General features: G+C 45.6%; 7 protein-coding genes across 12 annotated transcripts; 3 read left to right on the top strand and 4 right to left on the bottom strand.

Moving 5' to 3' along the window:
• The first annotated feature begins 23,614 nt into the window (after positions 1–23,614).
• On the top strand, positions 23,615–58,791 carry RHBDF1 (rhomboid 5 homolog 1). Of its 6 annotated transcripts, none has more exons than XM_041462783.1 (19): positions 23,615–23,632; positions 38,457–38,601; positions 40,453–40,586; positions 42,722–42,826; positions 45,620–45,833; positions 47,229–47,435; positions 48,127–48,249; positions 48,409–48,569; positions 50,717–50,968; positions 52,150–52,261; positions 53,087–53,161; positions 53,712–53,873; positions 53,979–54,079; positions 54,724–54,787; positions 55,222–55,316; positions 56,238–56,313; positions 56,807–56,907; positions 57,173–57,326; positions 58,034–58,791. In XM_041462783.1, the coding sequence occupies exons 2-19, from the start codon at positions 38,479–38,481 to the stop codon at positions 58,451–58,453; spliced, it is 2,679 nt and encodes an 892-aa protein (XP_041318717.1). In that variant the 5' UTR covers positions 23,615–23,632; positions 38,457–38,478; the 3' UTR covers positions 58,454–58,791. The 6 variants fall into 6 exon arrangements, with proteins under 6 accessions (XP_041318717.1, XP_041318714.1, XP_041318712.1 ...); XM_041462780.1 differs by lacking the exon at positions 23,615–23,632 and adding an exon at positions 24,013–24,258 and having other exon boundaries at positions 42,725–42,826; XM_041462778.1 differs by lacking the exon at positions 23,615–23,632 and adding an exon at positions 24,013–24,258 and having other exon boundaries at positions 42,725–42,826; positions 45,596–45,833.
• Positions 58,792–58,915: 124 nt separating this feature from the next.
• On the bottom strand, positions 58,916–61,744 carry SNRNP25 (small nuclear ribonucleoprotein U11/U12 subunit 25). Its single transcript, XM_041462784.1, has 6 exons — positions 61,610–61,744; positions 61,449–61,539; positions 61,268–61,373; positions 61,109–61,183; positions 59,932–59,994; positions 58,916–59,098 (listed from the first exon to the last, which is right to left on the bottom strand). Exons 1-5 carry the CDS (start codon positions 61,733–61,735, stop codon positions 59,940–59,942), a joined length of 453 nt encoding a protein of 150 aa, XP_041318718.1. The 5' UTR covers positions 61,736–61,744; the 3' UTR covers positions 58,916–59,098; positions 59,932–59,939.
• Position 61,745: 1 nt separating this feature from the next.
• POLR3K (RNA polymerase III subunit K) lies at positions 61,746–62,330 on the top strand. The gene is made up of 3 exons (XM_041462785.1): positions 61,746–61,881; positions 61,979–62,066; positions 62,147–62,330. Exons 1-3 carry the CDS (start codon positions 61,771–61,773, stop codon positions 62,272–62,274), a joined length of 327 nt encoding a protein of 108 aa, XP_041318719.1. The 5' UTR covers positions 61,746–61,770; the 3' UTR covers positions 62,275–62,330.
• A 535-nt stretch (positions 62,331–62,865) lies between these two features.
• On the bottom strand, positions 62,866–101,622 carry GTF3C1 (general transcription factor IIIC subunit 1). The gene is made up of 37 exons (XM_041462775.1): positions 101,258–101,622; positions 100,259–100,468; positions 99,912–100,088; positions 98,722–98,865; positions 98,063–98,159; positions 97,482–97,605; positions 94,482–94,637; positions 93,766–93,881; positions 92,417–92,741; positions 91,248–91,459; positions 90,624–90,763; positions 88,810–88,963; positions 87,802–87,905; positions 87,396–87,577; positions 86,772–87,038; positions 86,394–86,539; positions 85,892–85,989; positions 84,273–84,369; positions 83,371–83,548; positions 82,423–82,558; positions 81,285–81,420; positions 79,470–79,551; positions 78,635–78,820; positions 77,997–78,154; positions 76,957–77,099; positions 76,693–76,774; positions 75,449–75,561; positions 74,453–74,515; positions 73,847–73,940; positions 72,805–72,977; positions 72,001–72,285; positions 69,706–69,959; positions 68,076–68,362; positions 66,897–67,551; positions 65,389–65,428; positions 64,511–64,703; positions 62,866–63,176 (listed from the first exon to the last, which is right to left on the bottom strand). Exons 1-37 carry the CDS (start codon positions 101,485–101,487, stop codon positions 62,955–62,957), a joined length of 6,459 nt encoding a protein of 2,152 aa, XP_041318709.1. The 5' UTR covers positions 101,488–101,622; the 3' UTR covers positions 62,866–62,954.
• Positions 101,623–101,735: 113 nt separating this feature from the next.
• Positions 101,736–158,378, top strand: LOC121350967 (katanin interacting protein). Its single transcript, XM_041462776.1, has 28 exons — positions 101,736–101,863; positions 102,224–102,343; positions 102,778–102,853; positions 104,325–104,494; positions 109,091–109,176; positions 110,731–110,871; positions 112,858–113,122; positions 114,449–114,598; positions 116,604–116,767; positions 117,883–117,995; positions 118,422–118,536; positions 118,924–119,130; positions 123,053–123,193; positions 128,136–129,024; positions 133,282–134,010; positions 134,772–134,980; positions 138,480–138,530; positions 138,619–138,682; positions 140,573–140,750; positions 143,054–143,219; positions 146,482–146,639; positions 146,956–147,020; positions 147,361–147,471; positions 149,279–149,418; positions 152,200–152,301; positions 152,952–153,112; positions 155,468–155,556; positions 156,878–158,378. Exons 3-28 carry the CDS (start codon positions 102,792–102,794, stop codon positions 156,931–156,933), a joined length of 4,782 nt encoding a protein of 1,593 aa, XP_041318710.1. The 5' UTR covers positions 101,736–101,863; positions 102,224–102,343; positions 102,778–102,791; the 3' UTR covers positions 156,934–158,378.
• An 18,767-nt stretch (positions 158,379–177,145) lies between these two features.
• GSG1L (GSG1 like) lies at positions 177,146–224,479 on the bottom strand. Its single transcript, XM_041462211.1, has 7 exons — positions 224,179–224,479; positions 208,034–208,081; positions 192,806–192,958; positions 188,591–188,702; positions 183,678–183,845; positions 177,812–177,879; positions 177,146–177,255 (listed from the first exon to the last, which is right to left on the bottom strand). Exons 1-7 carry the CDS (start codon positions 224,477–224,479, stop codon positions 177,146–177,148), a joined length of 960 nt encoding a protein of 319 aa, XP_041318145.1.
• Positions 224,480–236,100: 11,621 nt separating this feature from the next.
• IL20RB (interleukin 20 receptor subunit beta) lies at positions 236,101–252,154 on the bottom strand. Its single transcript, XM_041462210.1, has 8 exons — positions 252,075–252,154; positions 250,139–250,333; positions 245,107–245,244; positions 244,250–244,440; positions 241,305–241,429; positions 237,879–238,029; positions 237,066–237,211; positions 236,101–236,226 (listed from the first exon to the last, which is right to left on the bottom strand). Exons 1-8 carry the CDS (start codon positions 252,152–252,154, stop codon positions 236,101–236,103), a joined length of 1,152 nt encoding a protein of 383 aa, XP_041318144.1.
• Between the last annotated feature and the right edge of the window lie 3,019 nt (positions 252,155–255,173).

Raw genomic sequence — 255,173 nt, 5'->3', positions numbered from 1 at the left:
AGGCTGAGAGAAGTGGGGGGCTCGGCCTCGGTTAGAGAAGGCACGCAGAGACCTCAGAGCCCTTCCAGTGGCTAAAGGGCCTTCAAGAGAGCTGGAGAGAGACTTTGGATAAGGGCCTAGAGTGACAGGACAAGAGGGAATGGCTTCAGTCTGACTGAGGGGAGATTGGGAAGGAATTCTTCCCGGTGAGGGTGAAGAGGCCCTGGCACAGGGTGCCCAGAGAAGCTGTGGCTGCCCCATGTTTGGAAGTGTCCAAGGCCAGTTTGGACTGGACTTGGGATAATGGAAGGTATCCCTGCCCATTTCAGGGAGTGGAACTGAGTGATCTTTAGGGTTCCTTCCAACCCAAATTATTTAATGGTTCTACTCCAAAAAGGCATGAACATGCATTCCGATGAACATGCATGGTCACAAGCTGGCTTTGCAGAGAGCTGCATTAATTACTCCCTCAGTTCCCCGAATAACAAGTATCTGGCCTGCAGAAAAAATTCTTGGCTTCAGCTTTTATCCAGATGGAGCAGATGGTAGAAATGGGGGCTAAAAACGATTTTTCCTCACAACATTCTGGGGACATGCAGCTGGGGCCATTGATTCATAAGTATTTGCAGAAAAGGTATGAGGGAAAGTCTGATGAATCCAAGTGGGTTTATTCCCATTTTTGTAATAAAATACTCATAACAAGATGGCACCAGCTAGGATCCAGTGATGCAGAGAATAGGCATTTACTGTCTACCCCTTTTGTGAATTTGGAAAGGAGAAGGATAAATTACTGACTATAGTTGTAGGGGACATTGACAGCTCTGGAGGTGCAGCCAGGAGTATGAGTACCTAAAGGTTCTTATGAAGGCAGAAATAGGGACCAGTTAATTTGAGCATGGAGTCATGCTCAATGTGAGCAGGCCAGAGGAAAAACTCTGACATTCCTGTAAATCATGAAAGGAGCCCAGAATTTCCAAATGTTACTATTCCAGTTTAATAGGACAGTGTAAAAAAATACCCAAACAAACCATGAATGGAGCAAACACAGAGTCTGTTACACAATATTCATTCTTTTTGACCATGAAAAAGCAGCTGATATACTTTGGAACCCAAAGCAACTTCAATGCCTTAAATCATTGTAAAGCATGATAGCACTGCTACTGTAACGGTGTAAAAAACCCCAAAAAGGGAAGGAAACATGAATAAATCTTAAAGGTATTGATACTAGAGATCTCTGTATGATGTTTTAGTTAAAATAGATAAAAATAAACTCACAAGAGTGAGGAATCCTTGGAGGGATGTTACCTGCTGGCTGCACACATGTGTTTAGCTCCAGTCTGAAACGAGCCGTTTGTGTATTAGCAAAGAAAACAATCATTTAAAAATGATTAACAATGTTGACTGAGTGTCTTTGAAAGAGCATCTTGGACTTCCTCACTTGCATGGTTCACATCCCATCTTTAATGTGGTGTTAATATAAAAGAGGAAGACCAGAAAAGTGCGTGAAAAGGAAGATAACCAAACATCAAACTGATCTTTCAGCAAACTATGAAACTTAAAGGAGAAACTGAGCAATAACGAGAGCAGTGGGGAGGATTTCCTGGGGTCAGACTAGTTCAGCTCTGCAGACATTTCCCCTGTGGGAGTCTGTGGGACAGGCACTCTCAGGATGCTGGCTTCTTTGGCAGCAGATCTATTTCATGCCCAAAGGAAGTATTTAAAGCTTTTAGCACCTGAGGAATGCAAATTGCTCCAAGCGACAGCATATGCCATGTTCTTCATTTGTCCAATAACTTCACTGTTACAGAATCAACGCCTAAAATAGCCTCCTGTAAAAGCAGATCGGTTTGAGAAGATTAAAGTTCCCCTCCCTGTGGGGCAAAAACTTTTTAATGTGAGAGGAATGACTTGGAATCTGCGGTTAGAAAATCTGGCTGATGCAGACCCTGGGGTCTGTGGCACAATGGCTGCATACAGCGCGCCAGGCTTTTCTTGGAGCAGAGGCTGTTTGCAGAGTGGTTCCCTACAGCTCCCAGGCTGTGCAGAGCCCTGACTTATCATCCTTTTACAGCCAGGACAGCAGAGCAGCATGGAAGCAGGACAAAGCAGTAGGGGCAGATTTTCAAGTTTTCTCTTTGTAAGGTGCCAAATGAAGCTTCAGCAGTGTCTGCTGAAAGCCTCCTCTGTCCCGTTAGGAAGAGACACGGAATTCCCCACCGGCCATCGCCTGGACACTTCACGTGGCCACGCTGCTCTTGCCAGCAGCACGGGACAGCTGCAACACTTCATGAGCCAACTCTTGAAGAATTCCTGTGGATGAAAGCACTCCAAACAGCACAGGGTTTTATGACATCCCCTCCTGGCCTCTCCTGACATCCAGTCTTGGCTGCTGCTTCCTACTTATCCGCAACTGCCAGTGTGTCTTATCCAGAGCTATTTCCAACCAGTGTCTGAGGTACATACAGCACTCCAAAACCCGGTGATAGGAGGGAAAGGTGCTTGTAGCTACTTTGGTATCTCCCACACCCAAGCTGAGCCACAGATCAAATGTCCAGTTCTGTAAGTCAAGCCCATTTAATTCGTTATGTAAGCAGATGTGTATTATCCTTAATTTAGGGATATCTGTGGTAGGTACTGGTCCACCTGCTTTGCATTCAGGGTGCAGGAAATTCTTCCAAGTGCACTGCAAGCAATGGGAAAACCCAGTAAAGCAACACAGTTTCTGGGAGCCTCAGCTCTGGAGCAGAGAGGGCAAGCAAGTCCTATTCAGTAACCTATTAATGCATTCTACTCAGTCTTATTTGTTTGTTTGCTTTGTGTGAAAGACATTTTTGTTCTCTGACAAGACAGAAATGGTTGGCTTCACAGGTTTGCTCAATGCAGAGAAACAAATAGGTTAGATATTAGGAAGAAATTCTTCCCTGTGAGGGTGGTAGGCCCTGGCACAGGTTGCCCAGAGAAGCCGTGGCTGCCCTGTCCCTGGAAATGTCCAAGGCCAGGTTGCATGGGGCTTGGAGCAACCTGGGATAGTGGAAGGTGTTCCTCCCCAGGGCAGGGGTGGAACTGGGTGGGCTGTAAGGTTCCTTCCAACCCAAACCATTAAAAAAGAACAAAAGCTAAAAACCCAAGTGAGCAGGGCAAACTGCTGGGCTTTTGGGCTCTGCTTCCTACGTCTCTAGGACTGACAGCTTACGTGGTATCCCTGGTGGAACTGGTTTTGGTGGTACCATAGAACAGCTGTGCCTGGGAGCCTCTTTCAGCTGCACAGGAGCAATGGGAAGCTGGAGAGTGAGACCAGAGGCTAGCAGGAGGTGAGGAAGGATGAGATGGAGCTGTACCAACAATCAGCCAAGCTTTTTTAGACATGGTAGTTTCCTGTTCTGAAGGGGTTAAAGACAGTTCATTCAGTATTTTCTAGATCAAGATGCAATCATGCTTATAAATCAGTCAGAGCAGAGAAATGGTATACATGAGAGTGTTGGAGGGATTTGTGGAGAAATATGTGAATGTCTGTCCAGTCAGAGCATTGCAAGCCTGAGAGCAGTTAGTCATCTCCAGCTTTGCCCCTCTGCTGACAGTGCTCAGAATGTGCTAGATGCAGGGAAAAAGCCAATTAAAGAAATTCCTCTGGCTCCTTGCCCCCAACCACTTATTCTTGCCTCTTCTTTAGAAGTTTCCTCTCCACTGTACCAGTACAGTGATGTGCAGAGCTGTGCTCCAGGTCCCTGAGCTGGAGGAGGTTCACATCCCTTCTCTATGCTGCTGCTGCCGTGTCCGTGCCCTCTGGACTGAGCGGCACCTCACCTTTGACATGGATGGCCTGGAGCAGTAAGAGCAGAAACAGGCATAAATGGGGTGCAAAGCTGAGGTCAGGGTAATACACTGAGGAATCACCATTTTTCTGCATCCTGTGCAATGTCAGCATGCCAGCAGATAGCAGCAGTTCAGAAGAGTTCCTCCAGTGTCTCATAACAGATGAAAAATTGTGCAAATTAGGATGCAGTTAAGCTGATGATGATAATTTGTTTTTACAGGAGTAATCCTGTACCTTTTGCAATAGAGAAATGCTACTGGGAGGGAACTTTCAAAGATGATGCTTATGTGAGTGTACTGGGATAAAAATTGGTCACATACTTACTGGCTCCCCTGGGACAAAACGTCAGAGCATTTTCCAAAGGAGAGCAGAAGTTAAGTAGTGAGTGGGACTTGCTCACTCTCTGTCTCAGAGGTTCATTACAAAACTTGGCATGGAGAGTGGGCAAAAACTGAAAAGGTAAGAAAGTGGCTTAGAAAATGCCAGGATCAAAAAGAAAGGGACAATTCACATATAGAGTGGGGAGCTTATTTCCACAGGACACTGTGAGTGCTAAAATGTTTGGGTTCAAGAACCTATTGAAGAAATACCAGGAAGTAAAGTCTGTCCAGACTATTACACACAGACATAGCATCTCTGCTTCAGGAAGTCCCCGAGCCACAAACCACTGGGTCTGGTGGAGTATTTAGGAGAAATATTACTCCATACATGATCTGTTTTCATACTGTCTGTAAGCTTTGACAGTTGGCTGCTGTAGGGGGTGGATATCTTCTGCTCTGTGGATCTGTTATCTGACTCATCCACCTCTTAGAAACATTTTGCAGGAGTCACAATTGGTTTGCTCATCTGCTTAGCTGATATCTTCTAGTAAATCTGAATTCATCCAGGAAATGCTTAGAAGGTGAAAGAGAATGCTCAAAGAGCGAAAATGCCCCAAATTCTTCTTTGGTGAAACAGGACTGCCCACCCAGCCCCTGGTGTTTGCTATCACAGACATCCAAATTTAGGAAATATATGGGCGTGGGCATACTTAGAGTCATTGACCACAGGCATGACATAGCACTGGTTACTAAAACTGACCTGAAGTTGTTTGCCTTGCAGGATATGGTAAAGAGGTTTGGATTGAATATCATTGAGTAAGGTCACAAGAGTTAAGCTTGAAATAGCAGAACTTGAGAACATTTGGGATGGAAACAGGTGACTGGAGGGAGTATGTCACAGGCTTTTTGCAAGGGATAATCATTGACCAGAACTGTTGGTACATAGGATCTGCTCTGAGAAAGGCTTTCCTGCCTGTATCTGTGCTGGCAATGCAAAGATTAGCTCTGCATACACTGCAAGTTAATTATAGTTGGAGTAATTTGTAACTCCATCCTGCTTATCCTCTTAGGTTAAAAGAAAAATTAAAATGCTGCAAGAGACAAGCTCATCTAAACTCACAGGATGGAGCAAAAGACAGAGAGCCCTTCTCTTGGGGTCTGGATTTCAAGTTTAGTTGTTGTAACTAAAATTGCTGCTACATTTCCCTGTTAACCTTATTTCTCAGAGTAAGAAAATTTACACACTCACCTTGTCTATCTCCTTCTCTTTTAAATCTGCAGGTTGAGTTCCTGTAGTTTCTGTAATAAAACCTGGTTTCTGGATAGAGGGAAAAGATCTGGAATCACACCCTCCTTCCAAAAAGAAACAAGAATGTGCTCAGCAGTTCCCTACACTGTTTGAAGTGCTCTGGGTGATCAGAACTGGCCAGCCAGTGCATGCACTGGCATGCAGCCTGTGGGACACAGGAGATGGCTGGTGTGGGAGGGCTGGGGACAGGGGAGCTGTCAGCATCACCAGGTCCTCAGGAAAGCAAGAGGAGACAGAGGTTATTGTGGAAAGGAAGGGAAAGGAAACAGGACAGAGGAGCCTAGGAAACTGTACTTTGTTCCATTGCTCAAAGAGCAACTTAAAGATGAAGGATCTCCAGTTTCTGTTGAGGCCCCATTTAAACAAAAGGGTTCTTGAACCCTCAAATCTGTCTTCAAACAAATCCCTTAGGTTTGATGTGATTATTTGTTTCCCAGAAAAGCACAGGCAGCCAGGGCTCCAGGGTAAGAATTCAAGTAACTGGAAAGCAGCAGGGTGCACCCTCTGCATATCAATTTTTCAGTTGGCATCAGACTTAGTGTTCCACTTCCAAGAACTGCCACAGAAAACAAACTCCTCCTTTTGAAGAAATGGGAACTCACATATTCCCAGGGGAAAAAAAAAACGGTCTAGGGACATAAATACAGTATAGGTAAAGTTTGCTTTTGCATATAAATGACTAATTCTTTCTGCAGTGCTCACTAATTTTTAACGTCTCCAACCTCACCCGCTGCTTCAGTCAGGATGGGTCTGTGTTGTGGCTTTGCAAGACAGCAAAGCTGTCTTTTACTTTAGAAATGTAAAAAATAGATTAAAAAAAGAATAAAGAAAATATAATATCCTTACCTATAAAACTATGTTGGTAAAGCCCCAGCAAAAATGTAATTGATAATGAAAAATTAGTCCCTTTGCTAAGGGGTCTTACTCTCTTTGAGGTACTAATTCCTCCAAAGTAACCAGGAATGCTTCTTGGCAGTATAAGCCTGATCTCTGTGTAAGTGGATTTTATCCAGCTTCAGAGGTCAATCAAGTGCCTAAGGAATCATCTCTGATGGGATTTCTCCTGAAATTGGGCAAAGATGGTGACTGGGCTCCAGCTCTTTTGGGCCATCCAAGCCTCTCTGCAACCAACCTTCAGGGGACCTTGTCTAGGTTACCAAGATTAAACCCAAGACACCTTCTCTGCCAAGCAAATCTAAGGCAGCCTCTCCTGGCATTCCTGTGCAGTTTGGGGTGATTATACTGAAATCAGCAATTCCCTGGGGCATATCTACCCTAACCAAACGTCTTGACACACATGAAGCAACCAATTTAACCAGTGCTGCTGAATCTGCTGCTTCCCCGTCTGCTTGTTCTTCCAATGTCATGGGTGGCCAAAGAGGACATGTAAGAACAGGCATCAGAAGCAGATTTTATTCCCATAGCAGAATATGTGAATTTCCATAAGGGATGTAAACTGTGCTCTCTTTCCAAGCTGGAATCCCTTTTCCCTGCTGTGGATTGCTGCCCATCAGAGCTAGGTTTCCCTTTTTGGTCTAGGAGCTGATTGAGATCAACACCACATCTGCTTGCAGTGATCTGAAACTTTCTTGCCTTTCTCTGGACAGCCTCACTGAAGGCAGATCATGTGTGTACAACGTGCACATCCATGTTGCTTTAGTTGGAATATGAATCCCATTTGGCCTTATGTTAAAATACATCATCACATGGTGAGAAACAGAATTTTGACTGGAAAGATAGGAACACAGAGCCAATATAAATATTCACTGAAAAAATAGGAATTACTTTCAAAAGAGCTAAACTCCCAATTTATTTCTTCCTGCTTCCTGAAAATTTATCACACTTGCCTAGCTCATGGCTTTTTCCTACTTACCTGTTTTCTCTCTGCTGATATGTTTCAGAAAGTGCAGCAGGAGCTGTGACTTGCTACATTTGTGGGCTGCAGTAGCTATTTAAATCAAAACTTGAAGTTGTGTCATTAGTGGGATTGTGGGTTAGTTCTACTCTTAACAAATTTGTAGTGACACGCAGTAACCAAAAATACTTTGGAGTAAGTCAGAATTCCTGCATTCCTCCTTGTGCTTATAAAATGACCAGAGTTGGGGTTTGGGGTTTTCTTTTTTGGTTTGAACTGCTGGAGAATTCTTCAGCATGTCTACAGAGGAAAAGAAAAATCTAAAACTGCCTTAGTGCAGTCAACACATTTGTTTCACTTTTCTCTCCATCTTTCTGAACAGTAAAGCAACCAGTACTGGAGGGACAAGGTCAAAATTAGAAGTTCAGTGGGAGAGTGGTTTTGGTCCCCCTGGAGGAGGTGGGGGAGGGGGATCAGGTCATACCTTGAGCTGCTCCTGGAGCTTACAAGGACCTCATAAATGCAGGAAGCCACCAGTAGTAACCAAGGAAATTCTGCTTGCCATGCACCAGACAGGCCTGGAATGGTGGTGGGACCTCCATCCCTGGAGATGTTTTACCTCAGCTGTGCAAGGCACTGACCAACTTGCTCTGGTTTTGCAGCCAGTCCTGCTTGGAGCAGGAGGTTGGAGAGGAGACCTCCAGAGCTCCTGTGCCACCAAAATCCTTCAGTAAATTTTTTGTATGACTTAAAGATCAAGCAGTCCATTGCTGCTGTCAACCACAATCACCACTTTACCCAACTCAAAGCACACAAATTTGCAGTTTGCAGGTCCTGTGCTGCAAGAATCCCACCAGCAGTGGTTTCCTTGATTTCACCAAAAAGGCAGCTGCTGCTCCAACAGAAATGTTCATCTTTCACAAGGCTGATGAATACAGGTTTCTTACAAAGAATGCAGAGAAATCTGCTCTTTCTGTCCATGGTGGAGCTCAAAGAGCAGTTGCTTATTGCCTGAGGGACTATTCTAAGCCCTTCTTCCTGAAACTCTTCCTTAAAGGAGGTCTTCCTACCTCCATGCCCCATGTCCCCTGCCTGCAGTCTTATCTCCTGAGATGGCTAAGGCCCCAAAACACCATGGAGGAGGTATTTCAGATGTCCTTTTGCCTTGGCAGAAATGGCTGCAAAGGGGAAGAGGATGGGATAGGACCAGGGTGGCTTAACAAGCATGTGGGAGTGAGGGGCAGAGAGGGGCACTGAAAATGGTGAGTGACTTGGAGGACTCAGATTGCAGAGTGTGCCTTTTTTCCAGAAACTGTGACTGGCCAGATGTCACATCCCTCCTGGGAGGGCTTGCAGTACAACAAGGTTTCATGCCTGTTTTTGCATTAGGAGGCTCCTGACAGGCACTTTATCACTTACTGACTTGCATCTGGATGCCCATTAATTTTGTTCTGTCACTTCTGTCATTTTCATTTCCATAGCATATCCCATATTTGGCCTGCTGATGTGCAGCATTTCTACAACATCACTTCTCCAGATGTCAGCTTCGAACTGGAAATTGAAACATCTGGGGAGGAAAAAAAAAGGCAGAAGCTTTGGCAGCTAGGGGGGTGCATGTTATGACAGGTTTGGAAGGGAAGCACAATAGCCTGATGTATTTGATGCAGTGACTACAGCCAAATAGCTGAGGTGTTATTTACACATGCTATTTACACACCTCACACTGGCATCCACACCAAATTCATTAGAACCCAGCTCCTATTGGAATTGAGTTTAGGTTTTTTGACTAAGAGGTTTAGAAGTTAAATGTTGTATAACAAATTTTTGCAGTCGATGCTGCCTGTCTGGAGCAATTTCTGTGGATTAACTGAGCTCTCACAAATGCTTTCCACTAGAAATTTGCTGAACAGTTAGAGGAACTGCCATCCTATTTTCCCAGGCTGATTGATTGAAGTTTAAAAAACCCTGCTCTAATCAGAGATAAACGGAGTGACCATGAGAAAGGAAATGCTTCTGTGAGTAACTCCTCTGTCCTGCCCTGTCACCCTACAGCGTGCTGTTTGTCTGCCCTTTCCCAGGAGAAGTACATCCTCGTGGCTGATCCCACTATTTTGGGGTAGTGTATATTCCAGGGATTTGCTGTGGGTGGGAGCAAGAGAAGCTGAGCTTCCATGCCAGCCCTCTCCTGTGGTCTCCTGGCCACAGCACAGTGAGGTGCTCCCAGTGAGGCTGCTTTCATCCTCTTACTTTGGCACCTGGGTCTCTGCTGCTGGAATCCACACCAGATTTTGAGCCTGACCTCTAAAAATGGAAAGGAGTTAAACTATTTTAGGGACTGCAGGGAGGAATGTCAAGGGAGTTTCAGAGCTATGGGGAAAGAGCAGGATGCCAGCAGAGGGGGATGGGACCAGTGATGTGGACTGCAGCCACAAACCTGGGATATGGAAATATTCCACAATGAGAAACAAATGAGCCACTGGCATAGTGAGCTACAGTAACCAAAAACCTGAGCCATTAAAGAAACTGCTGAGCAACATTTTACCCAGTGGGTGTCCATGGGATGGGTCTTCCCAATGCTAAAGGCAGGTGCTAAAGTGGCATTGCAGACCACAGGAAACTGAGCAAAACAAAAAACCCTCCAAAGCTCCAAACTTTGTCTTTAACCATCCCAGTGCTGTCAAAATTTCTTGGTCCATGCACACTGTGATGTGTTCAGGAAAATCCCTTATGTCTGAGACCCACTATGAGCTGTGCACATAGCAGGCCATGCTGGGGGCTTTCTAGGGCTGCTCTTGCATTAGCCAGCAGGTATTTCCTAAGAGGTTTGGAAAATGGGCAGCACAGAAGGATGTTACCTTGCACAGGTGAGGGTTACTTGTCTGGACAATATATTTTTTCAATTCCCAGTTTTCTGTGTAGAGCTGTGCTCAAGGTGAAACAAGTTTAACGCCGGTGAAATGCATCCCCTGGAAGCTGCCTGCTGTGGGCTTTTGCAGCTGGCTCTCAAGGAGCTTCTCTGCCCAAGCAGCTCTGGAAACCCGCATGCAAGAGATCCCTAGTGCCAGGGAGCTGTCCTGGGTGTCCCTGGGGAAGCAGAATGGCACATACCCAATGATCTGTCAAAAAAATTCATCCAGCATCCCAAACTGGACACAGGCCTTCAGCTGATGTGGTGCCATCATTCAGCTGGCTGCAGAGACAGGGCATCTCTCTGCCCCCTGGGGACCACCAGGCCCCCACCTAAAAAGGAACAAGGTGTGGGGCAGTGAAAGGGCTTTGAGACTTAAACTGAGCTGGCATCCTGAAGCTGTAAAATAAGATGTAAACTCTGTGTCTATTTGGAGCTAAGGTTAAGGCCAGTCCTTCCAAACCTGTGCCCACATAATTGGAGATTTGCCAGACTAGCCCACTGTAGACCATGTGTGATATTTTGGGAAGAAGAAGGAATTTTTTTTCCCCAGAGCTTTTGCCAAACCTCAGTTTCTGAGCATGAGGATGTAGCTTAGGCAGCAGGGTCCTGGTACAGGAGCTCTCTACATGACCTAGTAAACCAGGATGAAGCCAGTGGTGGTGGATGGTTGCAGTCCCATGGCTTTGCCAGGCCTGCTGAGCTGCCCAGCACCACGGCACTGCGGGGTTGTGGTCAGGCAGAACTCGGTGCTGCTCCTTCCTGCTCTGGTCCCAGCGTGAGCTCTGAGGGAGCCCAGGATTCCCAAGCTACTCTGGGCACTAAGCCACTGGCCTCCTTCCCGTTAGCCATAATCACTGGTTTGCTGGAAAATTTATGAGAGCTGCTGCAGTGATATTCATGAATACAGAAGCTGTTGTAAATGTAATTTGTTTCTAGGATTTGACAGTCTTTATCTGAGCCACTTCAGGCACCCATCGTTTGTGGTGGTTATGACAGAGCTTCTGCTGATGGACTTGGATAGCCCTGAGCTATCAAGGGTTATGTCAAGGGTTGCAGGTTGATCCCTGACTCTCCCAGAGTCCAGCTTGTGCCAAGAAGCATGGCAGTTATTCCCTCTGCTTTGGAGCTATTGCTGGAAATGTTGTTGTTAGCCATTAAAGTCACTAACCCTATTTTCAAGGTTATTACAGTATTTAACTTGGCTGCTCCAGTGTAGTTTTAAAGTTGTATTTCCAACATATGATATGGGGTAAAAAGAATTGGTGTATAATTAGAGTAATCCCTGGAGAAACTCAGATTCTTCAATTGCACAATGAGTTGTTCTCCTCAGAACATGGCATTTCAGTCAGTGACGGGGGTCAGCCTGGATGAGGAGAGGCTGCAGTCTGAGATCCCAGGAGAAAATTCCTGAGAAAGCCCTGGGAGCATTTCATATCTCAGGAGACAGCAGCTTTTCCAGGCTGGATGCTTAGGTAGGACTTGGGTGACCATCATCAACAGCTTCTGCAAATACATTTAGCTTCTCCTTCCCTAAGTTCCTGTGTGGGGGTGTGAGAAAAATCCCATGCCTCATCCATTGCTGGAATTTCTGGGAATCAGGGAGACTGTGGCTGCAGCGTTACGGTTTGGGGTTTGGGATGGTGATGGTGCCAGAAATAGTATTTTGCAAGCGGCAGCACACAGCGGTCCGTTGGGCAGTCAGATTCCACTGGGCTATCATTATCCCATAAAACATTCCTGTGTCTGCAGTGGGGCGTGGGGGCTGAGGGCCAGCAGTGGCCTTTAGGCTGGCCACCACCCCAGCTCCATCCCAGCTCCACCCCAGCTCCATCCCAGCTACATCCCAGCTACATCCCGCAGAGGGAGAGTCAGGCCCTCAGCTCTGCCGCTCTGGAGAATGGTATCTCCACTCTAGTAGGTGGAGAATGGTCCAGATCCACAATTCCCAAAGAGCAATCAGGGACTGTGCTCTCGGGAGCTCTGGTGCAGGTGATGAAGTCTAAGAGGTCTGGATGAGCTGCTGGCTCTGCTGGGCAGCCCCCAGTCCACAGGTGGCTCCTGAACTCCTGCTCAATCCCACATGAATGTCCTTAGGGATCATGGGGAACATTCTGTTGGAGAAGATGGGAAGGCTGGGGAGTGGCTTAGCTTTCCCTCTCAAAGCCTGCCAAGTCGGGCTTACCATGGCTTTGCCCAGACACCCCGAGCAAGTGCTTTCCAGGGCTCAGTCATATTTCATTTTTTTGTTCAAGACTGAAACCAGATACACAAACAAAAATGCGAGGCAGAGGCTACCAAGTTAGCAAGAAATTGTTTGGACATCTCTTCCCTGTGCTTCCCAGGGCACTGGAAAGTGTCCTCAGCTGGCCAGGACCCCCTGTCCTCCAGAATGACACCCTGGGGCTCAGAGCTGTGCTGGGATTATGCTCTGTGTGGGACATGCATTGCCTCCCTCCCCCAAACGGATGGAAATATTTCTGTTGTCCAAAATTAGTTTCCAAATGTGGTGGAGTTTTTTTCAGTAGGAATTCTTGAAAATCTGGTCCTCATTGTAAAGTGGAATGGCAACCTTTTCCAAACCCCCTTCCTTGGAATTTCTCACTCAAAGAGAAGAGCAGATTTTAAGCATTTTGTCCCAGGGCAGCTTTCAGGATCACCCTGGAGGCTGAGGCAGGGGCTCACTGGTGCTCTGAGGCTGATTGGATTTTCACTCTAGCAGTGTTTTGAATGTTACAGCTAAAAACAAATATTACTGTGCTGGTGTGAAAGATGCTTCTCATCTCCTCCAGTGAGACTGGGCTGCTTGGGGGTGTGTTCATGGAACCCTGCACAAGTCCCTCACGACACCCTCTCTTTGCAAAGGGCTGCAGAGCTTTGGGTCATGCACCCCAAACCCATGCTGATACAATGAGAGCTCAGCAAGGCAGAGTGTCACTAATCTTATTTAAGAATGACATATCTTATTTTCCATGTCTTTTTGTACCATCTGGACCTCTGGGGAAATATCTGGAGTGGCCTGGCAAATTCCCAATTGCACATCTGAAAAGAGTTATTTTCAAAAGGCCACAAAACCAACTGTTTGTGAGGGCTGATTTCAGAGTCTGACCTCACTTTGAGCAGTGGCTCCTCAGCGGTTTGGTTACCAGGGTCAGACTTTTTTTTTAAATTTATGACAAAACTCAAGCTCAAGACAGAAAACACAACTGCCTTTCAATATTAAGATGGACTCTTTGGCCCTGAACAACAAGGCAGATAATTTTATTTGAAGCCTTGATTACAGAATCTCTTTGTATGAAATCCTTCCAGAGAAGCATTATCTCATCTCATTGCACTAAACAACCAGCCTCAGTGGGCTCCAAGGGAGCAGCTATGACCAGGCCTATTTTGGAACTCTGATCCCAATGGCTCTTTTGCTCAAAAGTAGGTCAGATTTTAGTTATTTTCCAGCAGGAAAATTAAGAGCAAGTTCAGATACAAGATTTCCAGGAAACCAGAAGAAATTGCTGCTTCTATTTCAAGACACCCTGCCAGGGACAAACTCCTTTGTACTCAGGTTAACTCCTCTCCTAACTTTACCATATGATTGATGACTCAAATTATGAGGTTTCATTTCCCATTTCTACCTGAGATTTCCTGTTTGGGCCCTTCCCAGATGCAATGAAAAAGGTTACCACAAGGATATTTATGGACCTAGAACTAGAGCTGCTAAATTTGTAATTGCCCAGCCCCAGGGCGGAACATGCTTTTAGCTGAATCAGTAGCTGTAAGAATACAGCACATACCGTGAAAAACTGGCCTCACTTGCACCACCACTCACCTACCGAGGCTCCTTGGGGGTGATGATGTGCAACAAAATTATATTAGACTTAGTGAGGGCTGACTCTGAGTCAGCAGCACTGGATGCTGTGGTCTCTCCATCTTCCCTGCTCCCTGACATGTCCACAGTGCTGTGCTAGCACTCTCCTGTCTTTCAAATGCTTCTGTTGGAAGAGTTTCGTAAGTGTTTGGTTTTGATGTTTCTGGGGATTGCTGATTTTTCCTTGGAAATGTCTATTTGGACTCAGAAGCAGCAGTTCCTGTGCACAGCACAGTGTGTATATCAGCCAGTGGTTTATACAAGATCACTGCTTAAGATGCTGCAGGTGAATCTCAGCTTAGCACCTAGGCTGAAGAGCTTATGCTGGAGATGTATCCCATGCAGGAGCTTTGCCCAGTAGCCTGGGATCCCTCCCACATGTTCCAGCCGTGCTCCTGTTGGAATGCCAACGGGGCTGATGCCATGAGCCCGAAGGATGTGTGCACACCTGGGACTTGGAACATTACCCTTGGATCCACTGAGCAATATATAAAGTCACCTTTGCTAATCAATTCCACTTGCAGCTAGATCCAAACTTAACTCAGGAAAGGCAAATGAAAACATTTGTTCTCTCCATGGCAACACACAGAAAGGATGATGGTGGGGATAGGCCCATTGCCAGAAAGGAGGGATGCACACTTTCCAAACAAACAAAGCTGAAGTGGCTCCTCTCTGCCAGGGCAGGCCTGATCCAGGAGGTGTGAGTACCAACATGCCTTAGCTCTCTGCCTGCAGCACCCCTGTCCTCACCTCTGGTGTCTGAGCTGTCAAATCCTTCCACGTTCCTGACCTAATCCACCCTCAGCAGTACTTGCTGCTCCTGCCAGGGACATGTCTGCCCCTCGTCTCAGGAGCACACTGTGGCAGAGTGGGATGCAGCGGTGTAGCCGGGTGCCTGTCCTGTGACTGGCACAGGGAGCCCTGTGCAGGCAGCCCCAGGCTCTTCTGCCCCTGTCACTGCTGCAACAGGGCAATGTTTATGGTCTGCAGCCAGGCTCAGGTGTGAACACTGCTGGCATGTACAAATAGCTGCTGCTGAAAGAACAAACAGCGAGCAGAAAGGGTCCCTTGTTGCCAGGAAATCACATCTGAGCTCATTTACCACTGCCCTGCCACTAATGATCATCAGTGAGCAGATTCGGTGGTCAGCTTATTAGCACATTGCTAATTAAATAGCTCCAGCTGAGACTGCCTGAGCCTACCACAGAATGAGTTAGGTTGGAAAAGACTTCTGAGATCACTGAGTCCAACCTATGACCAAGCACCACCTTGTCACCCAGCCCTGAACACCAAGTGCCACATCCAGTCTTTCCTTAAACACCTCCAGGGATGGTGACTCCATCACCCACCTGAGCAGTCCATTGCAATCTAATCATATTTTCTGTGAAAAATTCCTTCTAATGCCCAACCTAAACCTACCATGTTGCCACTTCAGACTGTGTCCTCTCATCTTGTCACTGGTTGCCTGGGAGCAGAGCCCAACCCCTACCTGGCTACCAGTGTGGTTTGTGCTCCTGTGAAAGAGCATGGGGCCACTGGAGTGAAATCCTGCTGGCTCATACCACCAGCCTGCTGGGAAAGGGCACGAGGACCCAGCTTACTCAGTTACAGCGTCTGAGTTGGAGAGATGGTGGCACTGTGGAAGAAATACACCTCTATCCACCAGCACGATCCTTCCCCATGGGCTGTGCCCTGTTCTTGGGAAGGCTGTCCTGTGCGTGAGGCAAGTTGTGTTACTGGAGATGTCATGGACATGAAGAAGCTTGTGGTTCTTCTCTGGGAGCTGAGCAGTGAACGTGGCTGCAGGGATTGCAGACACTGCATGGGTGTTTTCCAGCAAAAGGCCATGTAGGAGGCTGAGGAGGGAAACCATTCTGCTGGCAGTCACAGATGGTAAAAAAACCACAGAACCAAAGGCCAGCCTTGAGAAAACATCCTGATCAGCTCCCCCTGCAATCAGGAGTCACCACTGACCCATTCACAGCAGGCACTATTTTTTCCGTGAGCTTGCACAGACCCAGGGGTTCCTTCTCCTTGGCAAACCCATGTTGTACCCAGCAGGGACACCCTGCCACCCCAAACCACTCCTGAGAGCTCAGCTCCCAGATAAAAAGCATCTGGATGATCCTTATCCTGGTCTTTCCTACACTTCTCCAAAGCATGATGGAGCTGAGAGGCTATGAGGAAGGATCTGTGGCTGTCATTATGAAGGTGGCATTGTGGTAAGCAAGGTTTGTCCATTTTTCCTGATTTCCCTGCTATAAATGAACCTATGAGCTGAAGCACAGCTTTGTCCCTGTCCCTTCAATGTCTTCCTGTAGGTTTTTTAGACAAGACATTGAGTCTCTTGATCCCAGGGAGGATAATCACTTCCATGGCTGTTGGCAAGGGTAGGAGCTGGCTGCCCTCTCTCCGTGCTCAGTAGCTTGAGGCTGAGCATTTGCTCCATTCCCTTGGTGAGAGGAGGAATTATTTACTAGGGAAAAGATCCTCATTAGAGCTGGAACATATCCCAGGGACCAGTGACCTCAAGAAAAAGCAAATTTGCTGGTGAAACCAAGAGCAGAGGTGAAAAGGCCAGTCTGGTGATGGGGTCTCTGCCCAAGCCAAGCACGGTCAGCAGTGGCTGATGCTCTGCCAGGCTCAGGGAGCACCAGGGGCACAGGGTGCCCACAGCAGCGTGCCTGGTGTTGGGGCTTGTGCCCCTGCTCCAGCCCCCCTGCTCTGCAAACAGGAAGCTGGCAAGCAGCTGCTGAATAAGTCATTTTGGGGAGTTTGTACCAAACTGGCTTTCAACTCCTGAATGTGTAGGAAGGAAAAAGCTGTGAATACGTCTTTGTGACCATGTTTGGCACCAGTCACGCTCTGCAAAAGGGACAAGAATGTGGCCATTTAGAGGGGATTCAGCTGCCCTTTAAGAAATGAAATGATCCCTTCCCTTTCCTGCAAGGCTTTATTCGGGGGAGAATAGGACCGAGACAGTGAGCAGCTTCTTCTCTTTCTGGCACTGAGGGCTGTGATCCAAACTGTCGATATTGGAGCACAGGAGAGACCCCACTCCAGGGAACTGCAGAGCCCCGGGATGACCCACTGGTCCCTCCTGCTGCATTCTGGCTGGGAAGAAATTGGACTGGGACAGCAAAACTCCAGATGTGCCCTTTTCTGTCCGATCATGTGCGTCCTGAGGTGATTCCAGTCGGACTTCAGCAAAATATCTGTCTGCCTCCTCCACAGGGCTCAGAGGGCTTTTGGAAGCAAGCAGTTTGGAAGCTTTTGCCCTTTTCTGAAACAATTCCCCACCCAGTTTTTGAGAAGTTTCTGTATATTACATGAAAAAATGGACCACGTCCAAGCATTTGCGGGATTTGGTTTGTTTTTATTTTTGGAAAGGCTTAGATATTTCATACAGATCTTTCCTTTGTGAACAACTTGAAATCCAGGGGTTCTGTCGTAATTTGGAATGAAGACACACTCTGTTTTATCAAACCCTTCAGATTGCTGGCTGCCTGCCTTCTGCCTAGCTGAAGCTTTGACCATATTCACTAGTGCAATTGTCACATCCAGTGACAGAGGGAATGGGTCTCTGGGACAGCCAGTCTGCTTTAGCTGAGGCTCCAAGGGAAAGGCTTGGTCACACATACACCCAAAAGTTTTCCAAAGGGTGACTTAGGAGTCTTCTGAATCACTGGCTTTGGGATCTCGTAAGTCCTGAAGCAGTAGGAAGCTCCAGATGATTTAAAAATGCTTCATGTGCCAGGAAAAAGGAAAACCCAGCAAGACAGATATTAGCAGGTTGGCTAGTGCTGAACCGTCACTCCACTGGGATCATTTGATCCATGTGTGGACTTTTTGTAAGAAATGTTTGTAATAAAATGTAATACATGCAGTAGGCCTGGGTAGGAGTCAAGATTAACAGTTGCTTTCTTCTGGGCTTTCATTCCTTTCTTGCCTTCCCCTTGTTCGGCATCTTATGACAATCATAAACAGAGTATTTGTTAAAAACTTTGCTGGCAGCTTCCTGTTTCTGCCATGTCCTGCAGAAGGTCTGGAAAGGCAGAGACAGCTCCACCAGCACTTTCTCAGCTAAGGTCAGCTACAGCTTCCTCAGCTTCTGCTCTGAAAGTTCTGCTGGAAACCAGGGAGCCTTTACAGCTCAGTGTGTTTGACAGATGTTTGTAGGCTCACTGCTGATGGGGTTAAAGTACAAATAATCTTTCTGTTCCTGTTTGCATAGCACAGTGTTTCAGTGCACACCACAACATCCCAACTTTCATCCTCTGTACAGGGGAGAGGCACTGGAGAGCCCAGGAAGGGCCACTGAGGGGGAGAGCTGAGGGGTGGCTTTGCTTTCCCTGCAGGATGAGGTGGAGAGGGTTGAAACCCAGGGGCTCTGCAAGGGCAGGAGGCCACAGGAGTGACAGGGGAACATTGGGATGGGACCTGTCCCTGTGAGAGTGGCCCAGCTCTGCACAGGACCCCAGGACCAGGACCCAGACAGGTGTGAGAACTCTGTCCTTGGAGGCCTTCAAAATGCAACAGCAAGGCCACACTCCAGACATGCCAGAGACAGAGCTCATAACACCTTTGGAAGCTGGTAGCCCCCTCCTCTTCCATGGCTCCTGTTTCAACCTGAAAAATCAGGAATAGTGCAGAAGGGACCAACCAGCAAAGCAGTGACAGACTGGGAAGAGGAGCTATTGCCTGGCAGCACAGGGGGATTGACAAAGTCTGGATCAGAACCCATAAAATTAGACTGTTTGGAATAGTTTTTACACTAAACATTATTGTTCCTTAAGTCTAACTAACTGCAGGGTGACATGATTAAATTATTTTTTGCTGGAGATAGGATCTCTGTTACTGACTCTCAGAGAAATTTGGTTTTACTTTGAAATTTCAGCTTCTTACTTTGTTACTTGCCTATGCCAAAACTATTGTTACAGATTTATGTAAAGATTTGCTGGATTTACACAAAGCCCTGTTATTTTAGCTGAGCAAGTTCTTTACAAGCTTGCTGTCAGTAACTGAATTATTTTTTCTCCAATTACTGAGTTCATATTTTTACATCAAGATAGCATATCTCTGCTCTTTCTTCAAAAAGTAGCTTATTGCTGACAGACAAACCAAAATTCCTCAGCTCATTTATAAACTCCTTCAGCTCATTTACGAATAACTGAACTGGAAATTTTGATTTTTTTTTTTTCAATTCAATTCCCTTTTAATTAATACAGGAATTTAGGAGATGGTGAGCTTCACTGTGCCTAATGCCAAGTTGAAGTCCTTTCTGCAGTGTTCTGTCTGAACTGGACCACTCTTATTGCTAATTTTGAATGCTCTCCTTCAAGGCTTGTCCACTGCAGCAGGTTAGGAGCCACCTGGGCTAACCTGGAGGATGACCTTACTGGCTGCAGGCTACCAAACCTTGCTGCTCCACCTGACAATGTCTCACAGTATTTTTGGGGATTCTTTGGCACCTGCAGGCTGATGTGCATGTTCCTACCTCTCGTGCTTCTCTTCGTCAACAGGAGCGACTCTTAGTACTGGTATCAAATGTGACACCAGTAGCTGATACCCAGCCCTGGGGGTAGGACACAAAGACCCCAAATGGCACCATGACATCCAGCTCACATTCCTTGGGGCTCATTTTTTCCTTCTGGCACCCCTCCCCTGTTAAGTAGAACCTGGACATTTAAATGAAAGTCCCTGCTCAAAACCCAGGCGATCCAGAATTACAGATCAACAACTAAAAGGTAATTTGTGCAATTTGGATTCAGGCTCTCCCAGGCCTGCATTCCAACAGTGAAGGTTTGATCACACCCTTGGCCACTGCTCTCTGTATTTCACTGCTTTATAAGAGTCCTTGTGTGCCTCTTGGAAATAAATCTGCCCAGTTTTGAAATTCTGAAGAAATATTATTTCATCTCTTGCCAAGAGTGGATTGGAAAATGATAAGAGTCTTTCAGACTACATAAGAGATATTTTGTGAGTTTTATCTTACTTCTTCCTTGACATTTTTATTCCTTCCATATGAAACACACACATATATGTACGTTAAAAGCACTTTTTTGTGTTGAAGTAAACTGGGGAGAAAGAAGCTATTTTGCTAAGTGACATTTTCTAAATATTTTGGAAACCATAGCTTGCTTTACACATGCTTTTTTTTCCCCTTTTTTTTTTTTTTTTTTTTTTTTTTTTTTTTTTTTTCGCATGCTTTTTTTTCCTTTTTTTTTTTTTTTTTTTTTTTTTTTTTTTTTTTTTTTTTGCCAATTCCCTCAATGACTTCACCGAAATGAAAATTGCCATTTTGATCTGAGTGGATTTTCTGGGTAAAATACAATTGGAAATAAATATTTCTTTATGGGCTAGCCATGAAATCCTAGTTGTATGTCATTTCCACTCCTCCACCTCCTCTTGGCACTGCAAGCACACACATTCCCTGTGGCTAGAGCCAGGAATGATCAATTGCAATTAATCTGGGCAGAAAATGAAGGGACTGAGTTTTGATGTGATTTCCTTGTGCTCTGCTGGGCAGCAGCTCCTGTGGCTGAGTGGTCTGGGGTACCACCATCTTCCCAGATCAACATTTTGGCTCCTCTTCCTGCTTTTCTGCTGTTCCCCAGCCCCCGGTGGACTCGTTGATGATGTCTGTGAGGGGATTTATCTGTCCTGATTTGGGCTGAATAAGCTGTAGGCAAGGATGATGGGGCTTGGCTTTATTTTTGAACCTCTTCCATGGGCTTAAACCCCCAATCCCTGCAGACCTGCTGCCAGCTCAGCCCCTGGCACATCCAGCACCTGAGCAGGTGCATGGAACTGCCAGGCCAAAGTCACCTCTGTGTCCCTCCTTGCCACAGGTGTGATCCCACACAATGTCTGCACTGTCTGCTGCTGCCTGAGGGTGACAGAGGCTTCCAAAGACCTTCCACCCAGTTTGAGGTTTCTGAACTTCATGTAAATTGAGTGGGTTATAGGAAATTGAAGTTGCGACATAGCTGCTTGTTAATAGAAGTTGTTTGGTTCTTTGGGGTTTTTCTTGGGAAGTGAAAGGTTTGCACTCCAAAAAAGTAATTTTTTTTTTTTTTTGCAGGTCAGCAGCACCATTCCCAGTTTGGCATCCATTCTGGGGGACATCTGCAGTCCAAGCATTTTGCACCAACACTCCCACGGTGTGTGAGGAAGGGCACTGCTGAGGCTGGGTGCTCAGAGCAGCCCTCACTGCTCTCCCTGGGGCAGAAAGCTGGGCCAGCTGCACACCAGGAGCTGCAGGTTAGTGAGGAACAGGGGGAGATAATTCTGTAGCAGGTCTGGTGAACAGATCCTGCTGTACCATTCCCACTTCTCCTGTCCGCAGGATCCCACACACACGTGCAGCTGGGGGTGAAAAGCTGATCAGCTACTGGCACCCAGGAGCCTGGTTTGCTCCCCAGCAAGGGGCTGCAGGTCCAGCCATCCACCCTGGGAAGGCATTTCCCAAAGGGAATCCCCGTCCTTTCCCTCCTGGCAGTTCCCTCTCTGGCTCCTGGCCAGGCCACCTGCGTTTGAAAATCCGTGGGACTTCACTTGGGTTTCTGTGTTATTAATCCTCCCCAGAAGAAATCCCAGGCCTTTCTGGACCTCTTCCCTGTTTGCTAGGACAGCTGCCAGGGCTGTGCTGTTGCTTCATGTCAGCACAGGAGGCACTGCAAAGCCCATGTATTTCCAGAGGGCAAGGGGAGCTCTGTTTTTACTGGTCAAGGCTGCAATCTGATGCTCTCTACTGTGCTTGCCAGGTAGTGGGATGCCTTCTTGGCCCAAACACTGAACAAAGCAGGCTGGAATGGAATCATCTCTCTAGGAAACTGGTGATCCTGATAAAAACAGACCTCTGTGCTCCTGGTGTGTCCTAGCTGTCCTCACAAAACTGTCAGGCAAGGCACACAGGCTGTAACACCACCTGCTTGGATTATAATCCATATTCAGTGGAGCCACAATTTAACACTTGATGACACAGGATCAGTGCTCCAAGGAGTGTTGCATACAAATGTGCAAGCAGGAGGGGATGCAGCAGGAGATGAGGTGTTGAACAATTCTGTTCAGTACCTGAGGGCCATTGTGCACACTCCTGGCTGGTGCAGACCCAGCAGTGCCTGGCTGGAAGCAGGCAGGTGTGTGTCTCACCAGGCCTTGAAGCAGTTTTAGCAAGCTGCAGCAGTGAAAGTGCTGCATTCACATGCTGATGGATATCTATTTCATTGGGTCTTTAACCACGTCTTGTGGCAAGATCACAGTTTCTCATGGGTTTCAAGTAGGGAGGAAATTCCAGTTTCCAGCAGAGAAGAATTAAACAAATTCATGTAATCACATGTTCACCTTAAACATAACAAGCACCAGGAAAGAGCTCTCCTTCAGCTGGTCCACATTTCAAATAGAAGTATTCCCTGAAGAGGGAGAAAACAAACAAGGTTTATGGGCTAGATGAGCTGCTCCAGGCCAGGAATGGTGGGTGCTCAACACTGAACTGCTGCCATTCACCATCTCGTGCTTGAGCAGTCCGAACCTGGCTTTAAGTCACCTTATTCTATCTATTTTAGGCTGAAGGAGAACCACTCTGGCTGGTGATGGCAGCAAGGTAGGTGTATGCTTTACCAACAGGATAGATTTTATCCAGCTCTGCAGATTCCTGAAGCTTGGGTAAAAGAGTTTGGGAGCTGGGTAGGGAAGCACTGGGGAACAGGAATTTGTGGGATGGGGTTAGCAGCGCTGTCTGCAAGAGCTTTCTACAGGAGCAAGAAGTCACGTTTCAGTGACAGAGCTTTGCTTTTCTTGCAAAATGCACATACTATTGGCAGGAGGCAAAGAACGAGCAGGGGTGGGTCAGATTCCTCCTCCAGCTCCAGAGCGTTCCTCACGGGAGATGCTGAAGGGCCCTGCGAGTGCATTACTGGATGCTTCTTTTCCTTGTTTATGTGGTAGAAACATCTGAAAATAATTTGTGCCTGTTAAGCTTTGCGGACACTCAGGGTTCTGCATGCGATTTGGTCTCCACCTCAGCCAGGGCTAGCTGGGGCTGCTCTGCGTTTGCTCATTAGCTAACGAGACATGATATTGTTAGCAGGGCTCTCTGGGGGCTGCCTTCGACGTGTGGCTGCCGTGGGCACGCGCAGGGCTGGGTGCGGTACCGATGAGCTCAGCTCGGCTGGAGCAACGCAGGTTGGCGGGGAAGATGCAGTGAGATGGGAAAGGAACATCATCCCCCCAGTTATTACTAACATTGAAAGCATCTGGAGCTGTGGGTTGGGGACCTGCTCAAGAGGGATGTGCACCCTGCAGGCCTCGCTGGATCTCCAGCAATGCTCTGCGTGAGCAATACATGCTGACTGATGCTCCTCAGAGGATGGATGGAGAAATTTTCTGCAGCAATCCCAGGACAAAGGAGAGGATGGCTGAGCAATCGAGGTGGGAGGATGCCCTCCAGAAGGGAAAAATGTTTAAACTGTGAGGAAAGAAACAGCTTAGAGGAGGGATGATACGCTAACCACATGGCTGGAAGAGGAGGTGTGAAGACTTGGTGGGAAACACGGCACTAAGCGTAGGGGAATGGGCGAGGAGAAGGTAAAGTACAGTGAAACAGACAGAAAGAGTGAGGGGACCGGGAGCATCACAGCCCAGTGCGCGGGAGGCTTAGTGGGAAGGCTCCCGTGGGGGGCAGAGGGGCCAGGGCTTGGCAGCTCAGCGGTGCCCAGCCAAGGGGACTCCCGGCACGGGAATCGCCGCAGCTCCCCGCGGGCACGGCAGCGTTCCCAACACCCGCAGGGCCGATGCTAACGGGAGCCGGCGCTCAACCCCGCCACCCCAACCCAGCGGCGGGGCTAAAGGGCGCTGCCCACCGCCGAGGCAGCGGGGAAGGCGGGGGCTGCGGGGGCCGCGGGCGGGCCGGTGGCTTCCGCCCGGCGCGGCGCATTCCTACCCCGTGAGTCAGGGCGGCGCGGCGGGATGCGGCGTCCCGCGGCCCCGGGCGCTGGCAGCTCCCCGCCGGGACTCTCAGCGCCGAGCGCCGCTCGGCTCCCGGCTCCTATTTGCATGCCGAGGCTGTGAATGGCGTGCCCGCCCGGCCGGCCCCTGGCACGGGGGAGGAGTCTCCGCGCCCTCCGCGGGCCGAGCTCGGCGGCGCCGGTCCCTTAAGCCGCACTGGGGGGCGGCTCGAGCCGAGCGGCCGCTGCGCTTCGCCCGCCTGCACGGTGAGTGCGGGGCCGGGGGGACGAGGGCGGGCTGGCCGGGAGGGGCATCCCGCGGGGCCGTTCCCTGCCCCGCCGAGGTACCGGGACCGCGCCGCTCAGCCGGGCGGGGAGCGGCCCGCGGCGGCCCGCGGGGTAAGAGCCTCGCCGGAGGCAGGTGCTGCCCCCGACCCCCGTGTTTGGATGTTGGGAGCTTGGCGATCTCAGTGCTTTCGGCTGTAGGTGGAGGTGCGCCTTCACGGCTTGTTTCGGCTCATCCGAGTCCACCCCATCACGCTTTCCCACCCGTCCCTCCCCTGATGCTGGCACCCGCGCTTTGGCAGCAACTTTCGGAGATGATCTGGTGGAAAATAGATGGCTTTTTACATGTTAAGGTTAGTTTTTCTGCCGGATCGAGTCCCTGAACTGAGTTCTCACACTGTGCACGGCTGGCACGAAGCAAGGGAATCACGGCAGCCTGACGCGAGCAAGACCAAAGCTTTGCAGGATTGCACCCTCCGTGCCGAGTCCTTTTGGGCTCCTCAGCGAGCAGCCCCATCCTGCCACACATATCCCTGCAGTGCCAAAGTGCCCCATGGGTACATTTTGCCCTGTGTTTTCTCCAGTGTAACTCAGAAGAGGTGAGTGGCAGCACAGATGAGTTTTATCTGGTGCTCTCCTGTGCCCGACTCGGTTCTGTGGCTGCTGCTTCTCTTGCAGGTTGGCTTCGTGGCGGGGTGCACGGTGCCGCTCAGAGATGTCTCCAAGCCGGGTCTTGGAGCAAGCAGGAAGTTGTTTCCTTTCTTCCTGTTTTTGTCCCCTTGCCTGCTAATTTCCTCTGGGAAGAAAAGTGCATTCTGCAGTAAAGGGAAAAAATAGTCACACGTAACGGGAAGGGACAAGGCAGCAAAGCTTCTGAATGAAGCGTGGGACAAGGAAGGAGCACTGGGTGTTAACTGCAGTAACGCTGATAGGGCAGCAAGGACAAATAGCTGCCTGTGGGCTGTGACCACGGGGATAAAAACGGCCCACTTGGGACAAGCTGGGGAGCAGATCATTGGAAGAATTGCATTTCCACTCCAGTGTATGAAGGATGTTGCTCTCCAGCTGTTCCATCTCAGTGGTGCAGGTTTGCAGGAGGAGGTGATGACTTGTGTTAGATTGGTTGATATAGTTGGAAGAAAGAGGTGAACATTAGATACTTCCTTTAAGCTTTGATTGTTAAATGGACTTTATGAAAGGGCTTGTCTGCTTTTTTTTTTTTTTTTAACCCTCAGTTGCTCTAATAACAGCTATCATCTCTCCCTCCTACTGCCTCCTTCATGTCCCTAAATCCTCATGGCTGCTGCTGCTGTTTAGCCCAGGTCTCCCCTGTGCTCTTGGGAGCCTGTGACATTTCTGAGCTGGGATACTGCCAGCTTTCCAGGAGGTGCTGTACAGTTGGAACAGGTCCCCAGCTTTGTCCTGGCCTCTGTGCTCATTGGTCCTGAGCCCCCAGGAAGGCAGCAGCTCTGGCATGTGGACGTGTGTCCGTGCTGTTCCTGCTTCTGTGTGTTCCCATGAAAGGAGGTTGATGCTGTGCAGCGTAAAAGCAACTCCCACAAAACTAGTTCTGCTCTGGGACTTCCCATGACAGCCCTTTTTTTTTTTTTTTTTTTTTTTTTTTAAGCAATCCACTTGCAAGAGATCTGCCTACAAACTGGCTTTTCAGGTTCTGGGGAAAGCCATGGGTTGGCCCTGGTCTTGGGAATGTCTTGCTCTGTGCTGGGTAGGCTTCAGCCGGGGGGATGAACTTTGAATGTGGAGAGTGCTGCTGGCCTGCAGAGCACAGCCAAAACCTCTTCTCCAACAAGCTTGTCCTCTCTGTGTCTTGATACTGAGATTGTGTGGCCCTGATGTGTCACCTCAGGCAGGAATTATGTCCCTCAGAGAGGGCCAGCACCTCGTCACTGGACTTGGCAGACAGCTCGTTTCACTTTCGTGGCAGGGACTGCGACGGGGCTGCAGCTGCACGAGGTCGCCAGGCAGGAATAGGAATTCCTTTTGGGGTCATCAGTCCTGTTCCTCTGGAATCCAGCCCCGGAAAGTAGCCAGCAAGTCCCAACATGTTCCCTTGAAAGAGGCAGGGTCTGTTGAGTGTGGCATGATAGGACAGTTTATTCTGGGCACAGAGCCCTCATGCTCAGATATAATTAGTAAAGGTTTGATTCCCTTCAGTGTGTTGGATCTCTCTGCAGTGCAAACACAGCCTGGTTAGTGCTGAAGGCCTGAGATGGGCAACACGGCCAGGATCACCAGCTTGTTTTCCTCTTCCATTCAGTGTGTCCAGGAAGAAGTTGAGCAGAGCGTGTGTTGTGTGAACCCCGTGTTGCTGGGGATGTGCCTGCTAAGCAGGACTGGCTGTGAGCTGAAGATCCTGACATTTCTTTATCTGTCACTCTACAGCTTTTATCCAGCAGACCAGTCTTTTGATAAGATTCTTCCCTTGTGGTTGCTGCCTTTCTTCCATAGCTATCTCTGGAGGCTTTTGCACCCCGTGGAGACCATGCATCTTTCTCAGAGTTTCCAGCATTAATTGTGGCCTGACATGACAGCTCTATTAATTGTTGTTCCTGCAACCACCAGCCTGTCGCCTGTATATGACACATTTCAGTAGAAATACTTAAAACTCAAGGATGGATTCCTTCCTTAACATTATCCCTGAGCTCAGATGTGGATTAGTTTCCTTTCTTTTCAGTTGAAGAGGTGCTGGACTCCCAAGTTTAACATTTATCATCATCTAGTTGGAAGGGAAGGAAACATGAACTGTGCAGATCTCACACAGTTGCTGTGAGGTTGACTCCCAGCTGCTGGGTATGTACATGTTGAGTTTTAAGGAACCTGTGGAATGCATGTGTTGCCTGCCTGCTCAGGGAGCTGTGTTGCATCCTTTCTGCTGTGTGACAACATCTCAGTGTGTGCTGTGGGTGCTGCAGCCTGAATTTAATGGGATTTGTGTCTGGGTTGTGGGTAAAACATCCCAGTGCTGCTGGAAGGTAGGATGGAGATGGTTTCTTTCTACAGAGCAGGGGAAGCCCTGGTGTTCAGGGTTGTGCAGGTAGTTCTCTCCCAGGTGGCAGGCTTTTTTTTTAGCCTTGTGGTTGGTTCTTTTGTTTTGTTTTATTTTTGTTTGTTTATTTTTTGCCTTGTTCAGAACTAGTGGACCTGAATGGGTATCAGGTTGCTTACTCTGCTAGTGCTCAATAACTCTTCTCTGAGAGAATAACATGTAGAAGGGACAGTATTAGCCCTGCAGCTCTTGGTCCCAAGAGATTAGGCAGGCAACAGGCAAGATTTAACCTTGGAAGGAAATGGATCTGTTTGGCAGCATTTCCCATGGTCATGCTGGCAGCTCTGTTTCCATGTCCTCGAAGAACCCCAGGCTAATTTGGTGTGTGATGTGTGCTCAGACCATCCAGGCCTGCTTGCATGGAGCTGTGGAGACCCTCCCTGCAGTGCACCCTGAGCTGGGCAGGGCTTGCCTGCCAACCTCTCTGTTTTCCCCGGCAGAATGTCTGTGCCAGTGGGAGTGAGGTTTCCACAGGGAGAAGTGGAAATGCGTCTGTGCTGAGATTGCCTATTGTCATATCCTTGTTAGTTGAACTTCAGGGATTTCCGACTGTTTGCTCCTTTTTTTGGTCCTACCCATCTTGCTGCTGTCCAGGACCAGTGGAAGCTTCAGCTCACACCTCTCATCCTTGTTTCAGTCCATGCTGCTGTAGGAATGAGGAGGTGTTTTTTTTTTTGGTTTTTTTTTTTTTTTTTTTTTTTTTTTTTTTTTTTTTGTGTGGTGGGGGGGTGGGATGATGCAACAAAGAGCAAATCAGCAGCTGAGTTTTTGACCAAATCATCCAAACTACGGTCAAATCCTTCTGAGTAACAGTGTCTGTTTCCCACTGGGTGAAGACAGAGAGCTTATTCTTCACATTTATTTTAGTGGTCAAATCTCCTAAAGCTGTAAGAGTGCACGTTTCATTGTTTGTGTGCTCTATTGCTGCACAGGCAGCACATGTCAGATTGACATAGGGCTTGTTTTTGCTGTAATTTCCTTTGGATGCACTCTTCAACTATCTAGGTAAACAATTTATTTCAAATATAATTACTGCTCCTTTTTGCCTACCAAAGAAATGTTGGAAGTGTGGTGATACAGACCTGAGCAGCGGATATGTTCTTAAATTCTGAGGCCTTCAGCAACAAACAGACCTTGCCTTAGTAATCAGAGCATCTCTAAAGCACAGTGTTTATTAAAGGAAATGTAATTTCTTCTCAGTGAAGTCTGAGGTGTCATTGCACAATACTTCCCTGGCATGGTAGAGCCTTCCCAGGGGGAGAAAAGATAGCAAGCCATGCCTGATCTTGCCTTTTCTGGAAAGCTTACCTTTGCCACCTCCTCCCCTTCCTGTTTCCACTCTGCTCAGAGCCAGCCCCTTGCTCTGCTGGTCAGCAGCAATCCCTGCTTTGAAGGTTTGCTTTCCTTTAAAAAGGAACAATCCCTATGAGGTCATCCTGAAACTGCACAGGACGCTGCAGTTACAGTCCTTCAGGTCTGGCACTTACTTGGCTTTGGCTCAGTGAAAGTTAGAACTGCTTGGATTTTAAAATCTGGAGGGCTCAGACTGCTCGGTTGACAAATGCAGCTTCTGTATTTCGGGAGTTACTTCCCTGTAGCAATCAGCACACCGGAGATTTGTTACTGTGTTAAATTCAAAGCCTTAAAGTGAACTGTAGAAAACTGTGAGTTGTTCTGCCAAAGTGTGAGTGTACCTTCCTTTTTCCTGGCTATTCTGGGATAATTTCAGGGAGAACAGTGGGCAAGAATGTGCCATTCACTCAGACTGAAGAAGTATGGCTCACTTAGAATTTTAATTTTTTTTTTTCTTTTGCTAAACCAAGCTAGAATTATGATTACTCCTATTTGCATTAAGAATGAGTTGTTGCACTGGGCGCATGATGAATGTGCAGAGGTGTGCACACACCTGCAGAGCAAGACAAGCTCTTCCTGCAGCTATTTACACTTGGACACAGCAGGAGATGGTGTGTGGCTGGCCATCAAGCATGAGCCAGGGGAGAAATCAGAGCACCAGAGTGGCTCTCCTGTGTCCTTGGCTACAGGTGAGGGACAGCAGCCAAACCAGCTCTGCTCTGAATTCTTGGCTGTTTAGTTGGTCCTTTGAAGGATCTCCCCTGGGCCTTGACTGCTGTGGGCATTTTTTATTCTCTCACTTGTGCCCAGGTGAGCAGAGCTGTGGTGGTGCTGGAGAAAGCAGGTGTGTGATGGGAAGTGAGGATGCTCTGAGTTTCAAAGGAACATGCCAAGAAAGCTGTTCTGAATGGCTCTGTGGCTTCCATCCTTCCTGAATATAAATTCTGTCTTCTGGTGGCTCCAGCGTTTGTTATTGTTGTTTCCTCTAAGATTTTTTTAGGTTGCTATTCAGAGTGGTTTTATGTAACTTTCCATAGGAAATGTTGTCATTTGTGGCAGTTTTGATCTCTTTTGCCATTGAAACATTTTTATTTAGCACAACAAACAGTGATTCTTAGCTGCTTTTAGTACCCAGAGTCTTTGCTGTAGAGGATGAGTAGCTTTTGGTCTAACATAATTTTTGGTTTGGCTTATTGTGATCTTTTTGGGGGAGATTGCTTTTCCATCAATTGTTTATTGATATGTTTTCTAAGTGAACAATGCATTACTTTACCAAGAAAATGGCTCTTGAGCTGGGTGCAGGGACAGCAGCTGTTCCAAAATCAACCAGAGCCAGTGTTTACTTCTGTCCTGAGTATCATCCCAGCTTGCCTTGTGTCCTGAACCCTTACAGTACTTGTGATGAATATGAGAGCTGGTAGAAAAAGACTTCAAAATGCAAAACTTCAATGAAAATAAAACCTTTCTTGGGTTTGTCTTGTGTTTCCTAATGTGGAGTCACAGCTGCACTGACAAAAGCCTTTTTGTGACTCTCACCTTGCTGTATAATTGAGGCAGCGACTGTGCCCATGGTACTTGTGGGTCAGCCAGAACTTAACCAGGCATCTGTTTCCCTAGTAATGGGAATAAATCTGGAACAGGATCCTCTGAAGTCCCATTGAATTGTTTAAATGAGTTAAATGTGCACTGCAATAGTGTCTGTGATCACTCTTTCCTGAAGAATGTGCAGAACCGTGCAGAGCACTGAGACAACTGTGCTTGGGGCTGCTGGGGACCCAAAGGGCTCTGCTGGCTCAGCCCAGGCACCACTGAGCCAACAGGCAGCTGTGTTTACCTTCAACCAGGGTGCAGGAGCAAGCTTGCATAAATGATTCTTCCTCTGGTAGCTGGTAATGGATCTCTTGGTGGAAACAGCTCCTGTGGAGGACCAGGCAGTGCTCTGCTGGCTTCCCTAAGGAATGGGAATGCTGCTCAGAGCTTGGTGTGCCATCACTGGAGCTGTTGGCAGGTATCTCATCATGCTGTGCCCTGATGGAGCTTCCAAGTGCCAGGCTGTGACCAGACTTTTAGGATGTGGCTGCTGGAAATGTGGCTGTTGGATGTGGTGGCAAAGCCGCAGGGTGTGTCACAGAGAAACATAAACAGGGTGAAGAGCCAAAGTGCTCCAGAAGGTTTTCCACTGCTCCCCCCTCGTTGCTGGTTGGTTTATGTGCAGGCTGTTGCCCTTGCTGGTATCTCAGTATGTTGTAGACGACTCTGGGCTGGATTTGCTCTGGAAGGTGGAGTTGGAGATCTCTCGTTGCCCGGGCCCTGCCTGGGTCCTGGCTGTGCTTGGCTGGTGCTGCAGACCTGTCTCTGTCATCGGGGCCACACGTGCTGAGGAGATGGAAAAGGCTCCTCTGCCCAGCCTGCTCTGCTTGGCTCCCTTCACCTGCTTCCTTGTGGGTGCTCCAGGCCATGGGTGAGCAGGGGAGGCTCCTCCCTTGGGAGCCCTTCTGTGGAAGCTGCCCGGGTGTGAGGCTTGGCTGTCAGCTCTGGAGCAATCTGTGGATGGTTTGGGTGTTTTCCCACCAAATGACCCCACCAAGAAATTCACTCTGCCTCTGGTGGTACAGTAGTGTTTTATTCCTGTTGCACCCGACACCTGCACTGAGGGTGCTTCTCAGAAGATTAGAGATGCATTGTTGGCTTTCCACAGTGCTACAAGTCTGAGTTTTGGCCATGTTTTCAACAATCACTTCAAACTGTACTTTCTTGAGAAGCAGTCCAATCATCTGGCTCCAGCTGCTCTGTTTGTTCCTGTGTCTTCCCCTTTCCTTCTGCTGGCACAAGTGTTTGTGGAGCCATGTGGGAAGGAGCTGGGGCTGGAACAAGCCATTTTCTCTGCTGAGCTCATGTGGGTCAGTTCCCAGTGTGGATCACCCAACAGCTGTGGGGATGCTGGTGCCAGCAAGAGGAGGAGGGCAGCACACAGGGCTGGGTCACTGCTTCTTCTGTTGGCTTGCATCTCTTTCAAGTGTTTAAGACATCTTTTTAGCTTGAATTTTGAGCATTGGTTTCCAAATTCTTGTTACTATTTTGCCCTTTGTCTGCTGCAACAAAAGGACCTTGAAGATCAGCCTGTTGCTTGTGAGTGTTTGCATGTTGCAGTTGGGGGTCATCTTTTAACCTGTATTTGAAGGAGTTCAGCTACAGATCTGGAGACTAACAGAAATCAGAAGAGGTTTTTGAGCTTCCTGTTTTTCCTTTCTCTGCTATATGAGGGCAACATACCTTCAGGTCCCAGGTGAAACTTCTTTGAAAGCTTTTAATGCTGGTGTTGAAGTAGGAACTAATTTTTGTTTGATTTCCATCACAACCTTCACGTTTTTCTGAAAATCAAGAAAATCAGTTGTTCAAAGGGATATCAGATCTCCTTTCTTGATCATGAGCCAATCATGGGATTGGCTCACGTATGTTCAGACTTCACTGGTGGATGTTTTCATTACCTGTACTTAGAACCCTCTGTCTCTGTATGCAGCTGAACCTTTTCCAAGTTCAGTGGGTCCCAGCTGAAGCTTTGCACTCCTGCTGTGTCTCTTTGAATACCATCCCTGTACAAGGCTTTGCATGAAATACCAACCCAATGTAGCTTCCCATTTCCTGTCTAGGGGTCTGCCTGGCCTCTTCCAAACCAGACAGTTTCAGCTGGTATTTCTCAGCTAATTCAATTAAGTGGTTCATGGTGAGATCCTCAGTGGGGATGGAGTAGGACAATTTCACACAGGCAGGGGATGACAGCTCAGGGCTGTATTTGGTGTCTCACCTGAGCTGCTGTCATCACTGCTGCTGAGCCATCACTGAAGAGTTTGGTCCTTCCCTTCCTCTCTGGGTTTCACAGGGCTTATCTGAATTGTCTGAGACTCTTCAGGCTGCCAGATCAACAGGAAATAATTTACTAGGGTTAGTTTGTGCTGGTAAAACACCTTGTAGTGGCTCAGTGGAGTAAAGCAAGCCTGCTCCCTGGGCAGCAGCTAGTTGGCAAATGGGTTTGCTCACAAGCAGAAGCCAGAGAGAGCCCTGAGGAGCTGTTACCTGTGTGATTTGGTGCAGGCTCTTGGAAGTGGCATCAGCCTCCACCAGCACTCAGGCAGAGCTCGTGCATGGCAGAGAGCAGTGAGAGGGACAGGGGGTGTGTGTGGGAATGGCAGTGCTGCCAGCTCCCTGCAGGGCAGGGCTCAAAGGGCAGTGTGTCTGCGCAGCTCTGTCAGGCTTGTGCTCAGAGCTGCTTGGACTGCTCAGACCCAGTTTCTGTGGCAGCCTGTGGGTCTGCAAAGCCTCACAGCATTTCCCAGCTCAGCAGCCAGCCTTGAGAAAGCAGGAGAGCGCCCTGGGCAGTGCTGATGGCTTTGCTTCATTCCTCAGGTATTTTCTTAGGGTGGGCAGTGGTGGTGGGCTCAGCCAAAGCTTGGGTGTTGCTGTGCCCTTAACAGCTTTCCCCAGGAGTGGCCTGTCCCACCTTCCTTGTCCCTGCCTGCCCTCAGCCCCTCCATCTGGCCTGTTTCAAGGGGCTGGCTCACGCCTGGTGTTTGGGATATTGTTTGTAACTCCTTGGGTCTGATCCATGCTAGATGGTTTTATTGGCAGCCACGAGACTGAAACCCCACTGCTCCTCTTCTCCTTGGACTTCCTGCCTTTTCCCTGCTGTGCCAGCAGCAATCCTCCTGGAGAGAGAGGCACAGCCAGGAGCTGTCTCCTCTGGCTCCCCTGGCTCATCCTGTCTGGAGAGCACCGTGAGGATCCTGGTTTCTTTGCTGTGTCCACCTGGATTCCTGTGCCTTAGCCAGACCCCTTCAGGTACATGGGGCTTGCCTGGGACTTTCTGTAGCAGGCACTATAAACATGACTGTTTCAGTGATGGGGCTTGAAAAATGGAGAAAAACAGCTGGAGTCTGACCATGGAGATCGGATTGCAGTGGAATAACCCCGGTGTGTGTTACCTCCTGGGGGTGTCTGGAGGAACATGCACACACTGTGCTGGAGAGGAGCAGTGCTGTTGGAAAAAGCAGATGCTGTTTGTTTGTGTGGTAGTGTTGAATTAAGTTGGGGTTTTGTTTTGTTTTGGTTTTTATTTGGAGTGTTTCTTGGGGGGAAAAAAGCCAGCTTTATTTTAAATGGGAATGCTGGTAAAGTGGAGATTTTGGAAGAAAAGAAGTCAACATGGGAATTGCTTCAATTGTCTGTTTAAATGGAAGGATGGTCTTTCTTTGAAATGACTGTGCAAGCTTCTAAATGTATTTAGGATGCCTGTCAGTTTTAGGAACGTGCTCAGGCTTCTGGACAAAGCTTTTCCTTTGCTCTTTGGGTCAGTAGATTTCACTAAGCAGCTTTCCTTGATCATATGCCAACTTTGGTATTTAATGTGCTCTCCCCTTTCTTAGCCTGACCCACAGCACAGTGGATTTGCCTTTCATTCTGGTTCTGTGACCTTGCTTTGGCACAGACCTTTTGAAGATGAATTTCCCAGACTATCTGCCACTGATGTGTTTTCTTTTGTTTGTTTATTTTAATTGAAATGGACATTACTAATAATTTTTATGTTGCTACCAGCTGATCAGTTAGAAGAAGCTGGATTTGCAAATACCTCTCATTCAGCCTTATATTTGCATATTCCTGAGTTTTGTGATGCTGGTGGAACAAAGTCCAAACTAAACAAGCACAGGCAAGAGGTCTGAAACAGCCCCTGTACGAGGACTGAGCTTCTGGATGTGGGTGTGGGAAAAGGGGATGGTAGGAAGAACATGGAACAGATCTGTAGAGTCAGGACTTGCATGGAGAAAGAGGACAGGGAAAAGCTGATCACTCTTCTAGTCCAAGAGCTGCAGAGCAACAGGTGAACCCAGGAAATGGCAGGTTTGCAGACAAGCTGGAGCAGGCTTGTCACACAACATGTGTTTCAGCTCTGGAGCTTTGTCATGTGCAGTTATGAATACTAGAAGTTTGCTTGGATTAAAAAATGATCTGGATAAATTCTGGAATAATAACCATTGGATGGATATAGAGATGGATACAGAACTGTTACATGCAAAGATATTTCTGGCACAAGAATCCTGTGAGTTATTCACAGCACATGCCCTGGCTCTGTTCTGGGAGATAGGGCTGTTGAATGATCTCCCACTCCTACCCTGTGCCAGGCATCCTCAGCTGGAAATGAGATACTGGCTTTAAAAGGACCCTGCGTGGCTGTGCTGTGTGTGTTCCCATCCTGCTGCTGTTGGTGGCCTCTTGACAGTACTGAGAAATTTGGATTAATGGTATGGGACCATTCAAACAAAATATGTATCAGTGCAGTTAACTTTGAAACAAAGCCCACTGGCCTGATGAAATACATGGATGCTGGACCCTGAAATATTGACCCCTAAAAGTAACCAAGGGCTCAGTGTGCAACTCAGCTTTCACACTGTGCTGAGTGCTTTCACTGCTGTGCTGAGACAGAAATTAGCAGCATTTTGGGTGAGGGCCAGGTGAAATAAGGGGTGTTACCTGCCATGCAAAGGCTGTTGTACATCTTGCTGTACATCTGTGCACACAGCTATGCACTGATGCTCATCTGGTCTATATATCCATATATTCAGCTGGATCCACATTCAGGCTCCCTGTTAACCCCCTGGAGGCCTTTTTGTGCCTGGGGCAGAGGCAGCTGCCTGACCTGTGCTGTGGCTGATTATTCATACAGAATTCACAGTGCTTGCCCTGGCAGGGCTTGATCCAGTCTTAGGTGTTTGTAAGGTTTATTTTTGGCCACTCCAAATGCACACAGGGAGTTGGGAATGCTTAGTAGCTCTGCCTTCACTGCATTCTTTTACTGGGAAATGAACCTGCTAGTGAGTAAAGAAGGTTGAACTGGTAGAGGGATTTGCTCCTACACACTCTGTTTGCAGCTACTCTGGAAACTCACCTGGGGTTTAAATACTGAATGCATTTAGACAATTCTTATATAAGCATTTTTATGCTTTGCTGCTTAAAGAACTCTTTAACTGCTGAAGCAGGGAGAAAGCAGAGCAATCCATTGCTCTGTCAGAATGTGAATTTCATCTTGAGATCTTCACCTTGCCTAAAATACAAAGTTGAATCAACTTTGGTGTAATTATAAGGCCACAGGCTTTACCCCTGTGTGTGCATGTCCTCTTTGGCAGGTGTGTACACCCTGGAGATCCCATGTGCAAGTCTGCAAGGGTGGCAGGGAAGCCAGTGAAGATACATGGACATCACTGTCTGTGGTCTGTGGCAATTTCGGAGGGGAAACTCAAAACAGATTTAATCAGAAGTCTTTCACAGGGTTTCACGTTATTGCAGCAACTTTCGGGCAATACAGGTGTGATTCATCCTCTGCCTTCCTGACTTGGCCTCACTGATTGATAGAGCTGCAAATCCTACACATTTGTATTCTTTACACCCAGAGCTCCTGCTCACAAAGGCAGCTCTGTAGGTAGACAGGAAGGATGTTGAGTGATGTTGGCTCAGTGGTGAGATGCTGGAAAAAGCAGAGTTGCTACTTTGGAGGCTCTGAATTTGCCCTTGAAAGCTCAGGAAGGAGGCTCTTGAGTTGTGTGAAATAGATTGTGTTTGGTCGTGCCAGAGTGGTGGCTCTGTCTCTCTTGGCTGGTCTCTGATTAGGACACCTTGAGGACATGTTGTGTTTGTGATCCTCAGAGGTAAATGCTGAAGCTTTTTGCTGGAGTATTTCAGGTATGAGAAATCTGCTTTGCTTTCTGACCTCACCATGAAGACAAATTTGCAAGACCTTTCAGTAAATCGTGTCTCATAGCAGATTTACTCATACCAAGCACAGGCAGGAGTTCCCCTAATACTCTCACTGTTATTATCTTACAGGAAGTTAGAACAGTTGTATTTAGCCACCCCTGCAGCTCAGCAGGGAGGGAAGGAAGGATTTGTGTCCCTCTCATGCATAGCACTGCATCTGTGCAACAGGACTGTGGTGCATGTATGAAGGGCATGTCTGTACAGGCTAGATCATGAATTCCCAGACTTTTGGGGGCCTGTGGTATTTGCTGAAACCCAACCTTCATCCACCTACAGCTGAGTCCTCCCTTTCTGTCGTTCTGGCTCAGCTGAGCACAGCGCTCCTGGCAGCTGGCCCAGCTCAGCGACTGAACCAGCAGCTGGCCTTCAGCTCCTTTTAGATGAGATTCTCATCTAACCCAATCCAGATCATCCCCCACTCCCATTTGTTGACCTATTTCCCCCCTGCCTGCCCCCCTGCCTTTTATCTTTTGCAGTGGTGTGTGCAGTTCCCTTTCCAGAGCAGCTGCAGGGAGCTGTGGGAACATGGTGGCAATGCCCTGCAAGGCAGTGCATGTTTCAGAGAACCACTGCCTAATTTAGGCTGGGAGGGACCTGTGCAGGTTGACTGGCTCAGCCACTGCGAGGCTGGGATAATTCAGGCAGCTCAGGGCCTTGTTTTGTTGTGTGCCAAATGTCTCTGAGGGTGGAGATCCCTCTGGTCCTAGCCTAGGACTTGGCCTCCCTCAAGGAAGAATCCTTACATGTTAAACTTATTCTGCATTTATAATAAATGGGCTGTGTTAACACTTTAAGGGCTCTAAGTTTTAATTCCAACAGTTTTTCTCCTACTCCCTGTCAAAGCATGTGTGCCTGCTGATTTAACTGGTTGCTTATTCCGTCTGTCCACTGTGGTGAAGAGGCTGGGGCACTTGATTATTTTTGTCCCCTGTGGCTAAGGGCCATAGGCCAGGCTAGGGCCATGCAAGGAGAGAGCCCGGAGGGAATGGAATCTGTTGTCCTATTCAGCACACATGCTTCCCACTGTTCACTTGAAATTGTGTGTGTGATAGGAGGGGAAGAAATACAAACTTGTAGCGTAATTTAGGTTGGAAAGTACCTGTGGAGGCATCTGAGCTGATCTGCCTCCAGTGAAATCTGTTTTCTGAATTGTTTCTCTGAGTGTGCACAGTGAAGCAGTTGCTCTGCCAGCCTGAAAGACTCTTGTGGTCCCAAACAGGGGGGCAAAACTGCAGCAGAGTGGGCAAGATGACAGTGAGTCTCTCTGCTCACTGCAGCATTTGGATTACACAGCGGTTTTTATTTAAATACCATATCATTATTATTTATGTATGAAAACCACTCTTAGTTCAGGATTAGTGCCAGTTCTCTAATGCTCATGCTATACTGGTATTGCTCCGCGCACTGTGTTGTGTTTCTAGAAAATCACTACGTTTAAAAGAGATTACAAACAGTGATGAGAAAAGGCCACTTGCTAATTGCTAAGTGGTGGGTGAGTTGGAAAGTGTGGTGCTTGGCTTTGGGTGGGCAAAAAGGGGTGTTTGTGAGTCACAAGCTGGTTTTAGAGGGAGGCCAGTGGCTTTTGATACTGCAGTTACTTAGCTGGTTGGTCTGGATCCAGATCTCATTAAGATTTAATTCATGGCTTGTTTTTAAGGAATCTGGATCTCACAGTAGTCTCAGCAAAAATCTTAATGGGAGGCGACTCAAACTTGTGACTGCAGTGTCTGTATCTGGCTCGAGGTTCTGTGTCCTCTGAGTGCCAGGTGCTGAGTGAGCAGGGTGGGCACAAGCTGTGACCCCTGAGCCCTCATGAGGCACTTTGGGAATTCATCCCACGTGGGGCTTGGGGCCCATCGGTCACAGCTAGGAGGAGAAGCCTCTGCTCACCCTGCCAGCATGGGCTGTGAGGGATGAGCCAGATTCCCTCCTGACTCTGGTGTGTCCCCTCTCCTAGGCCTGAGGACGAGCGTGGGACGATGTCGGAGGCGCGACACGACAGCACGAGCAGTTTACAGCGGAAGAAGCCGCCATGGCTAAAACTGGACATCCCTGTGCCGGTGCCCATGCCCGTGCCAGAGGAGCCCCCCCAGCCCGTGCAGGTACAGCAGGGAGGGTTTGGGGAGCTGGGGAGGGGTGTGCTGGGAGCATCCCTGTGCCTGGGATCCCCATCAGTCCTGGCTGAGGGAAAAGCAGCGTGTGATGGCAGGCCATGAGGCCACATAAGAAGGGGCAGAGCCTTTGAGTAAATTTATGAGCAGTAATTAACTCCCCTTGAAGGGGATGTGGGAGGGATGAGGGTGGGTGGCTGATGTGCTCACATCAGTGGATGTGAGTGTTTGGATGTGGGCATTGTGAGAAGCGTCTTGGCTGGGATATGAGAGTGAGGTATTCAAACAAACATTTCTTAGGGGGACTGGAGGACTTAAGGTCTCCCAGACAAGCATGAAGGTCTGGAAGTGCTGGAGCTTGTGCTGAAATGAGCAGGGTATGAATCTGACTTATGAATAGCCAAGATAATGACAGACTTTTATCAGTAACAGCAAAGAATAGTTACTGGCAACACAAAGCTGTAGCAGCAGGAGGAGCATAAGAGGACCATGTGGGATGAGAAATACATAACACTGAGGAGTGCTGAAGTAGAGATGAGGTGATAGGTTAATAGTGCAAAGCATGAGAGTCAAACACCCTTATTTTTGCTGGGAATAGGAAGAATATCAGGAATACCTGCTACAAGGTATTAAAAACTGCTGTAGGGTGAGACCTGGAGATGAGTGCTGGCTGCTTGTGTGGCCTTGCTGCAGGAACAGAGACTTTGTGCACCAAAGGCAGAGCCAGAGGGTTCTTGCTGCCCAGCTCCATGGGTGTGTACAGGGCCTGGGTTCAGTCACTTATGTGAAAAAAAGTTTAGTCATTAGAGAAATGGAGGGTTATACAGCTTCCCTGGAGGGAGCTGAGGACAAGCTTGTCTTAAGAGGGAACTTCTATTGCACTTGGAACAGCAAGAACTGTCCTCTTCATCATTCTGTGATCCAGGGACTCAAATGCACTTCACTTACAGCTCCTGGCAGATGAATCCTGGTTCTGGTCTTCCCTTGGAAGGAAAGAGTTTGGGGGTCAGTCTGTAGGGATTAGAAGTGGAGTTCAGGGTTTTACCAGTGCAGGTTGAAACCTTCTGAATAAATTATTTAAGGCTCTGATGGATCTTGCCTTATCTGGAATCTCTAAATCCAGCTGGGCACCTGGAGGAACACTGTGCTTATGACAGAAACTGGTGGAGGTGATGTTCTCTGCAAAGCCCAGGCTGTCAGGGTAAGAGTGCATTGTGTGCACCTCTGACTTACAACCTGAGTATCTGTGTACTGCTTTTACATAAAAGATAGCAAAACTGTTAATGTAAGTGGAAATCATTAGCTTTCTGGGCTAGAGAGGCTGAAGTAGTCTTGAGGCAGAGACAGTGTCTGACCAGAGGATCGATCAGAGCTTCCCTTGCCAGAGGGGCAGTCTGCTCAGCCTGCCCTGTACAAATGGGACATGGTGTCTCTGCTGAGCTGATAAAAATGTAATCCAGAGCAGCCCTGGGGAGGCAGTTGTGTGAGCTGAGAACAGCGTGATGAGTTGTGTCACATTTGGTAGGTGACATTTAGCCATGACATGTGAGTGTGCCCAGGCAATTAGGCTATGAAGAAAGCCTTTCCTAGCTTGCTTAGGCTGCACCAGGCAGCAACTGCAGACCCACCCACAGCTCTCACAGGCTTTCGGTGCAGATCCAGAGCCACTTCAGAAGCAAACCCCACTGACTGCACTTCTCTTGACCTTGTGGAGCGGTCTAGGATAGTGTGATTTGGGTAGACAGCAGCCAGGAGGATGTGTGGCAGGAGCTCAGGCGGTACATGTTGAATTGCTGACGTGCCCATCCCAGAACTTTGACTGCCTCCCGCTTCCCTCGGCAGCCGACGCGGCGCCAGGCGTTCCTGCGGAGCGTGAGCATGCCGGCCGACAACAGCCGTGTGCCGTCCCTGCCCCACGACCCCGCCAGGAGAGCCGTGCTGCAGCGCCAGACCTCAATCACCCAGACCATCAAGAGGTGAGGCACGGAGCTCCCGGAGCCTGCTGCAGTGTGTTCTGCCATCCTGGAGCTGTGGATTCATGATTCTCTGCTCATCCCGTTGCCTGTCGCAGCAGGGTTAGGTTGAGTCCTTCGTTACCTTGTGAGGTTGTGGAGGGTGGGTGCAGGTTGGTCCCCAATGCAGAAGCCCAGTGGTGCTGTATAGCCTGTCTGTAGTACGTGAGGAGACAAGTCCTGGGAGGAAGATGCTGGTGACCAGGACAATGAATGGTGTTTGCTACTTACAGACAGATTTTGGCTGCCCCCATGCCCTGGGGGGGCTGCTTCTCAGTAACAGGATGGGTCAGGCCCTGATGTTTAGCTGTGACTGTAGATGGGGTGTTCTGGGCATGCTTTGATGCAGTGTCTGAGAGCACATGGTTGCTGGGGGAGGCAGAATCCCATAGGAGCAGTGCAGGGCTCTCAGCAGCTTGGCTCCTAGCACTGGCTCATTGGCAGGTCCTTGAGATGGCTCTGAGCGGTGGTGGAAAGCAGAGAGAGGCTGCTCTGGTCCCGTGTCCCACTCCTACAAAGGGTTGTCTTACGAGACTCTTGAGACATGGCCACAGAGCTGGATGATCTTTCCCTCACCATGGCAAAGGCTTATCCCAGTTTGCCCAGAAGGAGTGGCTCTCCCAGCTTCTCTCCTGAGATGGCTCGTTTCTATCTCTGGCAGCGTGTCAGGCCTGCCTGGATCCCAGGAGCATCTCTGGAACTCCAGGGGTCAGGGATACTTTCAACCAGTCAGGCTTCGCCCACTCACAAAGGAGCAGCTTTCCAGCTCTGGCAGGTCTCCCACACACTATTTTCCTTTGCCTCAGACGTTCCCCAGCTGCCTTGGTGCTGAAGCTCTCCTGCATCAGCCCACTCTGATCCTACTTCTTGTGAGGTTGGGAGGGCTGAGCCCGTGAAGTGGTGTCTGCTCTTTTCAGGGCTGCGGGCAGCCTCAGGGGCTGCTGAGGCTGTCCTTGCACACCTACACTGCCTCTTCCCTTGCCCCCTGCTCCTGACATGTTCCTTGCCAGGATAGCTGGGCAAGAGCATGTCAAGGATGAGGGGATATCCTGGGAGGGTGCTATGGAGGCCCTGACAAGAAGCATTAGGTAGAAGGGCCTGGGGAACCTGCCCCCGAAGTCCTCACAACATGCAGTTTGTGTGTAGGGGAGTGAGGAATTGTGAACTGCTTTGGTGCTACTGTGACAAATTTGCTTTGGGAAGGACTTAACAAGGAGAAGAACTGTAGGAGATGCACACATTACACAACACTAGCAATAAAAGCATGAAATGAGTGGATCAGAAACAAGGCCAGGGAAATGGAAAGTATCAAGGCCTAAATCCCTGTTTTCCATTTAGCAGAACTAGGAATACAGTGGAGAATGCAGACCATACATCCCTAATTGTGTTTTGGGATTTGTTTTGTGAGTCCAGGAAGGCTGACTGCCAAGTTTTCTGCTTAACACAGCCCTCAGAATGCACAGAATGTGAAACTGCAGCAGGACTCCATACCATCTTCCCTGGAGGACACAGATCAAACTGTCTTTATGTGAACATAAAGCGAAGCCTGTGTAGTCCAGAACAAGGCATAGGAGTGATTCATGTGAAAGCATCTAACACCATTTCCAGTCTTCCAGGGTGTCTGAGATGTCCATGCAAAGCAGCAGATGTGCTACAGATAGACTTGTGCACTAGGCAAGATCCTGTCAGGGCATCAGTCTGATGTCTCTAAGCAGATCATATCTTGAGCTGCTGACACCTCCATGGTGTCACACTGGTGCCCAAAGCCAGCTGTGGAATCTGTAGCTGAGTGTCTGGGCTGAAGAAGGCAGGTCTTACACGGGGAGCTGAGGGGGATGGCACTACTGGTACCTTCCAGAGCAATGTGAGACACACGTCACAGGTGCACCAAGAGGATTCAGCAGCCTCCTGGGTTCAAAGATGCTGCTGCTGTGTGGCTTGAGCTTGGTTGTTTCTCTTAGGTCATGCTCTCAGCTGGAGGCCACTGTCACATGCAGTGGGGCACCTCTGCTGCCCATGGGGCTATGGAAGGAGATGCAGTGGCTGCTCCTCTCCACAGCCCTGGAGGTTCCTTCCCCTCAGCTCTCTTTTCTTTGCAGCAGACAGGTTCGGTTTCAAAGAAGTCAGACTCTGCCCGCCCGTGGGCACCGGGGGGGCAGGAGCTCCCTGAGAAAGCGGCAGTCCCTGCCCCGATCGTTTTTCAGGTACTGATAGCACTGAGTGTGAAACCCACCCCTGCATGTGTGTGCCAGGGCTGTTGTGAACTGCGCAGAATCTGGCTGTTGCTGAGATCACATTGCCTTCTCAGGACTGCCCAAGAGGCCTACAGATAGGCAGAGTGAGAAAGTTCATGTGTGCCTCTAACAGAAAACAATTGTCACTCCTACTAAATGTGTAGGCAGCTGTCAATAAGTAGCATGGACTAACAAGCTGTCCACCCGCCAGCCTCACTCCCTCCTGCCTTTCCTAACAAGCTGTCAACCTCCTGGTGTTCACCATAGCTGGAATATCTCCCCAGGGCAGCCGTAGCCCAGCCTGCCTTTGCTGGCAGCAGTGCAGCATATGTTGGCCCCAAAGCCTTCTTAGGGCAGGAAGGGAAGGAGAGGAAGTAGCACCAAACAGACGCTGTTGTGTTGGTCCAGAGGGGCTCAGAGCTGATGAATGGAATACAGCATCCACTCTCCCTGTTGACATCATGGCTTTTTCTAATGCAAATGTGACTGTCTTCTTTTTGAGGTGGAGGTCTTTGTATACTTAGCACCAAGGAGATGAGCCACTCCAGGAGTCCAGGACACAACGGGCCCATTGACCAGCACTCCAAATCTGGAGCTTAGGAATCTTTTAAACCAGACAGTGTGACTTTGTGCATGGCAGGGACTGGACCTAATGCCCTGTATTCCTGTCTCACCATCCTGCCCTTGGCCAGCTGCCACTCTGGCACTGTGACCACCTTTGGGGCTGCTTGTGTTTGGCCTTGGGCTTCCAGGGCTGCTTGGCTCATCATGACGGAAGAGTGACAGCTGACTGATTTTGGTTGTTACAGTGCCCTGGGGACTCTGAAGGATGTGCTGGAGTTTCCCAGATGAACAGAGGCATTCAGCATCTTCCCAGGGTGCTCCAGATGCCCTTAACTCTTCAGTGGACCATTTTGGCTATGATCAGGGAGGAGTGGGACAGCTCTTCACCCTGGCCCTGGCCCAGCAGTGATCTCTGGCAGTTCTGGAGTGTTCTTCACAGTGCCAACAGCTGTGCTGGTTCTTGTCCTTCCAGACTAGTGGGAGCAGTTTTGGAGATCTCTGAGGTTGCTGGTGGTGCCATTCCTCAGCAGGCTCATATGGGCCCAAATGACCCTCAGCCCCTGTCCCTCTGAGGCCCTGTGTACAGGCTTGTCACCCAAGGTCACCTTGCTGTTGAAATACTGGTTACAGCAGTCTGTGGGGAGCCCTCTGAGTTGTCAGGCTGTTCTGTGATGTGTGTTGTGCCAGAGCAACTGGCAGCTTGACCTCTGTGCTATGGGCTTGGTGGGTCTGTCCGGGCAGGGGCTGGCCCTGGGCCATTGCTCTGGATGGAGAGGAAGATTGCTCCAAGGAGATGTGGGTCTGTGGGAGCAGAGAGGTGCCCCAAGGTTTTCACATAGCCCCATCTCCAAAGGCTGGCACGTTGACTTGCTCGTGGCATTTGAGTCAGTGAGGTCAGGTGAATTCCAGCAGTGGCCCATATGACCTCTGAAGGGTCTGTTCTGTATCATTGTGAGAACAGGGAGGGCTGAGGAAAATGTGTGGTGGTTGCGTAGGGAAAGTTTTAGCCAGCAAGGCTGTGAATTTCAAACACATCTTTTGACGTGGTGGCAGAGCACCTTCACCTGTTGGTTGATGGGGTTTTGCTTCAAGGGTACAAAACCACTGGACTAATTTCCTGTCTCCAGTGCACTGGCTCAGTTCCCCTGTGTGGCCTAATTCTAGATTTATCCCAGCCTTTACTCCAGTGTGTATTTTAATGCTCACTTTGTGATCTGTGAGGTCTTGCTTCTCAGCAGCTGGAGATCCTGCCGCTGAGCAGAGGGACTGAGGTCAAGGGTTTGGATTTGGCTTGAACTTTCAGGTTTCAACACCTGGGCCAGTCAGCTGTAGGCTGAGACAGCTTGTCATCTCCTGAGGATGGATTAGCCATCGTGGGAACTGCTTGGCAGGGCTGCCATGAGCCCTCTTAAGTTTAGGGTACCAGCTGTCCTGCAGGATTTGAAATAGGCTTTTAGTCTGACTTATCCTGATCCCTCCCTGCCTTCCTTGGGATTTTGCTTCTGATCCACTGCTCTTCTGTGGCAGCAGCCACTTGGCAGCAAACCTGCCTTGTGGCTGCAGCCTTGTGCTCCTGCTTCTGCAACCAGCAGCATAGAAGTGTGTGTCTGCCTTTGCAGAGACCAGAACTGCAGCAAGTTTTGCTGTTAATGCAACCCTTGAGGAGGTTAGAAACCGTGCAGCATGAGATGGAGAAGTTAGGGAGATTCTGGGAGTGTGGAGGGGAGGCTGGGAGAGAAGAGAGATTTCTGGTGGCTTTTGGGACAAGTTACAGAGCTACGAAACAGTACAGTCTTACAATGGGGACCTAGAGCTGGCCTCAAGATGGTAAGTGTTTGCAATAGATGGTTTTTAAAGTAAAAAACCACCTTTCACCAAGTTATTTTCTGAATTTCTGTACCATTTCTTTTCCTTTATTTTTAGAAAAACTTGGAACAAACTGTCCTTTGCCCACAGTGAATATCTCCTGTCATTTTTTTCTGTCTTAAGAGACAGAATGCTGTTGGTGGTCAAACATTTCTGGCCAGCATCTGTCAGGTTGCTAAAACCAGCTGAGGACAAGCTGCGAGATGCTCCTGGGAAAGAGTTCTGTCTTTGAATTGGGGTGGGCTGGAAGCAACCACCAGGGCTTTGTCTTTTCACGTGCATAGTCCAAGCAAACATCCTTCTTCTTAGCACTTGTCTGCTGGCATCTTTCAGAGGCACAGCAGACTGGTTTGGGGTGAGCAAAGACAGCGATGCCACTCAGAAATGGCAGAGGAAGAGCCTCCGCCACTGCAGCCTGCGCTACGGGAAGCTCAAGCCTCAGGTCATCCGGGAGATGGACTTGCCTAGCCAAGACAACATTTCTCTGACAAGCACAGAGACCCCTCCTCCGCTCTACGTGGGACCCTGCCAGCTGGGCATGCAGAAGGTGAGTAGCCTGGCACAGAGGGACAGAGGCAATGCCATCGCTGAGCTCCCTGCTCGGTGTGTTCAGCGCGTTGGCAGCTGTGACCTGTCTGCAGGCTGAGCTCTGCCTCGACACTCTGGGCTCTGTGCTCAGACACTTCTCATGTCCCAGGTACAGTTTGGCAGCTCTCTCTGGAGCAGCCTCTCTCTGGTCTCGTTGGCTGACATCCCTCAGCTGTTGTGGTGGCTCGGAGCTGTGTTTGTCATGCTGTGACTGTGGTGATCAGGGGTGTGCAGCATGAGCAGCAGCTCTCAGTGCAGGCTTTCTGCTGCCATTTTGAAGGACAGAATTGTGTTGTACCCCGAGTAACCACTATGTTGGACCCAAATGTACAGTAGCAGGGCTGGAATCACTGGGGACGTTTGTCCTACCCCAATCAGAGTGCAGTCTGTAGCACAGTTACTGTCCCCATAGAATGCTGGTTATATTTTAGGACTTTGAAAAGTGTCTCTGGCATTAGTGGTGCTACAGCTCTGCTTATGGGTCCTCAGAAGTGGTTTTGAGTGTCTGCAAAGGGCCTTGTTGTCTTCTTTTCTGTTAAATGTCTTGCACCTAATCTTTGGTCACAGGAGACTTAGAAATATTGTTGAGCTGTATGTGGGCTACATTAAATCAGAACGTGGTGTCAGTAGGTGTGAGCTCATTAAGCTTCCTGTTGAGTGTGCAACTGTGGATTAAAAAAGCTTGTAAAACCTTGGGATAAAGCAAAGAGGTCTTATGGAAACCACAGCTGTGATGATGTAAGGACAGAGGCAAGGTTTGTAGCTGAAGGCAATATTTTCATTACGTTGATTCGTATGTTTGGAATAAGTGAGAGCACAGGCCTGAGGAGTCCCAGAGAAGGGCTTGCAACTCCTGGAAGCTTGCCTGCTTTATCCAGCTGTTAAATTTAATTAATGGAAGCAGATGTAAATATACAGTAAAGTTTCAACAGGATAACAGGAAACTGTTTAAGTCCTGGGCTGTCCAGTATCAGGAAGGAAACTAACTAAAGAAAGAACACTTCTGTTTTCATGGATTTCTCAGACTCCTATTTAGGCAGCACATTCTCTGACTGTTGAGCTCATTGGCATGGGAGACAATGAAACCAAGAACTTAGGAAGGGTTGGAGGAGGTTTGGAGTCTTATGTGAGATACTGGAACAGACTGGTTGACAATAGTCAATACTAACAAAAGAGAGAAAAACCAATTGGTTATTCCTTATCTCCCTATTGTAGAATTGCTTTTTGGTCCCTCCAGCCTGGTTCTTGGTCAATCCCAGGAGCCAGGCCCCTGTCATGGTCTCAAGAGGAGAGCAGAGTCTTGGTAGGACAGGCTTTGGGGATGGCTGGACTGATGGGCTGCTCCTCTTGGCAGATCATTGACCCGCTGGCGCGGGGGCGAGCGTTCCGGATGGCCGAGGACACGGATGGCTGCAGCATCCCCCACACGCCCATCACGCCCGGGGCCACCTCCCTCTGCTCCTTCACCAGCTCCCGCTCGGGCTTCAACCGCCTCCCGCGGCGCCGCAAGCGCGAGTCCGTGGCCAAAATGAGCTTCCGAGCGGCCGCCGCGCTGGTGAAGGTACTGCCTGCCGCAGGGCACGGACCTGGGTGGTCTCTGCCCTGGGGCACGGGGACAAGGAGCTGCTCAGCAGAGGGGTGGGGATAGCTGTGCTGGATGGGGGGGAAATGAAGTCACCTCCTGGCGTGTTTTGGCCATGTGTACAGGAGGCAGGATTGGCAAGGAAGTGGGGATGGTGGTTCGGTTTTGGTACAGGTCTTGCTTTTTCGTTATTGGCCTGGGGACTTTGATTCCCACAGCCAGCACCCTCAGAGCCTTCTAGCGGGTCCAGTTCAGCCTATCTGGACTTCTGGGTGGTCCATGTGCACCTGGTAAGCAGCCAGGGAAGAGCAGAAATACCTGAGGCTCTTGCTGTACAGGTCTCTTCATCCTGCCCTGTGCCTGCTGTCCTGGGCTCAGCGATGCTTTTTGCTGTGTCCAGTAGCAGCCATCACTGTGGTTTGGCCAGACACACTGTACAATATGTGCTAGAGGAGCGCATGGCAAGCCTGGGGGTGGGTGCTGTGGGTTGAGAAGTGGGGTGACAGCTGTGTGTCTCACCAGAAAGGTGTCACACATCACGTCTGCTGTGCTCCATCCATGAGCATGAACCAAGCCCAGCACGTGGGCTGCCTGTGCACTGGCTGGGGTGGGTTTGTGAGCTGGGGGTCAGGTTCTGGCAGTGGCCCCATGTCCCTGTCCCTGGCTGCAGGGCCGTTCTGTGAAGGACAGCACCCTGAGGAGGGCCCAGAGGCGCAGCTTCACCCCTGCCAGCTTCCTGGAGGAGGACACGGTGGATTTCCCAGATGAGCTCGACACGTCCTTCTTCGCTCGGGTGAGGGGCAGGTCTGGCGTGGTGCTGGCCCAGAGGCAGAGCAGGACTCTGGTTTTGGCAGGACTGTGTGTTGCGGAGAGCAGCACTGCCTTCTGCCAGGGCTGCTGTCTCAGGTGGGATGTTGGCTTCTTCTGATGGGACTGCTGTCTCTCTGCCCAGGAAGGAGTCCTTCATGAGGAGCTCTCTACTTACCCGGATGAAGTGTTCGAGTCACCATCAGAAGCTGCAATCAAAGATGCGGAGGTGAAACCTCCAGATCAGACAGATCTCACAGGAGGTGCTTTGGACAAAAATGAGCTTGAAAGAAGCCACTTACTACTGTGAGTATCTTCATGGTGGCTGCCAAAGCGTAACATGGGGTAGCCAACCCATTTGGAGTGGGGCCTCCTGCATGGAGGAAGCCAAGATCTGAGTGCTGTGGGTGTTTGGTGCAGAGATCAGAGCAGTGCAGTGATGGGTTTTCTTTAAATCCAGCTGAAGACCTCCTGCCCCAGCTACCCAAGATGGGAAAGGTGACTCTGAGGCCACTTCTGCAGTAACTCCAGCAACTTCCAGCTTCATACTAATGTGTTTCAGAGATTGTATCATACCTTGAGGAAGCAAAAGACACTTTAAATCAGCTGTGGGGATGCTGAGGGCCCAGCCTTTGGCTATGGAGAGCATGGCAAAGTGCGAAGGCTGTTGCCATTGCCACAGTCACCAGTAACTGTTCTCATGCTCCAAGGAGCGGGGAAGCATTGCAGAGTGTCGAGCTGGGCTGCATTCCTCACTTGAAATGAGAGAAAGGTGTGGCACTGATGCTGAGAGCCCTACAAATATGTGGGTGGTGCTGTACTGTATGCCTGGATTTTTTCCACCTGAGTAACTGGTACTGAGTAATTGCTCTGTGTTGCTTCCGAGTCAGCTCACCCCAGCAGAGAGCTCTGCTGGGTGTGAACATGGAGCAGACAGGGAGGTCCTTGTTGTGGTTCTGCTGCTCTCAGCCTGTCTTGCTGTGTTGGCACTTTCCCTTCAAGTGTTTCCAAGAACTTCACTCAGTTTAACATAAGGGGAAGCACAAATGGTGCGAGTTTGTTGTCACTCCTCTGAGATAGTTTGTCTTCTTGGTTTCCTTTGAATCTCCTTAAATAGTTTTATTTATTGAGGAAAACACATTTTTTTCATGCCTCAGAAAGCTGTTATGAGAGTCACAGTTGGGTGTCCTTTCACGTGGTGAGGTTTTTGTTTGGGCACGGGGAGATTTTCAGCACTGGAAACACTAGGAAACCCCACAGAAACCACTTGACCTCTTGGGCAAGAGCAGGCTGCAGTGGAACCTGCACCTTCTGCTGCAGAAGGACTATCCAAGGGGAAGCTGGGATATTCAAATGCATCTTCTGCAACGTACAATGTGAAAAGAGCTGAAGCTTCCTGCAGTATTTTGGCTACAGAGGTTCAGATTCTCCCTTATGCTGTTGCTTGCCTGTACTTCAGAGCTGTCGTGATCTCTCCAGATACTCCAGTCATCTTTCAGAAGAAAGGTTCTTGGCTGTTTTCTCTCAGCACTTCCGACAAGCAGTGTCTTTGTGCAGTGGGACATTTGGGAAGCAAGAGGAGGTACACTGGACTAGAGCAGGTGTCAGGAGCATGCCTCCTGCAGTGCCAGGCAGTGAGGAGGGTGAAATGGGAGGTAGTTGGGTTTTTTTGGTCAGATCTGAGTGCTGCAGATGTGACCTTCACACTGCTGTCTAAGAGCAGGAAATACAAATTTATCTGAATGTGATGGAGACTTAAAAAGTAGGTGTTATTCACCAGTAACCTGTGCAGTGTTCATCAGATCTATTTTGACAAAAAAGCCTTCTTTTAGTTCAGGATGCTCAGGACTTTTATTGCATTGTTGAAGCCTGTTTTTTTTTAATTCTGAAAAATGCACACATTGGTACAAATAAGGGAGGAATGGAAGAGAAATTGGGAGATAGCTGGTACAGCTTGCAGCCTGTGACAGTGCTGCTTTCTTGGTCTGGGAAGCTGCTTGGTTTAACTTTTGTCCAATTTGCCAGTCCAGTCACATTGAAGTGAGACATTGAAATGACATTTAAAGGTGGGTATTTCCACTTCTGGGCTAAACTCCACTTCCATTTCATAGCAGAGGGCAGAGTAAGAGGATTGAAGTGGGGAGAAAGTAGACATGCCTAGGCTGCATCCCAACAGGCTGCAACTTTAAAGCCTCCAGAGCTCCTCAGTAGTGGGGCTTAGTTTGGTACAGCAGCCTTGTGCCACCCTCTGTGTGTTTCCTGTGCTTTCTGCCACTTCTGTGCTTTCCTTTCCTGGCTCTGTGCAACCCTTTGAAATACAGCTCCCACTTCAGGGCACCTTGTCTGCCATCAGCTGCTGCCCGTCCCGGAGTGGGTGGGACAGACAGAGGCTCTGCTGCCACCAAAGGCCACGGAAAGGCTGGTCCCTACTGCTGTCCTGCTTTTGATTTCAGCCCCCTGGAGCGAGGCTGGAGGAAGCAGAAGGACGGGGGCCTGGCGCAGCCCAAGGTGCGCTTGCGGCAGGAGGTGGTGAGCGTGAGCCCGCAGAAGCGCGGCCAGCGCATCGCCGTGCCCGTGAGGAAGCTCTTTGCCAAGGAGAAGAGGCCCTACGGGCTGGGCATGGTGGGCAAGCTGACCAACAGGACCTACCGCAAGCGCATCGACAGCTACGTCAAACGGCAGATCGAGGACATGGATGACCACAGGTGAGAGCTGTGCTCACGGGGCGTTCCCCATTGTGGGGGTACCAGCTGTTGGTTTTTCTAGGTCTGGATTGAAGGCACTTGAGACAGCAATTCGTGTTCAGACTCCAGCGTTTATTATTTCTTATCAGTGAAACAGTCTCACTACTGTGAGTTCGGCAGCTTTTTATTAGAAGACACAAAATGGCTAACAATCTCTTGTTACAAGGTCTTTTAAGACTAAATTATCCAATTAAGAACTGACACCTAGATTATTTCCCCTTTTAACCCAACAACTGATCTCAAAGAGCCCGCAATGCAGATTGTTCTGCCCAATTACAAAATGCCACCCAAACCCATAAAGAAGAAGAAAGAAAAAAAAAGAAGAAAAAACCCAGGACGACACCCTGTGCCCTCCATCTTGCTTCCATCCACAACATACTAAAAATCCCAAAACCTAAATTTCTCACCAAGTGCTACACCTACACTACTCTCTATAATCTATTTCACACTTTTGTGAATTCTAGTCTATCTTGAAGTCTAATAAACTTTCTCCATGAATAAAAGTCAAAGTCAGTGCTCCCCTGGGAGTCAAGACACCCTAGAGCAAACAAAGATATATTCCCAGTGCCCTGAGTTTCCACACCCATGAACTGCTGAGTGAGGGATTGCTGCTGGCCCTCAGGTCACTGGGTGCTGCTGAGCCCCACCATCTTTGTCCCTTGCAGTGCAGAGCCAGCTGCAGCCAAGAGCAGCTGAGCAAACCTCACCCAGCAGTTTGGGACCTCACCCAGCTCCTCACGGTGTGTCTGTGTCTCTGCTGTCTGGAGGGACTGCAGCTCTCTGTGCCACCTCCACTGTCCTGTGGTGAACAGCGGGGCTCAGCTATCCCTGCCTCTGCTCATTCCCCTAGAGTCATTATTTCAGAAACACAGCACAGTTCAGCACTGGCCTTTGGTGTTCCCATGGATGTTTTCTTGGGAAAGGGTGGTTGTCCAGGGGGAGTCAGAGTAAACAGGTTCTGTCTTCAGCAAGACCTTAGGTCATTGCCCCCTGTCCTGTGCACTCCTAGGTGATCCTGGCCATGTACCCCAGATTTTGGTGAGGTTTCTGGGGGAAAACAGCAACTTTTCCCCTCTGTTCTGTTAGCAGATGTAATATGCCTGTGTTTCTGCCTCTGATCCTTTCCCCTTCCCTCCATGCAGGCCTTTCTTCACTTACTGGGTCACCTTTGTGCATTCACTCATCACCATCCTCGCTGTGTGCATCTACGGCATTGCCCCTGTGGGGTTCTCACAACATGAAACTGTTGATTCAGTAAGTGAACCCCTTGACATGCCTGGAGTGTGATGGAGTTTAGCCTTCACTGTTGTGTCCCAGCATACTGGCTCCTTGCCTTCTTGGCTGGGTCCCTGCTCTTCTGGGGGGCTGCCTGGAGGGTCTCTGGGAGCCCCCACACCACCTTGTCTCCCTCCTGCAGCCACAGTGCTCCTGATGTCAGATTATATCTGACACAAAGCATGGTGGCTGTGCTGGCAGCACTTCCAAACAGCTTGTTCCCCTCCTGCTGGAGACCAGAAGGATGATCATGGCAGGGAAATACTTCAAACCTGAGCTAAGTTTTTGCTATAGTTGAAAGATTTTGTTTCTGCCAGGAGCAAAACTGACTTGTTTGACTTTGGGAGCTGATCTTGAAGCTGTTTGTAGCCTTCCCACACATTGTTAAAGGTTTCTGGGGTACAGATATCTCTGTAGCCATGTCCCTGCTCTATGCAGGAGATGCCTGGGGAGCTTGTCAGCTGCATATCTGACAGCTTTCAGAGCACCTGGGCCTGCACTGCCTGTGGGTGCTGCCTGTGCTGCTCAGCTCTGTGGAGCTTTGTGCAGGCTCAGGCCACTCCAAGGGCTCCTGGCCCTGAGATTTCTTCAAAGTGAAGTAGCCAGAGATAGACATTTTAAATGAAACCTTAACTTGAAGGTGCCCACACCTTGATGGGGTTTACATGTGATCCTGCAAAAAAACAGATGAAGAGGGTTGTGGGCCGTGTCATTGGCTGTGGGGATTCCTGTTCATGCTGGGGGCTGTTTTCACCAGTCCCTGGGGGCTGGAGCTCACAGGGCTCTTGCTTTCTCTCCTTGTAGGTCTTGCGAAACAGAGGGGTTTATGAAAATGTCAAATATGTTCAGCAGGAAAACTTCTGGATCGGCCCCAGTTCAGTGAGTGCCGTTGGTGGGGCTGTTAGTGGTGGATGGGGGACTGTGTGCTGCAGCTGTGCCACCCCATGGACCAGAGCCCTCTGCTGCATGGAGCTCAGGGATCTGCTGTCACTGTCAGGGAGGAGCAGTGCTCCTAGCCCCAGTTACCCTGCAGAATGGAGTGCCTGGAGGTTGGGATGGACCTTGGCTTTCCTGCTTTGCACACTGTTCCTACAAAGACAAGCATGGGGTTAGAAAAAATGCAGGAGTTGTACAGTATGTGACAGCTTTCCTGATGTCATTCCCCTGGGAAACACAAAAATGAAGAGGAAACGTCACAAAGTTTTCTTTTCCAGCCATAGTGCTGGCCTTTCTTGGGCTATGGGCAAAGAAATCCATGAGCTTTTGTTCTGGACCTGTCTCCAAAGCAAATATGGAGAATGTGCATCGTGTGTATTGGGCTTGTCCCTGGCCCTTGAGTCTGGGTAGGGCTATCCCGAGCAGCTCCCCCAGCCTGCTGTGCCCAGGCAATCGTTGCCTTGGCTGAGCTGAGTGTTTCCATCTCTGCCAGGAGGCCCTGATCCACCTGGGGGCCAAGTTCTCCCCGTGCATGAGGCAGGACCAGCAGGTGCACAGCTTCATCAGCGCCAAACGGGAGAAGGAGAAGCACTCGGCGTGCTGCGTGCGCAACGACAAGTCAGGCTGCGTGCAGACCTCAGAAGAGGAGTGCTCAGTGAGTGCCATGGCCCTTCTCCTGCCAGCCCTGCAGCCTCAGCGCCACTTCTGCTGATGCTTCTTCCCCTGGGCTTCATGGTGACACCTCTCCTCTCTCCTGCAGTCCACGCTGGCCGTGTGGGTGAAGTGGCCCCATCACCCCAGCACACCGATGCTGGCAGGGAACAAGAGGCAGTTTGGCTCTGTTTGTCATCAGGACCCCAGGTAGGTCCTGCCTGGCCCAGCTGCCATCCTCGGGGGGACAGGGCTGCTGTACAGTCGGGCCAGTGGATTGCTGGATGAGGCAGCAGCAGCTGCTCTGTGGGGCAGTGATGTCCCTACACTGCAGGGGAGGCTGATGCAGGGTGTGATCATATTTCTCCTCACCCCTGGTCTCTGTTGTCGGCTGCCCACCTGAGCAGAGGCCTGTTGTGAGCTGTGGGTGCCTTCTCAACCCTCTCCCTCCCCTCACCTGCTCCCTGCACAGCTCCCTGCTTGGGGGGCAGCTGTCCTGAGCCTAGCACACCTCTGTCCAGGAGCCCAGCCAGCTGCTGGCTGCTCTGGCACAACCACTGTGGGCTGATGTAGAGCTGAAACAGCTGAATTCCTGCCCTTAGGGTGTGTCCATCTGGAAGGGATCCAGTTTATTGCTGGGCAGCTGTGTGCTCTCTGCCTTTGTGATCTCTGCTGGAAGGAGGCTGAGGCTTTGACCAGCATGGCCTTGGCTGATCTGGTCTGGTGTGTCAGTGTCACCATGCAGGGACACAGGGAGCTGTGGAATGGCAGCCTGGGCACAGGCTGAGTGTGGAAATCCTACCTGGTGCTGGGAAAAGGTATTTCTCAGGCTGATCTGTGCTTTGTTGCTGCAGGGTGTGTGAGCAGCCAGCCTCGATGGAGCCCCACGAGTGGCCAGATGACATCACCAAGTGGCCGGTGAGCATGGCCAGAGGCACAGGGCCTGCATGGGCAGCTGCAGTGTGGCATTTGCATCCCACTGTGCAGAGCCTCAGCTGTGCTGGTGGGAGGGCAGGGCCTCTGGTGCAGCTTCTGCTGCTTGTCACAAACACCAGTTCAGGGCAACTCTGCTGTGCCCAGCCAAGGCTCAAAGCCCTCCAACAACAAAAGTTGTCTCGTGCCAGCTAAAGCCCTGGATCCTGTCAGGGTAACAGGGAGATGGAAACCAACTCAGCCTCGGGCTGCAGAGGAGGTGTCAACTGATGCTCAGGCAGATGGAGTATCAGGCACCGTCCTGCTGTCAGAGGGAGCTGTGTCTGAGATCTGGCTTCTTCCCAAGGGGCTGTTTTGATTTTACCCAGCCAGCAAGCAAAGCTGTGGCTGTCTGACTGCAGCCTGTTGTTGTTTTGCAGATCTGCACAAAAAACAGTGCTGGGAATTACACCAACCACCTCCACATGGACTGTGTGATTACAGGCCGGCCCTGCTGCATTGGGACCAAGGGAAGGTAGTGAGTTTTACCTGTATGGAGGGGCTGGGTGTTGGGGTGAAACACGGGGCCTTTTCAGGTTGTAGACACAGCCATTTGCGCTCCTTGTCCTTTGCACACACAGCCCAGAGCCCTGCTGGGAAGGGGAGCTGGACAGAGCCACGACAGGTCTCCCAGATGAGCAGGAGTCTGGGATGAGCAGGAGTTAAGAGCCAGCCTGAGGCTGGCACAGCAGGGTATCTCACTCTACTGGTCCTGTAGTATGGAGGGATTTGGATACCAGTTTGGAGGGATTGAACCATTCTGCTGGGGAATCCTGCACTTTTCCTTAGGAATGGCCAGCTTGTTCCTGACAGGCTCCATTGTCCCCAGCCTGCAGTCCCTGGGCACTCAAGGGAAATGCCAGGAAATGGCCCACTCTGGGTTTGTAAAAGAGGAAGATGCTGTTTTTCTCATTTTATCCCTGAGCTTGATTACTAACCCAGTGCTTGGGCTTGGCTTTCCCTGCTAGGGACAAAAATGTGTGCTGCCCCAAAAAGTTTCTCTGTCCCTAAAGGTCATGACCAGGACACTCTTGACATAGCCCCCCCTGCCCCTCTGCCAGCTGCCAGAGGCACAAGACTCCCCCAGTCTGAGACACAGCTTCCCCAGGCTCTGGTGGCTCTTCCCAGCTCTAAACAGCAGCTTTAGGTTCTGTCTTGGAGCCGTGGTGTGCAGGTCTGTGGAGCTTTCCTGGAGGAGAGAAGCAGGAGGGGTGTGTGGAGAGGCACTGGGCTCAAATGGGAATGTGTTTGTGCCTTTGCTGTGACACTGCAGCATGTCAGGGACAGCTGAAGGCATCAGTTCTCATGGATGGGATGGGAAAAGGAGAGTGGGTGGCCTGGGAGGGCACAGGAATGATCCATTGTGCTTTCCATGTGCCACTTGTGCCTCCTGCAGGTGTGAAATTACCTCCCGGGAGTATTGTGAGTTCATGCGGGGCTATTTCCATGAGGAGGCAACGCTCTGCTCTCAGGTAAGGGTGCACCTGGGGGGTTCTGTGGCTGCCCTTTTCCCTCCAGGTGCCCTCAGCAGCTTGGCAGGATCTGGGGTGGCAGTGCTGCAGATTAGGGGGGAGTCCTGTGTCCTGTCCCTCCCTGAGCTTGGAGGAAGCTGCTGCTCCTGGCTGGAGTGGCAGAGCTGGCTGCACCTGTACCCCTTTGGGGGCCAGTTTGGGACTTGGGCTGGCAGCTGGGAAAGGTCAGCATGGGAGCACTGTGACAGCAGTGAGAGAAGGATCCACAGTCTGCTCTGTGGGTGAGCAGATGCCTCAGCTCTGGGTGCTGGGGTGAAAAATGAGGGCTTAAAGCTGACACAGGGAAGGGATGGGGTTGTGTAAATTTGTGTTGGAGACAAGGCCTGGGACTTGGTTCAACAGAGAAGTGGGAGGGGAGCCCCTCTTCCAGAGCTATCTGCAGTGTGCCCTGGGCTTGGAAAAGGACCCCTCTCCACACCCACTTCTGCCCTAGGTGCACTGCATGGATGATGTCTGTGGGCTCCTTCCTTTCCTAAATCCAGAAGTCCCTGACCAGTTCTACCGCCTCTGGCTCTCACTTTTCCTCCACGCTGGGTAAGCAGAGGTGTAAAACTTCCACTATGGGGGTGGGGGCACCCTCAGCCCGGGGTTTGCTGTGAGGTTTGTGGCTGTCCCTCGTGGAGACACAAGGATCTGAGCTGTGCTCTCTGCCAAGGTTTGCCATCCTGTGTTTGTTGGGAGGGATTAGCACCATGGGTAAGGCCAGAGCAGGAACTCTGAGCAAGGCTGGGGACAGAACATGAGCACAGGGGTCATTTCAGTGGCTGCTGCTTCAGCTCCTGTACTGTGCACTTGGCAGGATCCTGCACTGTCTGGTTTCAGTCTGTTTCCAAATGACGATCCTGCGGGACCTAGAGAAGCTGGCAGGATGGCACCGCATCTCTATCATCTACCTTCTCAGTGGCATCACTGGGAACCTTGCCAGTGCAATATTTCTACCCTACAGAGCAGAGGTGGGTCTCCTGCAGCCCAGGGTCCTGGTGACTTGCCCTGAGCACAACCCTTCTCTACATGCCTGTGCCTCTGTGGCTGAGGCAGAGCCACCAGAGCTGGGCTCACCACTGCAGCCTTGGCACTTGTAGCTCGAAGGTGGCACCACACCATCATTTAATTGCTGAGCAGCACCAACCCCTGGGGTACCCTGGGCTTTCCAAGTGACTGGCCTGGGCTGGCTGCAGGAAAAGGGCTGCCTCTCGTAACAGATGGGGGATTGTCCAACCACGGGCTGAGAGAGGCCCCAGGCAGGCTCAGAATCAAGTGTGGTGTCAGACACCCTCCACCTGAGAGTGGCAAAGAGCAAAGCTCACTGTGCCCACAGGAGACTGCATGGCTGGACCTGCAGGAGCCTTCCAGCTCCTTTCATAAGGAAAACTACATGGTGGGTGGGGGAAGCCAGGAGATTGCCTTCAAGGGCTTCTCCCCTCTGGCAACTTGAACCAGATCTGCCCTCCTTAGTCTGTTCTGGCCTCACACCTTGATCCTAAATCCAACCAGGCCCCTTTACTCCTGGCACTCCATTACATGGATGAAGTTGCAGAGTCTCTTTGCTAAGAATCACTGAACAGGAGTTGAGTAAGAAGTAACTAACTCCTGGAGCTGGCTGCAGAGGCCAGGCAGGTGGCATGAGCCTGACATTATCTGTAATGCTCTTCTTCTGCAGGTTGGCCCTGCAGGATCCCAGTTTGGAATTCTGGCCTGTCTCTTTGTGGAGCTCTTCCAGAGTTGGCAAATCCTGGCACGCCCATGGAGGGCTTTCTTCAAGCTGCTGGCTGTGGTGCTCTTTCTTTTTGCCTTTGGCCTCCTGCCTTGGATCGATAATTTTGCTCACATTTCAGGATTTATCAGTGGTTTCTTCCTCTCCTTTGCCTTCCTGCCCTACATTAGCTTTGGGAAGTTTGATTTATATAGGAAACGATGCCAAATTATAGTTTTCCAGCTCATCTTCATCGCACTCTTCTCAGGACTGGTGATTTTGTTTTATTTCTACCCCATCAAGTGCGAGTGGTGCGAGTTCCTCACTTGTATACCCTTCACAGACAAATTCTGCGAGAAATACGACCTGGATGCACAGCTCCACTGACAGCAAAGACTGGCTTCTCGAGCAGGCCCTGGAGATGGACTGTCTTTGCATTTGCTGTGCCAGTTCCGTGGGGACAAAACCTCTAATCCAATGACACTTCTAACCCTACCCGTGGTTAATTTAAACTGTCTCCTTAGCACTTGGCAGGCATGGTTTGCCTTATCTCAGAAGACTCTGAAAAACAGAACATTTGTGCCTTGTTCAATTGTATTGAACCTTTTCTGCTGCCATTATTTTTATTACACTAGTTTCAATACTACATTTTTAACCAGAGTTGTTTACTACTGCTAAGGTGGTGATTAAATGGTGAGGTAGCGTTTTAGCTACTGTGAATTGTTCTGAGTAGTCTGTGCCTACCTTTGTTACTTAATCTCACTCCTGCTGTTTCATGTACCCTGTGGAGCACCCAAACCAGCCAGATACACATCTGCAGCTGGAAATAAGGGCCTGAAAAGCCTCAGAAAACTAGAGGGTCTCTTTAATCCCTGGAATCCACATACAGCTCAAGGGCAAACAGCAACTGTAAAAAATATGAGAATGTCCAGTCAATGGCGTTTGTTCCTCTTCCAAGTGTGACAGCCTTTTCCTCCAGAAAGATGCTGAATCCACAGTCTGGTCTTGGTAGGGCTGGATTCTCTGCTCTCTCTGTTTAAGAAAGAAAGTATTTGTCAGTGACAATAATTACTGCATGCTGGGCTTTTCTCACCACGCTGCCATGATGGTCCAGGAGGAACCAGCCAGTGCCAGAGGTGACTGCTGGTCACAGGCACCCTAGAGCAGGTGGCTGTTGTTAGGGCACACATTTTATTACACTGGATCTTGAAAATATGGCAGTGTTGAAAGAAGAATAAAAGGTAACTGTGGTCAAAAAGGAACAGTTTTTAACCCAGCTACCTGGAGCAGCAAAACAACACAAGGCTTTGGACAAGCTGCTCTTAGCCCTATTCTTCAGCCACTGTGACTGTTTCTAAAAGCATAATTTAAAACTCACTAAGCCTGAGAGTTCTTGGCTACATCTTGTGTTTGTGTGCACAGCTTTCTCCAAACAGCAGTATTAATGCAGAATTATGTCTGCATGAGTTAGAAACCCAGCCATGCTCCTGACAATGATTTCCAGACATGTAAAAAGCCTAAAAGAAAGCAAGGTCATAGAAGCAATCACAGCAGCAAAGGAACACTGTGCTTAATGAGTCTCAAGACAATGTAGAAGCAGATTGAGAGTCTAAACACAGAGTCAGCTATTGCTGCTGCTGCTCCCAGTGTGTGTCACCTGAAGTAGCTGAATTATCATTCCCTGCCCCAAGAGGAGCACAAACAACACTACCAGGATCTGGAAACAGGCACCAGCCTCGTGCAGGCATTCAGAAATAACTCTGCCAGCCAGCAGAGAGCAGCAGCATCAGCTCTGAGCCTCAACACTATGGCCTGGGGAAGATGAGGAAGGAACTGGGAGCTCTTAGTGGACATTCAGGACTTACCCCGCTGGTTACTTCCGAAGCTTCTTTATGAAGCTGACCTCGTCCCGGTTCCTGATGCCATACCTGAACACAGAGTTAGGCTGTTAAATATCAGCTTCCCAGCAACAATAACCCCATAGCTTCATCTTTCCCAGGGACACAGGGACTCCTACAATCCCGTGCTGTGCTGTACTAGAGGACACATTAAAATTCTCACTTGTGTATGTGGGACATGCTGCCAGCACTGAAGGATCTGCTGATCTGCCTTTAACTGCAACAACCCCTTAAATGCAACATCTGTCACCCAGGCTCATTCTTCCAAGGACAGCTTTGATTAGGGCTGTCTTGCTGAATTTTTAGTACTTCAGACCACCTTTTCTCATTGGTGTGCACATGCTGGCAGACCCAGCACTGCAGGGAAGTGCCTCATCCCTCCTTGCCTCAAGAATGGGCAGGGAAACATGGTCAGACCACCTTTTCTCACTGGTGTGCAACATGCTGGTAGACCCAGCACTGCAGGGAAGTGCCTCATCCCTCCTTGCCTCAAGAATGGGCAGGGAAACATGGGAGTCACCTGTCAGCATTGTTACCAGACTGTCTGAGAGGTGGCTGAGCAGCTCCAAAGATCAACACCCGTCCTTGGACTTCCTCTTTACTTGGCATTCTTCATAGAATCATAGAATGTTATGGGCTTGGAATGAACCTTACAGACCATCCAGTCCCAACACCCCTGCCATGCACAGGACACCTCCCACTAGGCAAGGTTCCTCAAAGCCTTATCTAACCTGGCTTTGGCCACTGCCAGGGCTGGGGCATCCACAACCTCCCTGGGCAACCTGTTCAGTTCCTGTTTGCTGCTCTTTCCTATCCTACATCAGTATCTGTGCTGAGCTGAGTAACTGTAACCATTCTGTAGGAGTTCGGGAGGGATGGCCGAGGGTTCTGTGGGGTGCTCTGAACTGGCTGAACCCAGCACAGGATGGTGCTGGCTGAGGATGAGGAACCCCCCAAGGCCAGCCTGTCCTGCAGAGAGCCTCTGAGTGTGCCTGTCCCACTTCTGTGGGCAGTGCTGTCCCACCTCCCAGCCAATGTCCAGCACAGGACCTCCGATCCCGGGCACAACCTCCCAGCTCAGCCCTGCCCCTGGGGATGCTGCGTGGGCTCCTCTCAGCCCCCCAGCGCTGACTCGGTTACTCACTCTCTCAGCCTCTTCCTGTCATCCGCCAGCTTCTCTCCATTGAACGTGAGGTGGTACGTCCTCCATATGTACTTCCTGCGGGAAAAACATTCAGGGGCAGCCGCGGGAGCGGGACCGGGCTGGGATGCGCTCCCAAGCCGCCCGGCCGGCCCCGCTCACCAGCTGAGGTGCTGGACACCGCCCTGCCGGGCCTGCCTCAGCTGGATGTGCCGCCGCAGCGCCTTCTTCAGCTCCAGCACCGAGGCGTTCTGCACCACCACCACGGCTGCGGGGCGGGGAGAGCCGGGTCAGGCCCGCCGCGCCCCGGGCCCCGCCCGGCCCCGCCCGGCCCCGCACGCACGCACGGTCTCGCCGTCCGCCTTGCACACCCGCACCGTCATGGCCTGCCCGTACTCCAGGGCCACCTGCGAGCCGATCTCCTCCGCCGTCACCTGCGGGCGAGTGACAGGGCCGTGAGCCCAGCCCCGCCGGCCCGGCCCGGCCCCCGCGCCCCGGGCCCACCTGCGGGGGGAGGTCGCAGAGCAGCGGGTCCTGCACCAGCCGCGCCAGCGCCGCCTGGAACAGCTCCAGCACCTCGGCGTGCGCCAGCTCCTCCGCCGGCTCCTCCGCCGGCTCCTCGGCCGCCATCGCCGGAAGGGGCGGGCGGCGCGGCGGAACCGGCGATGCTGCTCTTCTGCCCGGCCTGCGGGAACGTGCTGGTGGCCGAGGAGGGGCCGCGCTGCCACCGCTTCGCCTGCACCACCTGTCCCTACGTGCGCAACGTCACGCGGAAGGTACCGGGGCGCGGGGGGCGCGGGGGCGGCCCGGGACGGGGCCCGCCGGGGCCGGGTGCCCGGTGCCCGCTGAGCCGCTCCCGGAACGGTCCCGCAGGTGACGAGCAGGAAGTACCCGCGGCTGAAGGAGGTGGACGATGTGCTGGGCGGCGCCGCGGCCTGGGAGAACGTGGACTCCACGGCAGGTAGGGCCGGGCCGAGGGGCCGCGCGGGGCTCGCTGGGCCCTGCCGGCCCCTCACGGCCCCTCACGGCCTTTCCCCGCAGAGCCGTGCCCCAAGTGCGAGCACCCCCGCGCCTACTTCATGCAGATCCAGACGCGCTCGGCCGACGAGCCCATGACCACCTTCTACAAGTGCTGCAACCCGCAGTGCGGGCACCGCTGGCGGGACTGAGGGCCGCGGGGATGGAATTACTGCTGCTCCTGCAATAAACGCGGCACTGCGGGCAAGCAGGCGGCTGCTGCGTGGTTGCTTTGGGCCTGGCAGGGAGGGGAAACAGGCTGCAGCAGGGTGTGTGCCCGTGCTGCGGCCCCGGGAGGGCAGGGGCCCGTAATGCGCACAGGGCAGGGGTGATAAAGTCGTGCCCTGCCCACTGGAACAGCCCTGTTGACAACGGAGACAGGCCTGAAGGTAACCGAGCTGAAGCACGGTGAGGAAACCCCAGCCCTGAGCACAGCACAGAAGGCAAAGCAGAGGTGAAGTGTTACCACTGTGGCCTTAGAACCACAAAATGAAAAAAGGGGCATTTGCTGTGACCTGTGAAAACCCTGTCATTAAAGAGGAACTACAAACTACACACTGCAACCAGTTACTGTTAAAAGGAGAATGTGCTTCAGGTAGGATCACGTATTACGTGTGTTTTAACATCAAGCTTTATTCTCAGTTTAAATACATTCAGAAGTAAAAATGATAAATAACTTAATAAAAACATGATGGAGCACAAATTGTAACATTTCATCTCCATGAACGATAAATAATAAAAACATGATGGAGCACAAATTGTAACATTTCATCTCCATGAACACTCTCTCCCACAGGCAAGGCCAATTTCCTATGACTGAGCTTTTCCCCTTCTATCCAGGGATAATCTGCACCCATTTATTCCAGTTCATGTCGCAGGGGAACACTCTCCCCAGCCTGAGAGTACAGTCTATCGTGGGCTCGTAGTAGATGGTTGGGCTTTCACTTAGTTTGGGATTCTGTAGTTGTTCTTCCACAACTGGCTGAGAAAAGAGTGACACTGGGGATGGCTTTTTCATGTAGAATCGTCGGATGCAACCAAGAGTTTCCAGACCCTGCAAAAAAATTCACATATTTTAATATGCTGTGAATGCTGCTCTCGCTACAGTGTTCTCAGAAATGTTGGACAATTTATACCAAAAGTGGCTTCACTTGAGCTCCTGAAGAGCCTATGGTTACAACACAAAGGTAAAAAGAATAAACAGCTTAATAAAACCATGCAAGCTCTAGCTGGATATATCTAGTTACTTTCAAGCACGGTGATTGATACATGGTTACTGACACAGAATGTGCTCAGCAAGAGATGTCAACATTTAGGACCAGTTACAAAAAATCTAAGGCTGCTCTAGATGTCAATCCCAGACTTCTGTGCCCGTCCTTGTTAATGGTTAACAGGTGTATGAGAAGCTCTGCCTGTGGTTTCTAAACCAGTTCTTAGTGAATTTATTGGTGCACAACTTAGATCGGAGTTCTCCACTCTGTAAAATGTAGAGGTAATTAATTGCTTGATTTTGTGAGTTTGAATTCACATTGCCCAGGAATCCATAGTGGAACACCCAGAACAGGATATGTGTGACTGGTAACACTCCCAGCTGGCACTGTCACCACAGGGTACAAGCCCTGGGGAAGAAGTGGCACATGGACACTGGAAAATGGATTTCTAACTAGCAGGGAAGTCATGCTTTTGGGAAAGCCTGCAGGATTATTGCTCTGCTTCAGATTCTGAATATTTATAGGAAAAAAATAGAAATCAAAATTCCATTTCCAAAGTGGTGGCAACTGAATGTCAAGATGTGGGAATAAAGTTATGAGAAACTCAAAATTTTCTTGCCATCTTTTGTGTGACAACTAAGGACCTTAGGCAGGTCAGAAGGTCTGATTTACACATTGTCTAGCACAGACACATGTCAGTTTGATTCTCATGGCAGACTACCCATCTAGAAGGCATATAAGAAAAAAATTATGAATATTTGGATTATCTGTGGTGACTGGAGACTGGAACCAGAGGATCTTTAAGGTGGCTGAGCAGCTCCAAAGATCAACACCCCTCCTTGGGTTTCCTCTTTGCCTGGCATTCTTCACAGGATCACAGAATGTTACAGCGTTGGAATGGACCTTATAGACCTTCCAGTCCCAACACCCCTTCCAACCCAAACTATTTTGTGACTGCCACTGCATCAAACAGTCAATTTCATGGTGACAAGCCCCACTCTTCAGCAACCTCCCTGTCCATCCCTTTCAGAAGCAAGCTCAGCCTGTGAAGGGTACCCCAGGCCTCCCTCCTCCCTCCCTGCGGGCAGTGGCTCGCTCTGGCTGTGGCTCACGGACCCCAAAGGCAGCAGGGTGTTTTCCCCAGGGCCCTGGCTGCAGGGCTGTCCTACTGCTGTACCTGCAGGATCTCCAGCACGGCCACGGGCTGCAGCACGCCGCTGTAGTGCTGCAGCAGCCCGGCCTGCGGCACGCCCGGCTTGCTCATCACGTGGTAGAGCACGGCCTCCATCATCCCCTTGCACACCGGCTTGTTCAGCTTCCCATCCACGATCCTCCACGGCCTCCCGATGAAGGAAACGCTCTCACAGGCCCTGCCAAAGACAGGGAAAACTCGGCTCTCAGGAATTCTTTGGGATGGGTTTCTCATCGTTGTAATTTCTGCCTCTGAGAGGTTCTCACTGCATCTGTTTTAACTCAAGTGTAAATCCTGTGGCTGCTCTGAGCAAGGGCTAGTGCTGCTCTACCAAACCTGCATTTTACACCAGGGGTTCACCCCTTTTAGCACCATTACAAAACTGCAGCTGCCCTGGGTCTCAATGAGCAGGGAAGCTTTGTTTGGTATTAGCTCCAATATCCTCCAAAAGTTATTCAAGACCTGCACCACGCAGCACCAGTGCTCTGATGGGAGGCAAATCCCTCATTTTTAGTATTTTAGCATCCAAAAGACAGTCCCTGCATGGAAATTCACATTTCTCACATTGCAGTTTCTCCAGGCCTTTCCTGGGCACCTGGAAGCTGGCACTGGGCTTATTTGTGCAGTAAAATCAGTTTTGGTCCTCTGATATTTGGAGCTCATTGGTTTTTGGGTAAAAATATCTATCAGAGACATTTTTTCAGCATGCACAGGAGCACAAGGAACGTTAACGGGAACAATGGAGTGGGGTTTCTCCATCACTGCTCATCAGAGCATAAAACTGAGGTTTCCAAACCACTGCTTCCAGCACTCTTTTGGCAGTGCCAGGTGTTTGGTATTCTGCAGACAGCTCTGTTACTCACCCGTCCCTGGCTGCCTGGGAGACATCTGTCATGGAGCTTCCTGGAAAGAAAAGGACACATATTTTCTAATTAACTCAAATTCCTTATCTAATGGAAGGAGAGTTAAAGGTGGCCAAGCTGTGAAGTGCAAGAGCTAGGAAAGCACAGCAGCAAACTACTCCATGTGCAGCTCTCAGTTTTGTGGAGCTCTGAGCTGCCCCTCAGCCCTGCCTGCAGCAAACTCTTCCCACACGTCCTCCCACGGCCACATCTCCTTACTCAACCCCACCTTCTGTGGTTCTTTTCCCCAGTCCCAGCAGGTTTTATTCCTGGAAGTCTGATGCTATGGCTGAACCATGGTGATTGTAGGGGCTGAAAGAACTGAGGTGCACAGAGAGCTGTGCGGGGTCTCAGCCTGGAGCTCTCCAGGGGTCTGGGTAACCTAAAGCTCCTGGAAATCAGAGGGAAATCAAATCCAAGGAGCTGGAGATGTGAATGCAAACTCAGGATTCCAGCAAGACTCAGTTTCAAAGCAAAGGCTGTCTCTGCAACTCCCATTACATTATGTCATGGGTTTTAATTAGACAATTACTTAATGAGGTATTCCTACCACACCCAGAGGGTAACAGCTTTGGCTTAAGCACATGTAAACATTCACTGGCCAGTGAGGACTATATGTGTTTGATAACAGAACTCCTGTTTTTCCCTCCTATGCTACAAACAACTCAAGGATGTTAAATCCAGTGAAGTACTTCAGTAGTTTAATTTAAGAACTGCTGAAGTCTCTGTTGTTTAGACAGCCCTGAGAGCATTTCCTGCAGGAAGGCTGCAGTTAAACAATCCCAAGCTGTGGGATGTTAGGGATCACCCTCTGGACCTGGGTACTGGCAGGGCTTGGCAAGGTACCACAGGAGCAGCGAGCTTGTGGTTCAGTCTGAGATTAGAGCTCATAAAAACCAAACCAAAATGAAATCCCCACAAACTACTAAATGTAAAGCTTGGCAAGAACTACTAGCTATTAGAAAACTGGCAGTAAAAAGGGAAGGAAAATGAAGTCCAATTGGGTTACAAATGAGGCTGTTAAATCTCACTGGCATGTGCTGCTTCTGGTGAATGGTTTAATGAGTTTAGGACTTTCAGCCATGGACATTCCAGCTAAATGCACACCAGCAGTGCTGTGTTTTCTAGGCTTAGAGATGCCTGACCTTTGGACTGAAGCCAGGGATGAGAAACTTCAGATCCAAATTATTCTGGAAAAAATTAAGACATGGAAACAAGTTTCTAAGGAAAACATACTTCTGGACTAGTCATTCCAGCAAAAGGCATAGGAAGGATTATGGGATATATTTGAAAACTCTGAGACCTTCCAGATGAATTAATGTTATGCCAATTTATCTGTGAGAGAAGACAATCTCTCTGGTACAGCTGCATAAAGAATCCAGGATTTGCTTATGAAGTGCAGCTACCGGTTTGGGATCAACTGCTGATGAGCTGGTTTGTATTTCAGGGATGCAGAGGGCTCTCCATACCTTTAGAGACTCCTGGGTTCTCCTGGAAGCAGGAAAGATCATCATCCTGCTCACTGGCTGATTGTTCAGGGATAGGGATCTGCTTGCTGTGCTCAGTGCTGAGCTCATCGTTCTCTACTTCAGGTTCTTTGTCCTCAGAATGAGATTTATCTTGTTCCTTGTAAGTGTCCACATCCACAGCCTCTGGAGCAGGCTCTGGGAGTTCAGCTGGGGGTTCAGCTGGGGGCTCCAGGGAGCCTCCTCCTGGAGCTTCTTCACTCCCAGTAACAGCTTCCTTCCTTGGGACAGGCTCAGAAACAGCTGCATCCAAGTTCCTGCCATCTGCACTTGCCAGAGCAGGCTGTGCACCCTGGCAGAGGTGACTGTCACTCTGAAGGATGTCAGTCTTACACCTCTTCCTCGGGGGCTCGTCATCATTGGCACACTGTGTGTCTTTTCCCAGCTGCTCCTCCTCTCCCAGACATTCCTGTCCCTTCCCTGGCTCCGAGGGCAGGTGTTCTTCTGGGAGAGCAGGGTCTGCCCCTGGCTGCTCAGCATCCTCTGCTTTGTTCTTCAGGCACACTGAGCGTAGCAGCCAGGGCTTGGCAAACACTATGGCCACCAGTCTAACAGTGTGGCCTCCTACTTCTAAAACCTGCTGCATTTCAATGAGGTCCTGTAAAAACCAAACAAAAAACCCCACAACAAATTATCTCAGGGGCTTTCACTGAAAAATGTCACTTTAACCCAGTGTCATGGAATTGCCACGATTTAACTGGCAGCAAGGGAGGAGCAAAGTTTAGTAGAATATGCAATTTTGCCTCCAGCTGCACTGAAGGCAAATGAAAAGATGTTTTACCCCTAAACCTTCCTGAAATTACAGCATGAGATGTTTTTCTTCAGCTTAAAGTAAGTTAAAAATGTAACTGGGAACAAGTACTTTGCTTCCAAAGGTTGATGTTAGCACCTCTAGGTTTCTGGAATAGTTCATTCCTGTATTTGATTAAAAGCTGCTTTAATTGTTGGCCTTCCTAACTCTGAGGCAAGATTGCTCTCAGGTGTGGTGTGTTTCTCCTGCCTAGCATAAATAACTCTGTTCAATTTATAGCTGCTTCCAAGAGCCTGGAAGCTCATCCTGTTCAAGGGGAATACTAAGCATGCAAACATTAATGTATGGAAAGCAGCTGGCTGTAAACCCACCTGGATGTACTGCTCCAAGCTCCTGCTGCGTTCAGCTTCCACCTGTTCATAGCTGCAGAAACGTTTGCTCAGCTCAGCTTTGCAAATCCCAAAGTGGGAAGTGGCCTCTACGGCCTTCCTGATCTCCAGAGCAGCTGCCACATCCCCGGGGCTGTACCCATAATGCTCCCTACACTCGTGGAGAAACTTATCCACCTCATAGTTTTCTTCCTGGATTTTTATCAGCCTGGTGAAAGTTTCAGGGAGGCAGGAGATGCCCACAGCCATGTGATCCAGCAGGGAAGGAACTGCAAAGCAAATAAACCATGGGAGTTTAAGCTGTGAAGCAGCAGTTACTGTGCAACATATTGCAGGAAGACAAACAGATTAGAGGTGTTCTAGACCCATTAAAAACAGAGCTCAGTTTTCCCTCTTCATTGCTGCAGTTCCCTTTTTCTTCTGCCTTGCATACCTGTCTGAAAAGACCTGTAAAGGGGAGCAAACTGGTTTACAAGGGCTCAACCTCCCAGCACAAAGAATTATGGCTGGAAGGCAGTGTTCTCTCTAACACTGGGTCAGCTCAGCTCTGAGTTAATGAGGGAATCCTCTCCTTTTTTCTTGAAGAAGGTCAAGTAAAAATTCTAGGGCAAGGAGATGCTGTAGAGGACACTTTTAATCAAAAAACCCACAGCAGAAAGCTGTTGGCCAGAATCTGGTTTGAACCACCACTTGACAATGCTTCAGACAATTAGTTCAACAAAGCATCTCTGTGTTCAGTGACAGGTCCAAAGTGACCCCCATGTACAGAGAGTATCCACAGCTGAAGCCATGGAAGCCCTATCCCAGTCCTGGCTGATGAGGGGGCAGCTCTGGCACTGCTCTTCCTGCTCCCTTCCCTTTTACCTGCAGGCTGCTCCACATTTGCCTCTGGAACTTTTGGAGCCAAGAAAAATGGGCTCAGCTGTAATGAGCAGTCAGCTCAGCACAGCGGGAGGGCACGAGAGGCAGCAGAGACAGGAGAAAGAATTTCTGTGTTACCTCTGTCACAACAGCAATGGAAATGGGCAGGGGCAGCACTAGATGATTTCAGCTGCAGAGCTCAAGGCTCTGCATACATCTGCATTACAGCTGAAAACAACATGCTCTTTTAAGAAGGGGCAGTGCTGATGAACTGCATTCAAGCTCTAAATATTATAAAATGTTTAAATTACTGACGTAAGAGGCCAGACATTGGACACCACTACTTCAGGCACTTGCATGAGACAAGTTAAATGAGAATTTCCATTCAAGGAGCTCTGAAAGATTTTCTTTTCTCTTTACAGAAGAGAAAGCCTGGCTGTTACATCATATGGTATTTTAAGTTGTTGAATGGACTGAAAAACCTCCTGGAGAGGGTTATTATTATTACTGCAGAGGACAGATTGCAGTAATAGTTTAACACAACATGAAATAGAGGCAAGGCCTTGTTACCAACAAAAGCCTAAACTGGCCATCTGTTTTAAGTCAGGAGAGAAAGCTTTACAGATTTGATGTGTAATGAAAACAGAATGTTCCTGTCAGGGGGCTTTGTTTAAATCAATTCCTCAGCAGGTGAGCTCACCCTCTCCTGCTCCAAGCCACTTCTGTGCACTTTAGACCAAACAGAACTAACCTGGAGAGCTGAGCCTTCCTGGGATGGGGGTGCACCTGAGCCTGACCTTCACCTGGCAGGAGTTGACCACGATGTTGTCGCTGGGGCTCAGGTTGCGCGTGCTGACGATGCCAGGGCAGTAGTAGCCTCTCATCAGTAAATAATTGGTGTGAGAGGCCTGGCGAGGCTTCACTTCGATTCTGCGTTTGCCTCCAGAGCTCTCCTCCAAGTCATCATCCTCATCATCCTCGTCCTCCAGTCCTTCTTTTCCCAAGCTACAGCAAACACAGGAGGTTGGATTTGTTTGTTGGGTTTTTCCCAAAAGGAAGTGATTGATGACACTGAGCAGAGCAAGGACAGGGCGCTCCTGCGCTCTGGGCAGCTGGGTTTTTCCCAAAAGAAGGAAGTGATTGATGACACTGAGCAGAGCAAGGACAGGGCGCTCCTGCGCTCTGGGCAGCTGGGACAGTGCCCACACCAGGCTGATGAGAGCACTGAGAACAAGAACTCCAGAAAAGGAAATACACTAAAGGTCCCTGGGAAAGGAAACTCTTTTTTTTTTGCAAAATGTGTTGAAATGAACCCAAAATATCTCATCTTCCAGTGCTGAAACTCTTTGGTTCAGCAGATGCTTCATCCTAAGGGAACATCTGTTAGACACTGTGAGAGCAAAAGGGATGCTGCAGGATGGGGCAGACTGTTTATTTTTCAGGGTGAAAAGGAGGAGAGAGAGTTACAGATTTCAGTTACTTAAAAAAGTAATAATTAAAAAACCACCAAAACCCAAACTGCAGACATTCTCCAAGTAAAGAAAAGACTAGCAGTAGCAGTCAGGATGGATTTCCCAGAAACAAACTTAGTCAAACCAACACTATTCTAGGACATGACAAGAGCCACTATGGATAAAGGTGAAGGCTCTGCAAAACCTGATCTAACTCTGAAGTTGCCTCTGTTTCAAGCACATTATGCCATGGACTATGAAAGGTTCCTTCCAACCTTTTCTAACATGAATTAGAACTTAAGTACCTTCTTTTAAAACAGATTTAAAATCAAAAGGGAGCACATCACTTAGAAAAAAAACAGTGAGTGCACTATTCAAGATGCCCCTAACTCAGCAATGGGACCAGGCCAGGGCTCAGTGTATTTTTGCTAATGACCTGACTGGTAAAACAGCTCATTCAGCTTGCACAGGGTCACTCAACTGAGGACACAGCAAGCAGATGAGAAGCTGGGATTTGCATTCAGAACATCTCCAGCACACTGGAGAGGCAGCCTGGAAAAGAGCAGGGAGCAATTCCCTATGACAAATGCATGTTATTTGTATTACAGTACTCTGCATCTGTCCCTCCACACTGAGAGGGAACAATTAAACAGATAAAGGAAAAGAAGCTTGTTAGGTGAGTCACAACAATCATAAGCTGTGCACGGATCACTGCACTGGGGGGGTTTGGCTGCTTTTTTTTGGCAAGGCCACGGCCCTTCAGAATCTTGGGATGCATTAGCAGGTGTTTCACCTGTATAACAGGAGGGAATTGGCACAGAGCTGCCAGCAAGAGCATGGCTTTTGTTTTTTGACATCACAATTCAGTGCAGAAGAAAATAATGAGAAAGACAGAGAACTGGTTAACATGAATCAAGTGAAGGAACTGAAGCTGCTCATTTTAAAGAACAGCATGTTATGGGAGAGGGACCACAATAACAATCCTCAAGTAGGTATTAAGCTGCTCTAAAGAGAAAGAGAACAAAATATTTTCCATGTGTACTCACAATAGGAAGCAGCAGGTCAAATTACTAGGAGATTTGAGTTGCACTTTTAAGAAAGCACATAATGACTGTAAGGAAAAGGGCTCACAGGCTCCCACTGCCTGGGGACAGTTTCAGTTCATGCCATTACTGCAGGCTTACAGGAAAATTAAATCCAAGAGGAGACAGTATACAGAAGCATTGCTGTGGTGAGAGGTTCCACTGATAAAGCTGAAACCTTGTTACCAACCCTCTCAGTCTGTGACATGCCAAGGGACAATGCTGATGAAATGCTCCTGTAGCACTCAGTGCTCTCCTTTCCATGTCAGCTGTGATGGCACTGAAGTGTCAAGCAATTGAAATGTCACATGTGAAGGCAAATGCAGCCCAGGGCTATAATGACAGGTACTGAATTAAGTGCCATTAAGTGTTCAGAGCACCTCCACAGAAATAATAATCTAAACAATAGCACAGTAAAAATGCCACAGTGCAGAGCAGGAAATGCCAATTCCTATCCAGTTTCATCCAAGTTATCCCAAAACTGTATTCTCTAATAGAAATACCAACATTTACCTTTTTATCACTTCATTTTCCACCATGGAGCTGTCCACCACAATGATCTGCTCTGGGATTCTCACATTCACAGCCACCAGTCCCAGGGAGAACAGGGAGAGCATGGCCACACACTGGCCACCAGGGCCATCCATGGGAAATGCCACCATGCCTTCTGATGATGCATTTTCTTCATCTTTAAATGAGAAATTGTGTGGCTGGTCTGATTTTTCAGCATCCTTGAGCTTCTCCAGGAACTGGAAGGACTCTGTACAAATGGTACTGGGGAAGCGCCACGTAAAAACTCTGCACAAGAACACAAACAAGCACAAATCCTTCAAAATCTGCTCTGACTTTTACAGTTATGGTGGCACAAAGGAGCCAAGCAGTTGAAGTCTCATTCTAGAGCTGGTGACCAAGCACACTCCACACCTGCTTTCACAGTCCTTTTACTATTTCCAGAACATTAGGTGTTTATACACTGTGTAAAGGTCAGGTAGCACACAGCAAATAAAAAGCAAAGCTATCATCTTCTGCTTCACAGGAGTGCTAAAAAAAATCTTCCCACCACAGCTACAGCTGTGCTGCTGCATCTCCTCCCCTCTCCATGTGTCAGTAAGTCCTGCCCAGCACCTCTGGCTCTATTCCCTCACTGCCCTCCCCACGTAAGGACTGACATGATATCAGCTTCACTTTCACCTTCCTCTGCACCCTCAGCTGACGGTTCCTTGCTCTGGACACTTCTCCTGTGCTGTCACCTCCATGCCATGCTTAGATCGATCTTTTCCTTTGCTCCAAGCCCGGCAGTGTCCCCCAGCCACCCACCTGTAGTAGCTCTGGGACAGCTGGTAGGACATGGGCACGAAGGGCAGCGCGCGGCTCTTCTTGGGCCCCAGCGTGTGGTTGACCCTGCGGCGGTTGACCAGGCTCCTCCTCTGGCACTCCAGGAAAGCCTTCACCAGGATGTCATCCCTGTACTCCTGGTACAGCCTGAACGTCTGCAACACATCCAGGCACAGCTCTGCACCACCTGCTGCAGCCACACGCCCTCAGGGGGTGAGAGGACACAAGCCAGGATGAAAATCATCCACAAAAATTCACTTTACTCCTCCGTTCCTTCTATGGCCTTCCAGACTTGCCATGGTACATGCCAATTAAATTAACAACACTTGATATTCAACATGGGATCGGGCTCCCACTGGAATTATAGATGTGAAAAACGCTCCTCTGCCACACATTTTGGTAATTCTTCCCCTCATTTCAGCAGGAACACTTGGCTCTGAGAGCTTGGCTATCCAGGTTACACTCTTGTTTACAAGCTCTTAAACTCCCTTTGAACCTTGACCTTACTTAAGCACTTGACTGATTGATAATCTCTTTTTGTAGTCCCCAACACTGAAGGAGAGACCCCCAACAGCAGTGCCAGCTGGGTATTAGGATTGTTTTTGTGGTATCTCCTCCAGAATATTCCAGATGCTCATGGGGGCACTAAAGCATGGTACAGATTGACCCACTGGAAGTGATGTGGAGCTTATTTCATGTGATTTTAGGGGATTGCTTCACATCTTACAATCTCATCCTCAGAGAGAAAACAACAAACTGAAAATCTTCCTACAATAAATAATTTCCTAAAAGCAGAATACTCCCCACAGAATGGATACAAATCCAAGTTTCTGGGTTTCTTTTCTCCCACTTGCAAAAGGCACGTGTAAAGGGAAGGAGGAGAAACTTTAGGGTTGTATGCCACACGTGGATGTGGCCTTGTCAGTGCTGGGCTGATGGCTGGGCTTGATGATCTTACAGGTCTTTTCCAACCTAAACAATTCCAGGATTCTACGAGCAGTTAAGTTTGGTCCAGACACTGTACCTGAAATGACTGGCAAGATTCCATCTGGTGATCTGAGAGTGCCAGTGTGCTCTGAATCAGATTCTGCAGCACCAGAAAATGAATATCATAAATACTGAAAGAAAAAAAAGAGAAAAATATTTATTCCTGGTAATTTTTGAACATGAGGTACCCATTAAACCAGAACAAAAATTTACAAACTCCATCACCTGCTGCTGAGATAGAAGAATAGAGGCACAAGATCTACAGCTGAGGATCATTCATGTAAAGGAATCAGTCACATTTTCCCTCACCTTCCACCCCCAATTTTCGGATTAGTCCAGACAATCTGACACAAAGTTCTCCCTGATAACGTCTCCTCCTCTTAAGATACAGCACCCACATAGAACATGTACAGTTGTCCCAGTGATAAAATAATTTTGAGGTCATCTCTGTTATCATTTTATCTGCCAAATCTATGTCAGAGGTCCCTACAGTCTTGTCAAAGTATTTTTCTGTTAATAAATTTATACTCTGCAACAAACAGATGGAAACATTGAATTAGGACACTCTTTATATGACTTCCACAGATGGGAGGGGCTGATGTGGCCTGATCCTAATGAGGAAAATGGTGCTACTGCTACTCACCTGCTCAGGTTATCCTCTTTTGTGCCTTGATTTGTGTCTTCTCCGATTGCCAGCACTCGAAATCTAGTTAAGGGAAGGGAAAGGAGAAGACTGGAACCAGATTTCTGTGATTTTCTCTGATTTTGCATAAGCCATGAAGCCCAGAGGCTGATGAGCACAACTGCTAACGAGGCAAGTGCTGGGCCAGCCCAGGGGACTGTGTGCTCCAGCAGCCCTCAGCACAAGGGTCAGACAGGAAAAGAACTGCCCAGATCCATCTCCACTCAAATATCTGTTGACAAGGAGATAAAACAATGGACAGGACACAGTTCTAGCACTGAAAGGATTTGTCATTTTATTGAGGTTTTGGACTTCCAGTTACAGCCAGCAGCACTTTTGCTGTAATGCACAGCTCTTCCCAAAATAAGAAAAATTACATAGGTGCTAAATTTGTTATCATAAAATGGTCTGAGACAAAATTTTTCCACGCTGCTTTTCAAGTGTTAATCATCATGAAAAAGCTTAATGACCTGGAGCTGGAGAATGCTGCACAAAGCTGAGTGCTCTTCCTTATCAATACTTTGGGCAGCACCGAAATGATTCAGCTGAGCAACCAGCTACAAATTGTGATAGAAAATGGGGCCAGTTAATCTGAAAAATGCTAGATTTCTACTGCAATGAAAGTCACACCTGAGTAGCAACATCTCTAACACTAAGACTGAGGACTGGACAATTTAGGAAAATCTGCTGTAGTGAATTTCTGGTTTAAAAGTCTTATTTAGCAATAAGAATGGTTTGAAATCAGAAAAATTATGCAAATAACTGAAAATCACTTATATGTATTTAGGAAGTGTGGATATGAAAGAAACACTGCTGGTTGTATTCAGTAAAACTAGTTTTCTTACTAAGGGTACAGAGGGTGTAAATGATGCCCAGAGAAGAGACCTGCTCTGAATTGCTGTCCCCTCTCACTGCCTCACCCCATGTGCAGAGCCAAAAGCACCAGGATTACAATACCTGGCAAAGAGTTCCTCCAGAGTGTCAGGAATCTCCAGTTTGGGGTTCCCCAGGGTCGAACTGAATTTCTCTTTCAGTCTTTCTACAAACTCTTTAAACTCATTTGCACAAACCTTCAAAAAGAGGAGACAGAAATGTCATCAACCTCAACTTCTTAGAGTGGGAAAAACCCACTTTTAAAGTGTGCATGAAAATTCTTGTAGCAATAGCTGAATTCTGAAGTCAGAAGCAGTCCAACAGCCAAGGCAAGGCAGGGAAAAGCTGGTGCAGTTTGTGTTTGCTGATTCAGTGAACAGTTGCAGGTTCCATCTGTAATCAGCTCACAGCAACAAGCCAAGCACCATGAACATATGTTCTAAGACAATTTCCTGAATTAACAGCAAGATCTCTTGCTAGAGCTATGTTTAAGCTTCCTCAAGCCCTGCAGGCTTTTCCATGTTCTCCATGAAGTGTTTGCACAATCATGGCTGGAAGAACACCTGTTACATGAGAGGAATCATCTCTGGAAACAAGTTTCTATTTGCTTTCAAAGACAGATTTTGGGGATGGGGACGCATTTATTTTAGTGATGTCTCATCAATGAGCAACTGCTCTTCCTTTAAGCAACACGAATCTAACAACAGAACTGATGGGCTTTTCTGACAAGGGTATGAATTGTTATTCCTAGATAAAAATCTTGCTATGACACTGTCCCCGTTCTGAAAGAAATTCTGAAAATCAAAATGGAATTGCTTGCACTGAAAGTGTAAACAACTTTTCAATTTGAAATTATGGTTAATTTAAATGGAAAAAAAAAATAAAATCTTTTAGCTGCTCAAATCAAGTCTGATAGAAGTTGCTTGTGTTCCTGCACTCATCCACAGAAGCTAATGTGACAGTTCAACACACAACTGGAATAAAAATTAGAAATTACAGAGCAAAAATGTTTTCTTGCTCAGGTAACAATGTGGCTGAAAGGATAAAAAAGTAATCGAGAGATAGAGATGTTTAGTCACGGATGTTTATAAACAAGTACATGGAAAACACAGTGGCTGTTGCACAGGGGACTGTTTATGTGCCTTTGGAAAGCTGCCCTGTGTCCACTTTATCCCAAACCAGCAATGATGCTGCATTTTTACAATGATGCTATTTTTAAAATAGCTAAAGGTTCAAGGGAGAGAAAAGACACATAATCACACTGCAAGTACTCAGTAATCCAAAGAGCATAAAGTACTCTATGCACTTTTGGAATACTTCCCTCCTACCTGTGGATCTTCATAATTATTTTCTCTATTCATGAAATCATCAATGAGGGCTTTATCTTGGTAAACTTCAGCAAGGCAAACTCTGCAAGAGATACAATTGAAGGTGTTGCTCAGAACTGAAATTTTCCCAGCTCAAAACAGACCTGAGAGCAGCAGGGTGCAAACATGAAATTTTTAAGTGACACGAAACAAAAAAAATACGTGGGAGGACCATGTCCCTCCAGGAGAACTTAGCCTATATCCAGAACACAGAAAACTTCTTACTTGTAATTGAGGTAGGTCTGTGGGTTTCTGACAATGTAGCGGGCTCTGCGTCCCACGGAATGGGAGGTTTTATCCAGGGACTCCTCGAAGCTGGAGTGCATCAGGTCCCTCACCACCTGCCAGGGCACAAAGGGCCCTTTCACCTGCACGAGGAACAGAGTGCCTGCAGTTAAACCTCGCTGTGTGCACTCATGGTGAGAGCAGGATGAAGCCCTGGCTGGTGAAATGTTGTGCAGCACCCAGCAGCTCCGCGCTTGTCGGACAATTTCCTCTTCTGACCCAGAGATGGGGCAATGGAGAGGTGTTTTAAAAACTTTCATTCCATTTTCAGTCTCATGAGAAGGGTGAGACAATACAGATGTTCTAATTCACACCATCACAATCAGAAGCCAACTATTTCCTAATTACAATACACTATAAGTGTTTCTTGGCCTATCAGCTTTAGCCACACCATGCTGCAAATGCCTTAAAGCCAATCATCTCAAATGACCCCTTGTGGGTCCTACCACAATGCATCTTTCATAGCTCTATTTCTCCAAAGTATCTAGTCTTATTTGCAAGCCAACCTTTGAAACTTTTTTCTAGCTCCATTTCTCTCCCAACAATGTCTGTCCTATTCCATGGTGTTTCTAAGTCAGCATTTCTTATCTCAAGGTTTGCATATGGATGCATACTGTGCGGGTCTTCTGGCAGGCCATGACAACTCTCTACAAATCCATTTCCTGCATTTCCCCCTCTCTCTTGGATAGAAAAAGCTTCTTTGATGGCTTTGTTCATCATTTGTTGTGTACAGTGAAGTACATAAGGTACTATTAATAACCATGTTATGATAATAATCAGTGCATATAAACCTGTTTTGTAAAGCTCCTTTAGCCAAGATGCAAAACTCCATCCTTCAAACAAGTCATTTAACCATGACCCACCGTTTGTTTTGATTTGATTTGTCAAATCTCTCCATTTTTGAAGTTGTTTGTGGATGGATACTGAATGGTTAGATAAGTCAATACAACCCAGTCTTTCAAAATCAGCAGTGCTCCCACCTTGGCATTGAGCACGTGGCTGGCAATCCTGCAGAGCATGAGCAGGCTGTCCTCCTGCACCGTCCAGGTCACGCGCAGCCGCGTCATCCTCAGCAGGGCGCTCTGGTCAGCCTTGTCGTGGTAGCGCAGCCGCTTGCTTTTGTCTACAGAATCCTCTTCTGGCAAACCCAGGGAAACAAAAAAAGACATTTAGCTCAGCACCTTATATTCTAACTCAAACTTCTAGCACAGGCTCAGCACCAGTTCAAGTCTGTAAGAATAAGAGACCAGCAGGGAAGGAAGTTGCAGTCTAGAAGTGAAATGCAGCAATAGCTCTACCAAGCAAGAGAAAGTGAACACTTTAATTGGCAAATTAACAACCTAGAGCATCATTTCAAGAGGAATCTTTAAGGCAGCTATCAAGAGCCGATAATGGATTGCAGGGAGTGCTCTGGCACAAACTCCATGAGGATTCCTCCAGCCTGTGCAGCCGTGGCTCACACACAGCTCATGGGCACAAGGTGCTGCTGCTTCTCCCCACTGACAGAGGCAGCCCACAGCCACGGCCACAAAGCTGCCCTGTCCCACACCCTCTTTGCCAAAGCAGCTTCCTGCAGGCCTAGGCATAGTAAAGAATGCTGCTTTTTCCTGTTTCTTACCTTTCTTTTTCTTCTTTGTCTTCTTTCCAACATCTTTCTTAAGCCTCTTCCTCTTTTGGCTTTTTCCACCTCTCACTCGTTTAGTTCGATCCTGGGTTGGTTCTTTAGTTATTTCAATACATTCCTCTTTCTGGATAAGTGACTCTGATCCTACCTTTGCTTCTCCCAAAATATTAATTTTGTTTCCTAAAATGACACATATTTACAGCAGCGAAGCTTTATAGCAACGATATTCTACAATGTTAAGGTATAGAGACCAAATAACAAATTTCAGTAAATTAAAAGACAGATGCACTCTCAGAATTGCTCTTTGTTAGTCCCGTCATTTCATGCCCCTTCTCAGCAGCTCACAGAATAAATTCCTACATTAATGAGGAATCATCAAGTAATTAAGCCTAGTTTACAGTGCACAAACACAAGGGAACAGAGCTGAGGTTTTACATTCAACCTGAAGCATTTTCTCCTCCTTAGCTCAAACATTAGGCTGGATAACAATACTACAAAAACATTGGTCTGGTCCCTCTGGACTATCTGCAAACTGCACATCAGAAATTACAAAGGACAGAAATTGTTGTTTTATAAGAATTTATTTACACATCTATTTTACAGCCCCAGAAGTACTCTAGATCATTGTAAGGAGACAGGACCAGCCCATGTTATCAATACTAGATAAAAAATTATTGTTCCATATAGCCAGTAATAGGGAATGAAATCATTTATCTGTTTTACTGCCCCAGGAGCATCTCAGATTACCGAAGAAGGCAAGAACAACCCACACCCTTCATGCTGGGTTTGACAAAGGCAGGAGGAGCTGTGGCACAGCCTCAGGCCTTACCTCCAGTACTGAGTGGCAGGGCGTGTTTGGTGAGGAACGTTTGGAGTCTCGCTGTCAGCCCATTTTCAGGAACTGTATTTTCCTAAGACAACACAACTTTAAAAAAGGTGACATACAAAAGGGGTGCACGGGTTTTAACAACAATCTACTTTTATAGTCTGAGTAGTGTCAGAAATAAATTTTCAGTTTAAAGGAAAAGATCCTTGGCTCTAACATAGAACTCATTTGTATTATTACTACCACGCATTAAAATGGCTCCAGAGCTTTTCTTAAATCACACTGGAATGACCACTAGACTGTGAAGGTTAGAAATCTCCTCAAGTTTAAAAGCAGTAATTACTGGAAAAGAAATGTTTGATTATTTCATTTCTACAGAGGCTGAGCAGAATTTGCTGTAAAACAGTGTTAGCATTTTACATTCCAAAGGAACTTCTGAAAAGCACAAAACCAAAATACAAACACAAACACTGAGTAAATGCCTCCTATAGCACAATCTCCCCATCCTAAATCTGAGCCTGAACCAACTGCAATGTGTTGGGAGTTTTGCCATTCTCTGCTAAATCCATTTCTCTTGTGTGGAGTTCACCGGGGGCAGAAATTGGTCACGAGATGTGGAGAGGAAAGCAGAGACCAAAGAGCTGCTGGAGATTGTGTTACTGCTCAACAATGAGGTGACTGAACAACAGACAGAATGAAGAGTGAAATGATCCTGCCTGAGGGAAATAAATTAGCAACTTAATTTTACATCCACTGATAGGCTCTGATTTGTGCACTGCTTAGGGGAGAGTAATTACAGGCAGCTCTGTGAAAGTCTCTGCTCAATGCCTGGTAATGGTGAAAAAGCAAAGGAAATGTATGGAATTAGGGAACTAAAGAAACACTAAGCAGCTGCAAAAATTTGTGCTTTGCCACAATCTTAAAGCACTCTCAGATCATATTTCCACCTTAAAAAGGACAGGTAGAACTATCACAGGTCAAAATAAAGGCAACAAGAATGACTAAAGACAGGACAGTTCCATGCTGGGAATAGCAGATGTCAGTCTTAAAAAAAGGAGACGAATATGACAGACATGAGAGATGTTTACAAAAATCCAGCAAAACAGTAAGAATAAGGAAGAATGTATTTTTCACAGCTTGCCTCAGTTCTACAATTACTGAGGAGCTTAAGGCACCAAAATGAAGTGGTGGCACATAGCAGGAATTTGAAACACTTTGAACACTTGAAACACAGGAGGCTGGGGATAGTAAAGACTTACATATGCACAAAACCAGACAAATTAATCCAGAAAAAAAAAGCTATTACTGCTTTGAAACATCAGCCCCAGATTTAGAATGGCCTTGAGCCAAAATTGCAGACAGCTGGGAGAGCAATCTGAGGAAATATCCCTTGATCTTAAAAGCTTCCATCAGAGACAGGACATTAGCCAGAACTCTGATTTGCATGTGTTGGGCTCCCTATTTTTTTTTTTCCTTGTGTATTTCCTTGTTTCGGATGTTTTGCTTTTTGTGTGACAACTTCTACATTCCAGAAAGGCAAGAAGAACCACTGAGTAGTATGAGCTGCTCGCTCACTGAAGTATTTCTTCTTTGCTTGAATGTATTAACAAATACAAAATTCAGTTTTAAAACAGAATTCATATCCAATTCTTTCATACACTTCAGCACCAAGATTTGTGAACATCTGGCACTCATTTAGTTCCAGTGCTGCAAACCCTTACTGAGAGCATGCAAACAGAATTTGGTGTCACTACCTCAACCTTAAGAACATTAAAATTTGGAGAAGTCTCTACAGTGTATAAATTTTAAAACACCCACCTTCCTGGTCTTGTTGATGATGTAGCTTGTCCAGATCCAGTTGCGTTTCAGATGCCCATAAAAGCTGGAATCCAGACCTGCAGCTCCCAGCCCATCTCCAGGGATGGTTCCATCATCAACCACCTCTCTGCTGCCTCTACAGCAAGAGGAACAAAACCCACAGGAATTACTTTCTGCAGATTCCTTCTCAGAGCTCTTAACTGGTGTGTGTGCAACGTGCAGAACTCTCCCCTTGCCCTCCCAGTTTAGGGGATAATATTACACCATTAATTACATCCCAAAACGGTTTCTTCCTTAAAGATGCCACAGTCATCCCCAGCCTAACTGCAAATAAACACCAGAAATCCAGTTTAAAAGATTTACTGCCACACAAAGAGACCATATGCAGAAGTCCAAGCAAGGATCAGTGAAATTGGGTCCCTCAACTCCATTATTTTTTTTAAGATAACTTGATGTATCTCCCTGCAACATGGAACTAACTGAAAATACTTTTAAACAGACTGTTTATTGAAACAGAATAGAACACTGACAGAGCTAAACCACAGTGCACAAAACAATAAAAAAAAATTAGCTGGGGTTCTGCATGGCTGTCACAGGTTGTGAGCATGCAACCCTCCCAGGTATTCTGGATGTGATTAGGCAGAAGATTAAATGCTCCAGAGATCACCTCCAGATCACAGTGCACATTAGAAATTAATCTGCAACCAATTACAGCCAAGTGCAGCACAAAGGGACAGGATTCAGACTGTGGCACTGGGGAGCTGCTGAAGCTACTTGAGATACCATGATATAAAGCATAGGAACAGAAAACCTTTACATTTGTTACTCCTGGCATTCCGTGTACTTGGGAAGCATTCCCTCCCTCCCATCTCTGCTCTCCTCAGGACTCTTGCAACACACATCTGTACTGCTCCAGAAGAAAATCCCAATCTGCTCATCCCATCCCTCCAGCACAACAACCGGCCTGGCAGCCAAGTTATTGGGAACATGAAACAGAACTGCATCTCCTTGGACTCAGTTCACCTCTGAGCTCCACAGAACACCCAGCTGAGATGCTCCAGTCTCAAGGGCTTCTGCTATTGAGTAACATCCTCAACCCCTGAACAGCTCCTCTGGCCTGCCCTGCTCCAGCACCTACGTGGTGTATTCCAGCATGGCACACTTTCGCTCCAGGTTGTGTTTGTTCACTGCTGACTCCTGCTCCTTTTCCACATCCAGGGCAGTCTCCTCCCCTGCAAGGTTGCTCCTCTTTGTCCGAGGACAGCGGACAACTCCTGGACAGACAAAGGGGTTTCACTCTCAGCATGACAGCTCAGAATTCAGCTTATCTTCAATCCACCTTGCTCTGGCAAACTACTGCTCCCACACAGTACTGCCATTTTCACTCCTTCTCAATACAACATGCCTGCTTCTCACAGAGAAGGGCTGTCAACGTTGCTATTTCCAACAGGGCAGCAATGCTTTGAACACAAGCGAATTACAACTTTATAGAATTATATGGACACAGGTCCCAACTTTTTTTTTTTTTTTTATGATACACAGGACAACATTCCAAAACAGTAGAAGTGGCAAACTGTGGTATTCACATGGCCTCTGAACAGAGAGATTTAGCTTTCTCAGGTTTCTCCTGAGAGAAGCTGTGAGAGAAGCAGAGAAAACAATGATCAAAACAATTCTTATCTCATTTGCTGCTCCTGTGTTTGCACCCATGTGGAATGTGTTCTGGAGATTGCTTACCCGAGGTGATTGCTGGATTGGATTCTGGTGATGGTGTTTTGGATTCACTGACCAACTGGATCCACGTGTGTGTGTTGGGACTCTCGGGCAGAGAGTCATGGGTTTTCTCCTTAGTTACTTAGTGATAGTTCTTGCTAGTGTAATATAGTTTTAGTATAATATAGTACAATAAGGTAATTAATTGGCCTTCTGATATCATGGAGTTCTACGCGTCACTCTTCCTGCCTGTCGGGCATCGTAGCATCCGACAGAAAACCAGAGCCTGGCTCCAGTTTTAGGAAGGGAAGAGGAATTGTGATGTGCCCAGAAGGGGCAGAGAGGGTGTTCAGGGGGTCCAACAGTGCCATACCCAGGGGTGTGTTCAGGCAGACACACTGCAGATCAAACCAGAAGTTCTCCACGTCCTGCAGGGTGTTGAGGACGTAGCAGCGCCGCTCAAAGGGGCGGCTGCTCTGGGCCAGGTTGTAGTGCAGGTCACAGATGGTGGTGTCCACAATCACAGCATTCCTCTTCATGTACACAAACACCTGCCAGACACAGCACAGCTCAGGCTGTAAACATCACTGAAACTGCCTAATTAGCAGGACACACCAGCTAGGTTAGGACTGGACAGTTTCTGTCTTTGCTGTTTTTAGCCACTGCTCTGACAGAGGCCACACCCATTCCCACACTATTGCTCTGTATTCCCAAATTCCCTTGACAGCAATTCAGAAATTTCCTTTCTAGATTTAGAACAGTTTCTTTTCTCCCTTGTGCACAGGATATTCCAAGTTTCCAGAGAGTGGCTATTTCCTGCAAGTCCTCACTTGGGATTTGAATGGATGTGTTTGGGGCCTCATTACCTTTCTTATCCTCATAAAGTCTGGTCTGCTTTCTCCTTTGCAGGTGCTCTCTATCTAAAAAGATGCATATGAATCTCATTATTTTACTCTGATCAGTGTCTTTATTCTGTGTCAGACATCCAGCTTAACAGCTTGATGGAAAAGACTGTGTCATACTCATTTTTCATTAAGTCTTGCCAGTCTGGGACCTCCTGGGTCATTACTGTGTGCAGTGTTCAGCATTATACATGTAAGTAGTTCCCTTGCAGAGAAAGAGGTGAAAAACTACCTGCACAACTTACAGTATTACTTGGATCTGGAGGTTTGCACATACCTGTGAAACATCAGTACTTCATTTAAGGTAATTATGAACCCCAAATCTTGAAAGATTCATGAAGAGTAACTGCCTTTAATTTTTTTTTTTAATTACCTGGTCTTTGTCTTGAAACTTCTCTGTTGGGCCAAACTGCAGCAGTCCCATGTAACATAATCTCTGAAGGTTTTCTACCACTGAGAAGATGTACCTCCTGTAGCAATGGTAGGTGTGTTACAATTAGCACTCATGAAAATAGAGAAGTGATACCAGGAAATCCAATTTTCATGCAGCAACCTGAGCTTTCAGCAAACCACTGAGTTACAGAATTTCTGAAGTGGTATTTTTGCTTGAATTATCAGCCTGTGGAAAACAAGTAATACCCCAAGGGTCCAAATTTCCTTTCCTAAAATCACAAACCAAATATTTTAGTCAAATACTAAGCAAAATTTTGCTAGCAAGAAAGAAAATTAGCCAGAAATAACATAAATAAAAATTAATTAAATATGGTTATTAAATAACAGCAGATCTGCAGGCAATTTCACGTTATGTAAAGAAGACAGGAGTAAGAAAACATGACTGCTAAATACAGGCCTTCATACATGTATGTATGAAGAACTGGGCAATGATTCTTGGAGTTCAGATTGTATAAAATTACTGCTCCAAGAAACTGCTTTCAGTTGCTCAAAGCTTTGGCAGTGCAAAAAGTGCAGCTTTTTCCATCCTGCATACCTACATCTATGGCAAAATTCTGGCAGTTACAGGAACCTTCTGCAAGATTTAGTTTCTGAGACAGTTTGTAAAAAATTAGCTTTGCCCACATTTAACTTCGCTAAGATCTAATTAAATGCAGTTAAATGGGAATTGGATTTTGGCAGGAGTTTTCTCTGGGGGTCAGAAAGATCAAGCTTAGAAATTTGGCACAGTTAGAAGTTTTAGTGAAAGGAAGCTGAAGAGACAGCTTGGTTATGTGTCATATTGTTTTGCATCACCCCATCAGATGGAGCCTGCAGATTTCATAAAATGCCATCAACCCAGTTCCTAATTGCTCAGATTTAACAATAGGTTTGGAATTGCAAACCTGGGCTCCCCAAGAGCCTTGGCTGCTGACACTGCCCAGCCCTGTTCCCTCACCAAAGGCACATTTGCTGTTTTGGAAAATGTCATGTAAACCTCCAACCATTCACAAATTGTCAGCAGTGACTTTCTGGGGAAAACTAACACGGTGCTCTTGATTCCACACATTCACATCACTTTCCTTTCTTCAGTCCAGCCTCAAGTTTTACATCTCCTGGAAGAGAAATGGCAAACCATGGCAGATGTGCCACGGAGAGTATGAGGAGAAACTGAATGTGTGAGAGGCAGGAGCTGGGAAATGTGGCACCTCTGGAAAGATTTATGAAGGACAGCAACACTTAGACCCTATTAAATTCTGAATTTAGCAGCAGTCTGGAGTGTGTTTTATACAGAAGCAACATCCTGCTCATGAGTTATGAAGGACAGAACCTCCCAGCTCTCAAGCACTGCCTGACAGCATACATGAATATTGTTTATTAGTTTCTTATTACCTTCTATTTGGGAGAGAAAAATACAGTTTGGCACTCTATCCTTTGAGGATTGATGGTCCTTGTCTTAAGTGCCACAGTTCTCTTTGACACAAACAGGAAATAACTGAGAAAACAATCAGCCCCTGTTGGTTCTTCTCTAGAGCCACTTATTTTGACTCAGCTGCTTACCTTTTGTAGAGGAGCTGCTGTCGGACTGGCCTTGGAAGAAATCTGATCAGAGTGTGCTTTTTTAGTGGATCATTTAAAAAATCTTCCAGACCTTCAACCTAGAATTATTTCAGAAGTTAATCAAAATGCAAAATGTAACTATCCCCTCAAGTATAAAGCTTTGTTACTCGAATTGCCTACTAAAATATTTTCTAAGTAAACCTTACTGCTTTTGTAAAATGCTTAAACATTATTCTTCTTAATCAATAAGGCAGAGGATTCAGTAAGATTATAAAAAGCTCCTGGCAAAATAGTAGCTTAAAAATTTGCAGTATTACAGGGCTGTACCTTTTTTTTTTCACTGAGCCTGTGAAAAGCAACTACTTTTTCTGTAAAAGACTGAAGTGTCTCCTCTCCTCTCCAGGGTCTAGTTTTGCTAAAACAGATTAAGGGAGTATTTCTCCCAGCCTATAGGTACAGCTGACATCATCAGACTTTGAAGGAAAACAAAAGATCACTGTACCTTGTAGCTGACTTGTACAATCTGAACAAAGACTGAGAGAGGCAGGCAGAGGAGAATGTCACTGACCAGAGCCCATCCAAAGCCAAACTCCCTGTGCATGGGCAGGGGAGGGATGTAACGCATCCAGGAGGAGTCATCCACGTACACTGCCAACAAGAACACTGCCTCAGACACAACAAACCCAACACTCACACCTAGAGTCCCACTGTGACTGCTCAAGCACCACACAAACGGCAGGTCACAGTCTGAAAATCCAAAATTATCTGAAAATTCTCTAAACACTTGATATTCAAACCTTTCTGAAGGAGATTTTTATCTATTTTGCAGTGCTGAACCATGGTAAGGTCTGTAGTTAAGTCAGGATGTGCCACTTCTTACCTGTTTGAGTAGACAGATCTACTTCAGTCTCCTGTGCAGAGCTCTCAGGATTCACCACAGTTGTCACAATTTCTAAGGTCCCATCTGGCTGTGCTTCAATTACAGCTGCATTCTCATCCAGCCCTTGTGTTTTCTCACCATCACTGCCTCCTTTTTTCCGTGTTTCATTTAAAGGGTGTCCATAAATTAAGTACCAGAGGAACATGTGGACCATTCTTAAACGGGGCATTTTGGGAAGAAAGCCAAGAGAACGTCCAAGTCCTGGAACTGGGAGGGAAGATTAAAGACAAATAGAAACAAAAAGAGGATTAGAGCAGGAGAAACAGCTCTAAAACAGCTCTGCACAAAAATAATATGAAGAAAAGTGGAAGATGGGCAGTTGAAAGTAAATTTAAGTTACATATAGTAAAGAAGTAGTAGTAAATACAAATGCTCCAGTTCACAACTGTAGAAAACACAAACAGCTAAGAAAACATTGGATAAGTTAGACTGGTTTAATATAAATCCAGTTTTATTTCTATAGTAGAAAAAACCTATTTGTAACTTAGGAGACATCTAGAAATTATTATTATTAATAATAAATGGGAAGGTGAAGGATGACAGAAACCCCAAAGGTGGCTGTACCTGTAACAGGATGATAGTTCTTCAGCTGTATTATGCCCATTTTATCATCAGTTTTTCCTGCCCGACTATTATCAGCTTTACATGAGCTTTCTTGTGTATTTCCTGAATCAGGAACTGCCTCTTGACCTTGGTTTTCCTCCTCACCATGGTCCTGGGATGTTGGTGTCTGGGGGACTTTAATCCTGTAGTAAAACCACACAGCACTTAGGTAAAAAATAAGCAGAGCTCAATTCCTCTTTTCCCTGACTTCAGGAGATATCAGCACGTCGCCTCAGCTTCGTGCTTCCATTTCTCTGTTGTTAAAGAAGAGATTGTTTGTTTGTTTTGCTTACCTTGTGTTTATTTCCTCTGCATATTTTTGCATACCCTAGATAAGCCAAGCTCCCCCAAGCCATCCCTGACTTGCCTGTTTGCAGTGCTGGAGTTGGAGATGCGGAAGCGCACCTGCTCGATGGCGCTTTTCACCAGGGGATCACTGGGACTCACCGAGGGGTGCACAACAAACTCCACCTGTCCACAGCAGCACAACACAAACAAAAGGTGTTTATGGAGATACTGGCTCTTAATCAGATGCATAATCCTGAGATTAACAGTTAATTAATTTCATTTTTGGATGAAAATTCCTGTTGCTACTTTGTATTAAACAAGAGGTTAAAGTACATGGTCTTCGTACTAATAAACTGCCAATGACATTTCTACAAACCTTGGGGTTTGGGCTTTTAAAAGCTGAAATAGCTGAGAAACAAATACTTTGACTTGCAAATATTAGTCTGAGAGGGAAAAAAGAAAAGTCAGAGCTCATTAGGTGAAAGGCCAAGCTAACATGTATTGTTGCTGAAAGCACACACAATTCAGATTGGTAAGATTTCATATGTGCTCTACACTAATTATGCAGCAGGTAATTTTCAGTGGATTCAATTCTCTGCTTATGAGCATTTCACACTAGAGTAAGTGACAAGTCTCAGCTCCACAACCCCAGACATCTGACTTCCATAAATCTCAGTAACAGCAGATTTTTGTTTTAAAATTAAAAATCACATTCTATAAATTTCAACTCAGAAACTCACTGAGGATTTTTCATACACTCTTGGCTTTCAAAAGGAGTTTAAACAGATTTTTGGTGCAGCCTGGCAGTGCAGGGAAAGAACCATGAATCACAGAACAGATAAGCAGCAGAACCTCTGGGAAGGGAGATTCAGAGACTTTGGTCTCTGGCCTATTCCTTGGTCTCAATTATCTGCAGCCCAATAATGGACAGCACTGATCTGGTTCTCACAGTAGCTTAGTCTGACATGAAGCCTCTGGGTAGCTCCCCTGTGGGTTCTGCTACAAGAAGTGAAGTCACCCATGCATTCCAGCAGGAAGGCCCAGGGCAGTGTGAGAAGTGAGATGAGGGCTGTGTCTGTGCTGTCACCTTTTTGCTGATGCCATCCTGGATGACCGTGGTGCGGTAGAGCCTGAGGAGCCCGTCCCGCGCCAGCCTCTGCACCAGCCGCACGATGGACTTCTTGCAGCACTTGGTGGAGACACCTTCTTGCTTCTCTTGATCCATCACCATCTTCTGAAGTCTGAAAGATGCCAAAGATACCTTGCATTTTAAGGCCAGCAATGCTCCAAACTGCCTAAGCGCTTTGTTAGAGGATGTGGGGTGAATGGCCATTTCTTTTCCTGCTCCCTCTTCCCTTTTGCTAGAGACAACTGGGAACTTTGCTTTACATTTCAGCTCTATTTTCTTTGTACTCAAGCTTTTCCTTGTTAGGGGAGAACTGCTGCTCAGATGACAGCAAATTCTCAATGCCTGATTCCCCTGTGCATGGCTACAGTGCAATTACAACTACAGCCTCCCTAAGGTCAGGAGAACCTATAGCTTTTTTAGTGGTGATTTAACAAATGCAGTCAGTTCTTGCAGTTGTGAGCTCAGTTCAGCTTGAGGCACAAAGGGTTTATTCAGTGGTTTCAGAGCACAGAAATGACTCCTGCATTCACAACATGGATACAGACACACATATCCCACCACGTGAAGCCAGCTCTCTTCTCTCTTCTTCCCCTGCTACAGCTGGCAGGGGCGTGCTCACACCTTACTCTCCCCCTGCCTGTTCCCATGCACTTTCCCACAAATGTCCCAGGCCCTAATTCTGGGCTCTCTCAGTCCTGGGGAATCAATTCTGAAAAAGGCCTGGAAGATAATAAGGGAATGAAGCAATAACTGAATGTACACATGGACTTCAACTGTCCCGAAGATTACCACATCCTGGTAATTAACAAATGCAAGGCAAACACCAGTAAATTTCCTTGGCAGAGACTGGGGAGGGACAGGACTTCCACTGATTCTGAGGAACCTGTGAGGAACCTGCTGGCAGCACTGAAGGGACAGCAGAGACCTGAAATAGCTTTCAAGCCTGTGCTTGGATGTGACTCAATCAATCACTGCTGAGGCTGGTGCCAGATGAGGCTCTAATTTTGTAACACTCTGCAATTAAACAAGGTGACAGAAGGTTTCAAAATTCTCAGACCAGAGGAGAGTAAGGCCACGATTTCTTACTAAATTCCTACAGCAAGCAGCCTTGGGTATACTGACATGCCAGGATCTTCTGTGCTGACACAGAAGATGGATGTTGCAATCCAATTTGTGACAACACAGTACTGCCAATTTAGGATCCAGCAGAGCACCAGAATTCTCATTTCTTTTTGGAGGTGAAATCTTAAAGGGCTGAAAGACATTTTAACACTTAGGGAAGTATCTCCAGCTCAGATAGGGTGTCAGGAGAAGACATATAACACCACATAAAACTGCAATGAAAAGCAAACTTTGAGGGCCTTGCTAGGATGCCAGTGACCAGTGATGAGTGACACGAAAACCTGAGTCTCTCCAGTCCACACAGACCAACACATGAACACGTTTGAAACCACACAGAGATGAAACTGATGCAGATGCAAGAATCCTGCAGCAGGGAAGTGCTGTACCTTACAGTGACTTAGGTCACAGCCCAAGTTTGGCACACTGTGAAGGGATAAGTAAGTTCTTTGATCTGTATTTATGAGACATATAACAAACGAAAGCACTCCTGTGTAATTATCTGCATGGACTACTGCTGCTTCCAAAGAGCCGATTAAGATTCAACCACCCTCTCCATCCTTACAGCAATGGTGCCAGCAGGGACAAGCCAAGGCAGAAGGAACAAGCCCCCAGTGCTCCCAGCACCCCAGAGGGGAGCTCAGCCTGCTCACGTGAAGAGGCTCTCGATGAGGCGCAGGTTGCGCACGGCCTCCACGATGAGGTTGCGGCGCTTCAGCAGCCTGTAGGTCTCGTGGGGCCTCTCCAGCGCCGCCGCCTTGCAGCGCTTCTCCTTCCTGGGGCCACAGGGCTTCTGGGGACAGCACAGCACATCGAAAGGGGGCATCAGCCAGCCTGCCTGCAGCTCAGTGGGGGCTCCTCACACAGCAACAGCTCAGCAATTCCCCGTTTGGATGGATTTATTTATAATAAACTACTCAGATGAAGATTGTCTCTTATCTCCCGTTCCCAGGAAGGCAGACAGGGGATGACAGCAGCCCATGTGTGCTACATTAAGGTCTGATATGCATTCAGTCAGCACAGAATTCAGAGGGCACCAGGGAACTAACCCAGAACTGTATTTTGGACATCTACCCTCCTATCTCCTGGAAAAATTTTCACTCATATCTACAATGCAGTGCAGCCAAAATATGAATGTACTTTGAAATTAATTTAAAAAAAACCCCAAACAATTTGATAAATAACTACAAAACCTCTAGTTTGAATTCTTACTACAAGAGCACAAAACTTAGCTCAGACAGCTGTATCAATAAGAAGATATTAACACGTGATCTCACCTTAGGATCTTCAAGTCTGACTTCCTCCACCTCAGCCACATCTCCATCTTCATCCGTGGGATGAGCACAGGTAGAAACATTGGACTCCTGCTTTAGAGTTCCCAAAGTAGAACTATCCCCTGAAATATTGTCTGGGAGCTCCTCAGGATCTTCAAGAATTTGAGGAGAAGGCTGCTTCTTTCCCTGAGACTTCACAGCTGTTGGCTTTGAGCCTGGTTTGAGAACAAAAAGCCTTGTAATTGTTCTGCTCTCCCTCTAAGAGGCATTCTCCCATCTACCCAGGTAGCTGCACTTAAAAGCATTCTGCTACACTCTTCATACATTCTGCCCTGCTGGAAGCAGTGGTTTGACCATGAAAGACTGCATTCAGCCTCCAAAAGTTAAGCTAAAAAAAAAGTGAACTCTCTGTCATCAAATAATTCTCTCCACTCAGAAACCTTTTCACAGCTTGGAAAGTCATGAAGGGCTTATCCAGAAACTGCTGTCTGAAGAAAGGAGAGTTTCTGTCTCAAAGATTCGCAAGTTCTGTCAGAAACATGACTTTTCTGACTCAAAGCAGAATAAGAATTTAATACTACTCCAAAGATAATCTACATAGAAAAATAGAGATCTCCTCTGTTCCACTGGAGTTTACCAGAGAAGTTGTAGGAATACCTAAATAGGTTTAAAAAATTAAGTAAAAAAACCTCCCACTATATTTTTTTAAAATATATGTCCCCCAAAGGCTGGTAGGTTTCACACTAACAAGTTCCAAATAACTAAAGAAGAAGCTGAGGTAACTAACTTCAGGGGACAAAATTTTGTTACAAAATTCTCAGGTGAGTAAGGCTGTGGGTCAATTCATCCCAACCTTGAATATCCAAGGAGCACAGTGTGTGAGCTCAGAGAAAAGGGGAGACTTAGCAATGGGGTCAGGAGAGGCAGCACAAACACTACTGGGACACAGACACCAGGCCACACTTCAGCCCCAACAGTCTCCAGAGGTTACCACACTTGGTTCTCCAAACCAGAGCAATCTGGGGACAAAGCAGGGAAATAACCAAATAGGCTTAAAAATAAATATGTGATCAAAAACCATAATGGAAGCTGATAACGTTATTTGTTCTTTAATAAAATGATCCATAAGAAAAATGCAGGTAGCTCTCCAGATTTCCAAAATCACAAGTTACCTTTGGCTGGTGTTGTCTGATGGACATCATCTTGGACACGTGATTTCACTGGAGAACCAGCGCTGGCTTTTTGACCCTTTCCTCTCTTCTTCCTGTCCTTCCCTTCTTCCTCATTGTCAGACTCTGAGGCCACAGTCTCCTCTTCTCCAGGAGATGCATCTTCCACAGGTGGGGAATCTTCTGGCACCAGAGCCAAAGTAACTGTAGCCAGCTGCTCACTCCTGGCCTTCTCCCTCTCAAACTGACGGTTTAAATCACTTTCCTCTGCAAAAATGTAGGAAATGTACTTTGTTGTCCTTTGCCGACCTTCATCCTCCATAAAACCCTGAGAAAACAGTTGGAATGTTATTTTACCATCTTGCTTCTCCATTCCATCAGTGTTCTCCAGCATCAACAGAGAGAAAATTTTCTCAGTGTTATTCCCCACCCATCAAAAGATACAATATTGTTTTTTTCTAAGTAACAAAAATGTCCCTAACCTTCACGTAGAGAAATCAAAAGGAATTCTGTGCCTGAAAAACAAACAAATCTGCATTACCAGTGTATTAGAATGGAACTCCTACAGTATGTGGGATGGAGAAAAGTCTAAGGAAGAACAAACTGCGTGTATTCAGAGTAGAAATCAATTTTTTTCAGAACAAAAATGTTTGTGAAATAAGGGCACTGCAGCTCCCTGAGTGACTCACACTTTAGTGGCAGTCTGCCCTGTCTGCTCCAACAGGAGCTTACAAGGATCTACAAACTCACAAACTTCACCTATCAATAAGGGAAGACTTCATTTTCACAGCTGACTGGGGGAAAACTTATCTAGATCTTCCAATGGTTTATACAGCTTGTTTTTAACTCTACAGAACCTTCTATTGAATGACAAGATTTTTCTAAAAAGATTCCCAGTTGAGAGAAGATGGCAATTATCCTGCCTTTGTGGAAAGTGACTGTTGGGTACATGCAAGACATGACAGCTGGATTAGTCTAGTGAAATAAAAAAAACATTGAAATATCTGGAAATAAGAAGTTTAATCAGCATAACTCCTAGAGAAGTAACTGTTTTGCTCCAGAATTTCCTGGTATTTTCAAAAGGCAAGCAGATGAATGATCTTACATGGACAGAAGGTCTTTGAGAAGATTCTTCAGTGCTCTGATTAAAGCAGGTTGCAATCCTAATACTGAACCCTTGCCTTACACACCTTTTACTCAACTGAATTAATTCTCTTTTCCAGGACTCTCCTGCTGTCATTCTCAAATCTCTGCTGTTTCTAACGTTTGAGGTTAACAAGGTTATTCCCAGAATAACCAAAATTGTACCTTCAGTTTCAATAAGTGTCTGAATTATTTTATTTTAGCCTCACCTTGACAACTTTGTACCTCTCCAGAAGACGACAGAGCATCCTGGCTTCCAGCTTCCCCACATTCATAGCCAGGCGAAGTTCTGCCTGAGAAATACCTTTGGTTCCTCTACTTTCAACTGTTGCAGAAAGGAAAACAAAAAAATATCTCAGGGAAATAATCTGACTGAATTTTATATATATCTATTTCTATATACATTAATATTTCCTTGAACAACACTATATGCCAGAATATTAAATTTAAGATTCCCCACTAACCAAAGTTTTACAGACACATAAAATATTCAGCCAAATACTGTCATAAACCACAATTTTACATGAAGCAGTGCCCAGCAGAATGAGGTATGGAGGTGACAGCTTCAAATTAGAAGCATGGATGATTTTTCTTCCCTGGCAGCTTTCCACAGTTGGATATTAATTTCTCCATTTGGAAAGGAAAAGAGATAGGAGAATAATGAACACTGTTTGCTTCATCTTTTCTCATCCCATCACAACATCCTGTTTCTGCTGGGTAGTTGCTAAGCTTCCAGCAAGGGCTAACAGGTGGCAGCATCCCCAGTCTAATCTGGATTTAAAGCTCATTTTGCTATGAAAAAATGACACTTCCTGACACAAAAGCAACCAGAATGTAAAAACAACTGCAATATACACATTTCTTTTATACTACAAGGAGTAAGGAGGTAATGGGAAAAAGTCTTCAGATGTCTTAAATCACCTACTTAACTGATATGCCTGGGTGAGCATATCCCTTTCACAAACAATATCCACAGGCTGAACAACTTTTGTGATGATCTCTTCATCATCATCATGATAATCTTCCATTTTCTTCCGAAATTCCTTCAGCAGTTTAAGGCAACGGACCATGACATCAGTCCCTGTGAAAAATGAGTGTTAGTAACAACTCCTAACAAAGTGCAGGGGGTGTGCACTGCTTCAAACAATTTTACTTTTTTCTCAACATGAAGAAGTAGCAGTGCAATGGGGAACAAATGGGACTAAAGAGAGCTGGGTATTTCTAGGAAAGGTTTCCAACAGCTTTTCCCTTTGTATGAATCTGGAAATCAGGTGAATTTTTGAGGTGCTCCAAACCTTCACATCTGTGCCAATGCTAGGACTGTGTTGTAGGAGAAACTTCCAGAGAATAAATACATCAATGGAAGGATTAAGTGCTGATCCCCAGAATTACAGCTGGAGAACACTTAATTGACTGGGAGATCACTCACTGGGTATTAACCCATTCCTTTTTACAAGGACAGAACACGCTGCTGCCCACCAGCCACAAGATTCTTGCAGATGATTTAATTCCACATTCCTTGTTCCTGACCATCAGCTGTGCTGTGGTAACTCTCCATTCACTGGGTTCTCCCAGCAAAGGAGTGAGGACAGCTGGCTGCAGGAGAGCTGAGCTCCTGCTGGATCCTTCACACCAGTGGTAACTCCAACTGGGTTACTGGGCACTGCCACCCTGGCAAACGGCAGTGATTCAGCAGTGGGGAGAACATCTCCAGCCATCCCTGCTCCTCTGCTACAGACTGCTGTGAAAAGGCCAGATGAAGGCTTTAGTTGGAATCACTAAGGTTTCAGCCGATGAATTTTATCTTGTGTTTATATATCTGAGCAGTTACTGATGCCCAGCTGACACAAAGTTAATCCACAGTCACTTCACCATGTGACTGTGCTCCAGGCCACATGATTCCATAATTTTCACTCAAGCTGAATCCTTTCCCTAGGATGCTGCTTAGGATTTAAGTGCTGACATTTTGGTAGGGCTGCAAGCACTGTTATTACATCCTTTGTATTTCTACAGCCCATCAATTTTCAGTGGAAGAAGTATTTGAAAAAACAAACAAAACTCCCCATAGAAAAGAAATCCCCCAAACCAAACCAATTCCTTTTCCTTTAGCTCCTGCTGCCCAATAATAATGTTCTTCCTATAGCAGATGCTCTGGCTTCATCCTCAGTGTGTCCCACATATTTCTATCTTCTTTCCTGTATAACTCCAGAGATTAAACTATCTTGATCTCTGCTGAAAATCAGCTATTATTTTAATTCATCCTCCTTTAATACCTAGTGTTTTTAAGGCATTTTTGTGGATTTTCAGCTTTTACATCTGTAAGATGGAATTATCATTCAAGTGAAAGATTCATCAAGTGGCATTTTTCCCAAATTTAAGCAGCAAATGCAGCTGCTGTTTTGCCCATCTCTGACAGAGCATAAAACAGCAGGTTTGTAAGTGGACTTGTATTTTCTTGTCTTCCAAGTAAATACCTTAATTGCAAGTTAAATGCTTTCACTACTGCCTAGAAACTGTGTTTTAGGAGTGCTGTCTGGTCTTTTGGCTTTTGTTTCCAAGTGTTTGCAGCTCATTAGAACATCCCTGAAAGACCTGGGTCATTTCTCTCTCAGCCATCTTGATGCTGTACCTGCTTGTGGCCCCTGCTTCTCTTTGTTCAGAATACACTCTCCCTACAGAGAATTTCCTTTCCCCAGACTTAAAAGATTTGAAGGAATTTGTCTTATCGACAGCCTTAATCCAACTCCATGCAATCAGCACTCTTTTTTGTCTTCTGGAATTTTTCATGGTTTTATTGGCTCTTTCACTTGCTCCTTTAAGATCACTCCTATTCACAAAGACTGTGTAATTTGCAATGTTTAGTTAATATCAGATATTTTTTTCTCACAAACAATTCATTATATCTCTAAAATAGACACTTCATCTTTCAGAACTATTTTCTTTTTAACCCTGCAAATCTGCCTCTTAGGATTTTCTGTGATTAAGGATTTGGTTTAGATTTCCTTCAGGAATTGTATTAATTCCATTGGAGGTACTATCCCTCCTCATACCTTCCATTATTATTTCTTGTAGTTTTTTCCCCATGCAAGTTTTATCTGTATCTTTTCCTGAGAACAGTTGCTTTCTTTTGTTCCCTTTCCTCATGCAGTCCTGCTCTTTGTCTCTCCACTACATGCTTGGAAGTTATCAGCAGTTCCTGTGAACCAATTAAACTGGCATTCAATGCTGGTTATGCATTAAACCACCCCTCAGCAGACTGTGGCATTTTTGGATAGCAATTTCGGGTATCCCACTTACCTCAACCCTGTTATCAGCTCAGCTGGTGAGATAATAATGCCAAGGGTGTGGGTTTGACCCCTGTGTGGGCCATTTACTTAAGAGCTGGGCTCAATGGTCCTTGGAGGTCCCTTCAAACTCAGAATACTCTGTGTTCTGTGAATTCCAAGTGCTGTAAGACCTTACTTCCCTTATTTGATAGGAAACTTTTCAGAGAAGCTTTGCATTCTCATGACTTTCAGGAAAAGTCATACCCAAGAATGGTCTGGTTTTTAATTTATTTCATAATGAGCCTCATTTTCATTAAGTTTTTGTATTTTTTGGTCAAGTTTATTGACTTGTCATTTAACTTCAACCTGAAAGGTCAGCAGACTGCTGTGTTCCTACTCTGTATTAGCTTGAGCAGTCTTATCAGGTCCCAAGACCACAGCTTAGATTAATATTCAACAAACTTGATGATATTCACTCATTAAAAATCTGTAACAAATGCTTAATTCAAGTGGGCTGCAGCATTTTAACTTCAGTAGCACACTTATCTACATAATTGCATGGACAGATTTTTTACTTACACCTCTTTTAATTTAAGATATGAAGCTCATAGATAGAATGGCATCAATGCAATCACACAAAAAGAGAGCAAAACCATTACCTTTCTTTGTCTTGCAGGGTCCTCCATTGGGATTTATGTCTTGCAAGGGGACAGAGACAACCTTGGCCAGGCCAGCATTCATCATGTACTGATAGAGACGTTTGAAGGTTCTCTCACAAAGGCCCTGATGCAAAGAGAAATGGCAAAAGTCACTGCAGCCCAAAAGCTTCCCCTGCTGCTGACTGGTATCAAAATCATTCACACCACCTGCTCTTACAACACTGTATTTTGGGGTAGGATATCCATAAGAAACTTAAAAGCCTTTTAGTGCAGAACCTGAGATGTTCCTGAGTGTGTTGTATCCCTCCAGCTCTGCCACCCACACAAACAGCAGCAGTAGAAAAGTAAGAACTGCATGATGACATCCACTGACAAAACTTTTCTGAGGCTGTGGTTGGAACAGAACTGCTTCCCTATGACAAACACCAACAGCAGTTTGATCTGGTAGGTTTTTAAGATCCTTTTCCTACCCTAGCCCAGAATTTTGTGCAACATTTGAAGCAGGCAGTATGAATGAGTGCCTTTGATACTCAGCATCTAGATTCCACTGAATGAGAGTTTGAAAGAGTAACGAATCTCACCAATTCTTCCCTCAAGTTTCCTAATGTTTCCATCTGGTTTGAACGAGCACTTAGCATACTTGAGAGCTTCTCCATCAGAATATCATATTTGCTCCTCCTAAGCAAGAAAGAGAATTATTTTACATGTAAGTATGCACATAACTTCATAAACACGACTTGTAGCTTTAGAAACTGTCAGTCACTAGAAAAAGTATGCTAAGTGTTCTCAGATTGGTTTAGGAATTCTAGTTTTCTTTTCCTCCTGTGAATAGCACATGAGATAATTTGTCTCTAAGAAAAGACCTCAAAGAGGAAACAATGACTAAGCCCAAGCTGTTACTTCACTGGCAACCCACAGAAGCACAAGTTCTAATCATAAACAAGACAGGAAAACAAAACAAAAAATCGACTAGAAATGTGTTTAAGTAAAAACAGTCAAAATGAACAGAGTGATTAGTGCTACAAAAAGAAGAACTATGTTTATGCAGGCAGGTGACAGGCACTAGAAGAACCTGCTGTTTACAGCTCCAAGACAAGTTTTAAAGTGTCCGACATTTGGAAGAGGAGTTAATAAATTGGAAAGTGTCAATTGCAGGAAACTTTGATGGCTCTGTGACAACAGAACAATCCCTCATCACAGTAAAAGGTCAAAGAGTACCCAGGAGACCCTTAAAGCATACCTATCAACATGGAAGCGAGTCAGGAGCAGCAGAATTGAGTACTGCTGTGCTCCACTCGGCAGCCGGATGACGTGGGACTGCATCGTTATCAGACCACTTCTGTCCAACACCCTCCTGTGATAATGGAGCTTTCCAGCATCCACTCTGAAGAAAAGATGGCAAGATAGCTATAGGAATAGGAACTTCTGCAAACAAACTCTAATTATCCAGTACCCAGAACGCTTTACCTGTAATACCTATAGCCTTAGTGATACGTGCTAATTTTCAAAGTGACAACTCAAAGTTAGGAAGTCCACAATTAAGAAAACCTGTGAAATTTATTTTCATAGTTAATCCAATTAAACAGAGAAACACCTCTGATTTTAACCTAGAGCCTTTAGGCACAGAGTGTCATGACATGGTTTGATGAATCAGCACTGTATCCCCATGCCCTCCTTTTCCATTCTCTCTTTCTAATTCGTGGCTATGCTGCAGTCACTGCCCTCCTTGGAACAGCTCTGGGATTCATCTCCCTCCTTGGTGAGCTGGCTTGCGCCACCAAACTGACGGAAAAGCACCCATAAAAGTTTTCCCCTCTGTCCCCATCATTTTAATTACCTACAAGAGCTCCCTAAGTGGCAAAAAACAGCACCAGGTGGTGTGAAAGCTACAACCCACCCATGTCCTAAAAGCAGTGAACCCTTAGAGCAATGCTGATATTCTCCAGAACTTCAGGACGCATGCAGAAGTTCTCTAAGAAGGTGTGTAATGCTCCTCCATCAGCAAAATGCATGGCCTAGTTTGGGAGCTCAGGCTCCCTCTCAATGGAGGAGATGTCACTCAGGGAAATGCTGTGGACAAAAGGTGCCTGTCCAAGAATTCCTTCAGAATGTGGGTAAGATACTTAGACAGCAATATAGAAAAGGAAACGAAAATCATTTTTCTATCCCAAATTTGAAGAAAAGGTTATTTAGAAAAAGCAAGAATTTCCATGAATCAGAAACTAGTGTATTGACCCACCAGACAAATTTGTGGCTCTCTGTGAAAATATCAGGAAGGGCAATGAACTCAAGGATAAGACCAGCACAGTTCTACCAAACCAAGCACTCCTGGTAGTAAGGATGAAACACTACAGTCCAGCTGTTCAAACATTCACAGGAATACTTAAAAACAACCTCGGATTTAATTCTCAGAGCAAGACCCAAACTTACTTGAAAGCCCCAGTGTGAAGGTCCCTCTGAAGCTCTCCCTGCCAGCGAGCTCGGCCCAGACGCTCCAGAATGCAGTAGGAAAAGTCAGGGAGTTTCAAGTCAGGGTCCCCCTCCCAGCCTATCAAAGCTCTGTAACGCTGCTCCTGGGAAGCAACAATGACTAATTTCTCTCCCCATCTAAGAAACAGAAGGAAAAGTAATGTTTTGTTACTGGCTCCATAAAAACAGAGAGATCAATCCCTTTCTCTCCACAAACATAATTCCTGATATAATCTGTACAAATTGAGCAAGGATTAAATTTTACATTTTAGAAGTTTTTTAATGCCAGATATAAGGATTTCACTCACTTTTCAACAGCTTCTTTGTAAGTATAACAAGGCTGCAAATCCCTCTTCCTTATTTGATCAGTGATGTCTACTCTCTCTTTAAAATACTGGCAGGAACCTTGTATGCCATCTTTGTTATCCAAAATCATGTGGATAGGATAAATATCATCTGAAGAAACAGGATCTCTTTTGGTTTCCAATATTCCTGTCTCAAGGTCTATTTCTTCATATCTGAAATAAAACCAAAGAGCCAGTATTTAACCAAGCAAGTAGAAATACAAGATTGTCACAAACAATGCTGATACCTCTAGCAAGTATCTTGGAAAAATGAATCTCCTTTGAAACCTCCAAACTGGAAAAATACAAAGAGCAGAGCTGTATACTCTTCAAGCATGACCAAACTTTTTCAGCATGCAGAAGGCAGAAGGAGGGAGAAGCATTATTTAATCTTTGAAAAGTCAAAGATGTGGTGGGAATAAGAGAAACATAAGAGTTCACAGGTAAGGAAAATGACAGGTACATCCACCCTGCTGACCAGGACATACAAATTCTGCCTGTGCCTAGGTAGCAAGCAGTCATTTGAATGGAAATCAGGCCAGGACTCATATACAGCTCTCCTAAATCACAGAATCATCAAAACTGGAAGAGACCTCTAAGATTATCCAGCCATCCACCAGCAGCACCACTGTGACCCCAAAATCCATCAGTCAGCGCCAGACCTTAAACATCTCCAGGCATGGTGCCTCCACCACTTCCCTGGGCAGCCTATTCCTAAGCGTGACCCCCCGAACAGTGAAAATTCTTTGTATAACACCTGAACAGGGTGGCTCAGAGCCACCCTCGGCCCTGCCTGCTGCCAGCGGCCACCGACGTGCTGCTGCAGCAAAGCCTGGGCGAGAACGGCAACCGGGCCGGGTTTAGCCTGGTAATCGGGCCGGGTTTAGCCCGGCGACCAAGCCCAGCAATCAGTCCCGGGTCTCCGGCGGGAAGGGGCCGGGGCCGCCCGGTCGCTGCCCTCACCGGTCGTGCAGGCGGAGCGGCGGGCGCGGCCGGGGCAGGAGGTAGAAGCGCACGTCGGGCTGGGCGCTGAGCGCGGCCCAGAGCAGCTGCTGCGTGTCGGGCTCCAGCGGCAGCGGGAAGGGCGGCGAGCGGGCGGCCAGGCGCTGCCAGAGCGCGGCCGCGGTGATGCCGTCCAGCCCCTCCAGGGCCACCTCGTCCAGCAGCGCCCACAGCGGCTCCATGGCCTCCATCCCCGCCGCCGCTTCCGGGCCCGCGGCGCGCAGGAACTGACGGCGGCCAGGCGCGACCGTCGCCAGGGAGACCGAGCAACAGGCCCGGCCCGGCCCGGCCCGTGCTGCCGGGAACTGTGTCTGCCCAGGGGCCGTGTCCGGGTCCGTGTCTGCTCGGGGTCAGTGTCTGTCCGGGGTCAGTGTCCGTGGTCCGTGTCCGGGGACTCTGCCCCGGGATCTGCGTCTGTCCGGGCTCTCTTTCCCGGTCCGTATCCGTCCGGGAGCTCTGTCAGGGACTGGGTGTCCGTCCCGTGTCCGTGTCCACCTGGGGTCTCTCTCCGGTGTCCATCCAGGGCCTCTGTCCTGGGTCCGTGGCCGTCCTGGGGCTCTGTCCGAGGTCAGTGTCCGCCCAGGGCCTCTGGCTGGTGGCTCTATCCCGGGTCTGTGTCCATTTCCATCCCGGGTCTGTGTCCGTGTCCATCCGGGGCTGTGCCCGGTGATCTGTCCAGTGTCAGTGTCCATTTGGGGCTGTGCCCGGGCTCTGTCCCGGGTCCGTGTCCCCCCGGGGCTCTGTCCCGGGTCCGTGTCAATCCCGGGCTGTGCCCGAGTCCGTGTCCCCCCGGGTCCGTGTCCCCCCGGGGCTGTGCCCGGGCTCCCCCGCGCTGCCCGCCCCGCAGAGCCGCGGCGGGGCCGGGCTCTGGCAGAGCTGCCCTGCGCTCGGTACGAGACAAACCACGCGGTTCTCTCTTTGGCACAGAGCTCAAGGAAGCGTGCTGGTGGCACATTGAAACTTGGGAGAGCGTAAGAGCACACCCTGGCACAACTTGCGGCAGCAAGGATTGCTGGAAAGATTCAGGTTTCCTGAATGGCAAGCCAGGTAAAATCTTTAATCAAACACTTCAAATAGATACAGCCTCAGCAGTGAACAAGCCGTAGGGTGAACTGACCTAAAGAGTTGTAGCAGCTCAGAGAATTCCTTCCACAGCTGGGCTTTGGGCACAGCTCTTCAGCTGTGCCCCAGGGCTGTCTTGCTTGCCAGGTCTGACATTATAAACTTGTCATGGCACATGACATAACCTAAACTTTTAGGTTTTTTTGGTTATTCTGTAGATTGTGAAGGGTTTTGAAAAATAAGTAAAACAACTACTGTTTCTTCTGTTTTTCAGGAGCTTTATTTATAGCCCTGACAGCTTTATGAGTGGTTGAAGGAAGAATGTTTTTCTGTTTATAGCCTGCTCATCTATTGAGGGTGCAAAACCAGTGGTACTCCATAATAAATCATTCAGTGTGACCATTATATTCTCATTTCAGGTTTATATTAAGACATGGTGACTGACTTTGATGAAAAACATGACGAATATTTAATATCCCTTCAGCAGAGAAACCGGTAATATTCACATTTGTTTCCACTTTGGGTATGAAATATTTGTTGTGTTGTATCAAATATCAGCAGCTGTGATGCAAAGTCTGACTTGCTGAGCCTTAAAACATTCAGGTGTTTCTCTCTTCTTCCCTTTGCTTCCTAAAAGTTCTTATATATTCCAGGGGAGATTACAGTGTTTCTTCAGCATTTAAAATATAAATACATTTATTAATAAAATAATTACTTTTTCCACAGTGACAGGGAATATTTTTGTTTATAGAGCAAGAGGTTGTAGATTCAGAAGTAACTGGCAGCTCACACTGTGAGGATGTAGTTAAGAGGCACAGTAGTTATGTTGTCAGAAATACAAAAAAGTGGGAAATAAGAACAGCCAGGTTGCCTTTGCAAACTCCAGTGTTTTTCAGACAGGTTTCAAACATTTCTTTTCCTCTTTGTTCATGTGTTCCTGTCACTATACCCTGGATGGGTGAACTTCATGGCTTATTTAGAGGAGTCTGCAGAACTTTCTTGCTGGGCTCCTTCCTTTAACACAAGAGATTTCTAATCAAGCTATATAACAAACTGGTTTGGTAAAAAGACCTTGAAGGCCACAATTATGTTAAAAAACCAGCCAATTTCTGTGACCACACATTTCTTTCCTATTCAGTATCCTAAAGCAGTTTTAGAAAAGGATAAAACCAGTTTATTTAGTGATTAAACCAACGTGCATCCTTGGTATCAGAGCTCTAATTCTGACTGCTGGGGACATGCTCTTGGGAAAAGGTGGCTTGTGTCTCAGCACAGACACGCTGGGGACTTTGGCCTGTGGATTGACCCATCCTGGAGTCAGAGAGAAACCAGGTGGTGCAGGGGAGTTCACAAATTGTCACATAATGCCAGCCTCCTGACCTGCATGTCACCTCACCAATGGAATTAGCATGGACTGGCTATAACCCATGGTGAGAGGAGAGAAAATTAGAGTTGGAAGAGGGAGAGCAGCTGAAACTGAGTCCATGGAAGAGAATTATTTTGATATTATTTTAACCAGCATTTAATTTTCTGCTATCTCTAACTGCAGTGTTGGCTGGGGGCTTTCTACCTCCAGTTTCAAAACACAAATAATAATTTCTATTCTTGAAAAGAGGCCAACAGTTTTTAAGCTTTTTGAAATTCTAAGTGAAATTCTTTAAAATTCTTAAGAAGAAAGGTTAAATATGCAAAATACCAAATGGAGAAGATAATGTGAAATAAGAAATAACATGGAAAAAAACTCAGAAAGGAAAAGCTTGATCAAACTTCATCTGTCACAGAGTGTGGGTGCTCACAGACACGTTACAGAACAGGAACAGAGCCTGGAAGATGTATTCTGAAAGGGTTCCTTGAACTGGGAACATATTTTTCAGCTTTGTGACACGGTGTGTTGTTGTATTTATTGAAGATCTGACCATCTGTGTATGCACTGTGCAAGGATGAATTATTGGCCTTTCTCCTTCAGGCTGCAGGAGCGGTTAAAAAGAAAAGATCCTGTGCAAATCAGACTGGAGCAGTTGGAAAAAGGATTTTCTCTGTATGTGAATGGAGCTAACTCTGAGCTGAGAAAGTACCCCAGGAAAATCACCCCACACAGCTGCCTGAGAAACAGGCTCAGACCCACCAGGACAAAGGGTGAGTGCCCTGGCAGCCTGGCAGAGCTGCACCAGGGCTGGCACTCAGTCAGAGAGGTCACTGGGATCCAGGGACAGCACCTCTGGAGCCTGGTGGGATGAAATTCCATGGAAATCAGAGTGCTTAAGCTGCTTGTGTGTAGGAATAGTCTCTGCAACACCCTATCCATTTTTCACTTGATTCCTCTTTAATTCCAAAATTTAACTTCCCTGCCCCTTCATTTGTTAAACAGCTCTAACTAAAAGTAGAAGATTAGAAATGTATATAAATTGTCAGGGGAAAATAATGGTATACCTTTGACACATAACACCATTAAGAGGATTTAAGATCTGATGGACTTCAGTGTTATCCAAGCCTGGTCTCCTGAGGACAAATGACATTTGATGACATAGACTGTAATCAAATTATATCCAGTAATAGCTTCATTAAGCTCATAAATTACATTTAAGCTATAATAGTTGTCTTTAAAAGATAGCTAATCTTTATTTAAATATTTGAAGTGAAGAAAATCAACCATTTTTTTCCCAGTGATTAGCTGGCTTTATGGAAAAACGGGTATTTTGTTTCTAATTTAAGTCTGTCTGTCATTGAGAGCAGTGCAGTGACAGGAATAATTTTGCATGCATGAAAGTATAAAGTATGAGCTTACTGGCCTTCTAATCTATTTTGCATAATGAAAAGAAAGTTGATTTTACTAAATCCCTGTGTAAAGCAGTTTACCAGCCTTAGTCAGTTATGTTCACACTTGCTACAACCTATCTCAGAGTGTTATTTTAATGTGTGATAGCCTGCTTAAACTCATTTTTCACCTAAAATGAAGACAAAGAGTTAAAAAAGTTACCTGCTGTGACAATTTATTGATTGAAAGTTTATTAATCTCAACAATACTGGAAACAAACTTTTGCTGCAATAACTGTTCCAACCATGGCTCTAACTTCGTCTCCTTAAATTGTTTTCCTGCTACACTGGGCACATTCTACTTATTTGCAGGCTTAGGTGTGTTCAGCTTGTATAATTTCCTGCAGGCTGTGTGGGATGGTGATGAGGAATCAGCTTGTCACCTGGCTCCACTGCTCTCTGTGAAAGTGAAACCTTGTGTGCAATGATGTAAAAATGGTCATGTTCTGAGAAGTGGTGGAAATTGGGTGCTCTGTCACACAGGGCTGATACATCTTCAGGTAGCTAAAGAGGTGTAAATCAACATCTTGGACTTTTTGCTCCAAAAATTGTGAAGGGATGTTGTGGCAGCAGCTCTAGTGGAACTCCTGTCAAGAGAAATCTCCTCTTAAAGTTCTGCTGTGCAGGTGTTATGTCTCAGCTTAACTAAAATTCTTTATTTCTATGGTCCCTTAAAGCCATTTGCTTCAGTCAAGGTAGAATACATGTCTTAGGGATCTCTGAAGACTCCAGCTGCAGTCTCTGTTCCTTTCCTCAACTCCATCTATCAGAGACTGTAGCACCAGCTCTGCAGAAGATAACTCAGTGTTTTGCTGTCTAACTCCAGTGGTGTTGTTTTAAGCACATGAAGCTGCAGTGAAAGATACCAACTGAACCATCATCCTGTCATTTTTCCTCTTCCATTTGGTTTTGCCACTGGAGTCCAGAATGAGAGTCACTGCTGGTCTGTATGAGTGTCTTGCCTGGGAGTTCTACCTTAGCAATTTTGTGGTCTCTTTCATTTCAAGGTATTTCTTCTCAATGATTGAATATGATTTTACTTACAGGAATGATTTCTAGCTGAGATACAGCACTGAATTTTCTTCCCTATCCATCTCCCATGAGAGTTATTGCATCATTTATTACTTCTAAAGCATCCATCTATAGGATTAGTCTTCACTGAAAAATTAGGCATGGGTGGTACTTAATAATCCAGAACGGGCATAAATTCCTCTTTCTGGTTCCTGAAAGTGTCATAATAAATCTGTTTGTCAGGACTGTTTTCTTTGTGTTCCCTAGGAGTAATTACTGATAATAGTGATTGATAAAGTTTTGATGCTTAGGATTGGTAATGAATTAAAGGAAATGAGGGGTTGGAGGGTAGTGAAGCTGGGCTCTAGGTGTGCTGGCATTTCTTTGGGTCTATAACCCACACATTGCTTCACAAGTCTGTTTGTTGTTCCAGTGAGTGTCTGTGGGGTCACAAATATGTGTCTTGAGGGTGATGTGGGGGTCTCCTTGGATTAGGATTAATATTTTGAGGATGTACTTCTCAGTCTTTGCCTAGTCAAATAGGCATTGACAGCTCAAATCTCTGAGGGTGTGAGACCAGCGGAGCTGTTCTGTGTGCCCAAACAGGTTGGTATTCACATCCCATCCATGCCATGGGAAGGATATTTTTGTTCCAAACTAATGTTTGTTGCAGATGACTCGCTCAGCTGCATCAGCCTCTGCCTGGGATTTCAATGACTGTTCTTCCTGGCTTAGAGAGACCTGGTCACTTGAATCCATGTCAAACTATGGCCACTACAATCCATCACTAAGTAGAGTCATGGAATCACAGAACTGGGAGGGACCTTAAAGCTCATCTTGTTCCAGCCCCTGCCAAGGGCAGGGGCACCTTCCACTATCCCAGGTTGCTCCATCCCCTGTCCAGCCTGGCCTGGAACAACTCCAGGGATCCAGGGGCAGCCACAGCTTCTCTGGCAGCCTATGCCAGGGCCTCATCACCCTCACAGTGAACCATTTTTTTCTAATATCCAATCAAACCCTGCTCTCTGTCAGTGTAAAGCCATTCCCTCTTGTCCCGTCACTCCATGACTGATAAAAAGTCTCTTCAGCCACTCAAGCAGTTCTGAGGATGAAGTTCTCAGCAGTGGTAGCATGAATCCTGCCATCTCCCCCTTTCCTACTCACATTTGCAGCACACTTGAGTGGCTTCTGGGCAGTTGCTTTGAAGGGATGGATTCTCAGTGAGTGCAAGGGAACAGTCCAGTTCTCTCCCAAAGCAGTGACTGAATCCAACCACACTTGTCCAGTGTAAGCTGAAGGCAGTTCAGTGCCAGCAGAGCCAATGCAGCAGAGCAATCAGCACTAAAGCTGGCTCAAAGGATTTCTGGCATTCCTTGGGAATAGCCTATTGGAGTAGCAGGAGCTCTGGTTGGAAAGGCTGTTTCCCTTCCTTGGAGCAGTCCATCCCCTCTGTTGGTTAGTCCTGTTTTGGGCAGAGAAGATACAGACACAGACATACTTTGTGCTGGAGCAATAGAACAACATCCTGCAATGCTGTGATCACTCCAAATAAGCAAACACTTCCCCCAGGATGGTCCTGCCCTGGGCCTGTTCCCTCCTGTCTGCTTGGACCAGCTTTTGTACAGTCTCCTGGCGAACCAGATTAGCCAAGGGTCATAACTAAAAGGAATCTTTTATGTTTTTCCAAAGTCTAAACTTGCCATATCAATTCTCTGAACAGGTCACTGCACAGGTGCATGTAGGGTTGTCCAACCCCCAGAAAAGAAAATATGGTATTGAGAGCTGTAATGAGCAACCTGATTTAATTCTGAAGTAAGTCCTGCTTTGAGTGGAAAGCTGGACTTGGTGAGCCCCAGAGGTTCCTTCCAAATGAAATCTTTCTGTGATTCTATGACCTTTGTAGGACAATAGCTTCTTTTATTGGTAGTGCCAGTTCCTGCAGCCTTAGGGTGACCATTAAATTATGGCTTAAAGAAAAAAGGTTTTGCATCAGCTGTTTTTCTCCACTGAGAAGAAATGGAAGCTGTAAATCTGTCTTGGCCATAGGAAATGAGATGCCTTTATTTAGGATGCTACTGAGAGTGTTGGTGATGCCTTTGTTCCATTGAGGATGCTGATGTGACCTGCAAGTTGTTTGTCTCTTGCTCTCAATCAAAGCATCTTCTCAAAAATCCATTGTTCCACTCTAAGTTGGGGCCCTTTCCAGCACAGAGACCCTTAGTTCTCCTTAACCATACAGAGATTTTCTGCAGAAGCTCCTGAACCAACTCTTCCTTGCCTTAGAAAGGAAGAATAATGGTTGTTTGTCCTTCATTTATGGCTTATACATGAAGAATCCTTCTCTGCACAGTATGTTAAATACCCAGTACCTTCTGTTTAATCTGCCAATATTTTATGTTTCCTTGATTTTGAGAGTAAATACACACAATTCCTTTGTAAACCCAGCACATCACCTGTTGTTCACCAGAACCCTGTCTGTCAGTCTGCCTTTGATAGTTGGGTTCTGAGATCAGTTGGCTTCCTCAGACAGGTTACTTTCTACCCAGCTGGGAGTCAGAATGATGTGTACCCCTGTTCTAGAATGTATTTCTATATTTTCATGTCAAAAAAGGTGGGGCTTCCCCTGCTGTTAAGCTATTGTATCTTAAAAGAATTTATGCTCTTAAAACCACTTGATGATTGTCCCTGAAGAGGTTCAAAACTCCTGCTGTAGAACTGGCCAGGATGTGATGTGGGATATCTTTGCAGCTGTTGATTCCATTTATGTGTCAGATTTACTCTTCTGTCCTCAGCTGGGGGGGAAAACAAAAACCCACAAAACCACAACCAAAGGTGTCTGTTTATTGTCGAATACCATATTTCTGCTTTCTCTCTCCTCTCTTCTAATCCTTGTGTGTCCCGCTGAAGAAGCAGCCCAGCTGGAAGAGAGTGGGCTGCCAGAACACAGCCCTCAGACTGCCCCAAGCAAGATACAACGCAGGAATTGGCTTCAGGTATGGAGCAGGTGGAAGAAATGGTGCTTTGATTCTTAGGTTGCAAATAACTTTAGGGGAAATTGGTTCCAAGTGGTACGTAGTGGGCAGCTGGGACTCTCTGAGTGGCTTAGGCTGGATCCTGACAACATGAAATGTTTCTCTGCTCAGATTTGTGTCTGCTTGGAAGCCTAAGGAAGCAAATTCCATTGAAAGGGTTTGGTTTCAGTGACATTCATCACAGAAGCTTTTGTAGCCTGGACATGTGTGGCTCAATGTGTCCTCCAGCAGAGTAGCTGCTGCTGGATAGCTCCGGTGGCACCCTAGGGAATTTATCTAGTGCAAAGGATGGGGAAACTAATTTTGGAGAGACATCCCTGTCTGTTACTGCTGTTCTCCACCCTGCAATAAGATTGAGGGACAAAGAAATGTAATTTGAATAATTTGAGTTGTAATTTGTGATAAATTCTTGTAGATTGTAAGATAGGGAAATGCACATAAATAAAAATATCCTATCTGTAAGAAATTTGGAGCCATCAGCTCCAGCCATCAGTTGTTGGTTCACCAGAGAAATCTCAGAAGAGAAACCTATTTTCTTTTAGCCTTAAGAAGGATCTGAATTAACCTGTCAAGGACTTAATTAAAAGAATAAAAGTGAATTCAGAACAATGGAGACATGTCACCCAAGTAATTACACTACTTGATTAGCCATTGGCCTGGCTGGATGTCCAGTCTGTGCTTGAGTGATGGGATCAGAGGACTTTGGCACTGTGGATAAGTGTTTGTGCTGTGCAGGTTTTCTTTGCTTTCAGAAAATACTTCACATTCAAGCTTTAAGGCTGCATTACTTTATTTGCCACTCTTACTGCTTAGTTGAATTCATTTTCTCAGCTTCCATTATGGCCTGTCACGACTTCTTTGCTGAATTTGCCAGATGTGTGGCTCTGTACTAAAACCTGGTTGCTACTTGGGACTAGCTTAGGATGATTCCTTAAGTCTTTTATCCAGTTGGATGGGAGGATAGGAGTTATTATATCCTTATGAATAACTGGAGTTATTTAGCTAAGGAAAAGTGCAGCCACAGAGTGAGAAGGAGGTTGTAGCAGATAGCAGTTTCCTTTCCCAGTGATTTTACACGGGGATTTTTTTGATATTAGAGGACCCAGCAATTCCTGGCCAAACCTGTCAAACTTGGGCTGTGCTAAGGGCTGCTGTGAGGGGGAAAGATGGACTCACTGAAAGAATGCACCCAAGTTGCCTTAGGATATTCCCTCTGGGACATCTCTGCCCCTGGCACTTAGAAAATGCTAGAGGAGAGTAGGAACAGCAGAGAGCAGGGTTTAATATCACTGCCCACTCTGGGCTCAGCAGCAGCACTTGGGGAGTTTGAGCAGGGCTGTTGAACCATAACTCAGGAGCCCAAAGATGAGCTCAGGGAGGACAGAAACCTTCTGTGGAACAAAGGGGAAAAGCAGTGCTTGATCAGGCTATTGTTGTATAAAGTGTGATGGTTACTCTTTCAGTACTGCTGATACACAGAAGGAATCTCATTTCTTTGAACACTTCTTTTGACAGAAAACTGTGGCAATTAAGACAGAAGGAGGTGGTAAACTCTACATTAAACCATCTCTGCAGTACTCTGAAGATTTTGAACCTTATGAAAGCTTGAGTGTGGAGAGCAGCAGTGATGATGATGATGACAGTCCTCTCTCCCAGGTACAGTTGGCAGCTGCCTTCTGTTATTCATGGCAGTATCATTTGAAATGTGATTGTGCTCAGGGATCAGCCTCAGCTGGAGGTCCCAAACCCCTCTATAGTGGTGTCTTCATTAGAGAATTTTGCTTTGATGAGATGTGACAAAAAGAAGGAAAAAAATGAAAAGTAAAGCTTCTTGAAAAAGCAAGTCTCAATCAGCAACACTACAAAATATTAAACCTTATTTTTAGGAGGTGGAATATTGTCTCTGTTGGGCTGAATTGACGTATTTCCTGCAAGGAGCCTCTTTCAGTTCACTTAATGGTTGTGCAAGTGAACATCACTCCTGGGTGTCAGGTTAGAGAAAGCTGAAACAGCAGCTTTTGGTGCCTTTAGGGTAGTCTTTAAATAATGATTCTAAAATTGTTGCATATCATTGTTTTACCTAACAAAAATCAGACTATTTGAAAATGTTCTAATCAATGCAGCTGATTTGCATCAAGGATTGTTGTTGTATTGACTGTGCAGCCTTCCATTTGATCACTAATTGCAGTTTGTTCTAGCACACTTCACAAATGTGAAAGAAAACTAATCAATGAACAAAAATTTATGAATGTTTTTTCTGCCTGAGCAATTAATGAAATAAATAAAGCTTTTCTGGGTAGTGGAGTAGCATCTATATATGAAACTGTTAACAGATCTTACCACTGACATCAGACAAAATTCCCAAGCATATTTTCCTAGCTTGCATTTTTCTCTCACTCCTATGTTGCTCTTGCATTGATGATTATTTTTTGCTTTACAAACTTGTTTACACTGATGGATATTTATATATTTTTGTGTTTTTAATAGGAAGCTAATAATTTCAAAACAATCCCCCACTTTTCTTTTTAGTCAAGATAGAAATAATTTTGATTTTACTGAGGCTATAATGTGTTTTTGCAGAGGTTGCAGATGCAGAGTTTTCAAAGGAAAAGAAAGCTTGTACAATTTCCTGTCAAAGAGCTGGAAATATTAGTTTTGACTGTCTTAAAGACATGCTTGATATCAAGGCTCAGGTTGCTTATAAACCCTCTTTTGAGCCTGACTTTGTCTGCTCTTTGTAATATATTTCTGTCAACATGGATTTCCTAACGAGTGTAATCTGTAGGAGCTTGAAGCTTTCATTGCAAACTGAATATAGACTGTCACAGTCCATTTGTACCTAAGGTAGCTTCAGGTTTTCATTTTATACAGTTTGCTTTCCTATATTTATCTCAAAACTCTAATACCAACAAAGCCGGGTGGGGGGGAAAGCATTTAAGAGATGCAAGGTCTTTTCCTTTTGCATTCATGAAAGCATTCTGCTCTCCAGCATCATCTGTGCTGTTTGTGGTGTGTGATGAGAGAGGCAGGGCAGTTTTTCCACAGTAAATTTCAAAATAGGTTATTTTTTGCATAAAATCCTGTTACAGTGTGTCCACTTCAAAAAACTCAGTGCAAGCTGGGAGCTTAGCCCGTTAGAGCCCAACTCTTTTTCTGCTGGTTTTTGAAGTACAGATGTGTACAAGGCAGGACTATTATCATCTATCAAGTGCTTAAAAAGGAGTTGCTGCTGCATGAGCTTGATAGTCTTGTGAAGGCATTTGGAAATTCTGGATTGCAGCTACTCTTCAAACAGCAAGGCACAACTGTGAGACTGCACAAATATATGCTTTTGCTCTCCCTCTTACTTGCTTTTTGTAACTTATTCCTAAAAATGGTTTTGCACATAAAAACTCCTTGGCCTACAGAGTGTTCATGCTGGATACTGATGAGAAGGAGCACAGGAGTTGTGGGATGATTTTTCTTTACAAGCCCTCATCAAAGGAGGCCAGACATGACATAGGAATGGGAATATTTTTAGCTGCTTCATGGCTCTGAGTTTCTCAGAAGATTTTTCTTTCTCCTGGAGAGGAACTGGCAGCCACTCTGGTTTATTCTAAAATACGAGTTTGAGCTTTTCTGACAGATGTGTTTATATTGTAGCAGGAATTGAGAAGCAGCTTGCAGCACAGTGTGGAAGAGGAGAGAATGGAAGAAGACTCTCTTAGTGATGATTATGACTCTGTTGAAGAGGATGTGTTTTCAGACCCATCTCCCACTGAGGAAGCAATTACAGGCTTTGAAGGCCTTCAGCTGGATAGCAGTGGGGCACTGCAGAAGGAAGGTTCTGAACATCAGGATGCTGGGAGATGCTCTGGCCTTGATTCTGGTGCTCCAACTGTGCTGGAGTTCAACCAGGATCAAAGCAGTAAGTCTGTGTCTTCCACAATTCTTCTTTACAATAATCATACTTTTACAAGGTTGATAATTAGGAGGTACTCCATACCCTCCCAAGTTCTCATGCTCTTCAGCAAACCTGTTGTTTTGATCTTCTGATCTGGGACACTTGCATCCTCTTGTACTTCATTAGGAACTTTTTGGCAAATCCAAAGATACAGACATGGTTACTGCACCTGCATCAGCACCTCTAGACACTTGAACTAAGATTGTCTCAGACTGTCTGGGAGATTTCTCAAGAAATTACCATGTTTTTAGATATATTTTGGAACTGTTTTTGCAGAAATTCAGGCAGCCAAATCTTCCCAGTCTCACCTTTATCTCACATCCTGGGTGCAGGGTACCTGTCCCAGTGTGTGCTGTTCATCCCTGGTGATTGACATGAGCCACTTCTTTTTGTCTCTTTCTGTCTCCTTTGGAGACCTCAATGTCCAAACCCACAGCCAGTCATTAGGTCTCAAAGATGATTTAACAAAGGGTGAATAGTTCAAGCAGAAACCAGACCTAAGCCTACCTTCAATATTTCTCAAAATTCCCTCTGTGCTCATTTTGGGTACAGTAATTGGTTTTGGTTTTTTGGTTTTGTTTATTTTACTGCTTCCTTTCCTTTTTTTCTTTCTCTAATCTGTAGTTAATTGCATAAATTCAGAGGAACAGTCTCGGAATTAATTAAGTAGAGGAGTGTTCCTTTCATTATCATGGATGTGAGTGGAGTGTGAATGGGGAGAGGGGCAGAAGAAGAGGCAGGAGCAAGGGATGGAAGCACAGTGAGAGCAAAATCTCTGGGAGAGTGCCGGACTTTTTGTCCAGAGAGAAATTTCAGAGCTGTGATGGAAACAACAGAGGCATTAATAATTCCCAAACCAAAAAGTGAAGAAGTACTTCTATGAGCTGTTCTAGAAAACTCTCTCCCCCTCTGAAACTTCTAAACAAGATAACATTTGTGTCTGTATTTTAAGAATTTACTTTGGTATAACTGTGTTAACAAATAACTCAGGACTTCTTTTTTATTTTTGCTTTTCTTGACAGTAATGCAGGTAAATATCTGGCAGAGATGAGATATCTTGGTACATTATAATACTATTTTTATTTTGTTTGAGTTAGTGCCAGCCGTCCATATGTGCTTCTGCATCAACAGAACAGTGCCAGTGAAAGGGATGGAAATTATCACTTTTAACTATGCCAACATAATTAAAGTGGCAAAACTTTAGCATTTAAAATCCAATAAATTTTTCTGGCCTGGCTGCTTACACGTAACTTTAAAGTTTATTATTTATTTTTTCTTTTTATCTTGCAGAAGTGAAGCCAGTGCAAGTTCTCTCAGCCAAAAGAAAGGACAGTGCTGAAGTGTACATTCCTGTCCGACCAGTCATGCTGAAAAATAAAGGCACTCGGCCACTCTCTGCTGAGTTCTTGCACCAGGACAGACATGAAACAATGTATTCTAGTAAGAAATAAGAATATATGATGTCAATAAGGAGAGTTTTCATGCTTTTTTCCCCCCCTCTGGCTCAGATGCAATTTTAGCACACATCTGCCATTATGTGAATTTTTTAGCTGTCACTCTCCTGGGTTTTTTTAAAGTGGGATTTTCTGTGCTTTTGTTGTTGTTTTTTTTTTAACACCTCGAATGTTCTGCCTTCAGTGAAATTGTGATAAAGTGTAAAAGCCTGTATACTTCAATCTTCTGCCACATCTTTACTGTCTTCCTTCTCTTTTTGCTTCCACAGCACAAGATTTTCCCTCTCCCTTTCAGTCCTTGTTCAGTACTTGCTCTGTGTTTTCCACTTCCCTGTGGAGGTCCATTCCCTGTGGTATTACTGGAAATGTGTGTTCTCCCAGTCAGCAGTTGGTGTTTGGTGGAAGAGTTTAACACAACACATTTGTAGCTATACAAAATGCAGAGTTCTACACCACAGTAAAGGCACAGTTTTTCACAGCATGAGAAAAGAGCCCTGTGGCTGCTTGGGACTGTACTTGAATTACACCTTGAACACTGAGATCAGTCTGCAGTGCTGGGTAGATATGCCAGTATCAAGGACCATACTGGAAAATATTTTTCTTGGACTGGCTTTGAAGCCACTGCTGCTTATTCTAAAAATCTGCTGCTAAGGTGTGGTCTTAACCTGGGGAAAAATCCCAACAAAACACAGCAAACCCCAAAAGTAGGGGCTGAAGTTGTGACTGCAGTTGTAGGTCAGTGAAGTCCTGAGCTGAACAAGTCTGATCAGCTTGAGTTTTGAAAGGTCTGAGGTGAAGCATTCAGACCTGCCATACTCTGTGGTCAAGCTGCAAAAAAAGCAGAATCCAGATGTGTCCCAAGAAAGCACTACGGCCAGTGGTTTTGAAAAGCCACAATAATTAGTTTTTAATTAGCAGAAAACCAAACAGAGAAAAAGAAGTTAATTCTTTTTGGCTCCAGAATAAATCCCCTTTGTAGCTTCTGAGACCCTCACCCACCATCTGTTGAAGCAGATGTTGCTTTGACTTCCCAGAGATGTACGCAGCATTTTCTCAGGTTAGCTGTTTCTGTCCAACTGCTATGATAAATCCTAAATGAATTTCATTTCAGGGGGATGATACAGTACAGAAGAATAAGCAGGTCTTTATTCCATCCCTGTTTTTGCAGAGATGACTGCTGCTTGTTGAAAGTTTTCATGGGTGTACGTGCAAGGAGTGCATGCACACAAAGCTCAGCTCAGTCTGAACTTCTTGTCTTTCCAAAGTGGACTTCATGTTACTTGCATTGTGCTCTCCTCCCTGCAGCACTGAGAGCACTCTGGCACTTGCTCTAAATGTCTGTACAGCTTCAGTCTCTTCTCTTCCCTTGACTTTTAAAGCCCTCAGATATAACCACTGTGCTTCTCTTTTAGTCCAGTCTCACATCATCTCTTGTTAAATTTGATTTCCTTTCTTTCAAACCTGTTTCTAGGCTGTGATGTTTCTGTTTCTCCATCAAGTTTGGGAAGATTGGGATTCGTGTGGGCATTGTGATGACTGCTTAAGTGATAAGGTCATTTATTTTGCCTTGTAAATAGCAACTCCTGACTCCCCCTGTTTTGCTAGAAGTCTCTGGAGATTCCTCCAAAATAGCTGAACACCCCAATTACAAATTCCTGCTGTGCTTAAATTATATATACTTCTTTTCAATGGACTATTACAAGGCGTTTCCACTAAATGGCAGAACAAAGCAATCTAAAAGCATAAAAATTATGTTTCTCATTTGTTGGTTTTCCTCTTCTTACAATGCTGTTTTAACTGTTGCCTAAAGAAGATGTGACTTGGAATCTTGGCATAAAACCAAATTGGGGGAATTCAGCTTCATTTGGGATGGTTATAGATGCTTGCAAAGCCCTTTGTCAGTAACTGAATGGGAAGTTTCAGATGTTGGAATGTTCTGTACTTGTATGTCCTGAACAAATGAGTATTTCTTCCCTTTTTTTTGGTCCCAGAGCCCTTAAGTCGACCAGAAACATCCCTTTCAGTAACCAGGAAGAGTGTGTGTGAGAAGGATCCTGACTTCTCTGTTTCAGCTGTTGTTCAAGCAGTGCAGATTGAGAATGAATTCTTGCAGGGAGATCTGCAAAAGCAAGCAGTTGCCACAAACCCCCAAAAGGTATGGCAAAAAAAAAGAGAGCTGTTTGTTCAGCTAGCAAAACCCCCATGAGTTACAATCTCTTACACATTAGGATTGTGTATGAATGAATGGTGATGCCCCCTAAGTGTAATTTAATTTGTATCATTCTTCCAAAGGGTTGTTTCCTTTAATCTTCTTCCTCAGGATGGCATCCCACAGCTCCCTCTTGATTACAGGGATCACTGAGCAACTGATAGAGCAGCCATAGGATGTGTCTGTACAATCAGATGCACAGCTGCAGGCCCACTTGAGCCATTTTCATCCTGCAAGCTTCTGAAACAAGGCAAAGTGTGATTTCCATCCCAATAAATCCTGCCTTCCTCCAAGACTCTTTAATATGGACACTGCCCCCTGTTAGTGCATGCTCTGCTTTTGGAGCAGAGCTGTCCTGTACACTGCTAGATCTCACTGAGGATGAGCTGGGGAGAGGTTTCTGCCCCAGTGTGTGTTCATCTCTTACCTCTAGAAACCATGTTTAAAAAGAATTAAAAACTCATAAGCAAGGAAGTCAAGAAAAGTCAACAAAAAAGTTGAGTAGAGTCAGAGAAAAAGCCCATAGCATTATAAGAATGCAGCACTTCTGTTTTCTCTTAGGTATCTTACTGATAGCTCTTTATTCAAAAAATAAATAATTATTTTATGCTAATAGAATTGAGAGGTTTGGGGATTTTAAAAGACATGATGATTTTGGAGGAGAAAGTCTAGTAGACCTGTGCCAAAGCTTTGGCCAGCCCTGAATCCTACCAGATGTATACAATGAGATATTTATTTATTAATTTATTTATTTATGTATAACTATGTAATGTATACAATGAGATATTTATTTATTTATTTATTTATGTATAACTATGTGTGTGTGTGTGTGTGTGTATTTTCTAGTCCTCAGAGTTTGCTTCTATGTCTTCTTCCACACAGAAGATCAAGCTCCAAACTCAGCTCTTTCATTGTAAATCAAGACCAATTCCATTAAATATGCTTTAACTTCATATAGAGTTACAGATGAGCTGGGCCCAAACTCTTGTTCCAGAGATGCAGATTGATGCTGTGTGGTGAGAACAATCTGAATGGAACATGTTGATCTTTTTCTTACTTAGGAGACATTTTCTGTTTCTTCTATTCTTTCTGCAAAGACTGAACCTCCAGAAAAACGCCAGACAAGGACTACAGTCACCAGAGCTGTGGAGAGATTCTGCCCTTTTGGAAGCAGGTATATATTTATATATTTATATATTTGCTTTAGGATAACTTCCTTTTTCGAAGAGAGATTTTTTAGAATGCCACCAGTCCAGTTACTACACCTGGTAATCTTCAGATGCTTGAGACATCATGCAAGTAGCAAATCAGGCAGTGCAGCCTTGGCCAGTTTCTGTGGAGCAGGATCTGCCAACATCTCACTTTATGGTCCTCAGTTCACCTCTGCATTTTCTTCTCACACTGCCTCAGAACCAGCGGGAACTGGAGCCCAGCTTTTTAACCAAACTCTGTGTATCCAAGGTGGAATGCTGCAAAAGTTTTATTTGGTGTTGGATACATTTTCCTGTGGGGTTCATCTTATCATCTCTTCACCTTTGCACCAGCTATTTCTTAAAAATGCAGGAATTATGAGGAAATAACCCAGAATGTGTTGTTTCAGACAAAAGAAGAGACTCCTGAAAGCCTTTGTGGAGCATGGGAGCCATTCTGCCTGTGACAGTGACAGATCCCTGGCTGGTGGCAAAGCTGGAGTAAATTCCATGTGGAGAGAGAAGGTTTGTGCATATGTGCACCACAATTGGTGCTTCCCAGAGTTACTGAAATAAAAGTACATTGAATGAGCTGTATCCCTCAGTTCTGCCCTACATCAAGTAATAAACCTATGGCAAGGTGCAAAAAGAGAATTTATCACTGTTCGTCAGAATGACAAAGGAATCAGACAAAGAACAGAGAGTTAGTTGCCTTCTCTTCAGGCTTTTTAAGAGTGTTGATGTGTGACAGAAGTGGTGTAACCCAAAATGATTGATTGAATGTCATCCAAATAGCCTTGACTTTGCAATCTTTTTGCTTCTGACCCATCATTTTTGCAGTCTGAACAATCTTATCTTTCCCATTTTATTGGTTGGTCACTGCTGTTTTTACCATATTTTATTTTGGTCTAGATGACAGCCAGTATGGAAGTACATGATGCCATTTATGTGACCATGGAACTTCTTTCCAACTGGGGGAATCCAGCAAACGTGGGCCTGAGCCAGGTGGAATTCTTTGATTTCCACAACAAGAGGATCTTTGTGTCTCCTCATGACGTGGACATTCGAAATGCTGACAACCCAGGGGATTTGTGCTGCCTGGTCAATAACAACTTAAATGTAAGATAGCTTAGTGCTGGATGTTAAAATCTCTCATTATAATATTGCTATAATATTCTGTCTAAAGGTTTTTTCTTCAGAAACATTTTGAACCTGACTGCATAACAACTATCTGATAATTAAAAAAAACCCTACAAATATTGCTTCTTATTAACAAATGCAGCTCTCCTGTTCAAGATGTTAGTATTCAGTTACAACTTTGTTTTAGAACTGAAGTAATCCTTGTGGTCTCAAGGTACAGGAGCTTCACTGCTATTTTTTTCAGATGGATAATACAAATTGAAGTAAATTTATAAAGAAAACGTGCCTGTTTTCTCTTGTTCCCTTGTTATCTTTTTACCTAGGGAAGAATCATGGAAATATGACTGTGTAGGTAGTTTTGAACAAGAGATTAAAAAAAATATATGGCAGGTAAAAGTCTTTCATGGCTCTTGTGTGAGGTAGTAAGATGGGGAGATATGAGGTGCTCCCACACTAATGATGGTGGGCAGAAGACAGTGACTGGTGTGAAAGAATTAGCAAATATCCACAGCTCTTCATACAGCCATAATTTTTTTTATGCTGCACATTCACTCTGTGCCATTTTTCATGGGCCTTCAGAGCAAGGATTCTAGTAAAAAAATTAGTATGATTTTAGTGGATGAGGATACTGAAGGACTTAGTCTATTAAAAACATAAATTACAACTCATTTCATGCTAATGGTGCTTTTCTGCTCTCATGATAGATGACATTTGAAAGAGGACAAATATGCAGTATTTTGAGATTTAGTTGAAACTCCTTATGGAGTATTATTTCCAGACAAATATTTTTACCTGAAGCATCTTCCTTACTCTCTCCTGAAGATTGTAGTTGGGATCTCATTAAATACCCATTCTCCTTTTTAGGGTGTGCTGGCTGGTAGGGGACACTCAGTAGTTGTAGTAGTTGTAGTAGTGACTCTCAGACTCTCTAGATATTTATAAATTATGTAGTATTACACTCATTAAGCCATTATGAACCTGTTACTCTCAGTATTACTCATACATTTATAGATCTCATTATTCTTAAGAAATGAGCTTTTATATTGCATTGATTAATATATTCCCTTGATTTGTGACTCTGTGATCTCCTCTCTTGAGGCTGCATCCAAGATGCAATCTGGGCAGGGAATATGCTCTTAGGCTGTGGGTATGAGGGGCCTGAACTGCAGATTCCTTCAGAAGGCAGAGAAGCACTTCCAGGTTGTGTACATTTCAGATCATACAGGAAAGCTTCAGGGTGCATTAAAAACCCAATAAATTAATCAATCTCCAAGCAATGAACATTTTCAACAGAACAAAAACTTGAAATAAAAACTTATTGTGTGGAAAACTCATTTTACCATGGTTAAAACACTTCCATCTTTGATCATTTAGGTGTAATTATTGAAGATGAGGGATTTTATTTTATTAGTTTATTTATTACCCTTACAGACTTTTAAGAAGAGCACTTAAACTGCCTCCTTCTTTGTATTTTGTGATGTACTCTAAAAGAAAAAAAATGCCTGGCAGAATATCTGGTTCTCTCAACTTTTTAGATTAGATAATAGGGAAGGAATTCTTTACTGTGAGTATGGTGAGGCCCTAGCACAGAGTCCCCAGAGAAGCTGTGGCTGCCCCTGGAACCCTGGAAGTGTCCAAGTCCAGCTTGGAGCAACTTGGGACAGTGGAAGGTGTCCCTGCCATGGCAGGGGGGGAACTGGATGGTTTTTAAGTTCCCTTCCAACCCAAACCATTCTGGGATTCTGTGATAATATTCAGTAAGTAATGGATTAGGTATTTTACTGAAATTGTTTTCCACAAACCTTTTTGATTCTTATATGCATACAGAGGTCTTTTAAACCTCAGGCTAACAAGGACAGGTAAATACCTCACAAAGGTGTTTCTTCCCCATGGGGAACCCTTAGACCTGTGTCATTCCTCTTCACAGTGCTCGAGGCTTCCTTTACTCTCCATCATTTACACCTTCAGTCCCACAAGAAGCAGTGCCAATCTCCCACAAAATCTCAAGACTATAGGTTTCCACTCTCCCCTTTTTCTTTGGTCCAGTAAAAATATAATTCCTTCTCCTTAACATACCAGGTTCACCCTGATGGTTCAAAGAATTTTTTGGTTAGATTTTGAGCTCCAAGACAATAACCCCAGGCTCAAGTACCTCTTGTGAAGGCAAAGACATGACATCACTCTTTGGGATAAAACATGAGAGTCCTCCACAGTCTCTTGAGTTTTGGCATGGATCCTTTAAGGTGCCTTGAATTTTTGGTGTCATATCTTTGACACCCTCATGGGGACTGTAACACCTGTGAGGTTGTGTAAGCTCAGCCCTATCAGTTATTTCCACTGATGAACAAAATGATCTCCATGGCTGCTTCTCACTCAGGACAGAACACTCAGCCTGGCTCTGATAAATCTCTGTTTTTTGGAACATTGTGTGCAGTTTTACAGAGAAGCCAGTGAGAAGCAGGAGCAGGTCATTTTGGTGCTGAATCAGGTACCCTCCTGTGAAGGCACCTCTGGCTCTCAGTACACACCAGAACCTATTGATTTCTGGGGAGTCAGCTCCTGCCTTGAGAGGTCTGCAGATGGATTGCTTATCAGGTGTTGTCTGCAGTTGGGAAATTGTTTTTTAACCATTCTTGTTCAAACTATGGCTTCAAAAACATGATGCAGCTTTGAAGTTGACCCTAGAGTTGGGTTAACCGTGATTTGAGGGCTGTCCTTCATTTCTTTGATGTCAAGAGGCTTCTTTCTTTTCAAGTAGAAAGGATAGAACCTGTCTGCCACTCTTATGGCTGTTGGTGCTCCAAAGTGGTGTTAAAGCAGAAACAGTCTCCCAAAGCTTTTTGAGAGGCTGGGGGCAGAGACCCATCAGAGTCTGGAGAGGTGGAGAGAGGACCGTGTGAGAAGTGGATCTATTCATGCTGGCTCTGAACGGGCTGCAGGGCGCTTATCATTATCCTTATCATTGTTAGCCACACAGCTGAAGGACTCAGGAAGAAAGTTCTGTGGTTAACACCTTCAGGGAAAACTGAAACACTCACTTCAGAGAGAAAGGTGTGGAAAAAGACTGCCTGTGATATCTTCTGTGTGTGTATCTGTGTATTGTGTGTCCCTGAGAACAGGAGGGGAACTAATTTATCAGCTGCTTTCAGATCACTGGTATGTCATCTGCATGTGGGTAACACTGGACATCAAATATATTAATATTCCACATTTTGATTCTGAAACTTCCTTCTTTCTGAGTTGCCACATATCCTTTTCTTACATTCTGAACATGTAGAGGTAGCAGTCCTTAACAATCTCCAGAATCAGGCATTTCTTGATACTTTAAAATCTCTTGATTGCCAGTTGTATGTAAAATTCCTGTTGGGAATTCTGTGATGTCTTAGAAAATTTCCAGTGTAGAGTCCAGTATAGCTCTGAGGAGTAGACCTGTAAGTGAAGCTGATTATCTGCAAAACCTGATTAAAATAGAGGCAGGCAGTAAAATAAAATTCTCTAAGATTCCCCTCCTTAGAGGTCAAACCAGAAGCAAAGAAATTGTAAAATGATCGTGGAATGTCCATTGTGCTCAGTGATCCCCCCTAGTGCCAGCAAAGCTGATTAATTTGATAAAAATAAACTGGCCTTGCTCTGCCTGTGCTCTGAGCGTGCAGATGTCTCCCTGGGACAGCAGGCAGCTGACCTTTAGCTCATTGCCAGGTTGTTGGGAGCTGTCTGGCAGGCAGGAGAGTGGGATTTTCTCTTGGGAAATGAGGCTGAGCTTCTGCTCTTTACGTAGCAGATTTTATGAAAGCTTTACTTTTCTAATGGCTGCCTGTGCTGCTGGGGGGTGGGGAGTTAATTAAAACACCTGCTCCAGGAGAAGGAGCATTAGTGACAGTCTGCTTGTCTGTGTTTTTAGCTCCCCAAGGAAAGCTGCCTTTGGATGTGCCCTTTCCACCCACCCGTCCAACTTTACTTTGTTATCCGCAATCCCACCCGCTCACGTGACTTTGGCATATCCAAGATCAAGATTTGGAATTACAACACAACAACTCCCAGTGTAAGTAGTCTTTTCTCAACTCTGTATGTTTGCTCTTGCCTTGCCTAGGGAAATTCAGTGTGATCTTCTTTCTAAAAGCATGAAATAAAAGTAGATACAATTTCCTGTAATAAAACAGGAGCTGTGAGGTGTCCCTGTCTGCTGTGAAATTTGCTTTTGTCTTAATTGGAAGTGCTAACAATGTAGTGATAATGTTTTCATGGGCACAATGAGCATTTGCTTTCAAAGCTATTAAAGACCACTAAAGACCGAATAAAAGACTTGCACGTCCTGTCATTAATCCTTTACCGTGCTGAGAAATAAAGATACAAAGGTAAATGTATCTCAGTATTCAGGGCTTTCAGCTGTTTAATCACAATGTAAATAAATACGTGTTTAAATATGTGTTTTCTGGTGTCTATAAATATAAACAGGCTGACTGTTGCTCAGTTTGGGGTTTGTCACTTTAATGAGAATCATAAAATGGTTTGGGTTGGAAGGACCTTAAACATCATCCAGCTCCAGCCCACCTCCCTGGGCAGGGACAATTAAAAAGTCCACTACCGTGTGCTCATAATAAAACCAGTAATCTACTGTTACAAGAGAGACATATCATGGCAGATGGCAGATGGTCTCTTGTCTGTGTGTTTGAATGTCACCATGAATATTATTCTTGTTTGTACACTGCAATGTTAAGAAAAAAAATCTCAGGTACTGGATCAAAGAGGATTTGCTGTCCTGGATTATCAATAAGAAGCTTTATCCCTCTGGTTTTGCTCTCATCCATGTTCTTATATAAGCACATATGGTAATTTATACATACAGAAATGGCCGTGGAAGGGACAGCTTAAAACAAATTTACTACAACATGATTTATATTTCTTTTCCTGGAATTTTAATAGCTTTTCTCACTAAAATGTGGCCTACAGGATGTTCCATCATCATTAGAGTGTGCAAAAGGGCTGCTGTTCTTGGAGGTAATGGTATGATTTGTTACCAAATGTACTGAATAGAATGCAGGATATACACAGAAATGTTTGTCTGTGTTTCAAGGCTCTGCTTCTTTAATAACCTGCTATGAGGCAATGTGTAAATTCCATTGAGAGTATAATCCTATGGATTTTGGTGGAAATGCAGCAGTTTACCTTTGCTGAAGAAATGTCTCATTATCCTTAAGGTGAAAGAATAATACAAAGTAGTTCTGCCTTAGTCTGTAATTTGTCATTAGGAAGTTTTGTCTAAGAAGTATAAACCCCCAAAATACGATGAACGAGCAATTTTCTTCCTGCTAATGTAAATCCAGAGCCAGATTTCTGTGTGGATTTTGGGAATCATTCTAACTGCCTTCTTTCCCTCAAAAACCACATAAGTGAGAGATGTCCAAGTACTGCTTCCAAAAATAGGCCAAAAATTAAGTCAGGCTGGTACTTTCTTATATTTGAATTTCAAAACTTGAGCCTGGAAGGAGAAAAAATATGTCTGAAGGAAGCTGTAAAAGTCAGATGACATAATTGTCATAGATTCCTTGATTCATTGAATTACAAGGAAGGTCTCAGAGGATGCTTGATCTTGCCTTTATTTACTTCAGATGAGACCTCCAAAAAAGGAGGTGATTTTTAGTCTGCAGGAAGGGACAACTGTAAGGGCAGCCAGTTTTTTCAAGTTTATCTGCAACAGTCAAACATTTTGTAACTACTTGATACAGCCTTGAAATTGCATGGTTAATGGTGCTATTAAAACTTTTTTCAAAGATCCAGTCTAATGTGTGTTGTATGTCTTCGCAAAACTGGGAATGGAATCAATACCTAAATGCATTAAGGTCTTAGGTACTCTCCAATTTAATAATTCTCTTCTTCAGGTGTTGCCTGTATGTTTGTTCTGTGCCCATGTTCCTGTCCATTCTCCTGGGGCTTTTTTTCAGTGCTGGATTACCCCTGGGGTGCCTGTAAGCATGGAGCAGCTTTCTTCCAGTACAGTCAGTTTTGTAGAAGTATTTTCTTTGGTTCTTGACTTCCTTTCTACTGCTTCTTTTTCACACTTTTCTGAAAAGTCAGGCAGAAGCAATTTCTGGTCCTCTGTCCATGAGGAATTCTCAGAAAAGTGCCTCTGGTTTTAGGCCCTGTTCTTTGTGCACAAATATCACAGAAATGGCCAGAAATACCACCCCTATTTTCTCCTTGGGAGGCACTATCCCAGCAGACACCCTGCGAGGCTGAGGGTGCAAGCTGGGAAGCAACATCAAAAGGAACCGGAATTATTTTCACAAAATCTTTTTTCTTTCTGACAATGCTCATACCTACTTGCTTGTTCTGAGACATTGTGCCCTTTTAATTACTCTTCCAGGAAGGAAAAGCCCTGCCTTGGATGAAGTATTGAGTGTTTGTTCACAGGGTGGGATTACTCCCGAGAAAGGGATTTTTCCAGCCTCCTCACGCTTGAGGAGAGCTCACAGTGGTACTGGGGAAGCTAAACTGTCAATCTTTTCCACCAGAACAGATCACTAAGCAACTGGAAACTCAGAAGAGGGGTGGGAGGGAATGAAAAAGAGCAGTTCTTAGTCTTGTGCCTGCATATGTTTGTTCTTGGAGTCTCTTGGGATCTGTTCAGATTTTTCCTCCCCGAGGCTCAGTCTGCTCAGGATTTTGGTGCAGATTTTCATTAGCTCTTCTGAGCTGTCAGCTCTTGGAATGCCTGCCCCAGTCCAGTCTGTCTCTGTTATCCTAGATATACCTGGCTGCTTGGTACACTTCAGACCTTTTCTGCTTCCTAAAATACCTATCCCAGACATTCCAAAGCATCAAAGAACAGTCTCCCACTGACTGGAAAAGCGTTTTTGAAGTGAGTGACCCCTTTTTGGGCTTGACCGTCCCTTTTTCAGGGAGAATGAGCTCCACTATTTGATTTTGTAGTGTTTTCTCTGCCTACCTGACCTCCTCTGCTGCTGGTGAGTGCAGTGGGATTCATTTCAAAACACGCTGTTCTAAAGAAGTTGCTGATTTTAATTTAAAAAAGATGACATTGACAAATACTTTTCAAATGTACCTTTGTATTTTTGTGGTCCGCTTCAGTTTATACCTATTTGCAGGTAAAAATGCAGAACTAAGGGCTGGGTATTCCTAACAGCAGTAGAGCTGGAATGTTATGGAGACTGTTCCAGTTATCCCAAATTCAACTGTGAATATTCAATATCTCTAGCATTTAAGGAGGACATTGGCAGTTTAGACATATAAAAATTTTAAAAATAGCATTATTGGGACATCCTGAAAAAAAGTCTTTCTCTTTCCCATCATAATTCCAGGCAACGCCATGCAGGTCGTTTTCAACAGATGTAATTATTGAAATCTTCTGATCTCCAGTTAGATCAAGCTAGCAGTGTCCTCATTCAAAGGGAAAAAATATCCTGTTTTATGGCTGACTGCATCAGCACAGAAATACAGCACTTTATGATCCTGCAGGAGTTCCACAGGCAGCCAGGCCATAATGGCCAATTAAACTGGTTTTACAGCTGCTCACTGGGAACTCAGTGAAGGTTATCTTTTTCATATCAGGAATGTGTCTTGCATTCCTGTACCTACTCCTCTCCCTCACCTGTAGCTTTCTTGTCATGCCTGCATCTTCTGCTTTTCTTCTGGGTATGTCCATATTGCAGTTTTTGGCCTCAGAGAAAAGGAACAGGATGGAAGCTCTGAAAAGCAACAGGATGGGAAAGCAACAGGATGGAAGCTCTGAAAACCTGTAAGGCTTAAACAGTGTGTTCAGGAGTGAAGAACCAGAGACATTCATGCTTGGAAGGGAAGAAGTGATTGGTTTAGTCTGGGAGCAGAGGAAAATGAAAATCATACTCAAGGAGAACTGACAGGCTGGAAATGAGCAAGAGGGATGAAACTGAAACTTCTTACTTTCACAAAAAGCTTCTTAGTTTTCACAAAAAGAAGGAAAGAACAGAGAGTCTCTGAAAGACTCCATGAGATGGACAAGTTAGAGAACAGAATGGAGATGGATTGTGTTTCATCTTCTGTATTTCCTTTGAAGATAATGGTATTTTTGTCAAGAGGAAGAAAAGGTTATATTGAAATGGTGAAGAGACTAGAAAGAACATTAGTTCTAACTTCAATGGAATAAAAAAATCAGATATTGGTGAGTGCCACAGAGAAGGAGAACATAGAGATAAAGTTGTGAGTGGCAGAATTGTGTCTGAGATGAAGGCCTGCTGTTGAAAAGGCTAGTTAAATGTTAGATAGGCTATCAAGGCAGATTAGTTGAAAACTGTTAAAACCAGATTTCCTCACAATGGTGGTAGGTTATTTTACATCCTTCAGTGGAAAAAGATGGACTGGATGATTTTTTTTTCTCGCTGTACTTTCTAGCTCTGCATTTCTGTAACTCTGTAACTCTCTTTAACTCTGGTGGCTTTGATCTGGTGTTGTTCACTGTGGAACATGTTATGAAAGTGGTGAATCTTAGGGATGAAAAGCAAAATATGCCTCTGGAATTTATATCCTGATCAAATATAATTGTACTTAATCTTATTTCTGTAACTCTGTAACTCTTTCTAACTCTGGTGGCTTTGATCTGGGTGGTTGTTCACTGTGGAACATGTTATGAAAGTGGTGAATCTTAGGGATGAAAAGCAAAATATGCCTCTGGAATTTATATCCTGATCAAATATAATTGTACTTAATCTAGGCTTTTTCCCTCAAGCTTTTCTAAATAATCAAACCTTGTCAGACAAAGTGATAGCAGTGTCTAGCAGGGTTTTCTGTCCTTTAAAAAAATCTTATCTATTACACAGTTTCTTAGTAATTTCAGCTTTAGATTAAAAAGCAGTCAAAAGCACATACTGACACAGGGTTTAATTGTTTTCATCTGTCTATTGATTAAGTGTTCAAATGTCAGAGTCTCAGAGCTGTGATATCTAATGCTTGAAAGCTTGACTGAAATCTTCACACCTTTATTTTTGCAGGACCTTGATGTTGGAGCAAAGAAGGTGAAGTTGTATGTTGGTGAGAACCTTGTATTTGATGGTGAATTAGAGAGAGGCTCTGGAGATCTCCTTGCTGACCAGAATACCACAATTGACCTTAGAGATCACAAGCAAGATAGCTCAGCCTCTCCCTCAGCTGAGAGGAAAGAAGGAAATGCACCTGCAGGTTCAGACAAGAAAACAGACCTACATTTTAAATGCTCAGAATCAAACAGTGCTTCACTGAACTGGACAGCTCTGCCAGAAGAAAATCTTCTTGAGCCTAAGATGAACTCAATCAGCTTTACAAAGAAAAATTTTTCTCAGTTAGAGGATGATCTAAAAGTGTTCCCATCTCAAGCTTGTATAAAAGATGCCAAAGAGGAGGGAGCAGCAGTTCCAGAGCACGTTCAGTCTGATGATGAGCTTTGTTTGAGTGAGCAAATGGAAAGGTTAACAGGAAGAAAACTGACTGATTCTGCAGGTGCAATTCCTTCTTGGTTACAGTCATCTTCCCAGGTAACACGGAGTAATCAAGTCTCTCCCAGTAGGCAGAAGCCTCCTTGGCTTGCTACAGAACAGAATTTCAGCTCAAGATTTCAAACACAGCCAGATGAAATAATGAAAAACTTCTCAGATCTGATAAATGAGGATGTCAAATGTCAGAGGCATGAACTGGGAGGATCCAATAGTAGAAATGCAACTGGAGACGGGAGATCACAAATGTTGACCAGAAAGGATGCTGATGTGGACTTGGACATTTTTGACTCCCTTTCTAACAAAAACTGCGGTTTGCAGTACCCTATGAGTGGAAGGAGAAGTGTCATGTGTGGTAAAAAGCTGGGATTAAACACTACAAATCTTGGAGAAGATGATTCTGCTCTCAAAGGTAAGTGGTCACAATAGCAACCTTAGTCCAAGTGCTGATGTGTTCTCCATTTTGCAGAGGCACAAAGTCATTTTAGGTGGAAGGGACTTCTGGAGATTCCTGGGAGTTTAGACAGGGGATATTAGTTTGGCTATTTGTGATATTTTCCTCATGAGAATACTCAGTCTGTCTCCTGATATGAAACACTTCAGAAAAATTTACATTCTGATTTAGGGGCTTTTCATTTATTTGGAGCAGCTGGAAGATGAAATTTCAGTAAATTACATTCTAAAAATTGACAGTCCTGTAGACAGCAAATGTTTGCTAATATCAATTTAAATCTGCAGAGAGATAAAGAAGATTACATCCCAAATTTGCAGAGTTTATTTGTGTAGTAGCTTTGTGTCTTTCTTGGTGAAAATAGATGCTCAATATATTTATTCAGAGTGAATGGAAAATTACCCTTATTTTTCTTCTCTGCTCATAATTTTACAAAGCTCTCCCTCAGACATCTTGCTTACTTATGAAGTTTTCTAATAAATTTAGCTGTTGTCTGCTCTGTGCTGTTGATTATCCTTGTCCTCCTTCCCCAAATCTCCTGTTGGAGGTGGACGCAGCTTTGTGCAGTTGTGTTCTGCCTCTGGCAGGATCCAGCAGTGTGTCCCCAGGGAACAGCAGGAGAACTGTGCAACTTCCCAAGTTCCCCTTTATCCCAACATCTGGAAATCCATGGCAAGGAAATTTTCAGGGCATGAGATAATATTTTTGTCTTTAACAAGTGTAAATAACAGAAAAGTAGAATTTCTTACCCGCAAGTTCTACTTTGTCTCTCTTTCACCAACTTGCCATTGCTTGGGATATATGTTTGTCTTCCTTTTTCAGTTTCAAGCCATGTCACTCTGACTTCTGGGTTTTGGACCCTTCATGCCCCTTCCTTGGCATTCTGTAATCCTTCAGCATTCAGTATCTTGTCTCAAATGAAGAGTTATAACAACAAGGACAACAAGACCTAGAGAATTGGAATAAGATGCTACAAAAATACAAATTGAAATTTTGGGGGTGACTGAACATCAGAACAATTCACATGAAAATGTATCTTGCTGTATATTGAATTTGGGTGTTTACACACAAGTAAGGGTGACAAGGGACAGCAAATTCACATAAATAAAGGAGTGCCAGTTCAAATTCTACAGCAGGTACTGCAGGGGTTTTTTAGACAAAGATGAGGAAAATGGATCTTTCTAAACTTAGAATGTCTGAATTTTTCCTTGTCTGACCCTCTGTGGAGAAAACAACAATTTCATCAGTGTAGCTGAAGTTACACCTCAAAGAAAAGAAGAACAGGGAAGTCTGGAACAGGGCCACCTGTCCTTCACCCACCCCACTCCCTGCAGCCCATTTACTGTTTCACACATTTCACAGTATCTGTTACATGAAAACCTTCATGTTGTGAAAACTGTAAATAAATCCCACCTTGGGAAGTTCCGTTCAGTTGTGAAAATGGAGATAAATTAGGAATTTCAATGCAAACGACAAGATGAGGGTTATAATTTTTCAGTGTAAATTTTCTCTGATTTTGTTCAGAGCAGGTTGTCCTGTGGTGCTTAAAGCTCCTGATGTGTTTTAGTGCTTGGGAAACTGCAGCCACCCAGCAGCTTTTGTTCTCTCTGCTGTGTGTGCAGGGTAAAGCCATCTTCAAATGGAGCTGAGAGAGCTTTAACAACAGGAAAACCTTTTAAATGTTTCCCTGAGAGTGCTGGATTTTAATTGGCCTGGGACTGGGAGAAGGGCAGTGGAGGGTGGGACAAAGGGAAGACTCAAGGCTCCTGTGGATGTCACAGCATGGCTTTGGTCACTAAATGCTTCACAAGAACAACAGGAATTAGGAACAGCACGTACAGGCTTGGCTCGAGTTAATGTTGCTATAAAAACATCAATTTTTCTTTGATAACCCGTTTAATGTGTGAAGGAAATGGTGGGAGCACGCTGATAAAATTTGCAAATAACATATAATTTGGTTTATTATGAGTTAAGGAGATTGAAGAACTGCACAGAACGATGAACTTGAGGACTGGAGCAATGGAATGCAATTCAGTAGAATGCTTGCAGGCTCATCTGGGGACTAATAACCAAAAATTAAGTTGTAAGTTGAGTAATCATCAATTGCAAATGACCGAGGAAGAGAAGACTCATGGCTGAGTAGCTGATGGCAGATTGAGTGAAATGCTGGTGTGAGCAGTGATTGGAGCAGTGCACTCCCAGGATGGATCAGCAGAGGCATTTTGGGTACTTGGGAAACCTCAATATCTCAACACAGGCACTTGTGAGACCTCGCCTGGAAAACTGCAGCTCTGATCATCCATTTTCAGGAAAGCTGATTACCAAGTGGAACAGATACAGAGGAGAGCTTTTAGAATGATTTGGGAAATGAAGCATGTGATTGCAGCATGGAAATATGATTGCTGTTTATAACTGCAGAGAGTAAAAAAAGAGATTAACACAACAGAGGGAGAAGAAAGGTGTTTTTTTTCTACATAGTCTTGCCCCAAAATGTAGTTTTCTAAAGTTTTGAGAGGAATTGTTTGTGGTGTGTGTCACCATCAGAAGCTGAATTGGTGGTTCAAGACACTCCTGAACCCACAGAGGAGTTGGATGTTTGAGGTGTCAATAATAAATAATGCATTTTAGATTCTAAAAAAAGCCACACCTTGTAAGCCTTCAGCCATTGGTGTCTGCTTGTGGGCTACCTTTGCTTTCCTTTCAGAGCTCCACTTCTCCTGTTACCACTCCTTAAAGTAACTCAAAACCTTTTAAATTCCCCTTGCACTGCCCAAGAGGGGTTTCAGAATTGTAACCTCTGGACTGTTGGAAGTATTTCACGTTTGAAAAGAAAAGGGAAAAACCCTCCCAAATTAGGAGAGTCAGTGGATGTTAAATACTCCTCTGTACTCTGCTCATCCCAAAATTTTCAAGCTTTGACATTTTCAAGGGGTAAATATTTGTACAGTGCCTTGTCCAGGTGAATTGTGAGGCTCTGGGATGTAGTGTTGGGGATCAGCCACCTCTTGAGTATCTGTACTGGTAGTGGTGTGAGCAAGAAAGTGACTTAAAAATGTCTGATGTTCTCTGAAGTATGAACCTTTCCTTCATGTCTGCATTTTCCTTGTGGTGTAAGGAGGAGTGCCAGGTTGGTCTCCAGCCTTTCATTCTGGAAGACAACCTTTTTCCAGGTAGTTTCCCATCTGCTTTAAAATTCTTTATTTTATCTCACGTGTCCCCGCTGTAAATGATTATTTGCCATGCATAGATTAGGAACATTGCCTCTTTCCAGTATTTCCAAAAACACAATTAAAAGTTAGTCTTGAGCAGTCTTTTGGGAAAATTTTGTTTTGCATTTCACAGCAATTGGCATTTATTCTTGATAACCATTTGTTTTAGTATCCACCCAAGGACACTGTACAGAAGTAAAATCTGGCCCACGGGCCTGTAATTGTTCACTACTCCACTTCCTTTTCTTCATTTATTTGAAGAAAATACATGAGTGACTGTTTTATTGAAAATCTTGGTTATTATCTGTTCTTAATTGTTTTGAGATGGAAATGAAGCAGTTCCCCAGTGCAGCCACAAGGAGAAGATGCTTTGCTCCCACTGGGCCCCTCTGATTTGTTACCCTGCAATTGTTGCATTCCCATTGGATATCTTGTCATTATCCTCTTTCTACATCTCACACGTGCTGAAAAATAGGAAAAATATTTGGACATAAACAGCCTAGAATGCAATGCTCACCTCATCCTCCCTGCTTGCTGAACCTACTCCTTTTCCCACCACTTTTCTTTATACACCTGTGGTTCATTTTGAGAGGAAGAACCAGCTTTTCTCCATAGTGCCTTACATGAGCCAGTTCAGCCATTTCCAGCTGTATGAAAAACCTGCAGAAATGCAGAGGGCTGTTTTAAACTCCCGGAACAGTCACACAATAAGTATCACTGAGCAAAAATCCCAATTTTTTTAAGGGCTGAGGCAAGAATTCACAGCCTCAACTTAGTTGCCGTTTGTACCATGGCAGGAGTTCTGCTTCTCCATAGGTAAAAGTGATTTTGTTCATTGTGTCTGAGTGGGGAAGGGAAACTGGGACACGTGACCTTTGTGAAAGGCAAAATAAAAGTGCTGCTGTCAGAGAATTTCCCAGTGAGGGACACGACATCATTCTGCAGAGTCAGTGTTGGAGTGGTTTGCTCCCTGTTTGTACATTAAATGCCTTTGTAATGTTGTTTTCAGATGAAGACTTTCCCATCAAGGACGTAGCAACCTCTAGAATGAAGTGGTGCAGTGAGCAAGAACACACTCTGCAGGAGTCCTGGAACTCCTTGGTGAAATTTAATTATTCCCACCGTGGTCGGATCTCGAACATGGATTTTCAAGGGGATATTTTTGATGAGTTTCTCCATCAACAGAAAATCAACCGGCCTGGAGAGTATCAGAGAAAAGAGGGACTACAAACACTACCAAAGAAGCAAGAGGAAGAAAATTCTGTGGAGATACAGGATGGAAGTGATTTTAAAATCCCAGTTTTACCTCATGGGCAGCACTTGGTGATAGACATCCGAACAACGTGGGGAGACAGACACTATGTTGGGCTTAATGGAATTGAAATTTTCAGTTCTAAAGGAGAGCCTGTTCAGATTGCAAAAATAACAGCTGAACCCCCTGACATAAATATTTTACCAGCTTATGGAAATGATCCCAGGATAGTGACCAACCTAATAGATGGGGTGAATCGGACCCAGGATGATATGCACCTCTGGCTGGCACCATTCACCCCTGGAAAACCTCACTTTGTCTTTATTGACTTTGTGAATTCCTGTCAGGTGGCCATGATTAGGATCTGGAATTACAATAAATCCCGGATCCACTCCTTCCGAGGTGTGAAAGACATCATCATGGTGCTGGATGAGCAGTGCATCTTTAAAGGAGAGATTGCCAAAGCCTCAGGAACCTTGTCTGGAGGTAGGCTGCAATTTTTGATTTTCCTTGTGGAAATAGCAGTACAATACAAACAAAATACATTTGGCTTGTTTGTTACCATTTTCCACTTCAAAGCAAGCTGGCACTTTGTCTGCTGTTTAATTCAAAACCATAATGCAAAGTCCATTAATGCATTCTTCACTGATACTGGGGATTTTAGCAGCATGCAAAGCTAATCTCCATTTTTAACTATGTCTTAGCAACCAGTCTGTGTTTCAATCCCATCAGATAGGCACTAGAAATTTCAAAGTTCCAGCTTTGACATACATGGTCCTTGGAAAAGGTGATTGGGAAGCTTTATTTCCCATTTTCTTTTTTATGTATCTAAAATCTGGCTGAATTCTCTAGTGATTTCTCTAAGTTTCCATTGAATTTCCATTAGAGAAATGGAATTTCCATTGAAATGAATGACTATTAGAGAAATTGTCCAGAGAGTTGCTGGATCGCCCAAAAGCTTCAGGAGCATTTCCTGGTGCTTTGACAAGAGTTTCCAGCAGGGTGTTATAGAATCCATTAGAGAATTGAAATTCTCTAATTTTCCATCTGAATTCTCTAATTTTCCATTGTGCAGTATAAGTTTGAGAGTGAAACTCTAATTATAGCCATAGTCAGTATCAATTGGCCCTATATTATCTTTAAACACTGCTGCAAATTAAATGCAAAGAAGGACCAAAAATAATTTTTCTCATTCTTTATATTCTTTTTGCATTATTTCTCCTTTTAATTCTGTGTGTTGCCTTCAGCTCCAGAGCATTTTGGGGATACCATATTGTTCACTACTGATGATGATATTCTTGAAGCCATTTACTACTATGATGAGACATATGATGGAGAAATGGGAGATTCCAGCTCCCTGAGATATGAGGAAGAGCTGAAGAGGCCAACAACTGCAGACAGGGAGGGAGATGAGAGACCTTTTACACAAGCAGGGTTGAGAACAGAGAATCAACAGGTGGGGGCCTCTATGTTCAAAACTCTATAAATGTCTGTTTGAAATATGGAAGTAATAGACACATTTCCAGGCTGGAATAAAACTGCAGAAAAACTAACGCAATTATTGCTATTTTAAAGACATTTTTCACCAGATCAATAATTTATGCTATTTTTTTAAAGCCCTAAAGGTCCTCCAAGTTGTGGTTTCCCTGATTAATTAATAAGCCTACTTCTTTGCTTACTTGGATAGAGACTAGGGGGAGTTCTTTATGGTTTGGGTACTCCTGAAGGTTTCTGCACTATCAGTGATTTTTCTCATACAGCTACTCCTGTACGCTGCTACTCCTGAGTAGCTGTGCTCCCTGGCACTCCAAACCAAAGGTTTTTCCATATTTTCCTTATTGTTGGTTTCTTCCTCCACAAATGAAGGATGTTAAATGAGAAGGGTCTCTTCCTCTCAACCCTCCCCTTATTTTTCCTCTTTTTTTTTTTTTTTTTTTTTTGACTAGCATCATCACAGGTTTGGGTGCATTTTGCATCATAAAAGCACCTGTTTTCTAGTCCATGCAGAAGGTATTTCACTCCTTGGAGGAAGGCTGTATTTCCAAGCTCTTGAGCTCTTGCCTTATGCCATTCCAGCCCAGCAGTCCAGTGTCTGAGCAAAGATCCCACAGGATTTTCTCAAGGTGGTGTGTGGCAGTCTTTGACCTGTTTTCCTTCAAATTTTCTCAAAATTTGAAACTCTCTCAAAATCTTCCTGAGCATCCTCTGTTGCATCAGTGAGGTTGTCTTTTTCTAGGGTTCACACTCTTACTTGGGAGTCTGTCAGGAGATCCAAAGCTGAATCAATCCAAATTCCAGCTGCTCCAGCCAAGATCTGCCCAAGGATGTATGGTTCCTAACGAGCCTCGTGTGGTTGCCAAACTTTCCCCTTCTGTCTTGTCCTGTTTTTCTTGTGGCTCAAGACAAAAGAAAAGGAGATCCAGTGGTGCTGGAATTTGATCTCACTGTTAAGACCAGAGTCAGTGGCTTTAATCCTTAGACTTCTGCAGGAATTTTGATCCCATCTTTGCTTGCAGTAGCTGAAACTGCTCAGAACCTTGCACAGTGCAGGGTTTCATGAAGACAAACTGAAGCTGACCTTTCTTTTCCTGATCACCTGTTTATTGTGAGCATTCACCAGGACCTCTCCCATGGCAGAAGCTTGGCCCTGGAGTGCCAGGTCCTTGCTCAGACACAGGCCCTGCCTTTCATTTTGCTGTTCAGCTCTGATGCCCTTCACACCCTGCTGTAACTCTGAAAGTGCTGTATCAGCTGTGGAGTAACAAAAGCTGTTGTGACTGAGCCATTGATCTCCCTGTCACTGTGTGTTTGCTGGTACCATCAGGACTTCTGTAGGGGGATGTTTGTGCTACCAGAGTGATACAGATCCACTGCACAATTTGTCCTCCCCAGCCTAACGTTGTCAGACCAGTATTGACCAGTTTGAGCAGCCCTGCTGTTCTTTCCCCTTTATTCCCTGTTGCACATTTAGTAGATGAAATTATGTGTTTTACTAAAAACTTTCCAAAAGCTCTTACAGAGATGTCTTACTTGTCTGTCTGTCTATGAATTCAGGAATCTTTAACATGTTGATTTTATAGCAGATCAGACCTGTGCCTACTGCACTTGGTTCAACTCTGGGGCCAATAGTGGCTGCTGAGAGAGAAAGAAAGAACAGCACAGACACAGAGTGCTGTTTCTCTAAAACACTCATTCAGCCCTTAGAAATGTGTCTCACAAGGACTTTTTAACTTAACCTCTGTGTTTAATATCCTGCCACAGATTTTTATTGCATTAATTCATCCACCAGCTTTTTGAACCCACGTGCACTTTTAAAATTTACAGTGCTCCATGGCAAATTTCCCAGCTGAACCTGCATGGCACAAAGAACCTCCTTCTGTTTGTTCCTAGCTTCATTTAATGTCCTCTAGGTTTTGTGTTGGAAGAAACGAAACAATTATTCCCCACTCCCTTCTTCAAGCCACTCAAGAGATTTATACCCCTGTGTTAGTCTTCTAAATATTTTCCAGAATGGTTGCTCCTAGGAAGGTGTTGAACATTTGGTCAGGTGTAAGATCATGGTAATACTTTCTGCTTTTTATTGCTTTTCCAATAACTCCTGTATTATGGTGCCGTTTTGTTTTAGCCATAAGAATCTAAGAACAGAGGTAGGACAATGCCCACTAGCAGAAGTAGATGAAATAGTAGAAAACGAGGCCATATCTGGAAGAAAATATATTTGGCATCAGTGGAATGGAATCATGAGGAAGGGATCTGAGTAGATAAGAAAGGGAGAAAAGAGGTCATAAGGTGCCTTGGCACAAATGGTTTATGGTCTGCTAGGGAGGGCATTATTTTGCAATCAGTAAACCCAGTGTCCATGGGTTTTGATTTTCAATAAAGTTGCAAATTTTAATTCCCAGTCTGATGTTTTAGAATTGTTGTGAGGAACAGAACTGGCTTGTGAGAGAGGTACCCCCAGTGGGAGGGATTTTCCACTGCGTAGGTTCTGTGGGTTTATTTCAGAGCCCATTTCTTGTTCAGTCTCACCTGAATTACCTTGATTCCCCCAGGGACATTTGCTGCCACATGGAGGATATTGCAGTCTGGGAGCCCATGAGATCCTGGGGATCAGTGGTTAAATTGCAGGGATCTAATGGAACAAGGAGACAAGTGTTGACAAGTCTTTATTTATTTTACTTAGGCACAGTGTAGATCCATTTGATGTATTGTGGCTGACAGGAAGTTTATTTCTAATGATGAATTAAAGAGAAAGAGTCTGGACTTCTAATTTCCTGTTTGGCCTTTTGACTACTAATGAGGATTGAGCTGATATTTTTATAGAGCTACTTATAAAAATGCCAAGATTTCATTCTAATCTACTATTATTTATTTTGGAGCCAGTACTGGTATATGTGAAGTTAAGATTGTTTTCTCTGTTTTACATTTGTCCACAGAGAACAGAATTTGCCATTTTATCCCACTTAGTCAGTGAAGTGAACTCTATCTGCAATCCTTTGCCATTTTTGTCTTTACTACCCTGATTGCCCCAGTGTGATCAGCAAATTTTGTCATCTGTTTCTTCACTTTTCTGAACAGCATAGGCAATTTTTAATTAGCATTGCCAGAGCACAAGCACAAGCTTTTGGACAAGTTTGCTTGTTTGTTCTGCCTCTTAATTCCTGAGAAGAAATTGTGGTGGCACTCTCTGGTCTTGACTTCCTTCCAGACTCCTTGTGTCTGCAACAGATTTGCAACATATTGCAAATACAGCATATTATCACTTGCTGATGGCAGTCAGCAGGGAAATAAGTGTTATTTAAGGATTTCAGCCTCTTTGAGAAGAGGTAGCTCACACTATGGAGTCTCCCATTTCACATTTCTATATGCACTAAGCTAAAACCGTGCCCTAATGTCTTGGCTTTCAAACCCACCTGATATTCTACATTTTGGGTCATGTTTTCCATTTTTTGCAGGACAGCCTCGGTGGGGAGGCAGAGGAGAGATTGATATACAAAAAGAAACAGGTACAAATATAACTGTTTTACAAATATAGACTTCCTAAGCAGTCAGTGTAAGTGTAATACTGAACCTGTTCCTTGACTTTCTTTTTAGGTTCAAGAGCCAGACTCTGCCTCTGAATGCATACCAAAGGAAACAGGAATATTTACTGGAAAATGTAAGTTCTTACATTTACTTCTTGCTTTACCAGCCTTCCCCCAAACATGTTATCAGGGATGATCTGATTTGTCAGAGCTGTACAGCACTTTGTGACAGATGCCTGGTCTAGAATAAAGAAGAGAATTGAATATTTAAGGCAGAAGCTTTGTTTGCTATGGCATTTACAACATTATATTGTAACAGTTGGCTTTTAATCTCAGAAAAATAACATTAGCCATTTGCCTAGTCCCTGAATGGGATTTCTAATAGCTGTGTCCCTTACCCAGTAATTCTCTCCCAATCCTTTGTATTTATGTACTGACTGAATTTTTTAGATTGGATTGACAATAGAAACCCTAGAGTAAAGCTAGATCAGAGTGTTATATCCTGCTTAAGTACCTGATTTATTATCCTGTACCAAACCAGCTCTCTGTGGGCCTTTCAGCTGTTGTCCAGAGAGTTTCTGGATAGCCCAAAAGCTTCAGGAGCAGTTTCTGGTCCTTTGACAAGAGTTTACAGCAGGGTGTTAGGAAATAATTTTCACCCTGAGAGCAATCCAACACTGGATTGAGAGGGTTTGGAATCTGCCAGCCTTGGAGACAGGAAAACATCCCCTGGATGAGCTCTTGAGAGCCTTGATGCTGGACTTGTTCTGATCTTGGTGCTGGATTAGACACCTTCAGAGGTTCCTTTTCCTCACGTCATCCTCAGATTCTGTAAGCAATCCTAAGCTCTGGGGAATACTAAATCTGTGTGGATGGCTGCTTCAGGGCCGCTTTGCACTGGAGAACAGACTGATTCTGCTCCTGCAGCTTGTACCCTGAGCAGCTTTAGTCTCAGCTCTGGCCTTGGGACTGGTATCTGCTGTCAGTGTGGCCAGAGCTCCAGATTTATCAGCTGACAGCTGTTTATTTCTTTGTGTCCCAGCAAATGCTGATGAAATCTTACTCCCAAGTGAATCTCTGTGTGTATCAAGACTTGCTCTGGCTTTTTAGGGGTAACTGGGCTGGATGGTTTAAGAGGTTTAATGCTTGTTTGTTTTACAAACATAAATTGTGACTACTGGTGCTTCTTTAGACATTACCCAGCCTGATTATTTGTGGGCTTCTGTAGTGTGTGAAATGAAAGGTATTATTAATTTACAGGGATGGATTTTTATGGAACCTGATCAGATTGGAATTTTACTTGTTATATCTGTACATGCTATTTCTGTCTTTTCAGTAAGGCATAAAACAGGTGGAACAGGAGATTCACATTCAGCCTTTTGTCCATCTGGATTTTCTTTCCTGTTTATTTTCTGGAGATACAGCCTAATCAATATTTGTGCTTTTCACTGATGCTGTTCCATGAAAATGCTTCCATGTGTCCAGTTCTGATGTGAAGAAAATAATTTAAAAACATTAGTAAACCAAGTTTTTTCTTTGCTTTAACTGTGAGTAGGTGTTTTCTAAAAATGTATGGATTTCTGAGAGGCTGGATTTATGTGAATCTGTACAGCCATTTAGCTGGTGAAAGATGATGGATAGACTTCAGACTAATGGGTCTTCTCTGCATCTGCATAATCACAAAATCTGTCATGTAACTGCTTAGATGTGTCACTGGCTGGCTGGCAGGGTGCAGTCCCAGTAATGAGGCACTTGGGAACGTGCTTGATCAGCAGTTGTGTAATTTCAAGTGAACAAGGTGTTGGTGGCACATTGAAGGGCTCTGACATAGATTAAAAGAAGCTGCTGTTACATGGAGGTGGACAAAGAGAGCAGGAAATATCCAATTCCAGCATATAAAGTAATTTAATCTATACAAAATATCCATGCTGCTAATCACTGAGATTTGCACTGATGTTTACATTGGCTCATCACCACAAACCAGTAAGTTTACAGAGGCATTAAATCTATATTCCTTTATGTAGGCCTGCAAATGAACTTCACCATGACCTGGGGAGACTCTCATTACCTGGGGCTGACAGGACTTGAAGTGATAGGAAAGGATGGTCAAGCATTAAAAATCAATGCAGAACAGATTTCTGCTTCACCCCAAGACTTAAATGATCTTCCAGAGTACACAGGAGATTCCAGAACGTTAGAAAAGTAAGTAACCAAAGACTTGGGATGCATTTTACATCAGATTTTCTGAAGTGACACATTTCTATAAACTTATGTTAACACATGTTAATGTGAACATGATTTTTATCCCATCACTGCTCATTCTTGGAATTCACAGGCTGTCCAGGAACAGCTTGTTGGAGAAACATGAATGAGATGTTTCCAAAAGATGGTGTTTGAGCTGGGAGATGAGAACATGCCTGGTTGGTATTTCTGCCAAGGACTTTCCAGGAAGGAATGTGGGTGTTCTGTAGCATCTGTCTGTGCATATTGAGTGATATTTATGCAGGATTTCTGGATAATTTCAAGGAAAAATTTCACGTTAGCAAAGAGTGAGGATGTGTTGGGGAATTGCACCAATAGGTGCCATTCTTTTGGCCAATTTGCAGTGCTTTTTCTGGCAAATCTAATGAAGTTTTCTTCATTGACAAGTATATTTCCTCAGATTAACTTGTGCATCTAAATGGCAGCAGTATAGAAATGATAGGCTGTAGATCTGGAGAGGACTTGGCATTTTGGATGTTATTGAAGCTGCATCCTGTTGTTTCTGAGTCATCTCTTCATTTTAAAGGGTATTTTTGGTTGTAATCCTGTCTTGCTGGCATGTTTATGGGCTGGGACCAGGTTTATGAATTAGGACATGTCTTTTCAAAGGCTCTGGAGTCTTCCTTAGAATGTTGTATTTATCTCCATGCACACTAACTCCATTTGTAATTTCTGCTAATCTGATTAATGCAGATATCAGCCTTACTTGTGTGTAATTCCTTGTTCTTTCTGCCATCTTGTATGAAAATCTCCTCTGTAGGCAGTTGCTGATCTAAGAAATCTTCCCATGCCATCCCCTGTGATGAGCAGATTCTGCTGGGGGAGTCCCTGCAGACCCCACCCTGATGGACCCAGATGCAAAGAATTCATTTACCTTTTTTGTTGGTGCCTTCTCCTCTCTGAATGCTCCTTTTGCAGCCTAGTGATATGTTGATCATACAGAATTTCTGGCAAGCTTTCTGCCCCGATGTATTTGAGGGATTTTATTTATTGTATCTTTTGCTTGCTAGCCTTCAGACTCTTTTTTTGGCCTGTGTGTACGCATTTAACCTTCCAGAGTTTATGAGTCTATCAATTTAGGGCTTTTTTCGTCATGAATTTTGCTGAAAGATAGCCCATAATAACTTTGTTTATCCTGCTACTGAGCCAGGCTGCCTTTGAGTTTTCAAGTCCTCCTTCTTTCTAACATCTTTCTTAGTAAGTGGGTTATATTTTTAATTTTTATTTTATTTTTTTTACCTTCTTGATTGTTTTGCTGGAGAACTTTTTTGGGCACAAGAAATAGAGGCTCTTTTGGCTCTGGGTATTCCTGCAAGCATGCTGAATTTGAGTACATTGCAGTGCTTTCAACTGTGGCTTTTGGAATAAGTCCCATGTACTATTCAAGACCAAATCAAGAATTATCTCCTCTCTCATGGACTCCCTAATCAGTTCCTCTGTGAAAGAGTCATTATTCAAATCTTTTTCTTTAAGGAATTGCTAAGTCTGGCACTCATTCTTCCATTAAACTTTTAAATAAATAGTAAGTATAAACTTACTTTTTTGGCAGCGTACCAAAGTAATTACAGTGGAAAATTAATTCATATTCTCCTTTACTCCATCTTTGTATGGCACAGTTTGTGGTAGAAGAATATAATGTCAGAAACCAGCAGATTTAACTTTATTTAGTCTGCCTGAAGCCTGTGCTGCCATGAAAAGACATTGTCCTGCTGGCTGGAAGCTTTGTAAGATAGCAGGGATGTGGCTAATTGTGTCCACGAGGGATGTGAGCAAACCAGGTCCTGCTCAGGGTTATCCAGCTGCCATCCAGCTCCTCCTCGGATCCAGCAGCCTTGTGTTGGCATAGAAACACCCTGCAGGGTGCCAGATCCACTGCTTTGGGTGAGGAGCTGCCTTCAGGAGTTATAGTGTGCCTGGCTTTGAGTTCTGCCTTCAGCCACTTTGCTACAAAGGCACTTGAGTTTTCCTTTGTCCGTCCTTGTTCACACAGAGAAAACCTAAGGATTTCGCTGTTTTTCCTAAGCAGACACAAGAAAATACTGATTTTTTTCTCCCTCCACTGCCTTTAGTTCAATACTTGTATGCTATTTTTGATGTTTTCTGTGCTTTTAATTGCATGCACAAGGGCATGAGAAGCCCTGGAAGCGGCATCTAGAATAAAATGAACCTTAGGAAAGTCCCTGCCTTTGATGAGAGAAGGCAGCTTTTCCTTTTGTGCAGCTAATGGACTTTTCTCTTTGTAGGTTAATAGATGGGACTAATATCACAGTGGAGGATGACCATATGTGGCTCATTCCCTTCTCTTTTGGAGAAGATCATCTGCTCACAATCCATTTTGATAAAACTGAAAGTATTGCTGGGCTTCGCTTTTGGAACTATAATAAATCTCCAGAGGATACCTACAGAGGGGTAAGTAAAAGAAAAGGAGCACTGCCAGCAAAAATATACAGCAGTGCATTGGAAAATTGGTACTGTGATGAATGAATATAGCTGCCTTAATGGAACACCATAAATCTTTCTAGATTGTCTGAGGCTGAATTTTGTGGCAGGTATAATGCATTCCTGTCTCCACAAACAGCAGATAGTAAAAAAAAAAAGCCAGAGATGGTTTAAAGAACTCTTCACAGCTGATTTTTCTAAGAGACACATACAATAGCACATATTATTTTCAGGATATATGATTCTGAACTGGTATCCTCTCAATATCTTGTATTTAGACCTACTATATGATTCTGTATTTCCTGAAATGCTGGGAATGATATGAGGGAAACTTTTCCAAAGAAATTCTGTTTAGTTCAGGTTCAGAAGGCCACTCACTCAGTACTGCCTTTTCCAGGAAGAGTCTTTTGAAATATGAACATTTAATAAATGGAAATTTGCCACCTTCAAGCAGTTTGGCTAAATTAATTCAGCTAAATAATTTTTAATTCTTAAATAATTTTATAATTAATTTAGCTAAATATTTTTAATTTTTTTTTAATTTTAGCTAATTCAGCTAAATAAAAATTTAGCTAAAATTAACATAAATCCTCTCTTATTTGCAAATTGCCTGCTTTGTATTTTTTTTTCCATACTAAATTGTTGGGATTCCCAATTGACACCTGATGGAGATAATTTTACACCTTTTCACTCTGAGTTTGGCTGTCCCTGCTTCCCCTGCTGTACTTACACATGTCATGATAACACTTGTAATGATAATTATAATTAACCAGAGGTTGCTGCTCATTGCACAGAAAGTTTAGCAATCACCTGTTACCAGATTTTCCACCCAAAGGCAACTGTTGCATTCTCAATTCCAATTCAGGCAATAAATAAGAACAAAAATGTTGGCACATATTAAACTGGAGAGAGGACAAAAAATATCTCTATTTAATCCCAGATATCCAGAGATTTGAATAGAGGGCCCCTGATTTTGTGCTCCATCACATTTGTCCAGCACGTTTGACACGTGGGAGGGTTCTGGAGCATTTTGAGCATTACCATCTAAACATACAAATGAGGGCTTTTAGTGTCATTTGTGTTCTGATTTCAGCTGGGAGAGAGTTAATTTTTCCCAGGAACTGTGTTTTGGATTTAGGGTGATAATAATGATGGTAACTTAGTGATATTTTAGTTGTTGCTGAGCAGTGCTTATTAAATCTGTAAAATCTAACATGGAATTTGGTCTCTGGAGGCCAAACTAATTTATTAAAAAAAAGGAAGGTGTATATTTAGCAGTTTACTTGGCTAGGTAGGAAAAAGAAGTGAGTCTGATACAGGTGAATCTGGTACCTGCATGAATACTGAAAGTCCCATGAGTGTTAGTGGATACCACTTAAAGGAGGAGCCAATACCTGCAGCCTTGTAGAAGGATAAAATAAATTATTTGGAAAACAAAAGATGCAAGGTCCACTGGGCCACAGGAAAGTAGGTTTTAGGCTGTAAACCCAGGGCATCCTGACATCTGTCTCTTGAAGTATTGCTGCTCCTTCTAGGAAGCAGTCCCTGGGTGTGAGATGGGATGATTTGTTAGGCAGCTGCAGGCTGGGGGATTCTAGTCACAGCTTTAGTGTGAGAGGGTAATGGCAGTGACTGTCAGAATGAAGACTTGGGTGCTATTTGCAGCTCTCTGAAAAATCACCTTGTGAGAGCTTTGTTATGCCATTTGTAAAATGCAATATGTGATGGCTGAGTGCCTCCTCAGATGATGAGAATTACTTAGAAATGAGGGCTGTAAAGGGCACATAAATATAAGCAGCTGTGGTATAATAGGTAAGATTCCATCTCTGACTCTCCAGACTTCCCATTCACTACGTGTTTCCGTTTAGGAAAGTGAATTTCAGTGGATTTCTCACTTCCTCTCCTTAGCCTGGCAGACTTATTCAGCTGGAAAGCAGCATGCAGAAGAGTTTCTCATATGAAAAAGATGTTTCCTTTATTTGATCCCAAGTGTATTGAAGATGAAGCCAGAAATAGTTATTTCTCCACACTTGGTAGTCATACAAACATTCTCTCCTAATTAATCTTCATGGAAATGAACTGAGCCCCTCCTCAGTTGTCAGTCTAGCACAAACTGGTGTTTGTTGAGAGACACAGGGCAGTAAATGCTGCTTGTGATGAACATTAAGTTATATTTAACAAATTAGAGATCAAGGAGCAGTGATTAATTGTTGCAGCCTGGTTGAATTGTTCTGCACCTGGGATCATGGATGCAGCTCCACATGGTGCTGCTGGGGGAGGGTGAAGGGACCACGACTCCTGCATCACCTGAATAAATGTCCCTGAATTATTCACTTTAATCTCCGAGGTGTGCTTGCATCTATGAGGTGGCCACAGCTCAATTGTCTCTGGTACAGGTACCTTTTTTTTATTCATATGCCCTGAGGTTACACACAGCACTGCTTGGCAGAGGAGTTTGTGTGATCATGGAGAAATCCAAGTGCCACCTGCCACAAAGAAAAATAGGACTGCTGAAATACAGGCTGCTGTAAATGCAACAGAAGCACCAAAGTCTGCTCTAGAGAGAGCAGCAGGCTGTGGGATTTCTGGAAGCGTGCCCCCAGCCAGGCTGGGCAATCCCAGCTGCCTTAGCAGAGCATTCAGGTGCAGGATGTCTCCTCAGGTTCCCTTTGTGACATGGGCTGACTTGAGAGCTTCCCATTCTCTTGATGTGTGTAAATATTGCTGCAGGCTCAGGAATCAGTGGATGGTTTAGGTTGGGAAAGAGCTGTAAGGTCATCATGTCAAACTGCAAACCTCACACTGCCAAGGCCAGCACTGACCCATGTCCCCAAGGGCCTCATCTACACCTCTGAAATCCCTGCAGGGATGGGATCCCCACCACTTCCCTGGGCAGCCTGTGCCAATGCTTGAGCACTCTGGGAAGAAGAGAGGCTTCAGTTTGCTGAGATCTAGTGCCATGCAGTAATTAAAGGATCTGTCAATACTTTTTTTTAGTATTTTTCCCTCCAAATCCTCACCTCTGCTATCCCCATCAATGTCAGTGATGACATGGACACTATGGATTGCAGCTTTCTTTTGCCAAAGGAAGTCACACTCTAGAGGAACGAAATAAATACAGCTAAGTGAAATTATTTCAGTCTCTGAAGTGAATGGAATTGTTTGCAATTATTTTAATGGAAGTCATGTCATGTAACATCAGATAATCTTATGTTTTGCTCTTTTAAACCAGGCTAAGGTGGTCCATGTGGTGCTGGATGGGCACAGCATCTCCCCCCTGGATGGCTTCCTTATCCGCAAGGGACCAGGCAACTGCCACTTTGACTTTGCTCAAGAAATTCTCTTTATTGACTATCTACAGCCCCAGCCAGCTCCTAAAGTACACAGGAGGTAAAACAGGATGTCTTTGTTGTCTGAACCACAGGATTTCTCTTCACTGTTGCAGTGTCATTTCACATTCCCTGTTGGAGTTGCCTGTGTGAGGCTCCTGGATGAAAACATGGAGCACTTAGAGCAGAGCTTCACTTGGTTTGAACCCTGACCAAACTGCTCTGAGCTCTGAGGGGAGTCTGGTCCAGCATCACAGGTGGAGGTGTTGGGGTGGTGGCTGTGGAGGTTTAATTATTTGGGTTTGTTCTTTTCTGAATGAGCCAAGGGTATGTAAAAAAAACTGGTTTGCCTTGTTTTTTGTTTTTTTTTTTGGCAGGAATGCTTCAAAGACACTGGAACAAGCCAGCATGGACTATGAAGCACCATTAATGCCCTGTGGTTGTATCCTTCCCTGTCCTCTTCCTTGTCATATGGGATATTTTAGAGTTACATACCATGGTTAGGAGTCCTGAGCTTTATAAATCCAACAATTTCAGGTGCTTTAAGGTATTAACCAGATACCAAACATATGAGAAAGGCTTCCTTAAAGTATAGCTTAAGAATAAATCAGTGAAACATCATATGTGAATATGTGGCCTGTTTTCAGATCCTCTGGTAGCTTTTTCTCCTGAACTGCAAATAAGAGTCTCTGACATCGTGGGCTGCGCAATACATTTTCAAATAGTCTGTTAGGACAAAGCTTCTGTATTGATATTTTCCTTAATAGCCTTTTGCTTTTTAGTTATTTTCCAGTTCCAGCTCCTGACGAGTTGGGGTGATCCCTACTACATTGGTTTGAATGGGCTGGAGCTGTTCAATGAGCATGGAGAGCAAATCCCACTGACTGAGAACAGTATCCTTTGCACACCAAGCACCCCTGGCCCTGCTGATGCACTTTACTCCCTGGCACATTGACACAGGGCATCACTGCACATTGCCAGGTTGTCCTATTAACTTGGACAAGGGATTAACTTGGCTTCTATTTCTCTGTGTTTTGGTGATGAATCTCTTTCCCATATGTTTTTATGGATTCTGTGTATTTCCAGAACGTTTTTTCTCTCAATGGGATGCACCAACAAAGCAGGACAAAGTTAGAGAGGGCTTAAGAAGGGTGTGGTATTTTCTGCTTTTGACATTTTTTCTGTGGTGGGGAAGGACCAGAAAGTTTGCTGAGCTATAGATTCATAAGAAAACATTGAATTCAGTGGTTTGGTTTTTGTTTTTTTTTGTTATGGAATCTTTCATTGTGCCTCAAGAAATTTTTTCCTAACTCTTGTTCTGGAGATTTAGGCTGTTCTAGACACCCAATGCAGTGATGAAGATCAGGGCTGAGAGTTTGAATTGAGTTTGATTCAGTGCTCCCTGGATATCCAATAGAGGGAATTAGGGACATGTTGGGAAGATTGATGTTCATCAAGGTTGCACTTTGTGCTCTGTACCAGCTAAAGTCTTCTAGGAGCTGAAAGCTTTATACCCCAAGATGCAGCTAACATAGTTCAGGTACATGGAAGGAACATTCCTTAGGCCCTGGAAAGAATAAATAGCACAAATGCTCCAGGAATTGTTTTGTCTCTAAGGATCCTCACTGCCTAATAAGTAGGGAATTCTATGAAATAAAGGCTTTTCCCTAAGTGCTATTTTGATTTGTTTCTTGTATGATACACCCTGAACTTGTAACATTTATAATGGACAAGAAACATTTTGAAATTGAGAAGTGGTAACAAATTGTCTTTAAGAACCAGGGATCTTTAACTGACCTGGTTCAGCTCTGCAGTGCAAAACAGAGCCAGGTAAAGAACCCTCTGCCTCTTTTGAATGATCACCTTTCCTGCCTGTGCAGTTGTGTGTGGGATGTATTAGGATCCCAAAAGAGCATATTTGTCTTAGTGCAATATTTAATGTGATAATTCACAACTGAATCAAGCTTTTCTTAAACACTTGAGGCATTGCTGTGTCATTCTTTCAATTCTTTATGAATACTTACAGACTTCTAGAAATCAGCACAGGGGGAAATTAATGTCCCTCAAACTGGGTTGCTCAGGATTCATAAGTCTGGAGACAGTGCCATCCATCCATGTTTCTCTGCATGTCTTTAACATTCATATATGTTTTTAATGTAAATTTTCTCTTACAGAAAAAATCTGGTTGCCTGTTCAGTGGGGGTTTAATCTTTCCCTTTCAAAGAAATGAAAAAAGGTTTTATTACAGTTACTGATTTTTACTACAAACCTTGAGAAACTCAAGCAAAACCTAGTCTGACTGATGACTGCCTCCTGCAAAGACACTCTTCTTGAGACAGGTTTATATGAGGAATTTGCACAAGTTTATGATAAAAATATGGGACTTTGTCACCAAAAAGCTGGGAAGTGCCTATTCCTGCTAATGGAACTTTATTGATGAAGTCATAAGTACATATTTGAGAATAGATTAAATGCAGCTAGTTACTTGATTCCTATTTTAAAAATAAATTGGAATGCCAGAATATCTAAGGGTTGTCCTGCTTTTAAATATGTGCTCCAAGTTTCTGAGCTGTGCAGTGCTGGGAATATTGCTGGACTGGTGAAAACTCATTCAAGGAGTTGGGAACAGCACCGACTTTCAAATATGGCATTTCTGAAATATCCATTTTTAGGTTATTTATGCTTAAAGTTTTTTTTCAGATATTGCTGCTTTTCCAGATAGTGTCAACATTTTAGATGATGTATCTGGAGACATCCGGACTCCAGACAAACTGATTGACAGAGTGAATGACACCACTGATGGCAGGCACATGTGGCTGGCACCAGTTCTTCCTGGTTTGGTACATTTTCCTTTTCATTCTGTTCTAGTCATGTGTGTGGATGGAACTGGAAGCATGGAGGAAAAGGGAAGCATATAGAATTCATAGCTAAATTTGGTATTAGGAACAGATGCTAAATCATGCTTTTTAGAAGTTGTTTTTATTGCAGCCTCTGCACAGCACAGGCAGCAGCAATGGAGGTTTCCCAGGTTTATAATCTCCTCTCTCCATGGGGCAACAGCAGAAGATTTTCCAGAGATGGTTTTTGAGTCACTGTGACAAAGATACTGATGAAGGAATTCCATGCAATAAACACCTTTCTGATGCTTTTCAGTTCATTTTACAAAATACAATGAATGTTGTTCCAGCAGTGAGAAATTATTTTTTAATCTCATTGTCTATGTTGAATTCAAGTTCATAGATTAGGAATGGCAGACTTAGTGTTTCATGTCCTAAGGCCACAGATGATTCAGCCCTTTAGTGAAAGTCCCATGTTTAATAGCTGGGATATCAAAAATCTAAACAGGAAAAGTAGATAAACTTAGATGATTTCTGATCTTGTTTTGGAAAAGGATGTTTTTTAGGAGCCTGTAATGGATATAATTAAAGTTTTAAGGTTTTATTTCGTATAAGAGAACGGATTTAAAAAGAAAACAAAGTATAAACTTGACATGTGGTAAGTTATCACTTACTGTGTTGGTGAACTCCTCACTCCAGATGTTGCAGTTATTAATTAGAACATTAAAAGCAAGGAATTGTTAATTTATGTCATGATGTGTTGTAATGAAGGGCTATAATTAAGGTAAAGCTTTTAAGTACACTTGGGAATAGTGCTTGCATTTCCTAGGGAAGTGGAAGGTCTGTGTGATGCTTGAGGCTCCTGCTGTGTAGATCCCAGATCTTGAATCCTGGCAATTTGATGGGATGCTCAGATGTCTCTTACAACAGGATGACTGATTGATTTGACATCCATCTGAGTGTGCTCATGTCCTTACTAAAGACACGCTTGCAGAGGCTGTTTCACTTGGGAAAAAGGAAAATAACAGGCTCTGGAATTCTCTCTCTTTGTGTTGTTCTTCCTGACACCGAAGTCCTGCAGAAGAGCACAAAATACCAGTATTAAAGGGTAAATTGATAATGTGTGAAAAGCAGGAGGCAGAAGCAATTTAATGGTGTTTTTTGGCCTTGAACTGTAGCAAATTACACCTCTGCAAGATCCACAGAGTACTTCTCCCTCCTCCCTCTCCCTGGGATGGTTGTTGAGCCGGGAGGTGCTGGATGGAGCAATCAGCCTGTTGATGCTCAGCCTCTGGAGCTGGGCTGCTGAGCCAGAGCTTGTGGATGCTCCCATCCTCAGTGCAGGCTGCCTGGAAAGCTGCATTAACTCTTTGATGTGTTGGAAGCTTCAAAATCTTGAAGGGAATTGGTATTATAGCCTTTCTTTTCCTTCCTAAATGACTTTTCCTTTTTAATTCTGAAAGTGCTTTCCTGTTTTTCAAATTCATTTCTTACATAAGCAGAATTTGAATTATTTGTTCTCCTGTTACTGATTGTCATTTTATTTCTTTGTTTGAATGGATTTTTAATCAAATGTATCATTTGCTGTGGGATTAACAGTTGTTGTTGGAGACAATGCTCCAGTTATCTCATGGAAAATCACAGATGCAAACATTTCTATTGATCCAATCTACCTTTCTTTCTTCAGTAAAAAAAACCCTAAAAAACAGCACAATGATTTAATATAACCTACAGTATCTTCTCTAGTACATCAAAGGATTAAAACTTCAGAGGATGCTAAAGATGAAGCTTAAGATATGTTGATCTGAAGCTGATATAGTGGCTCATAAAAGGAGAAGCATGGAATTAACTGTAACAGGCAAGATTGGTTTCCTGCCTGCCTAATCTTTGGTCTTAACATCTTGACATTAACGTCACTGAAAGGCAGATGAATAATACCTCAAGCAGTAATTGTTTAGCAAGCATCTGGAGGATTGTCTCTAAATTCGTGGTAGTATAACTCACACAAAAATTGCAAAATTTCTGCAATGGCTTTCAGGGCATACAGGGGAGATTTTAGTCTTGCAAATAGAAAGGTGGATTCCATTCATATTTGGCAGAAAGAGATGAAATGGAATGGAATAGAATAAAATCATTGATTCACAAAGTGGTTTGGGTTGGAAGGGACCTTAAAGCTCATCCAGTCCTGCCATGGGCAGGGACACCTTCCACTATCCCAAGTTGCTCCAAGCCCCATCCAACCTGGCCTTGGACACTGCCAGGGATCCAGGGGCAGCCACAGCTGCTCTGGGCACCCTGTGCCAGGGCCTGCCCACCCTGCCAGGGAACAATTCCCTCCCAGTATCCCATCCATCCCTGCCCTCTGGCAGTGAGAAGCCATTCCCTGTGTCCTGGCACTCCATCCCTTGGAAATTGTCTCTCCATGCAGAATAGAACAGAACAGAAGAGGCACCAGCTTGTCTTACCCCTAAGGACATGTCTGTATTTGGTTTATGAAATACTCATTAAAAGTGTCTCTCCCCCTCTCCTCCAATTTCCAGGCAGTCCAGGATGACAAGAATGCCCCAGATCTCATCTTCTGTGCTTTTGAGAGCAGCTGTGGGGTAGAGCCAACATCTGGGAATTATCAGCAGGGATGATAGCTCAACTCCCATTCCCAGCATCAGTTATCTCTCCTCCAGCTATATTTCTTTAAATATGAACCTCTTTTGATGTAACATGCATGAGAATTCAATTTCTTTGGGGACTTTGTGCTGTTAAATATAAATTAATTCTCTTTTGCAGGTGAATAGGGTATATGTCATTTTTGATGTACCTACTACCGTGTCAATGATCAAGTTATGGAATTATGCCAAGACACCTCAGAGAGGTGTGAAGGAGTTTGGTGTAAGTAATTTTCCTGTGCATTTTGTGTGTCCTGTTGAGTCAGCTGGCTCCATTCTGAACGTGTTCTCACAGCTTGTTGAAGTGTGATTCCATGTAATCTCAGAGGATGGGATTCATCTCATTTAACTCTGCATTTAATATTAAAATGACTAATCTATGCCAGTCATCTGTCCTCCCTTTTTTTGTCCAGGGAAAGAAAACTTTATCTGATTTTTGTCTTAGATAATTGTCTTAAGACAGGATAACACTTGCCTTTTTCCACTGACTGTAGAGTAGGCCTGGAAGACTAGTTTGAACTACAAACTCAAGTTTTAGACAGCTGAATTGAGGTGAGATTCATTAATTCCTGGATTTAAGAGTGATTCACTCCAATGAATAGAATGGCAATTATGTAAAACATGAAATACATTTTTAATTACCTACTTGAGAGCTGCATTAAAAAACATCAGTGACAAGATAAAAAACTTGGGGAGGAAAAAAAAATCAAACTCCAGAAGCAAATAGAGAGAAATGGAAGTTGTAAGGGACAAAAGCTAAATTAATGACTGGATTTGTGAAACAAATAGGGCAAAATGTTTTATAGAGACAACTGCTGAAAGCAAGGCCTGATTTCTTGATGGATTTTTGGTTTATTTCTTCAATGTTTGTAGCTTCTGGTCGATGACTTGCTGGTGTACAATGGGATTCTGGACATGGTGAGCCATGTGGTGTCAGGCATCCTGCCCACGTGCGACCCCGTGGTGCCCTACCACACCATCCTCTTCACAGATGACGAGAGGATTTGCCACAAGGAGAGGAGAAATGTTATCAGGTATGGGAGTGGGTCTGGCTTGGGACAAAGAATCTTGGCTTTAAAAACTGGCTTGATGTCACTGATGTCAGCAGTGTGTGTATTGCTGAGGCAAATTCCCTTCCAGAGCATCCCTGGCCTCGCCTGAGGAGGAATAAGTAGATTTTTAGATACAAGGACCAAATTACCAGCTTTGTTTGCAAGCATTTTTTAGCACTTCATGGTATTCATGATTTATATTTACATATGTTTTCATGAAAGCCTGTAAACACAAAATAAAAAAGTTAGGCTTCCTTAGAGAAGGATTAATAAATCCTGATGTTATTACATAGAGGGGGAAAAAAATAGAAAGATCATGAAAAAAAACCAAGCACCAAAATTAAAGAAAATAAACTCCTCTGATTTGACACAGATGCTAATTAAGAGGCCAGAATTCTACTATTTTATGAACAGTCTAAAATAATGAACTTCTAAAATGAGAAATTAATTGCATTTGGGGGAATGATGCTTTAAAACCACTGAGTTGGCAATCTCATGGAGAATGTGATGAAATCCAGTGAAAAAGGCACTTACATTTAGAGGGTCAGGATTGGTAGGGTCTAAAAAAACAGTCCCTGGCAAGGAAAGTAAAGATTTGAAAGAATAATTTATTTTAAATGGGATTGAAAAGTGAAAAAATGAAAGCTTATAGAAATGAACACTTTCTGACATGTTGGACAGCTGACAAATGGAGTGTTTTGCACATGCATCACTTGGAAAAAAAAGGCAAGTTTTGCATAGATAAATGGTGTGTGATCCACTCAGAAGGATATTCAAACATTTAGAAATAAGCAGAAGGAACATGAGATGCTCTGAATAAAGACAGAAGTTCACATTTGCCTACAGGGTTTGTTTTCTTGTGTTTCCCTGAAGCGTTGGCTGTTGGCCACTGCTCCTGCCAGAGGTTAAATAAATGATTATTGTTTGGATGCGTTGTGTTGGACTCGTGTTTTTGTACCAGTGGCTCTGTTGTCATGGTAAAACTTGGAGGTGAACAATTTCTCAAAGTGAAAAAGTCACTGAAATGAAAATGCCTTGAGGAAATGAAAGTTTTGAGAAAATTTTCAATGGGATGGAAAAAGAAGGAGGATGGGAAACAAAACTTTACTTTCCTCAGCTTCAGATCTTTCTGTGAGTAAAATTATTTTATTGAAGCCAGGGAATCACCAGCTGCAATCACAGATCTTTTTTACATAACTTCCTTTGCACATATTTATAAGACATATGTCCTTTGATCTACTTTAAAGAGGAGTTTTTGGGGTCACAAACACTGACTGGTCTCTCTTCCAGTTGAGAACATGCTGAGCCTCTCCTGCAGACTCCTGTGCTGGAGTTTTCTTGCTCTTTCTTCCCAGCCTGGTCTGCAATCATCTTTTCCCTTTTTTTCACCTCCCACCCTACTAAAATACAGGGTACTTCAGCAGCAATGGAAGACATGCTGGATAATATCCCTTCATTTTAAAAATGCTCTGGAGCTTTTGGATGCTGCTGCTTGTGATGTTGGCCTGTTCTCTTTCTCATGGCACTGTTCAGTATTTTACAAACCTGAACTTGAGTCTGATATTATCATCAATAGTTTAAATTTTGGTTTGCTTCAATATTGGCTCTTCTGCTTCACTCTGACAGTTTGAGGGGCACTAAGTTTTTCTTCAGAAAAAGAACCCATTTTATGCAGTATTTGGAGAGAAAAGAAAAAATACACTTATTGCAAAGGTACAAATGGGTTTTTTTGGGCTATGTGATAGGGAGATGTTATTAGTGATGTTTTCCTTACCTTTCAATTCAGCTCATAGGTTTCCCTGTAATTTGTTTAGTTTAATCTACCTTTGAAGTTATTACTTCCTTCCCATAAAGAAATGGTTAAAATTTTGCAAGCAAAAAAAAGCCTGCAAGCTTTTTAAAAAGCCTGCAAGCAAAACTTGTCACAGTAAATGAGTTTTGTTTAGTTCAGAAAAGTTTCTTTCAGAATTAGAAAGCAGTGTGGAAGTTCCATATGAGGATTTTTATACCCCCTTGGTACAGCTCTGATTTAAAATCTCACTTTGCTTTGTGGTTCAAGCTGTGTAGGCAGGCTTGAAAATTGTAGAGTGAATATGATATTTGTATTTGAATGTGTGCCTGAATGAATGCCACTAATTAAAACTGGCAGGAAATCCTTCAGGTGGATGAGGACAGGATAATTCCTGGGTGGGTAATCCTGTGTGCTGTGGCTGTGCTGTGGAGCTGTTGAGCTTGCAGGACTCCAGACATCCCTTCTTTGCTATCCTTGTCCATGACTCTCATAACTTTCCCCAGAGTTGATGATTTTGGCCGTTGTACTGATTTCAATCTTTTCAGCAATCATGTGGGGGATCAGGATGTACGAATGATGAATGAAAATGAGATTGTCACCAGCAGCAAAAAGAAACAAGTTGTGGCTGATCCGGGTGAGTTCTGTCTTCCACATTTTTCTTCTGCTCAATTCCTGCAGACACAGTGTGGATAATGAGCATTGTTACAGCCCTAAACTGGGAAAAGTGGGAAGTCTTATGTATATTTAGCTCTGCTTTTTCTGTCCTAAAAAGACAAACTGCAAATTTCATCATCTGGTGGGTTTCTGCTCTGCATCTAAATCTGAAAGGGGATGATGTGGTTGTGGCTCATCACAGCACTACAAATGCAGAAATCCTCAGCAAAGAAACTGGCTGAAGATAAATTGAAACTGGCTGTTAATTGTGCAGGTTCATTGATAGCTTTTTGGAATAATAATAAGCTTATTGCATCCCCACTGGCCTTTTAAGCAGCTTCAGAGATGGTTCAGATGTGTCTGAGAATCAGCTGCTTGTGGCTCCTTGAGCAGACCCAGAATCACAGTGAGTGTAACAAGGGGGGAACCGTGTTGACTCTGTTCCTCCCACTGTCTTTCTGGTTGGTCTTTTTGCTTACAAAGTGATAATTAAAAAGACAACCTCTCTTTTTTTCCCAAGGAGAAAGAGTAGAATGTATTTATAGTCTGAAGAGTACCAGTCATTCATTGTAAATTACTCAGAATAGCTCCCTAAATACATCTCAAATTCTCAGCCAAGCTGGTATATTCATGATTGGTTTTCTCTCCTGAGCATGACACTTTCTCCAATTAGTTCTCCACAAAGTGTTACAGATATTGTTTGATGGCTTTTAATAACAGTTCTGTAGGAGAAGGATATGAAATGCCATTGCCTGTGAAAAACCAGCTTGAAAGTTATCATATTAACAATACTTGTCAAGAGTATCCTGGACATCTCTGTGCCCACTGGAATGGCATCCTGGCTTCCAGAGCAGACCTGTCCAGTAAAGAGCAGCTGTCATTGCCATGGCCATCACATCTTTTCCAGCACTGAGGACACAGAGCCCCTGAAGTCAGCAGCTGAGGGTGCCTGTTGCCCTCTGCCCCATGTCCCCTCTGCAGTCCTGGCTGGTATCAGCCACAGAGTGTGTTGATAACACTTTTGTGCAATGATTTGGGTTGGGGGAGACCTCAGGGGGTTCCCTCCCTGAGGGAGGGTCCAGCCTCCTACTCAGGTGAGTGTAGCTTGCACAGGAAAGGAATTCCATGGGACTGTGGAAGAGCTGGCAGCACTCAGTGTCAGTGTCAGAAACATCACTGAGAAGAGTAGCTCTGCTTCATTCTGGGGTGGAAAGAGAAATGGGCATTTTTGTTCCTCATTTTACCCCATGGCTTCACTGTTAGTGTACAGTGCTAAAGCAGCTCTTCATTTTCCTCAACAGCTCTGCGCCCCAAAACCTGCATGAATGAGAAAGGACTGCAGAGGAGGAAAAGATAACAAGGAAAGTACTGAATGCATCCAGCCCTAAGGAACTGCACTCCAGATCTCCAAAATATGCATATCCAAATGGAAGATTTTCTATGTCTGCTGCTGCGGCACCACCTCCTCTTGTGAGAGGCAGTTTTATTTGCTACAGGATTTTTCTTTCAGAATGAAGCATGAATTCAGTTTCCTGGGGTTTTTTTTTGGTCATGATCTGTCTGAATTTCCCCCCTTATCTCTTAATTGAAAATTCAGGGAAGAAGGAACATAAAGGAGAGAGTGAGAACCTTTCTGCTGACAACTGTTCTGCCAAGTACTGAGAACTTGGGTTAAGCAGGATTGTCCACAGGTTTTTTAGATTATTTCCAAAGCTTTTATTCCTAAATCCTAACTGGATGATCACGAAGATCCTCACTGGAAGGAGGTGTTGCTTTATTTCTGATGCCTGTAAATAGTTCTCAGGGAAATGCACTTATTAGAGGGAATACTCTTTAGCTGTCTGTCTCTGGGCATGTTTTGGTGCCAGGGCTGTCTGTAGGAGCTGCCACTGTTTCTGACACCTAGACAGGTTCCACTGGGTTTGCAGAAATGTGATGGATGCTTTTAGGAAGTGGAGATCAGGAAGTGGCTTTATCAAGGTTTAATAAGTGCATTTCAGCTGTCACCTTTTCGTGTTTTGCAGTGAAATAATTATTTCTTTCATCATTTCACTACCATGGAAAAATCAAGTGAGGTGTTTTACCTGGAGTGCCATTGACAGGTGCTCTGCACATCTTTCAGAGTCCTCCTGCTACAGAGCAATGCTTTTTCCTTCTATTTTGCCTCAATTTTTATGAACAAGGAGGCCATGCCTCTGTGCTGCACTAAGCAGATGTTGCCAGCAACAGATCATCACTTCTGAGAAATGGTAAATGCCTTTTAATTAGCTGAAGGTAAGGAGAGAAGTACATTTTTAAACAAAAATATCCTGCACATGTAGTCATTTAAATAAAAACTCTAACCAAGCAAATATGCTGCAGGATTTGCTATGCAAATGTACTTTTCCCTCCAAACTTAGTATTTGTGACAACCTGTAAATCTCTTCCATGGATTCTCATGTAGAACTTGCTCATTCCTGTGATTCTGTGATTGTTTCCAGAGAGAACTGAATGCTGAAGTCAGGATGTGCTTTTACACATAAACCAGAGATAGTGGTGCAGCTCAATTTAGAACCAAACTGTGCTGCTTCCCTTTCTGCCCTGTCAGGAGTGTAATATCTTGTATATTTGCTTATTAAAACTTCACTGCTGTTGCCTGAGCTGAAAGGACACAAGACACCAATGCATTTCCCAGGTTTCTGTGTACTGATGGAGCAAAAGAATTTATTTTGTACTAAATACAAACTACTTTACTTTTAAATGTAAAATAGTGTGTGTGAGTACATTGCACTTTGTTTAAGGGCTCTTCCCAAGCTGCACTGACTAAAGAACCCTCTTGTTCTGAGATCTCTCCCCTTGTTTGCTTCTGGTGTAATTCTACCAAAAGCCAAGTGCTAATTTTTGTTCCAAATCATATAACAGGCAACTCCAAATGAAAAAGAGGAGAAGCTGAGAGGAGGGGAATTGGAAGGGCTCAGAGCAGATATAAACATCTGTGTTTGGAAGGGGAGAGGGTGTAGCAAGGTTTTCAAGGCTTAAGGCACAATCTTAGATTTGTCATGTAGGCAATCTCTGGATGGGATGGGGCCTGTCACATTGTTTGTTCTTCTGAGAAAATTGCATTGGATGTGCAGAGAAATGAAATCTGCTGTTTCCTGGCACTGAACAGCATCTCTCTTATTGATCTGAAAAGATAAAGAGGGGGAGAGGACTTCCTGTGCTCACCTGTCTTCTCTGTATCTGTCTGGAGCATCTCAAGTCCTGCATGGTGGCTAACGATTTTTCAACCCTAATGCTCCAGGTTTTGGAAATTATTGCAAACTATTTGCTCAAGCTCAGATGGGTCACAGTTCTCTCTGTATTTCCCTGCCACCAAGTCTTCCTCACCTCAGTGGGTGACTGCAGCCAATTTTCAACACTTTTTGCCCCTGGAAATCTGTATCCAGTGCAGCTCGTCTGGCATCTGCCACAGAGTGCAGTGGCTTCAACATTTACATCCTCTCCTAGCAGCCCTTGGACCCATTCAGATTCCCCACAGCTGCCTCATTGTGGAACGACCATGATAGTCTTGAAAATATTGTAAAAGATTGTCAAGTTGTGGAACATCCTCCCCTGCAGTGTCTGTGTGTGAAGGAAGGGTTTGCCAGCCTGCTGTCTGCGATGACAAAAACCACCACGGCACAGCCTGATGGACTCCTTGGTTCTAGTCAGTCATTCCAGAGAGCAGCATAATGTTTAGAAAATACTTCATTCATCTCTGTGGGGTAGGAGCTGTCAGTGTTTGCCCTCCTAATTGGAGCTGAGATGTAATGACCCTTTATGTAACCAAGGATAATTAAGAGTCCTAGTCAGCCATATACACTCAAACATAGACACTTGACTCATTTCTTCAGTGAATCAGGGTTTAAAAAAAAGGGTTTATTCCATTTTTCACCTTTTTTTTTAAACTAACTCCTCACAAGTACATTCATGTCAGACTGGCATTTACAGGAGGGACAAGAGGAAGAGTAAACATGCAATCAAGAAAATCCCCACGGAGCTCTTGAGTCAATGTCAGGCACAGTTTCATCAGGAGTAATTCAGCAAGGATGTGCCCAGTAACATCATTTGACATTGTCAAAAGCACAGCAAAGGAAAAGGAAGGAATCATAGGAATTTTTGCTGAAGGTATTGATGTAAATTAAAAAAGTTTCACCCAATTTCAATATCTGAGCCCTGCAAAGACTTTTATGCTATAGTTGCTCACCTTTACCTGTTGTGGTTGGATTTAAAGGGCTTGGATCAAGATAACAGAAATCAATTTGTTTGTCCCACAGTGACACTGAGAAGGGCAGAGGATAAAGAAATAATCTGTGAGGAAGTACATGCCAGGCTGCCTACTTTTTGATCTAGAAAAAGATATTTTTGTCAGTGCTCACAGTGTAATCTGAGATACTGGGAAGGCCTGCAACTTTTCAATTTCTGCCTTTTTGTGCTTTAATCCAGGAGCATTTAAACAGCAGGGAGAGGCACCTGTCCATGGAAAAGGGAGCAAGCAGTGGTGCAGGGTGTGAAAGGCAGCACAGAAGACACAGAAACCTGTGTATTCCTGAGTCAGGACACATCCACGAGCCCATAGGAGCCTCGTCCAGCAGCTGAATTAAACTGAGCCCTGCTCATGGCTCAGGCTGGACTGGGACATGAACTGCACTGCAGCATCCTGCTCAGGTGGTGCTGTTCTCTGTAAAATCTCCTGCTCCTGCTGCACTTGTACCATGTCCCTGCTGTGTCATTCCCCTGGTGGTGCCCAGCCCTGCCACAGCAGGGATGTGTGCTGGGCTGGTGGCACTGGCAGTGCCCATGAGGGACTGGGGGCTGTGGGACTGGACTGGGGTCTTGGAACACCCTGCAATGGCCAGAGACAGGAGCTGCTGCCAGTGAGGCTGTGAGGGGGAGAGCAGTGCATGAAGGAGGTTCAATGGAGTCTTTAAACTTTCTGAAAATCCCAGGAAACACTCACTTCCCAGCAGAAGTCAGGTAGGAGCAAACATGAAGGGCTTTATTGACATCTGGGTTCTGCCACATGCAGGGGATGAATTCAGCTTTCCTTTGGATGATTGGTAGGAGAAGCATTCCCCATTCTCTCCTGCTCCCTGCTGTCCTCCCTGCTGGATGCAGCTCCACACCATCCTGGGAATACAGCCAGGGTGGGAACCCAACCCTTGTGCAGGGTGCCTTGGGCTGCCCTCTGTGTTCTGGGGCTGCTGATCCAGGAGGCTGAGCTCCAACAGGAGCTGCTCCTCTGGTAAAAGTCACTGAAGCAGCCAAATCTCTTCCAACATTCTTCAAGAAATGTGAACAACAGACACCACGTGGTGATGGCTTCACCATTGTCCTTCACCCGGTACTGAAACTGTGCAGCCTGCAGCATCCTGGGTTCCCTTTTAGCTTTTTCCCCATCATGACTATCTTTTAGCTGCATCATCATGCTTAGAAAGCCATTTGCCTGCCAAAACCATGCTGAAAGTGCTCTCAGAGTCACTGTTTGCCTTGCTGCTGTGGCCAGCCCATTCCACTCTCCAGACAGACATATGTGCTCAGGTGTGCTGCAGGACTAGTTTCATTTCTTACTTTTCCCATAGGAAGGGCACTTGCTCTCTGATCTAGGTGTCACCTGGTATTTTCTGAGACTTTGACAAAGGCGAGGAAATGATGAATCTGACTCCATGTTCTTAAAAGGCTAATTTATTGTTTTATGATCTATATTATATTAACGAATATTAAACTGTACTAAAGAATACAGAAAGGATACAGACAGGAAGCTAGAAAAGATACTAATGAAAACTCATGTCTCTTTCCAGAGTCTTGACACAATTTGGCTGTGAATGGCCAATAAGTCAAATCAATTCACATGAAACAAATGAAACAATCACCTGTTGGTAAACAATCTCCAATCACATTCCAAAGCAGCAAAACACAGGAGAAGCAATGAGATAATATTGTTTTCCTTTTTCTCTGAGACTTCTCAGCTCCCCAGGAGAAGAATCCTGGGCAAGGAGATTTTTCCAGAAAATATGACAATAACAGTCACCCACTCCTGTGTCACAGCACTGTGGCTCCTGTTTGTGTGGGATCCCTATTTTTGGGGATGGCAGTGCTGTGTTCAGAACTGTTCATTTCTGAGGAGCAGAGAGGGAGCAGTGTGACACTGGGAGGGAGCAGTGTGACACACTGGAGGGAGCAGTGTGACACTGGGAGGATGCAGTGTGACACTGGGAGGATGCAGTGTGACACTGGGAGGGAGCAGTGTGACACTGGGAGGGTGCAGTGTGACACTGGGAGGGAGCAGTGTGACACTGGGAGGGAGCAGTGTGACACCCTGGAGGGAGCAGTGTGACACTGGGAGGGTGCAGTGTGACACTGGGAGGGAGCAGTGTGACACTGGGAGGGTGCAGTGTGACACTGGGAGGGTGTCTGCTTCCCCCTTGGGCTCAGGCCCTGCTGGTCAGAGCACAGGAAGGGAGGGACTTCCTGGCTCAGGGGCCTCTTTGCCCATTTCTGTGACTATTTGCTTGTTTGCTGAGAAATGACTTAGAGCCCATGTGAGACACAAACATCCCTTTATCACACTGCTTGTATCACCCTAATGGAATTCTGTCAGCTGAGGATAAAATGTGGACTAAGAAAGCAATTATAGAGTGAATCTCCAAGCTGCAGGAAGAGCTGAGAGATGGGGACCGAGTGCCCAGCTGGAGTAATTTCTTGTCCAACTGGCCTCTAAATCTTGCTGGGAAGAGATCAATTTTCCACCCTTGTCTGACAGCATCAGTTCCCTTCACCCTGGCTCAGGACCCTGTGAAGTGCTGCAGTGTTAAAGAGCTGGGCCCAAAAGGAAACACTTGCAATTGGTGCCTTCCTTCTTACTGACCTAGAAATTCCTGGAGAAGGGGGAAATCAGGCTGCAGACCTTCTGTCTGCCTGCTCTCTGGTGTTCCCTTGCTGCTGGCTGAAGGACAGGACTGACCATCCCAAGGAGCAGCAGGGCAGGCATTTCCCAGCCTGGAATATTGCTTCCAACATCCCATGAGCCTCCACCCATGGCTCACTGCTTTGGCTTTAATTGGGAGAGGAAAACCAAATGACCTGTGAGCTGCCCTCCCCAGGTGTCCTGGTTATTTCTGGAATGTCTCAATTAGGCAGTGAGACCACAGAGAGATCCTGCCTTTAGCTTTCAGCTTTGGGTGTGACTAAAATCAACTCGACTCTCAAAGTCTTAGTGTTGGTCTCTGTCCTATTGCTCATGGGACTTCCAAAAATGCACAGACTTTGTGCAGTTTGTGGAAAGAGAATGGACATTTTGGGGACTATAAATCCAAGGAAATAGATCAGGCAGGTAGAATTAGCTCACCTGAACTCCTCCCTCTAAGATATCACAGAAGCATTGAGGATGGAAAAGACCTCCAAGATCATTGAGTCCAACCTGTGACTGATCACCACCTTGTCAGCCAGACCAGAGCATTCACAACTCCTCAGTTATAAAAGCAGGCATGTCTCTCACCCAACTGTAAAATAAAATATCCAAAAGAATGATGGAGGGAAAGAGCAGATGAAAGAATGACAGGATTTTGTTGGCAGCAATGTGGCAGCTGAGGTCAGGTCCTGCTTGTGCAGGAGGTACATGGTATGGAGCTTGAGGATAAAAACACAGAGTGAGGGGACAGGAGCAGATGTGTGCCTCAGGGAAAGTGCTGCCTGCAGGTAGGAAGTGAAATGCAGCAGTGCTGCTTGGGATCATGGAATTTGTTGTTTCAGAGCCCCATTGCTTGTTTTCCTCAGCTTATCTGGATCTAGCTGGGAAAGGAGCTTCACACTGGTTTTTGACAGAACACTGTGCTGGGCTAGGCATGTGGAGGTGAATGTCAGTGCTAGAAATAGCCAAGTCTCCTTCTCAGCAAAAAAGCATTTTTAACCTGAAAGTCGTGTGGCCCTGGAGGAGCCTGGGGTGGGAGCAGTGGAAGGGGAGGGTTTGGGTCTGCACCTCAGAGCCATCATAAGGGTCAGGAAGAGACTGGAACTCAGCTACTGCCTCCTGGGGGTGTGAGCCCAGCTGAGAATTACGGACTGAACTGGTCTCCAGACCATCCCTGAGCTGGTCTCCAGCCTGTGCCCAGGCAGTGCAGCTGGAGCTGAAACAGATGTGAGGGAAATGCTGGGATGCAGAGCAAGCGTGGTCAGCAGCAGGGCAAGGGAACACAGAGGGAGCTGCTGTGGCTGGGAGGGTTTCTCAGGGAAAGGACTCCTCACCCAGGGGGACCATTGTGCTGGGGGAAGAGAAGGACCCTGTGGTAAATACAACGAGCCAGGACAGCTGAGCCCTTTTATCTCTTTCACTGAGAATTCTCTCCTGCCTGACAGCGTGAGGTGGCTGCCAGAACACAGGTTTCTGTGTGAAACATGCTGGGGAGAGGACTTTCATCTTGGGCAAGAAAGAGCTTTTATGTCTCATCAGAAAGGGCCAGGGGCTGAGGGAGCCCAGCACAGCAGGAGGATGCTCTGGCCAGCACAGGGAGCTGGGACACGGTGGGGCTCAGCCCTGCAACACCCCACTGGGGCTGTTCCTGCCTCTTATTATTCCTGGCTCTGTGCTCTCATTCATCAAAGGTTTCCCTGACTGCTTTCTGCAATTACACACCTCTTTTTTTAACCTTACAGCAGTCAGACCAGGTTACACAGAGCTTCAAGCAGTTTGGCCTGGAAAACTTCTAGGGATGGAGGATGCACAGCCTCTCTGGGCAATCTGTTTTAGTACTTAACTGTCCTCACAGGGAAAAAGTTTTTCCTTTGGCACATAATAACCTGTACCCTCCCCCTTCCCCTGATTAAAGGCACAGATCAGCATGGATAAGACTTCTGGCATTGCAGAAAGGTCATCTCTGTTGTTGTCATTGAACTGTGTAATAATAAATTCCATCTCTCAACTATAATTTCAGATTTGCAGATTAGCAGAAGTCCTATGATCCACCTCTTTCCTGGTATGCTGGAGACACTGCTAAAAATAGAGTGAATAGCAAAGCTACCTGAAATGGTCTGAGCCTAAACAGTGGTAAAAAGTAATTTACAGTGAATGTCAGTTCTGGCTTGTTTCCAAAGGAATGTTTTGGGACAGCTTGCTGTATACTGGAAATTGTTTGGTAAGGATTTGTTGGTGAACAGATGAATCAAAGTGACATTTCCATTACCAACAGGAGATCTCTCTGTGGCCAGAATTCATGGGGAAGGATGTGGGATGATAGTATGACTTTTCATTATGTTTAATATTGTCAGAGAAATTAAATAGCCACTATTATTCATCTCTCTGGGGTAGTAACATATTTGAATATTAACACAAAATGGGAGATGTGATCAAAACCCACTGACCCAGCAAGGCATTGATGTGTATTTTAATCACTCTCTTTGGGCCACTTAGATAATTTACTCTTCATAATAAATTGGCAAGAAGCTATGGTCTGCATTTCTCAGGGCAGGGCTGGGGAGGATCAGAGTTCTCTCCTTGTGTGTGAGCCCTTTGGGATGTCCCAGTGTCACTTGTGTTCCTGGGGGAGCAGCATCAAGGCCCTCAGGACACCTGCACTGTTGTCACCTGCCTGTGGGCTGGGAATAAGTGTCCAGAGATGATTTATAGGGCGCTTGTTTCCCTGTCAGACTCCGAGGAGGGGAGAGGTCTGTGGGGGAGGACTCCAGCTCGGAGTGGAAAAGGAGCCACTTACAGAAATGGATGTACAGGAGAAATGGAAAAGAGTCTCGGGAGGCACCTTCACCTTGGAGAACAAAGATTGTAGGTTTATTGTGAAAATGAAGTCAGGTTGAAATGGAGTGTGCCAGGGGCAGTGGCTGTGTAAATGTATAGAGAATACATCATGTGGAGCAGACATGCAGGGAGGACTAATGGAGAAAGCATTACTGGTAATTAATGGCACTGCCCAAACCCTTGTGACTCACAATTCAGGACAGATGATGCCTGTAATTGGTATAAAGATGCAGACAGTTGCCTAAAACTTGCTGTGCTGTATTTTAAGTCATAAAGCAGAAGAGCTGGTGGACTTGTTTTGCATAAAGCATTTGCATTATGCAGGGATATTATTATTAACAGTACGAAGGGGTAACCCTTGAGGTCATAAAATGCATGGTTCAATGAGTGACTTTGACTGCAATTATGCATTAGAGATATTAATGAGAAGGCTGACAAATGAATTGGTGATGCATGTAGATCTAACCACAGCAAGGAGCCCTCCAAACCAGTGCTACAAAAAGTTTGCCATTTATCTTCTTTATCCACTGAGGCAGATGTAAATTAAGTTCCTTTATTATTTTTAAAATGTTGTTGTTGTTGTTTTTGTTGTTAGAAGCTTGTTTTTATTGCAATGGTTTCGTTTTTGCAGCACAGAGTTTATTATTCAGGTTTTTTTACTGGAATGCTGTCTGATCAGAGGGGTTGGACAAGCTGACCTCCAGAGGCTCTCTCCAGCTGAAATTATTCTGTGATTCCAGGAGCAGTATGCATCAGGACCCTCTGTTTAACACAACTTATCTGCTGAAGAATCTGTTCTGCCAACTGGAGCCCATCGAGCCACAGCAGGGGGCATATTAATAGGTTGCTTATTTAATGCAATCAATCAGTGCAAACCACAGATTGCCTGAGGCTGGAAAAAAATATTGTTGTCCTCACACTTCTGACCAGACATCTGCTCTGGGAGATGACAGGGGGGAGGCAGGCTGTGCCAGGCTCTGGGGCCTCAGGACACAGGCAGGATGGATGCCCAGCAGCCAGCATGGCCCCTGAATGAGCGTGATGCTAATGACTCTGGACCCGGGCAGGGCTGGAAAATAGCAAATGTAATGCCTGTAGTTAAGAGAGAAAAGGAAAGAAAGTAATTTGGTCTGGTATTGGGTCTTCGAGCTCGAGAATATGTGTTCAAGGAAAAAAAATAGTTTAATGAAGAGTAGACAGAATGCAACATGGATTTAAAGGCTAATTTTTCACTGTGTGTCTGATTGCCTGCCCTGCCTGTCTCCATACAAGTGGAGGTGATAACATTTTGGAGAGAAGGCTTATTTATGCTGAGGGGCCAGGCAGGAGGGGTTGGAATCAGTGTGAATTGTCCAAGAAGAACAATGGCTGAATCTCTTTAACTGTCACGGTAATGGGGCTGTGTAATTGCTTTTCTGTCTGAATACCAGGCAGCAAGACCTAGAGCCTAAAGACAGAGCAAGCTTGTAACAGGGCACATTCTGGCAAGCACAGGATGTTAAAAATCAACGCCAAAAAAATTGCTTTCAGGCCTGTATATTTAAGACACTGCTGTCTTAGTTTGGTTGTGCTGACTCAGTTCTGTGCTCTGCAGGGAGCAGGGCTCTTCCTCCAGGTGTGGGCGGCCAGCCCTCGCCCTCCTGTTGTGTTAGGAGTGGGTGAGTGCAGAAAAAATAGACTGGACACAAAAAAAACTCTCTGGGATTGCGGGCAGACAGCTGTGCTTCTGTCCCCAGCAAAGCAGCAAGGGAAGCTGAGACTTGTGGAAGGATGAAGGGACGTGGTAATGCACATCAACAAGAGAAAATGAGTAGAAAATCAATGGATTTTTCTACCTGCATAGAAATCAGGGAAGGTGCCTCAAGTACAAGGATATGGTCATAAAGATAATGCAGTAATTGAAGTCTGAGACATCTTCACAGAGAAGAGCTGCCTTCAAGGTACAAATGCAGCAGAGGGAAAGGAAGAATTGAGGAGTCTGTAAAGGACAGGTGGAGTGGGTTTGTCCTGCTGCTTTCTTCCCCTTCCCCTGAGCACTGGGGCTGCTGTGGCTGGCAAGGCTCTGGGACAGGCTGTAGGGCTCAGAAGGTGCAGATACCTAATAATAATAATAATAATAATAATAATAATAATGTTGTATAGAAGCTCTGGCAAGACTGGCCAGCTCCAGCTGGATGGAAATAACCTGGAAATTCCATTGGAATAGCTAAAAGCCAAGACTATCAGGGTAAAAGACCTGATGCACATCTCCAGAGCGGGTGGAGGTGATTCACAGTACAACTGACCCTGTAGGAGAAGACACTGAAACCTGAAAGGGACCTAGAACTGACACTATTTGACAGAACCAGCCCTGGTGATGTAAGGTTAATAAAAATGATTCATGGGCTTGTGCTGGATCTGAGGCATGAGGAGAATGAGACTAAAAGAGAAAATCTGAGCATATAGTCTGGTCCCATGAGCATGAGAAGGCATGTGTGTGAGCATGAGAAGGCACAGTGCGTTCTCAGAGGAGCAAATGTATTAAGATTTTACAGGCAGGGAGGGCAGGCAAGGCAACATATAAAGACTGATATTGCTAAATGTGTTTTTGTCAGTTCAGTGTCCACTGGAAGTTATGGAAAGCTCCAAAGAGAGACTCAGAGAGAGCTGGGGGTCTGGTCTGTCCCACAAAAATGAGTGTGGAGCAGTGCCTGTGTGTTCTGTGGGAGGAGGATCAGCCTAGTCCCACCCTTCTCATCCAAAGGGACAGGTTTTCCTACAAGAAAGAGCCATGAAAGCAAAACAAGATGCAGGGGGTGTTTGTGTGAGACTCAGACACCCTTCCACAGTGCACAGAGAATTCCACTGGGTTTGTGATGGTCCACCCTGGGGGATTTGCTGTGAGAGGACACTCAGAACATCTCCAGTGACTCCAGAATGTCTCCAGTGATTGCCATCATCCTGCACAACCCTGTGCCCACCTGAGAGAGAGCTGGCTTTTCCCAGTCCCTTTGGGTGCTGCCACTGTCCCAAGGGCACACACTGCACAACCCTGTTTCCCTGGAGGTTCCTGGAGGTGCCAGCTGTGGCTCTTGGCTGCAGTGGGGCACAGAGGCTGCGTGGGCAGTGCCACGCCTGTGTCTGCAGAGCAGCTTGGAAGTGAAATAAATTGCTGACAACAGGGAGCTTCAACCAATGTCTTTGTGAGTGCAGCAGAGACCATCCTGCTGAAAGGGAGGTGGCAGCTCTGCCACTAAAGTCAGAGTCCCCATGGAGATGTGCCCAGCAGGTCCAGAGTGTGGCTGTGGCCCCCTCCCATTGCCCAGGGTGTCTGGATCTGTGGTGGCACTGGGAATGATCTGCTTTCGGTGCTTTTGTAATAGTTTTTTTCTCCTCCCTGTTATTTTTGGACTAAGCTTTAGAAGTGGATTATAGCCCAGCAGAGGGGAAGTGGGGCTGAACTCTCAGGTACCTCTTGCCCTCCTTGGGGCCTGGCAGGAGCATCAGGATGGATCTGTTCTGGGGTATGGGGTTTTTTTGGCACTGAGACCAGGGAAGTGACTCTCTCCAGTAAGTGTCACTGACTCTGAGAGGGACTGGGTGAACCAGCGGGGCAGGGGAGTGTGCCTGCCACTGCCACTGAGCAACGTAGCACAAGGACATCCCTCCAGCCCTCCACTCTCACCTTTACAGAGCAGGCTGCAAGGCCAGGCCTGTGGGCACAACCTGGGGGACAAGCTGTTCATCCATGGCACGTTGCTGGTTCCCAGATGGGGAGGAGGGAGCTCCAGGGCCATTTTCCTGTGGTCCTCCATGACCAGCAGCCTCCTTCCCTTGGGACAGGCTCCATGGCAGTGCTCACCTTGAAGGACCCTCGCATGGGGCCACAGCCTTTCAGCTGGGCTAACTCATCTGAGCTGGTCTGTCAGCCCACTCACCACAGACTGGGAGGGCTGGAGATCACAGACCTTCCCCTGTGCCACTGCTGGGTTGGTGATTTAGGAGCACATGGCAGAGCTTTGTACCCTGGCCCCCATGACCTGGCTGGGCTCACCACAGCTGCTCACCACTGTGCCCTGGGTTTGTGCCCCTGAAACTAAGGATTCAGTTCTGCAGGGGAAGGTTTGAAATTCCCAGGTCTCATTCCAGTGTGTGTTCAGGTGACGATGCTGATTGATTTGATGTGCAAAGCACTTTTAGACAAATAAATAAAAAAGAACAGGCACAATTTTCTAACAAGTAATGTCATTTAATGAATGATACACTCTAGAAAATAGAAACTACCCAGATGCTGGTTGGTTGGTCTGTTTGGGGCTGGGAGAAGGCCCTTGCTTGGACATACAATGCCTTCGTGGGATTCTTTTGTCAGCATTTGTAGTTGCTGGAAACAAGGAAACGTCCATAGATTGAAAGAGACACCAAAGGAGCAATTGTTTTCTAAAATGTGGGAAGAGTGCAGGATGCCATCCCACTCTGTGTCACTGGGCAAGTGGCATGAGGGCTCAGAGCTCACCAACACCTTCACAGACAATCCATTCCTAAAGGGGACTGACGGGACCTAGCACAGTCCAGTCTCTAAGTCACCGCAGAGCTGGCACTGTGCACAACACCTCTGGGCTCTGCTCTTACTGCACTGCGCCCTGGGTGCCTTTCTGCACGTGCTGTGTCTCTTCCCTCAATGTCTGGCTGCTAATTCCAGGGAATATGCTTTTCAGGATGTCACAGTAGACCATGTACAGCTCTGGGTCTATTTTGGGCTTGGGCAGGGAGCGGGAGTTGCAGGCCTGCTCGGTGGCTGGGTGCTGTGGCCAGTAGACATCGCTGAAGAGGGCGGTGAGGATCTTGTGGGCAGCCTTGTAAGGGTCATCCTCAAACTGCACCATGGCCTTGAGCTCCGTCAGGGTGTAGCCGTTGTACCTCTTGCTGTCCTCGGCCAGGGGCTGCACCGTCTCACCTATGTGTCTCACCTTCCACTTCAGGCATTTCAGGTCTTCCTTTACATCCTCTAGCTCTTTCTCCATGGCTTGGAATTCCTGTGTAGTTACAAATCTCCTGCCAAGGAAAGAAGTGGCAGAGACAGGGTGGAGTTCAGAGGCTCGGAGGAGTGGGGATGAGCCCAGCTTGCCTGGGGTCGGAGCAGACAGTGGAGTTTTGGGGGGACATCCCGGCCATGTCACGGAGCACCCTCCCCTGCTCTGCTCTGCTCTGCTCTGTCAGGCTCCAGGGGACAGCAGAGCTTCTCTCTGCTGCTACAAGGGAAAGTTGTGCTGCCTTGTTTGGAAGGAAAGGAGGCACCTGAGAACTGTGCCCTGCTGGAGGAGCTGAGGGTGACGACCTGGCCCAGGTCTGTCAGGAGAGCTAAATGGGTGTATGGAAATAGGGCATTTTGCTTCCTGGGTAACAGGGTTTAGTGGAAGCACAGGGTGGGTACTGGAAAGCAAACACTGGGAACATCTGAATCATAAAAGAGATTTAACTTTTTTTATGGGGGGGCTCTGACTGATTCTATACCAACATGGGCGGTTTGAGGACTTAGACACCTGTGTGCTCTGGATACATACCTCTCATGATCAGGATCTTCCAGATCTGATTCAAACCCCTTTCCTGTATTCTTTAATTCAGTTTTAGAATAGCCAGGAGCCTGGGAACTCTCTTCAGGAGTCGCTGTTGCTGGAGGCCTTGTGCTTGTCCTGGTTGGGGTCAGTGTGTGATCTGAAGCTGAAGCTCGTACGTTTTGTGCTGAGTGAGGACAGAAGGTGGAGAAGGAAGCTGCATTGATCCCTGGGCTGACTGGAGAGCAGTCAGAGTATTGCTGTGGCTTGGCTGAGCTGGGTGTTAGACTGAGCCTGAGGCTGGCTGGGCAAGATGCTGGAATAGTCCTTGCTCCGAGTGGGCTGGAACACGATATTGCTAAATTTGTATCTCTTTGCTCAAGTGGTTGAGGGTTTGGTGATTCCCCTGGGGCCAATCTAGTGATGGAGGTGATGTCCAGCAGGGTTTGATCCTGAACCATGGAGATCTGGCTGGTTGGTTCTGATGAAAGTGAAGAGCTGCTTGATGTGTTGCTGGAAGAGCTTGACGTAGCGAATGGGGGGATTTTCTGAGCATTATGGTCACTCCTGTTCCTCTGCGGGCTAGTGACACTTAGAGCTGGGTGTTGTGAAGCCCTGAAGAAAGACAAACACACACTTTTTCCTCTGGACTGGGCTAAAGGCTTATAAGAAAATGTTAGGCCTTTTTTGGGACAATTTTAAGCCTGTTTCCCACAGCTGCATTTCCCCACAGGCTGGTTTGCCTCTCGTGTCTGTATAAAACCCTCTGCTTCTCATGATCAATAGCAAAGCATTTGAGAACAAGGCACATGAACTCAGGACCAGCTCCTCCCTGCTGCTGACTGAGCACGTGTCAGCTGTCCTCAGTGTGAGAACCACTGGGACATCCACGTTCTCCTTCCCAAAAGTCACACAGCTCCATGAAAACCAAGGGTTTGGTGCTGGGAAGGACAGGAAGGGATGAAAGCTACAGGCATAATGGCTGTGAGAACACAAAAACCTGGCTGCAGCTGGCCACAGCACCTCTCCCTGCCCATCCTGCCCTGTGTGAAGACCTGCCTTCCTTCCGTGGGTCCTCATGCTTCAGTCTCCTGGGAGCACTGCCTGGGAACCCAGGGAACTAGAGGATGGCTAAATTTTTCTTAGTTTGTCAATCCTGATGGCAAGAGAGGAAGATGTTCCACTCCTGTGGCCTGGAACTGTCCTGACAGGTAGGGAATGCAGCTAGAAATGCTTTGACCTTGAAGGGGAACACAAAGACAACTGCTGTGCAGATCATAGTGCAGGATTCTGACAGCCAAAGGACATGACGAGCTTTTGTAGTGATGCCAGGGACCAACTGAGTCTTTCTGTGCATCTGGTAAATCCTTGTGGTGGAAGACAGCAGCAAATCCTGGTCTGGATGGGATGTGTGAGATCTGTGCATGAGGTCCTGTCCTGTCAGCACCAGCGACCTGAATTAGCTACACAGTCACTTCCGCTCCTCCCTGCACTTTTCTCAGTGTTGGATGCAATTAAACACCAAACATTTAAGGTTCTAAAGAGCATGTCTCACACCTCTGGGCTTCAATAGGGTTAATTTGCTAAATCACAGCTTAATTATCAGGTCTAAATCAAATTTAAAGGTTTTATAATTGGAAATGCAGACAGTTACAGAGCTACTGCATAAAAGCAGAGCCTAAAAGGAATCATAAAATGGGTTATGTAAAGGGCAGGAGAGAAAACAAGCTCACACGTGTCCCCGGGAGCACCTGGGAGTGCCTTGTCTTCTTAACCTGGCTGAACAGGACTGGAAGGCAGAACTGCCCACTGGGGATGAGGAAAAGCTTTTTCACCCTGAGGGTGTTCAAACAGTGGGGTAGAGGCCAGGAGAGGGACTGGGATCTCCATCCTTGGACGTGTTCACATCTAACTGGACAAGGAATGGAGCAGCCTGATCCAGCCTGGATGTTCTGGGAGCACAGGACTGGACCAGAGCCCTCCAGGGTCCCTGTCCACACTCTGCTATTCTGTGCTTCTGCCTAACTATGAAAATAATTTATTCCTCCCCCTTCCCCTTCCCCTTCCTTCTCTCACTTTTCTCCCCTCTGAGTCCCACCTCACCATCCTTCTCTTCCACTGGAACCTCTCAGCTGTCCCTGTTCCCACTGACTTTATGGTGCCTGCTCAGGAGAGTCCCTGATGAATAAAAGGGTTTTTCTTACAGAAAAACCAGTTATTTGGCTCAGAGGGGTTGCTGCCCCTTCCTTGCGTGTCAGGCTCAGTAGCTCAGGCTTTGGACTGTGGGAGACAAGAGACAACTCCACTTTAAGGCAATAAAAACAAAAATGCATTTTGGCTGTTAAAATGACATGTATTTATCCTAAAATATCTCACCATGTCAAACTATCTGAACTGAACTGAGAACAATCCCTACCTCCACTCTAGGGGGAACAGCATATGCACAGTAAGTGAAAGGCTATTTGGGTGCACATACAGTCTCAAAGACTTCATTTCACATGTTTAGCAGTGTGGGACAGGGTTGGCTTTTGAGGGGGGTGGTTTGGGGAGTTTTTTGCACAAATCCAGGATTAGCTGTAGGAGATGAAGCATTTATTGAAAGATGCAATTTAAAAGAGTGACAGAAAGCACGTTTCATAACTAATCCCACTGAAATTTATATAAGAAACCTTTCAATTCACCTGTGCACTGGAGGAAACAAAAAATGTATTATAAACTGTCAGCTTATTTTGCTTCCCTTTTCCTCCCCTTAGTTTTCACGAGCTGCCATGCTCCACACAGGACTGCATCTACTTTTATCATGCTCCTTATCTCGGAAGCAGAAAAACTGGTAGCTCAAGAAGCAATGTTAAAGCAAAATGTCAGTCTGGATGTTAGCAGAGGTAAATGAGGACAGAACTGAGACCTTCAGCTTTGGAATTTCCTAGTGGGCAAGGCTTTGCCTGAAGACAGGAGTGAGATTCCCACTGCCGTCAGCGCAGCGAGGCTGGATCTTCGACCCGTAACCATGGTGCTTTATCAGAGGGGATTTTTCCCCACCACATTTTTTTCATGTGGTGAATCACTATGAACTGAATAAATTACAGGAAGAATTGCAAGACCTGGAGTTGGAATCAATGCTGACATGAAATAGGCAGCTGATTGCAGCTGTCAGGTACCTCCACAAGGAGAAACCTTGGCTCAACTTTGAGCGACACTTCAAATGCGTCAAGCCCTTGTTGTCTGCCGCCTCCCAGCCTGTGCTGCTCAGCATATAAAGCATGTTCCCCGTTGTCACAGTGACCTTGGCTGCCGTCTGTGCCTTGCCCTCTCCAGCTGAGCTGGTGCTACAGACTTTTTTGGAGACATTTGAAAGTTGCCTGCACATCCAGCACCACTTCGCTTCAATGGCACTCATGAGTGAGGGGAAAAAACCAACCCAGTGGATACTCTTTGGGTTTTTTTAATGAATTGTTTCCACCGTGTTTTAAACCTAGAGTTCTTCTGATGAACTTGTCTGAATAGGAACAAATTACACTATGCTTTAGAGTGAAGCACTGAGGGATTGGTTGCATAAATCTCACTGTAGACAGCCAGGGTGGGAGGATGGTAAAAGAGCTGTAGGATGGACCCAGGGGAAATGCCTACAGGGTGATGACATGAGAATAAAACTATTTTTTTCAAGGCCTCCTCTTTGTCAGGTGACCCTTCTGAAATGCCCACGCTGCCAAAACAGTGACATATTATTTCTTTAACACTGAATTAATTTTGAATAATCTCTCAGTTTTCTACAAGAGAAGCTGGTGTCCTGAACTCTGGGTTTATCTGCCTCAAATAACACCAAGGCTTTCAGCCACAGACAGTAAGAATTTGCTGTTTCCTGCTCAGCTCCTCCTCTTCTGGGCTATTTATCTCTTCTTTGGCTCTGCCACCACACCTGTTCCTCCTTGTCCTTTGTGATATTTCTCCTGCCTCTCTCTTGCCCATTTGACATTCACCATCTGCACCTCTCCCACCTGCCCCGTGGATCCAGGCTCCTCATGTTAATGCCTCATGGTGGGACAACTCTGGAGGAAAGGGTGGAAGTGCATGGACATACAGATGTCTGAAATCAAGGACTATTGCTGGCTGGAGCTTAATAACAGTGAGCATTTCTTGCTAATAAGTAACTGTGCAACAACAACAAAGATATCCTGATGTGGAACTTCTCCTTCTATATTTTTTGTGCAGGGGCTATACACAGCTGGAATATTGAGATCTCCCAGCCCTGCACTTCTGAAAGAAAAAGTTGAGACCTCCAAGGTCAAAATGACAGCAAATAGACTTTAAAAGTGTCTGGAAATGCTAAATTTGGTATGTCCGGGGGTATCAGATGTATAGGGCCAGTGCCATATGTTTGCACAGGAAGGCAGCTTGGGGAGAGCAGAGGATGCCAAGTTATACTTAGAGCTCCCTGGTGCTGGTCTCAGCTCAGGTAAGTTTAAACCCTGCTAAAGGGGCTCAAAGGAAATAATTTTCTTTTTAACCCTGTTAAAAGGAAATTATAGTTCAGTGATGGACATTAAATAGTTTAATGTAGAATTATCAAGACTGAATAACTGCATTGTCCTGATTGAGTCTACTCTGAATTCAAGCTTCTGATGGAATTTATAATTTAGGGCCACTTCTCAAAACGGAGAGCTCAGTCTTGCCAACAGAGGAACCTGATATCCTGCCCTGACATAAGGCCCTTTGTGCTACCTGTGCTCCCACAGTGCTGTTGGGCTGCTCAAAAACCTCTAACATTCTCTCTTCCAAAATCACCTGGCCAGGTAGTGTTTGTCTTCCACAATTGCTCAGCCTTGTTCTCCTCTTTACAGCTTTTGCTCTTTCACTCCTCAGTGACACTCCCCCAAATCCTTTCCTCTCAACAAGGACAGATGCCCTGTCTTGTCTTGCTGGGAGGACAGAAAGATTCACGGTGCCTGAGGATGAGCCAGTACTCCTCATCTGCGTTGGCTTCAGGCTGGAACCTCCTCAGAGCACTCTGGGTGTGCTGGCAGGTCCTGCAGGGAATGAGGTGCTGGCTGAGGAGAGCAGCAGGAATAACTCCAGCTGGTGCCTCCTGGTGTGCTGCTGGCATGGGATCACCCCTGTGGAAGTGTCCATGGAGTGCTCCTGGTGACCTGCCGGCATTTCCTCTGCTGGTGGCACGTGGCTGCTGGGCTGGTCTGTTCCAGGTGATGCATCCCCTTCTTCCACATGCCCCATGGGGTCAGTGTGACCTTGGTGGCTGCTCTGCCTTTAGCCAAACCCTTCTCCTGCTGTTCTCCATCCTCTGCTGGCCACGGGCCCCTGGAACGGGGAATGTGACAAGGACTGGGAGTGTGGGACCCTGGAACCAGCATCAAGGAGGATCCTGGGATAAGGCCCAGGCCAGTTATTGCTTGGTGGACTTGCTTGAGGAAGGAGAAGTTCATCTGAGCGTTGTGAGGCTTTGTGCCATCCCAAGCAGCAGTAAGCAATGGTTTTTCCTCCCTAATAAGCATGGATAATGAGCATTTTGCAGCTTCTATTGGATTTGTAAGTAAACTGTGAACTGAGAGCACAACTTCCCTCCTGTCACTTCATTAATATTGATCTGATTTCATTACAGAAGGTAACGGATGTGAGGCTGAGCCTGATGGAATATTGAGGGATGGCCACTGTTCTTTAACCTGACTCTGGGCTTCTCCTTTGGAGTTTGCTTTCCCAGTGCTGACAGCACTCTATGGGGTGAGCTCTGGGTCCTTCAAAATGGAAATACTTGGGACAGGGCTGGCCACAGCAAAGCCTATTCCTTGGAGCACCTATTGCCAAGACTTGTTATTGGTTCTTTGAAACAAAGACCTCTGGACAGGCTTCAATAACAAAATAAACACATTTGAGCACCCGCCAGGAGCTTGGCAGGTGAGGAACTTTCTCAGGAAACGTGACCCAGATCAATTTTGTACCAATAGACATTTTCAGGCCTGTGAGAATGAAGGACATGGATCTGCCTGTGGAGAGGTCCATGACTGACATGACATTTTCAAGGAGCAGGAGTTACCGAGTGAGCTGATGACAAACCGAGCTGGAGAGCAGTGCCAGCACTATCAAGCCTGTGGGGACACCACCTGCAGTGACATGGGACTGGAGAGCTGTTCCAGCAGGTCTGGGGAGGGAGCAGGACCCTCAGGGGTGGGGGTTACAGACACCAAGCTTCCATGAGTATGTGGCTGAGATGTGCATCTCAGCAAGACAGAGGCAGCAAAATGCCATGAGGTTTCCAAATTTTAATAGCGCAGAGCCAGCAAGTCACTCTCCCAAGGCTCCCTCCTGCTGAATGAAGGATCACTGGCTTTCTTTCCAAGGAAATAGATGCATGAAACTGCACACATCTTTCCTGGAGAGTAAAGAAAAAGTATAGTATTCAGAGCAGGGCAGGAGCCATGCTCCAACATTGCTCTGTACATTGAACCACTGATTCCCATAGCTTAAAGCAAGAGCTTTTGCAAGCACTGAATAAAAGCACAGCAATTTCCAGAGAAAGTGCAAGAAATGGCATTAATTATACTAACGTTATTGTCTACCAAAGCTGCTTTCAATCATTTTTATATTCAATAGCATGCATCATCATGAATTGGTGATAAAGATAGATGAAAAAAGGTAGTGATAATGAAAGTTATACAGGTGTAAATTAGAGCATATTTTTAAACTACTATGAAGTCACAGCTTCTTGAGATAACACAAAATTATAGGATATGTGCACATCCTAAATGGAATGCTGGTGAATTCTGTACTGTTCTTATGCTGGTTGGTTATTTCTTGGGCAAGGCTGTGTGGGAAAGCAACAAACCTCTATTCCCAAAGCTTCCTACTCCAAACCTGGTTCTGGGCCCTGGGAGCCAGTGTGGGGGCAGTACAAGCCATTGTGTACCAGACACATTCATGTCACTTACTATTTGGGGAGCAGCTATGGAGGCACTGTAACCTCAGGTCCCCAGCCTCAGCCCTCTCCTCCTCAGTCCTGGAAAAGAGAATATAGAAGTAGCACCTTGAACAGAAAGAAAGGCTGCTCCCAAATGTACACAAATGGAAGGGTCAAAACCAATAATGTCCAACGTACCTGGGCTCCTCCATCTACAGCCAGGCCCACCACGCAGATGGTGATGGGCTCAGGAAGGACTTGGTTCCCCTGGCTTTGCCCCTCTTGGGGCAAGCTCACGTAAAGAGGCCATGGGGAATAGAAATGAGGGGCTCAGGGCTGCATCTCTCCACTCTTCCCCTCTCTAGAGTGGATCTAAGCACCAGAGCCCAGCAGCACGTGTGTGTTGGAAGTGGGGATGCTGCTGATGCTGCTGCACCATTTTACTGCCAGTCCATGTGATTTCCAGATGGAGAAGCTCTGTGGATAAAGCTTCCTGTGTTGCAGAATAAAGTACAGAACAAATCCAAGGCAGGAGGTTGCACTCATCCCTGTGCACTGATGAAAGGGGAATAGGAACATTGGAAAAATCGGTGTCTGTGTGAAGAGCTACTGACTCTGCCAGTGGGAGGAACATCAGGTCAGTAACTGAAACCCTGCTCAGGTACCTGGGTGACCAAGCAGGAAATCAGAGCAAAAGGTTGGCATGTCTTTGGAAGGCATTGGTATGATCTGCACATCTGACACGAGAACAATGGACTTAGAGGAAGCAAGCTGTGAGTATGATACATTACAGAAATGTGCAAAAAGGGAAAAAATGGCGTGTGAATGATGATTTGAAAAGTTCTGGTTCTCACAGTGTTGGGAATAGTCCTGATTTATTAGCTCTGCAATAGCTTTGGTCCTGCTGTCTGTTTCAAACTGCTCCTAGCACTTAAAACTACATTTTCTGTCCCTGCAGAGACATTTTGTATGCACTGCTATCAATGGCAGTTTGAACTCAGCTCACTCCAGAATTTCACCAGTAGCATCTGCCTGCTTAGGTTGGTGTTGCAGATCAGAGTAAGGGCCCAGTCAGCAAGAAAAATGTTGTGAAATCAGCTGCAGAGGCACAATGGGTGTTGATGGACAGCTGCAAACGCTGTGCTACGGATGGGTGAGCCGGGGGAGGCTGAATCTTCCAGATTTACTTGCTAAATATGCTGGTTTAACAGCCCCTGGTGAGTGAGATTGGCATCACAGGGAGCATGAAGCTGGATCCCAGACTGAACCAGGGCTGTGCTGATCTCGGGGGTCTCAGGGTGGGAAAATCCCCTGACCCCTCTCTGCAGTGGGCTCAGCTCCAGTGGGACTCTGCACTCCTGAGCAGCCTGGATGCACATCCAAAAGCTGCTCTTGTTCCCACTAAAGAGGCCCATGGGTAATTCCAGTTCCCTCACATCACAAACTTTTCATTCCCTGCCTGGGGCAGTGATGAGCTCTCCATGAGGATCTCACTTAGATTTGATTTCCACCCTTTCAGCCCCCGTATCCCTCACCTCAGGCTTCAGTCCTCATGTACCTCCATCCCTGGACATTCCCTTGTCCTCCCTGGAGCTGCTCCTGTCCTTGTCCCTGCAGCTGTGCCCCTTGCCTGGGGCTCCCTCCACCCCACCAGCAGCTCCTGCCCTGCCCCCAGCAGAGCAAAGCAGCAGAGAGGAAAGTTTTCATTCTTTACCTGAGAGCAAAATCCACCAGAATCCTGGGAGAAGGGAAAGCTGTGGTGGGAAGGGTGCCTGAAAGGGTTTTTTTAATGTTTGAAAAAAATGAGGGCAAGAAACTGAGAAGAAACTTGGGAAAGACATCGAGCCTGGGTGAGCTGGCTGTGCTGGCCCCTGCCTGGGTGGATGTGGGGATGCTGTTGGTGGAGCTGCTTGGTCTAAACGAGCAGAATTCTTCTGAATGCATCTTAATTATTACACAGCCATAGGGAAAAATCTGCCAAAACAGCAGGGGAGAGCTAAAGCTGCTCAAACAGCAGCTCCTACACAGCTGGGCAGGGGAAGAGGAGAAAGTCTGTCACCATCCCTGCAGCTGTTGTCACAGAGATTATCAGACTTTATGGGACAGAACAAAGAATCCCCGTCCCTTTGGCTTATCTTTGGCTTAATATTCCATAAAGCACAGGCTGTAAGATTTAGAAAATGATTATTGATTAATTAATTGAAAATGACTAAATGAAAAAAAAAAGGCACATATTTAAGATAAACCACTGTTACTTTCTGTATCAATTAATTTCCTGTTAGTTATTTGAAAGATACAGAGTTGGATTTTTCCAGTGGTTACCTGTATAATGGCCTTTTTCTGCTAGGACGACACTGCCAACAGCAAAGGCCAGGTTGCATTTTAAAGTGACATCTAGCAAAATGCCGAGATACCTGCAAGAATGAATCTCAAGATCACTGAGCTAATTTTTTCTTCTTGCAAATTAACCCAGCAAACAATATTTTATTACAGATAAACAGGTAACATATAAGAACTAATTCCTAAAGGGATCCTCAGAGCAGGAAGGAAGGAAGCAGGAGGGCAGTGACGGCTCCTCCTCTGCTGGCTGGGCTAAACCTCAGATGAGGGACTGTGCTCATGACCACATGGGGCAAGAGTGTTCATGTGAAAAAGAGCAGGAAGAGAAACTGGGAGGGATGGAAAAAAGATTCTTGTTATGAACTGACATCCAATGAACTAAAAAAAATGAAAAAGATGAGCAAAAGTTATAGACAGATATTAATTTCAAAGGAAAACATACAAAAAAAGAAGGAAAAACACTTGAAGGACAAAGACTGAAAGCTGACTTTGCAGTTAATTCTGATAATTTTATAGAACACTTAGAGCATGAATAATACCTCCAATTCTGTATAATTGACCTGGTTTTCTCAGAGTTACCCTGAGGGCTATTGTACCTGTTATAGCTGAAGAGCTCTGCTATCTTTCAGTTTTATAGTGTGAGCCACAGAGTCTGTTTTGTCTGGACTTTTCGAAGTATCCAGGCCTGGGTAGGACATAAGTGATGTAACACCATGAATCTTTGATTTTTCAGCAGCTGCTTCAATGTTTTCCCAGTGGCAGGAGCAGTGAGATGCTCAGGGTAAGGGGGGCAGGGGATTTGGATGTGCTCCTCGTGACTGACTGAGGGCTGGGCAGCTCCCTGTGCTGGCTGAGCTGTGGAGCAGAATTTGGGGTGCACACTGACATTCCTGTGGTGTTAAAGGCCTTCCCCACGTTCTCAGAGCAGAGGCTGCCCTGGGATGGGGACACTGAGGTCAAGGAGCAGCAGGCCAGGCTGCTGTGCAAGGGGAGGGGATGGAGCTGCTGGAGGGGGTCAGACAGCAAACCATGGGGTGATGAGGATCATCATCCCCTGCACCTCCTGGGACAGCAGCACAGCTGGCAGCTCCCAAGGGACCATTTCTTACATCCACATTTCCAGCAGATCTTCTGCTGTTCTGTGCAGTTGCATGCAATTAAAACAAAGCACAATACAATGAGAGAGTTGAGAAAACACGTGCAAGATTAGCAGCATTTTACTGTCAGTACTTTTCATAAAGCAAATTTCTTCCCTGGGAGCAGAGGCCTGTAGGATAATATTCCAACAAAAAAAAAGTTTTATCATACAAAATGGGGCTGACACTTTCCTTGCCCGAGTCCCAGGTGCTAAATGGAACTGTTGGAATAATGAAGAAGTTGAATTTTCAGAGGCATACAGGAAAGTGCCTGTTGCACAGGGTGTGTCCAGCCCAGAGGTTGGATGTGTGTCCAGGGGGTGCTGGCTCTGCACTGAGGCAAAGGAGCAGGCAAAAAGGGTGAAGATATCTGCAAAGTAACTGGAAGGAGGAAAGGCTGGAGGGTTTTATTCATGAGGTATGAAAAGGAACATGGAGGTGGAGGAGTAGGAGGGAATGTGAAGTATCCCTGGGTATGTGCACAGGAAGGAAAGAAGATTTATTTTATTTTCTATTTGTGCAAAGGCAGATGGGAGCTCAGGGAAGTTGTGTGGGACTGAGGGCACCCACAGCGTGCAGCAACAGGGTGTTGTTAATGGACAGCCCCATGACCCCTGCAGTCAGAGCATCCCCAGGGCACAGCACTGAAGCTGAGCATGAATATGATCACTTTAAAAATTAAAAAAAAATTAGTATATTGCTGCACAGCTTTGAATCTCTAGAATGATCCCATGGTAACACTGTCTCTGGGCTTCCTATTATGTATTCAGATACAACAATTAAAATAATGTGATATAAAAAAAGAAAGTCATAATCATGAAGTTAGGGAACACCACATGGTTGAGCTGAGTGTGCCAAGTGCGTGTGGAAGGGCTGGGAGGAGGTGACCGAGGAGGGAATTGTTGGGGGTGGAATTGTGTCATCTTGTGAGGGCAGGAGGAGCCCAGACCAAACCCACAATGCCCATGTGAGAGAGAGAGGTCCCTGTCCTCTGGGCCATTAATATATCCTGCTATTTACTCTTCCAGTAGTGGTACTTCAACAAGTTTCCTTAGCATTCTCCAATCTAACTTAGCATCTTGCAATCTAACTCTGCTCCTTATAATTCTCCTGAGCTCCTATCTGCAATTCTCACTTCAAAAATTTGTCTGGCTTCCCTCCCTTAGTGCTGATTTACCCTGAGGCACACACTGACCCCTTCCTCTTCACTGTGTCTGGGCTTTCTTTTCTCCCACAGAGAATTTTTTAGAATTCACTGTCATGTTCAAATGCAAAATTAGGAAAATCATGGTTGTTTGCCTCATTTCTCTTTTCCTTCCAGACTGTCTGAAAGGTAGAGTGAAAACTTGGACGTTAGCACAGGGATAACTGCAACAACAGAATAATGACTGAGATAACCAAGGGAAAGCAATAATCCTGGAAGCTCTCTAGTTCTGCCCTCTCAAGAGAGCTCCTCACTCTGCTGCTGAAATGCTGATCATTCCAAACCTTCTGTCCCCTCAGAGCTTCCCAACCACTGTCTTCCACCATGGAGAAACTGCCCCACTGGTCTGACAAACAGCAATGCAACCTGCTTGTATTTCCTGCCCCCAAAATGTCTTTGTATCACTTCAGGCCATAGATTTTGGTGAGGATTTTCTGTACTTCTCAGCTCTTCATCCTGAGAGGATCCATCCCCCTGTGGAGCCCATCCCTGCTGTGTGAGCCCAGGATTGGTGTTTTTTCACAAAAAAAAAAAAAAGCCTGAACTTTCTCTCCAAAGAATGAGGGCAGGAGGTTGCTGGAGCAGCCACAGGGCCAGCTGCTGGGCAGGGTGACAGAGCATCTCTGGGCCTTGGGACCCACCAGGCCTCCAGCCCACCTCAGACCCTGGTGGCAGGGTGGGTGGCACTGGGTGGGTGGCACCGTGTGGGTGTTTTGCTGAGTTTGGGGGGATTTGCTCCAGAGGATGGGTCGTGCAAAGCAGCCAGGGATGGGTTGTGGGCATGGGACCACATGTGGGAGATGGCAGCTCCAAAGTGGCCTGCTGGTGGCTGGAAAATGCCTCAGCAGCTGTTGGGATTATTGGGAGGTGCCTTTTGCACGTGCTGAGGAAGGATGGATGTCACCTTCAGTACACCCCCACAATTTTACCTTTCTAGAGAGGGAAAATCAGCTGACATTGGCAGCACGGCTTTTTGTGAATTGGGTGCGTATTGTAAAGATTTTAATGAGTACAGGAGAAAGGGTGGGCACTGTGGCAGCACAAAGTTTATGAAAAACCAAACCAAGGAGGACCTTTTGAGTTTGCCTTTCACACACACCTTTTCCAGGTGCCTCAGAGTCTCACCCACGAGTGCTGAAGTGGGTGAGAGCCTGGGTTTTCTGAAACCAGCAGAGTCCATGGAAACCTCCCCTGATGGAGTGACTGACTGCACTGACCTTTCTCTGAAGTACTTGATGGCTTCCTGGTCTAGGAAGTTCTGCTCTTCTCGAAAGCCCTGCTCAAAGATTTTGCGCTTGTGTCTGAACTCAATGACAGTCTTAGTGTAAGAGTTGAGCGTGGTGACGGAGGCCGCCATGCAGCAGGTGAAGGAGCCCCACGCCAGACTGTGGAGAGAGAAACCAGCAGACAGAGCTGGGTTACACAGCAGCTCATGCCATATTTCTGACACACACACACACAGGTGGGAGCAGGCAGGGAAGCTGGAGGTGACAAACCCATCTCATCTAAGCTCATCCTACCTCCTGAGACCTGTGGCTTGTGCTCAGGCAGGCAGGAGGATGGGCACAGCCTTCGTGCCATGGAGAACCCTGTGCTAAGGTGAACACTTAGTGCCACCATGGCCAGACACCTCCTGATCTCCTCTGAAATGCCCCAGAGCCTTGCAGACAAGTGCTAAACCCCACACACTCCTGGAGGGAGCAATGTCAGAGAGTTTTTTGGAGCAGTTCTCCCATCCCTGGGACACTGGCTCCGCAATGCCACTGCAGGGATGGTTTCTAATCTGCTTTTCATGCCTCTGTCAGACTACTGTATTTCCTTCTTTCCTGGTTCATGGACACCTCTGGCCTTCCTGCCTTCTGCCTGGTCTCTGAAAGCCTGACCAGAACAGAAGACAACACTTCCATTTTGTAGATCACCAGCCTGGGAGTTTCCTGGCTGACTCCCCCAGAGTGAAGGCAGTGCCAGCCAACCTTGGCAAGCCAGGGCCAGGACACCTGCAAGTACCAACCAGGAGCACAGGGAGGCAGAGGGAGAGGGGAAGAAAATAAGAGACTGGCCCAGGGCCAAGCTGGAACAGCAGCAAGCGTTGTCCTGGGTCTGCTGGCGAGCAGGGTCAGCTGGGAGCTGCACTGTTCCCTGCCTGTGGACAGGGTTTCTCCCCAGCCTCTCTTGTTCTCCCTGACCTCAAGTTCAGATGGGGCTGGTGAGGGACTCATGGCCCCAAGGAGTCGAGATGCTTTTTGAGCATGAAATGAGGCTGCAAAACCAGGTCCTGAATTTCTCCTTTTGTCTGCAGAGCTTCTCTGCCTTCCAGCTCCCCTTGGCTTCACACTCAGCCCATCAACTCTGGCTACACATAGTTCACAGTGGCTGCCTAAGCAAGCTGGATTAACTCCATCACCTGTGATGGTGAGACACTTTACCTGCTCCTTTTTGCACTTTTTCTATAACAAATTGATGTGAATTATGTAGAGCAGAAAGTATCCAGCCCCAGTAGCATTATCTTATAAATACGCATTGTCAACACAGCTCTCAGCATGAGCTATTTTCCCATTCTGCAAAGGACCTGCAGACAAGGAAGCAGTTTCTCATTTCAAATTAGACAAAACTTGAAAAAGAGCACATATTCATGGACTGAAAAATCTGGGGGAAAAAATGGCTCAAGTAAACAGAAATGGCTCATTTCAATGATTTCAAAATTCAGCTTATAACAAGTCCTGCAGGGACTCCTGAGGCAATGTGATGTGTGGAGGCAGCTCTTTCCCTGTCAATTTTGGACCTGTTTGCCAGATGCAATCAAATGAGAAGGAAATGTAGTGACCCTGGGGTGACAAAGTTCCCTGAAGTTTCCCATGGCTGGGGGGAGAAGCAGGAAGGGAGCTTGTGCTAGGTGTGAGTGGCCAGGCACAGCATCTTCCTGGCCTGCCTGAGTCTGCCTCCCACGAAGGGTGTGGGGAAGAGCTCCAGCAGCTGCAAACATTTCCAACTGGGCTCCAGAGTAGTATCCAGGAAGAAGGCAGCCAAAAGCACACTGTGCCTGGGAGGTGCCTGGGGAGAATTTCTCTTGGATGTTACTGATGGTTTCTGATGAAATCAGAAGTGCTGAAAGGTTCAGAGAAGGAAATACAGAATGAAGACTCTCAGTGCCTGGCATTTGGGAAATCACAGTAATTAGGCAATTAGGATAGATGTACTTTAGTTTTTATGCACCTTGGTTAAATGCTATTTATTTTGAATTGTAAAGAGTGGTTGTCCTACCCTAGGAGTTACACCTGCCTTAGGTGAAGGCCTCTTTAACAGCAATGTTGTTAACACTCTGTGCCAGCTGTGCCCCAGATGTGCTGGGACTGCACCCATAGATCCTCCTGCAGCTGAGCTCAGGGCTGGGCTCTCAGGTTCCTCCATGGCTCAAACAGCTCAGGCTTTTTATATTTATTTGCTTTAGAGAGTTTGAACTCAAACATCTCCTGATCCTCAGGGGCAATGAAATCCCCAGTCTGGAGAATGCCCTGGGCATTCCTGACTCGTGCCAAAGCCCAGAACAACCTCCAGGCTTTGCCAATGGCTTGGGAATGGGGTAGGACAACACACACCACCCTGAGACACCTGAGCAGACCATAAGCAGCCCTTCCTCGTTGTGGGGAGGGGTGTTTTTATCATTCCCTTTTGATAGAGGGGAAGTGGAGTCACAGAAAACTTGGTTTTCCCACTGGCCCTTGGGAAAGGGATGGCAGTGTGGATCCCCAAGGCCCTTTGGCTCGGGGCCTTGGGGACAGTGTTCCCTGGCCCCACTTGCCAGGGCTGTTTCAGTTCTCTGGGCCCTGCTCTGTGGCTGGGGGCTGCAGTGGCACATTCACAGCCGTCTGGAATTGAGGGTGGTGGTGACAACAGCTGGCTCAGGGCTTCTCAAAGCTCATGTTCCAGGACATCACCAGAGCCCAGGTCTGAAAATAATTCCTACATGTGTGGTTTTCCACCAGGCTGGGTCAGCATTTTTAATTAACCCTTTTTAAAGAAGGTGTTTGAGTCTGGGTGCTGCCAGGGGAGGAGGTTCTCTGGTCTGTACAACAGTGCTGGCTCAGTGTTACCTGGAAGGCAGAAGCCTTGATTTTGCTTCTTTTGATCTCCAGTCCTTCCTTTTTCAGGTCTGCTACCCATCAGTAGCATGGCATGAGGGACCCCCATGGCTGTCCCCAGGCTGAGCACCACTGCAGGCTGAAAATGCTGCTGCTGCTCAGCCCTGGCCCAGCCGAGCCTGTGTTTGCACCATGCCTCACATCCTGCATGGATAAATGGGCTGTCTTGGAAGCATCAGGGAAGGAAGGGAGGGAGACTGCTAAATGCAAGAAGGAGCTTTGTGGCTGCAGTGGCTGGAGACAGCTCAGCTCCCAGAGTGGCTGTGTGGAGTGAAGCAGAGCTCTCATCCCAGGAATTCGGGCAGAGGGGATGTTGCTCCCAGATAATTCCCTGCTTGTGAGTATCTCAGAGTCCTCCACAGTGAGACCCAATCCAGGGGCAGCCCTGGTCCTTGAACCAAAGCCCACTGGGCCTTCCCTGGCTGTGGTTGCCCAGGGAGAGCTGAGGGAGAGGCTGCTCTGGGACAGGGCTGGGGTCTGGACTTCATCCCCCATGGAACACGGCTCCCAGCTCCATCTGCTATCCATCTCCCATGGGACATGACTGCCAGCTCTATCTGCCATGGGACACATCTCCTAAACCCATCTCTCATGGAACACCAGCTTCATCCCCCGTGGGACACCAGCTCCCAGCCCCATCTCCCATGGGACACTGGTTCCCAGCCCCATCTCCCATGGGACATTGGCTCCCAGCCCCATCTCCCATGAGACACCAGCTCCATCTCTGTGGGACAGAGCTCCCAGCAGGGAGTGTGGGTGGGATGAGTGGGCCCAGGGAGAGCTCGGGATGCCCTGAGGGACCCTGGTGCCCACTCTGAGCCATGGGGCTCTTGGCTTGCACAAGATGAAGGAGAATAATCTAATGAGTGTTTATCATGCAAGACATTTAACAACATTTTGAAGTGTGAGTATTGCAGTAAATTACAAAATAGATTACTGAAGACAAATATGCCTTATTATTTAAATCTATTGAAAATTATACAATTATTGTGACAGAGTTGTTATAAATATTAATATAAATATTATAAATATGTGAATGCAATGTATTTACAAGTCCATTATCACATGCAATAAATATTCATTATTGAGACACCAAATAAGCTGTGTTTTAGATACAATGTGATTTGTATTTTGTAATATGTTGCTAAAATGGTAGTAACTCTTCCTATGAAAGACAGTGGAAAGAGGTGAGAAGGAAAGACTTGTGATTCCCTGCAGTGCTGTGCATAAGAAGTATTTACTTGTTGGTGTTAGCAAAGATTGTTGTCTTTGTTTTGAGATGGAAAGAAAATAATGTGCTATATTTAGAAATTACAAGAAGAAAGTATTTTCCCTATCCATCCAAAGAGGCTGATGCCTCTGGAGGACTGGGGATGTTGTTTGCAGGTATTTTTATTCTCCACAGCCTCCTGCTCTTGGTAAGCTTCTTATAAACGCGCAAGCAATATAACACAGTTGCTGTGTCTGGGCAAAATTAGTTTTATGTGATTTTAGAAGATAAATGGGAAAGGTAAAAAAAAAAAGCCATGTCCATGTTCCCAAGCCTTCTCCCCATGATCCACAGGGAGGTCTCATCATGCCAGGAACACTGCACCTTCCTCTGCAGTTGGGCTCAAAGCTGCACCCTAAGGTTCAACTGAGACATTAATTAAAAACAAGGGGGGAGGGGGAGGGGGAAGCTCAAAGTCTCAGAAATGCCATGGCAATTATGTTCCTAAATTGAACTTTAATGAGAGTGCTCAATCTGTGTTGGTAATTGTGGGTGCTGTTTATTTACAAATGCTCTGTACCTGCTGATAGCACAGCTGCTGCTGCACAGACCTGTCCCCACACCTCCAAACCTGCTCGGCCCTGGGGGCTCGTGCTCCTGCAGGTTTGGCAGCTGGAAATCCACAGGGTGTTCCTGGGATTGGAGGCGATGTGTGCAGCATCCCAACAGGCTGATGGAACAGCTCCAGAGAGAAAAGAGACAAACGTGGGGTGACACTTACCAGAAGGACCATCCATAGTCCCAGGAGTGTGGTCGCCAGTCCTCTGGCCCAAGGCTGACTGTCACTTGGAAAACTTGAGTGTACATCATGTGTGCCACCATCCCCAAGAGACCTGGGAAGCAGGGATTAGAACAGGAATTTTTGTGCCAACGTTTTTTTATCATTCTTGAGGGAGCTACTGCTGGAAATGCTTTGAGAGCTCCAAAAAAGTCTTTGTTGTACTTTTATGCCTCCTGTTCTACTGTGGAGGAGGGAGCTGCATGGGCAGAGGAAAGATGTGACTGAGAGCTCATTATTTTACATCATTCTGAATTCTCAATTAAGAGAGGAGTTGAAGAAAGAAAATCGTTGAAGAAAATGTTGCACAAGGAGCATCCCCACCAACCCTGCTGCTGCAAACCAGGGGTGTGCCACCCACAGAGATCTCACAGCCCATCACAGACAGGCCCAGGTGAGAGGAGGAGGAGAGGCTTCTTCAGGCAGTGCAGGCTCAGTGTGTCACGCCACACAACCATACTCTGTCCCAGCAGTTGCTGAGATTTATGAATTTGAACTCTCATAAAGCACTTGGAAGCTGCACCAGGAAGTGAAGTGAGCTTGGTTCTGATGATGTGTGGTGAGAGGAGCCCATTGGGATACTTTTGGTGGTGCAGGGCTGGTGATGCTTTTGGGACAGTGTTAGAGCTCACTGAGAGAACTGCACTGGGTGAGGATCAGACTTGCAGTCCTTGTGAAGTTAAAGAACAAGGCTGCAGTAAATCACAGGGTGGCCTGAGTGGCTCTGCCTTTAGCTGGCCACTGTAGTCCTGCAGTTTAAACAGAAAAAAAAAACCCCTGAACTTTATATTTAAACAGCCCTTTGAGGAAAACCAAACCCCACTTTTCAAGCAGTGATGGTCAGGAGCAGCTCTGAGGCTTGGAGAATTTTCTAGCTACGGTAATTTGGGATGTTCCTGCCATGGCACCTGGGCTGTGCAGGGTGATGATCCCCAACAAGCTCTGGAAAGTGTGGGTTCAGGCTAAGGAGGTGGGGCTGGACCACTGCATCCCAAATGATTCTTGGATCTATAAATGTGCAAAAGCCTCTTGTGCTGAAGTGGCAGCTCAGGGCACTTAGAAATACCAACATTCTGCCATGGTGGGTGCAGTGAGGTCTGTGTGCTACACTTTGACCATTCATTCACTGTTTTCTCTGACCATCTAATTTTTATTATGGTTGCCCTTCCCATACATGGAAGATCCTGATTTCCCTCCCCCAACCACACCCAAGTTTTGGCTCTTCTTTCCTTCTTACTCTTAGAACCTAAACCACTCAATTAGCCTCCCCAGACATGTGGATGATTCAGGGCACTTCTGGGGGAGGGAAGCAGGGGAATGTTTGTGTTGTGGGCATGTTGAGCAGGACCTTCAGCAAGACAAATGTCAGATTTGATACAAACAAGTGCAGAGGCTGAGGGAAGACGTGGTGTTACAGGGAGCTGGGCTGATTTGCTCAGCTGCCTCGTGTTGGAGTGACACACTGCAAAGATAGGAGGTGGAAAGAGCAATTCACTCCAGGAGAAATGAGATTTGGGCAGGGTGGGTGGCCTAATGGGAGCACAGCAAAGTGCTGCACACCTTGCTTTATCCAGGTTCTATTTAATTTCCAGAATGCACCTGGAGCTTGCTGAACTTTTTAAATCAGTGGATTTTTCTTCAGCTGACAGTTGTGCCTTGATCTTAAGTTTGGAGTATGCTGTTTCTATATGTCCTGTCAGTAATTTTTCAACCCTAATAAAACATTACAGCCTGCCCTGAGACCTGTCACAGTCACTCAGAGGCAGCAGGAGGTTTGACACAGGCAGGACGAGCCTCAGCAGGGCTGAGCTGCTGGGCTCTGTCACGCAAACCTTGCTCAGGGTTTGAGCCACCTTCAGCCCTGTGGCTGTGTGGGAGGCTGAGGTGACACTCACTGATCCAGGTGAGGAGGAGGAGGTCACCAGCAAACACTGGAAAGGTTCTTTGTTTTATCTGCCTAATGCCAGGGTGGGATGGGGCTGGATATGCATCTGGCAGGGCTGTTGGTGCTGTTGTGCCACATCCAAACTAAAGCAGAATAATGCAAAACTTTTGTTGTGCTGCTTCATGCACTTTTGGTTTGGTCTATTTTAGCTGTGCCCTGTGAGGAAACCCTCTGGTCCTCTTTGCTGTACATTTAATGAGCTAAAATGAGCTGCCTGTACCACAAACCAACAAAAGCTCCATGCCCAGGATCATCTTTTGCCCCAGCTGGTTGCTTGAGGCTGGGAAGGGAGGGCACAATGCCTGTGCCCATGCAGGCTCCAGGGCAAGAGGTGTTTGCAGGTGGAAAATCCTGGTGATGTGGAGTGTTGGAGTGGCTGGCAGTGCAGAAACACTGAGCATTCATAGCTGGCTGGATATCCTGAGCCCTGCAGGACCAGAGCTGCTTGGAGGTGTCAGTAATGGGAGAAATTAAGGAGCTTTGGAAAGCTGGAGATGAAGGAAATTTGGAAACGACAATGTATTTTAAAGCATTTTCCCATATTTATACTAGAAATGCTATTTGTGGAATATATCACATTAATGAAAATGTTTTATTGTAAATATTACACAAGAGGCATATGTAAGTTTTTCAGTTTGTGGAAGGTTAAGAGGGATACCAAAATTGTGATGTTGTGGGATATTTTTTAGTGGCTCATAGAAACAACAATAAGTGACCACACTGTTGGGATATTTTTTCCTAAACTTTAGATGTTGAGCTATAAGAGTGTGGAGATCTCATTGCACTTTTATGAGGGAGCTCAACCATGAATTTAATGAGGAGTGTTATGCTCCAATGGAAAGTCCTCTTCATTACCTAATTTCTATTAAGCTATGTCATTATAAATATGCTAAGCTTAAATAAATATAGTTTTCTTCTTTCCCCTGATATCCCTGCCATTGAAAATAACAGCTAGCAATGTACTGGGGTTTGGGGTTTATCCTTGTTTCAATTCCTCTATCATTTTTCCCTGTAAAATTTTGAAGTTTATATTTGGACTATCTTGGCAATGTACTTAGAAAGAGGGAAGGCCAAAATAAAAATAGAAAGTTGTGTAGGAAAGAAAACTTCATCATTCCTACCAAACTTTAAAACTGCAGTTAATGGTGAAGGGAGAGAGGAACAGCATGGAAGTAATTGATTGAATGCTGAAGAAATCCACATAGTTTGATTTTGAAAATGGAACTGGTGGGGTTTTTTTGGTTTTTTGGTTTTTTTTTTTTTTTTTGTTTTGTTTTTTTTTTAAGTTCCAGATTATATCCAAAGCTGAAAAAAATATGCTTTGGCAGTTCTTATCAGATGTTTTTGTCACTCAGCTCTACTTCTGACCTTTCCTTTTTGTTATTATTTCACCATTTGCAGCTTTCCCTGCAGATAAAAAGTCCTTCCCAGAATGTACACTGCCTGTTGTAATGTCTTCCAGCCTGAAATACAGCAGGATAAAATGCACCTCTGTTGCAGAAATTCTTTCTGCCAGAGAGGTCCATGCAGGAGTGCTCACATGAGCACCCTGGCTGCTTGTATAAATCCTGGAAAGTGGGGCTTTTAGCCAGAAAAAGCTTCACGGAAGTCAAGGGGCGCTTAACCACGTAGTTTGAGTTATTTTAGAGAAGTGAACTCCTCAAGTTCATATGGTGAAGGGTCCCAAGTACAGCCTGAGCACAAAACCAGCCCAAAAAGCTGTTCTGAGAGATGTGCATGTCCCAGCCACTCCTGGGGCTGCTCCTCAGTGCCAGCATTAGAACCCTTTTCATTCTCAATTTTGTTAATTAACAAGATGAGCTCCTCTCTTTGGTTTTCCAGCCTTCACCTGCTTTCAGGATTAACACAGAAAAAAGACTTTTCAGCTTTACATGTTTTTAATTTTCCTCTGGAAAATGAGTGTGATGATGCTGCAAATGGAGCTGAGGCTGGAGCTGTGGTAATGGCTGTGCAGGCTGGGGAAGGATAATTACTGCACTGCTGCTGTGAAATCAGGAATGAGGATATTCACTTCTCCCTGGCAAGAGGAGAATTTATCATACAGTCTTTATGCCAAAGGAACAAAAAATTACAGTGAAAAATTGCGATAGCTAAATGGGGATAAGAGAGTCTTGGAGCCTCCGGTTTTTTATTCTCTCAAAGTTGTGGAATTTTGCTTAGTGGTGGTAAAAAGGGGAAGGGGAGGTTCATACCTGAAAGCACAGTGAAGACAGCAGCAAAGGCATTTAACTTGAGCCCATCTATGACACTGCTTGAATGAAAGAGCTCGAGGCACATGAGGCTGAACCCGACGACCAACAGCATGATGTACAACACCTCGGACACCACTGAGAGCCACAGCACACCTGGGGGCAAAGAGCAGCAACCTGTCATCACTTGGGAATACTTGCAAGAGGTCAGAGTTGGCAAAAATTAATCAGGAGATCCGGAATGTCTAGGAGTAACTGTGTATTAGGAATTTTTTAAAAAAGTTGGGTGGTTTTTGAGGTCGCCAATTGTAATTTGTTTGTTTGTTTGTTTGTTTGTTTTTTTTTTTGAAATGTTTATCACATCCACTGTATATTGGGAAAAATTTCTTTACTGAGAAAGTCATTAAGCACAGTCTGCCCAGGGGAGTGGCAGAGTCACCATCCCTGGAAATGTTCAGAAAACAAGTGAAGGTGGCATTTCCCAATGTGGTTTGGGGACATGGGGGCATTTGGTAAAAGGTTGGCCTTGGTGATCTTGGTGGTCTTTTTCAGCCTTAATGATTCTGTGATTCACAGAGTTTAAACTCAGCAAACCACGGCCCAAACTCAGAAAAACAGAAAAAGCAGTGAATGAAGATGTGAAGAGTGGCAGGGTGGTAAAGACACTGCAGAAAGAACAAGCTGTTGCTTGTTCTTGTTCAGCTTGGCTACAGAACCTCTGTGGGTACGTGTGAGAACCTCTTGGCTCCTCTGAGCCAAGGCACAGCTCACAGAATTAATTTCCCCACCTGTTCCACAGTTTAGATGAGCACAATCCACCACGCAGGGAGGTGATGGCATTGGGTACCTGACTGCCTGTGTGCTGCTGGGAGCTGGACAGCCTTGGATGCCTCTTTTCCACAAATAAAATAAATTCAGTCCATGTTATAAAATTCTTGCCACAGCCTAGTGCTGAGGGCTGTTATTAGAAACAGCCCTGCAGGATGGCTGGTCTCACATGGGGTGTTCTCACAGGGTTTGTGCCACAGGACTGACCCAGAAACTGCCACAATTGCAGCAGGGTAGGCACAGATGTTTATAACATGCTCAGCTGAGGAGCTGCAGATGCAAAAATGCCTGGCTGGAGTTTCCTCAGCCCCTGGGTGCAGCCCTGAGGGTCAGGGCCCTGTTGGAGCTCAGGACTCGGGGCAGTGCTCAGGGCAGGGGCTCTGGGAGCACGGGGCAGTGCCCAGCAGGGACTGATGCACCCCCAGGAGATGTCACCTTTGGGAATTCCAGCAGCACAAAACCTCCAGCAGGATCTGCTGAGTCTTTGAAAGTCACCAAGCCATGGGGTAAATTGGAGAGGATGGGAACAGATGAGAAGATTGAGTCCCTGCCCAATTTCCAATTGCTGTTTCAGCATGAGAATCTGCTCGAATTCTCCAGTACATTTGCTAACCTGATTGCTAGAGAATTCACCTGGAAACAATGAGCAGTGATGGAAAATTTCAGCCTAAGCAGTTGAAACATGGAAAGTTAAGCATCTGAAGACAATGGCTTATATTAGAAAATGTTAGCTGTAACCATAGAGACTGCTACAGGCTTCACTTATATTAATACCTTCTCTCCTCACTGACAGAGCACATGTGTGATAAAGCCCACAGTCCAGCTTATCAAACCAGATATGCAGTCTCATTTTTATCAAATATTTGAGTGGCCTCTTGGTGACCAGGCTGATCCCAGCTCATATTTTGTCCGGGAATCTTTATAATTACATCTAATTAATATGTGCTATTCGTTGTTGCCACTGTAGCTGACCTTTTGAGTTCTTAAACCACACTACAGAGATAGCAATAAATAAAGCTTTTAATTGCTCACAGTGGCTGTGTGTGCAATATTGCATCTATCAACAGCAAACAGCTGCTTATCTCACTCCTCTTAGTCAATTTGGTATCAGGCAACTGGCACACTCTTCCAAAAACGAATGCAAGTGAGAGAGGGCAGAAACAGCAGGGTTTAGGAGGGATTTTGCCTCATTTTCTCAAACCAGCAATGTCTATGATGAGAGAATGATGGAATAATTTGAGTTTGGAATAATTAGATGATGCAAACCTGACCCACAAACGGAGGCAGCAGAGAGCCCTAACTAATGAGCTGTAATTCATTCAGCCCATACTTGAAATATTAACGTACAACACACCTGCCCAGGTGTTTCTTGCCCTGAGTCAAGCCTTGTGGACCCCCACTGGTGCTCTGTGCACTCCAGGGCAGTGCTGAAACACTCTCTGCAGCTCAGCACTGTGGTGTGGCTCCAGCTCTGCTTCCCTGGGGGAACATCTGGGCTCCAAGAGCTGCAGTCCATGGGTAACATCAGGCTGGCGTGCTCAGGTTTAGGGCCAATTCTCTTGGATCTTTTTGTCAATGACCTGGACACTCTTAAGGAGGTTTGTTTCTGGTGATCTTAAATCAGGAGGAGACCCTGAGTCCCTTGAGAATGGAGGGTCCTTAGAGATCTTGGTAGATTTGAGTGTGTCACCAACCAGATGACATCTAACAAGGACAAATGCTGGGTTCTTCTCCTGGGCCAGGGTAATCCTGGAGGTACCTACAGAGAGGGGAACAAGGAGCTGAGTGCAGCCCTGCAGGAGGGGTCTGGGGGTTTGGTGATGGTTCTGGGGGTTTGGCTGATGGTCCTCAGGGTGTGGTTGATGGTCGTGGGGGTGTGGTTGATGGTCCTGGGGGTTCAGGTGATGTACTCAGCTCTATATATGCACGCCCTACCTGTTGTCCACCTATGGCCCAGGGCCTGAAGCTGGTGCTGCAGGCACCAGTGCAGTGATTTTGGAAGGAACGGGGATTTGGGGAGGTGCACATGTCCCTGTGGGAGCACCTGGGTGTGTGTCCATTGCAAGGGGACACACTCAGAGGGACAGGAGGGCTCTGGGAGCTGAGCCTGGGGGGGCTGGGGGCCAGCTGGTGTCCTTTATTCTCCTAAGGAAGGAGAAAGGAGCAGGAGGGAGGAACACCTGACTGTGTGGCTGATGCCACAGGGAGTGCTTTGGCTTCCCTTCCAAAGGGCTGGGCTAAGAGTGGCTTTGCCAGCAGGATCATCTTGCAAGAAAATGATGAAAAGCTCAATGAGACGTGAGTTTTGCTCTCCTGTAAATCCTTTTTCTGATGAGACACAAAGGCTGGGTGAGTTTGCTGTGGGAGGCATAGTCAATTACTGCTTTTTTGGGGACCTGTTTGTATCTACCAAGGAACTCTCTTGCCTTATTCCATGGTGTTACTGAATACCTGCTCTGAGCCTTTTGTTTAGTGCATCTAATGTGGGGAAAGGCAAGTCCCACATGCAGTGTTTGAATAGTTCTGTGTCCTGTCCTGCTTCTCTGATTTTGAATTTCATCTGAAATAATAACACCCAGAAAATGCAACTTGTGTATGAATTTTGGATTTTCGTGTGGCTGCCTGAAGCAGAACAGTTGCTTCAGGTTATTAATTCAGGAGACAGAGTCTTTCTGTTCTGTGCTGCTGGTGAAGTGATCTCCCACTGCTCCTCTCTCAACATGAGATTCATGAGGCAGTCACTTGGCATCACTTCCACTCACAACCTCTTACAGCCTCCTTCCTGCAAAGCAGAGAGCTCCTTCTCTTGAGGGGACCTCAGTCATTCCAGGTGACAGGGAAGAAGATCTCCAGGGTATTTTTCTCTTTTCCAATCTTCTCTGCTGTCATCTTTTCTGTCTGTGTACTCCCCTCCAGCCTGTGTCCTCTGCCCCAGGGATCTGTCTGGCCTAACTCAGCTTCTATGAAAAATCTCTCCTTCAGAAGAGTCAGAACTTGGTTCACTTAGAGACTTCCACCTGGATGGCCTGTACCTGAGGATCTGTACTCTCATCAATCATCAGACTCCTCTAATCTTTTGGTCTCCATCCTGTTTATGCATTTGTTTGTTCAACAAACCCACTCTGCCTGTGCAGAGAAGGGGCTGGAGAGGAGCTCAGCTGGGATGTGCCTCTGTGCCAAGGACATTCCAGTGTGAGACCTCCCAGGAAAGGAGAGTCTCGGACTTTAAAGCAAAAGCAAACCCAGAATGGTTTCAGTGGCACTCCCACACACACGAGGGTGGGTGTGTGTGAGCAGCCCACCCAGCATGCAAGCACCAGGACACGATGTGTTCAGCCAATCTTTCCAGGATTCCCTGGAATAATGCAGAGGATGACAGCTGTCAAGTCCTCCTCATGCCTGCTGGGCTTTTTTTAGGTGAGAAAATCGTGCTGGGTTTGCATGTTCCCTTCTGTTCTGGCCGGGAGCTGGCAGGGACCTGTCTCGCTGTCCTGTCACTCTCTGTGCAACACCAACTTGTTGTCCTGTGTCTGGGCCCATCCTGGTCTCTGAGAAGCTGCAGGAGGGTGGGCACTGTGATCTGGATGACCACTGACATCAGTACCATCAACACCTCCTGTTCTAACATAGGAGGTGTTGATGGTACTTTTTCTCCTGTTGGTACTTCTCCTGTTGTTTTTGTCCCTGGTGCGTCTCCACCAGCCAGTCTGTCACCCCTCAGCAGTGCTGGTGACAATGACAGAGCCACTTCTGGGCACTGTGGGATACTTTGGACCTTTGCTCCCACCCACAGATATGCTGTATGTCCCAGGTGGGATTGCTCTGAACCTGAGCACCTGAGCCTTTTCCTGGAGGAAAAGGGGTCACCGGCCTCAGGACAACCTCCCTGTGAAGCAAAATCCCTGAAAGTGCAGGACCTGGGCTCAGCTTCTCACGCAGGATTTGAGGTTAAAAAACTGGGACACTCCAAAAGATTTCACAGAAATCAACCTATATCACAGGGCTCCTGCATCAGAAGGAATCATATCACATTCATATCATCTGATCCCATGGCAGGACGAAGATCAGTGCAGTAGCTGGGACATTAAAGGGCTTTGTGTCTCTGAACTTTGTTATTTCCTAACCAGTGTGTGAGAGTCTGTCTTCTCTGTGGAGCTCATGGTGGCAAGCGCCAGTGTCACCTCCTCAAGGGCTTAGGCCCTGCAGCAGCATTGTTACAAGGAAATTAATTTTCCAGTACTCTCCAGTGAAGTGAACATGCTCTTCATTGTGGCTGAGAGGAGAACTGTTACCCACAAGATCACAGGGGTTTTAGGCACTCAGGTTCTCCATGAGCCATCTGGCAGGATCAGTCCCTTGCCTTTCTGTCTGCCAGCAGAGAGCAGCAGCATTTTGAAAGAAGATCCACAGGTCTGAGTGCAACTCTGCTCTACTCAACTCGAGTGCATCTGCCTGAACTGAGATGTTAGAAAAGGGATATTGCAGACAGTCCTGAAGGGATGAAACAAACAAATGGAACATTTCTTCTGATAGAGAGAGAAAGAATCTTTACCTCAGCCTGCAATAAGTCTCACCAAGTTCTTCCCAGAACCTGAAATAATTTCACTCGCCACTGGGAGTGGACACTCCCACCATGGAGCACCAAGCCAGGGAGCTCCAGTGCTGAGCTTCCCGTGGAACAGGGATTCTGATAAAAAGCATGGGAATTCTGCTTAGAAGAGCTCGAGGCATTCAGTGAGTTCCTGATGAAGGAACCCAAAGAACAGCGTTGTTAATGACTTTCGGGAGGTTTGAGCTCAGTTTGACTGCTTGATACCCAAAGTTCATTCCTTGTTCAAATCCACTGCCATTTCCTGACACAGACCAGCAACAGTTCACTGAGAGAGTTCTGGTTAAACTGAGCCCTGTCAAGCCTGACATGTTCTGTGCTCCTTCCCCACAAAATCCCAAGATGATTCTTGTGTTGCATTATTAAAACCATTCTCGGGCATGTTAGCAGTTTGGATTGAAACACCAAGAACTTGGATGACATCTGAAGGGGATTATGTGCAGATGATAAAGAAACATTTGCTGCTGTGTCTGGAATGCCAGACTTCCATAATTTCAATTACTGTTGAGTTTTTGAGATTAATGAGGCCAGCAAACCAGTTCTGGAGAGTTTAAATCACATCTATACCTCCTACCACCTACAGTCACATGCAGCCATGGAGTTTGATGCATACTTGTCAAATCAGAAAAGTTGGGTTTTGGTGCCAGCTCACTATGCCAACGGGATCTGACGCCAGATTTTGAGGTCCTATCTCCAAATGAAATAATGAAATCCTCTTCTGGATGCTCCTTCAGGCTGGTCAGGCCATGGAAATGACTGCCAAAGATCCAGTGTTGGTGCATGTTCTCAAGGAAGCACTGAAGAGATGGCCAACACAGGAATTGCTGGGCAACTTCAAAGCATTTTGAATCCATAAACATGAGCTGTTTGCTCTTAAAGGATTTCTTCAGGGAAAATCATATTGCGATTCCTGAAGGATGTTGCTGAGTCATGTTAACCATGTTATACTCAGCAAAGGCAGGGATTGTGTGCCTGGAAATGTCTGTCTTGCATTTTGGAGAGTGGCTTGGAAATTTTCCAGCATAAAGAAACCTATAAATGAATGTATTACTTGCCATGCTGTGTGACACTGCCTGCTGAAAGCCCAGCCTTCCTAAGCAGCGCCCAAGAAGAAATGGTCTGGAATCTGTATTGATTTCTGAGGGCCCTTTCAGACAGAAAATTAGCATCCTAATTGGGGCAGGCTCACATTGAGAATGCCTCAGTGGAATTCATCCTCCTTAGGAACACCCACTGCCTCTGCCTGTGCTCCCTGAGGATCTGTGGCTGCTGCATCCCAGCCCTTCCCAGAGCACAGCTGTCCTCATGGGGTCAGGCGCTGCCCAAAGCAGCTTCACCTGAGCTGTCACACTCTGCCACACTGTCCCTGAGCAAGTGACCAGGCTGGACAGACAGGCAGCCAGAGAGCTCTGGGAGAGCTTTGGAGTTCCTCATAACTCAGTGTCACACGTGTGCCCTGAGAGCCAGGGTCTGACACCAGCTGGGTGAAACACCAGCTCCAGTCACTCCTCTGCCACTTCAGCCCTGAGCTGAGAGAGTCTGATGGGCAAGTAGAAGCTTTGGGGGGGTTTTCTGCATCACAGTTCATCATATGATAAACCCCTTCTGTCTGCTCAAAGCAGTGGAGCTGAGCAATATGTGCTCCTAAATAACCACTGAGATCCTTGTGCATGACTGAGATGAAACCAGGAGCATGGCACTTGAAGGACAAGCTAGTCCTGCATTGTTGAGCAGCTCAGGAGACATCAGTGTCCAAGCAATGCTGTCCTGGAGAGTATGGAACCTTCTCCCCTCCCCACTGGCACTGCTAACCCAGACACTGCTGCTGCTGCCTGGGGGAGAAAGTGCCACTCTCACCCTGTGGTTCACAGTCATTGTCCCCAAGATCCCTGAACTGCCACAAAACACTGGGAAACCACAAGAGGCTGTGAGAAGTCACCTAGACAGATGTCACCCCATGTGGGAGATAAAAAGGTGGGAGGAAACGAACCATGTCTGAAGGCCAGCCCTGGTTCTGGGTGGTGTGAACTTTCATCCTAAGGTATAATCTCTTCTTTGTGCAAAAGCATTCGTTTCTCTCCTTGGTCTCCATTCCCACTGTGGCAGCCAGGGACATGGGGAGCTGTTACCCTTGCTCATGTTAGCAGCAACAAAAAGTTCTGCTCCTGTGTGTCCTAGTCTGTCTTTGCTGTCCTTGTGTTTCTGGACTCATTGCTCTGCTTTTTCAGACGTAGTGACTTTGTTGGAACTGACACCTGGATCTCACTTAAATCTCTCTTCTTCAAGAGGGAATAGAGGAAAAAATAAGGCAAATGAGTGCACACTGAGAAATGCTGTGCACATTGTTTTGGAAGAGCAGTGAGGCCAGCTTCATGTAAATCTTGCTCTCTTCCAGTGCCATTCAGATGGGTTTAGTCATCTGCTCTTCTCTGCTACTCCAATACTGGGAATTCCAAGCCAGAAATGCTGGAGTGATCAATACCAAATGGTGAAAAGAATAAACCCTGAGCATGTTGTTGTGGCTGGCAGTGGACTGAGCGCGGCTGGTTAATGCGTCACGGCAGAGCCGACCATCTGCCCGTCCTCTCGTGCTGCAGAGAGGCACACCACAGAGCCACCAGAGACACAGCAAGCTTCCTGACCCTAAATGCCACCTGAGCTACCTAAAGCTGCCTGTTCCAGTCAACTGAATCGGGCAGCAAGGGTAGATAAAGGGCTGGCATCCAGACAAGAGACTGCGCCTTGCAAACATGGGAAACAAGAGGAGGAATACCTGACACTGCTGAGGGGAGGGAGGAAAAGCTGAGTTTTGGTTTTGTTTAGCTTTAGCTCTTGGTTAGTTTCTTTGTTTTGGAAGGTGAGGTGAAGCTGTGACTCATAAAATTACTCTCTCCTATGTGATGATGACTTTGGATGGCTCTGGCATCAAGCAGATTGAATCCTGTGTGTGGTACTGAGCAGACTGTGGGATATCTTTGTATCCATAATCTCTTTTTCCTGGTGTAGTAGTAATATAATGAGTAGAGCAAGAGAGTGGAAAAGATGATGAAAAATACTCTAAAAGAGAATTATCCCATGTGCCTTACTAAATATATTTGGGCTCAATGTTTCCCTTTGAAGACCACCAGTGCAGGGCCTGTGATGTACTTCCACCCTCAGCACTGGGCTGAGAAAAGAATGATATTCAGACCTGTGTTCCCCACATCCTTGGCATCCCCAGTGTGAAAAACAAGACTGTTTCCTCCTTGAGTAATTAGGAATTTAGCTTCAATTCTGCTGGTAAGAATGGTTTAATCTCTGTATGTCTAATTGCCCTTTAAAACCAACTTCAGTGATTCATAACAGATGTGTAAGAAAACACAGATTAAATACAAGTAACACATTTTTTCCTGCATACTTAATCATAGCTCTCCTGTGGTAAGTGCACAGGTATTTGTCTGTGTGGGTATGGATTTACCCTATTGCAGATATATGAACAGCCATGCAATAGGAAGTATTTGAGAAGAATATAGAGCCTATTTTGGAAAGTGTACAGTTCTTTTGGGAGACCCAGTTACATTTCTTTTTACTGATGCAGGTCTCTAAATGCTCCTCTTAGAAAATTGATCCTCTTTGTTTCTTCTTAGAAACTTCTACCCAGTACATAAAAAAGGAGGTTTGTTTTTTAACTTGGCTGTTACAAGTCTCGTTTGTCTCTTTTCTAGCCTCAAACCTGCTCTGCATTGTCCTTCTCATCCAAACAAGTATTTCCCTATTTTTGACCATAAATGTCACTCTTCTCTCTATGTCTTTAAATGTTATTGTCAGTGCTTTGAGCTGGGGCTGGCAGGGGAGGGATGAGAGGTGCTCACAGGGAGCTGCAGGTGGGTACATCATGAGTGCTTGTGGTGGCATGGTGACTTCTTGTTTTGTTCTTTGGTTCCTACGATGATCCTAATATTTCTTTTTCATCTTAATCTCTGCAGAGCAGTGAATTAATGTTTTCGTAGAAGTGTCTGTCATCGCCCAAGAACTCTATCCTGAGGGGAAAAGCTAATTCAGAACCCATCACTGTATATGTAAAGGTAGGATGACTCCTCATGTTCCCCACTTTGCATTTATCAACACTGATCATTATCTGCCATTTGCTCTCAGTCACTCAGTGGCTGAGAAGGGTTTGTGCATGCTTCAGAGGCCTGCAGTGTATCCAGTGGTTTTCAGGATTTCAAGCTTCAGTTGTCCTTTTAGCTGAACATTTTAATGTATTTTAAGCAGCTCTTGCTTTTCTTGGGTTCCCTTCTTCGCAAATTCTGAAAACACTTTTATTGCTTCTGAAGGATGCTGAGTCTGCCATACAAGCCATACAAGGGACCTCTTACTAACATTTTGAATCAAGTGCAAGGGTAAGTCAAGAGTAACAAGCTTCCCACTAATTTCTCCATGCTCATATCCAATTTTTTTCTCTACATCACACACAACATTTCTTGGTCTGTGCATGGTGTTTTAGTCAGCTCCTGCTGTTTTGTTTTCTGTCCTTACACCTTCTCTGCTATCAGGTTTAACCCTGCTGTCTCTGAAGCTGTCCCAAGGGGTGATCACTAACACAATTCTGCATTTTTCATCTGAACATGGAATCCATCCACAGAGATTGTGTTGCTCATTAATGACATTACCTTGTTATTCTGATTCAGCTTTAGTACATGACATCTGCTTTGTCTTTCAGTGTAATCAGCAGCAAGATGTTATTGTCCCTCTAATTATCTTTCTCCCATCAAATTTCTGCTACACCTATTATGTCAGGATCCATTAAAATCAGGTATCTAGTTTTTCTGTTCTCATTAATTGCTGTTGGAGTGCTGGTTTAGGAGCATGTACAGAACTGGCTTAGCTTTCTCTTTTTTCTGTGCTGTGTTTAGGTGAGACTTGATTTGTTTACTTGCTGTTTGCCATGTGCTACTTCAGCTCTGCCAGCCACGTTTTAGGCAATGCAGAATTGTTATTGCTTCATCTCTCCAGGATGCACCACCACAGGTTGTGTAGAGGACGTGCAGGAGGCACCTCCTACCTCTGCCAGGACAGTCTCTCATTTAAAAAGCCTCCCTGTAAGATTTTGGACTGTTCAATGCTCACTAGCCATGAGCATTTTCCTTCTGCAGGGTTTTGCCTTGCCTCAGCCTCTGTGGTCTCTGAAAAGCCAGGTTTATTTTGTGTGTGTGAGTTATCAGTAGGTAGGAAGCAGTGCAATGCAGGCAGCTGCTGGTGGCCTGCTGCCTTACCATTCCTTGTGGAATTGTTCCACAAAATCAGGTACCACAGAGCACTGGGGTAACTTGGCCAGGCTGCACCACACCTGTGAGGAGCCTGCCCTGGGAATCCTGCCCTGTGTTTGTGTGAGAGCCATCTCAAAGCTCTGAGCCAGCGCTGACATTTGAAACTGTTCCTGCAGCACTTCCCCACAGGGAAGAGCTCCTCATCTCCAGCTCTGGGCACTCCAGGTGCTTGCAAGGTCCCAGCCCCCACCAGCATCATTCCAGAAACTGCTGGGGGCACATTTCCTGCAAAGCCCTGCTCTCTCTCAAAATGCTTCCAGCACAAGTGCTGCTTCCAGCTGATTTCTCTTGCCCAAGGAGCTGGGCTGGGCTCACCCTCTGGCTGAGAGCTGGCAGTGATGCATGCATGCAGAGAAGGATGCAGGAGCTGCAATCCCCACACAGCAGGAGGAGGAACACCTGTGGTGTGTCCAGCTGTGGTGTTATGGTGTCACTGAAGCCATTTATCTGATCATTGATGGGACCTTTTGCTCTCCATTGTGGTGTCATGGTTCCCCTTCTTCACAACTTTTAAAACCACAACTTTTCAAACCACTTTTTCCAGAATTTTTCGTCTTGGTTTCTTCATTTTGAATGTATCCTCTGTGGCCTCTGGGGATTTTTCTTGGGCACAGATTTGAGGCCATGGGAATGGGATGACAGAATGTGCCCTGGAAGGAGGAGGAACATGGTGAGGAGTGTGCCAGCCTCAGTGTCCTGGTGGGGCAGCACAACAGGGACAGAAGTGTCTGTCCCTTGCTGAATAAATCACCCTTTTCTTCCTCCGGCAGAAAAATACTCAGCAGCAACAAAACTTTGATTAAGTTCTGTGGAGAAAATCCAGAAAAAACTGAGAACTGAAATATCAGGTCCAGCCTACTTTGACAGCTCCCTTCCAACTGCTTTTGGAAATATTTGCTGTCTTACTGCTCACGTCTGGAGTGAAAATTAGAGCACTTTGTGGGCCCAAACATCTGCTCAGTGAGAGCCCATTAAAAGCCTGGCCACTGTAACTAGCTATTGCTCTATCATTTTTATCAATAGCAAATGTAAACTCTCATAGGAAAATGTGGGTTTTTTCCAGTTAATATCTACCATCATGAAGCTGATTTTGCTAAGCAGCTTTGGCACTAAGAACCAGCAACAGCTAATAAATTCAATGTTAGGCTTATGAGGTTCTGACAGATTGCTGGCAGCTGCCTTAAATGCAGGAAAAAGCTCTCCTAGTGTGGGTTGGAAATGCTTATTTATACCATACTGTGGGTCTGTTTGCCCCAAATTTTGCTGCCTCCTTTTAGTAGATGTCAATGGTGAGATATATGACAAGGGTACAATAACTGATCAGAGATGCATTTTCCAGCTACACTGGAGATCAGCACCAATGCATAAAGATAGGAAGCTCAGCCATAAAGTATTAGATTTTTACTGTAAGAATTTTCATTTATGAATGCAAGGTTTGTGGTGAGGATGTGACTAGACCTCATCATGGATGGTTTTATTTACTGTGAGTTTTTATGGTAGTTCTTTTTCTATATCAGAGGGTTTTAAATAATCTGTAGGAGTTTAACACCACCTTGCTGTTAATTTGTGGTGGACTGAAGCAAAGATGGGTTGTGCAACTACACTGAGAGTGTTCTTAGCACGTCTTAAAAGTTGTGTCTTAAAAGTGAAAGATGATGTGCTCAGAAAAAGACATGGGCTTCAGGAGCCTCTGTTTAGCTTAGAAGTTGGTCAAACAGGGATCCTCTTTGGGCCAGGGATAACCAACTAAAAGGAAAACTTTGGGAAACCTGAGTGCTCAGCTGCAGAAATGGAGAGACATTGCAGAGACATTTCAGATAAAAAAAAATTGCAGAGACATTTCAGATAAACAACCACTTTTTGGTGGTAAGTGATGCTAAGAATATGTACAGAAAGTGAATAAGTTGCAGTCTCTTTGTGAAGCTAAGTTTAGTCTCAAATTTCCCAGTTACATGATTGCTTGTGATAACCACAATGTTTGAACTGAACTCAAATTTGCTATTCACTGTATTTCATCCTTTCTCATTGACTTGGACTGGCTGGAACTTAGTAGTTGATAAGCCTCTGCCCATTAAAGTCAATGCTGAGTGAGGGGATGAAGAAATTAAAGGAATGGGAAATTCCTTCTAACTGGAAAAGAGCAGATGAAATCAAGACATTAAAGAATTGTTCCGTGAAAGTAAATCAGGCATCAATTTTCTCTTCACATGTGGTGAAAGTAGCTCTGGAGAGTACAAGACTGATGGTGAAAATTCCAAATTAACCATGTTGCAGTGTCCAACTTGATGTACAGTTGTGGAATTTATCCTGGTTTTGTTTATGATTCTGATGGTCAGCACTTTCCATCTCTGACAAAGCATTCCCCTCTCTTTCTGTCAATATGCCTTACAACTCCATGGAAAGTATTCTGAAATAGATAGAATTTTCTTTATAACGCTACACAGAAAGAGCCTTCCTTCCTCAAAAAAGAAAAATAGAATTTTCTAGAAATATGCACTGACATCATGCAGCAACTCTAAAATTCTCCTGGAAAAAAAAATGCTGACAGCATTTCACACAACCAAAAGAAATCCTGAAAGTAAAGCACTAAATGCTGTTTTGGAAAGTGTGTGGGTGATGCCACCAAGCATTCTGCACCATAATGAAGTTCCAGAGAAAGGGGATAAAGCAGAAAAGCACCCCAGTGCCTTTAGAGCAGGCACCTTGTGCCAGCCCTGGTCTGTCTGCTGGAGGGGCTCGCTGTGCCCACAGCCCTGGGGAGGGAAGGCAGGGAGATTCCCTTCCCCAGCTGCCTTCCAGCTCCTTTCACACCCCTGTCCCTGTCCATTCTCTCTCCTCTCCTGTGTCTCTCCTTCAGGACCAGTCCTATTCCCATCCTAGGACGGAACTTTCTGGAACTTTGAGATCCTCGCTGCTGTTTTGGCAGCTGCACTAAAAAGCACAAAGTACCCCAGTGTATTACAGGAAAGTGCAGCTTTCAGCTCTGTGGCTCTGTGCCCTGCTCCTGATGATGCCTTAGGATTTTAGCTTTTATATCTTTCATGTATTTGTAACCCTACAGTTTTTAGTGTATAACTCCAAACTCCACACACAGTGTGAGCTGCTGCTTTCCCATTTTGGGCAGACACAATTCCTCTCCAGGCCTGGCAATCAAGGACACCTCACTGCCTCAGGCCCTGAGAGATGGAAACAAAAGTGAGTTGGGGGAGCAAATTTGGAGTAAGTTACTTTACAGCTGAAGCTGTAATTGGAAGATTAACCCCCAATATGCAAATGGCCCAAATTTATAAAAGTGTGAAAATCCATGACCCTTCATCCATTTTGGGTATAACACCTGGGGAGCTTTATCTGCCCTAAATGTACCTGAAGGCCCTTCAATAAATAGAACTGCTTTTTATTGCTTTAATTTTGTCTGGCCACTGTTTTTAGATAGCCCAAAAAGGCATCACTGAGTCCTTTTGTCATGTTTTCTAGCACAGAGTTTGTTTTCTGGTGGCTGCTGAGTGTTGAGCTGGTTTCATAAGAGCCTTTGTGCCCCAAGGTCCCATTTGTGTGTGTGAGATTTAACTGGGAGCCCATTAGCGACACTAAACCCAGGCTTGTTCTTCCCTTATGTGCATAATTTATTTGGGTTTGCTTACAATGAATTTCACAGAGGCTCTGTGGCTGTTTCTCTCCCTGCAATATCCCCCTGCTTTATTAGCAGTAATTGCCTTTCTTCCCGTTTTCCAGTGGATCAGCAATTCAGGCAAATTAAGGAAAATTGTTCCTTACACCACTTACTGCTGCTCCACCAAACGCGAGGAAGGCACCCTGTGCCCAAAAGGTTTTGGGAGTGTCTCAAGTGATCTGACAAAATATATGGGGCACGTTGTCAGCTGGGACCAGGATGGGCTCAGTTCACTTTAATTGAGCTCTACTGAGCATTTTTTTCCCCTTACAGATTTTCAAAAGTGAGGTAAATTGCTTCTGAAAATGAAAGAAATCTCAATAATCAATTAAACTTCAATACCAGGGTGAGGAAAATGGTTGCAACCTGCTTCCGTGCACTTGAATATATAACTTTTCACAAGGGTAAACCAACCAAAGAAGCATCTGGATGATTCCTTCTCACAAAGAGATATTTTGCTACTGTGACTGTATTTTTCTGACCATAAATGTCTTCATGAACTGAGGACACCATGCAGCATTTCCTTCCTCACTAGAGGAAGAAGGGAAATGTCTGTCTTACAATACAAATAAATATTTTTCTTGAAAAAAGCCATCTGAGTTAAGATCAAATAAATGACAGACCTGCACAAAGTGAGCAAGCAAGCCTTGGTGCTTGTTCCAGCTGGCTGTGTGTAACGTGGATGTGGGTTATTAACATGTGGGTCCCTGTGTGCTGGGGGATTCTGCTTCCCCTGGCACTCAGGTCCCAACAAGACACAACACTGATGCAATCTGTAAGATGGGAGGGAAGAAGCCTTGAATGTGTCCTCTTACCTTTTTCAGAAGCCGGGGCAAGGTCAATAAAACTTCGACATTTTTCACCTTTAAAAGAAAAGGATTATTTTAGGAGACAGAAGTGGGTTGGTGTCGCTCTGCCTCCTGTCTGAGCCTGGGGTTCCTGCCCTCACTCCCACCCCAGTCTCTCCCAGACCTGGGGCTACACTGCGGCACAAACCCCTGTGCCTCCCCCCTGCCCAAACCCCCTGTGCCCAAGGGCTGGAGCTCAGTGGTTCCTGCCCTCACTCCCACCCCAGTCTGTCCAGGATCTCGGGGCCATCTCACACTGGGGACAGACGTTCCCCTGTGCCTCCAGCCCCTGTGCCCAAGGGCTGGAGTTCCCTCGGGATCGCAGCCCTGGCTCAGGAGTGTGGGTTACAGGCACTGCAGGAAATCCTTCCTTGCTGCCCGAGCCCCTGCTGGGCCAGTGATGCTGTCCCCAAGGGCAGGAGCAGTGCTGGGCTCTGGCTAGGGTGACACAGGGACAAACACCTCAGCAGGTGGCACTGGCAGGGCATGGGCCTCTCTCACCCACCCCTTTGCCATCCTTCTTCTCATCACCAGACAATGCCTGTGCCCCACCCAGGGTGACCAGACCTCCCAGTGCTGGGGCACTGCCACAGGCACAGAGCTCTCCATACACAGATGTGACACACATGACTGAGACAAAACCTGAAGTACAAAGAAGCTAAGGAAATGTATAAATGTTTTTAAAAAATGTTTTAAAAGCACCCAAATGCCTTGCTGTGAGCATCACACCCTCTGCCCCTCCCTGTTCCCCACTGTAAATTAAATTCTCTCTGTTTAGGACACCACCTTGCCCTTGCAGGAATTCTTGAGGAGTTTCTGAACAGGAAATGTATCTTAGGGTGGATGCTTTGACCTTTCTTTTTACTTCTTCAGGTAACCAAAGATGATCAAATAACTCCTGTGCCCTGGGTGCATCCCTCCACCAAGTGTATGTGTTCCTTTTGACATGACGTCTCCAAGGTGTGCTGGCACATCTGCCAGAGGTCATGGAATAAAGTCCATTTTGCCCTTTAAGACTTTAATTAATGCAAAGGCAGCTATAGGACTAGGCTGTTTCTTTAAAATGAGCTTTGCTCATTTTTAATTACAAAGTTCAAAACACTAATTTAGGAAAGGTGAGCCATTAAAAAAGAATAAACAGTGAAATGCCACAGTGATGGTAAAGTCAGTGTATTTTTTTCTTATTTGTAATTCAGTATACATAAAAAGCAATATAAAGTGTCCACCTTTCTGGTGTCTTTGCTGGCAAGATTGAGATAAATGCAATCATTCAAATGATAGCTGTGCTGACAAAAGAACCTATTGCTATAATGCTATTATTACTACTTTTTATTTACTTTTTGCAGTTATAAATCCATGCTAAATACACTGAGAGGTGATGTGTACATAGTCCATTGTATAAGTAGCTATAAAAGAAAAGGTTCACTTGACACTGACATGCACATTTTGATATGTCCAGGGCAAGGATTTCTACTCTGTGAGTCCAGAGGACAGTCAAGAAAAGGAAGTGACACTTAGTTTGCCAAAGCACCATTTCTGTTTCCAAAGGGGTGGGCAGGGCAGGCTGTATCTGGCCAGTAGTGTAAGTTTTGGGGGAAACAGATGGAAAGGTAACTGCTGGATCACAGAAATTACCAGCCCTGCACATTTTCTGTTTGGAGCAGGACCTTGACTTTCCCCACCCAAATTCTGAAATGCTCCAAGGATGGTAATACTCATCCCTTACTGACACACAGATGTCACTAAGAGATGTTTTTCCTACTCTGGTACACTTCTGGAGAAGTGTTTCCTTATACCAAATCCAAACTTCTGTATCTGCTCTGACATCAGTGCAGTCATCCTTTGTCTGTTTGTAGGGACATGAACAAGGCCAGCTCCCCCAGATTCTTTACTTTAGGTTCCTGACCAAGAAATCCAGATAAGTAAGTGGACTATGAAAGATACTAAGGTGCAAGTAGAAAACATTCTCATTCAGAGCCTCTGAGTTTTAGGGTATGAGGTTTTCCAGGAATTTTATTGACATAAAATCAAGGGAATATAGGGAGAGTAACCTCTAGATTTGGACTTGATATAAGCAGATTAAGCAGGATTTTTCATTCTAGCCATATGGATCTGTGGTTTGGGTCTGGTTTTTGTGGGTTTTTTGTCAGATGTAAGTTATTACTTTTATCACAGTTTTATTTGAACATGACTTCAAGCTGTCTCTCACTGATCATCGCTCACTTGTGTTACAGTGAATTCAAAGCTATATTACTGGAAACCTTTAACAAATACCTGGTTCTCCAGAATGTTATCCCAAGAAAGGCAAAGCGGAATGGCCTTTGCTAATGGAAAAACGGCACAGGCTGCTCTGAGAGCTGGTGGTACCTTTCAGCCACCTGGCAGGGGACAGTCTCTGACTTACCAGTGTTTGGCTGCGGGACAGAGGAGAGGGTGGTCACAGGCTGCTGGGAGGAATGAGCATCCTCTTCCTCCCTCAAACTCAGCTTGCCCAAAACACCATCTCTCCCCGTGGTGAAGTCTCCAGTTTAATTAACATGGACACAAAGTGCTGGAGTGTCCAGAAAAAGTCCTTTAGGAGTCATAGCAAAAAAAATGGCTGGAGACAGAGAAGAGCCTGATGTCACCTCACTTTCAATGGCTGATTGTGCCTGGCTTGCTGCTGAAGGTCATAGTAGGAGCTGCACAAGCAGTTCCTGACTCTTCCTTTGATGTTCCTGCTGCTGGAGCACTGGAAAACCCTCTTCCATTTTCAATGGCAGCCACTGGTGGTATTTATAAAGCACAGTCACACTTGCACATGCAGACATGCATCTCGCTGAGAACTGAAGATGTCAGCAGTGCTTTCACTGTTCCTCTTAGGATTTATTCTAAGTTATTTTTGGGTATCTTGTATAACTGATCTCTTAAGCCCTCTTAAGTTTAATTTTAGACTTGGCAGAGTTTATCCTGCTGTGCTGTCCTTTTCCAGATGCATCTTCTCCCTCTAACCAGGCTCCTGGAGAGTCTTTAGAGAATATACAAAAGACTGTTCAGAGAAGCAACAAGAAGAGTCTTGGGGATTCATCCCCTGAGAGCCCTGCCTTCCCCTGTTTGTGGCTGTGATCCTGACAGAGAAGAAAGCCAAGGAGTGACCTCTCCTGCTCTTCACTGAAGCAGAAAGAAGAGGTGGGAGCTGGCTGGAATTCTCTGCACTTCCCCCCAAGAGCAGTGGCCATGAGCAGTGCACATGGGGCTCTGTGTAGCTCAGCAGTGACAGGGAGCTGCTGGAGGCTGAGCGGAGAGGGCTGACCAACACCTAAGCAGCCATGGGCAAAGCACTTGGCACCAGCTCCTTCTGTGGCTTCCCGAGGGTGAGGTAGAGAGCGGACCTGTAGACCTGTGCAAGTCCTTGCAAACGCACTCCTCCAAATCCCACTGACCCTGCAGGGGCTCTGCTGTGCCTCTGCTGGCCTTCCCAAGGAGGGGACATGTCACAGGGATCTGCAGGACTGGAAGATAGCTAGAGTCTAAAATTTATCTGTGGCTAATTAATCCTAATTAATTAATCTAATTCTGTATGTGTGCATGTCTATGAATGTTTCTAACTTGCTAGGGAGTTTCAAACTGGAGCAGCCAGAGAGTGGGAGGAGACACATCTGGAAAGACTGGTGGGTGGGGAAGTGTGGGGTAATAGATGCAGAGCCCATGAAAATATCTGAGGGACCACCAGTGGGATGTCCCCATGCATCTGCAGTGGGAAAAGAGGTGGAGGTGTTCCAGCAGGATCTGCAGAGCTGGACAGGCAGAGGAGGAAGAGGAGCGAGTTTGGTGCTGGGGGGGATGTTTCTGTGGGTGCTGATCAAGGCACAGCTCTCTCTGAGGGTCTGTGTGGTCAGAGACATCAGTGTCAGCCTTGCACACATGTGTGTGTGTGTGTGTGCCCAGCCTGGATGGAAAGGGCCCAGTAGCAAACAAGGAAAAATAATTCCCTGGGACTTCTTTAAGCTTCCTGCGATCATGCTCAGCATCCTCTCAGACAAACTCTCTGTGACTTCCCCATCCTGTGCAGCTGGGGAAGCTCCCTCAGCTCTGCAGGGTGAATGCTTTCCATCTCCAGGGCAGTGTGTACTGAAGAAAGCTCAGCTTTGGGCTGCTGTGTGGTCTCAGGAAACAGAGGAAGGTGTGGATTTGATCCATCAGTGCCAGGGACACAGAGGAAGTTGTGGCAATATTAAGAGATAATCTCTGTGTCTTGCTTGCAGCTTGAGGCCCATACTCCTTCTCCTCCTTCCTGCTCACAACATGCTGGGAGGCCTGAGCTCCCAACCTTTCCAAGCCTGAGCACGTTCTCATCATGGGAACTGCCTCCTGTGTGCAATGTCAGACTGTGTGAGGAAGGTGCAGAAGGCTGTGCAGGGCAGGCCCAGTGTGAGGAAGGTGCAGAAGGCTGTGCAGGGCAGGCCTGCTGGGGCAGAGCCTGCCTGGGGCAGGGTGAGCTGGAGAGAGCAGGGCAGTGAGGAGGCACCGCTGGCCAGAGCTGCACAGGGTGGAGGGTCACCCATGGTGGGTGGGTGAGTCCCCAGACACCTCCCTTTCCCTACAAAGTAGGGCTGCTCCATCACCTGCCCCACTGAAGGGTCAGTGTCACACACACAGGGCCAGCTGGGACTCTGCTGGAGGCAAATCCTCACACCTTTCCAAGGCAGAGCTCGGAGTTCAGCTCCTCTCTAGCCTGAAGGAAGCCCAAGTTCCCCCAAGTTCAATCCTGTCAGAAAATCGAGGCAAACAGGTCCTAAAGAACCATCAGGTCCCACGGTTTGCTGGCTCCAGGGCCCGGCCCTGCCCTGCCCACCTTGTGGGTACACCAAACATGCCTGGCTGGGGCTCCCAGTGTGGAATTCCTCCTGGGCCCATGGAATTAGAGAGCTGCACAGGGCAGCTGAAAGCAGGTCTAGGTGCACAGAAGTTGGGTCTGAACTCCAGCACACAGACATTGATCCAAGCCCTGTGTGCCCTCTGCCTTTAAGCCTTTGGGAGAGCCATACTCTACTCCTTCCACCTAAAAGGTGTGCTTTGTTTGCTCCTGTCCTCCGGACCTCACACAGGCCAGGAGCCTGGTGGTTGAGACTGGAAATGAGGAAAAGGGCAGAAAAAACACAAAAAAAAGCACTTCAAGACAATATTCTGTTTCTAACATGGCTGTTGTCATAGCAAAGAGCAGAATTTGATGTTCTGGGTCCTACTTATTGGTCCTGCATTCCTGAGTTCTTTCCTCTCTGAGCCAGGGGTAAAGGCCTGATTAATAATGACAGTAGCAAAATAAAAACAACCCTGAAAAATCCTACTTTGTGTGTCTTGCAATGACACGGTTTGAAAATATTCAAGTTAAATAAATTGACTTAAAAAAGAAAACTGGTAGTTCTGGCTGAACTCTGTTATAACTCTGCTCTTCATCTTGCAAAAAAAAAAAAAAGAAGAAAGAAAAGCTGTCTGTATCCACTTACTCTGCATAAAATTTTACGAGTTCAAAAGTGCAGTTATGATGGAAATTTAAATGATTAAATTTCTTTTAAACAACATTCCCTTTTAGTAACACCCTGGCTCCCAGCCTACGACAGACAAGGTCCCCTTTTTTCTCACTAGGCCCTAACACATCTTTATCTCTCCAATTATATCTGGAGTCATGTGATTCTGATGAGATCCCACATTATCTACTGAGAGTAAAATCATTGAATTTGTCTAAAAAAAGACATAACCCTCAAGGGATCCCAGCCTAGACAAGGCTGAGGACTCCAACATAACTTCAGTGAAAAAAAGTACTACATGAGGGAAAATACAGGTTAATAGGCTCACTCAAACTGAGTTGTATCAGGTTAATTACCAACTGAAATATTCAAACTTTGTTTAAAGTCATCTCAGAGCACTTAATTGACTCTTTTTTCCCTAACGAAAAAATTGAGTGTTAATCAGTAAAATCAACATTTTCCAGTTGACCCTGTTGATTTTGCTGCAGCAATATTTTCTTCTGAAAAATAAACAAGCTCACACAGAATTGCACAAAAATAAGTCTTGAACTATGCAGATAATTATTTTCTCTTCCTCTGACAGCTGCCACTCATTGCTGCTGCCCATCAACGTTTCTTCTACCTCTAAATATCTTGAGAATTTGCCCAATTTCTCAGGGATTACTCACAGCCTGTACTGCCTTTGGGTTTGCTTTTAAACCTGAATGTTGTGCTGCTGTTCTCCTTCAGCAAATCCAATCCCTTCCAACTTCCTACGTCTCCAAGTGGGAAAATGTAAAGCTTCCCACTTTTCCATTTCAGGCATGCACTTCTCAGTTTGCACATTCCCAAAGGAATGTTGCTAATTTTACCCCAGAGGTCCCATTCCCACGGTGGGGTTCCCTCCTGGGGGGTTGGAGCAGGGAAGGGCTGGGCAGGGCAGGGAGTGTGGGCAGAGCTGGGAATGCTGGTGCTGCTGCCTGGGACTATGCCATGGCAACTGCTTGTTCCAGGCTGCAACTCTCCCTGATGTGAAAAAAATCTTCCCCAGCATCTCAAAGCAAACATCTCCACGGGCTGCTCTCAAATCATGTCTAATTGAAAGCCAGCCAAGTCACAAGATTCAGCTGATTATCTTGGTAAGACCTGGAGGATGTGTACACACATCCATCATTTGGAGAGCTGGGAAGGAGTTTGGGTTTCCAAGTGATTGTGAAAATCGGGGGAACGGCACTGCTGAGAGAGGTTTTCAATGATTTTGGTGTCAAATTAGAGCTGACTTCATTAAATCAAGGAGCTCTGAGTTGATTTAAGCGCTTGAAGCTGTAGAATGGGAAGGGGAGGGTTTCACCTGCTCATCCCAGGGGTGACACACTGTGCTGACCCTGAGCCAATGTAAATATGTATGCCAAAATAAACTAGATATTGGCAGTCCAGGATACCTGAGACACCCAAAAAAACTGGGAAAGACAAACCCCAGTGCTCTTCACAGAGGATGTAGCTGCTGTATGTCCCTTATCACATGAAGCCTTTCCTTCTCCCATCATCCTGTGCCTGCCCTGGCTGCTCTTTGGGTTGAGATTTCCTGTTTTTCCAGGTAGGAACCCCTGGCTTGGGGTATGGAAACAGGTAACTTTAACCTTTTCTCCATGACTTTTAAAGGAAGTGAACTTCAGTGCATTGGAAATTAATATCCAGTTTTTGAAATCAAGTGAAAAAAGTTGTCCTTGCATTTCCTCTTGGGAACCTTATTCTCAACCATGTACCCAGTAACTGAAACAAATTCTCATTCATGTTTTTTGTCTGCCTGGGTGATGCACAGTGAAATCATGCTTAATGGTGAGGTTTTTTGGTCTCTCCAAACCTAGTGAGTCTAAGCACAGTGAAATGTCTCTACCTCTCAACTGATTTTTCACATTGTGAGCATGGTTTGAGTCCTTTCTGCAGCCAAATGGAAGGTGGAACTCAGGAAAGTGGATTTTGTTTGCCTGTGACTAGAAACATGTAGAAACAAGCCATGTCATTCCATAGTAATTACATCTGCTTCTTATTGCTCACTGGCTTTTGTATTCCTTCGTAAGCTAGATTAGCAAAGGCTGATATTGCCTGTTGGTTCAGCAACAAGAACACTGATGTTACACCAATTTGTGACTTACAGAGGGTCCTGGTTTCAGCAGCCCTATTCCCTGCCATCCTGGTTTCAGCAGGGACAGAGTCAATTTGGTTCCTGCAGCAGGTCCAGGGCTGAGTGTTTGGTTTAGGATGAGAACAGTGCTGGTAACACAGAGGTGCTTTGGGTGTTGCCCAAATCAAGGGCTTTGGAGTGCCTCATGCTCTGCCACTGAGGAGGTGCACAAAAAACAGCAGGGGGCATGGCCAGGACAGCTGACCCGAGCTGGCCAGGGGGATATTCCAGACCTTAGAATGTGATGCTCAGTGTGTCAACTGGGGCAAGTTTGCTGGTAGCTGCCAGTCACTGCTTTGGGCTGGGCTGGGCAGTAGTGAGCAGCTGCACTGTGCAACACTTTTTGAGGTGTTTAGTCCTTTCTCTCCCCTTTTCTCTATTTTTATTACTTTTTGTTGTTGTATTTTATTTATTAAGCTGTTCTTATCTCAACCCACTGGTGTTGCCTTTCTGTGGCTCTCCTCCCCAGACCTCTGGAGTAGGAGTGACTGAGGGGCTGAGCAGCACTTAATTATCAGCTGTTAAACCACAACAAACTGTACATCCCAGTTGTGAGACCTGCCAGTCAGCCAGTTCTCCTAACCCCACATAAGGAAAGTTTTAACATCAGGATTGAGCCTGGTGTAATATAAAACCCACGGGGATACACGGTGATTGATCTTCCATCCCTTATATATTTCCTCAGCCCTGAAAGCATCTGTTCATGTTTTGTACTGACACTGGGATAAGGCATCTCAGTTCCCTTTGAAATGTGGGACCTGTGCATTAATCTTCCAGCACTTTGAAGTTTATCCCATTTACAAGGAGCTACCAGAACTCCTCAGATGTTTCCTTTAAGGCTACTGGGTTAAATGGCTGAGAACAGACACATCCAAACACTCATGAGGAACAGTAACATATCTAATAAGGAGTAGTTAGCTGCCTGGTCCCTTCCTTTGCTCTGTTATGAGGCTCAGCCTGCAGGGACTTTATGTCCATGTTTTATGGATGATAGATGTTCACGCAGCTAGTCTGCCCAGCAGGATCAGGAGGACCTAAAATCCAAAACTCCCAGAGCACCGCAGACACAAAATATCCCCAACATGCTATAAAAACCTGAATGTCTGCAATAAAGCAATCACCACCACAGAAATCACTGCTATCATGTACCACAGGAAGGGAGCAAGAGTTCTCATGAGGAACAAGAATAAATCTGTAAATTCCTATGGCCAGACCTATCTCATCCTGAAAGCAAAATACCAGGGATTTGTTAGGAGGAGTTCACAAGTGCTTTTCTGCAATGGATCCTTCCCATGCTGTAAAGGAAGGCAAAAATTTGTTACTCTCCCTGATATCTAGCCTGAGGGAGATTTCCCTTCTGATCCCAAATTAGATCATCAGTTTAATGTTCAGTGCATGAGCAGCCATACCAATTAGATCCTGAGCAGCTGTAATAATGTCAGCAGTGGCAGAGCAGCCTCCTCACACACTGCCTCCACCTGGAGCCAATTTCTGCTGCTTTAGATTAGAGAAGGCATTAAAACCTCCAGAAAACGTGATGGGCACCCAGTCAGCAGCTATTTTTTCCCTGGCTCCCACTGGTGCCCAGCAGCACCCCCGGGGCAGGGATGTCACGGAGCAGGCACCGTGTGAGCCAGGGAAGCAAGAGGGCTCCTCCCAGACCTTCTAAAACACCAACACATCAGCTATGCAGGACTCACTCCAAGTTTTCTCATGCCAGAAACACTCCTCTTCTCTCCTGCAGCTCTTCCTGGCACTTTGGAAGGCTCCATTTCAGCCCCTGGGTTTCCTTTGCTCACAGTGCCCTCTGTGGAGGTGAGGTCCAGACACACTCTGTGGGACCTTGGATTGCCACTTTCCCCCCTCAGTTATGAATTAAGTGATTTGATTTTCTTTATGTGTAAGGTATCACTGCATCCCCTCTAGCTCTTCAGTCTGGTACACTGTAGAACACCAGCTTTCTTTTCTTGAAGGAGATTCTCTTTTTAACTACCTTGGAAACACCACTGCACCTCTTTCACCTTTTCCTTTTTCTTACCATACCCATGCACCATGCCATTTACAAAACACACTGGTGTTGCCTGTGGTGCTGATTTTTCCCCAGAATAACCTCTTTTTTATGCCACAGCACTTGGTAGCTCCCAGCCCACCCCCCCCCAGACAAATACTGGCCCCAAACTTTGTTCTTATCTTTGCCCTGCAATTGGCCCCTACCTGTGACCTTACAGAGCTTTAGGCCTTGGCATCTGGTGCTTTTAACCTTCTTTAAAATGTAATGCTGCTCTTACAACTCTATCAGGCCAGCTCACATTGTCAGTTATGCAGAAAAATCTCTCCTCTGTAATGCCAATATTCCCAGATTTTGTGTGGCATGTACGTAAGAGGCGCGTTCAAAGCAGGATTATTCTCTTCAAATTAAAACTTCTGTGTTGGGAATTGCAGTGTCTTAGACAGATTCTCTTTTGGCCAGTGAGGCAAACACATAATCCCAGGGCTCAGCTGATCCCACAGGAGGAGCAGTGTAACCTCCCAAGGAGTGCTCCCTGCTCTACTCTGTAATCAGGATGTTGATCAGTTTGGGCACAGACACCTGTGTTTGCTGATGGCCATGGGCTGGCTGCAAGATTATTCACCTTTATTTTTTTTTTTGATTACACAAATTGTAACCTTAGCTCTTTTTTTTTTTTCCAAGATTGCTAATCCCAGCAATAACAGAATCAGTCCCAAAAGCAAATCTGAGGACAGCTAGAAACATCTCGTCTCCATTGGGATAATTCTCCCTTTTGTATTACTTGCCACGGTCTCCTTGTAAGACTGTTCTTTAGTCAGTTTACAATCTATTTATCCCAATGATAATCAATAAAATAAAGTAAATCTGCTACACAGGTTGATGCAAAAAGTCTCCCTGCTCTGTCTTTGTGTTGTCTCCAGTGACAGATATTTAGGGAAGCCAGTGGCAGATATTTAGGGAAGAGCAAAGGGGTGGGCACAGGGTGATTCTGCACTCCCCATATCATGCCAGAACTGCAGCAGCAATCTGGGGATTGCTCTAAAATCATCCTGTCAGTAACAGGAATGGAGGTTTCCTCTCTGGATTCATGCAATTCCCAATTTTGGCCTTCTCAACATTCCCTGGCAGGGAGCTCTGCAGGAAGGAGTATTTATTTTTTGCCTGCCTTTTTGTTCTGGAATCATGGAAGTAGTCAATGGTGTGTGTTGTCTGAGCTGTGTCATTGTCACTTGATCCCCACCAATGGGACATCTCTGTGCCCTGGGCCTTCTGTCCAGCCTGGAGCTCAGGCTGCTCAGTGCTCCCCAGTGTGGAGCCTGCCTGCCTCTCCCTCTGTTCGTACCATCCTCCCCAGCTCTTCTGGAAAGAATTTTCACTGGGACATTTCACCAAATCTTTTTTTGCAAATCCACAGAGACTGGGTCTAATCCATTACCCTTGTCTGCAAAGTGATTCATCTTGGTAAATGATTTACCTTTAATAAACCCATACCTTTGATGAAAACTATTTGTTGCCATGCAATGAGTGCTTTCTCAGAAAACTGTCCTAAAATCCCTGGGTCAAGTAGCCTGTACAATTTTTCTCCACTTTTCTTTAAAACAGTGATGTACAGATTCTTCTAAACCTGCATTTTCATGTACCAATTATTTCAACATCCTCAGATGGATTATCCTAGCCCCCTGGGTTCAGTTCCTCTAGCACTGGAAATTTTATCTTTAATACAGAGCTCTACCTCCTCCATTCCTTTTACCACTCTTTCCTTCCTAACGATTTATAACCAGCAATTTTTACATTCCAGTCATGCGAATAAACCTGCCAGGTTTCAGTCATGCCAATTATATTGTATTTCTCATAATCCAGCAAGAATTCCCAAGTCCTCTTGCTTTTAATTATACACTCACAAGGCACTTCTCCCCAGCCCGTCTGGGCAGCCACCTGTGGTGAATCACTGTGATGTGTGATTATCACAGGGGCGGGGGACAGAGGTGTTGCAGAACTGCTCTGCAGCTGGGAAAGGCTAGGGAAACTTCTGGTGTTTATGGCACAGATTTACTCATTTCTGCAGGAGAAACCCCTCTCCTTCTCTGGCTTCTCCTCAAGGCACATTCAGAGCCTGCACTTCTGACCCATTTTGATATTTACATCCAATTCAAGTCCACTCTCATTTCCTCCTTCAGGAGGAATAGGTGGCATAGAGCACACAAAGGGCTACAGGCCCCTTGCCCTCCAAAAAATTCAATCTAAACCCACAAGACAAGCCATGCATACTCATTCCTGCTCTCCTGATTTCTGGGGAGCATGGTGAGCATCCTTGTTTATTTAATGGGACAGTACTGTTAAAAGGCAGCTGGGCAGCTGCTCTTCCCCTCTGGCTGTGGATGTTAACACTGAGCTTGTCTGTTCACTGGCAACTAAAGCTAGGTCTTAGTTCATGGGTTTTTCTATTAACATCAAAGCAAACACACAATTGAGCAAAACTGGCTGACTTCTCATTGCTTCCCAGCAACTCAAACTACTTCCTACTCTCAAACTCCCCTTTAGAATTTGATATGCCACCTTGCCTACTTAATGTGTTAATTTTTTCATGGCGTGTGTGTTCTTGAGTCATGGAATCTAGGAGCAGGTTCACCACTGCTGCTGTCAGTGCAGCATTGTTGTGGTGCCTTGTGAGGTGTCCAAGCACAGACTGGGTGTATGCAACAAGATACGTGCCCAAAGTTACATTTAAAAAGAAATTAAATGCTGGTGAGCTTGGCTCTGAGACATCTGGCCCTGGCCAAGGAGTTCACAGCCCAGAAGGAGGCCCCAGGTGCAGCCTGGGAGGGCTCATGAGCAGCACACTCAGCAGAGCTTTATCCTCATCCCTTTCTGAGGTTGGGTGTGTTGCTCCTACAGAAGGCACCTCCACCTGTGTGGCATCCAAAGCACTGAACCCACTCTGAAAGGGAGAACCTCTTTCTGGCAGACTGGGATCCATCACACTTTTGAGTCAGAAATTGTGCTAAATAATTACAGGACTCCCCCACCAGAGAAACAGAAACACTCCAGTCCCTCTTTTCCCAGAGGGGATTCACAATTACATTTCTCAGGTACTAAATGCTTTTTGAATTCTTGAGCTGTCCTAGACATGCTGGATAAAAATAAACTCTAGATTCACAAATTATTTCGGAAATAATCACAGCATTCAATCTCTGTTAGAGCTGTCAGTGGAAACCAGAAACTGGCACCAAGAGGCAGGCACGCTCTGCTGGGCTCTGCACAAAGTGGATGGCATGCTGCTTGCACCTCAGCCTCTGGAATCTAAATGCACATTGCAGATAAACAGGGGCAAGGAGAAGACACACAAAAATGTGTTTGCTAGCTGCCTAAATGTCATTTTAAGGTGTGACTGGGTCCCAGCCCCTCCAGCCAAGTGGGAGCCCTGGAATCCTGTTCCCTGCAGCATCAGCCTGCTGGGAGCTGCTCCTGTTGGCACAAGAGCTGCTGTGTTGCAGCTGCACCAGTGCAGGGAGCAGAAAGTTTTGACAGTGTGGCTGGAGGAGAGAGAAGTCAAAAGCCTGGTGGCTGGAGGAAGAACGTGGCTCATAGCTGTGGAAGTCTGGAGGCTCTGGAAAGTTTTGGCAATGCCATGATCACACATAGAGTTCCTGGCATTCACCTGTGCCTGGTGGGACCCAGCACAGAATCACAGAGGGAAGGGACCCACAGGGATCATCAAATCCAGCTCCTGGCCCTGCACAGACACCCCAACAATCCCACCCTGTGCCTGAGGGTGTTGTGCAGACACTCCTGGAGCTCTGGCAGGCTTGGTGCTGGGACCAGTACCCTGGGCAGCCTGTTCCAGTGCCCAGACACCCTCTGGGGGAAGAACCTTTTCCCAATATCCAACCTAAACCTGCCCTGACACAACTTGAGGATCCTTGGATCCCTTGGATCCTGTCACTGGTCACGATAGAAGAGATCAGTGCCTGACCCTCCTATTCCCCCATAAGGAAGTTATAGATTGTGATGAGGTCTCTTCTCACATTGCTTAAATTCAGACATCAGTGAGTCAGGGAGGAATTGGGATGGGATGGGAGCTGTGGGAATGGTGCTGACCATGGGCTCTGGCCATATGTTCTGCTGGCAAAGTGTGAGGCTGGGAGTGACTGTGGAAGGGACTTTGCCTGGAGCAAGGCTGCTGCTGCAGTCACTTCAGAGTGCTGCTGGTAGAGCTTTAAGAAAGATGCTATTGACAGTGTACAGTACATCTGAGCTGGGCATTTTGACTAATTGAATACACCCCTATTTAACAGTATTAATGCAATTAATGACAATATAAACACACAGCCATGACCGTGTGACTTGTGATGCCTGCAGGACTGGGCTCAGCAGGTGTGCTGAGGATGGGGGATGAGCCTCTGGGCTGCATTCCTCACAGGGAGGTGGAGTGGGGCTGTCTGTGTAAGCACAGCCCTGTGCTGCTGGCTTGGGGCTGGTGCCTCGGGGCCTTGCAGCTCAGATAAAATGATCATCAGTCAGGCTGCAAGAGGCCATGACAACACTCTGACAGTCTAGCATTGCAAACCCATCAGTCTGAGTGAAGAGCTGTCGGGTATTTTATGTTGGCACTATTAGGGACAAATTTAGACCCGTGTCCATTACATTGTTCCTGTCCTTCTCAGGAGAAGATATGGTAAATCTGAAAGAGGCAGCTGTCTGTCTAAGCCAGTACGTCCCTGTACCTGCCTGGGTTATTTCCAAAGGTTGGTCACTCCTAGCCTGCTAACTGAAGAGTTTCAGGTAAGAGCTGAGCTGCTGTGGGGGTGTGGGGAGGGAGAAGCAACCCCTGCTTTCACCATAACTTTTTAAAGCTGGCTTCCAGCTCTCTCCTGAAATCACCCACTACAGCACAGCTTTGTTTACCCGGTACAGAATAGATCACTGTGTTTCTCTTCTCCCACAGATAACTCACTTTTCTGAGTGGGCTAGAGTCACACAGTTACAACTTATCTCACACATAAATCTGGACTTGGAAAGATTTCAGTATCTGCCAGAAATATGGGCATCCTTGATCATGCCAACCCCAGCTAAGATGCTCAAAAAGGCAGAGAGTCTTAGGCTGCTCACTCAGGCTGCTGTGGCCTAAGCTGATTCCCCAATCAGTAAGACAAATCAGCTTTTTTTTTCTGTGTTTTTCTTTCTAACATCCAGAGTGTTGCTTTGGTGCTCTCATTTCAGCCTGGAGCTGTTGCAGTCCCAAGGCTGGAGTTCATGAACTTTCCTTTTTTAACATTAAATTGAGTTTTAATAAACAACTAATTCTGCAAGTACTCTCCTCAAAAACACCAGGGAGAATACACAACCCCTTGGGATGAAACAGGCTGTGAGCACTTCCCAGGTTTGCCCCATTTAATAGTACATTCTCACAGAGAATTCTACCCATTTTATCAGAATTCTACCCTAAACTTCCCATTACCAGAGGGGCTGTGTTCTCAGAGACACAACACATCCATGGCCAACTGTTCCTCTCTCCCACCAGTGAAGGACCAACTCCCTGATCTACTCCTAGGGCAAAGGCAAGATGGGATGGGATGGGAACAGCCCAGTGAGGAGCAAGTATCCACAGCCCATCATCTCCTACTGAGTCACATCTGTAAACTTTATTTTTCAGTCACATAATCTGGAAAAGAGCTCTTTCAAAAGAAGAGTGTGGATATTAGCTCTAGCAGACAGCTCTGGGAGTAGGGGCTGTCAGTTTGCATCTGCTGAGACTCAAATTGGTCCCAGGGCAACTGCCTGCCATCCACCCTTCAGTGTTTTAATCCTTGGGAAGTGCCAGGCTACAGCAGAGGAAATCAATGCCCTGATAAGCTGGAGAGATGTGTTTTTGAGTGCTTCCCAGCAAGTAAATGGCTGAGCAGGGAACAGAAATGAGCTTTCTTGTGCCCAGTTGAGCCCTTTAACTGCATTTCTCTGCTCAATAACCACACACTCCAGGGAGGGCTCGCGGGCGGTCATTTACTTCAGAGCGAGCAGAAAAGAGGCAAAAGCTGGTAAAAGCCGTGACCTTTGTGCTCCCCTGCCCGCTGTCCGGGGGTCGATGGCTGTGGGATGTCAGGAGCTGCCGGAGGAGCGGCCGCTGCCGCCGTGCGCTCCGAGAGCGGCTGCGGGAGCGCTGCCCGCCCCGGCTGCAGTGCCCGGCTCGGCGGCACTCGCTGCTGCTCCGGGGCTCAGCTGGCTCGGCTGGGGAGCTCAGACCCTGCAGCAGCCAGCAGGTAAACAAGCAAATCCCTGCTCCCGCAGGAAACAGGTTGCTTTTCGACAAAGAACTGTTAAACCCCTGCCTCTCTCTGCTCTAAGGCAGGGCACAGAACGGCTTGCCCGTCGCTTATCACACCGAGGCGAACACAAAGCAACACAGGCTGGGAGGAAGTTGTTTTATACTTACCAGCAGCATTGATATTTTCCTCACAGGAGTACCAGATCCCAGTGTGGAAATACCTGAAAAGGAAGCGGTCATCTCCCGTCTCCCAGCTGTAATGAACCACATTCTGGTTCGTCTCATTTGCAGTCTCATTCCCGCCGTAGTTGAGGCAGTTTGTCTTCTTCTCTTTCCCACAGCTCGGCTTGGGGACCCTCTGTGTGCCCTCACACCAGTGGGTCGTGATAAAAGCTGTTGTAGAGAAGAGGAGAGCCATCAGATTCAGACTCACTGCTAGCAGGGCTCTGCATCTTCGATTTGTCTTCATGGTAAATCCGCCCTCCCTCCCCCTCCTGCTGAGAGAAGAAGTCAAAGGGGTTTGTTTTATTTGGGAGGGGGGGGTGGGTTTCAAAGCCTCTCACGATTCAGAATCCAGTTGTCCAGGCATCAAAACTCTCGGCTTCTTCCAATCTGCTGCTGAAGCGGTGAAGGAAGCTCTGCAGCCAGACTCCCATTCTTCCCCTTCACTTGAAACCCTGCCTTTGTTGGTTAGAGGAGCAGCTGCCGGCGCGGCAGCGGGGCCGATCTCTCGCAGCCGCGGAGCTTCAGCGCGCTGAGGGGAGCGGAGCGGCTCTGCCTCCCGAGGAGCCCCAGAGGCGAGTGAACATCTGCTCGGCTACCGCACATCATCCTCCCGAGGGGCTCCGCAGCCTCCTCCGCCGGGAGACACCTGCAGGCTGCCAGGCTCGCTGTCCCCTGCTCCCGTAGGATGGGCAGGAGGAGGCAGGGACAGCTGCCACCCGCTGCCACCGTGCCCGGCACCGCTCGGAGCCCGCTGCAGCACGCCGGCCTGGGGGAGGCGTCACGGATCAGTCCCGAAAAGAATTAGTATTATTATTATTAATGTTATTATTATGTGGAGCCGTGAAAGGCATTTTTCGTGTACCCCGGGGTAGAGATTCGTCCAGGAGGAGGAGGGATGGAGTGGCACTTTAGCATTTCTGCTCTGAGCTAGAGAGTAGTAAATCCAGGGCTTGATTCTGCTTTTGGCATATTGGTGCAAATCTCTTTCTTCAGAGGCTTGCTCTGGCAGCCCCAGAGGAATTTAGATTTGAAAGTGTGTGATGTGTGAAACCCACATCTTTCACAGCACCAAGCAGAGCCCCTTGCCCAGGCTTTTATTCCCAGACCCAGCTCTTGCAGATGTTTTGGTTGAAGTGGATCTGGAGGAAATTCTGTAGGTCCTGCTTTGTGCAGACAGACAGAGCTAATTAGAGCAAACCCTGGGCTTTATTTACCAGATGGCAATGCCGAGAGCAGGGAGCAGTTAATACTCAATATCCCATTTCCAAATAGAAGTGCATTGTCCACTCATGATGTCCAGCTGGCTTGTAGAGTTTCTGACCCCTGAGCACACTGCTCAGAGCTCTCTGCTGAGTGCCCTGAAGAGCAGAGCACCTGAGGGTGGTGGAGGCACAACCCATGAACGCCCGTGCCCAGCACTGAGGTGGCCACACTTGTCACACAATACTTCTGTCCCTTGGTGGATGAACTCAATTTTCAGTGGTGAAGAAGCTGTTTGTGCTTTCTGAGTGGGGCTTCCTTCCAGCCTAGTTTGGACTCCCTGCAGAGGCCATGAGGGTGCTGGTGGCCTCTCAGAGCAGCCCACCAGTGGCTTTCTCTGGAAATATCCACTACTGGAAATACCTGATATTCCACATTGGAAATATCCAATATCCTGGAAACATCCACATAGCCAAGCAGCTCACACTGACAGACAGGACAGTGCTCATGAACCCCAGGCAGAGCTCATGCTCTGCTTTGCTGCCTGCACACAGGACATGGGGGAGAGCTTCTCCAGCTCCTTGAGAAAGCCAGGGAGGATGAGCTGAAATTTCTCCTTAAGGCTTCCAGGACGTGTTCCTGCCTTCCTGCTGCCCCTCACAGGTAGCCACAGGACTCATGGCTCTTTTTGGTGCCTGTCCTGAATGTCTGTGCCCAACTGTTGATGAGATTTCCCACTGTATGACCACTGGCTTTTGTCATTTTTTGTTATAAATAAACTGGAAAGTTAAGAGAAAACTTATGTGAGAAAACTCACAGGGCTCTGTAAGAGCAATTGTGATGGCAGCTCTGCAAGTTTGGTGAAATAACTTTGTACCCAAGAGGCTTTGCCTTGCCCACTCCTGCCTGTGCCTGCTGAGTGCCACCTCCTCAGTGCCAGGTTTTCCCCTGTGCTCTGCACTAGCAGAGTGCCTCTTCTTGTCCTGTTGGAATTGCAGAGCACGTCTCCCTGTCCCAGCCCTTGCAGCATTACATCTTGCAGCCAAAAAATCAGCATTCTTTCCTTGGTTTTAATTGTATGCAAGAAATCAAGGTGATAGCTACTCAGATGACCACAGGATTATTACTTCAATTATTTTTATGTTTAGGACATTTACTCAGTAATGCATTCGTGCTGCTCCTGTATTTCTCAGGGCTATCCACTTGCTAAGACGAATAAACAAAGCACTTGAAACTTTGACAGAAAGCCTTCACAAGAAAGCTGGTGCTGTTCTTCAGGACTGTCTTTCAAGTGGCTGCCAGCATCTGAATCATCACACTTCTCCAAGTGTGAATATAGGTCTTTACAGCTCTTTTCTCACAATTTTTCTCTATCTATTGCCCTGTGGATTGTGTTTGCTGGCCTGCAGCACCAACGCCTGCTCAGTCTGCTTCTCCCTGTGCTCATCTCCCTGAGGGATGGGCATCCAAGATTTTGTTTTCTGGGATAATTTTGTCCTAAATACTTCTTACATTTTATTTAACTCCTAATCCTAACAGATACTTCTATTTCTGTTCCTCCTTATCTTCTTCATTCTTGTTTTTCAGTTTGGCAAAGCTGTTGAGAACCGACATGGTGGCAGTAAATTAAAAAAAAAGGCAAAATAAAGCAGAAATTTGGTTTGCTTTGTGATACAGAGCTTTTAGAATCTTAAGCATTTAAAAAAAACTGAACAGAAAGTAAAGTAGGCTCAGTCAGAGAATTTTTAATGTAATTTTCTTTTTCTTAAGGAAACCAGTTTGTTTTTTTTCATTATTGGGATTACTTGAGAAGAAGGAAACTATTCTGTGCTATGCTCATGCGGTAATACTCCAATGACTTCTCTTTATATAATCTCTGTTTATCAGATTTGTTGTGTATAAAAATGGAAAGATCATGCATATGTTGCAGAAGGCAGTTCAGATGCCTGGATTAAGTAGTATTTATGTGGTATTATCTTTGATGATAACTTAGAAGAGTTTGAATGCTACAGAGATGTAGTTTTCAGGTTGTGGCTACAAGAATCTTTAAAAACCTTTTTGCAACAATAACTTTTCTTTGATGTTGTGAGAAAAATTACCTTCCCAGGTTATAGTAACCCCTCTTCCTTTAGTATTTCTTACAGGATCAGTGTAAATTGTTATTACTCAGTGTTTACTGTGTACAAAACCAATTTGACTGGGAGGATTTAAAATACTGATAGCTTTTGCAAAAGGAATCTTTCAATCAGGCTTTGTTTTTCACTAGTGGAAAACAGAGGCACCATTCACTAAAGTGAGAGGAAGCCCTACTTTTGGGTCCTCTGGTGCTGATGGGGACATGGTGAGCTCAGTCTGGGTGTTTATTTGAACCAGCAATGTCAAATGCATGGGATTATATGCTGGATTTAAATCAACATTTTAAACCCCTATAGCTTTTATTTAAATTTTCATTTCTTATGGCTCTGTCCTCCTGGGCTTCCTCATATGTTTATTTTGTCCTTTTCATCTGTCACTGGACTGGATTTCCCAGCTCCTCCTGCCACTTTGGACTGGACCCCTCCTGGCAGCTCTTCTTTGCTTTTCCTCAGCACCACAGAGCCACAGCATTCACTTGTTCAATTCATTTGTCTTGCAAATGGCTCAAAATCTCCTTTTCTAGTTGGAATTTCCTTCCCTTGACATAGAGCTCTGCACAGCTCATCTTTCCCTTGCTCTCTTTCCAGGATAAATATGAATGATTGGTTGTGCCCCCAATACACTTCCCCTGTCTCTGCTCTGTCCAGCAGAATGGGAAATTTCTCCTTACCTCAGTCACTTAACGGGTTTTATTTTTATATTTGGAGAAGAGGGTTGGGATGGAAACACTGTCTATATTTCCCCAGACTGTGTTACCCAGCTGGGAAGTTTGTGTTTACTCCAGACTGAGGCTCCTTTTTGCCGTTTTCACCCCAGTTTTTCTCTTTTCCTCAGAGCTCTGGCCCAAAGCAGTCTGTGTTCAGCAGTGATGCTTGGCACTCTGAGCACACAGGCTGGGCTGCACAGTCCAGCTCATCTCAGAGATGCTGCTAAGAGACAATCCTGATTTTCTGACAGAAATTAAGCCCTCAGCAAACGGACAACCCCCAGGGGTCCACATGAAGGTGGGCTGAATATTGATACCACAGGAAATCTTGGTCTTCACTTTAACTCATGACTTGTGTCTTTCACGTACTTTGCTTGTGGGCATTTAGGCAAGGACAAGAAGATTGCTCAGGAAATTCTCCCTGTTCCTAAAGCAACCAGGCAAAAAAATGTTTTCTGACAGTACTGTAGCAAAGACCTTTACCAGTCTTGACAGAAATGAAAGTGGTAAAACAAACTGTTGCCTCTCCCATAAAAATTTCCTTGGTCCAGCATCACTGGGCAGTAGACAAGCCATCCCTGAGTGCCCTCTGCAGGGGCCCTGCTCTGATCAGGGGTCAGCATTGCCCATCCTGGCTGTGGCACTGCAGGCACCCTCCTGAAGCACACAGGCTCCCTGAGTGTCCCAAACACAGCAGATCCATCAGCCAGCACTGCTCTTTGTGTCAGAGCTGGGTGGGACTGGCATGCCAGCAGATTTACACTCATCTGCTATCTGCATTTAATTCTTCCAGCAGCTGGTGGAGAGGAAGGGAGATGAAAAGAAGTGACAGGTCTGAGTCATGCCTTGATTCGTGTCTGGGGGAGCTGGCTGGCTGAGTGGCCTGAAGAGGCAGTCCAAAAGGTCAGGGCTCAGCAAGCACGATATTCCTGAGGCAATTCCCAACAAGCTATTTACATGTGCCCACCTATTGTGGGAGTGAATTGAGTATCATACTATCCTACTTTTGATCTTGAATTAGAAATTTTTCTGTCTTAGAGTTCCAAGAATTATTTCCTCACAATTGACAGTTGGATTGGATTAAGATGAAAGTTTAATTAATAGTTAGTACTCTTTGTTAAGGCTAACTTTGATATGTCTAAGCTGTTACAAGGAGCTGCAGGCCCACTTAAGAAGAGCTCTAAAAGCAGAACCCACTTCATTCTTTATTGCTGCAATTAAAGAAGCATTCTTGCACATCAAAGCCTTAATGGCAGCTCGTGAGTCTTTCAATATTCCTGGGCACCCTGGCCTGGCATGAAAGCAGCCCCAGAGCAAAACTGGCCACAACAAACAGAGCAGTGCTGAGAAATGTCAAAGGGCTCATTACTCAAACATGCTCGTTTATAACCCAGGCATCTGATTTCCATATTCATACAAAGTTATATATTGTCATATCCCACTGTGCTATTGGAAGTGCCTAACCCAGTAACTACAGATGAATTAATTTATATTACTTCCTTGTTGTGTTTTTAAAGACATTTTTTCCCTTCTCTTATCAATGTATTTTTAGGGACAGAAGCTAGAACATTTAAATGTTTATAGTGTTCAGTTTCTGCCTGGCAAAGGAGTAAACTGTGTGCATTTGGTGTCATTTATATGAAGAATAATGTTGCTTATTTGTATGTTCATGTATTTTTCCCCATAATTAGGATTGTTCCATATGTCCAGGCATTTTAAGTAGTAGATTATGATTTGCAGTGGGATTTTAGTTCAGAAAGGAGTGATCAGGGAGATTTGTTTGAGCAAGCTCTGTACCCAAAGCTTCATATTTCTGTATCTTCTCTGCAGAAATTGGACCCTGTGCAAAATGCACTTGGGGAAATAGACTTTACCAGAGCAGAGTAGAAGAGGTTTCTTAGGTGCAGGGATGGCTTTTTGATGAGGCCATGCAGAAAATGGGTGCACATGGTGTCCCTGGGGGTGTATTCCAAGCCAGGGCACCAAGAGCCCCTGGGATGTGCCCATGATCCCATCAGGGTAGTGCTGCTGAAGGTGAGGGCAAGCTTTGCTTGCCACAGGGAGGCAGGATGGTCAGGCTGGTTCTGGGAGCTGAATGTAACAGGACACTGCATTTGGTCTACATTGAGAGAGAAGTTATAGAGCACAGCAAATTTATACATACAGCCAGCAGGTTTTAAACCATTCAGTAGCAAACCTCAATTTGAGCAGAAATCTCTCCCTCAGGAGCAGAGCAGAAGACAAAGCAACCAAACTAAAAATCAAGAGATCAATACTGAAAGCAAAACGTAGTGGCAAAGATGTCTCTCCAGAGCAAAGACAGGTAATTGCATAACTGTTCCAAGGGGAAGAGAAAAGGTCAGCAGGCAGAAGACAGGCTGGTGCATGGAAAGCTCCTGCCTGGCTGGGGACAGCTTTTCACAGTGCATCGAAGGAAAAGTGAGGAAAATGAGGATGCAGAAGTGACTAAGAAAATGCCAAACTGCCTGAGAAGGCCTGGGTAAGACTGCCCCAAAATGGCACAAAGTGTCATGGGGAGAGACATCCTCCAAACTGAGGGACATGTGAGGCAGCACCAAACCCAGCAGAGTGTGGCTCTGAACAATGTGGAATTTCACAATGAAGTTGTAGCAGATGGCAGAAGAGGGAGTCCAGGCCAGGACTTGGCAGAAAGAGGGAAAATGCTAGCCATCAGCCTGTCTGGAGAGCAGCAGGAGGGAGGAGATAGATGAGCAACCTGGAGGACGAGCAGGACACTGAGCAGAGAGAAAGCAGAGAGCAGGGAGGGCTGGTGCAGTGGAAGGCTGCTTTGGAGACCACAATAAGATAAAAGTACAGAGCTGCAGCTGGCTGGTATCAAAGACCACTCTCACAGGTCTACATGAACTCTCTGACCTCAGCAAAGGGGCAAAATGAGAGAGCAATTCTTCAAAGGGAAAATGTTATGAATCTTCTGGGAGCTTAAATGGGAATGAAGCTACAGGAGGGAGAAGTTCAGCAGCATCATACAGACTGCTCAGCTTGGGAGCTGTATTTCCAGCTTCACAGCTGGTCATGAATATTTCCTCTTTCCAACCCCTTCCTTGACTGGGTTTTGGATGGGGAAAAGTCCTTTCTATTCTCAGTATCCTGCAACATCTCAGGTAGGGAACACTCTACCTCTCCACTTGACCTCTGAGGTTGTGTGCATCTTTGAAGAGACTTTCCTTTCCTCCACCATGGGCTCTACTGATGGTACCCAAACCATCCAGGTTTCACAGACCCCTGGAATTTTTATGTGTTAATACAACACCCTTAACAGAGACTGCAGGATTGGATACTGATAGAGACACTCAGTTGAAATAGCTCTGCCAAATGGGAATTGTTTGACTTTAGGTAGAATGTATTGATTTAAACCTGTGCTCAGTCTTTAAATAGGCCTCACACTCTTGATTCAGATGTCTGATCAAAGAAAAAATGATAAAAAATATTTTTAAAATGCAGATATTGCCTGAGACCCTCCTGAAGTCACCCTTAACCCCATGAAATGCAGTCAGACCAGCAGAGCTCAGTCTGGCAGTGTCCCCATGTCTCTGCTGGATTCCAGCACTGAGGATGTGTGAATCCAGTGGAAGCTGCTGCCAGCCTGTTGCTTTAAGACACAAAATGAACCAACGCGGACACTGGAATCTCTAAGGTAAAAAGAAGGGAAGTTTAATTCCTGACTCCAGCATTTATAGATTTTCAAAAGTGACAGTGGATTGGAGGATGACAGTGCCACCTCTCCAATGACACTGGACAAACCAACAGTCCATCAAATTTCTCTTCCTCCAGAAAAGAATGCAAAACAATTAATTATTTACATAAAGTCTGTGAGAAAGTTTGTTACAAGAATATAAACATCAGAAGGCTTAGAAAAACTCAAAAAACCAAAGCAACACCAGCCCTGCCTGGGGGCTGTGGGGTGGGCAGGGTGTGTGTGGTAGGACCACTGCCTGCATGGGGACAGCATGTCCTTGGCTCTTATTGAAGCTCTGAGTTGATCCCAAGCAAATCATGGACATTAAAATCCTCAGATGGGGCCATTTCTGTAGTAACAGCTAAATTATAGCCCATGCACGGCAGGAAACCAAATTAGGGCTCCGTGTGCAGTATTTACTTGGGCAATTTCACTTAACCTTGCCGTCTTTTAATTGCTTTTATGTCTTGATTTAGTAATTTCTGATTTTTTTTAATAGTTCCATTTATTGAGAAACACCACAAGAGACGTGAGCTGAGTAATTTTCTGTTTCTGCTGTTTCACACTGTAATAGCAACAGAATCATCTGTAGGCAAATTCTTTAAGCAATAAATATCTGTCTCTGGTTTGGATGTTTATTATTTTTGTAGCAGTTTATTTGCAGGATAGAGTACCACCTTCACAAGAAATGGAACTGATTTGCAGTCAAAGTAGTGCTTTTGGTTACCTCTAGATTTTGTAAGAAAAGAGACAAAACATAAAGTAATAATGCAGGAAACATGTAAAATGGTAATTTATCAAGTTAAAGATCTCATTTTGATTGGAGAGAGAAATGAATAAAAATTGCAAAAAGCAATATACTTCTAATGAAATATAGTTCAGAGGAAAAATTACCCTATATTCCAGGCTGTTAGTGTCATGGAACAGATAATTGAATTCCTTGCTTTCTTGTCAGTGCAGCAATATGTAACTCTGCTCAGATTCTCAGGTAATCCACAGTTTTTATGCTGATCTTCATAATTTGTTCTTTGAAACTGTTCTAATTACCACTTCTTCTGTTCTTACAAAGTCTTCATAAAAAGACTTGGACTCGCATGCCACAGGTAATGGAGCACAAAACCAAAACTCACTCAGAAGATGATGCAGGTTTGTGCTTTATTTCCATGCAACACTTTTTGAGAAAAGTAGAAAAGTTTATTTTGAAAGAAATGGAGCCACTTGGTACCTCATGAAGGGGAAGGCACAGAGCAAAGCTCACACATACTCATCCTTCACTGTGGTGAATGGTCTGGGCCTTTTTGCAAGGTGATTTTGTGGTGGTGGGAGCAAAATCAGTTATCAAAGGCAGTGTTTACCATGCCAAAATTAACTTTTGGATAGCAGGAAAATGAATTAAGGAGTCAGTGATGGCAGCTGCCTGCACCAGTGCCACCCTGCCCCTGTGTACGTGGCAGGCAGGGGAATTGCTCTTGTTCTCTACCATGATTTTCAGGCTTAACAAAATGCAGCACATTCTTCCAAAGGAGGAGGTTGAAAAGGATTTTCAATCACCATCTCAAATTTGGCTTCAAGCTGCCATAAACTGGAATATCCTGATGTAAATTGAGAATAGTCTGCTAAGGAGGCAGTGGCAGTTACACAGTTCTCTCCCATGTCCCCATTTTAAGAATTTTTTCTTGGGTGTTTCTTTTGTTTAATGTTGTCTGTGCAGTTTTCTACAACAGTTTAACTGCTTTATTGGCAATGAGGAAGGACATAAAATCTGTTATTGCAAGTGAGGAAGAAACATATGCTCTATCCTTAATGTGCAGCTGGAAAATACACATGAAAATAATTTTTTAAAAGCCTTTCACATTCAATGGCCTTTTATTTCCCTTCTTTTCTCTATATAGCCCTGAATAGTTGCTGGTGCTGCCATAGCTGGTTAGAGAATGATGCTGATAATGCCAAGATTGTGGGTTTGATCCCCATATGGGCTATTCACTTAAGAGCTGGACTTGTTGGTCCTTGTGGGTCCCTTCCAGCTCAGATTCTGATTCTGTGATTCTGAAAATGCAGCAGTGTGGGGGGGAAGAGATAGGAGGAGCTGCTGAGACTTCTTGGACCTACGGCATGGACAAGCCAGAGGATCATTTCCTGCACGGGGACACCCCTGTGGGGTGTGTAGAAATCAAGGCACTGAACTCATCTGGATCAGTGGGGTATAAAATAAGGATAGTTAGGCATGGGAGCTCCCTAAACCAGCCCCACTACCAAGACCTCTGTCATGTGGAGCTGCCCTTGAAAATTCAAAGCTGTGCAAAGGGCTATTTGCCCAAGAGGCCTTGGCCCTGCAAGGAGCTGAAGTTCTGTGCTGTCTGTGCTTCCCAAACACACTGCAGCTCACTGCCAGCATCACTCCCTGCTTGGCTGCCATTGCTGCCCAGCTTGGTTTAGGGAGGGTGAGACCTGCTGGGCACTTGTAATTTCTGCCCATGAAAATGCCCTTTTCCTCTTTGCTTCCAAATCGTCTCTGGGCCCAGCATCTCATGGGTGCTTGTAGCCAGGTATTTCCCAGCTATTTATCAACAAACTAATGAGGAACACTGAGTCTTCAATGCCCAGACCTGCATGGATTTTCTCACCCTATAATTTGCTCAATATTCAGCAATATCCATCTTACAATTCAACACCAAAGCACTGCACTCCAATATTGTCCAGAAAGAAGCTAATGAGACAGGAATACACCAAACAAGTGGGCTGCAACAGGAAAATGAAGGACTGGCCAGGAGCCAGGGATCCCATTGCCCGGGCAGAGCGCAGGTACAGACTCCTGAGCCAACTCTGCCTTTCCACGGTGCTTTGTTGCCACCCGATGGCCTCACACAAGGTTGCAAGAATGGAGCTGGAAAAGGTGCATTCTTTGAGATGTCTGGCATTTCATTAAAATCACGGAGAGCTTTTGAAAAGAGCTTCTCAGATCAATGTCTTTTCATGCCCTGCTGACACAAGTCTCTGCTTTACAGGTGAAAAAATTGCTTTTTTCCAATATGACAGCCATAATTGCCATATACATAACACCTGTATTTTATCTGTATTTAGAAGGAATTTCTCTTGTCTTTTGCAATTTCCTTCCTCAAGAGGACAAGGTGCCTGGAGGATAATGGTGTTGTCAGGCCTGGGATGGTCACTAAGTGGCAATGCTGTGATGCTTGGTCCATCCAGCCTGATATTCCTCTGTTTGCCAAGATAAGAACTGCATTTACCCCTCACTCTGTCCCTTTTGACCAGAGCAACACATCTGCCTGGTGTGAAATAATCACTGTTCTGTTTCAGGTATGGTGTTGAACCACAGGGATACCCAGCAAGCACCCAGGAAAATCCTGACCACTATTCACACATCTTTTTTTTATTATTTTCCCATTTCTTTTACTATTTCTGGAGCCTACCTTTCTCTGTCTTTTCCCAATCTTTCTCTACTCCAACCCTTTCTCATTTAAATAATTCACCCCTTATTTTCTTTTCCCTAAAGGTCCTGTTTTTTCCTTCATGTATACACAGCTTTTGCATTTTTGACACCCTGACTGGGTGATACTGGAGCTGCACACTGTCAGTGATGCTTCTGGTCTTGCAGAGCTCGCTCCAAGCATTTCTGAAATCTGGCTGTTTCCCACATCACTCCTTCCAAAGCACTGGTGAAAGCCAGGCATCCCTCACAGTGCTGTCTGTAAGTTTTGGTGGCACCAGCACTGTGACAGTCATGTGCACAGATTAGGATGCCACATCCCCTCATGCCCTTTTCAAAGAACATGACCTCACTTCAGGGTTTGCATTTTTTCCCCCTGGTCATTCCAGCTGGCTTAGCCACGTAAGAAGCTCTTACTGAGGTAAAACACTGAGGCTGAAATGATTTGGAGTGAGGGATTGGACTCTCCAGGTGTTGCTCTGGTCAGCTCTGCCTTGGGAGCAGCACTGTGGCTGAAAAAGGGAGCATGGGTCACCCCATGTCTGCTCCTGGGTAAGGGTGTGAAGGACAAGGACAGGAACTGGCAGCTGCCACCTTTACTTGCTTTTGATGTAGATGGATGAAGATGCTACAAAGGGGCTGTCTGTTTTCTGGGCTGCTCTAAAGTGTTTTTTGAATCCACAGCTGGAGAATTTCTTCTGAGGGCATTACAACCACCATCAGGTCACATTGCTCAGCTTCTTCACTGCCCCGCAGGATCAGCTGGGTGGGGTGCTCTGATTCCTTCTGGAAAACAAATGCACTCCCTCAAACACCCTCAGGCTGCTGAGTTAGGCTGCTTGTCCTTTTTCCCACAAAGTGTTCCTCTCATCCTTCCTGCCGCAGCTGCCCAGAGAACCCACAGCCACAGAAGCTGCTAACCTGCATTCTCACTTGAACTGGACATTCTCACATATTCCTGAGGAGCTGTTGATTGATTTCTCCTTAGCAAGATGCTGAGAAGCTCAGAGGGGTAGCAGGGGACGTGGAGCAGTGTTGACAGTGACATAGCTGGTTGGTTCAGGGAGCAGCTGCTCAGGCAGGGTCAGTCCCTGCCTCCCAAGCCATTTTCCCTGAAGCACCAGGAGCATCTTCCCTGACCAGGGGATTTTTAAAAAGCCTTTCACATTCAATGGCCTTTTATTTCCCTTCTTTTCTATATAGCCCTGAATAGTTGCTGGTACTGCCATAGCTGGTTAGAGAATGGTGCCGATAATGCCAAGATTGTGGGTTTGATCCCCATATGGGCCATTCACTTAAGAGCTGGACTTGTTGGTCCTTGTGGGTCCCTTCCAGCTCAGATTCTGATTCTGTGATTCTGAAAATGCAGCAGTGTGGAGGGAAGAGATAGGAGGAGCTGCTGAGGCTTCTTGGACCTATGGCATGGACAAGCCAGAGGATCATTTCCTGCACGGGGACACCCCTGTGGGGTGTGTAGAAATCAAAGCACTGAACTCTTTTTTTCTCTGAATCAATGGGATATAAAAAGGGCAAGGCTTCCTGGCAATCTGCTTTTTCTGCCTGTCCCATGCTCCTGTGAATACCCAGCATGCTAAAAACCAATAAAGCACAATAAAAAAAGTTACCAGTGTGTCTGGCAGGACAGCAGTGGGGCAGCAGGAGTATTGGAAGATTTTACTTATTTTCCAGGTAAGGAAAGGCAGGGTCAAAGCAGCCACAGCAAAGCCAGCAGAGGAGATGAGGGCAGTAACCAGCCACATGGATTTGTCACCTGGAAATGAGAGAGCAGCAAAACTTCTCAGAGACACTGCAGGGAGCAGGCACTCACTGCAGCCAGCCTGAGCCCTGTGTGGCTGCTCCTCCGCCCACCCTGGGGACATCCCTCCCCAGCAAACTCCAGTGCCAGGCTGGGGGGCTGTGCTCCTGACCCTTCCTGTTGTTCCTCTCCCAAGGAACAAACACAGCATGTTTGCAAACCAGGCAGGAGGTTCGGGATGGAAACAAAAGGAAGAGCATTTTTTGGCTTAAGCTTTTTTTTTTTTTTTTGCTTAGACATGGGGTAAATGATAGGTGTTTTAAAAACTTTTATTCTGTTTTTAAATTAAATTATAATATTATTTATATATATTTTTCTATGTATTCTTTATTAGTTTGAATTATTTTTATAATAATAATATTATAATAATATAATAATGTTTATTTTATTTTTTAATTTAAAATAATATTTTATTTTAATATTTTAATTGTTTTAAATTTTATTCTAATTTTTTTTCTATTTTTAAATTTTGTGTGAAGGGTAAGACAATACAGATGGTGTAATTCATGCCATCACAATCAGAAGCCAACTATATCAGAAGCTAACTTAAAAAATTCTCTACAAATTAATTTCCCACAAGCTTTGGGCATGGCAGGGGGCAGGAGGGAGGGCTGGCTCTTACCCTGAGCCCTCACACACTGCGTGGGGCTGAAGCTGCTGCTCCTGTTGATGGCCTGGACGTGTGTCTGAGCCTTCACACAGTACTCAGCTCCTGCCTCCATGGTGTCCAGGTGAACCACGGAGCTCACCTCCTTCAGCACCTTCTGCTGCACCTGCCACAGCCCCACAACACAAAGCATCAGGGCACGGGGCAGGGATCTCCCATCAGAGAGCAGCCCTACCATTGGTGCCTTAAAGAACCTGGAAATACAACAACACACGCTTTGAGATAATATTAGTACAGGAGGTAATACAAAGGTTGGTCTTTATTGGAGGTCTCCAGGGACAGGTATGGAAAATGCCCACAAAAACCCACTCTCCACAGGCTGAATACAGATTTATAAATTTAGTAAATTAGCAACATTGAAAAAAGCATCAATTAAGAGGAGGAGTGGTGATGCAACTCCACCCCCCGTCCCCCAAGTTCAGGCCCCTTCTAAATCCTCCCTCCCACAGGTGGAACTGAAGTTTCTTGGTGAAAATGTGTCTCCAAGAGCTGTTTTTGGCCTTGGTTCCCAGGGAAAACCAAGGTAGGATGGAGGCTTTGGAACATATTTTGTCTTATGCCTCAGGGCAGGGAAAAACACTGGGAAAACCAGCTAGGAATGCAAAAACAGGCTACAGAGCTCCAAAAATTTGTGTAAAGGATACAGAGACATAGAAAAGGGAAAATGAAAAGATCTGGCATCACCATGATGCTTGTCCAGCGAGGAAAGGAGGGAGCAGCAGGGCACGTCTGAGCCTGTGTGAGCAGGACAAAAGGAGGATGAAAGCAGCCAACACAAAGCACAGTGGGGTGCAGAATGAGCCCACACACCTCGGGAAGGGCAGGAGGGGTGGAAGGAAGGAGCTGTAAGCCAAAGAATCATAATGATGATGCTGGGCCACAACCCTAGATCAGAGCCTGGTACCCTGCTAGGAGGGGATGTCTGAAGCCTCGACTGATCTGGGCTTTTTCTGGGCGTGATGGATGCCAAAACCATCACCATGCTGTGACAGGAGTGTGAGAGCTGTGCCAGAGAGCTCAGAGAGGGAATGGACCAGCTAGTGAGGGGTCAGTGAGTTTGGTGTGTGCCACACTGCAGCAAATGGAAAGGGCGTGTGAGCAGCAGTGCAGCAGGCACAGGGCCTGCACGGCCTCCCTGGCAGGCAGCAGGCTGAGACAGGGAAGGCAGAGTCATGGTGACTGCACCTTGGAAGCCCCTCTCCCCTCCTTCGGACCCTTGCTTATCTCTCTGTAAGACTATAGCTCACTTTCCTTTGACCCTTACTATTGGACAATTCCTAAAACTCCTGTACCCTATGTAAAGAGCTACTTTTGCCCAGTTTGTCAGAAGAGCTGTCCCTGAGTCCTTTGCAGAAGATCAATAAAGGACACCTCTGTGGAACCTCACACAGCCTTCTCCTCTCTCTCCCTGCGTCTGCCAAAGGCACTCGGCAGGCCGAGAGCTGAATTCACAAAGAGCTGATGATCACTAAAGAGCTGATCTCACTTACGAGCAGAGCTTGCTAAGGTTGCCTGTGGCTGGGAGCTGCCTGGAGCCCGGACAGGCTGTGCTGAACAGGACTGAGCTATCTGGACCCATGGCAGCCCACAGGGGACACCCCAAAACCAGGCCGAGGAGAGCCCTATGCAGCAGTACATTCTTTTATTGCCACAAATAGGTCTGCATTCATTGCTAGCAAAATGAACTTGCTGTTTCCAGTGTCCCCAGCCATGAGAGGATGGCTAACAGCTCCCCAGCTGCTCCTCTTGCTGTGCTGCAGATGCAAACCTGTTCTCACAGAAGGCCTGATCAGCCTCCAGCTCCACACATATGGGAAACTCCTACAGGCCAGGAGGGCTCCCCTGGCAGGGCAAGTCCTTCCCACCATCAAAATAGCCTTCTCCACAGATGCATGATATGGAGAGCCATTAGTTTGAAAAGATTTCAAGGACAAAATCAGGTCTATAACTACCTGGGGTGATCTCTCGCAAAAACATCAAATAAGACATGTCAAATGTAAAAATAATTTAAAAAAAATTATAAGAGTCCCAGCATAGGACTTGTATTGACAGCAAAATTAATGTTTGCAACAGTCCAGTTGGTAGAAAGTATTCTGAAATTTAGAATTAATGTTGAGGTCATTAAGATCACATGCTGAAGAAGATTTAATATTTTATTAATAAAACACAACCTATAGATAAAACCTATTGCTTGTTTTTAAGGTGTCAGAAAGCCCATGGACAAGGTTGATCTCATATAGCTGGATCTTACAGTGGGCAGTCCTGCTCCTGATGCCTCTTTTTAGGCTAAAGACTTTTGTATGAGTAAATTGCTAATTGAGAGTGGCAGGAAGTCATGGTGGGGACTTGGTATTAGCAGAGGTGATCAGGAAGAATAATGAAAACTGATACTTGTTAGTGGTACTAAAAACCCACTTCACAATAGCAAAGATGACAGACAACTGTGAAGAACACAGGATCTGGTAATAAAGCAACAAATGCAATTCAACCCCAAAAAATGTGGAATTTTGCTCATGAGAATTTTTCTCCTACATTTTCACAGCATCCTCCCTCAGAAACAGGAGCCTAGGGTTCAAGTTCCATGGGATTGTCAGCTCTGTGGTAGTCACATCAACAATTGCTGGAGAGACAAGGGAGTGGGAAGACTTGTTTTGTTTCATGGTGCTAACACAGAGTGTTCCTGCACCTTGGACTCTGCAGATTTCTCCCTGCCCACCCTGGTAAAGACAAAAATAGCTGTGAGGGCTTCCACAGGGAACAGCTCAGTAGTCTGGGAGTCCTTGGATGAAAAAAGATACAGAATATGAAACTAATAGAGTGGTAGGGAAAGTGAATGGGGAATAATTGTTTTCTCTCTCATCCCCAAATCAAGGTTGAGACTGCACAGGAGTTAAGGTGCAGAATTGCTCATTGCAGGAAGCTGTACAAATAGAAGTTTACACAGATTGAAAGCAAGAACAGATAAATTAATGGAACAAAAATCCATCAAGGACTACTAAAGCTGCAATTTCTTGCTCAGAAAACTGAGAATAGTTTGTCAGCACCTCAGTGTGACACCTTAATCCCAGTCCGAGTAAAGCAGATGAAGTTCAGAGGGAGAAGTCAGCACAAACGCCTTTGGTTCCTGACTTCTGGCTTCTAGCTGTAGTTGAGGTATGTGAGGGGATTCCTTTTCCCAGAGAAGGAGATGTGGAAAGAACAGACAAACTTCTCTATGAGGAGCCCACAGCAACCCCCTGGTGTGTGCAGGGTAAGACAGCACCAATCCACTCCAGGCAGGTCCTTCAGCCCCACAGCAGGAGCTGGGACTGGCAAACAGGCTCAGTGTGCATCCCTCAGGGCACTCTTAGTTATTTCCTACAACCTGATGGTAAAACTCACCCTGCTCTCCTGGCCCTTCCTCCAGTAGAGCACCCGGAACTGGAAGGAGGGTCCCATGTCTGCCAGCTCCACCAGCAAATGGTGCCCGTCTGCCACGGCCCTCAGCAGGGGTGGGGTCAGGGAAGCTGCCAACACAGAGACCACCATTACCACCCAGAGACAGCCCTGAAATCCCCCCTTCTGTCCAGACAGGAGGGGAAGAGAGGCTGCCGTCATCACTGGAATAACATCAGTCTGCAAGAATAGCTTCAGCGGGGCAGGAACCTCTCTGCTCTTCCTCCCTGTGTGTCCAAATACAGGAGCAGACTTTCAGCAGGAGAAGGACCATGGCTGTCATTGCAAATGCGAATTTGGCAACAGCTGAGCTGCACAGAACTTGAAAGGCTTTGAATTTTCTCCTCCAGCAGTGGAGGAGCTGCTTGGCCTGAGGGTGCCACGAGAACAACTGCAGCAGAACCAGCGGGGCCACAGAAGCTGGGACAACAGATCAGGTCAGCTCTTGTGCTCCTGGGCAAGATCAGCTCTGCCACACAGAAGAGGAGCTGGAAAACCACTGCTTTTCATGGGAATTTTGGCAGTTATTCAAAGATGAAGGAAAAACATTACGAGCCTCAGGGTAATTCACATGAATCCTGATTTTCTTTTAGTATCTGCATGGTTTTAGACAGACTTGGGCTGATGATCTGCTGTGACTTCAGGTATTGCAAATGTATGCAAGTAAATCTTTAGGCGATTTGCTTCCTGCTTACTTTGATATTCAAATCTTGGTTTTGTCTGGGGTTCTGCTGTGAGGAATATGAGTGAAATAATGAGAATCAATCGAGCATAGATGAAACTGTGCACTGTACATTTATGAACATTTATGAACTGGGAAGTTCAAGGCAGTGCAGAGATCATGTTTGCACTATTTATCTGTGCCATTATTCACACTTATCTATGCCAATTTTTACCACTCTGCTGTAGCTGAAACATGTTTCAACTTCTTTGCTTTCAAGAAAACAAGGAGAGTGATGCATGGTGCCATATAGAAGAGGTGTTCTTAATAGAATTTGCTCTTACATCCAGTGAATTGCCACTAATACTGAGCAATATGAAAACATAAAATCCAAGCATGTACATGATGTGCCAAAAATGGGAGGCCTGGAAATCTACTTTGTACTTCTAAATGAAAAGCTGAAAAAAATAAAAAAGGTGAAAATCTCCTTAGCACCACATCTCAAAATTAAAAACAAAAAAAAAACCAAAAAAAAAAACCCTGTTATCATTTGGTGGTTAAAAGCAAATACTGTGCTAATGTATTAACAAAAGGACATTGCAAGTTGCCGCTGCCAAACAAACAGGAGCATTTTTATCTAGCTCTGTGCTGACACACTGGATACCAACTAACTCGTTGAATGTTGAGAAATGAAGGAAGACTGACTAAATTGTTTGCTTTAGGAAGATTTTTTCAGGAAGAGTGACTAAATGGTTTGCTTTAGGAAGATCTTTTCAAAGTGTTTTCCATGAGTTATCCTGCTCGGTGTGCTTCTGCCCCTGTGCCTTTGGCCCTGGGGCTGTGCAGTCTGGAGGAGCTCTGGGCTGTGCTGCTGCCCTGGCTGCCTGGACAGAACCTGTGGGCTGGGTTTGAATCCCCTAGCTCCTCTCAGACTCAGTGCCAGGCTTCCTAAGAGGTGTGACAGCAGAGCAGGAAAGTGCACAAAGACAAGAAATTGCAGTGCCTTTTCTTTCTGTTTTAAACATCTGTCACATTCACACTGAATCCCAATGCAAGCTGTAGCCTGTGAACTCTGAACACAGCTCAGTCTGAAGGCTGCTTTGGGGTCCCTAAGACACAGGACCAATCTGCCAAATATTTCACTGAACCCTGAGAAGCTGCTGCTTTTGTTCCTGTCAGTCTCAGAGATGTCCTTCTCCTGTCTCTGCCTGACAGTGTGGTCTGTGCCTCTGTCTGTGTCTCCACAGCTGCTGGAAAAGGGAAGGATTTTTTATCTAAAGCACTCTCTAGACTATGCTACCACACAAAGAGACACAGTCACCAGCTTAGGTGGCACTTCTGATGGTGCTGCTTTGACCAAGACCTCTGTGTGAGTGAGGACTGCTCCATCATGAAGTAGTGAATAACTTCCAAAGTTGGATGAATTTTTAATATTGGGTCAATTCTGGTTTAGGACAGACAATTTCTTGCCTGGCTGAAGCTGATGAATGCTGCCCATCCCAGACTGAGAGCTGCAGTCTTAACAGTGACCTCAGCAGATCTTTCCCACCACAGTTTTTGTTGACTACATGGCAGAGAACAGAGGAAATTATTCCAGAGAAACATTATGCTCATTTAATCCTTGGGTTGAGCTGGGCCTCAGGCTTTGCAGGACTTGGAAGGATGTGGAGAAAACATCCTGCATTGCTAGAAGGAAATTAATGCTGTGGGTTCCAGTTTTCTCTCCTCTTTTGAGGTCACCTGATAGATGGGAAGAGGGAACCATGGAGTGGGATTTTCAGGACAGTACAAGGCACATAGAGCAAGAGCATGACAGGGCTGTTTTCTAGAGTAAAAGCTCCCTTAGGATCAGGTTCTGGACCTCTCAGAGGTGACTACCTGGCTTGGATTAAACGACAGCAAGCCTGGTTGAACAGAAACCTTTAAATTTAAGGATAAGAATGACCAGCCTGTAAAAGGAAGTTCCTGGAGTCATCTTGCTTATCTTTGAAACCCTTGAAATTCAAGCCCAGATGATTATGGCTCTGCCTCAGGATGAACTCATGCCCAAGAACTTTGTCTGAGAAGGAAACCCCCCAACCCAGGATGAGAGCAGCTGAGAAGCAGGGTGTGCTCTGTGCATATCTGTGCTCTGCCTGCCACGCACTGGGCACAAACAGGCACCTGAGACCACCCCAACACCCAGCTCTGAGGGTGCAGCCCAGGAGATGTCATTGAAGCCCGGACGCACTCATGGCGCGGTTGAAGAAGCCTTTCGTGGTGCCCCACTGTGACCTGGTGGCACCAAGCTCTGCCCTGACACGCAGCTTGTAGGCCACGGTGGCTGAGATGTCCTCGGTGAGGTTGCACACGGTGGCTGTGGTGAGGGAGCACTCCGAGATGGGAATCCAGCTCCCGTTGGCGTATTCCCGCTCGTATTCCCTGAGGAGGAGAGGAAGCAACAGGCAGCAGTCTGACACGAGCTCTATCCATGCAGCCAAGGATGCTGGTGGGCTCTTTCCAGGTAAAACCTGCACTGGGATGCACTGGGGACAGGTGTTTGGAAGCAGTGTGGGTGTGTTTTGGATCTTAGCTGGAGAAAACCACCCCGAGCGGGTTCGTGAGCCAAATGCGGCGTTGTGGGAGGTGGGGACAGCCCACACAGTGTTGATGCAGCAAGCCCTGCCCACTCATCTGACTTGATCACTCCCAGTCCCAAAGCCATATTGTAATAAAAGTCAGAGCTCAAGATGTACCAGAAACCTCCTGTGGTGTCAAATGTTTAAAATGTTTACAAGAAATAAAGCTCAATGTTTTCGCCTTCCTCTTCTAAACAAAATGTTGCAAATCTTCTTAATTTTTGAATTCTTGGATAGAGGCAGATTTCTTATATGGAATTGATCACACCTTGGATTACTCCAGCATCCATTAACCTGCAAACTGTCCCAGAATTGGAACGAAAGGAATTTTTCTTTTCTCATTAACAGTGCTAAACTTCTCTTAGGCTTGTGAACTGAATATGATCAAGACACCCAACAATTTAGAACCTAAAGTTGACATAAACAATGTTCAAAAAGCAAAAAGAATAAAAAAAATTTGAGTAGTTACCCTTGAAACTCAACTGAGTATCTCACAGTTGCTCCCTGGACGATCACAGGACTCCAAGTTAAGAAGTGTTTCATGTTGGTTGAAAGAATGGAGATACTCTGAGGTGCTGGCAACAAAGCATCTCCTCCTAAAATTCCCAGTAAAAGAAAGGAAAAAAAAAAAAAAAAGAGTTTACTGCAGCGGGGGGGGAAGGAGCTTAGAAGAATAGTGCAAAACAGTGTTTTGCATTAGAGAAGCACATGCCACTTTTCACTACAGTCACTTCAGTGTTTGAAGTATATTACAGAGAAGAAGAAAGGATGGAGCAGCTCAGCTAAAAGTGCTCCTTTGCCTTATTTCAGTTTTTCATTGTATCACTGAAACAGTTTGACCAAGACCTCTGTGTGAGTGAGGACTGCTTCCTGATGAAGTAGTGAATAGCTTCCAAAATTGGATGCATTTTTAATATTGGGTCAGTTCTGGTTTAGGACAGACAATTTCTTGCCTGGCTGAAGCTGATGAATGCTGCCCATCCCAGGCTGAGAGCTGCAGTCTATTGCAGTCTAACAGTGACCTCAGCAGATCTTTCCCACCACAGTTTTTGTGATGGGAGGAAAAGGCCAAGCCCTCCATTTGGGTTTAATGGAGCCAAAAACCAGACTTGGCTCTGTTGCACTCCATAAACTGTTCCAAGGAGGCCGTGGTTCCAAATGTGCTGTTCCTTTCCAGGCTGGATTTGCTGCTGAGGGAGATCCCAGCTCTGGGACAGCTCCTTCAACAGGATTCTGACAATGGAGGGTCCTGTATGCTGTGATCAAAGTTCATTAACAGAATAAGCTTATTCCATGCTCTATAACAGGAATTATTACTTTCCTCTGAGGTTTCCACAGCATTACTAAGGGATGGTGGTTGATTTTACCCTGGGGTATTTTCATATAAGATCCTTGGCAATGTTTGGAGCACAGGAGGCAGGATGCCCCACGGACTACACTGTGGGAACTTTTCAGACTTATCTTCTGCTGCTTTCCAGTCCCAGGAAAATCCCATTCTCTCTGCTCAGCAGGGAATGGTTCCCAAAGAACCACTGGGAGGGCGGAATGGATGGACTGGTTTCTATCAGCTCACTGGTGAGCACTCTCCCCAAAACAAGGTAACTGTGCTATCACAGTGTGTTACTTAAACATTATTTTTTGATTAAATTTATTTCACTTAACCAGGTTTGTCATCCAATAGTCTTTACCTGCCTCTAAAAAGGGTGTTTTCTTCTGAGCCATGTTTACAAAGTTATCCAGCAAATTGTCAGTTTTTCTACCCAGGATCAAAACCAGGCTGACAAGTCCATGAGCAATGTTTTTAAATGACTGGAACAATAGCTGTCTAATTTCCTGTATCATATCTTTATAAAATTACTAATGATGTGGGCAATCATTATGCCAACTCTCTTATGATTCTTTGGCACAAGTCATACATTATTGACACAATACTCAGCTGCTCTTTGAAATAAAATTCAGGTTTCTCTGGGATGAGAAATTTTCTTCCTTGTCCTTTAGACAATGGAATGGTCACTCTCTGCCAGATCCACAGTTCTGGTGGGCTCAGGCTCCATAGGCTGAGAGCACTGTAGTCAAAGTACTTCCAGTCTTTAAAAAATGAAAAAAGCAAAGTTTTTAGTGACCTTCACACTGCAGCAGAATCACAGTCTGAATCACATGTGTGAACAACATGAACTAGGTTGGAAAGCAAAGCATAACCACCCATTTGGTCTCTTGTGCACTCCATGCTTCTCCATGCTTCTTGGTTAATCAGCAGATGAGGGAGGGATGGCCCCAGATGTCTTGCTACTTTTTTCTTGCACTTGGTTCCCATGTTAGTTTTGGGATTTGGCATACTTGAGGGTGTGAATTCCATACCAGATTTCCTTTCCATGAACAAGCATTGGTTCTCCCCAGGACTCAGAGACACAATGAAGCTCAGGTCTGAGCAGGGGTGAACTGCACTGAAGGTTTTCCTATTTTTCAAGTCTTGACTTTAGGACATTTTTGATATAAATTTTTTTGCATTCAATAGTGCTAAACCCTATATTATTAAACTGTCTAGAAACCTATTTTAAAAGCAGAGAGTTCTGGATTGGACTATCAGTCTTGTAATGGCCCAAGGGTTATTTCCTGCCGGCTGAGACCGATCTTCATTTCCTGGCTATGCTTGGCTTAGTGCACTTTTTTCTTGTCAAAACGAGTACGTCTTCTACTGGCACAGTGGCTGCCACCTCACTTCAGCTGAACCACAAAAGTTCATATAGAAATTAGGAAAATTCAGAATTATGAAAATACAGAAATTATGAAAAGTTCATACAGAAATTCTTTCCTGCTTTCATTAGGAGAAGCTCTGTACCCAATGGCAAGGTACATGCCTCTATAAAAGCAGTTCTCTGGTTTAAGTTCCTGTTTGGCCTCAGATGCTGAAAGTTGCAGTTTGGAGGGAGTTCATGCTTTTCCAGAGTACTTTTGACCTGGACATAATCCTGTGTCATAGCCACACAAATTATATTCATGGTTTCTCCCACCCATCTGTTGCAACAGCCCAAAAAGCAATTGTAACAAACACAAATTTAACAGTGGGAGGAAAGACAATCCTAGGTTATATAAACAGCACTGAGTACAAAGAATAAAGTGTTTTGTTTGAATGCTGAAATAATCCAGCAGCTCTAGCTTGTTCATTTTGAAGGAAAAGGAAACAATAATCATCCAAAGCAGGAGACAACTGGACAGAGACCCAGAGGGCTGAGAGCCCAGAGCTGCCACATTCCCATCTGGTTTTGGATCCACCAGCAGCCTCACAGGAAAAGCCAAACTACGCATTCAAGCCAGGGTATTGACTCTCACCCTAATGCCTCCAGTCATGCCAAAGAAATGATATTTTCTCTGTAAATAGCATTTTTGTCTCCTACCCTATCAGCAGTATATTCTATTTAATTTGTTACACAAAGAATACATTTCCATTTAGAGTGGTGATGGCCCTTTTAATTTAGTGGTTTTATTCGCTTTGCGTTAGAGAATTACAATTAAAAAACCATGGTCAAACCATAGCACGTTTGTCTGTCTTACATTTTAGTTTAAAATACCTTAAATAAACCTTGATAAAGTTCCATTCCTCTGGGATAGATTTTAATATCCTTGTTGCTCTGTGAATATAGAACAATATAATATTTTCTCATTACTTGCTGTTACTTCATCACTACTATCATGTCTACTTATTGCTAATATTTAAAAATATTAATACAGTTACCTCTTTGTTCATAATATTATCTCTTTTTAGGGGTTCAGCAAACACAAGAAGAAACAGCAACCTCAGACTTGGTGCTGTATAGTATTCAGGAGTGCTTTACCTGGCCTATCTCTTAAAATTTTATATATAAGGCTGAGAAATCCTTCCTGTTGTGGTAATAAGCATTGGCTTTTTAACTTCCAGTCATTGTATTGTTTAACCTTCTTTTGCTAGTCTGGAGAACAACAATACCACCAGCTTTTTGAATCTTGGAGCATGGTCTGACTCTGAGGAAATTTCAGTCAAGGAAAATCTGACAAGAGAATTCTCAACACTGGTAACAATAAAATAATGTCCATAACATCCTGAGAAGAGAAAGGCATTTCTTTGTTAGCTAAATGTTAAAAATGAAAGCCACACATCTCTAAGTCCTGGAAACAGCAGTTTCCACAAGGATAATAAATTATGCTAAAATCTCCTTGGCTAGAACTCCAACCTGCAGGCTCTGGGGCCATCCCTCCCTCATCTGCTGATTAACCAAACTCACAGCGAGAGGCAAGACTCTGCTACATCCCCCTTGGCTTTTTCTGTCCCCAGCATCCAGAACCAAAGCCCAGAGTCCTGGGCTAGACAGTAACACACTGTCTTCTGACCGGGAGCCTGCTCTGCACAGCATCAGGGGCAGCTTAGGGCATTAACATTCCACCAAATAAATGTTCTCTGCTCAGAAAGGAGACTGGGACGTGAATTTCTGTATCTCAGGTCAAGGCCAAGAGAATGGCAGACAGGGTGTAAGTTATCCCACCTTCCCTTTCTACTCTCTGTCACAGTGTGAGGCTGGCAGTCACCACCCACACAGGCAGCAGTGCTCCTGCCTGGAACAGCACTCAGGTAGCCAAGCCTTGAGCAAAAATACAGTAACAACAACTCCACATTTCTTTAAAGAACCATTGTCTAGCTCTGTCATCTTTTAAAATATGGTTGTCATAATCTTCCCTATTGCACAGAATAAACCTTCCCAGCAGAAACCACTTGATGCTGTCACTGGATTCTGTCTGAGCATCTAACAGCTATAAATAGTGAGGCAGCTGTAAAAAGATTTTTTCTGAGGCAGAGGAAAAAAAAGGAACACAAGACAACCAGAATGTTGTCGACAAAACCTAAAATGGCACATTGAGGAAACCTGGACCAGGGAAAACCCAAGCACACTGGCCATGTTTGCTTTGTAGAGAACTGAGATTGCAAACATTGGAATGCAGTCAGGAGATTGAGACCAAGCTCCTCTGACATGGGTCTGGTGTGGAGCATGTACTTGGAGGAGCAGATTACCAGTTGTACAGCCTCCTTCCAGGGTGAAGGAGACCCTCAGGGAAGCAATTTGAGCTATTAATTAGCACTTTATACCCTTCCTCTCTGACCCTGCATCCCCTCCACAGGCAGAGCATCCCTGTGCTCAGTGATCAGTATTGAAAAGAAGAATTGAGAGTTCAGCTTCTCACAGAACAGCAAAAGAACAGAGACAAATACAGCATTACTTAAATTCCTTCAAACTGAAATTTCTCTCTAGACTTCAGAAATAACCTGCAGAACAGGATTTACAGATTGCCTTTTTCATTTGCTTATTGTGATATTCATTTTAGAAAAAGAATTAAAATTCAAGATCACCTGACTTCGTACTCATTAACTTAAGTGCTGCCAAGGCATCTTGAACAAAAGGACAAAAGACTTTGTTACTCACAGCCTCTCTGTCTCCTGATCGGGTCAGTGAAGATCTTTCAGTCATTTACCTGAGAGATTTGGAGCACTCAGAGTGCACAGGAAGAGACAGATGAGCTCTGGTGGCATTTTGCTCAGGTTTTGCCCAGGTTCACACCCTGTTCCACATCTGAGGAGTTTCCCCTGGCAGCCAGGGAGCCTTTTCTGGGCCAGCCATGGTGGGCAGCGAGTGGAGACTGCAGGGCAGTGTGAAACTCCTGCTGCCTGCCTGCAGAGTGCCAAAGAGGCACAAAGACTGTTTGGGAGAGTGCAGCTGCAGGGAGTGCCAGGTAATTGCTGCCAGCAGCCCTGTGCAGGTCTGTGCAGCTCTCGGCTGGATGGGGCAACTCTGCTTCACTCCCTGACAGATTACAGAGGCTGGTAAGGAGGAAAGAGGAGGTGCTGGGTTTTTCCATTCAGCTGTAAGTGCTCACTCTTCTGCTCAGCTGTTGGATTGAGCCCTTTTGTGACCCAGAGATGGGGCAACTGAGAGGTGTTTTAAAAACTTTCCATTTTCAGTCTCATGTGAAGGGTGAGACAATACAGATGCTAAAATTCAGGCCAGCACAATCAGAAGTCAACCATTTCCTAATTACAATACATTATAAATTACAATATACTATAAGTGTTTCTTGGCCTATCAGCTTTAGCCACACCATGCTGTAGATGCCTCAAAGCCAATCATCTAAAATTACCTCTTGTGGGTCCCACTAAAATGCATCTTTCATAGTTCTATTTCTCCAAAGTATCCAGTCTTATTTACAAAACCATCCTTTGAAACTTGTTTCTATTTCCATTTCTCTCTCAATAGTATCTGTCCTATTCCATGGCATTTCTAAGTCAGCATTTCTTATCTCAAGGTCTGCATACAGATGCACACTGTGTGGGCCTTCTGTCAGGCTTTGAGATTTCTCTACAAATCCATTTCCCACATTCAGCCCCAAACTGATAGGTAAGTCCTGGTGCTTCCAAGCAAGGATTCCTCATATTCCTATAGCACGTCTTGTGTCCTTGCACAAAGGACTGGCACCTCTGGGCTGATGGCAGGGACCTGAGTCCTCCAGTTTATTCAAATAGCACTCTTCTGGTGGCTGTGTTGGCTGTGTGCTGAGCAGGAAATTGTGTTTCCAGGTCTGATTTGGTGCAGGCACAGGTATCCTGTGGTTTTCCATCTTCCAGAGTCTGCTGCTTTCCACCTCACCTGGTGTGAAGGCAGGGTTTTCATCTGGCTGCAGCTCTGAGACCTGAGAGCCCAAACCACGCCAGGCTCCAGGGCTGCAGCAGCAGCAGCTCCAGGCTGGGTCCTTCAGAGGCCAAGGGAAAGGCAAAGTTTAGGGGGAAGCTCCTCATGTTCTGCAAAAGCTCATTTAAATGAAATGAAAATCTGACTGTACAGGTAATGTAAGCAAAAGCCAATCCCACCAAATCCCAGCAAATGCTTTTAGATCTGATGAAAGCAAATATTAGAAATCTCCCTTCTAAATTACTTCCTCCTCCTCACCACTTGCCACCTTAGAAGGGGCTTTTAGTTCTTATAAATTTATCTCCTTTCTAAGAGCTTTTAATAGCAAATTCATTATTTCTGTTTTAAGTGGTGAGCAAAAGGGATCTGTCAAGACTTGTTTAGTACATATTTTCCAAGGAAAGAAAGGGTGGGGTTTTTTGATTTATGAAAGAACAAAAATAATATTCCATTAAGCAAATGTCTCCAGATTCTCAGACATGCAGCAGCAGCAAAAACAAAAATCCCTACATTGTCTCCTTCCTTCCATCATCTCCCTTCTTCCTTTCATTTCTTCCTTCCTTTCCTTTCTACCCCCTCTCTTCCCTTTCCTCCTTTCTATCCCTCCTCTCACTTCCCTTCTCCCTCCAGCCCTACCTCTGCTCCTTCCTGCATCCCTCCCAACCTCCCTTCTCTTTCTCCTCTCCATCTTTGGGACAGACTGAGAGGTCCTGAACACTTCCCAAACCTAGGCATGTTTTTCTTCCACGGTAGAAGGATGTTCTCTGAAACACCTTTCAAGTCATCTTTTATCTTCTTGCTCTTCATTATCCCAATCTCCTGTTCCTTTTACCCAGGATGTGTACAGATAACCCAAAGGTGGCTGTTGTGCTGAGTGACTTTGTTATTGTTGGGAAAATCATGAGGTCCAAGAGGAAAACATGTATGTGTTCAATGGTATTAGCAATAGGAAAATGTGCTTTTTGCAGGGAAGCAAAAGAAAGATTTGCAGAAGAAAGGCAAAATTTACTTGTCAGTAGGAAAAAACACCAATTTGTTCTCTTGTTGTACCAAGAAATTATAAATAAGGCAGCTCTGAAGTTTGAACTATTGTTCTGTTAGAGCTGTGTGGCATATCTGCTTCTTCACTAGGTTGTTCTTGTGGTGCCATAAACACGTGGAGGAATTTTGATTAAACATTTTGAATTAAATATTCAGCCATAAGCTGAGGAGAATCTCAAAGCCTGTATGACGTGTCAGAGTTGTGCCTCACACCATTCACTTTATTACTTAAACAGATGCACAGAAGAGAGTTTTCACAGAGTTTGCATGAAATTTACTGGGATCAAGTCCACAGCTGGAAGTTTTGCTTTCCAAAGATTTCTCCCTGTCTGTGAGCAAGTCAGACCTTTCATTTTCAAGGGTGGGGAAGATAAATGCAGGCCCATTTCCTAATTAATCAGTGATTAGAAATGAGAGGGAGAGTGGGTCTGCCACAGGAATGAGGATTGCAGCTGCCCTGGGTTATCAGCAAGGTTCCAAAATGAAAACTGTGATAATACTGCATTATATTTCCTGCCTTAATGTGGTGTGTGTAAAGAAAACTCGAGGTGGAAGCTGAAGGTAGTGCACACACAGGGCTGAGGGGTGCAAAACAGCAGGTTTGGAACAGAAGTGATTATTTAGATTACAGCAGCAATAAAAGTGGCAAAACACCTTCTGACATTTCCCCTTGTTCTGAAGGGCTATATGAAAATACATGGTTTTATAGAGGTAAAATGGACACTTTCAGCTGCACTGTTTTACTTTTAGAGCTGTACCAGTTTTACAGGTATTTTTGAAATTGCTGAAACAAATATTTGTATAACTTTTCCTTATCAATTAAGGTCCCTGTGAAATATTTTAATGTTATTCAGCATGTGTTTCTAAAGATAAAAGATACTAAACATGTATTTCTAAAGATAAACATCTGTCTGATTAACTTTGTTTTGCAATTCTTTCCTTGCATTTCAAGTTATTCAGGCCAGTAGTTGCACCAGTAAGCCAGGATGCTGTGGAATTGCTGTGAAATCCATACCTAATTCAGTGTGGGGTGATCACATGAGGTCATTTCCAAGGAAAATGGATTGAAGGAACAGAAAAGAGAAAACACAGGTTACAATTATAAAGGAAAAGTTCCAGTTATTTGAGTAGTAACTGGGCAGGGTTTTATATAACTCCATATAACATCCTCTGTTATACACAGATATCCTGGAGTATGCTAAAACATTTTAACAATGGATTTAATTATGTATTTGTCCTGGTTTAGGGCAATTTTGGAACAAAAACCTCTAAAGGGGTTTCCTCTAGGAAAACAAATTCAAGTGGCCTCTCCCCCAGCTGGTTTGGGGAAAAGATTTTCTTAGAGAAAAGTGGAAAAAACTGTTTATGTGTGTATTGTGATATGCTTAAGATTCCAATCTGTGGAAGAACCCACATAAATGTGAAAAATATAGAGAAATGTTTTATCTGGATGGCATCACTGAGGGAGAAATCATCTCTGATTAGGAGAAGACTTGAAGCCTTGCAAACCTGACCGGTGTGTGTGCCAGTTCTGTGTGCTGGAGGATTCAACACGACCTTGCTGTTAGTGCAGAACCTTTGCTTAAGGATTTACCTCCATTGCAAAACCACTGTGTGGGAGTGGAGGGAAGGGAAAACCATATTTTGGGAGGCAGCATGTGGCTGCCATTCCCAGGATTGGAAACAGGTCTGGGAGCTGCTCTCATTTCCCAACAATAACAAAGTCACTCAGCACAACAGCCACCTTTGGGTTATCTGTACACATCCTGGGTAAAAGGAACAGGAGATTGGGATAATGAAGAGCAAGAAGATAAAAGATGACTTGAAAGGTGTTTCAGAGAACATCCTTCTACCGTGGAAGAAAAACATGCCTAGGTTTGGGAAGTGTTCAGGACCTCTCAGTCTGTCCCAAAGATGGAGAGGAGAAAGAGAAGGGAGGTTGGGAGGGATGCAGGAAGGAGCAGAGGTAGGGCTGGAGGGAGAAGGGAAATGAGAGGAGGGATAGAAAGGAGGAAAGGGAAGAGAGGGGGTAGAAAGGAAAGGAAGGAAGAAATGAAAGGAAGAAGGGAGATGATGGAAGGAAGGATAAAATGTAGGGATTTTTGATTTTGCTGCTGCTGCATGTCTGAGAATCTGGAGACATTTGCTTAATGGAATATTATTTTTGTTCTTTCATAAATTCAAAAACTCAGTCTTTCTTTCCTTGGAAAATACGTACTCACATTTCCAAACCAGTCTCTTTTTGGAAACACTGGTGACTGCAGTGTTGCTGGGAAGCAGCTGAAAGGTTTATTTGCCTGAGCTGCTGGGGAGTGGAGTGAGTCAGATCTGCAGCTGGGTGTTTGGGCAATGCAAATTTCAGGGAATTGGTGGGTCAGGATAAATGAGGTGTGAGGTTCCTGCTGCTGGGAGATAGCCTGGCCACACCAGGGGTCCCTGTCCTGGACCTCAGTGCCACCATGAGCTGGGGACAAGCTGGCACAAGAAAATAAATGACCAGAGGGAGAAGTACTACAATAAAACACAGTGCTGGGTGTTTCCAAGAGAAATTATAGTGCTACCTGAAAGTAACTCGTTTCTGTATATCTAGAAAGCATTTTAAAAACTCTTTAAAGGGAAGAAGTTTGGTCAGGATAGACAATGGACCTCTAAAACCAGCTCTTTAAATCCAGGGGTTTTGAATGTTAACTTAAGTACATGGCTGGAAAAGCTGCAGTGCTGTGTTTTCACAGTTTATAGGTTTGGGCAGAAAGGTCTCCTGGAGCTTTCTCCAAACTGAGACACT

Source organism: Pyrgilauda ruficollis, unplaced genomic scaffold (assembly GCF_017590135.1).
Source record: "Pyrgilauda ruficollis isolate IOZ18807 unplaced genomic scaffold, ASM1759013v1 scaffold16, whole genome shotgun sequence".
Taxonomy (NCBI): domain Eukaryota; kingdom Metazoa; phylum Chordata; class Aves; order Passeriformes; family Passeridae; genus Pyrgilauda; species Pyrgilauda ruficollis.
The sequence above is the reverse complement of the archived record's forward strand: the minus strand, read 5'-3'. Positions and strand labels throughout refer to the sequence as shown.

What these genes read in the sequence shown, in the direction of transcription:
- RHBDF1 (XM_041462777.1), top strand. Translation starts at nt 38,479, where the DNA reads ATGTCGGAGGCGCGACACGACAGCACGAGCAGTTTACAGCGGAAGAAG. An exon ending in CGGCCGCCGCGCTGGTGAAG is followed by an intron (nt 47,436 to 48,126) that starts GTACTGCCTGCC and finishes CCCTGGCTGCAG; the next exon opens with GGCCGTTCTGTGAAGGACAG. An exon ending in TCACTTTTCCTCCACGCTGG is followed by an intron (nt 56,908 to 57,172) that starts GTAAGCAGAGGT and finishes TGCACTTGGCAG; the next exon opens with GATCCTGCACTGTCTGGTTT.
- SNRNP25 (XM_041462784.1), bottom strand. Translation starts at nt 61,735, where the DNA reads ATGGCGGCCGAGGAGCCGGCGGAGGAGCCGGCGGAGGAGCTGGCGCAC. An exon ending in GGTGTCCAGCACCTCAGCTG is followed by an intron (nt 61,184 to 61,267) that starts GTGAGCGGGGCC and finishes TTTTTCCCGCAG; the next exon opens with GAAGTACATATGGAGGACGT. An exon ending in GACAGGAAGAGGCTGAGAGA is followed by an intron (nt 59,995 to 61,108) that starts GTGAGTAACCGA and finishes CTCTGTGTTCAG; the next exon opens with GTATGGCATCAGGAACCGGG.
- POLR3K (XM_041462785.1), top strand. Translation starts at nt 61,771, where the DNA reads ATGCTGCTCTTCTGCCCGGCCTGCGGGAACGTGCTGGTGGCCGAGGAG. An exon ending in TGCGCAACGTCACGCGGAAG is followed by an intron (nt 61,882 to 61,978) that starts GTACCGGGGCGC and finishes ACGGTCCCGCAG; the next exon opens with GTGACGAGCAGGAAGTACCC. An exon ending in GAACGTGGACTCCACGGCAG is followed by an intron (nt 62,067 to 62,146) that starts GTAGGGCCGGGC and finishes CTTTCCCCGCAG; the next exon opens with AGCCGTGCCCCAAGTGCGAG.
- GTF3C1 (XM_041462775.1), bottom strand. Translation starts at nt 101,487, where the DNA reads ATGGAGGCCATGGAGCCGCTGTGGGCGCTGCTGGACGAGGTGGCCCTG. An exon ending in CACCCAGGCATATCAGTTAA is followed by an intron (nt 93,882 to 94,481) that starts GTAGGTGATTTA and finishes TTTCTGCAACAG; the next exon opens with TTGAAAGTAGAGGAACCAAA. An exon ending in TCAGACTTGAAGATCCTAAG is followed by an intron (nt 90,764 to 91,247) that starts GTGAGATCACGT and finishes TGCTGTCCCCAG; the next exon opens with AAGCCCTGTGGCCCCAGGAA.
- LOC121350967 (XM_041462776.1), top strand. Translation starts at nt 102,792, where the DNA reads ATGGTGACTGACTTTGATGAAAAACATGACGAATATTTAATATCCCTT. An exon ending in ATTCCATGTGGAGAGAGAAG is followed by an intron (nt 118,537 to 118,923) that starts GTTTGTGCATAT and finishes ATTTTGGTCTAG; the next exon opens with ATGACAGCCAGTATGGAAGT. An exon ending in GAGGTGTGAAGGAGTTTGGT is followed by an intron (nt 152,302 to 152,951) that starts GTAAGTAATTTT and finishes CAATGTTTGTAG; the next exon opens with CTTCTGGTCGATGACTTGCT.
- GSG1L (XM_041462211.1), bottom strand. Translation starts at nt 224,479, where the DNA reads ATGAAGACAAATCGAAGATGCAGAGCCCTGCTAGCAGTGAGTCTGAAT. An exon ending in TGTCTTCACTGTGCTTTCAG is followed by an intron (nt 188,703 to 192,805) that starts GTATGAACCTCC and finishes CCTGCTTCCCAG; the next exon opens with GTCTCTTGGGGATGGTGGCA. An exon ending in GACTATGGATGGTCCTTCTG is followed by an intron (nt 183,846 to 188,590) that starts GTAAGTGTCACC and finishes CTCTCTCCACAG; the next exon opens with TCTGGCGTGGGGCTCCTTCA.
- IL20RB (XM_041462210.1), bottom strand. Translation starts at nt 252,154, where the DNA reads ATGAAGAGCAAGAAGATAAAAGATGACTTGAAAGGTGTTTCAGAGAAC. An exon ending in CTGAGTGCTCCAAATCTCTC is followed by an intron (nt 245,245 to 250,138) that starts AGGTAAATGACT and finishes CTTTCTTTTACT; the next exon opens with GGGAATTTTAGGAGGAGATG. An exon ending in TACTCAGTTGAGTTTCAAGG is followed by an intron (nt 244,441 to 245,106) that starts GTAACTACTCAA and finishes TCTCCTCCTCAG; the next exon opens with GGAATACGAGCGGGAATACG.